Source organism: Syngnathoides biaculeatus, chromosome 16 (assembly GCF_019802595.1).
Source record: "Syngnathoides biaculeatus isolate LvHL_M chromosome 16, ASM1980259v1, whole genome shotgun sequence".
In the NCBI taxonomy this organism is placed as follows: Eukaryota; Metazoa; Chordata; class Actinopteri; order Syngnathiformes; family Syngnathidae; genus Syngnathoides; species Syngnathoides biaculeatus.
In genome coordinates this window covers 18,130,077-18,340,431 of record NC_084655.1, presented here as the reverse complement: position 1 = coordinate 18,340,431, position 210,355 = coordinate 18,130,077, and the positions used below count along the sequence as shown (strand labels likewise).

The window sequence follows — 210,355 nt, the reverse complement described above, 5'->3', positions numbered from 1 at the left end:
ATGTCTAACGGAACACGTACAAAAAGTGGACGTTCCCGCCAAAGTGCTGTGCACCCTGTGTGCCGATATGATCATTTATGGAAGCCGAGGAGCAAAAAAATATCCAGGAGCGTATCCGAACCGGGAAACACAAAGGTAAGTTGGACGTAAATTTCTCCAATATTATATAATTGACAACTGTGAATACGATTAGGCCTATCTGTAGCACAGGCCCTGTCGATCAGGCATTTTATTGCTCACTTTTATATTTCATGATCTCTATCTCATAATATATATATATACAAACAAATTACTTGTGTACTTATTTCTCAAGTATAACATATATATATATATATATATATATATATATATATATGTAAGTATAACGTGCAGTAACCTATTTGATATAAATTTCACTGTCTACATTTTCATGTGTGACGTTTGGCAAAGTTATTTTGATTGTTTGGACTCATATTTTAAGTTTTCAAAATGTTATGATTTCCCTGTATTTATATTGTTAGAAGTAACCAGAGGTCGCCATTTAATAGTGTGTTTTATAAAAAGTTTTTGTGGCAGACATTTTCAGTGTTTTTCCATGTTGGTCATTCTCATCCCTGCTCACTGTAGTTTATACCACAAGCTAATTTTTCAGCATTTACCCTTAAAATAGCTTGCAAATTAGCTTTTTAATTGGCAAATTGCAAATCAAAACCATGCACATACTGCAAAGCCTCTCTGTAACAACCCAGGCAAAATCTAGCCTCTCCCTGACGTATAAATGTCTTAAACGGTTGAGATGTACACCTCAAAACATACTTCCTGACACCAATTACTACTTTCCTATTGTTCAGGTCATTTCTGGCATTTTAGGGTATTGCAAAAAAAGTGTTCAATACAGTACACGCCAAAGCTGAAAATTGTTGAATATTTCAACAAATTTTTGTCAATTTTGTGTTTTGTTTTTTTTTTTTTTTTTTTTGTGAATAACAAACACAAATAGTCGCAGATTCACTGTACATCAACATTTTGAACTGCAAGATTGTTCTCCTTTAGGCTATCTCTGTAGTATTTTCCCCACATATAAAATCTGCAAGATAACTTTTCCACGTTAAAAAAAAAATATATATATATACAACAGTCACAGAAATCAAAATAAGAATTGTTCAACCCAATCAAAGTTGCTACCTGTGATATGGATTCCACTTGTTAACTTCTGACCGTACAGTATATGAAGACAGCAATTTTCATTTCTTTTTTTTTTTTGGACCACGAAAAAAATTGCTATCCACCCATTACACCTGTCCATTTTCTGAGCTGCCTATGCTCACGAAGGTCACAGGGAGACATAATCAAAGCAGAGCTCAAAACATTTGTCAATCGGAAGCTGGCCACCAGCTCCAACCCACCCAAACGCATTTTGACCGAGGAGTCCGCGGCGCGAGGTCGCGTCCGTGGCGATGTTTGGGGGGGGGAAACGGCGTGTCCGCTCGTGACACCGCGTGGGCCGTGACTGATGGACAGGCCGAAGAATGAATAGAGGCAGGCGGAGACCGAGTCAGAGTCCAGACGGGGAAAATAAGAGGCTGATGCGACATGGCAGAGAAGACACTGAAGCGACATGACTTGCAATGTACATATAAATATTGATACTTTGTTTGGGAGTCCTTTGATATACAAGCGAGCGCACTACGGTCCACTAAACTGGAAGGCCTACCAAATTACGCGAACCCACGTGACCTCGATGGACGGGCTTGTCTTGACACCTTTGCCGGACTCGAGAGGGTGTCGGAACGGCTCTGTCTGTCGCTCGATGCCGACTACGCACGCCCCGTCGCGACACCCTCAACTGTCCCGTAGGTGATGGAGATGGCGAGGGCAGAACAGAGAAGGACTCACATTGCTGGGGTCAGACTTGGACTGGAGAGGAAGAAACTGGATGGATTTCAGTCAGGCAGAGAATCAAATAATCCCCCCAAAAAATCGAGAGCCTCAAGCTAATTTTCCTAAACAAAATCTTGACCTTCAAAGGGCTGATGTCAAATCTCTTGAAACTTCATCTCAGGATTGTTGTTTTGTATTTTTATTTGTTAAAGTTTTTATTATGTCTTGTCACCTCATAAAGTAAGGGTGTCCAACTCATTTCAATCACAAGTCCCACAAGGACCGTCACGTCTGCGATACATAAATATATACCGTCATTTCCGGCCTATAAGCCACGACTTATTTCACACGCTTTCAGCCCTGCGGCATTTTTTTCCTAACAGCCGCAAGGGGTTAACTCGTGCGGAAACAGCGTAAGACTGGTGGAATATATGTGCAGAGGAAGCGGTTTTTACCGGTATGTTTGTTTGTTTTTAACCAGCCCTGTTAGTGCTGCGCCAATGTTAGCGCTGTGCTAGCGTGTTGCTGGTGTGTTACCGCCGTGTCTGATTTTTAGCAGTATTTTTTTAAACCAGCCCTGTTTGGGCTGCGCTAGGTAACCTGTAACTTTTTTTTTTCTTTTTTTTTTTTTTTTTTTTTTACCAGCCCTGTACCGTGTTGTTGCTATGTTAAGCTAGTTTATGTGAAAATAGATTTTTAAACTTTGAAAACTCTTTCTGTGTACCATGTTTCTTTGAAAATATCTCATGTTTCAATGTGGGCACTTGCGGCTTTTACACAGCTGCGGTTCATGTATGTACCAAATGGTATTTCCTCTACAAATGTACTGGGTGAGGCTTATATTCAGGTGCGCTCTATTGGCCAGAAATTACGGTAATCACCCTTAACATGTGTTCTTGAAGGTTTCTTCCTCTTTTTTTTTTTATTTGACCAAATAGGTATTTTTTTTAGGTTATTTTCTTGCCTGGTTAGGGGGTTGGGAACTATGACATGCTACCAGTTTTTGTCAACTGCAAGCCTGGGGATCACATGACGACGTTAATGTCAATATTTGAATTCAACAACCGTAAACTGGAGAGAAATGAGCAAAGGGCTTTACAATTACACTAAAGCTTTGACATATTCAGAATTGCCTGAAGATACGAGTGACAGCACTTACACATTTTCCAAGATATGAGTTGTCATTTGCGAGATCTTTTTTTTTTGCTTTTACTTTTGAGCAAAAATTTGCACTCTGGTTGGCCTTGCAGGTAGAACAAATTTTCCCAAAAATGAGGCTTGAAACTTGTCATCACTCCCAGTTGAAGTTACCGGTCAAGCAAAACACGAAACAAAGACACTTACATGTGTATTTTAAACCGCTACATAGGTTGACCTCTATATCCACGAGCTTGATGTTAATCATTAAATGCCATAGATGGGCTAACGAATAGAATCCATGTTGCAATTTTATAACCCCTTTAACCGACTAATAATGGAACACAAACAGTTTGAGGCTACCCTGTTGTCCACTGTACAGGCTCTGAGCCAGGGGGGACGGGACAGGTAAGTATGCAAATACTTTACGTCCAGATCTGCTTGGCGCCTCTAACCGTGGGCAACTCCAGAAGGGAAGCAAGACCAACCCCTATCAAGTGTCGTCAGGTTACGAGCGCGGTCACGGAATGAAATCAACGTGTCTCTCAAGGCACCGCAGAACGTCTTCAAAGGCTCTTCCCCCCCGACGGCAAAAAAAAAGGCTGACTTGGGCTGACGTGATGCCCCCCCCCCCCCCCCATCACTCATCCTCCTCTAGCGCTCTGGCATGAGTCGCGGACCGCTGGCGGCTGCGGGCCACGAGACGGATGGCGGCGGTTCTTGCCGGTCTGAGCACTGAAGGGCCCCCGAGCACTTGTTACAATCTGTGGTCCCATGCGGTGCTAAATATAGACCGCATCGGCGGAGGACACACACACACACAGAGTCTTATGGCGTGTTGGGGGGGTCAAGATGGACCCCTTTTCTGGGCTCCATCTGTTCTCGGCGGTGTCATCAGTCACCTTTTTCGGTTGACTTTCAGATTCTGGCCTGCAATTGGTCGGTTCACCGTCGACATTACCGAGGACATGAAGTGAAGTGTTTTTGGCGATTGGAAGTTGGCTTGTCTGCGTTTAGTGTAGCTGTGCCCGTGTGATTAATTGAGGGCCGCTAAGGTCAAAGCGCTTGCCCCCCCCCCCTTCTCCCCCTCCCCTGACAAAATGTCACCATGTGACAGTGTGACTCCTGGCCCCCGCAGCACCCCTCAAATCCAGAATCATTCGCCATTGATGGAATCGCAGACACTGTCACATCATCACCCGCTAAGCGAAACTGCTTGTTGCAATTCCTTCAAAAAATAAAAACAATAATAATCCCCCTTAAAATCTGCAAAACTCCCAAAACCCAGACAATATCTCCCCACCCCCCCACCCCCAAGATCCCTAAAACATCTAAAAAAATCACCTAAATTCCCCTAAATCCTCAAAATCTCCAAAAGCCTCCTCAAATGTTTAAATCCTTCTAAATTTTCCCCGAATTTTGCATCACCTAAAAAAAAAAAAATGGAAAAAAATCTCCCAGTCCCCTAAATTGTGGCAATCTCATTTCTTCTTTTAATAGCATTTTTATGGAAATATAAATGGAGCATTAAATGGAACCACAGATTAATTACACATTTTTATTGTATTCCTATCTATCTATGTATACCTCTCTCTCTTTCTCATCTCTCTCTCTCTCCCTCCCTCCGTCTCTATCTATCTATTTATCTCGCTCTCGCTCTCTCTCTCTCTCTCTCTCTATCTATCTCACACTTGCTTGAATAAAAATTCGAATAATTAATTCGAATAATTTTCTGGTCTCTGCTCCTTCACTAATTAAACAGATGCTGACCCATCGGGAGCGCGCACGGTCACAGATGCGCACGCGCTTCGCTCCCCCCCCCCCCCCCGACTACGATAGTAGCCCTCCACCCGAGCCCTCCCCGACGCTGTCACTCAGGAGCGGACCCCCGGTTCGGTTCGGCCGCCGTCGGACGTGCACGCTGAGGGGATCTCCAGAAAAATAGGACCGAGGACCACCGCCGCCCCCGCCTCCCAAGTCCAGCCACTCACCGGGATTTGAGCCCTGCTCCCCGGTGATCAACAGATCGGCGAGTCGGTGGTCCGAAGGAGATGCGGAGCGGGGCGGTGGAAGACAATACCGGCGGTAACCATGTGAGCGAGCCTGATCCGAGCACATGACCGACTCGTGAGTGCCAATTTCGGCTGTCATCTTCGCGAGAGGTCGGTCCTCCTCTGGAGCAAAAAAAAAAAAAAAAAAGGGGGGGGGTTCCGTTCTCAGCGTCAACATGACCCGAACATCATCATCATCATCCGGCACCGCCGTGACGGATCGGGCCCGCGGGGATCGTGCCGGCGCTTTTACGCAGCAGACCACATAGTGACCACATTGTTGTCAACGGAGGCTGGCATGGACAAAAGAAGCTCGCACGGGGGAGAAAATGAAACTGTGAGAAATAAAGACTAGGTGGGGAAAGTCCGGCGGACCTTCAAGTTTGGACCGAGCCAAGTCCATAAAAAAAAAAAAACCAACAACTCAAATAAGCTCCTGCTCCTCGTCCTCGTCCTCCTCCTGCCGGACTGCTTCTTGAATCCTAAAGCATCTTCACAGACTCGCACAGCGGTAGGAAACCACTTCACATTCATATTTTCTCTTCCCCCCCCCCCCCCAATTATTGTTATTGTCATTTCAAAAAGTCCATTTTTTTTTGGGTTCCGTCTCCCGGCGCCAGTTGTGTGTGTCCGTGAGGGGGCTCGTGCACGCGCCTTTTGACACCGTGGAGCGCGCACCAAATGCTCGCATGTGCTTGACAGATTTGATTTGAAATATTGAATCGTTTCACGTGACATTTTGCGCGCATTAATGAATGCCAATGGCTTCCTGCGCCGTGCACGCGCGATTTAATTGCCGCTCATGCACGCGCAGCAGCCGTTCAACCAAACGTCATATTTTTTTCACCTTTTACATGTAAAACGAGAATGAATGTTGTGCAAGGTGTTATAAATATGTATTGCCTTTGCTGTGCTCGGATTTGATTGCCACTGTCATAACAAATATCAAAACGCCATTTTTTGGAAGTATTTTGTTCAATCAATAGTAAACGTGATGTGATAAATATCCGGCAACTAGGGAAATATGAGAAACCAGTGTTTTGTTTTGTTTTTTGTTTGTTTGTTTGTTTAAAGTGTCAGGACCGCATGGAAGGCAGAGCGGGGGGGGGTCGTGGGGGGGTGTTTTTGTTGTTTGGATAAAAATGCAAAATTAACATTTGAGGATGCATTTTGTCGTGCGGAGTTGCATTTGTTATTTACAGCAGTGGTCTTAAAACGACGGGGTGGGGGGGTTTAGTTAGGGGGGGAGGCGCTGCAGCTTGAGGGGGGAAAATAATGCGCTTTAAAGAATATGTATTTTCAGCAAACTTCAGGGAAAAAAAATATTTTATTTGATCAATTTACCCATGGGGGGGGGGTCGACCTGCACCTGGCAGCGTTCGGAGTGATGACAAAGCGGCGTGGCCCGGGTCACTGCCGCTGGATGCTTCTGAATTACCACCCGTGGACTCGAACACGACCGCTTTGCTCCTCGGTGCCGCACAAAAACGAGCGTTAACTCTTCTTTTATGACGTTTTATGAAAGATGCGATGGCTTTGGATAAGGGACCAGGAAGCGAGACCTTGACGCCGCTCATCTACGCTTGGGGTGTGTTTATACCCAAGATGGAGGCACATAGTTCGGGCCTGCATGTCCATACCTGCGCTCACACTGTACGGCGCGCATCATAGAGCATAAATTCATACTTGCACATGCGTCAACTCAACGCAGATCAGAAAGCGGGACCTTCACCCTGCATTCAGCACATACTAACTGGACCTCTTCATGGCTCTTCCAGAACCTCTATTGCAGGGGTCTCAAACTCAATTTACCTTCGGGCCGCTGGAGGCGGAGTCTGACTGGGGCTGGGCCTTGGCGCGTGTGGAATTTAATTTATTATTAGAAATTCAAATAATCCAACATTTTTTTTTTTTTGAACACAAAATGAGATGCTGTTGTTGACAACTTGTGTGGGAAACTACTCAAAAAAAAAAAAAAAAAAAAAAAAAACCAACCTCTCCATGGCAACGCTGCTGTAAGTTTTTTTCTCGTTGAAAATTGTTTCTCTGCTTGAACCAAGCACGGTCGATGTCACGCCCCCGATGGACATCGAGCCGCCGCGATTGGTCGGCTCGTCAACTCTGCACACAACAATCCCTTCCGGAAGGCGGTTCCAGAAGCGATCTGTTCCAAAACCGAATCGATATTTCCCACGTCTGCGTCCAGAGGCTGCGTTATGCACGGTAACGACGCGTGTAGTGGGTCAGCTGGTTGGGCCACACGCGTTATGTTATTTCCGGGTTTTTTCTGCAATGTGTTCAAATTCACAATAACATAACGCTGGTCGGGTATCGCTCATTATGATTTTTCCTGTTTTTTCGCAGTGCGTTGGAATTCACAATAACAACGCTTGTCGTGGGGTCAACTGGTCAGGTCGCCCGCGTTATGTTATTTCCGGGTTTTTCGCCGGCATTGGTATTCACAACAAAGCGCGTCGTGGGTGAGCTGGTCGGGCCGCGCGTTATGTTATTTCCGGGTCTTGTCGCAGGTTTTCAGTGTTGATTTTCATTCGAAAACAGACACAAAAGACAAAAATCTCAAAATTTTAATTCGAAAAGCTATTTGTTCGAAAACCGAGACGTTCGAGAACCGAGTAGTCACTGTACTTTCATATTGCGGTGGGGGCCACAAAATATCATCCTGCGGGCTACAAAATGACCCGCGGGCCGCTGGTTTGAGACCCAGGATCTATCGTGTTAAGTCCGTCCTTCCATCCATTTTCTTCGCCGCTTATCCTCACGAGGGTCGCGGGGAGTGCCGGAGCCTATCCCAGCTTTCAGTGGGCAGGAGGCGGGGCACACCCTGAACTGGTCGCCGACCAATTGCAGGGCACATCGAGGCAAACAATTTAGGGTGTGCAATAAATTTCGCATGTTTTTGGGATGTGGGAGGAAACCGGAGCGCTCACGCAGGCACGGGGCGAACATGCAAACTCCGCACAGGCGGGACCGGGATCGAACCCGGGTCCTCAGAACTGTGAGGCCAACGCTTTACCGGCTGCTCCACCGTCAAGTACGTATTCCGGAAAAAAGTGTTCAATCTCTGTCGCCTGGTGACCCGCCCACCTTGCTAGGCTCGTGCACCGCCATGGGGGGGGGGGGGGGATTGGTCACCCGCACTGAAGATTAATGAGTGGAAGATTGTGTGTGGCGGCGCTGTTCAATCTTTCTCCACACTTGCTGCCTTTGGGTGTATAGTGATAGTGACACACACACATAAAAAAAACAAAACTTGTCATGGGAATAATGAGATTATGGTCTGTAGGCAATTTATTGTGGCAAGGCATCTGTAAGAAATCTTAACTTGTGATCATTTATGAGAATCAATCAGCTAAAATCTCATATGGAGCAAAAGGTAGAAATATCAATCATTAATGTTCCTTTCTGCTTCCTGATTTTTGTGCCTTTAAAATCATCCCTCGCATTATCGCCGGGATCAAATTTGCACTGTCATTGATTTTGTTTTTATTTTTTTTTAAATGTGAATCACGTGCTTTTAATCAGGCTTTTGCGGCGAAAGGCCTGAAAAGATGTCATCTGGGCCCTCGAATGCATTTCCTGTTTCCTTGCAGTCGGGAAAGGGTCACGTTACACGCCAGTCGCACCCATCACAGCGTGACGTCTGCGAGTGGATGATATTCATATCTTTGGGCTCCAAAATATTAAGAACACTAACTACAAATACACATCTCCGCATTTGGAGAAATGAATGATTGTTACATCCAAAACATAAGGAATATTTGTGATGTCCAGCATTTTTTTTTTTTTTCTGGGTGGCACGGTGCACATCTGGTTAGATTGTTGGCCTCAACGTTCTGAGGACCAGGGTTCAAATCCCGGTCTCCCACTGTGTGGAGTTTGCATGTTCTCGCCGTGCCTGCGTGGGTTTTCTCTGGGTACTCCGGTTTCCTCCCACATCCCAGAAACATGCAACATGAATTGGACCCTCTAAATTGCCCGTAGGTGTGATTGTGAGTGCGGCTGTTTGTCTCCATGTGCCTTGCGATTGGGTGGCGACCAGTTGAGGGTGTAACTCGCCTCCTCGCCGTTGGCAGATACGCTCCAGCACTCCATGTGAACCTTGTGAGAATGAGCGGCTAAGAAAATGGATGGAGGGATAGAAACTGTATGTATACATAATTTTATTCTAATCAATAAAAATGAATAAATACATCAATAAAACGGTGGAGCAGCCGGTAAAGCGTCGGCCTCACAGTTCTGAGGTCCTGGGTTCGATCCCAGACCCGCCTGTGTGGAGTTTGGACGTTCTCCCCCGTGCCTGCGTGGGTTTTCTCCGGGCACTCCGGTTTCCTCCCACATCCCAAAAACATGCGAAATTAATTGGACACCCTAAATTGCCCGTAGGTGTGATTGTGAGTGCGACTGTTGTCTGTCTCTATGTGCCCTGCGATTGGCTGGCGACCAGTTAAGGGTGTACCCCACCTCCTGCCCGTTGACAGCTGGGATAGGCTCCAGCACTCCCGCGACCCTCGTGAGGATAAGCGGCAAAAAAATGGATGGAGGATAGAAATTGTTTGTATGTATATATTTATTGTAATCAATAAAAATGAATAAATATATCAATAAACAAATAAATATACAGTACAAGATGTCCATAGAGTATAGAAGAGGTCGAGTTCATTTTAATTTTCATTTTTTTATTGTATTATACAGCGTACATGTCATGGTTATTACCATGTTGGGGGAAAAAAGACTATTATTTTTTTTTGAGCGGGACTGTCAAAATGAATCTCCCACCATATGGCGAATTATGCGCAATATGAATACGGAAGGGAGGGGCGGGGGGAATAAAAAAATCCACATTGCACTGAATCTTCAAAAGGTGAACGTGCGGCAAAGTGGGTGCGGAGTTCGGGGTACGCGCGGCACCTTGAGGAAAAAAAATGTATGGAAATGTATTTTTTTTTTTTTTTTTTCAAGCTGCTCAGATGATTTGGGCGACCGTGGGTTCCTCGCGAATCACAGGGGAAATTAAGGGTGAATTATGGTCCACGGCGTAAACTGTCAACACTTATTGATGCACGTATCTCTAAAGGAGCGGTTGGAGCGGCGCTTGCAGCCAACGCGCGTTTCCAGCATGTATCCAAACAGTGCGCCGAGCAATGTGCAATATCAAGGTATTATGTTTATATCTGCTTTGGCAGACGCGCGCGCACGCAGCCAGCGTTAATCCTCGGAGTGCGACTCGCTGAGGGGAAACGCCGTCTAGATTCCTGCCAAGGAGTCTGGATTCCCTCCGACTGACGGGTCGCTCTGCCTTTTCGGGTTTGCCAGTTGCCGTGCGCCACACTAGAGCGGCGGCGGAGAGGTTGGCGCGCGACGCTTCTGGCCGACTAACCGCCTCGACGGTTCTGAAGAGGTCCCGCTGTAAACAAGGCGCCTAGTTTCGGGGGAAGAAATGGATTGTGTTTAAAATGACACGTTGCTGTGATGGTTTTCGGTTTGTCTCATCGACGGGCCGTCACAGCGAGTCAATTGTCTTTTTTTTTTTTTTATGATCATACATATTGGTACAGTCATGCTTAAAAACATTGGCCACGTCCTGTCAGGGATTTGACCTTTCCCACCTAAAGCTACTGCTAAGAAAACCAACGAGCCACAAGTAACTGCAGACATGCTAACGTCTTCAGTGTGCCTTCAAACTGCCTTTTAAAGGCGAGCGTATGGTAGTAAATTAGCGCCACTAAGATTTGAATTTGAAAAATAAACTGATCACATTTTCAATAATTGTATTTCAGTGTAACTTTTCAAAGTTAACAATTCAACCGGCTACAATCAACTGTCTAAAAATTCACCGTCTGTGCCGCCAGGTAGGTTTCCTCCAGGTCAGAACCGAACAGCCAGCCAATCGCAGTTCCGCGTTCTTAGTCACGTGACGTCCCATACGAAGAAAGCGTAACTGGATTGGCTGGCTGTTCGGTGAATTTTAGACAGCGACTTGTAGCTAGTTGAATTTTTAACGTTGAAAAGTTACACTGAAATACATCTTTTGAAAATGTGATCATTTTATATTTCAAATTCAAATCCTGTTTTCTGTGGTAAATCAAATTCAAATCCAGGTGGGACTAATTTACTTCCATACGAGCGATCCTTGAAGTTTTAAAACGGGGGATCGTAGATAAGAAAGTGCGATATGAGCTGTCGCATCCCAGCTAAAAGACGAGGCTACACAGCGGCCATGTTGAGAAGGTCAACGTTCGCATTGACATTCACATTGAAATTAAGTCGTAGCGGGAGTGTCCAGTCCACTGTACACTGTATGATATCCATCCATCCATTTGGTTTGCCGCTTATCCTCACGAGGGTCCCGCAGCGTGTCCAGTACACTGTACACTGTGTAATATCTAGCCATCCATTTTCTTTGCCGCTTATCCTCACGAGGGTCGCAGAGAGTGTCCAGTAAACTGTACACTCTATGATATCCATCCATCCATTTTCTTTGCCGCTTATCCTCACGAGGGTCACAGAGAGTGTCCAGTAAACTGTGCACTGTATGATATCCATCCATCCATTTTCTTTGCCGCTTATCCTCACGAGGGTCGCCGGGAGTGTCCAGCCCACTGTACACTGTATGATATCCATCCATCCATTTGGTTTGCCGCTTATCCTCACGAGGGTCCCGGAGCGTGTCCAGTACACTGTACACTGTATGATATCCATCCATCCAGTTTCTTTGCCGCTTATCCTCACGAGGGTCGCGGGGAGGCCCGTCACCTAACCTCCGCCGATGGCCGTCGTAGCAAATGAAAGCAGTCGCGCGGCAGGCACCTCCCCGGCGGGGATGTCACAGTAACGTACCGGGACGGGCTCGCGAAGTCCCGTGTTTACGCCCCGGTCAGTGCCGAGCACGCACATTCAAAGCGATACGCCCGACTCGTGAGTCGGCGCCCGCTGACACATTTGCATACTGTCCGGGGCCATCGCCGTGATGCGGGGTGACAGGTCTTATGCCGCTTCCCCCCCTCGGGGGGTCCGAGCGGGGCGGGACCGCAACGTGACGGGCGAGAGCGTGAGTGAGGCCTTTCCATTCAGGGTCAAACGGAGACGGCGGTGAACTTTATTTGCTCCGCCGCCGCCGCCGCGGTCGGTAGTCGGCGGTTAATGCGCGAATATGAAATATGTCGTGACTCGGGTCGATTTTCGCCACTGAAGGTTGAGGTCGCTTAAATATTGTTGGTAAACGATCAACGCGACGACCGGTGAGGCCGCAAATCTGATCATAGATAATTAAGAGATCGTACAACACTCGTTAAAAACGCTCGTAACATTTTTTTGCACGCTTGTTTTAATGTCCTCGTGATGCAGTTTTGATGCCCCCCTGGGGGGGTCGACTTGTCAGCGCAAACGCGTTTACGGTGCAGGACGGCAACAGAACGCCGGCGCGAGCACGTGTTGGCCACGTTGTGAGCGGGGGGGCGGGGGGGGGCTTCCCGGGGACGCGCAAACTGTTTAATTATCTGGTTATTTTTATACAGTACTTTCCATTCATTTTCAACGGGGAAATATGATCTCAGATGCAAATATTTTGAGTTATGAGCGCGGTCACGATAAACTTGCATCTCGAGGCACCACTGTAAAGAGTTCAACCCATTCAGCCATCCAATTTCTTTTGCCGCTTATCCTCACGAGGGTCGTGTGGAGTGACCTGTACACTGTATAATATCCATCCATCCATTTTCTTTGCCGCTTATCCTCATCTGATTGGCCACTAACTAATCACAAATAGCGCTAAACACTTGCTTCGAAATTTTTGGCCTGAATTACTCATGTCTAGCCATCCATTTTCTTTGCCGCTTATCCTCACGAGGGTCGCGGAGAGTGTCCAGTACACTGTACGCTGTATAATATCCATCCATCCATTTTCTTTGCCGCTTATCCTCACGAGGGTCGCGGGGAGTGTCCAGTACACTGTACACTGTATAATATCCATCCATCCATCCATCCATCCATTTGGTTTGCCGCTTATCCTCACGAGGGTCCCGGAGCGTGTCCAGTACACTGTACACTGTATGATATCCATCCATCCAGTTTCTTTGCCGCTTATCCTCACGAGGATCGCGGGGAGTGTCCAGTACACTCTACACTGTATAATATCCATCCATCCATTTTCCTTTGCCCCTTATCCTCACAAGGGTCGCAGGGAGTGCCGGAGCCTATCCCGGCTGTCAACGGGCAGGAGGCGAGGTACACCCTGAACTGGTCGCCGGCCAATCGCAGGGCACATCGAGACAACCAGCCGCACTCACAATCACACCTACGGGCAATTTAGAGTGTCCGATTAATGTTGCATGTTTTTGGGATGTTGGAGGGGAAACCGGAGTGCCCACCCGGAGAACTTACTTTTTTTTTTGTTACTAATTTCGAACTATTATTTTGTAGCCGTTTGGCATATTTGAATTGCTTTGAGGGTGGGCCGCCCGTGACGCTAACGGCCACCGACCCGCAAGCGCTTTCCGCCCGATTGGTCCCCCACGTGGAGGGTTTTCCTGCCGTCCCCCTCGTTCATCGTCATCGTCAGCGTAAAGCCGGGGGCCGGGCGGTCCAGTTCAAAGGCCGCGGGGCCGACACCTTGTCGCTGCCGCGCTGCCACGCACGAGTGTTCGGTCGGGGGCGGAGATACGCACACAGTCAGACCAAAGTAGCCGCACAGCGAGCGCACAAACTCACGGAATGTGGACTTTCCATGCGGAGTGAGGACACTTTTGAGCTGTTTTTGCAGCACGTGCACTGGTGAGTCACCGCTAGCGAATGCACACATTACTCCCATTTCATCAGCTCTGTGTCAGACCTCCCCCACAACCCCTTCAACACCCTCTCTCCTTTCTCCTCACCCCCAAAGGTCACGACCTCTACTTCTGGGTCACACGCCATCTTTCAACCCGCCGTTAACGCTCGGCACATCCGCGCTTTCTCATTGGCCGGATGTACGATGGCACGTGCCGGCGTCACTGTAAACGCCGGCAGCGCTTTTACGTGTCTCGCTAATTCTACTCAATGGAGCGTCTACAAGGGGGTGGGGTGGGGTGGGGGGGGGGGTTGCACCCATAAAAATAGCACGCACACACACACACACACACAATAATTCACACGCATACTGGGGTTATTTTTGTTGCCTGTTCCAAATAAAACATGCTCAAACCCAGACGTCCGCCACGCTGCCGGTCACGGCCTCGCGAGTTCTACGTCTTCGCATGTCACAAGAAGCACAAGTGCGTGGGGGGGATCGAGCGAGTCTTTTTGAAAGATGTATTCCATTCATCCATCCATCTTCTTAGCCGCTTATCCTCACTAGGGTCGTGGAGAGTGCCGGAGCCTATCCCAGCTGCCAACGGGCAGGAGGCAGGGTTATACCCTGAACTGGTTGCCAACCAATCGCAGGGCACATCGAGACAAACAGCCGCACTCACATTCACACCTATGGGCAATTTGGAGTGTCCAATTAATGTTGCATGTTTTTGGGATGTGGGAGGAAACCGGAGTGCCCGTAGAAAATCCACGCAGGAACATGCAAACTCTGAACCCGGGACCTTAGAACTGTGAGGCCAATGCTTTACCAGCTTAGCCACCCCCAACACTCCCCCCCCCCGTATTAATTAACAAAAATAGAATTAATGAGTTTGTACATGATTGTCTTTTGCTTCAAATTCAATTACATGTGCTGCTCCTTCTGGTGTGCCACCAACAGTCAGTAAAATACAATTCGACTGAGTTACTCAGTAAGGTGCACCAACATTGGTGTTATGTTTATGCAGATGATAATTCAGATGCGTGTATCCCTACTGCAAGTGTTACTTATATGTCTACATGTGATGCTCCACTGTTTGTGTTCAAGGGTTTTAACACCGCAACTATCGACGCTAACGTTGAGCTCATCGAAGGCATTTTCCATCATGTATTTGTATCACGCTAGCGTTGCCGCAATTACATTGATACTTTGGTGATGACTTGCTTTTGAAAGTAACAAAGTTCGATTACAAGTTACTTTACGAGTTCCATTCAGCGGCTGCCAAGTGGTCGTACAGTAATGACACTTACACCGCTGCACAAAAATGGATTACTTGGCAACGCAATGACAACACGAACCAATAACTTGAAATTCTCGTGGATTGTTTGAAGCCACATTACAGTTATTTTATGAAAACAAAATATAAGTACAAATATCTTTGTCTTGACGTAGCAATTTTGCTTTCCTCATTGACATGACAATGAAAGGTAAAGCGTTGGCCTCACAGTTCTGAGGTCCCGGGTTCAATCCCGGACCCGCCTGTGTGGCGTTTGCATGTTCTCCACGTGCGCATCATTAATTGTACACTAAATTGCCCGTAGGTGTGATTGTGAGTGCGACTGTTTGTCCATGTGCCCTGCAATTGGCTGGCGACCAGTTCAGGGTGTACCCCGCCTCCTGCCCGTTGACAGCTGGGATAGGCTCCGACACTCCCCGCGACCCTCATGAGGATAAGCGGCAAAGAAAATGATGGATGGACACGAGTAATTCAGGCTGAAAATGCCGAAGCAAGTGTTTGGCGCTATTTGTGATTGGCGGGCAATCAGATCGGCAACGCCAAAGCGCGAACACCCGAAGCGCTGCTTTGACAAGCAGACGGTTGCTTTGTCTTTGGACTCTTACATCATCGGTTCCCCCCCCCCCCCCTCTGTTTTTGTCCCCCAGTCACGGCTAAACAAAGTAACGTTCATACATGAGCGCTTTTGCGTGGCCACGAGGCGTCAAGACGACGCGAGCCGCCGCCCGCCCTGGTGCGATGGCTCGGACAAAAGGGCCGCCCGGGGGGGGGGGGGGGGTTGTCTTGGCGGGGCGCGCAGATGCTCTCGTGCCAGCCGGCGGGCAAATAATAATAATAATATGAGACTTTATGCGCGAAACAAAACAAAGGAAGAAAAGAGAGCAGCAAAGGATGCAGTTGACATATGCGTGCTTAGGGCCTGACCCGAAATAGTTCCTTTATGCACATCGTCGTGTCGGGCCTGGTGGTGCGTGCGTCATGCAATCGTGCCCTTTCCTCTTTCCTCTTCCCGCTCTCAATCTGGGGGCCCCTTTTGGGCAAACCCTCCGTGACACCAACGTCCCGCATTTGTCCGCGCTGGTCCGTGTTTGACGACAAAACGCTCATCGGCGCCGCCAATGTCTCGGAGCAAACTTGCTACCGTACATCGGCTTGCGTTTCGATTGGTTGACCGTATAAGGCGCTTCCCATTTTTCATGATGAAAACAGATAAGAGATATGAGATGTGTGTATAATTTATAATTTTCACATTCCAACCCTATGTTTTCATTTTGTTTTGGGAGTGGAGTCAAAAATCGATTGTGGGCGTGGCCTACCAGTTGCCCATCTCTCCAGTGCATCCGTTTTTAGACTTTTTTAATATCTATCTATCCGTTTTCTTTGCCGCTTATCCTCATGAGGGTCGCGGGGTGTGCCGGAGCCCAGCTCAGCTGTCAACGGGCAGGAGGCGGGGTTACACCCTGAACTGGTTGCCAGCCAATCGTAGGGAACATAGAGACAAACTGCCGCACTCACAATCACACCTTGGGACAATTTAGAGTGTCCAATAAATGTTGCATGTTTTTGGGATGTGGGAGGAAATCAGAGTGCCCACCCGGAGAAAACCCACGCAGAGAACATGCAAACTCCACACAGGCGGGGCCGGGATCGAACCCGAGTCCTCAGAATTCTGAGGCTCCACCGTGCCGCCCCTTTTTTATAATATAGTATGTAAATATGGCACTATATCACACAATAAAGCTGTATTATTATTATTTATATTTTGCAACTAATTATCTGCAATACATTTTTTTATTTTATTTAATAGTTTAAATGAATTTTATATGTTCTTATTTATTTGATTTATATTTATTTTGATGACACATTTGTACCCGTCGGCAGGAAAGGGTACACATCTTTGGCTGCTTTTTGTATACATTTTTGTTTTTATATTTTAAAAAAAATGGCAGTCTTATTGCCATTTTTCAGTTATTTCACGAGCACTTCTTTTGTTCACTCTTGTTTCTTTTAAGTTTGGTTTCTTTTTGAATGATAATTAACGAACTAGTTTTCGAGATTTTCCGTGGCCTTCCAGAAAAAAACGAAGAAAAAGCTGCGGCGTCTTGAGAACGCGCCTTGGCACATTTCACGAGGCGCTTGCTGTAAACACGCTTTAAGCATTTTTATTATTTTTTGTAATGTTTTTTTTTTTTTTTTTTGCGCAAGCCCAAAAGGATTTATCCAGAATTTAAAGTGCCTTTTTCCTCCACGCGACCTTTATTCACATGCAAAAAAAATAAAATCAAAAGGTTGTCCTTAAAAGCTTCTGTGATGATCTTTCTCACTCTTGTTTACTATTTAAGCAAATTCAGGCAATTTCCCGGCCCCCGACATTTCCACAAGCCCCCAAATGTCTCATAAAAACTGATCGGTAAAGTTTTGCTTTTCTAAAATTTAAAACCGCTATTATCACTTTAGCCATTGTTGACGTGCTTAAAAACTCAAAAATGCTTACTGTACACTACCAGGCTACATCTCCAGACGTCGCTTATTTTGTATCACATGACAACCGATCCAGCGCAGTGAACCACAGCCTGACATTTTTTCTCTGCTCAGCCTACTTCCTAGTTGACCTGACACCGCCTCCCTCCGCTCTTAAAGGGGTACACTCATAATGACAAACGACACACAGCGGCAACTTTATATCCGCGGGCAGGACTGGTGGACCACACCCGTAACTTGATATCTGCGGGCGTGACTGACCACACCCGCACATTTTTCAAATGTGATTGACTGGAATACGCAACAAGTGTGCCTTGCTCAACTGCCAACTGTCACTCAAATAAATGCCGCTAATAAGCTCTTTAAAAACAGATGCTACTTTTCCTAGCATCTTCCTTATGCGTGCACATAACGACATCTTACACTTAAAGCTGGAATATACCCCGACGGGGCTTTCTGCGCCGCAACAACGAGGCGCTCTAAAAATGAAAGGAAACTCTTGAGTCCGCATGAAAAGAAAATAACCTTTGTCAGCACAGGACATGGATGTGGCATCCCCGGATACTTGGTTTGCGTAGGGACCTCAAATGACTACATACCCCCCTGCATTTGAATTTAATCCATTTATTAGCCGCTTATCCTCACGAGGGTCACAGGGCATTTGGATTTAAGTAAATATAAGCAACACTTTTTTTCTTCACACAAGCAAACGTGTCAGCCGAATGGGATGATTAAAGTTGCACGGGGGCCGAAGGCTGTGACATATTGTGAGCCTTGGCGGCCCCCCCACCCCGACTCCCACCCCTCACCCCCGGCACGCTTCTTCTTCGGTGCGCTCTCAAAAAACGACCGCTCGCTTCCATTTTCATTCGGCCGCCATCTGCAGAGTTTGGCGGCGACGCAGAATCAATTGTTAGTGTTGGCGCCGAGTTCGCTTCGCCGTTTTAATCTTTTCCTGCTCGCTGGCTGCCGCCTTTTGATCTCTTTTGACTCCAGAAAGAAAGCGCAAGAGCGGCGGAGGAGGATCGACTGAAATTATTTCCTCAGAAGACGCTGAGGCCTTCACCCTTTTACCGACTTTTACTTTTTGTGGTGGCTCCGTCCGCACTTGGAATAAAATTGACGGCTAAGGCTAATAATCGAGTACAAAAACTGATGACTAATGCTAATAATCGAGTACATATTTTTAGAAAGACCCTGAAATGGAATATAACCATCACTCGTGTGGCTTCTACTGCAACAAGGCTTAAAGTCTCAAACCTGCTGAAAGAAAAAAAAAATGCCGCAACAATTCATGTTCATTTGCGGAAGTAAAAAAAAAAAAAAAAAAAAAAAAAAACTCGAGTGCTTGTTCAAGAAAACGGAAAACGTGCCAGGGAAGGTTTTTTCTCCGGAGCCCCTCAGGGGACATTTAAAAAAAAAAAAACTAACTGGTTTCTCATTGTAATGAGAAACCTTCTCATTGTAATGAGTAAGTTTCTCATTGTAATGAGTAACTAATTCATTGCATGTGTGCATGTGTAAAAGACCCTTATTCCTTATTCAGGAAGCTACCGCTAGCAACTAAATAAGCTACGACTACCTGAACGCAGGAAGCTACCGCTAGCAAAGCTACGACACATATGTAGCCATTCTTCGACACTCTCATTGTAATGAGTAACATACTCATGAGTTACAAAGTAATGAGAAACCTTCTCATTGTAATGAGTAACTTACTCATTACAATGAGAAACCAGATAGTTTTTTTTTTTTTTTTTTTACAATGTCCCTTTAGGGACTCCGTACTCCTGTATTGTCATTGTTGCCTAGAAATGTAAACTGAAGTGAAAAAGGGTCTTTTATACATCCACACACGCAATGGACTAGTTACTCATTACAATAAGAAACAAGTTTTTGTTTTTTTCAATGTGCCTTTAGGGGCTCCGTAATTTTCGTATTCAAATGTTTCCTTTAGAATTTTGAAATTGTATTTTACTATTCTTTTATCCTTTATTACTCTACTTTTATTCATCCTAGTTATTCATCGCTCATTTTTACCCAGTGAGCATTTTTTGGTAATTAATTTCCATGCAATTCAGTTTGAGTATCTCTGATACAGCAAAATAATAACATCATCATCAACAACAATAATAAATCTAATCATTTATTAATTTAATTAATCAATTCACAAAGAAGTTAAAAAATGTGTCAAGCATGTGGAAAATATACACACCCTCCTATAAAAGCCAAAGAAAAAGCAAAAGGTATGGACGGAAGGATGACAAGAGGCGGCGAGGCGAGCACTGATGACTTGTGCCAAAGACGTTAGCCCCCCCGCCCCCTTCGTCCGCCGTGGTTTTTGCGAGCGGAGAAAGGGGGTCAGGACTCAGGGCCGCTCCGGAGCAGGGGAAGCGCGTACGTTTACACGATACGTGACCTCCTGCGGGGTGGCCGCGTGGCTCGGGGCGGGTGACGGCGTGTTCTCGGAGGACCGAAACGTCAGCTGTTTGCTTTGGCACACAAAAGAGACTTGACCTGCTTTTTATGCACCAGTTCCATCTGTGAACGGCCGCTTCTTAAGTGATGTATTGAAAAGCCGTCTTTGCTCTCAGCTTCCAACGTTAATACTGCTGAGCGCAGGGGTGTCTGGACTTTTTCCATTCGGGAAAAACTGAACGACGCCAAGGCAACGAGAAAATATTTTCATTTACACGTCCGAAGACTAAAACTAATCCATCAAGCAATTCATATGTCATTTTGATATAAAGTATATCATACTTATTTTGCTGGTAGGTTCATTTTTTTTCTGGATTTTTGGTTAGCCCCTTCACGGTGAACCCCTTGAATACCATCTCTGCACTCACAACTAAAACGAGAGCAACTTTGATTAAGATGACAAATTTTAAACCATTTACATAAGGATCATTCAAGGGATACGCCTACAAGTTGCGACTGAACACGGAGGAGAAAGTGAAGGAAACCATTTTTGCTTCCAAAATGGAATTAGCTTTATTCACCATTGGTGAAATATTATATATGATATTTTAGTCTATTCTAATCTAGAAAAGATCCGTCAGTGTGAGTGTCACATCCTTCGCATTATTTTTTACAACGTTGATGAGCGTGTCAAACATTTTTTTTAATTTGTGCCGGTGGCCGCCTGAAAACAGATAGTGAGCCGCAAACGGCCCCGGGTGGCAGTTTGGACGCCCCTGCCTGAAAAATGGGCAATTGCTATTAATACAAAAGTAACAAATTGGAAAAATATTTAATTGATCTACATTATATGGATAAATAGACTTGCTTTTTTTCTGACATCTAAAGTCAATATAAAATTATTAATTATTTAAAAAACAATTAATAATGATTTTGTCATATATTATATTTTTTTTGTCAGTTTTTTATCTTTTTGTTCAACTGATATTGTGTTTAGCCATTTTTCATGTGAAGAATGGATTTGGAAAAGCCCACTTGCCTCGGAATATTTCCTGACATCTTGACATATTTCATACATTTTTCAAAATGTACTATTTTCATGAAATAACAGATTAATTAAGGGTAATTTTTCCAGATGTGGCTGAAGGAAATTAGCTCAAAAGCCCCTCCTTAACTAATACAATTATTATTTTTCGAAGCTTGTAATTTTATCCACTTCTCGCCTGCCTGGACTTGTTTTTTTTTGCTTCAAATTATTATTTCTTTCTTGTGTTATTCAAATTAAAAACAGTCCTTTTTGTTCCTTCAAGGAAAACTAATATCTCCTGCTAACAACTCATAAAATTAACATTAAAAAAATCCCATTTCACATGGTAAGAGGGTTACAGCTTCAATTTGTTGCGCTTATTCGAGCTTATGTTATCTTTTTATTTCTATATTTGTCCCTGTCGTGTAAAAATGAATGAAAAAATGAGTCCCCAGATGGTTGTCATTATCTCATTTATTTGAGCGCTCTTGCTATTATAATCATGAGCCGAATTCAATATTTCTTTAAAGCTCATATTGTGTAAATCAGTGCATCTTTTTTTTTTAATTTTACATTCTATTTTTCATTTTTATATATATATTTTTCGCCTCTATTATTATCATCATAGACTGCCTACCACTGAGCGTTTCGCACACAGCTGAGCGTCCCATTGAGACCGCCGCTCGGTTGGTGTGGATTACTGACGGCGTCGCTTAGTGGGTTGGGGCTAGCGGGGGGGGGGTGGGGGGGGTGTCGGCAGCAGACACCCTGGTGGGCGTCGCTGTTTATGTTCGCTGAATTATTCACGTCCTCCGGGAGCCGCAGATTATCAAGAATTCATGTCGACAACAAAAAGAACCTTAATAGGACATGCAGCCGCTGCGCGCGTGCCAACATTCCGAAGCGTCTGGACAACTTTGTCTTCGCCTCGTCCGCTTGGCTGGGTTCTGTGCGAAAGGCAACGGCGGCCGCGGCGGCGGCTCCGCTTCCGGGGCGCGCGGGGGTGACTTTTGCGAAAGTGCCCGTAAAAAGCGGGTACGCCGGCGCCTCGACGTACTCGCGAGGTTTTGGAGTTGAGAGCCGTCGCGTGTCGCCCGTGTGAAAGTGTTGTTTCGCCGTCCTGCATCGCACCGGCTTCTGTGTGAAAGGCAAAATGGAGGTACTGTGAATGAAATAGATTTACAGCGGCACCTTGAAAACGGAGTGACCCGACTCGTTGGTCTTTAGAGGTACGAGTCATTAATCGGACTTTTTTTTATAGGTGTGCTGCATGGTGGCAAGTGACTCAACTCGCTTCACAACAATCGGCCGTTTGCGAGATAAAAATAAATTTTTAGCTGTTTATCTCAAATCAAGGTGAGGATGAAGGAGAATTACACTTTGTGTATTTAAAACGACGGCGTAGCTACTACTAGATTAACGGGAACATAGAACAGGAATCACCATAGGGACCGGGGCTAACAATTGACCCCTCCGTGGATATTGCGCAATCCGCGTCACTGACCAATCAGAGGCCAGAGATCTGCATAAACCAAAGCCGGTTTTTGCTCCCACCATTTTCTCAGACAACATTGCATGGTCCAGTGTAGGTTTAGTTAGCGTTTTATCGCGTATTTGGGTTATTTAACAAAAAATATGGTTAAGAGGTGTAGTCACGGACTTTGTAATAGTGACGACAGGTATCCTGAAAGGCGAGTTGGTGGAGTTCGATTCGTACCGTTTCCAAAACCGAAGACCCAGTACGAAAAATGCCTTGGATGGATCAAACTTTGTGGAAGACCGCATCATCAACTAAATCCATCTAATATCAACCGGAACACATATGTTTGCACCAAGGTATGCCCTATATTTGATTTTCAATACATGTCTCGTATAAATGAATTCGAAGTTCTTCGCTAGCATAACACTGCTGCGTGTGAACGATTGACACACTTATTCTTTGTTGAGCGATATTTAGCGATGATCGGACTCCACAAACGTGTCGGTTTCTTGCTGGCTCGCGGCCGAAGCTTAACCAGACTTGTGTTTGCACGAAGATATGCCCTAAATTTGATTTTTAATACACGTCTCGTATAAATGAATGAGACGTTCTCCGCTAGCATAACATTGCTACGTGTGAATGATTGAATGAAATCAGAAGCAAGCCGAGTCTGTCTCAGTTCAGAATGTATTGTATTGTATTTGCCATTTTTACTGTTTGTCTTACGTCAGCGCACGTGACGTGACGTGACGTCACTTCAGGAGGCGTGGTTAAGTGCCCTGTACGCAGGGGTCAATTAGCATCTGTGTAGAAGCTGTTGTTAACCTTTAGGCAATGGATAACTGAACATAAACGGTGGAGCAACACATGCAGACCGATGACATGACAATAATCACAGACCTAGATTCTTTATCTGCTGCGAAGAGCGACTAACACTATTTGCACACTGAGACGTTGGGCGCTTCCAGTAGATTTTATCCCTACACGTATCATATATTGCCCCCAGGTGGCCAGGACGCACACATAAAAATCCATCCATCCATTTTATTAGCTGCTTATCCTCAGAAGAGCCGCGGGTAGTGCCAGACCCTATCCCAGCTGTCTACGGGCAGGAGGCGGGGAACACCACCTCATATTTAGAGTGTCCAATTCATCCATTTACCCATTTTCTTCACCGCTTATCCTCACTAGGGTCACGGGGAGTGCTGGAGCCTATCCAGCTGTCAACAAGAAGGAGGGGGATTACACTCTGAACTGGTTGCCAGGCAATCGCAGGGCACATGGAGGCAAACAGCCACACTCACAATCACACCTTGGGGCAATTTAGAGTGTCCAATTCATCCATCCATCCATTTTCTTCACCGCTTATCCCCATGAGGGTCGTGGGGAAGGCTGGAGCCCATCCCAGCTGTCAACGGGCAGGAGGCGGAACTGGTTGCCAACTAATCGCAGAGACAAACGGCCGTACTCACAATCACACCTAGGGGCAATTTAGAGTGTCCAATGAATGTTGCGTGTTTTTGGAATGTGGGAACAGGCAAACTCCACCCAGGTGCATCCGGGATTGAACCCGGGCGCTCAGAGAACTGTGAGGCCAACGCTTTCCAGCTGATCCACCGTGCCGCCACAGACACCAAAATCATCACCAGCATAATTTTCCTTGGACCTTTTATGCTTTAGAAATTTTTTTTTTAAAAAGTGTGTTGAAATAAGTTTCAATGCGTTTAAAGCTCACGAGAGGCTTGAGGCTTAAAATTTTTTGGGTCTCGCACCGTCACGGGTGAACATAACTCCCGTGATGAACGAGATCACAGTCGTTGCCGAAGCGAGTTATGTCCATATTCGACGTTTTCCTTTTTAAATAAAATCAGCTCCAGTCGTACTCTCCTTCTCGCAATAAAGGACGCGATCCGACATCTGGAAATCAGCAGCCGTAAACGGAGCGACGGCGCCGCGGGGGCGGAAGCCAACGTTTCATCGCGCAGTCCTAATTGATCTCCGCAGGAAGCCGCGCGCGCGCGCTCGTAATTGATTGACTCGTCGCCGCGACCGCGACGCGCGTCCGGACATTAGCGGTGCGCTAAGTGCCAATTTCACGCTAGCTTTGAGCGGCCCCGGACGTCCCGCTGCTTTCTAAGTGAATTGTCAGGTGCTGAGACGGCGCCCTGTCTAACGAGGCGGCTGTTAATCAGCCGCTCATTAATGCTGTTGTGTTCAATCCTGAGGGGGGGTGCTTGGATTTCTGTTCTATTAAGGACTTTGATTAAATGCGCCGCAGGTCTACTTTTTGTAGCGTTGACTGCAGACAAATTGGCCTTTAGTCCCAAATGACTCTAATTTCTCAATCACGAGAGAATGCCGATAAAATGGCTGCTCTAGGAGAGACAATTTGGTAGTAGTCCAGTTTAGTCGTTTTCGCTACGGTACACATTTATTGTCAGAAATTGCAGTTCTGTGCCACAGCAATTTGTCCTTGATGCTTGTGTAGGTTTTCATTTCACCTCCTTGTTTTGTTTCTCCTTTCCATCTTGAGCAGGTAAATTACATGCTCGATGGGTTTTAGTCTGGAGATTGTCCAGGCCGGACTAAAACCTTCCATTTCTTGACCCCCATATACTCTTTTGTCTGGTAGGGACATTATCTTATCTTAAGACAGGTCAGTTTACCAAACAGGATAAGTAATCCTGTGTTTTGTTTTGTTTTGTTTTGTTTTTAAACGCAGTAGTCATCATCCTGAAAAGAAACCAAAAGTACATCTCGAAGTAAAGTAACTCACAATGGACCTTTCCGATGGCGATCTTAAGCCCCGCCCCCTCAGCCATGTCTCACAAGCTTCCAAAATGGCGATTGAACAGAACAGGTTTGAAGTGGATTCTCTATCGCGTATTCCAGATAATATTACAGTATGTTTTTTGCCAAATGCGTCAGACTTGTCCAAGAGAGACCTACAGAGAGGTCTCGACTATTTCACGCAAGGATATGTACATAGAATTAAAATTTTGGACAGAGTAGGACGCAACGTCAGAGTGACAGCGAAACGTTGGCGATCGATTCCAAAATGGCAATTGAACAGAACATGTTTAAAGTCGATTCTCTATCGTGTATTCCAGAGTTCCAGCCTTGTGTTTGTTGATATTGTCCACATTTAGTTGTACGTGCGATCTTCCGCGAGCCTTAATCCATCGTAGACACTTCGTCAACTAGGCCTCGGAAAATGAATCAAACCTAGCAGAATATCTTTCATCAGAATTGGACGTTCCCCAAGCGCATCTGAAGACCATTTTCCTCGTAACATTGACTTTTCCAAGCGCCCGCTACTGACAACCAGCATTGCTCGTGGGACAATACGGCGAGAGGGGCGTGTCAAGACAATGCGGCTCGCTGATTGGCCATTATTATACGAGTGATTGACAGCTTGGAAAGGTCCATTCGGGAGGGTTTCACTTTCAACTGTTTGTTTCAACGCCGCTCGCTGCTGAAATCTCAAAGTGTCCAGCAACGGCTGGAAGGGTGACAGATTTTCACCGTGGCTGCCATTATTAATATTCATCACATATTTCACGTTAAAATTCTACATAATTTCACCCTCTTTGTAATGAAAGCAGAGAAAAGGCCCAAAGCCAAACAAGACTAACGAGAAAAGTCCTTATGAAGTCCTAGCTGATAAGCGGTGAGGAAAATCCAAATCCAGACGTGTAAGCTCCTTAACACGGTGGCTTCATAGACGACGCGTATTTCGGTATCGACGATCGGGAGTTATTGTTCGAGGGCGGGAGCGTATGTGACCTCTAACGCCGGCTGACACCAAACATAATTCAGCCTCGGCGACGGGAAGTGCAGATGAGGTGTAAGAGCGTCCTTGATGGATGGCGAGGATGGGGGACGAAGCGCAGGGGGATGGTCAGGGGCGGGGATAGCGAGGACCCCCCCCAGTGGGTGAGGACGGGGATTCTAGCGAGCAGATGTTGTCATAGCGGCCTTGTGGTGAGCCTCATGAATGGGACGTGGCGTGAGAGTGCTCGTGTGAGCGCAGCAGAAGCCTCCAACCGGCCGTGGATGCACTCGCTCAGCTCATTAGACTTTTGCCGGGACGTGTGTGTGGTTTTTCTACGCCAGGCGAACTTTACGAGTCGCCCGCTCGCATCTGCACACAAAAGTGAAACGAACACGCACGTTCAAACACGCTGAAAACGTGTTACAATGTCTTTAAATCTACGTATGCTGTGACCATTGTTCGCTTTAGCCTTATTAGCTATATTTTTATGAGCTCCTGACCATGTTTGCTGTAATTAACTTGATTTATTATTTTTTTTTCTGTGCGGTGGGTGCGCCACCTTTTTCGGGATGCTGGAGTTTAGTAAAAACTATTGTGGAAAGAGGGCAGCACGGTGGAGCAGCTGGTAAAGCGTTGGCCGCCCAGTTCTGAGGACCCGAGTTTGAATCCGACCCCACCTGTGTGGACTTTGCATGTTCTCCCCGTGCCTGTGTGTGTTTTCTCCCACATCCCCAAAACATGCAACAATAATTGGACACTCTAAATTGCCCCTAGGTGTGATTGTGATCGGTCGTTTGTCTCTATTTGCCCTGCGATTGGCTGGCAACCAGTTGAGGGTGTACTCCGCCTCCTGCCCGTAGACAGCTGGGATAGGCTTCGGCACTCCCCGTGACCCTCGTGAGGATAAGCGGCAAAAGAAAATAGGTGGATATTGCAGAAAGAAAAGACTCATGTGGATTTTTCCCTTCTGATCCCGTACCGATATTGCAGCCTTGAGTTTTATCCCATACCGATATAAGTCTGATCTGATTTCAGAGGTAATAATACATAATTTAAGTATTTTGTAGTGCGTGATGTTAGAAAAGGTTTGGTCGAGGGATATCACTCAAACTGAAAATAACCAGGAATAAGTGAGCCACTTATTAGTAACCAACGGATTACATAAAATATTTGCTGTGCTCGTCTTGACCTCTGGGGGGCAGTGCGGTGCACTCAACGAGATGCATACAGAAACAAAAAAAAACCTAGAAGAAGTTACACTGACGTTGTCATTTCAACGTCTTTCATTCATCGTGTTAGCAATTTTGTTGAGCAAAACCAGAATAAGAACCAAAGTCCGTGATGTATTTGAACACTCAAAAGTCGAAAATCGTTTGCTATGTGTGTTCGGTTTTCCAGTGTCAATAGCAACATTCACTCTGGCTCGTCGCCATCATTGTAGCACCCGAGCAAGCCTGTGGTTGCGGTCACGTGGAATTGGCCGCCGGATAGAAGTGCCGGACCGGCCCGTGGAATGGACTGCGTGTGTAAGACCTGTAAAAGCTAAGATTTTCCTTGTTCTCAAATGTTTGCATTTGTACTTCCAGGCTCTCCCATAGTTAGTGTCTTTCTTTATGTATATGGATATATTTACTTATGCCATAGACAAACTGAGTGACAGTGTTTCCGGTATCACCATACATCCCATAATGACACAGAACAGAAAAGAAGCGCGCCCTTACACCTTATTGGTGGGAGTGAATCACGTGAACCCCCCCAATACCACATAACTAGTTTCTAAAATAAAACAAAATATGAGAACAGAATTCAACTATATATATATATATATATATATATATATATATATATATATATATTATATATATATATATATTTTTTTTTAAATTGTATTTTTTTCTGACAACGGCGATTTCCGACCTCAAATATCGGAGTCCACCCCTAAAGCGCCCTCTGGCCCGCCCGCGCGGAGCTTCGGCTGTTCGGAACCGGTTCGCTGGAAAGGGCAAGGGGGGCGTGGCTTTGCGTTTCACACCACACCGCCTTTGTGTGCATGTGCGGCGAGCGCGTGTCTGCGTCCCGTGTAACAATCCGCTAAGTCATCTGTCATCATCGCTCGTTTAGACAGCAGAATGGCCCCCACAGTGTGGATCGAGGCGGAGAACTGCAGCTGCTTCTGCTGCTGCAAAAACACACACGCACGTGCACCCCGAGAGTGAGCTGCCCCTCCCTGTTTGGCTGATGCCTTTTTTTTTTTTTTTTTTTTTTGCTTTGCTTTAATAGCAAGACCGATGCCATTTAAATCTTTCGCTTCAATTCCCGGGATGCAAATGCAGCTGCATAAGTGGGTTAGTGAAGTCTCTCGCCGGCACACGGTAGGGGGGGGGGGGGGGCGGTCAGTGAACGCGGCACGCCACGCGCCCCTTTTGCTTTTTGGAATGGGGAATTTTCCACCGGAATTTCCATCCGTCCCTTTTCTTAGCCGCTTATCCTCACGAGGGTCGCGGGGCGGGCTGGAGGCTATCCAGGCTGTCGACGGGCAGGAGGCGGGGTACACCCTGAACTGGTTGCCAGCCAATCACAGGGCACCAGTCGCACTCGCAATCACACCTAGGGGTAATTTAGAGTGTCCAATTAATGTCGCATGTTTTTTGGGATGTGGGAGGAAACCGGAGCGCCCACCCGGAGAAAACCCACACAGGCACGGGGAGAACGTGCAAACTCCACATAAGCGATGCCGGGATCGAACCCAGGACCACAGAACTGTGAGGCCATCACTTTACCAGCAGCTCGAGTCGACCGTGCCGCCTCCACTGGAATTTTTTTTTGTCCTGTGTGTACGTGTGTGTGTGTTCGGCAGGAAAAATGTAAAGCTCGCATTAGCATAACAACTGCACAAACATGCGCATATCCAAGGCCCGCTAACAATGCATGAGCATGCAAATTCCAACTTTTAATGCAGCTCCTTAAACGCAATGCACGGATGATATGTAAAATAGAAACGAGGCTGTGTGTAGTTCTTGCAAGGATTTATTAAAATATTGTAATTGTAAGCACTGTAGCAAGGGCCTTTTTTTAAAAACAAAACAAAACTGCGTGATAACAGTGTCAGTACACTTTCAAGTTTAAACATGACCTTGATGATATTTTCCCAAGGAATTTACAAGGACAAAAACCTTTTTTGTAAGAAACTACATTGAGTCACACGTCAAATTAAACTTTCTATAAAATGGCATCATTTGATGACATCATAACCGGAATACGCGTCCATTGCTAGCCTCCCAACGCTCGTCTACGCCCATTTTAGCTCCAAGCTCCCTTTGTATTTTATTTTTACCGAACGCGTACACTCCCAGTGCAAAAAAAAAAAAAAATAAATAATGCGAGTTATCTCCAAGAGCGCAGCACAAATGAACTCGCCTCAACATTTTTATCATCGGCAATCTCATTTCCATTGTTTGCAGTGCGCCGCAATTAGCGGCGCCATAAACACAACGCCGTAAACGAGGATGGCTAATAAACACGTGGCGCGTCGTGAAAAATGCAAAGCCAGCCCCCCACCCCCACCCCACCCCCAAAAAAAGCAATGCAAATTCAAACACGCGCGCGCTAATCCCACTTAAACCCCCCCATATGCCGGGGAAACGGCGGCAGCCGCTAATAATGCACATTCGGAACGATTATATCCGCCTCGAACGGAGTCGTCGCTAATCCTCGTCCGTGCCGAGTCATCAAGGTGAACGGGGCCTCCGTTTCAGTTGCCGGCTATTATTAGCACGCTAACGGGCCCGCGGAAAGACACGGGACGGGCGCCAGTTGCGCATCCGGGTGTGCCTCAACCCAGCGGAGGCAACCCAGGTGTCGGGCACCCCAACTGTTGGACGTGGGCGGAGCAAAACCGAACGGGAATAATATGAAGAAAACGCAAAAGCTGCGACCAAAGGCAAAGGTCGTACTCGCGTGTGGGCACGCACGTGAAACCATCAAACTCTTTAATCGCCTCGACCTTACAAAAATTCTGAAATAGTTTTGGAATCAGAACACGATGCCGATGTGTTTTTCAACCATTGTTCATGTTTGGTTACACAAAAATGCTAATTTAACGTCTAAATGTAATCATGTATGATATATGACTTGAGAAATTTAGAACAGATTGTCTCAAAAATCACCACCACGGGCCACATAAAATCATGATCTGGCCCCCGGGCCTCGAGTTTGACACCGGTGGATGCGATAGATAGATAGATAGATAGATAGATAGATAGATAGATAGATAGATAGATAGATGAAATTCATTGTTCCACACAATGAAAACAACCCAAGACAAGGCAGCAATTCACAATTTTTAATGTTGAATGTATCACAAATATGAAATATCGTATCTATACAAGTGGGTTTTTTAAAAATATGGAAATCAAAATACAAATTAAAGCGTGCCGTATGGCTACCGTGCGTTCGTCTGCGAGGAAAACTTTTGGTGAACTTTGAGTTGTGATGCGTCGGGAGCGAGAAATTGCATTTGCGCCGCAGCGGGCGGCAAGTCAAAATGCAAATAAAATATGTTTTTTCTCGACGTTTTTAAAACACGCAGTGTTGGCGGCGGTGAACTTGAAAGAAAGAGAAAAAAAATATTCAGAATCGGCTTTATTGGCCAAGTATTTAAACAACACACAAGGAAGTTGTCTCGGGTCGGTGGAGCAGAGACATGTGACATTTGAAACAGTGATTTTAATATTTATATTTTTTTATGAAGAGATAAAATTCGATTAGTACGTCTTTCATCATTTGCCGCAAATGAAAAGTGTTCGCCCCATCAGGCCGTTAAAGCAGATTGAGCCCGAGTCACATCAAAAGGACGCCGGGCCATCAGATTACGCGAGGTTATTACTCCGCAGACGTATATCACAAACGTGAAATCTGAGAACCGAATCATCTTCCCCGGCTTCACACGGACCCCAAAGTCCCCCCTCCGCCCCCCTTCCAAATTGCACCCGTGGACTCTGAGTGACACCGGATGAAGTTAAAGAGGATTGCCCCCCCCCCCGGCCGGGATGTGCGAAAGGCGCAAATAAAGGAGCCGGGCGAGAGATAGCGGGGCCGCCCTCATTTGAGCCACCGGTGGATTTAGAGCAAAATCAAACGAACATCTCGCATTGTTCGCGGCTCGGCGTGATTAGCGGTCGATGAGCGGCGGGGAAGGAGAAAGTGAGGAAGGGGGGGATTATGGGTTAGCGCTCGCTGGACTTGACGCTTGACATAAAGCGTTTAAGTCAAGAAGTGCCTTTCTGGGTACTTTTCCAACTGGTGTCCTGACGTGACACTTTGCGGAAAAGGAAAAGCAGCAGGCGCCGCATCCGTAGCACCGCGCGCTAATCTTCATGGAAACGTTCACGATCTCGCAGCCACCGATTCGACTTCCTCTGCTCGTTCGCGAGTTCCAGAGCTGTGCGAGGACATTTTTCAATGAATTAAAATTTTATTTGAATTAGGGATAAGAAAGAAAAAAAAAAGTTGTGCCCGGAACCAATGTTTCACACGGACATTTATTGCAGACGGACGCAGTGTTGGGTCAATGATAAACTTGCCAGAGGACCGTCGGTTAGCGATTTTTTTAGGACACCATGAGTGAACGTAACAGTACTTAGCATTTATCAACCTAAACTGGTATTGCAGCAGCACGGTGGGCTCAGCTGGTAAAGCGTTAGCCTCACAGTTCTGAGGTCCCGGGTTCGATCCCGGCCCCGCCTGTGTGGAGTTCGCATGTTCTTCCCGCGCCCGCGTGGGTTTTCTCCGAGCACTCCGGTTTCCTCGATTGCCTGGCAACCAGTTCAGGGTGTACCCCGCCTCCTGCCCATTGACAGCTGCAATGCGCTCCCCGTGACCCCCGTGAGGATAAGCGGCAAAGAAAATGTATGGATGGATGGATTCTCCATGTGAACCTAATGGTGTACAATAATTGGGCACTACAGTGTGCAATTTTTGGTACAATGGATGCTAGCGGTTAGCCTATTTAACTCGGGTTAACATCTTGACTCAGGGGTTGTCCTTGCGTGGCTGTTCTACGGGCATTCTGGCTTCATCCCATATTAAAAAGGAAAAAAAATGCACATTTGCTTCAGTAAAAACTAAATCAGGAGTCACCAACCTTTTTTGAAACTGCGAGGTACTACTTAGGTACAGATTGATGCGCACGGCTACAACCTAGCTACACCCTTCTGAAATAAAATTGCTCAATTTGTCCAATTATTTGTGGTTAGAAAGCTCATGGGGTTGAACAATCGACACGTTCACTGCCATTGACGGCTTTATACGTCAAAAATCCACGTTAACCGGGAAGACTGGCAGTCAATTAAATGCTCTTCCACTAAATGGCGGAAGGTGCAATTAACCTGTGGATCATAAGCGGCAAAGAAAATGGATGGATGGAAATGGTATTGCAACATGCTAACGCTAATAGCGAAGGACTGAAATCTATAGGATAATCATTTTGAACAAGATTTGATCGTGACACGCCTTTTTTGAACTGAATTATTTTTGTCTTAGTGGTATGAATAAATTGGGGAAAAAAGTGCACTTTGGGAGGCCTTGAGCACCCGTCCCCGAAAACGCGTGCACACGTGCCTGACCTCCACCACCGACCGTCCTCGCCCATCCCGCCTCCGCCGCCCGCAGCCCTGACCCACTTTGCACTGGGTGGGGGCGTGGGGGGTGATGGGGTAAGCGAGGGTCCATTGTCGAGCGCCACAAGACGCTCTGCCTCCTTTCGCACAACCGGAGGAGCTCGCGGTCGGGCGGGCGCACCGCTAACGGACGGATCGCCGCTTTGAGGTCAAGGGTGAAGGATGGCGGGGGTGCAAAGAAGAGGAGGAGGAGTAAGGAGTGAGTGAGTGAGTACGCCGCTTTGCTTTTTCTTCCTGCTCGTGGAGAACTTTTTCATGTCGTGTCTGGTGGAGTCCAAGACGCAGATGCTGCCCCCCCCCCCCTACTTCCCCCTACACACCCCCACCCAGCAACATACGGAGGCGCGTCGCCTTCGGACAGCGTTAATGAGGCAACTTTGACTTTCCTTACTTTCCTCCACACGTGCGGCGTCCTCATCTCTTTAGAAAAGTGGACGTTTTCTTTTGTCATGCGGGTTTTCCCACTCGTGGGCCAAATTCCGTTTGCTACGCTGATGAATTTCCATCCCATTATCGTCCTTTTTTTTTTTTTTCGTCCGCCGCGGCTGATGAGGGTTAATGGATGTGTAATCATGATCGCCGCTGATAACTCAAAGTATTTAGATATGTCTGTACGCGCTTAAAAGGGGGAGGAAAATAGAGATGGTTATCCTCTGTGGATGTTTTTCAATTTTTTTTTTCTATTTTCCCAGACCAACTTGAAGCAGTTCAACTTGATGTTTGGCAGGAAAAAGTGCATGGTTGTACTTTTAGGCATTTGATTTTCTTTTTCTTTCATTTCCCCGTTTTGGGAAACTTGTATCTTTTCTTTTTTTTTGGGGGGGGGGGCGCTCTGGAAAAGGTACAATGTGTCCAGTAACGACATTGGTGTTTAAGTGTATGAATACTTTAAGAGAGAAATCCTACCCACGACTTGGTCTTGGAGTGTAGTTCTGCGGATTTTAACAAAATAATGTAAACATGCTGTTAAATGAAAACCTCTTTGAATCACAGTTTTAATCATAAGCAAGCATTATTGTTTTTTGCCAAGGCAGGGGGTTTTTTTTACTTTAATTTTTTTATTTGTGTTCAGACTACATCAGTGGCAAAATGTGAATCTTTTAAAGGATTTGAATTTCTTTAATTTTACAGATTTTATTGAAATTCAATGTAATTTAATTTAGATAATCATCGATTTATATCAGGTGGCACGGTGAAAAGTTAGTTAGAGCGTTGGTATCACACTTCTGAGGACCCGGGTTCAAATCCCGGCCCCACCTGTGTGGAGTTTGCATCTCCTCCTCGTCGGTGCGTGCGTGGGTTTGCTCCAGGCACTCCGGTTTCCTCCCACATCCCCCCAAAAAACATGCAACATGAATTGGACGCTCAAAATTGCCCCTAGGTGTGATTGTGAGTGCAGCTGTTTGTCTCTATGTGCCCTGTGATTGGGTGGCAACCAGTTCAGGGTGTCCTCTGCCTCCTGTCCGATCACAGCTGGGATAGGCTCCAGCACTCCCTGTGACCCTGGTGAGGATAAGCGGCAAAAGAAAATGGATGGATGGATGATTTTATCTAAATGTAATGTAATTTATTCTGATTGATTTATATGAGGCGGCACAGTGAAAGATTGGTTAGAGCGTTGGTTTCATAGTTCAAATCCCGGCCCCACCTGTGTGGAGTTTGCATGTTCTCCCCGTGCCTACGTGGGTTTTCTCCGGGCACTCCAGTTTCCTCTCACATCCCAAAAACATGCAACATTAATTGGAAACTCTAAATTGTCCCCAGATTGGCTGGCGACCAGTTCAGGGTGTACCTGACCTCCTGCCCGTTGACAGCTGGGATAGGCTCTGCCACTCCCCACGACCCTTGTGAGGATAGGCGGCTAAGAACATGGATGGATGGATAGTTTATGCAAACATATGGAATGCATTTTGACTTTAGAGGTGTTTGTACTAAATCGTCGACCAGAACAGAAATCGTTTTAAAGCGTTGTCACGCCAACAGCGGAGCGCCGCAGTGAGATGATAATTATGTGATGAATAATGAGTCGGGGCCATCTTGAGATATGCTGTAATATCTAGTTTGTAAGAGTCAACTATTATCAGCAAAGTATGAAATAAATTAGAAATGACTCCCAGCGTGCCGCAATCGACGTAAACTATAACAATAAACATTGTGTCCATTATTATCTTTATGAAGACATACAATAAAATCCTTTACGACATTAGATTAGTGATGTGTCCGGCGAGAGTGCGCACGAAGCGGCCACGAAAGCATTTGAACGGGAACAAATTGTTGTTCCTAATAGCTTATTAAAGATGGTTTTGTCGCATACGCTTTGTATGACCGAGTCAAGTTCAAGCGGAGGCTAATGAAGCCGCTAAGCCTGACACGGTCTCATTAGAGCTTTAAAAAAAAAAAAAAATCAAATAAAAAATTTGCACCGTATTCATTATCCTCGCTGCCCCTCTGCCGCCCGTCTATTTGCGATAATAGCGTGCATTCATATATGTACACGCATCTGCATGTAATAGAACCTGGCAGGCAGATCAAATATTTAACAAATAATTTACAGGCAACAAGCTTTTGTTTTTGTTTTTGTTTTAAACGCACAAAGCAAATCATGATTTTTTTAAAAATCCCTGTGTTGTATTTTACAAATTTCCATATACAAAACATGAAATACTTTAATAGTAAAATAAAAATTCGGGCTAAATTATCCTAAAACACGTCCATCGGACTTGTTTGACCAAAAAGTAAATTGTACCGGACGAGACTCCAAACCTGTAGGTGGCAGTAATGAGCTTCACACGGCATTCTTTGATTTTCGTTTGTGTTTTCGCCACACCTGCGTATTGTGTATTTGGTTGCGAGCTGCCCCAATGCAAGAGGACCGTAACACCCCCAAAATAAAACATCACGCACCTTTGACAAAATCAGGGTTTGGCGTCACGCTGCGATCAGAACCAGTTCTTGCCTACCCGACGGCCCGTAAACGAGCTCATCTTCCCCCCTCTGCGTCGTCATGGTGACTCCGTACCTCCATTTTACGCCTCTTTTGTGGCTACGCCGGCCTGGCGACGACCGGCGTGCCCATCAAACCTTTGTGACACAAAGTCCACCAAATCGATGTTCACGTTGCTATAAGATTAACGCGCTCGTTGTTCTGTTGCGTTACTGTTGTGTTGCTGACTCACGCCGCCGCTAACCTGACACGCTGAGTCAGCTTCTTTGGCCCCCGACTGCTCCCACGAGCTCCCGTGGACACAAATCGGATGTGAAAGCAAAATGCCAGGTTGAATGAAGTGTTCGGAACGGCGGGCGAGCGTGACTGGACGGAGCACCCCCTTTGGTCAGGAGGTGCTATGACACCTCCTGGTGTGCTTTATGCACTCGGCGGCATTTTATGGAACGGAGCCGCATAATTTTACATGAGAAAAATGCCACAATACAACAACAAGATAAAAATGCCATAGAAAATAAGTAGAATGAAATGACAGTCTGCGTACTCAATAAGACATCTGGATCTGTTTTGTTAAATACAAAGTTATTATTTTGTTATATGAGTCTACAGGTTAATACACAGGTTAATTGCACCTTCCGCCATTTAGTGGAAGAGCATTTAATTGACTGCCAGTCTTCCCGGTTAACGTGGATTTTTGACGTATAAAGCCGTCAATGGCAGTGAACGTGTTAATTGTTCAGCCCGATGAGCTTCCGAACCACAAATAATTGGACAAATTGAGAAATGTTATTTCTGAAGTGTGTAGCGAGGTCGTAGCCCTTCGCATTAATCCGTACCCAAGTAGTACCTTGCAGTTTCATAAAAGTTGGTGACTCCCCATTTAGTTTTTACTGAAGCAAACGTGCATTTTTTTCCTTTTTAATATGGGATGAAGCCAGAATACCCGTAGAAAAGTCACGCAAGCACGACTCCCGAGTCGAGATGCTCACCCGAGTTAAATGGGCTAACCGCTAGCGTCCATTGCACCAAAAACCATACTTCAAATTGCACATTGTAGTGCTCAATTACTGTACACCATTATGTTCATATGGAGATTCATCCAGCCATTTTCTTAGCCGTTTATCCTCACGAGGGTCGCGGGGAATGCTTGAGCCTATCCCAGTTGTCAACGGGTAGGAGAACACCCTGAACTAGTCGCCAGCCAATCGCAGAGCACATAGAGACAAAAAGCCGTACTCAGAATCACACCTAGGGGCAATTTATCCAACCATCCATTTTCTTCACCACTTATCCTCACGAGGGTCACAGGGAGTGCTGGAGCCTATCCCAGTTGTCAACGGGTAGGAGGTGGGGTACACCCTGAACTGGTGGCCACCCAATCGCAGGGCACATCGAGACAAACGGCTGCACTCACAATCACACCGAGGGGCAATTTAGAGTGTCCAATTAATGTTGCCTGTTTTTGGGATGCGGGACGAAACTGGAGTGCCTGGAGAAAACCCACGCAGACACGGGGAGAACATGCAAACTTTAATTCTACCTTTTATAAGATAATTATAAAATAACTGTGCAATGTATCTACGTTACCATCACATTAGCGTCGCCACAACACGACGGGCTAATAACTAACTGATAAAGTCGCGTTCTCATCGTCAAGCATTACCGATGAACGCTGGAGAAATCCATTTTTTTTTATTCATGAGAAGAGAATTGTGACCTTTTGGAAAACGTGTTCAAACGACACAGATCACGGTCGGCAATAGATCGCCGACTGTGGCCGTCCGTCACTGTTTCAAATGTGACAGCGGATGGGGGGGGATTTGCATAATTTGAAAACGCGTCCATTTTAAAAGACATCAACGCGCCATTCCGTCGATCCAAATAGTCACTCTGTGCGCGAAGCATCCGGCCCATCAAAACAGTCGTTTAACCTTTTGCGGCCCGCAGTCAAAGGGACAACACAAAGAAGTTACGTAAAGACAATGACTGAGCATTATGGCCTCGCCGCGTGTGTGCGCATTTTTCTGCGCGCCTGACGACTCACGACTTGTAGCGGGTCATCGCAGCGCGAGCCGGGGGAGCGGCACACGTAAACGATTCCTGACATGTTCCTTCCAGCGGCGTCCCGGCCGTGTCCTTATACGGTCACGGTGATGGATGCGCACGCTACCGTCGCGAGCATTCTTGAAAAACATCCCCTCGCCGCCGCCGCCGCCTCCTCCATCCGGGCTGCGAGCGAGGACATAAGACAGAGCGCGTCGGCTGATGCCGGATCCCAGAAATGTGGGAAATTGCAGAGCTCTGGCGTGGAAACGGGTCAAATTGATTGAATGTGGAAACCGGGTATTTGCAGGGGGGGGGGGGCTCAGGCAGGACTACGAATAGCCAAAATCTGAATGTGATGATGCTGATCAGAAATATGTTTGCAAGAGAAAAAAAAATGAAATTATGTTAACAAAATGATGCAATACAGACATATCGTGACCGTGTTATTACAAAACTAACATCAGTTCCCCAAAGTTGATGCTTTAAGGTCGGACCTTCGCGCTTCGGCGACGGATGCGGATCCCGGAAACCCTTTTTGCCATTCAGGCGGGGATTTTCCTCGGGATTGGCGCCGACAACGAACCGCGCACCGTCGGGGAAAGAAAAGTCCTGCGGCAAAGCCAACCCCCAAGGGAGGGCCGCCGGTCTTTGCGTGTCAGGCCGCAGATTGGATTGTTTGCGTCGGCCACCTGCCGATCCGGCCGGTTCGGAAAATCGAGAGCCCCCCGCAGCCGGGAAGTAACCTACATAGTCGACGTGTGGCGTTCTTTCCAGGCAGGTGCTTAGAACAGCGCAATGACGGGTACCTCTCAAACTAATACAACCCTGAAAACTGCACCTCATACAGAAGAAGGCTCGCTAAGAGGATTTATTTCCTCCAAAGAAAGAGGAAGTGTGTGCGTGTGTGTCTGTGCGGTGATAGCAAAATTCCCTATTTGGATTATTTCGTCTCCTTCATGCCGCAGCTCAATGGTGTTTTTTTTTTTTTTTTAATACTCATATCCTCTTTCCGGCAGTGTTTAATTCCCTTAAGAGGCAACTTGACAGCAGCCTCAAAGTGACACTGAGCTCTCCATGCGGCCTGTTTATGCTGCGAGGAGCAACAGATCAAATTAAGGTTGCGGCGCAGTCGGTGGGGGGGGGGGGGACGACTTTGCTTTTAATGGCGGAATTACGATGTCACCACCCTGGACCTCTTAAATCAGGGGGAGTCAAACTCATTTTCATTGCGGGCCACATCTCAGTTCCTCGGAAAGGGGAAGAGGAACCGGAAAACTACACCGAGCGTGATGAGAAACAAGATGGCAATCATCCAGAATCTGTTCCACGCTTAAAATCCACGACAATGGCCGACGCGAGCTAGCTGAGCGCAGGAGGCTCCGAAGCAGCAACTTTAAAACAAAACAGACAAGGCACTGGAAATGAAATGATCTGGCGGGCCGGACCTGGCCCCCGGGCCTCGACTTGGACACCAGTGTCTTTTAACCCCAATGAAACGATTTGAATTTTCAATTTTTGATTGATCAAGAGCCGCCGGTGTGAAGCGCATCAGCGTCTTTTTGCTTGTCACGGTAACGTCGGCTTCAGTGATTTTGAGAGGCTTTGGCGTTAGGTCGGCCATCTTGTTATTGTTCGGAGGTGTGCGTTTGTTTTTTCTCGCGCAAATGTTGCCGCGCGCTAGAACGAGCAGACGCTGCGTCCTGTGGTTCTTTTGGCAAGTCCATAAACTGGATGTCTTTCTTCTGTGTTCCACGTTGCCGGGTTCCTGAAAATTTGTGTTACGTGCATTTCCATATTTCCCGATGGAAAACGGACGGACGGTTCGGATCTTGCGCGCTAATGCCGCTCTCCTTTTTTCTCTCCAATCCCCCCCACCCCAGAGTCTGTGAGCAGGTGAGAGAGGGACACTGTCTGCCCCACTGTCCAGCGACACCATGAGCTGGAGCTTCCTCACGCGGCTGCTGGAGGAGATCCACAACCACTCCACCTTCGTGGGGAAGCTGTGGCTCACCGTGCTCATCGTCTTCCGGATCGTCCTCACGGCCGTCGGCGGGGAGTCGATCTACTACGACGAGCAGAGCAAGTTCGTCTGCAACTCGGGGCAGCCGGGCTGCGAGAACGTCTGCTACGACGCCTTCGCCCCGCTCTCGCACGTCCGCTTTTGGGTCTTCCAGATCATTCTGGTGGCCATGCCGTCCCTCATGTACATGGGCTACGCGGTCAATAAGATCGCACGGCTGGACGAAGCCAAGGGGGGAGCCGGTGCCGCCGCGGTGAGGAACACCGGAGGCGGGGGCTACACGCACAGGAAGCCCAGGAAGATCTGCTTCGGGGCGCGGCAGCACCGGGGCATCGAGGAGACCGAGGAGGATCATCACGAGGACGATCCCATGATCTACGAGGTCCCGGAGATCGAGCCTCCCAAGAGGCCCCGCGATCCGCTGCAGCCCACGCCCAGACCCAAGATCCGGCACGACGGGCGCACGCGCATCCGAGACGAGGGGCTGATGCGGGTCTACGTCCTGCAGCTGGTGAGCCGCACGGTTCTGGAGGCGGGCTTCCTCACGGGTCAGTACTTGCTGTACGGCTTCCGCGTGATGCCGGTGTTTGTGTGTTCGGGGAAGCCTTGCCCCCACAGCGTGGACTGCTTCGTGTCGCGGCCCACGGAGAAAACCATCTTCCTGCGCATCATGTACGGCGTCACGGTCCTCTGCCTGACGCTCAACGTCTGGGAGATGCTCCACTTGGGCATCGGCTCCATCTGCGACATTCTCCGCCGTCGCCGCTGCCCGCCGCCGGACGACGAGTACCAGCTGGGCTTGCTGGGCGCCAGCGTCGGCGGCGAGGGCTCGGTCGGGGGCGCGGGACCGGAGGCGGGTTCCGAAGGCGGCGTGGGCGGCGACGGGCCCGCCGACTACGTCGGCTACCCGTTCTCCTGGAACACCCCGTCCGCGCCGCCCGGCTACAACATCGTGGTGAAACCGGAGCAGATGCCCTACACCGACCTGAGCAACGCCAAGATGGCGTGCAAGCAGAACCGGGCCAACATCGCCCAGGAGGAGCAGCAGCAGTTTGGCAGCAACGAAGACAACTTCCCCACCGGGGGCGAGGCCCGCGTGGCCCTCAACAAGGACATGATTCAGCAGGCCCACGAACAGCTGGAGGCCGCCATCCAGGCCTACAGCCAGCAGCACCGAGCCGAGGAGCAGCTCGGAGACGGCCGGGACGACAAGCCCCAGAGCAACATTATCCAGACTCAGCCTCACAAGGAGCGCAAGCACAGACTCAAGCACGGCAAGGGGGGCGGGAGCAGCGGCGGGGGCAGCAGCAGCAACAGCAGCAGCAGCAAATCGGGCGAGGGAAAACCCTCGGTATGGATTTAACCCGGATGAGTGCGCGGCGTGCAGAGCCAGACTGAACACCGCCTGTGCCTTTGAGCGGGGGATTCTTAAACCTTTTGGGTTCCCGGGGATCCCCTCCGGGAGAGACGTGACGGTTTCATTTTTTTTTTGGATGTGCGAAAGAACAAAGTTGTTTCCTCGAATGAAAGTTGAAATTTGACTTTTGACGCATGGTCGTTCTTCTTAATTGCTGATTGGATTTTGAGTGGCTCTTTGGAAAGACGTGTTCCCTGCAGGGGGTCCCCCGGCCCCAAAAGGTTTGAGAAGGCCTGCCTTCCAGAGTCCCGCAAGCTGGACGAGATGTTTATTCTTCGCGAGACGACCCAGGAGATGCTTTTTTTTTTTGTCGTCCGGGCTTGTCGCTGTCAAATGTTCGTGTGTCTCACCCCCCCCCCCAGTTCGTCCTCGTTTTCTACCTTTTGGAAGGTGAAATCGTCCAGTGAGAACGCACAAACCGGATCTCGATCCGCTTCGATTTAGGATCGAAGTGGTGTCGCCAAGTTAAAAAAAAAAAAAAAAGAAAAAGCAATAAAACCAAGGCCGGCGACTTTTTCCCTGTGACGTGAGAGGATCGGTGTCCCGTCTCCCCTCCCGTACGGAATCAAACTGTGTTCACGTCTCGTGTGTGTTCGTCTATTTCAAAATGAACGCTACCTTTTCTCCCCCCCCCCTCCCTCCCTTTCTCATATGTCCCCAAACATGGTGCATACTTTTCCGTTCTCTCACTCCTGGCAGCTGACTGCCCCCTGTCGAAGGTTGCGCTCATTGCAACGCCCCCCCCCCCCCCCCTGCATCCGCGGCGGATGTGAAGTCTTCCCGTCGGTCCGAGGTCATGTGAAACTCTGAGGGGTTAAAGCCATTTAAAACAAAAACAACAACAGCTTAAAAACAAAAAAACAACAACAACAAAAACAAGCCTACAATGAGACCAAACACTGTTTTGTGTGAACTGTCAGTGCCAAGATTTCAAGCGTCGGAGTACTCTTTTGTACAAGTCACCTGTCTTTCTTTTTCTACAATTTATGTCGATGTTTGGATTTGAATTAACGGCGGAAACAAAAAGCAGGGGTCTCTTTTTATACAGAAATATGACAAATATGACTCCCAACCCCCTTTTTGTATACTAACACACAAAAAAAAATGGAGCAGAAACGGTTTTCAATTGGAATTAACAATGTGGGTATTTATGGTCATTGTGTTTTTTTAGTTGCCTTTCAATTATTTTTTAAAAAAAATCTCTATTTTTATAAAATGTAAAGAGAGAAAATGGAATTTTGCAACTATGTGGGGCCACGCCGGTTTAGCTAGGTAGCAAGGTTGGGTACAATAGAGTAAGACAAACAAAACAAAACAAAAACTTCAGTGGGGGGAGACCCGTCAGAATGCCCCCAAACGGGCTGGCGTTTGCGCAGCCGAGACGGAGGCCGGGGGGAGTCGGCCGAGCGTGAAAGGCTCGCGCGTGCCGAGGCGGCGACGACGCGCGGCGCTTTCAATAGAGCAAAAACAACAGGCGGGAATGCCGGGATGCAGGTGAGGGTTTACACCCTTCGGCGAAGAAAGCGCGTTCAAGTCCGCCCGGAAATGTGCAGGGTGAGTTGCCCTTTTTTTGGGGAGAGGGGGGAGGGTGAAAACTGGCCAATGTCAAAATCAAAATCATCTGGTAGCACCCTGAATTAAAAAAAAAAAATAGACACAGATGTCAGTGTCGCCAATTGACATTTAATGTCGTGACAGGATGTGTGAAAAAGTCTGAAAGGCCCTGTGAAGTGAATCCACAGAGTTGCTTCCACACTTATAAGAGAGCGAGTGCACGTGACATCACCATTTTCCACACCGCCATATTGCCTGTCAAACAGAGCTGCTCGACATTGACCCGGAAGAGAATATTTAAAATAATCAAGACCTGTTGTGCTGTCGGTTGTCACAAGAGACGAGGCAGATATTCAAAGCGGTCATTCCATGGAATACCAGATGAAAAGACTAGAAAATATCGACATATTTCGGCAATTAAACGTGATGGATGGTGCCCAACCAAAATACACACATTCCCGTGTAGCGATGGCTTCATTTCAGGTCAGAATTATTCTTCTCAATCTCAAATTACCAAAAAGTATTTGTAATGTTAACCTGGCTCATTTGAGAACAGTGCGTTTGTCGCAGAGTTTTACGGAGGTTAAGTGTGGCCGCAATCGCGTCCGTGTACGTTCCGTGGGGACGACTCCGTCCTCTTTTTTTTTTTTATTTCAATCATAGTTAATGAATGCGAGTTTGTGTAAAACCAGGGGTCGTTTAGCTAAATATTTGTATTGAATACTAGCTGAAAAGATTGATTGATTCTGGCAAAGATTAACGTGTGGCCAAACATTTCCGCGTTCACGGGCCGTCAACCCGTCGTCTTTTTTTTTTTTTTCAACCATAGTTAATGAATGCTAGTTTGTGTAAAACCATTTGTCATTTATTTAAAAATTGGTACTATTTGTATTGAATACGAGCCGAAAAGATCGATGGATTCCGGCAAAGGTTAACGTGTGGCCGAAGACGCTTCCGCGTTCACGAGCCGTCAAAACCGTCGCTATGTGGGATTTATTCCTGATGAGAACAGATCCAGAAACAAAGTATTCGTACGCGTCCAGACGTTTATACGGATTCAATCTTTTCCGTGTAAATCTCGACGACTTACTCACCAGATCCATGCGTAGATCCAGTTGTCCAAGACAATCGGAAGTGAATTAACGGTCCATTTTCTTATCGCCGAAAACGTCAATTTCGGCATTAAATACGGGTCCTCTGTGCCACGTTTATCTAATTTTTCCACGTACCTTTGTTTTTTTTTCACCTTCTAAATGTCTGACGGTATCGGACAAGACTCTGGGCGTCCTGCTGCAAGGCATATTTCCGTGTCATCTCCAACCGACTCAGCATTGAGCAATGCTTAACTTGACCGGCAACATGGCGACGTAAACAAGAGTCACGTGATTTTATGACGTAGGTGCACAAGCTCTATACATCGTTAGTTAATTTTATGTAGTATGTAGTACTCAGTTAGTGTTGAAGTGTTCTTCACCATTTCAGTTTTCCTTTTTTTGGGGAGGGGGGTATGGCTAAAACGGCGCTGCACGACACATTGGGGAGCCTGGCATGATTTGCCCCTCCCCCCACACACTTGAGCGCCTTCATCTGTGTGCAGTTAGCTATAGCTAGCTAGCGATGCCTTAACCCCAAAAACTGTCAGTTAGTCAGCTGGCGTGGTCGCCTACGAGTGCAATTTAGAAAGCGACGGCATTTGGTTGACGGTTTCGGTTTACGTGGACACGCTCGCGGCTGTCATTTTCTACGATTTGGAAGCCTCCTTTTATATACATGATTTTTTTTTAAGGATACAAATTCGCCAGAGTCTTCTCTGTAGTTTGAAATTTAGAAAACAGTTATCAATAACAGTTAGTTATTAACAGACCTGTGAACAAAACTGAACTGGAAGCGATACATTTTAGTCTGAAGCGGCCGTTTAGGGCAAATCCCAGGGCTTGCACTTTGACCCCTATATATATGTAATGTGGGTGTGAAAGATGGGTCATTTTGAAGATTCGCCATGAAAAAAGTCCAGTTGGAATGGTTACAATTTGTTTTTCGCTGCTTTTGGGACAACCACTAAGTAAAAAATTTACCCATTCGATGTATTTTGGAACACACAGAGTAGCGCCCCCTGGAAAGTTTTTTGGGGGGGAGGAAATCAGCTCCCAACACCAGATTGAGCAATTTTGTGGGCATATTTACGGACCCATAGATGAAATTTTTACAGGAAGGGGACCATGTTTGGACGACACGATGGATCAGCTGGTAAAGTGTTGGCCCCCAAATTTTTGTTTGTTTTTTTTACTATGTACTTGTCCTGTTTTGGATTAAGCCAAGAGTTACAGGAGCTAGTTAGCAAGCAACTTTGCTGTCAGTTAACTAGTTCATTTGTCGAGTCGAGTTATTCAGAAACGGGACGGTGGATCAGATGGTAAAGCTTTGGCCTCACAGTTCTGAGGTCCCGGGTTGGATCCCGGCCCCGCCTGTGTGGAGTTTGCATGTCCTCCCCGTGCCTGGGTGGGTTTCCACCGGGTGGGCACTCCGGTTTCCTCCCACATCCCAAAAAGCATGCAACAATAATTGGACACTCTGAATTGTCCCTAGGTGTGATTGTGAGTGCGACTGTCGTCTGTCTCCATGTGCACTGCGATTGGCCGGCGACCAGTTCAGGGTGTGCCCCGCATCCTGCAAGTTCACAGCTCCCCGGGACCCTGGTGAGGATAAGCGGCAAAGAAAATGGATGGATGGGACCATGTTTGATTGAAGTAGCAAATTGTCGTTAGCACTTGTACTTTGATGAACTCGGACAAGGGCCCGAAAAAAACAGGTACAGTATATGAGCCATGTTAAATTCCAATTTTTTTTTTTTTTTGTCTATCCTGTTTTTTGATTTTTGATGAGCATTTTAAGGATCCGCGATGAAGAAAAAAAAAAAAAAGCCTTCTTGGAATCGCTGCTGATTCGTTTTCTTCCAATTCAAGGTGGCCGTGAACACGCCCGAATTCTCATTCCGTGAATTTGAGGGGTGGTCACAAACTTGAAAAAAGTCACTCAGTAGCGCCTCTTGGAAAGTTTGAAAAAAAAAGAAAAACAAAACTTTGCTGCCAGTTTCACTAAATTGACACAAAATTGCTGTGGAGGTGTCTTGGAAAAAGTCTCAAGACCCGTGCAGAAAATTAAACAGGAGCAGCTATGTTAATGCTAATGCTAATGGGAAAATGGCCAATGAGAAATTGCAGAGTGGTGTCAAAATTTTATGCAAATTTTAAGGGGGCGTGCAAGGTTCTACGATCGCCGTTGCCATTTTCCAGTTCCGTACTCGTGAAAACGAGCGCAATATTTCGCCGTCAGGATGCCCGCTTTGGCCCCGCCCGTGCTGAAATTTATGCTTCACTTCCGTTCGCCCAAGTACAGTATTTCAGGTCCCGCGCCTGTTGGGACGTCCCCCCGCCGCCACAAATGTATGAAAGGCAACAAAAATATGACGAGACGGGAGAGGCACCAAACGATAAGCTCGCATGCTTATCTTGTAATGATTTTGCGCCTTTGTGGGGGCCCGACTGCTTTATTTCCCTTTTTCGAAAAAATAAAATAAAATAAAATATGATGGGTTTGTCATTGCTGCAAAGTTTTTTTTTCCATTTTCTTTTTCCTCTGCCCTTTGTAAAATATGTCAATCAATTTACTTCCAAAGTTTTTTTTTAATCTACATTCTGTAATGGCTATGTTTAACATGCATGTTAAAAGACATAATTTCATAAGAAAAATAAACGGAAAGTGCCAAAGAAAACTTGTTGGTTGGACTTCTTGTTTTTGTTTGTTTGTTACATTTTACTGTCCTAATTGAGTTCTGTTCTTAAAATTGAAAATATGACAAAAAGTTGTGTTAAAATTTGCAACGTGGATTGAAAACAATTTCTGGAGCAGAAAAACAGGTTTTTTTTGTGTAGTTTGAGAATAATTTGACATTATTGCAATATCATTTGGACATATGATACAATGGTTGACTTCCTTCCTTCCATTTTCTTTGCTGCTTATCCTCACGAGGGTCCCGGCGAGTGCTGGAGGCTATCCCGGCTGTCAACGGGCAGGAGGCGGGGTACACCCTGAACTGGTCGCCAGCCAATCGCAGGGCACATAGAGACAAACGACCAATCGCACTCGCAATCACACCGAGGGGCAATATAGAGTGTCAAATTAATGTTGCATGTTTTTGAGATGTGTGAGGAAACCGGAGTGCCCACCCGGTGGAAACCCACGCAGGCAGGCAGGGGGAGAACATCCAAACTCCACACAGGCGGGGGTGGGATCGAACCCGGGTACTCAGAACTGTGAGGCCGACCCTTTACCAGCTGTGCCACCCCCAACAGTTAACTGATTTATAAAAAAAAAGTAAGGGAGTTCTGACTATTAAAACATAGACAGCAAATGTTTTATGATGACACTTTTCAACACATTTTGAGACAAATAGATATTTTTTTCCTCTGTCACTAATCAGGTACAAAAACGTTCATATTGTGTGCACAGGCGTTAATTTTTTTGCCTGCAAGAAAACAAAATGTCTTTTTCTTTCTTCAGTTAACGTGCACGTCAACACATGTCAGTATTCCGGTTGATTTTATTGCTTATTAAAGAGTCCTTACAAGTATCTCCAGTGTCTGTGCAAGTGGGTGCGTGTTTGCGTGAGTATTATCAGCTTATTAAAAAAAAAAAAAAAAAAACAATCTGTGACAGACACAAAGAACGACAGCAACCGTACAATGTTAAGAAAAATAAAACCCCAAAAATTCTCAACCATAGTCCTTGATTCACAGTTATGTCAACTGAGTACTGTATTCATCCATCCATCAATTTTCCTAGCCGCTTATCCTCACGAAGGTGGCCGGGAGTGCTGGATCCTATCCCAGCTGTCAGCGGGCAGGAGGCGGGGTTACACCCTGGACTGGTCCCCACCCAATCGCAGGGCACATCGAGACAAACAGCCGCACTCACAATCACACCTAGGGGCAATTTAGAGTTGTTTTTGGAGAAAAACGGAGTACCTGGAAACCAAAGCAGGGACGGAGAGAACACGCAAACTCCACAGAGGCAGGTCCGGGATCGAATCCGTGACCTCAGAACTGTGAGGCCAACGCTTTCCCACCGTGCCGCCAGTACTGTATTTGGATTTTTTAAAAAAGAAAATCAAGTATTGTACCACTTTTCAGGCTTTTCTTTGCAAATTAGTGGTAGAAAATATGTACATTGTAACGTCCTGATGAGGACAGGAAGGATGTTGTCGGAAAAAAACCCCCCAAAAACTCAAGAAAAATTCACGTAAAAATAAGGTAGCGTCAAAAAGTTGAAGTGGTCCTTCAAAGTTTGAATGTTAGGATTTAAAAAAAATCTAAATCTAAATGATTGATATAAAAAAAAAGTGGAGAAAGTCCAAAATTTTGAATAAAAAAATAAATGCGTAAAGAGTCGTACCCAAATTAAAAGTGGTAAAGTTTGGCGGAATATTCCATAAATTACAAATTGAACATTGCAATAAAAAAGTCGGCATGTTGACATGGAAAAGAGAAAGTTGCTAAATTATGAAAATAACATCATCGTGTCACGTGTCAATTACAAAAATAGCATTTGTGTCACTTGAGACAAAATTAACGTGGCCAGGATAAAGTTGTCATTTTTCATTTTCGTAGTAACAGGATGCGTTCAAGGGGTGTGGGAAAAGTTCCGGGACTGGTGACCCGAAAGATCCCAACTCCAAAGCGGGAGTTTTCTCCCCTTCTGTGTGGGCACATGTACAAAGTGATGCCGTCCCTTTGGTTTCAACAATTGGAGAGAAACGGCAGCTCCTTGCTGGAAGAACAGATCTACCCACCGGACCTGGCATTTTGCTTCTTCTCTGCCAAGCTCACAAGTGTTGATCGAGGGGACCCGTTTGGCAGATGGCATCAAGATGGCCGTGACGACAAAGATCCCAGAATTTAGGTTTTTCCGGGAGACCTGAAAGAGGTGCTGACAATCTGCGTTTCGGATTACTCGGAAGAGGAACACCAACGAGGATTTTGAATCATCTTTTGTGACCCCAGTCCTGGAACCTGACATTCCTTAGACGTACCTTTTCTCCTTCAGACCGCAAGACCGAGACCAGAACGGTTGTCGCTGGCCTTAAGGCTCAGTCGCAAAAACGAGCCGCGCAAAGATTGGAAATCGAATCCCGAATATCGACCGCCGGATTTCGCTGCTTTGGCATCCGCAGACTTGACTCGTTTGTAAATTTTCCGGAGTGTGGAATCAAGAAAAAAAAAAATGACAGCAGAGTGACAAAAGGCCCAGCGTGAACCGCCTCCAAGGCCTCGGAATGGCTTTAAAAAAAAAAAAATAAATAAACCATCAAAAACTATTCCAGACCCGAGCTGGATGACGCACAGCAATAAATAATTTTTAAAGGTTTAAAAAGTCTTCAGTGTCATGTCTTCCCTTCGCCGGCCGCCCAGTTCAAGTGCGTCCGATCTTCTAGTGGGCCGGACAATCCCCGAGGTGAAGCCTGAGCACGCCCTGGCTGTGCAGCTTGAGCAGCAGGTCAAATTCCACGGGCATGGCGTGGAACCTGGCGTTCACCGGCTTGTCGTCGTAGTAATGATTGGTGAGCGGGTAGAGTCCGTGCGGGTGGTTGCTGAAGGGCCAGAAACCGTACAGGTGCACGGTGGAGCACGCCTCCAGTGCCATGCTGGCCATCATGATGCCCGTGCTGAGCCGGCGGGACTTGAGGCCGTTGGCGTTCCAGAACCGGGACAGGTTGCGCAGGTAGTCTGGGTTGAAGAAGACGCCCTGAGCGGGGCTGGCAAAGTCGTCCATGGTATAGACCGCCCGCATGGACAGCCCCGTGTTGAAGAAGTAGGAGAACGCGGGGAGGAGGATCAGGGACTTCCCGTAGCTCTGGAGTCTCTCCGCAAAGCTCCGCCGTCGTCCCACCAGACTCTCGTATCTGCGGGGACGCCAAAGAAGACGGTAGGACTTTGGGTCCGGTGGCCGTGTTTTAAAAGACTGCTTCCTGTGCTCACTTATCCTTGAGGATGCTGGGGTTGGCCGTGACCAGATCGGTCCGGACGCCCACGTGCTTGCCGTACTCGTCGTTCAAAGGCGGCAGGTTGCACCTGATGACGAACTGCGCCGAGTCGATCGTCTTTCCGCAGCCGCTGTCCATCAGGATGCCGCCGTTGCCGACCACCGAGCACGTGTCGAACGTCCGGTTGGAGAACGGATGCTCCTGGAAGGAAGCCGACCCGCGAATGAAGCCATTCGCGGCATTCTCAGTGGTGCCCTTATGTCAACTCGAGCTAAATGTTGCTCTTTACTTTCTTTTGTTTCTACTTGCATTTGTGCATCTTCGTGATAGTTCAGCCAAGTTGCTACGTGGCCATTTTTCCTCTCGACAAACCGCGACTGTGTTTTTGTGTAACGAACAATGGCCTCCCGCTCAGTTTGGGCTTCCTGGCGACTAACCAGCTGCGCAGGATGTGCGCTTCATACTAATTGCGCAATAAACTTGATTCCATTTTATTCTATGAGCCAAAACCTGTTTTGACTCATCAGCGCCACAACGGCAAAATGCGTATGAAAATATTCTGTGAATATATCATCGTAATACCTTGATGAAGGTTTTGAAGATGGCCGGCGTCACCTGCAATATCCTCCCCTTTTCTCCATCGTACTGAATCTTGGTCCCCACCGGGGTGTTGGCCTGCGTGACGATGGCGCTGTCGTACCCTCGGCACGAGCGGCTCAGGTTGGACCTGCGGGACCGGCAAACATTTTTTTTTTAAATTTTGCTTGTTTACGTTTAGCCGGCACGGCGGGTCAGCTGGTGAAGCGTCGGCCGCACAGTTCTGAGGACCCGGGTTCGATCCCGGACCCGCCTGTGTGGAGTTTGCATGTCCTCCCCGTGCCTGTGTGGGTTTTCTCCGGCTACTCCGGTTTCCTACATTAATTGGACACTCTAAATTGCCCCGAGGTGTGATTGTGAGTGCGATTGGTCGTTTGTCTCTATGTGGCCTGCGATTGGCTGGCGACCAGTTCAGGGTGTACCCCGCCTCCTGCCCGTCGACAGGTGGGATAGGCTCCGGCACTTCCCGCGACCCTTGTGAGGATAAGCGGCAAAGAAAACGGATGGATGGATGGATGTTTACATTGGCCTGCTTTGCGCGTCAGCTTTGTTCGCACATTTAGCAACTCCACCTCCTCGCACTTTTCCTTACGTAAATGTTCGGTGGTTGTCGTCGTTCTTCTTCCACTTTTCTGAATGCCGCTTCAGCACGTCGTCAATCAGTTCCCTGCGACCCAACGACGCGGATAAAGTTTGTCAAAAAAAAAAAAAGGTGAACGGCAAGCGAAGAGAAAGCAGCCACTCGCTCACCTGCAACCTTTACAAAGCGCAGAGGGCTGAGAGGGACTTTTCTTCTGGGGGGGCGGCTTGTGAGCGGTCACCGAGCTGGGGAAAAACACACTTTTTTTACCTTATTCATTGAAATAACAATAATCTACTTCTAAAATACATGCACTGTATCGACCTTTGCTTTTTAATCATAAAGTATCGATGGAACAAGCCTAATCGCGTCGCCCCGGTTTCGCTCGTGTTTAACACGCATCGCTTCCCGCTTTGATTATCGTACAATACGCCGTTCAGGTCACCCGATAGCGCACTTATTGTGCTAAGTAAGCCAATATTAGATTAATGCACTGTGCAAAGACTTGTTTGTTTTCCTTCTGCTCGATTGGATTGAATTCAATCTATCTTCTTGTTTGTCGCAAGACAGGTTATGAGTTGCAAATCCTTGTATTTTTTTATTTATTTATTCATTTCAACAGAATGTTGCAACTTCATTGGAATCGCGGTTTGCACTTTAAGATTTATCGAAAGGCGATAATGAGTCCGGTAAAGTGCGAATGATGATGTGATGCAACTTTTAGCTTTTGTGTTCAGAAAAAGTCAGGAGAGAGAGAGAAAAAAAATGTCATTTGCAGTAATGCGTGGGGAAAAAAATGTAAGAAAAAATTAAATGCTGTGATGTTACAAAAAAAAGGTTAAGTTCCAAGAAAAAAAGGTGAAGCTGTGAGGGGGAAAAAAAAAAGCATAAAAATAGGAGAAAAAGTTCTAATAGTGAAAAAAAATGCAACAACCAATAGTCAGTCAGAATATTAAGAGAAAAGTTGTAAAATAATAAAATAAATAAATATGGGGTAGATAGATTAAATTAAATTAGTAAATAGATTAAGTTTGGCTAAAACAAAAAAGAGAAAAACACATATATAATCAAGAGAAAAGTCGTAAAATAAAATAAATAAAAATGGGGTAGTCTACTAAAATAATAATGAAAAAAATAGATTAAGTTTGGCTAAAACAAAAAAGAGAAAAAAACTACTATATATATATATATAATATATATATATATATATATATATATATATATATATATATATATATATAATGTGTGTAGCAGCACAGTGGATCAGCTGGAAAGCGTTGGCCTCACAGTTCTGATGAACTGGGTTCGATCCCGGCCCCGCCTGTGTAGAGTTTGCATGTTCTCCCCATGCCTGTGTAGGTTTTCTCCGGGCACTCCAGTTTCCTCTCACATCCCAAAAACACGCAACATTAATTGGACACTCTAAATTATGAATAATATAAAATAAACAAATAAATAAATTAAATATATATATTTCTTATACATGTCATGATGAGAAAAAAGTTGTGGGGTAGGGAGCAAAATTTGACTAGTCATAAAATTTAAGATAAAATCTTAAAATATTTTTTTTGGGGGGCGAGTCTTAAGGTCAGGCAAAAAAATGTGCTCATGAGAAAAAAAAAATCATAAAAGTTTAGAGACGAGGTCGTAAACCTGTGAGGGAAAAAAAACCAATGCATGAAGTTCTGAGGAAAAAAAAAAAAACTTGTGAAGGTATGAGGAAAAATAAATTCTAAAGCTATCCGAAAGATGTTTATCGTTCTGAATTTACGCAACATAAACATCCATTCTTTTCTTCTCTTCTCTTCTTTTGACAGTGGCAGCCGAAGCGTCTCCCGAGTAAAAACAATTTCAAAAGGGTTGAGCGCGCATGATGGATTCTGCAGATTCCTTCCACCGCAGTCATATCGTTCGAATCTGAGGAGATTTGCTTTTCCCACAGCCCTGTGGTGGCACGTTTGTTTTTAGACGGCTTGCGACATTGTTACATCTTGTGACTGCGAAAGATGAACGTCCCAGTGGACCATGGGGGGGGGGGGGGGGGGTGTCTTTCCACGATAAAAAGGACAAACCGAACTGGATGATTTTACTTTGTTGGTCTGAGCAGTTTTGTTTTCGGACTTTGATCGACGAAACAAACGACAGTTGCCTGGGAAAATCATTTTCAGATTTCACGTGTGCAATAACTTGAGGTGACAAGTTAACTTCTAACAGATCGTTCGATGGGGAGCGAGACAAATGACAAAGGAGGGGAGGGGAAAAAAAAAAAAAAAAAAAACTGACAAGATGGGTTAATTCTCTCTGCCAAACCAGTTTTTTCGGACTAATCAAACAACGCCATTGAAGTAAAAACATTTTTTTGTTGTCACACGTATACAAAGAGTAGGTGACAAGTTAACTCCCGTCATATATCATCCGTTGCCAAGCGAGAGAGAACAAAAAAAAAATGACAAGATGAGCTTCATTGATTGGTCCGACCTGTTTGCTCGGACAATGATAAACTGCTCAAAGGACCGTTGGACCAAGAATATTTGCGTTACTCATCTCGACAATGACTTTACAATTTTTTCTTTTTTTTTTTGAGGGCTCATCTGGTGATTAAGGATAACGAACCTCTAAAGATTGATTTAGATTTCTTATGCCTTTTCAGACCATGATGATCTCATCAAAGGAAAGTTATTCCAAAATATTTTTAGAACCTCGACTGCGTTTACTTTCTAGGTCTAACCAGACTGTGAGTGACAAGATTAAGACGGTTGGACTAGAAATCTGTTTAAAACCCATCCATCCATCCATTTTCTTTGCCGCTTATCCTCACAAGGGTCACGCTGGAGCCTACCCTGAACTGGTTGCCAGCCAATCGCAGGGCACATCGAGACAAACAGTCGCACTCACAATCACACCTAGGGGCAATTTTAGAGTGTCCAAATAATGTTGCATGTTGTTTTTGGGATGTGGGAGGAAAACCCACACAGGCGGGGCCGGGATTGAACGCGGGACCTCAGAAATGTGAGGCCAACGCTTTACCAGCTGACCCACCATGCAGCCCTGTTTAAAACCGATTTGGTTTTTGTTGCCGGAGCAGTCCGTTCAAGCCGTGATAAGATCATTGAGGCAGTTGGAGTAAAAATCTTTCTAGAACCGGGACAGTTGGATGAAAATCCGTACGGTATAAGCGGTCCAGCAATTTGGGACGGTTTTGTTTGCCGCTCTGGCGTAAGCTCGTGCCCCGCGACCTTGACAACAGATCAACAATCGTACAGGTATGAATCAGGAGTTCGCCGGGATTCTGAAGGACGGGTCGCCGAGCTTTATGAAACGTTCACGCGAAGGGCTACCAGTCATTTTTGGGGTGACTCACTTGCTCACTGTCATTTCGCTCATCTCCACCCACGCCGTGCACAAAAGTGACAAAAATCCCACAGCGACACCGAAGCAGGTCTGATTAAAAGCCCGCCATTTTTACAACGAGGCCTGCGGTCTCCTCGTGCGGCGCTGGGAGTGGGGCTACCCGGTGACCCCGCTTCGCCAATTCTAAAAACCGAATTAAAGCGGTGACAAACGCACCTCTCGTCGTCGATCATGTACCAGGTGATGGTGGACAGCAGGCTGCCCACGCAGAGCAGCGTGATCATAAAGGATCCGCCGGAGGCCATGCCGGTTCGCGGTCTCGCTCCCGTTTCAGCTGGCGGAAGCCTCGCCGAGCGCACCTTGTCTGGCCCGCTGTCCGTGGGCTGTCATATTTCCTTATCTTGAGGCTCAGCTGCACCTCCCGGCCCTCCCTCTCTCTCTCTCTCTCTCTCTCTCTCTCTCTAGTCTACCACACCTCCAAACCAAACTCCCCCACGTCTAACTTTCCATGCGCAGTCCATCTTCGTCATGCCTTCCTTGCTCAAAAAGAGAGAAAAAAAACATTATAATCCTGAGCGTCGTCCCCAAAGCTAAAAAGCTTCTGCTTCTAAAGGTCTCCACCTCCTAAATAGGAAAAAAAAAAAAAAAGACTCCACTCCCCCCTCCCTGGTCTGTCCTCCACCCACCCCACCCATCACCCACTCTCCTCTCTTCCCCCTTGGCACAAGGAGGCAGGCGGTAACACGAGTGCCCTGGCCCTAATTAGCCTCCAGGGACGCATGTTCGGAGAGGCCCACGGGCGCCTCTTTGGAGCCCGGTGACACCCCCACTACCAGCCAAGGAGGGTGGCTGGGGGGGGGGGGAGACTCCTCTCAGAAGAGAGCGGAAGTGAAACATAAGAGGAAGCGCAACCTTGACACGCACAGAAACTTGCAAGTTGTGTGTGTGTGTGTGGGGGGGGGTGCTGTATGGTAAACGCAGATGGGCGAACACCCCCCACCCCCGCAGACTTTCCCAATTTACATGACTTGCCATGAAACGATACCAGAAGCTCAAAGGCAGCTAATCGGAACCAGACTGCGGTGGATTGCACGCGCGTGCTGCTTAAAGGCGCTAAAAACGTCGAAAGTGTTTCATACACAGACGTGCGAGAGAGAAAAATGAAAAAAAAAAAAAAAAATGATGTCAATGATTGTCAGGGTGGCGAACGTACCGTACAAGCGACCTGACGAGTTTTTCCAAGATACAAGCTCTCATTTGACGTTTTTTTTTTTTTAGTGTACTTTGACGTTACGGTCAAAGTACACATCAAACAAAGAGAATTGCACATTGGGTATTTAAAACAGAGTCGCGTCGAGCCCTGCGCGCACGCTCCAACCGACCGACGGAAAGCCCGGACTGATCGGTCCATGGTCCGCCGGAATTCTCCGACTAAAAGTCTCCTCGGGTCATTGAGTCTTCAGAGTTGACCGTTGGTGTGAATGCAAAGTCAGCTGGGATTCGCTCCAGAGACTTTTAGCCAATAGGTGAGTGGATGGATGACGACATATGATAAGGGCTGCGGGCTCAAACCCCCCCCCCCCAATAACAATAACGTTCACAGAGGAACCGTTTACAAGACTGGAACAATACCGGTGTTGTTTTACGGTTTCAGATTTCAAAACGTCATCGTCGTGTTAATCAGGCGTGCCCAAACCGGAGGAACACTAATTACATATTGATATTAGCATGTTTCTCTATGACATGTAATTATTATTGTCTTTTAAATCTAGAAAGATCACATTGATGTGTGCTACTGCATGATTTGGCATCAATGTGACAACCCAACACGGAGCCCCAAACCCATCTGAATAATTCATGTGGAAACGGCGTCAGATTGCTAAATTTGGGAGCCGAAAACACGCCGCGGACATTTCAAATCCCAAAACTCCAGATGACTTTTCATCTTTTTTTTTTTTTTGGGGGGGGGGGGGGAGGTCACAGGCGGGGCGGGGATCGAACCAGAGACCTCAGGACTGTGAGGCCAACACTTCACCAGCTGCTCCCACCGTGCCACCCGAGGAAAAACATAATGATAAGAAATAAAGAAAAACAAGTTCAGTGTAGGCAAAAATCCTTAAAAGATAGATACAGGACGAAAAAAAAATGTTTAAAATGGAATGCGTAAAATGGGACTAGACAAGTATTGTCGAGTGTTTCTAGCCAAAGTGATGGCAAGCGTGGGAGGACCCTGAGGAACCCCATAAAAAAAATGGATTATTTGTTACAGCAAGAATGAAAATCCCAATTCCAAGAAGCACTCAGACTGTTTGGAGGGGTTGGGGTGGGGGGGCGGGGTGGGGGGTCAGCGCATCCAGCAAATTGGGGCTTTAAACAGGATGTAATGTTTGCTTTCCCAGAGAGGGATCGCACACGAGCCGTCCTCCGGCCCAACGGCGACCCGGTCGGGCACGCAGCTGCGGCACGATGTTCCGTCCCAGTGGCGGTCGCCGTCCTCGCTCGGGCAACGCTTAAGCAGCTCGGACCTTCAAAACGGCCTTCGGGCGGTTTCTCGCCAAGCGGAAGGCGGCACCGCGACGATGCCGTCCGGAACGGGCCGGTCGGACCCAAATCGGTTTTAAGGGAAGTTTGGCTAGCAAGCCAAAGTCTCATATGCGGTTTTAAAGAAACCGAAAAACTGAACATTACATAATACAGCACACGATAAGCTCTGATTTTTTTTTTCAAATTTGTGACTTTCTAACCACCACTATGGGGACTTGGCTCTATAGCAGGGGTCTCAAACTCAATTGTGCCTGGGATTTAAACTCGAAGGAAAATAAAATGAGTTTTATTAAATCAAATAATCAAGGACACTGGTGTAAACAAGCTGTTTGCAAAACTAATGAAACTCTCCATGGCAACGCTCTTGTAACTTTCACTCATTGGAAAAAGGTTTCCCCCTGCTAGCATCAAGATGGGACTGTCACGGCACGGAGGGTCGTACACCCCACCGTGATCGGCTTCGGCGATTCCATCATGGTATACGCTAATTAACGGGACTACTTCTTTTCCTTTCGGCTTGTCCCGTTAGGGGTCGCCACAGCGTGTCATCTTTTTCCATCTAAGCCTATCTCGTGCATCTTCCTCTTGAGCAACCCACAGTCCTCATGTCCTCCCTCACAAGATCCATCAACCTTTTCTTTGGTCTTCCTCTCGCTCTTTTGCCTGGCAGCTCCATCCTCACCACCCTTCTACCAAAATACTCACTTTCTCGCCTCTGGACATGTCCAAACCATCGAAGTCTGGTCTCTCTAACCTTGTCTCCGAAACCTCCAACGTTGGCTGTCCCTTCTAATGAGGTCGTTTCTAATCCTATCCAATCTGTTCACTCCGAGCGAGAACCTCAACATCTTCATTTTTGCCACCTCCCAGTTCTGCTTCCTGTCGTCTCTTCAGTGCCACCGTCTCTGATCCGTACATCATGGCCGCCCTCACCACCGTTTCATGAACTTTGCCAATCATCCTGGCAGAGACTCTTCTGTCACATAGAACACCAGACACCTGCCGCCAACTGTTCCACCCCACTTGGACCCGTTTTTTCACTTCTTTACCACACTCTCCATCGCTGACCCCAAGTACTTGAAGTCATCCATAATAATAATGAGTAACTTTGCAATTATATTTTTACTCTGTGCAAAGCAAGAAGTACAACAGTGACAGCACACCCAACGACCGATACATTTTGATTGTAGTTCATTCCCTTCAAGCCCAAACCAAAATAAACCTTCCTACTTGTTCGCTAAAAGTTGGAAGACAAACTGATTTCCAGTTGATAGTCGTTTCATCCAGTTTACCAAGATTCATTTTGATCTACAATGGCCAAATGCTGAATATTAATAGTCTCGAAAAGTACTACATAATCCAGCTCACAAAATGTCAGGATTATCTTTTCAGTTCTTCTTCATCGGAATAGCCTTTAAAGATCAAACAGTCATCATTGTTTGTTTTTGCTTTCTGTGCGCGCGAATGAGTTACTTCCCTGGTCCATTCCCGAAACTAATTTTTGCTGGTTTGACAGCGTCTGAGGTGAAGCTTGAGTACGCCACGACTGTGCAGCTTGAGCAGCAGGTCAAACTCCACGGGCATGGCGTGCAACCGCCGATTGGCCTTGTGGTCATCGTAGTAATGATTGGTCAGCGTGTAGAGTCCGTACGGGTGGTGGCCAAAGGGCCAGAAGCCAAACAGGTGCACGTCGGAACACGCCTCCAGAGCCAGGCTGGCCATCATCAAGCCCGTGCTGAGCCTCGGGGACTTCAGGCCGTTGGATGCCCAAAACCGGGACAGATTACGAAGGTAGTCCGGGTTGAAGAACACGGCGCGAGAGGGGCTGGCGAAGTCCTCCAGGGTGTAGGCCACCCGCAGGGACACCTGCGTGTTAACGCCGAAAGAGAAGGCGGGAATGAGGATCAGGGATTTGCCGTAGCTCTGGAGCCTCTCCACGACGTCCCGCCGTCGTTCCGAAAGAGATTTGTACCTGCACGGAAAACCGCAGGAGGGATTAACGGTTTCTACTCCAGTCCCGTAGGTGGCGATAATCCGCTTTGAATACAGTCCTTTTCTATTTTGGAGTCAAATCAACCTGCGACAGAACTCAGAACCTCCAGGATAGTTTTAACGGGGAACGTTATTGCGGCAAAAAAAAAAAAAAAAAAAAAGATCGGTTCCTGCGGTCACTTGTCCTTGAAGATGGTTGGGTTAGCCGTGACGAGGTCCGTCCTGACGCCCACGTGCTTGCCGTATTCGCCGCTCAAAGGTGGGAGATTGCACCTCATCACAAATTGAGCCGAGTCGATGGTTTTCCCGCAGCCGCTGTCCATCAGGATGCCTCCGTTGCCGACCACGGCGCACGTGGAGAAGGTCCTGCTGGAGAACGGATGCTCCTACAAAAATCGACGCACAATCAAGGTCGGCGTCGCCGCGGGAAGTTGTGAGAAAATGAAATGTTGGGAAGTACGGTACAGCCTCGGTTCTCGAACGAAAATTTTGATTTTTTTTTTTTTTTTTGCTTCTGTTTTCGAACGAAAATCGGTACGCAAACGCCCCCCAACAAAACCTGTAAAATAACAAAGCGTGCAGACAGACCAGCTGAACCCCGGAAATAACAACTTGATTTGGTTTTTGAAGAAGTCTGTTTTCGAACCGCCTTCTAGAACGGATCGTGGTCGAGAACCGAGGCTCCACAAAGTTGTCATGGGAAAATAATTATAAATTTAAAACCCGTTCACTGCCTGCCCTCGCTGTTAATATAATTGACTTTTAAACTCGTCAATGGCATTGAACGGGTTTTAAGGTTACAAAAAAAAAAAAAAAGTTTCTAAAAAGTTGAAAAAATGTGATATTGAGATGATAGGAATTTTTTTTTTTTTAAAAAAGGTACAAGTGGGGGGGTGGGGCTGTCATGCGAAATGAGGCGTGCCTTGATGAACGTATTGAAGATGGCCGGCGTCACCCGCAGCGTTTTGGTCCTTTGGGCATCGTACACGATTTTTGTTCCCACCGGCGTGTTTGACTGTGTGATGATGGCCTTCTCGAACCCTCGACACGAGCGTCTCAGCATGGACCTACGCGGGACCGACGGACAATTTGAGCTCGCGTCGCAGGAGCTCGGTTAGCGTCGGTCGCGCGATCTGAGCAGCGGCCTGCTTTGCATGCTCGCCTTTTTACATACATTTGCACAAAATCTTCCCGTTCAGCTTACGTAAAATTCCGGTAGTTCTCCTCGTTCTTCTCCCACTTTTTGGAGTGTCGCTTCAACACTTTGTCAATCAGCTCCCTGCGACACGGAATACACAAGCGTTACCGCGGGAGACGACTTGAACCATTAGGCCGCTCGCCTCACCTGCAACCTTTACAAAGCACAGAGGGAGACGTTTTCCTCTGTGCGGGGGGTTTGTGAGAGGCCAGCGCACTGTGGAAATGCAAAGTAGCCAGAGAGGAACAAGAACCATGGTGGGAGGGTGGGGGGGTGCAGGTGAAGAAACATTGATCTAAAGAATTGTACATTAAATGGACAAAAATTGTTCTACCCCCCACTCTGGAATGCAATCAAATACCAGTAACCATAATTTGACATCTCACTCAACATTTGTCATTTTGTGAAATATCCATCCATGTTCTTAGCCTATCCTCACGAGGGTCGCGGGGAGTGCCGGAGCCTATCCCAACTCTCAACGGGACTGGAGGCGGGGGACACCCTGAACTGGTTGCCAGCCAATCGCAGGGCACGTGGAGACAAACAGCCGCACTCGCAATCACACCTACGGGCAATTTAGAGGGTCCAATTAATGTTGTGCGTTTTGGGGATGTGGGAGGAAACCGGAGCGTCCACCCGGAGGAAACCCACGCAGGCACGGGGGGAACATGCAAACTCCACACAGGGAAGGCTGGGATTGAACCCAGGACTTCAGAATTGTGAGGCCAACGCTTTACCAGCTGCTCCACCGTAAATAAATACATCATAACATCAAGAAAAAAATTGACAACTTGGAGCAAAGGTGAAGGAGAAATAAAGTAACATTTATCTAAAGAATTGTACATTAAATACACAAAAATTGTTCTCTCCCCCCCCTACTCAGAAATGCAATCAAATAACCATAAATTGACATCTCAACCAACATTTATCTTTTTGTGAAACAGTATACCATATTTGACTTTTTAATGGTTAAAATGAACGTTTTGTAATCTTTCCAAGGTATTAAAAAGAACGTGAGGGGGGGGGGAACTTGTAGTAATGTAATAATCATCATGTCCTCCACCAACTAGCCGAACTTAAAAAATGTTTCACAAACACGTTGGAGTGCATAAAAGTGAAGCAACATCACTTCTGGTACGTCAGCGGGAAAGATTGCATTCAGCCAAGGCACAAATAACCGAAGATTCGCAGCTTTCGGAGGGACAAAAGATTCATTCATTCATTGGACACAATCGCTCCGTGGATGCATGCGTGCCTCCAGGGCATCTGCGGATGAGCGTGTCCCGATTTCACGGGTATATTCATAATTGCTCGCCCCACACAAACCTCTGATCGTCGATCATGTACCAGGTGACGCTGGACAACAGGCTACACAGACACAGCAGAGTTATGGCGGACGACGCGCCTCTGAAAGCCATGTTGCCCCCCCCCCCAAATTAAAAAAAATAATAATAATAAAATCACCCCCTCCCCGCCGCTCCCGTCTTTTACCTTGCCAACTGGGGGGCGTCATAGTGCAGCCGGCCGGCGTTTATTTGCAAACGCTGATTGGTAATTCGACACTAAGTGTGAAGTCACGTACCATTTCCGGTTTTTTTTTTACGTAAGCGAAACGTAATACAGGTACTCCTAAAAAAAAAATCGCTCCAAAAGTTACGCATATGATAATGTAGCCTGCTGGGAAAGTATTTGTCACTTTCAAAGTACCCCTTTTGGACTCCAAAAGGTAGCTTTCGTACTTAATTGGAGCATTGTTGAGATTTCATGCTACAGTAATTCGTTTTGTTGATACTCGCCATTGTTTATTTTTTGCCTAACTGTGAGAAAAATCATGCGATTCGTTACGTCACTTCCGTAAACATCTATTGGTGCTCTCAGATCAAAATTTACACATTTGGAATACTTGCGGCCATAAAGTAGCACTAATATTGACATATGCAGAGCCAAAACGACAGCAAAAACATCGGAAAGGTGTTTTCTCAAATTAGAAGTGGGCCGAAACGTCTGGAAGAAGAAAAAAAAACAAACTACGTTGCAGCTGTAGTTTTACGTAGTTTGGAACGTAAACACGAGTCCAACGCGGTTGTCACGACTCACTGCGATTGGCCCAATCGAAGACTTTGTTTGTGGACATGTGACTTTCTTGTGTCGTTTGATTGGTGACCTGGGGTCAAAAGTCATTGAACCATAGAGGATTGGCGCAAAAATTAAAAAGTAGATACAAATAGATCATCCTCGTAATTATTGATAAATTAAAGTAGCATGTATATTATGGAGAGGTTTCCGATTACGTCAACACAATCCCACGATTCCCCTTTTCTACGACGTCATAACTCTTAGACCAATCGGATAGATTAACGATAGAAAAAAACTTTTCACCTATCACCTGTGTTCTCTGATCTTTAAGACACGCAAAGATGGCGGCCGTCGCAAGGCGTGACGGGTAATTGCAAAGTACTGTTTCTTTGCATAGTCTAAAAGTACAAGGTATGCTTCATTAAAAATATTATTACAGATACGATTCATCCAAAATGTTACTTGAGAAAATGTATCACATTCAAAGCCCCCTCTGAAAAAAAGCACATTTAGAACTTCTTACCACATTGTCATAAACCTTTATTAGCTAGTTGATTGTGATCTTTTACCTGAGCCGTGTTATCTCTCTGCCACTGCAGCGTTCTTGTTCGATTCCCCTCGTCAGATTAGATTTTGTGAGTGTTTTTATTTTTTTAGTGGAGCTTGACTGAATTCTGCTGTTAAAATGGTCAACGATAAAATCAGTGGGTAAAATAGGAGGAAAAGAAGTAGTCGTAATGTTGGTAGAAAAAAAGTTAAAACTTTGCGTGGGAGAAAGTGCCGTAAGCATACGAGAAAGTGATAGTAACAAATAATTACTTGTATGGCTGTCAGAAAAAAAAAAAAATGGAATCTCTTGTCTGTGTGACACTGACCCTCCCCCCGTTTGCCCTTCTAGACAGGAACTGTGCTGCTCTTTGCTTGTGTGACATCATGGAGAAATACTTCCTGGAATGGATAGACAGACATAGACAAAGAAAGAGGGAGGCCATCGTCAAGGCAGCATCGCCCGCTCCCCGCCCCTCCTCGGCTCGGTTTCGTACTCTCATCATTATTGTGTGTGTGTGTGTGTGTGTGGGGGGGTGTTGGAAAAGAGGAAGTTGTGTTCTGCGGCCTTAAGAAACAGGAAGTCAGGCAAAACATGGCACACCCTTCATCTATTTCGTTTTTAAGTACATTTGCATTTAAACATTTGAAACCCCCCCCCTGAAGCTATGCTAATGCTACTTCTGAATGATGAACGCTAGTGATTTCCCTTTGATTAAAAATGAGACATCTCTATCTTGATATTAAATGTTAAGAAAGCTTGCAGAAAAGTTGACCTACCTTTCAGTGTATTATTATGGTTATATTTTCTCGAGGCCAGGGGTCATCATCACACGGTTCCCCACGAGGCATGTCGTAAAAATACCACACGTCACAAATTCTCAAAATCTTGACTGCCTTTATGAAATTTTCAAAATATATATTTCTATTTATGTACACTCTAAATTGCCCCTCGGTGTGATTGTGAGTCCGACTGTTTGTCTCGATGTGCCCTGCGATTGGCTGGCAACCAGTTCAGGGTGCGTACACCGCCTCCTGCCCATTAATCACTGGGATAGACCCCGACACTCTGCGACCCTCGTGAGGATAAGCGGCAAAGAAAAGGGCTGGATGGATGGATTAAGTCAAGCAGAAGAGGCAGGGCGTGTCTTTATGTCCATTTTATTGTCAACAATCCACAGACAGGTGGATGATTGGGAGGCCCGATCACTTTTTGCCCTCATCCTCCTTGGACAGGTTCTTGATGATTTCTTCCTTCTTGGCCTGGAGGCGCTCCTCTCGGCGTTTGCGGGCTTCCTTGGTCTTGGTACGGCGGGCCTCGGCTTGATCCCTGCGAGAACAAAACCACAAAATTTAATTTCAGCCCAGCCGCGGAGAACGAAGACAAAAGTGGGTGTGTGCACGTACGCCAGGAGCTTCTTGCGAGCTTTGTCGGCCTTCAGCTTGTGAATGTGCTCCATGAGGATGCGCTTGTTCTTGAACACGTTACCCTTGGCCTTCAAGTACAGACTGTGGTACCTGGGGAGGCCACATATTTTGACCATTATTTGTGCTTTAAATTCTGAATCTGACTTGCTTACGTGAATTACAAATTTAAAATGCCTGTCATGCCATTTACTACAATAAATTCAAACAAAAATATTATATGTCCGTGTAATGTACTGAGTCTGAAATTTGCCGCAAACAGGCCACGTAACCCTTCGAAGTAACCCTCAGCCTCAAAAAGGTTGCTGAGGCCTGCATTAAACACACATCCGTAGGATGACTTGATTGGAGTGTAATTTAACTTTATTTCTTTGCAGACTTAGGGCGGCAAGAGATATTTGAACTGTGAACGGCGTGGTTTAAAGATGGCCACATCTGAAGTTTCAGTGAACTCACTGTAATTTGCGGCCTATTTGCCGCAACTTTTTTTCCACACGTTTTTAACCTTGCGGCTTATGCGGCTAATTTGTGCATTTTTTTCTAACGGCTGCAAGGGGGCACTCGAGCAGAAAACCGGTGGAATATGTGTGCCGAGGAAGTGACTTTTACCAGTCCGACCCTGTTAGCGCTGCGCTAGCGTGTTTATTGCCGTCTCTCAATGATTTTTACCAGTGGGTTGTTTTTTTTTTTTAAACCGGCCCTGATAGCGCAACGCTAGCGTTAGCACAGCGGCGCTAGCATTTGCGCTAAACTCTCTCTCTCTCTCTCTCTCTTTGTAAATACAGTATCTCGTGTTTCAATTTGGGCACTTGCGGGTTTGACACGGCTGCGGCCCATGAATGTACCAAATGGTATTTCCTTTACAAATGTACTGAGTGAGGCTTATAACCAGGTGCGCTCTGTAGTCCGGGAATTACAGTAACTACCATTTTAAACCTCATAATACCGCATTCAACGATATTGGAAAATATTTAAGCAAACTGATATACCGATCAGGGTTTAAAATATGGTTAAAATCAACATGGCAGATGTTCCAATGCTGATCATATGATCGAATATCTATAGATCGTGGTTTTACATTCATACAAACACCATACAGTATTTTGAGCATTGATTACATAGTGGTTAAGAATTTAAATGTAAATAAAACGATCATCGGGTATTGGAAAGCTGTTACTGCCATCTCGAGTTATTCAGCGCACGCAGCACGAAATACTCACTTTTCTTCTTGTTCCAGCTTTTGGTTTGTGACATCAGGATCACAAAAACTAATTTCATGCTTCGAAATGTTTGTCTCTTTAAATATGTATATAATATGTTGAATAAATCTGTTTAAATGTTTAAACAATTTGTCTTACATGTGCCTGTCGATCTTTTTGGACTCCCTGTAGCGACGCAGCAGGCGACGCAGGATCCTCATACGGCGCATCCACGACAGCTTCTCGGGCATACGGGCGTTGGCGGTACCCTTTCTCTTACCTACAGATGAGACGGCGAACCGTTGGTGCAAAATCCGAGCCGCGTTCCCGGCCGCAGCGGGCATGTGCACGGCGCTTACCGATGCCCATGTGCCTGCCCTTGCGGCGTGCCAACGTGTTCTTGCGGCAGCGGGCCCTGGAGTGGACCGTGACGGGCTTGCGGATGATGAGGCCATCCTTCACAAGTTTGCGGACCTGCTGGCCTGGAACGAGACATCAAAAAAGGAAGTGAGGTGGAATTTTGGCATTCAAGCAGACTTCAGACTGCTTGGACGAGGGCGCCCTCTGTCGTCAAATAATACACAATGCAGCAGAGATACGATTTGGGATTTTTTTTTTTTAAGGAAAATTAGGCTGTGTCTACGTGGAAATGGTGGCAATCTATTTTAAAAAAAAATATGTATACTATGTCATTACCAGAAATGTGGCTATACAGACATTTTAAATATATATTATTTTTAGCTTATTGTAACGATGTAAAAAAAAAAAAAAAGTACCCCCCTCCCCAGCTTTAAGTAAATTTAGAATCTCAGTCATCCAGATCACATGGGCAAAAGGTAAAAGTAGGCAAATGGCCGATTCGGAGAGCCAAAAGTGACATTTTGGGTCTGCTTACGGGAGTTCGCATTGGCGATCTCGTTGGTCTCGTTGGGGTCCAGCCAGACCTTCTTCTTACCACAGCGCAGCACGCTCGCCGCGAGTCTTTTCTGGAGCCGCAGCATGCTGCACGACACCGACACAACACACAGTCAAGCAACTGAAACATACAGCTATTTAGTTTTAACTTTGAAAATGTCGCATTTCTAACGTGGACTATGCGTAGTTAGCCGGGGATGCTGCTAACTACTAGCCGGGTTGACAACATGGCCTCTCGCTCCGCTACATCGTGGGACGCGAAGCCACGACTAAGCAGGCCATGACGGTATTTGGAGGTCGATTTACTACCCGTATCACCAAAAACGTAACATTATCGCTTCATTTGGAGCCGCGATGTATCAAAACGTGTATTTAAAGAGTTTAAATAGAATATCCAACCTTCTATCGACTGCAAGCTTACCTCATGTCATCTACTTCGACAGAAAAAGGAAGAATTCGACGGCGGACGGGAATGCACCACTAAGGAGGTAGTTCCATCTCAGCTCATGAAAAGAACTTTCCATTAAACTGGGTAAAAATCTGAACCAATAGTGCTTAATTCACAATTAAATTATGTTTTATGAGGCTAAAATAATACTTTTTTTTGCTTTTATTGAAGACAACTCATCATTTGTAACAATATCTTCAATATACTCCCCTTCGCGCCGTAATGGTAACGACTGGTGTCGTTGCGTTGCATTGTGGGTCATAAAGTTGCTCGAGAACGAAGTCTCGGTGGGATTTCAATATTTCAAAATGTTTTTATTTTTTAGACCTTACGCGACATGAAGCTTTTTCTGGGCGCTTATATGGAGAGGATAATAATTAAATAAAAAAAATATTGGATTTCAGTATGTGTGGTTACATTTTTCAGTTGTGTTTGAATACGTTAGTGCAGGGGTGCCCTCCCCCAAAATAATTAAAATTATAATAAAAAACTATATTAGATGTTTTTTTTTTAATTGGCATTTTGGGATGCCGTAAATTCCCCCCCGTAGAACCGCTAGCAGGGATGGTTGGGGTGTGGTGGAACTTCTTGTGGCATAATAGGAATTTTTTTTCGTAAAAATTGAGAGGGTGAAATCAAAACTTATAAGTGCACATTTTTTAAAGAAAATGAAAGAATAATACGATAAATGAACAAAAGATTACACAGTACTGTATATGACATTTTTGTTATAAACAGTGATTCATTCACGTACCGCCAGGGGGTGCTCGCTCAATTCTTGAGAATTATTGCTCAGTTTTGCATGAACTACATGTTTATGCTACACAAAAAAATTTAAATGACAGGGCATCTTTTATGGTCAATAATTAGAACTGAGCTGCTATGTCAGGGAAATTCAGAAAAAAACATGTTAGTGATAATTTAATTAAAGATAAAATAATTGAAATATGTGGAACAGATATTCGTGGCGGAGAATTAAAAAAATAGAAGCTAAACTTTTGATTTATGATGATGATACATTAAGTTTAGAATAGTTCTACTTCGGCATGTATAGTCTATCCATCGCTTCCACGATGACTATTCTGAAGTAATGATTTACAGGGAAATTAATAATTACACTAAAGACAAAAATCAATCCCGATTTATGGTTTAATAAATAAAAACACAAACATGGCTTCGGTTGATGGCTTTATTCCCGTATTGCTATTGGTAACAAATTCCTCGAGTAGGCCTTGGCCTACACGGCAAAAGACACAAAAGACTTCAAACAGATACAGTTATGTTTAGAAAACAATATTTGGAAAGAAGCACCTCGTGTTGTGTGTAATGTTGTGACAACGTAGACAATCTTCAACACAGGATGAGTGCTTTAACTTAGATTATAATAGAACAGGAATGCAAATGTGCAGACAAGACAATCATTGCTAACAGATAACATATTTGTACATATATGGTTTGAAGGACATTATATTTATTATGGAATGCTCCCCGCTCCAAGGAGGCCAAACAAACAGGCACATGACTCGGTAAGCACACAAAAATGATTTTCATGAGGCGACGCGATGATATTATTGCCTTCGGTTTTGTTTCAGCCATTTTGGGTCGCAACCCAATGGTGGGCCGGGGACAAATAAATGATTCATGTACAAATATGACAAGTCTTCATTTTAAAACATATTTTAGCAAAGGTCTTTACTCCTCATTGTGTCAAATTCTACTTTGTAACTTTTAAATATTAAACGTCTTCATTATTTATGCGCTGTTTTATTTCACTTTGACATGCATTTGTGCTCATTAGAGACACACGAGCGTTTTTTATTTTAATTTTTAAGATTTCCAATAATGCACCGTAAAATACATTTTGGCACAAGTACTTTTTAATAAGGGTGGGCATTCAATTCTATCATTACGTGGTAAAAAATAATGTATAAATATTAATTGACATTTTGCTTTGATTTTTATTGTTAATTAATTTTTTCCCCCAATAATGTCTTCTGAAATGCATGCATGTATTATGATAAGGGCATTCAAGTACAACCTTATGTGGTGCAGTTGGTGAAAAAAAATTATAAATATGAAATGTGCATTTGGTTTTTAATACTAGTTTCTTCATTTTTTTTTTTTATTTTCTCCTCAGTTTTTCAATAATGCGCTGGAAAACCATTACATTTCCATTTATTAGGGATGGGCATTCTGGTAAATTTGCTCGATGGATTAATTCGGACGACGATCAAAGTTTTGTTAGGTTTTCTTCTTCTTTTACTTCGGGATGCAAACGAGTTGCAATTGAGTCAATAGCGCCCCTACTGATTGCACCCCTGTAGTGCACTCCAACAATCAATTCCAGATGGCTGAATTGTTAACGATGAATTAATCGATTCCGATGCCGGCACGACCCGACTCCGCCCCCCACCCCCACCTTACTCGGCCACCAGCTTCCTGAGACGTTGGACCACGTCCTCGGCGGATGTCCAGGGCACCGTGACCGCTTTGAACTCCCCCGGCATGGCCTCGTGGGTCTCGGTGATGAGGCGGTGCATGGGGAAGTCCCTCCGCGCGAAGGCCACGTCGCGGGGCCCCATGGCGAGCGCCGGGCAGAAGTCGTTGGCGCCGTCGCCCACGTAGAAGACCCTCTGGTAGGGGCGGCCCCTTTCCTGGGTCCGGCGCGTGACGTACTCCCGGACCACGGCCTGCTTGCACATGTTCTCGGGGCAGCGCGGGCACTCGTGGGCGTGGAAGGGCCTCAGGACCAGCCGGCCGTCCCTGTTGAAGGTGGCCGGGTTGGAGAAGATGCGGTGGAACAGGGACCGGGAGCCGGCTCGTCTCAGCCAGGACTCGATGAAGAAGGTGTTGGAGTCCGACACCAGGACCACTTCGAAGTCGCTTGGCGGGCGGTTGCGCAGGAACTGGAGCAGCCCCAGCATGCCCGGGGTGGCCGGCAGCTTCTCCATGACACCGCGGATGTCGCTTTCGGTGACCCCCTGCTCGGACAGGTAGGCCAGGACCCGTTGCATGTACTCGTTGTAGCGGCCCGGTTGGTACGTGTCCTTCAGCCAGGTGGGCAGATGCTGGCCGGGGGCCAACTGCACCACCATGTCGTCGCTGGTCTCGTCCACGATGGTCTCGTCAAAGTCAAAGAAGATGAGGAAGCGCCTGTCCGGGGAGACGCGAGAGGCCATGCTGCTATCGCGGCGGGTTCGGGAGCCGGGGGGCTCCTCCTCGCCTGGGGGTTGGGGTGGGAGATAACAGCAGTTGAAGAACGAGTCCCCCATGACTGTCGCGCCTCGTTTACTGCATCCCAGGCTGAGGCTACCGGGGGAGAACATTATTACTGGAGTTGAAGTTCAAGCTCTACCCGAAAATGTACGCAGGAAGTCGAGGGACTTGCCCCTTTATTAGGTACGCCGGCGCCATCTTATAAAACACGGTTTGCCGAGCTTTATTTGAAAGATGGCACACTGCCAAACAAAAATGTCAACAAAAAAAAAAGGGATACACAGTGATGTCTTCATTTATGAGTTTCATTTGTTCCATAACCACGCCCATTACTCAAAACGTTCATATCTCACATCATCTTCCCCCATTGAAATGAATGGAAAAGCTTTTCATCCATCCCAGAGCCTAACCAAAACCAAAAATAGTTTGACCTATTTTTTTAAGATTTTTTTTTAAATCAAATGATTAATTAGTAAGATATTTGTATGTGAATGTTAGCAATGTTCTCTTTATTCGTATGAAGTAATCAATTGTTCTGGGTTGGAATCTCTCAACTGTGAAGCAGAGATGTTATTATCCCAGTTTTATTACTTTTTTATTCCATTTTTTTTACGTTGCTGAGATGGTTGTACTACACTATGGTTAACAAAAAAATATTTATTCAAACTTGTACGAGAATTTAATTATTTAGAACACAGGTGTCAAATTCAAGGCCCGAGGGCCAGATCCGGCCCGCCACATGATTTTCAATTTCAATGATTCTTGTAAAAATCTGTGCAAAAATTTCAAATTGTCACACAAATGATAAATGATAACGTCGAGATATTACAAGCATTTTCGTGTGACCAAACATGAACAGTTGAAAAACACATTAACCTTGATTTCTGATTCCAAAAGTACACAATAAATTGATGATGTAAATACGATGAGACAATTAAATATTCATATTGTTTCACAGTCATAACGGCTCTCTGAGGGAAACTGGAACCACAATGTGGCCCACGAGAAAATTTGACTTTGACACCCATGATGTAGAATATTCAATTTTTTTTAATGTAATACTAGACATTATCATCATCCTGAAAATGGATTTATTGACAACTTTTGTACATGGTGCAGGTGTGCCTTATATATGGACCAATGCAAAAAAAAAAAAAGTTCCAGTTTTACTTTCTCTCTTATTTTTTATTTTTATTTCATTTTTTTAACTCACTTGATAGCTGAGTGTCTTGGGTGAAGATCACCAGATCGGGCGTCCCTTCAAGATGTGCGCCTGTAATTAACATGTTAAATACATAATATATTTCGACAGAGACCACATATGATGAAAATTAAAAAAAAAAAAAACGAGGATACGCGGGACAGAAAATGAAAGGATGGATGAAAAAGGAAGTATTCATTAAAGTGACAATTTTCCATGCATTGAAATGTAGCGAAACTGTCGATATGAAACCTTTGACCTACTTTCTCAAGGAAAATACTGCATCAACAGAAGCAAAAGCACCCGTCAGTCGTCGTAATATATCGAAAATATGCATCGAGAACGTACATACTTGTGTCACAGGGGTGGGTCGGCACTCTTCGGTCGTTTTGAGGTTCGGTCCCGTTCCAATGAGAGGAAAGCGCCGGGTTCCGACGCTTTTATGGGACACGCGAACGCGCCGCCGCATGCCCGCCCATTTAATGACAGCCCCGCGGTGCGCGTTCACGTGCAAGGCAAAAGCATAGAAAATCCGGCTTCCTCCAGTCGGCTACGCTCATAGACTTCACTAATATCCATCCGTACATTTTCTGAGCCGCGTATCCTCACAAGGGTCACGGGAACGTCACTACCAGATTGGTTCATTTTTTTTTTTCGCATTAAAAATGGTTTAGTTAACCAGAAAAAAAATATTTCGCCCAGACTGTTAGAATTCCCTGAAAAAATAAAAATATACTGGATAACGTTGAAGAATCGAAGCTGTAAGTTGTAATGTTTTAGGTTTCATCATATAGAAATTATTCAAGTGCATCCTGAAAGTTTTTATTTCACGTAAAACACGTTTGAATGTTGCTATAAACATTGCCAGTGTTAGCCAAAACGTTAGCTCTTGCTAACTTGGTCGAAAAACACAGAGGAACAATTTCAAACGGACATACTGAAAGTAAACTTCACTAAGGGCTTTTATTCGACGTTTTATGTCTTTGCTGGTTTACATGAAAGAAAAATACAGAATAAATTTACGCAGCAGCTTCTTCCCTCCCCCGGTTGGCAAGCATCTATACAGCTATAGACACTAATATCCGGACAATAATAGCGTATCAGATTCAACGCAGAATATTACTAACAGAATCATTAAAAAAAAAAAAAAAAATCACTCTAAAGTGACTGCAATATTACCACAATACAAAGTTTATACGATTTTCTTAAAAACGTCATCGCGCTCGCTGTCCCAAATCTGTAATCCATGCAGAAATCATCCATCCATCCATTTTCTTTGCCGCTGATCCTCACGAGGGTCGTGGGGAGTGCTGGAGCCTATCCCAGCTGTCAACAGGCAGAAGGGGGGGGGGGTAAACACTGAAGTGGTTGCCAGCCAATCGCAGGCTAAATGGAGACAAACATGCGCACTCATAATCACACCTAGGGGCAATTTAGAGTGTCCAATTAATATTGCATGTTTTTGGGATGTGGGCGGAAACCGGAGTGCCCGGAGGAAACCCACGCAAGCACGGGGAGAACGTGGAAACTCCACACAGGTGGGTCCGGGATTGAACCTGGGACCTCAGAACTGTAAGGCCACCGTGCCGCCTTAAATAAATATTTCAGTAATGTGGCCCACTATAGACGCTATACCCCCGAACATTTTAGTCTCATCTGCAAACGTGAAGTGCGTCATGAAAAAAAAATGCTGACAAAGCAATATCACGCTTCCCTATATGTTTTATCCTCCTGATTGCAAAACACGTTGACATGCATTTTGAAATATTTGTTTGTCTTCAAATAAAGTGATTTGGTGACCACAGCCAGCATTGGGGCAGCGCCCCGATGCCCTCTATTGACCGGCCGCCGCCGCTTGTCTGGCAAGGGTTAAAGTATGATGCCACGCTTGTGCGAGAAAGCATATTTTGCCTATTCCCTCGTGACTTCTGAATATTTATTTAAAAAAACAAAAAAAATCTAAACTCTCAACAGGAATGTAGGCCAGCTTCATGGCGGCCGTTGCAGCCGAACACCACGCAGCTGGCGCACCGAGCCAAAAGCGAAAAGGAAATGTTGTACAGGGTGTTATTATCTCCCAACCTCGCGAGCCCACCGCCTACTCGTCGGCGGTGAATCACGGCTCTCCGGATCCATCCGGCTCACTTGGACTCACCCGTCGCTGCAGCGCGTACTCCCACTGAGGACTTGGCAGTTTCACGCACAGTTGCACGCAATACTAAAAACAAAACGGTGCGCCGGGCAAACACACAATTCGCACACACTAACGTCAAAACACGAATAACCAACACAAACCGTCACGCGTACACTAGCAACACACTCATAGTACACAAACACTAGTACACGCATAACATGCAAACACATACATACCCACAAAAATTCACACACACACACACACACAACACACACACACACACACACACACAACACTTCACACACAAAAAAAAAAAAAAAAACACAACACATGCACACACTGACTGACATGAAATTGGGTGCCGTTTTGGTATGAACAAGGTATGTATCCAAGCATCCATCCATTTTCTTTTGCTGCTTATCCTCACGAGCGTCGAGGGGAGTGCCAGAGTCTATGCCAGCTGTTTTTATCATAGGAGTGCTGCATGGTGGCAGGTGACTCGACTCGCTTCACAAGTGACCGTTTTCGAGATATACATAAATTTTTAGCTGTTTATCTAAAATCAAGGTTAGGATGAAGGAAAATTGCACTTTTGTGTATCGAAAACAACTGCGTAGCCTCTACTAGATTAACGCTAACATAGAACAGGAATCACGTTAGGCACAGGGGCTAACAATTAGCATCTATGTAAACGGTTTTGTTACCCTTTAGGTGATCGATATCTGAACCTCAACGGTGGAGCAACACATGCAGACCAATAACATAACAATACTCACGGTGCGTATATTCTTTATCTGCTGCAAAGAGTGACCAATACTCCTGGCATACTGAAACGTGGGGCGCTTCCAGTAGATCTGATGCCTATCTGTAGCATATATTGCCACCAGGTGGCCAGGGTGCACACACCAAAATCCATCCATCCCTTTTCTTAGCTGCTTATCCTCACAAGGGTTGCAGGGAGCGCCGGAGCCTATCCCAGCTGTCGACGGGCAGGAGTCGGGGTACACCCTGAACCGGTCGGCAGGCAATCGCAGGGCACATCGATACAAATAGTCGCAATCACAATCACACCTAGGGGCAATTTACAGCGTCCGATTAATGTTGCATGTTTTTGGGATGTGGGGGGGGGGGGGGACCGGAGCACCCGGAGAAAACCAACGCAGACACAGGGAGGACATGCAAGCTCCACAAAGGCGAGGCCGGGACTTGAACCCTGGTCCTCGGAACTGTCATTAATAGCGACAACAGCCCAAGGTCAATGCACCTGAACATGATACAAGCTACTTGGTATTGGTTATCTACAAAAAAAAAAAAAAAAGAAAAATAAACAAATATCCCATAAAACCTTGAGGCCTCACGTGCAGCCGGCAAATGAACCTCCTGACCCCAAAAACTGTGACAGACTTTGAAATAAGATCGACATCTGGCTTACTTCCACACGGTCTAGTGCTCGCTTGTTTGCTTTGTTAGCAGATGGTTGCCAGGCAACTGGATAGAGCAGGCGTCACACTCGTGGCTACTTGTTTTTACTTAAAAGTTAGCAGTCAGGTAAATGTACATTATCAAAAAAAAATTAATAATAATAAAAAGAAAAAAAAGCACAACTTTTTCTTTCCAATCTCCTCAAATCTCGCGAGAACATACAAAAATAAAAACAAAACAGGACATTATAAAGCTGCACATTTTGTACCAGATACAATAATATTAATAGCAATAATAATAAAATACACAATAAATGCTACATTAAGTGGTTAGAAATAGAAAGAAGGGTAACGGGGAGAGGGGGGGAAAAGTACAATGATTTTCCTTTTTAAAACATCTTATAATCTTAGAATATACAATGTTATTTTTTTTTGTTTTGTTTTGCAACTAGCCAAGAGTTTTAGTAGTAGAAAGTGCATTCTATGCAGCAAAGAAAGGAGGAGCGTCATCATCATAATCATCATCATTCGGCCATCTTAGCAAAAACATGAAAATAAAAAGAGGACTGTGGACAGAGCTTGGATGGGGAAAGCAGGAAGAAGCTTTCCTTTTTTTTTTGTTTTGTTTAGGAAAACACGATTTTTGAGTTAAAAATGTTTTTTTTTTTGCTATGGTCCCTTCCACATCACCTGCCGTTCTCCTCCTTCCCTCACCTAAAAGGAAGTTACATAGATATATTCATATATGTTAAAAAAAAAACACTCGTCAACCATACCACGCGCAGCCTGGACTGCGGTCCGTTTCACAATACAATCGCCGCTTCCCTGCGCCTCGCCCACGCGGCGCTAAAGTGCAGAGAATACACGCAAAAACAAACAAAACAAAACAAAAAAAAGGCATCAGAGAAGACAAAGAACCGTATTGCAACTGGATGATGAGTTGATGAGGGAAGTGAAACCGAAGAGCCGCAATAAAAAAAAAAAAAAGCGCAAACTGCAGGTCCGATCGATCGGAGAAGGGATAACCTCAAACTTCTCGCTTTTAAACATTGTAAAAAGAGAGTCACACGCGATTAAATGCCACCGTCTGCCCAAATACAAGATTATTGGTGTTATATATATATAAAAACGACATCATAAACAGTACTCCGCAAAAGTCTTTTGTCCACCATTTTGAAATGGTAAACTGCACTTAAGTATATTAAGCACCAAAACCAATTTCCGCAAATATTGGTGGATTAGGATGCAGGATCACCCCCACCCTTGCGAGATGTCTATGCTCAACCAAACCAATTTTTTAGATGAGATCCTGCCGTCAGCCAAGTGGCGATGTGTGACATCACTGCCGGCAAGTCCTGCAGGGATTTCCAACCCCACGCAATACCAAATTTCCCAATTTAACTTCACTGACCAGGAAATTATTCTTTATTTGCTCCAAATAACACATCTTTATCCATCGATATATCAGCCAGGCCCAGATTTCGAAGGTTATTGTCAAACTAAACATCAAACAAATAGAATTAATTAAGTGACCTCACAGGTTCCGCTCCTTGAATGCTAACATAAAATGGGAAAGGCCATTAAAACATAGACTATCCATCCATACGTCCATTTATTTTCCAACCTGCTTATCCTCACGGGGGTCACAGAAGTGCTGGAGCCTATCCCAGTTGTCATCGGGCAGGAGGCGGGGTACACCCTGAACTAGTCGCCAGCCAATCGCACGGCACATGGAGACAGACAACAGTGGCACTCACAATCACACCTAGGGGCAATTTAGACTCTCCAATTAATGCACATGTTTGGGATAAGAGAGGAAACCGGAGTGCCCGGAGAAAACCCACGCAGGCACGGGGAGGACATGTGAACTCCACACAGGCGGGGGCCAGGATTTGAACCCTGGTCCTCAAAACTGTGAGGCCACTGCCACACCGTGCTGCCCCATAGACTAATTATTAGCATCTAAATGGCACTGCCCAGCAGGCACAAGACGTGGATTCAACGTTGAATCCACGTTGTTTTAGGTCGCGACGTCGAACAACCGAAATTCAACGTAAATTCCACAGTTGAATTTTTACGTTGTTTCAACGTTTATTCCTAGTGTCGCACCTAACGTGACGTGTCAGTTACTGTCTGAAAATATTTCCACGACGCACCGCACGCGATGCTGCCGTTCCTCGTTTTCTAATTGTCGGCAATCGTTCATTGCGATTTACAATTTTTATCGTAATTAATCCGTCTAAACTATCAGTCAGTTGGTCGTGTCGTGAGTGGTGAAACATCTTCTGCAGAGAGGCTAGCTAGCCGCCATTTCCACTCTCTCAATTACACTATATTTTATTTTGTTTGTAATGTACTTTAAGAAAAGAGTTATTTGTTCGAAATGTTAAACATACATGTATTACTGTGGGCTAATTGTTGGTAGTTTGACACTGCGTAATAAAGGTTTCAAGCTATAGTTTTAATGGCTCAATTTCCATGTAGCATGGCTACGTTGATTTTACGTTGGATTGTCACGTCGATGCAATTTACGAATACAACATTAAAACAACGAATTGTCGACGTTGGACCTGGACGTTGTTTTAACGTCGTAAGACAACATTGATTCTAGGTTAGCGTTTGACGGCGTCGCAATTTACAAATACAATGTTAAAACAACTAATTTTTGACGTTGGACTTGGACGTTGTCTTGTATTACAACGTTGATTGTAGGTTAGATTGTGACGTCGTCGCAATTTACAAATACAACGTTAAAACAATGAATTTTCGACGTTGGACCTGGACGTTGTTTCAACGTAAAATCCACGTTTTGTGCCTGCTGGGCGGTGTTGAGTTTTGAGCATGGTCAAGGAACAATTTAAACTCGTATCTCAAGCTATCACCATATAAACCCATCCCTTAACCTCGCTGCTTATCCTCAAGAGGGTCATGGGGCTTGCTGGAGCCTATCCCAGCTGTCAACTGGCGGGAGGCAGGGTACACCCTGAACTGGTCACGAGCCAATCACAGGGCACATTGAGACAGAGAACAGCCACCCTCACAATCACACCTAGGGACAATTTAGAGTCTCCAATTAATGTTGCACGTTTTTGGGATGTGGAAGGAAACCGGAGTTCCCGGAGGAAAACCCACGCGGGCACGGGGAGAACATCCAAACTCCACACAGGCGGGGCCGGGATTGAACCCGTGACCTCAGAACTGTGAGGCCGACCGTGCCGCCTCACCGTATACACTCATTGCGATATTTTTTGCCTGCTAGTTGTTTCTAAAGCAAAACATGCGGCTTGGCTCTCACATCTGCAACCTGGAAAAAAGGCAAAGAATTCCAGGCTGCGTAAAAAGGAGGTGGAGCCACATTAATATCGTATGGATCAAACGAGAAATCTTAATGCTCGCCTGGGACTTTTGCGCAGTACTGCACCTCCGCTGACAGTCGCCGCTCTCTATTTGAAAGGGAATGACATTCACACCATCGGCTGATACATTTTTGTTAGCGATGTGATCGTTGGCGCGCTTGCGACCGACTTGATTTGCGTCCAAGTAACGGGAAGCTGCAAAACGCGCCTGCCACGTCGTCCGCCCCCCCCCAAAAAAAATCATCGTCCGTCCTTCCGCGCGGGCAACATTCAACGGGCTAAAAATGAGCTCGGGCGGGACCGAGGTTGGAAAACGATCAAGTAAAGCGAGGGACTCGGGTGTGTGTTGAGTGAACATGTTAAATGAGGTTTAACATGGCAACCCGTATTATTGACAGCAGCGTGGCAGAAGTGGAGAATCGGGGAGGAAGGGGAACAGGGGTGGGGGCTGGGGTTGAGGGTTTGGTCCCTGATCGGGGGCGCCCCACGTGTGCGGGGCCCTCACAGTTGCGGTGCGGAACAAGCGAGGAGTTGGCGCTCATCTTTTCCCGTCCTGTAAAACCTGAGTTTCTTCCCAACGATCCTTTTCTTGACCGGCCCCACGTTTAGCCGCGCGGCTTGGCTGGAATTCGAACGGCGAAGCAAAAGTAAAGCGATCGCGTCTACCGGAATGGAAAGCGTCATTAAACCGCCACGGATCTCATTCCATAAGAGCTCGATTTTAAGTCGGAAAAAAAATTACAAATAAAATTCCACCCTTTTCTTTCAGGCTGTACTCCGTGGTACTGCGTTCTTCAACCAGCGACAACATTCACAGAATATTTTGGACATCCAGGAAAAAAAATACCCCAAAAAAAAAAAAAGTCCACCCACAATCCATTTGAGAATACTCACCACTTGTAAAGCTCGTCTAAAATTAGACGGGCTGTACCTGCCTTTTCAAACACATGAAATGTGTTCCAGAGGAGCACCCTTACATTAACGGCCTTTTGTGACCCCGCTCGGGAGGTCAAAGATTCGTGAAAAATTCATAGAGCGGAGTGGGATGGCGCCGTCGTTAAGCCACGTTTCCACCAAACAGCCCACAACAACACACAGGAACGTCGACGGGATCGAGTTCAGAACCTTTTTTTAGACCAGTTTTCACTTCAAAGTGAGACGTAAGGGCGGATGTATTGATTATTTTTCTGGGACGGATCTTTCGGTCTTAGTACAGAGGCCTACTAAGTCCCCCCGCGCAACATTCGGCAAAAGGGATGGGAAGTGAAACCGCTTTAAGCTTGAACTCTGCTCTGTAAACAAACACAGCGGTGCTCCACCTCTGGCCGTGGCAAACTACAACGAAGACCAGACTGTAGTGTTAGTGTTATACTTGTCTACATCTGTAACGTTCTAATAAAAAGAAAAAAAAACACCAACACCACAAATGTTGCATTTTCATAAAAAGAAACATTTGAAATACTGCATACTATAACTTTTTTTTTTTATAATTGATCAAGCTTTTAGTGCTGCAACATTATTTGGACCCTCTAAATTACCCCTAGGTGTGATTGTGATTGTGAGTGCGACTGTTGTCTGTGTCCATGTGCCCTGCGATTGGCTGCCGACCAGTTCAGGGTGTACCCCGCCTCCTGCCCGTTGACAGCTCGGATGGGCTCTCCGGCACTCCCCGCGACCCTCGTGAGGATAAGCGGCTAAGCATTTGCCAGTTCGTTGCATTTTGGGATACTCTGCTACAGTGCGTAAGTCGCAGGTTTTGTGGAGAGCATCCACTTGTCACGGCGTATCTGCACCCCCATAGTCTCGTTTTTGTTCACGTGTCATGTGTTGCCTCATAGTCATCGGAGCTTTACCTTATGTTTTTGGATGTTGCCTGTAGCCTAGCGGTTTTTTTTTTGCTTCTGCCTGATTTGGATTGCTTATTGGTACATGACCTCAGTTTGGAAAAAAAACCACGTTTAATATCATGTCCTCGTCTCGGAGTCCTGCATTTGGGTCCGGCCCTGTGGCTTGTGCCCTTAACAGTTTGCAGCATTCACCTAAAAATAAGGTCACCTTTTGCCCGCCCCCCAATTTTTTTTTTTTAATTAGATAATCTTTCATTTATTGGAGAATTTACTGCTAGCGGTTTGTTTCATTTTAAATGTCAATGTGTTCAGGTTTACATAACTGAAAAGCACTTCAATGTATTGCATTTTGTTCCTTTACTGTACCCAATGTGAACCAAACAAGTTAGCTTAAATCCAAGGTAAACTTGCAATTTTGGGCCCCTTACATTCTATATTACAAACTGCCCAATCAGTGAACAGCAGGTGGACTGTACCATACCACTACAAATGTTGCACAAAGCGGGAGTACAAGATATTTAGGAACCTTTTGTGATAAGGACCTGAAGTGAGCTGTACTGCTTGGTGAAAATGTAGCTTAACTTGGTGCCACGTGGTTGGTGTAAATGAAGGACTGGGATTAGCTTGAAGGGGAAAAAAAGTGGCCCAGTTGTTGACACATCCAAGGTGTTGATGGTACGTACATGTGACCAGGGGGAAGGGGGGTCCGCAGGTTTTTGGTTCGTAATTCAGTGATGTTGAGGGGCTCCGGGACCCTTCTCTGCGGGAGCCATGTGGTGCAGGTAGCTGCTCTCTTCGTGCCCACAGTGGTTTAGAGGCTCGCTTTTAAAAAGGGCAGGTGGGGGCGGCAGGTGGGCGACCGGGGGCACCGCAAGGTGGTGGTGGTGATGGTGGGCATGGAGCGGGTTGTGCGGCGGCGCGGCTTGGGCTGAATTTGCGAGGTGCTGTTGGGGGTGGTGGTGCGAGGAGGCCGTGTGCAGCTGCACGTGGGCGAAAGCGTGTCCCAAAGATCCCCGCGAGGGCAAGGCCGCCCCGGGCGCGGTGAGCCCCTGGGCGGTCGCGGCGGTGACGGCCGGCGGGGACGCCGCGGAAGGGCCGGGACCGGAGGATGACGAAGAGGAGGAGGAGGTGGAGAAAGTGCTGGCGAAAATGCCAACCGGCACCGGCGGCCCGCCGGTCTGCAGCACCATGGGGCTGGTGACCCGGAAGCACTTCTCCTTGTGCGCCTTGAGCATGTTGGAGAAGCGGAAGCGCTGGTTGCACACCTCGCAGGGGTATGGCTTCTCTCCCGTGTGCGTGCGGCGGTGGCGCTTCATGTTGGGCCGGCTGGTGAAGCTCTTGCCGCAAATCTCGCAAATGAACGGCTTCTCTCCTGTGCGTGAAAGAAAAGAATTATTCTGATGAGGGACTGTTAAAGGTCAAGTGGCATTCGAGCCATATTTAGATGATATGCGGATTACTTCTAACAGCGGACTCCCAGACAGCATGTATGAGCCGTGCTCGTCCGCGAGGCACGGATTGGCCGGCGGCTCGTCCGCTCATCTACCATGAGACACGGAAGCTCTTTTCAAAGAAGAGAACGTCTCACAATCGAGTGAAGTGTCCGGGGCAATATTACCCTACTGTTTCGAGCCATATTTAGATGATATGCGGATCACTTCCAACTAACAACAGACAGTACGTATGAGCCAGCCCGGCCGAAGCTGTGCTCGCAACACAGAAGCCTTCGCCGGCGAGCCTGACGCGGAAGCCGTCCGACACGCATATAGGCAAATTTGCGCACCCCTGTCATACATAAGCGGGTCTTTTGTTACGTTATGAGAGACGGATTACATCGTTCCCCCCAAACTATTATTTTTTTTAGTCGATGTATACACACACCTACCTGTTATTTGGAACCCACGAAGCTCTTGTCCTTTGCACCTGTGGAGTCCAATTTTCACGACGAACCGGGTCTTTTTCAAAAGTATGACGAGCGAATCCATCCTCCTGAGTTTTCGAGCGACATCCAGCAATGCAACGAGCCAGCATTTTAGCGAACATGAAGGAACAATGCGCTAGCTTCCCGCAGGTAAAACAAACGAGTGCGCTTGAGCGCGCCACTCCCTCCAAGGTCACTTCCTGCTTCTTGTCGAAAACAAATCCTTCGAGAGGATTTTCATGGCGGGATTTACAGAGAGGCGTGTACGTCAAAATCACGTTTAGTGGTGAAAAAAACGGATGAGTCCATACCGGCTGGCATTTTTTCATTAATAATATACTAAAAATCATCCATTTCACGACACTAGACCTTTAAAGAGGAACACAAGGGAATTCAAATGAGAATTACAGCAAAGAACTGGGATCAACTGGACATATATCGTAATATTGTGGACGCTTCTCTCATAATGACCAAATGTTTCATTGGTAGAAATGTCCACAAAATGACCGCACATCTCAATCCAATGTTCATTTCATTCTACTGGAAATTCCAAATTTACATCTTTGGATATATCTTTTTTTTTTTTTCAGTTCCAACTCAACTTCCTGTGGTTTCACCCTTGTGCAAACCTAAATGCGAGGCTCAACATACCCATAATCCCTAAATTCTATTTTTCTATCAACCGTCAAGTCTTGTTCTTGCATGCTAATAAGCCGCCGCCGCCATCGCCATCGGAGGGTTTGTGCCGCCGAGCCGCCCACTCGGCAGGAAGCTATTACAATTGTCACTTTAAGGAGACGTGAAAATGAACATTCGGAACAGCCACTCTCATTAACCTCCTCCACACGGGTATTCAATGCGCCCGCTGGCGCCCACGCGGCCGTCCCTCCGCCGGCTGCTGAAGGGCTCTCTGAAACGCCTCCGTCTGCCATGTCGCTGACAAACCAGCTTGCACGTCAAAGGGGTGACATCCATCTTGTGTAACCGCCACATTACAGCGGGGAGAATTCGCCAAGAATCCGCTTGTGGCGTACAAATCCGTGTTCTAATGCAGTGATTCTCAAAGTGTGATCCACGGCGTATGTGCTTCGTGAAGATGCAAACAAAAATGTTTGAACTGGCTTTTGTGGCTTGAACTATTTTGGAGTCTAACACACCACATTTGATAAGTATAGTTCGGTTGTATTTAACTTTTAAGTACAATACAGTTGCTTTTACGCTTTTAAAAATGTTTGTTTCAAACATTTATTCAGGCACAAATTTTGCTCAAAGCATTTTACTTGAATCGTTATCTTAGTCCTGTTTTTTTCCTTTATATTTTAGTTTTTTTTAATATATTTGCACAATTTTTTTTTACATACACCCATACATTTTATAAGTTCAAACTGCGTAGTGTTACAGTGTCTTAAATTGAAATACTCCACCTTGTTTTTCATGCAGGGTTAGGGCAAATTTTGTCCATGTTGGACATGATGGTGGTACTTGGAAAATTGCTTGGTGCAACACCCCCCCCCCCCAAAAAAAAAAAATAAATATATTGAGAATCACTGTATGGGTGCAGCCAGTATTGCAAGCTTTGACTGGGTGTGTCTTTCCCCGCAGCAGAGACAGGAAAGGACTCGTGTAATTACACATCCCAAATATAAGCCGTGTGGAGCCCTGGAAAAAAAAGGCTTGCACCACAAGAACTTGGTTTTGGAAAACGGAGAGGCAGCCAGGCAGAGAAAATCAGAGGGGTGGAATCGGCAGCATGTGTATGGCTTGTCATTACATATGTGCAGCGCTCCTCCATGTTACCCGGCCCCCTATCATTACAACGAATGGGCGACGTCTCACGATGCCTTGCGCTTCAACAATGTTACACCCGCGTCCTCTTTTAGAAACCAGGAGCCCCGTTTTCACCCAGTGGTCTGCCGCGGTACTGCTGAGAACGCTAAATCCTCGTCTCCTTTGGTGGAATTTATTCAACAAAAAAGGTGAACACTCAGCATACAAAAAATGCTAATGTGTTTACCGTAATTCCCGGCCTACAGAGCGCACCTGGTTATAAGCCTCACCCAGTACATTTGTAAAGGAAATACAATTTGGTACATACGTAGGCCGCAGCCGTGTAAGAGCCGCAAGTGCCCACATTGAAACCGACACTGAAACACGAGGTATTTACAAAGAAAGACGGTACACAGAGAGATTAACGCTAGCGCCGCAACGCTAACGGTAACAGAAATTACAGTAAGTTCAGTGAAACTTCTGATGACGTGCCATCTTTAAACCATCACCCCGTTCACAGTTCAAATATCTCTTGCCGCCCTAAGTCTGTAAAGAAATACAGAAATAAAATTACACTCCAATCGAGTCATCCTACGTGTTTGTTGGATGTGTGTTTAATGCAAGCCTCAGCAACCTTTTTGAGGCTGAGGGCTACTTTGTGAGCATCGATCGTATGAAGGGCTAAGTGACCTGTTTGCGGCACATTTCAGACTCAGTTCATTACACGTACATAAAATATTTTTGTTTTAATTTAATGTAGTAAATGATATCGCAGGTATTTTAAAATTGTAATTCACATAAGCAAATCAGATTCAGAATTTAAAGCACCAATAATAGTAATAATTTGTGGCCTACGGTATTTTTAGAACATACCTCGCGGGCGCCTTACATGGTCCTCGCAGCCTACCATTCACCCGCGGGCACCGCATTGGTGACCCTGGCACTAACGCTAGCTCCGCCGCACTAACGCTAGCGCCGCCATGCTAATGCTAACGCTAACGCTGCACTAACAGGGCCGGTTAAAAAAACATACTGGTAAATATCACCGAGACACGGCAGTAACACAGCAGCAACATGCTAGCATAGCGCTTAAGCTAGCGTAGCGCTAATAGGGCCGGACGTTTAAAAAAGTAATTCCCTCGCCGCATATATTTGGTCTCACTCTCACGATTGCCCCCTTGAGGCCATTAGGAAAAAAATGCACAAATTAGCCGCATCATCGCATAAACCGCAGGGTTGCAAGCGTGTGAAAAAAGTCAGTGAAATTATAGGTTAGAAATTACGGTAAATCTGGATTTACACTGCAGGTCCATGTACCCAACGGATGATGCGTGCAGCAAAGCCATAAGTAGACATGAATACATCAATACAAATTTAGTTCTGGGATCAGAGCTGACCAAGTAGCTGAGTCAAACGGGGAAGTGAGCCTTTTTTGTCGACCGATCAAAAGACCGCATGCTTCACACCAACTAGTAGGCATCATATCATAATGAAGTGAACTATACGTGTTGGTCAAAACTGAGCTGCAGAAATGAACTGTCTTAGTATTTGCAGCTGGAATTTCTGAAACATTTCATGCAAGGCTACAAACATTGGATGCCGACAAGATCTCTGGAGCAGAGAAAAGAAGAAGGCGGCAACTATGAAAACGGAGTGCAGTCGAAAGCCCAGACCAGAGCCCGGGAACTAAATTTAGGTGAAGAAATGCCGGACAGCGAGAGGATTTGAACTTCCGTATTATCCCGGCGTGTCTCAAAACTGACACCAACTGCATAATCAGTTCCTCACCTGTATGCGTTTTCATGTGCTCGTCAAAATACTGCTTCATGTTGAAGTCTTTGCCGCACCACTGGCACATGAACTGCTTGTGACCGATGTGGATGCTCATGTGTGAGCGCAGCTGGTACTTGTACTGGAAGCGCTCGTCGCAGTTCTGGAGGTTCAGACAACACCGACATACAAAGTTGTCAAAATCAACAAAATGCAGATTAAGTTTGCACATTGAGGCTGCTGAGCGAGGGCACCTGGCTAAAAATCAAGCTAGGGGAGGCAGGGTGGGCCGAGACCACCGCAGAGAGCGGCCTAGATGTTACAGGATGCTATAATTAGGCTGTAATAACATGCTACAGGGGCAGGGTGATGTCCCGCATTTAATTAGAGTGGCTCCACCCGTGCACACATGGCATCTTGGAGGCCTGGAGTGAAGGACAATACTCCCATCTGTCCACTGGAATTCAGAAAGGCGCTTCGTGTAAAGTGCTAAAAATAAATACAGATGTTAACTTTAGCAAAACATTGTTGCGTTGTTTTTTTTCCCCCAATGTACACATATTGACAAAAGTATTGCGACAGATGACAAATGAAAGATCCTGTAAAGTGAACTCACAGATTTGTTTCTATGCAAAATACATTTTATGTTTGCTGAGACTGACAAAGATGTACGGTAATTCCCGGCGTACAGAGCGCACCTGGTTATAAACCTCACCCAGGAAATACCATTTGGTAAATAGATGGGCCGGAGCCGTGTAAAAGCCGCCAGTGCTCACATTGAAACCGACATTGAAACACGAGATATTTACAAAGAAAGATTGTACAGAATTTAGTCCCGAATTGTTGTTGCATTCAAGTCTTTTTCACAATCTCTGTTGCCCAGATTTTTGGGGCAGTGCTAAAACATGGCCGCATAATTGCTACTTCCTCATTCATAATATCTTGACCCACTTCCACCACAAGAGAACTATGCAAACAACCCAAAAAAATAAAAATTCTTCCCAGAGGCGTAATATGTTTTGTGTTATTTGGGCTACAGTTGCTCCATCATGGTGTGGCCCCACACACGGAGCATCGGGACATAGCAGGCGCTTAGCCACCCCGCACCAGCAACTACAGTCGCCGCCCGCGACCCCGTGCAACGATGTCATGCCTGTCAGCATCACAGTTATTGATTGCAACTTCGCAGAGCGGAAAGGTAAAGGGTGAAAAAAAAAATAAAGGGACTGCAGTTCATCACACTGCTGTGGCCACACGTGTCATGAATCCTTTAGTGGCCACAGCGGCGTGATGCACGGCCCACTGAATTTCAACAGAGCAAAAGGGGGGAAAATTGTCCCAGGGTGGCTGCCGGTCATTACGGTGGTTCTCAGATCCTGCCAGGCTGCCACAGGGAGTCTCTCAGGGCCCTGTAATAGAGTCTGCAATGTGCATTGCTGGGAATTGTCTTTTTTATGAACTTGTTTTTAATTTATTCACACTTGTAATCAATCCTCTTCCCCGTGGTGTGTCACTTTCGTGCACCTTATGAACTTGTACCAACAAAGGCCTTTTATCCAACTCTTGGTTAGTTAATGCATCCATTGAGAGGCGTGTTCCAATAGTTTTAGCTACTTTGATGACATAACAGTTTGGCAACTGCGCCAAATACAAACGGCAACACTGTAAGTGCAAAAAAAAAAAAAAGCTATCGTGGTCAAGTTGTAGCGCAGTCACGGCAGTATGAGTAAGCAGCGACTTTGCTGGAGACTGCTCACATACATCTTGACTGCATTCTTTTTTTATGGTATACCGTAATTCCCGGCCTACAGAGCGCACCTGGTTACAAGCCTCACTTAGTACATTTGTAAAGGAAATACCATTTGGTACACACATACGCCGCAGCTGTGTAAAACCCCAAAGTGCCCACATTGAAACACAAGATATTTACAAAGAAAGACGGCACACAAAAATAATTTAACGATGGCGCTAATCCTAGCGCCGCGCTAAAGCTAACGCTAGAGCCGCGCTAAACCTAGCACTAACGCTAACAGAGCCGGTTAAAATAAAACTTACTGGTAAATATCACTGAGACATGCCAGTAACACACAAGCAACACGCTAGCACAGCGCTAACGCTAGCGCAACGCTAACAGGGCCGGTGAAAGTCACTTCCTCTGCATATATATTCCACCTTTCTCATTCTTACATTTTTCCGCTCGAGTGCCCCCCCCCCCCCCTCGGCCGTTAGAAAAAAATGCACAAATTATTCGCATCACTGCATAAACCGCGGAGTTGAAAGCGTGTGAAAAAAATCGCAGCTTGTAGGCCGGAAATTACGGTACTTTTGTGACATTATTTTAGAGACTGATGGCTGTGGAGAGCATCTGCTGGCAAGTATCACACATACAGTATTTTACAAGCATGATCCAACAATGAACCATGCTTCCATCAGACATCATTTAAAAAAAGTCTCAAACTGGTGGCCCGCGGGCCATTTGCGGCCCAGGAGACGATATTTTGTGGTCCCCACCTTAATATGAAAGTATAATGGTAGTGTGGCCCTCGAGTTTTATATGGATGGCACTTTTAGAGCTGACGAGCTGACCAATCACGGTGGGGTTGATGGCAATCAGGGGTGTGACATCGACCGGGCTTGATGCAAGCAGAGAAACAATTTTCAATGAGAGAAAGTTACAGCAGCGTTGCCATGGAAAGGTTTCTTCTTTTTAGTAGTTTTGCATATAAGTTCTAAACACAAACATCCTTCTTCATCTTATTTTGTATTTAAAAAAAGATGAATGAGAAGCTAGGATTGTTTTTAATTTCAAATTTAAATTCCGAGGCTGCGCCTCAGCCTCAGCCAGACTCCGCCTCCAGCAGCCCCAAAGTAAATTGAGTTAAAGACCCGTGATTTAAAACATTAAGTGCAATTGTAAAAATGTGCGCATACCTGAACTTTGAACTGGACTGAGAAGGTCTTACCTCGCAACGGAAGGGCTTCTCTCCAGAATGCTGCAGGGAGTGCACCTTGAGGGACATGCTGCGCTTGAATGACTTGCCACAGGTCTCGCAGGTGAACGGCATGTCCTTGGTATGAGCTGTGCATTTTGACATGGGAGACATACGGTTAAGAGCGGGAAAAGAGCAACGTGAGATGAACCTGAAACAAATTTTTCTTAGCATTTAAGGCCACAAAAAAATTGGTGTTGAGCACCGCAAAAGACACATTTCAGCGAACATAAAGGCTTTTTCTTTGGCTTTTTAGAAAACCTCATTAAGGGGTTACGCTGAGAAGAATGCAAGAAGTTTCTTTTTATTATTTTGAATCACTAAAAGGTTCATAAATCCTTCACCATACGAGGTTTTATTTAACATTATTCACTATCTTCACATTAATGAAAATAAAACAAATATTTGTAGTTTTAAAAAAAAAATTTTGGGGGGGCGCAATACTCATTTTGCTCATTTCTGCGTGAGGACAGACTTGTTGAGGGGAAACAAGCACAGGGCCCATCAGACATTACAACGACGATACATTCCACGTAATGTTCAGTTGTGTATTTATCCATCCATCCATTTTCATAGCCGCTTATCCTCACGAGGGTCGCGGGGAGCGCCGGAGCCTATCCCAGCTCTCAACGGGGAGGAGGCAGGGTACACCCTGAACTGGTCGGCAGCCAATCGCAGGGCAACGTAAAGACAAACAGCCGCACTCACAATCACACCTCGGGGCAATTTACATTGTCCATTTCATGTTGCATGTTTTTTTGGATGTGGGAGGAAACCGGAGTGCCCGGAGAAAACCCACGCAAGCATGGGGAGAACATGCAAACTCCACATAGGCGGGGCCGGGATCAAACCGGGTATTCTATTTGAGTGTCACCTGAGTGCCACGGTGAACGTAGCGTTGTTGAACACGTCACTCACCAACCATGTGCTTGCGGACGTGGGCCATGGTGTAGAACTTCTTTTCGCAGATGTCGCACGAGAATTTCTTTTCTGCGTAGCCGTGCACGATCTTGATGTGCTCGTGCAGTGACCACAGCTTCTTAAAGGATTTGTTGCAGGAGACACACTGGAAATAATTCATCAACAACAATTATGGAGATGGAAAGTTATGAGCAATATATGCATTGAGTCTTACGTGTCATGTATATTTATTGTGTACTGTACATTGTATGTGTTGTATTTTTCCTTATGCTCTACCTCCCTCTGCTGGGAGAAAAAATATGAATCCAACACGCATTCATTGAGGGAAAAAACGTAAAACTACATCGGCTTCAACATATATTTAACCTTGATTAAACAGAGCCAAAACAAAAGTAAGTAGTTATCAGAGGGGCGTTTTCTCAACAAAATTCTTCTTGTACCAATCCAAGTTAGACAGTAAATAGCCCAAGTATGAAACTTTTAAAATCTTTCCATAACACGCTGAATTTTATACATTTTTTGATTGGGTAACATTGGGTTACAGAACCCTTGACCAAACTGCAAAAATCTGGCAATAATTGACGTTGCGCTACAAAACTAATAATTGGCTCTAGATGCCACAAAATGGCAGTAAAGGACTATTTTTGTCTAAAAAAAAAAGAAAAAAAGCCCCTCAACTCATTTTCCAGTTTCTTGTCACGCAGATGTTTCCAAAGAAATAATTTTACTGCCCTAGGCTGAGCATAACAACAATAACGGGTTGAGTTTTTTTTTTTTTTCAGCAAATGATGGCGGATAGGTTCATATGGAAGTAAATTAGTGCCACCAGGATTTGAATTTGAAATGCCACAGAAAAGAGGATTTGAATTTCAAATGTAAAGTGATCACATTTTAAATAGTTGCTAAAATTCGATGTCTAAAATTCACCGTCTGAGCCACCAGGCAGGGTCACCAAACAGTCAGCCAATCCAGTTACGCTTTCTTAGTATGTGACATCACGTGACTAAGAAAGCTTGACTGCGATTGCCTGGGTCTTCGGTTCTGACCTGAAGTAACCCCGCCTGGTGGCACAGATGGGAATTTCAGACAGCGAATTTCAGACAGTGAATTGTACCCAACAATTGAAAATGTGATTACATTTCAAATTCAAATCCTGTTTTCTGTGGCATTTCAAATTCAAATCCTGGTGGCACTAATTTACTTCCGTAGGTTCAGTAGATATGCTAGCTCGCAAATGCTGAACTACAAATATGCGCTAACAGCGTTTGTGTTTAGCTGAGGACATGCTTGTGATGTAATGCAGCTGCAGCCCAAGATTCAAAGGCTGTGCTTCCATCCATCCATTTTTAAGAACGCTCATCCATATTTGGGTCACAGGTGATCCGGGACCTATGCCAGCTGACTTTGGGCAAGAGGTACCGTACTCCCTGGACTGGTTGTGACCCAAAACCCAGGGCACACAAACATCCATTCACACCTATGGAGAATCTCGTCTTGTATGAACCTATCATGGATGTTTTTGCTAAGTCGGGTGAACCTGCACAACCCAGAAAAGATCCACATGAAAACGGGAGCTGAGATTTGAACCCAAGACCTCTCAAATGTGAAGCAGAGGTGTTAAACACTGTGTTGACCTGGCCACTGAGAAACGAGTGAGAACAGTGTGTGTCTTCTCACCTGGATGTTTTTCTCGCAGTCGGTCTGCTGGTGCAAGGCCAGCTCGCTCTCCAGAACAAACTTCTTCCCGCACTTGTCGCAGATTTGCATCCTCCTGTGCGTCACGTTCATGTGCTTCTCCAGGTACCAGCGTGTGTTGAACACGCGGGGGCACTTTTCACACGCCAGCATCTCCTTTTCTCCTTCGGCCTTGCCGCCCGGCACCAAGGCGGCCGCGGACGGCAGCGGCGCTGAGCGGGCGGAGCGACGGTGGCCCTTTACCGTCTCGGCGTGCTTCCGTCGTCCCCTGGTGGTCATCCCGGAGGCCGGCGAGCTCAGAGCTGTCCGGAGACTCTTCCTCTGTGACTGGCCGGAAGCGCCACCAGCACTTCTGTGGGCCCTCTTTGACCTCGTCCTCCGGCTTTCCATCTCCTCGTCCTCTTCGTCGTCCTCATTATCGTCGGGGCTCTCATCTTCACGCTCTTCCCCATCCTCGTCATCCTCGCTGAAACCTCTTTCGGAATCGTCTCCGGTCGCGCCGCCTTTGTTGTCGCCCTTGGATACGTGGAGGGTCTGATTGTTGAGGTTGACCTCCACGATGATCTGCTCACGCTTGAAGCCCTCCTCCTCGCCGTCGTCCTCGCCTTCCTCTTCCTCGTCGTCATCTTCGGTGTCCTCTGAGGTGGCCTCGTCCACCTCCGTTCGTACATCTCTTCCCGGCGCGCCCTCGCGGAAATATGGCTGATCGTTGTCACCCACCGCCGTCTTCGTCGTCATTTTGTTGTCCACCAGTACCGAGTAGGGCTTGCCGCCCGCCTCCCTCTTATAAAGCTTGCCCGTCAGGTCCACCTCTGGGTTGGGGGGATGGTAGTAGGACTGCGACACTTGCGACCTGCGTCCCTCCTCCTGCGACATCCCGCCAAGGCACGGGATGGAGACCTCCTCCTTGAGACTTTGGCAGGATTTCATGAAAAGTTAGGATGCTGAAGTGATAAAAGGGAAGAGCTACCCCACCAAACCCCCAACTTCCCTCAACAGGAAGGAGGGGATGAGGTGTATGAGACAGTCAACCGGATTCAAACAAAGCCTCCATGTTGTTCGGGGCGGGAAATTATGTCAGAAAGACATACAACCGGTCCTGCGCGTGCCTCCATGAGCTTTAAAAATAACAGCCAGCGAAGCTAAAGTTCACTTCCTGTACAGGAAAGTGCAGGTAAAGTAGTAGAAAGACGCACTTCACGTGGTTCTGCCATGAGGGTCCATGAACTGAGCATCACCTACAAGAAGCAGAAAAACACAGATGAGGACATCTGTTAGGGCATAGCCCACAAAGATTATATCACCCAGATCACAGCTCAGTGTTCCCTTGTCCTTTGTACCGTTCACTCTCCTTGATCGATTTTAATTTTGCCGAATTTTGGACAGGACGCAGTCAGAGAAAGTGAACTTTTTAAAAAATAAAGTACAGTATATTTCTTAAATGATTTAATCATATAAAGTATTTAACCTATACATGTATTTCTACTCAGCAGTTTATTATTAGGAAAAGCTAAAAAAAAAAAAAAAAAGAACCCTTTAAAAAAACAATTTTTTAGGCTTGGAACGCATTATTTCATTTTCCATTCCTTGTAATGGGAAAACGCGCTTCAGTTTTTGAACGTTTCAGTTTTCAACCGGCCTTCTGGAACGGGTTGTGTTCGAGAACCGAGGCACCGCTGTACTTCAACTTTTTAATAAGGCCTACAGCATGGGACTCGAATTCCAAGAATGACTTCAAGTACAGACATCCAAGTGCATGCGTGCCCACGGCTGATTGCGAGTTGACCTCACGCAACCTCACCCTGGCTCGGCATTAGGAGTGTGCACTGGGAAGGTTGTGGGGGGGGGGGGGGATTGAGATGATCAAGAAGCGCCCGCAGGAATAAAGAATACCACGTGTCTATTCTCGCAGAAAACAACAATTTTTTACAGTCTTCTCATGGTTGTCGCAGATATCTTGAGTGCTGTCTCTAAAACATCCGTGATGACAACAACAATCGGTAAAAAAGATAAGACAAACAAATCTTAGGAAGCAATGGTTAGCGGTTCACCGTTTTGGGTCTGATTACCGATCCAGTCACAAGTTGGAGCAATATACAGCACAGTGGTCCTCCGCTAATCGTGAATAGCGATGGGTCCAAACTACAAATAGCGAAAATCCATGGATAACTGAAGGGAATTGTCTTTGCTTATCATTATCATTGCTTTTTTTTTAATACTTCAAAGATTCCCGAGTAAGCAGGGATAAATAAGCTTCACTGGTTGACAAGTCTAAGCTTGTTGATAAAACTGCTGCCGTCGCGAGTTTAAAAACAACGGACCGTTCCGACCTGCCAATCACTCGTACAATAATGGCCAATCAGATAGCCGCATTGACTTAACCCCTAGCTTGACACGCCCCTGCCGTCATGTTGTCCCACGAGCAATACTGGTTGTCAGTAGCGTGCGCTTGGAAAAGTTAAAGTTACGGAGAAAATGGTCCTCAGATGCACTTGGCGAACATGCAATTCTGATTAAAGATATCGTGCTAGCTTACAAGGGGGTCTGTTGATTCATTTTCCACAGCCTAAAACACAGTTGACGAAGTGTCTATGATGGATTAAGGCTTACGGAAGACCGCACGTACAACTAAATGTGGACAATATCAACAAACACAAGGCTGTATGTTCGAAGGCAAGTGAGGCAGAAGTATCTTCTTGGAGTTCGATTGAATTATTATCAGTGCTTTATACTTTGCAGGAGAACAACTTTTCCCTTTGTTAGCGTATCACTGACCATCTGAATGAAGTATGTCATGTTTCATGCCGAAGAGTCAGGTTAGGGATACGTAAATGCATGCAAGAGAAATGTCTATTTGCCCATTTGGATCACATCGGACTTTTAAGACAGAGCACTGGGTTCCATTACGAGCAGAGTCAAGACTACAATGATATAACTCGTAATCTTTCTAAGTTAAAAGTACTCACCCTGCTTTACATGCGCAGTACGATTCCACTATTTTATCCTGTTGGATTTCAATCTAAAGTTTTGGCGTCAAACTTTTTTTTGCATCGATCGCCAACATTTCGCTGTAACTCTGACATTGCGTCCTGCCCCATCCAAAATCTTAATTCCGTGTACATATCCTTGCGTGAAATAGTTGAGACCTCTTTGTAGAACTCACTTGGACAAGTTTGATGCATTTGGCAAAAAACATCCTGCAAGATTATCTGGAATACGCGATAGAGAATCGACTTCAGACCTATTCTGTTCAGTCGACGTTTTAGAAGCTTGTGGAACATGGCAACTGCAGCTAAGTGGGCGGTGCTTAAGATCACTAGTCGGAAACGTCCATTCAGTCTTTATAGGGTCTTACATCCACCGAACTTCGACTCCCGCCATCATGGAAGTGAACTTGTACACCGTATTGAACCTGCAGGGTGTGGGCTGAGCAGTGGCTCATTTGCATGAGACACAATCAAACCTGGGAACCGCTTTAAAAACGCACAATGTCTCCTTTAATTTTGACACTTACTAATACCTACAAAAGCTCATACAAGAATCTCCTTGTACATGCTGACGTCTTTAAAATGGGATCAAGACGAGCACGCGGGAAAAGTGAGCTCGGCTGTAACAGAGCGACTCGGGCCCGGCCGTACTCGACACATAGCCGACTAGATTATCCCGAGAAAGGATGACAGGGGAACACAAACTGCATGAAAAATGGCTTCACTGTCACACGAGTAACTTCCATCCATCCATTTTCTTCGCCGCGTATCCTCATGAGGGTGGCGGAAGTGCTGGAGCCTATCCCAGCTATCATCGGGCAGAAGGTGTGGTACACCCTGAACTGGTTGTCAGTCAATCGCACGGCACATGGAGACAAACAGCTGAACTCACAATCACACCTCGGGGCAATTTAGTGTGTTCAATTAATCTTGCAGGTTTTTGGGACGTGGGAAGAAACCGGAGTGCCCGGAGAAAACCCACCCAAGCATGGGGAGAACATGCAAATTCCACACAGGCGGGGCCGGGATCGAATCTATATCCTCATAACTGTGAGGCCAACTTATAATATTCCATTTTTCCCTTCGCAAATGAACCCGATTAAAAGCCCAAACAATGCACGGGGTGCGGTTATGCAACAATTGTAGTGAGTAAAAAAATGCCTCCACACTGCTTCGTATTATCGTTGATGAGTCATTTGAGAGTTTCGATCAGGATAAAAACAAAAAAAAAAAGCACTTTGATGTGTGAAATTTTGGACTTCTCAATATCATCATGTTGAAAAGAGAATTCCTCTTCGATGTCGACATTTTGTAGATCTGATTTTTTAAAAAAACAAGTCAGCTGATTTTATCTGATCTGGTAGTAAGGCAGATTGTAATTATAATTAATTAAAACCAACCACTAACCTAATTCAACTGGAACTCAACAGACACTTGCAAGAAACCCAAAACTAGTTTCGTATGGGGTAGGCCGCAAGGTGACTCACACAAACACCGGATGAGATGAGAGTGTAATAAAAAACAAACGAAAAAAAAATGACAGGATGGAAGCTTCACATTGCAAACTCACCGCACAGAACTAAGAGCGACCACATAAACGGGGGCAAGTGTTCACAAGCGCGGCGCTGACAGTGACCTGCAGGGACTCAGTCGAGCTCGCAGGCGCTCAGACTTTAATGAGCTTTTCGACACTCGCAGGGAAGGAACGGCTGCGAAGGTTCACATTCCTCACTCGCGGCAAACTCGTAAGACCTTAACCCGCTCACCGCGAGCGACGCTGCAGGGGGGTGGTCCCCCCCACCCCTCGCTAGGTATTCCACCCTGCAGGATTCCCAGTCACATCCTTAAAACCAATCTCCTTGTGCTTCACTTTCATTCTCCATAAATCAACCCGGGACCAAAAGGCTAACATGGCCTAGCTACAAAAAAATAAACACTACCTTCATAACAATACAATGGTTACGTCACCAAAAGAAAGTGTTAATTTTAAGAGAATGAAGTCTTAGTGTCAGGCGAGAAAAAAAAAAAAAACAACAACAAAGGCTCAAAATCCACCCTTGAATGTGGTTGAAATGCAGTGGCATGACCTTAAAAAGGCAATTTATGCTCAAATACCCTCCATTTTTCGCTGACTTCAAACAATACTGCATGGGTGAGTGGGCCAAAATATCTCGACAGAGATATGAAAGACTCATTGCTAGTTATAGAAAAGGCTCGAGTTGAGTTGTCGCTGCCGACGATGGGCCAAGCAGCCATTACTTTTTCACACCGGGGGCCGGGTCACTTTAAATAGCTTGTTTTGTTTATCAATAAACAAAATTATAAGCACACTTCACTTTTATTTGTCTGATATTTACATCAGTTTGATATCGAACATTAAAGTGGGGAAACTATATAAAAAATTTGAGAAGGGGGCAATATTGTATGTTTCAGCCTGCTACAGTAGAATTTTTTTTTAAGGAGGATCATGATCGACGATTGTATTGATGTTTTTTTTGTGCCACTGATTCAATATTATAGAGCATAATAATTCAAGTACATCCTAGATACTTTCACTTCTAAAAAAATGCTAAATGGTGGCATTCAATGGTCTTTCCGTGTGTATTACATCTTTTTCACTCATGTTGTGACATAACAGTACATAATTTTATTTCAGACATGTTGTCATTTTTGCTACATTATTAAGCATTTTTACTGTATTATCACGACTTTTCTTTCATACTATTGGGACTCTAATAATGGTATGATTTCTTACTGGTAAAATTACATCTTTTTCTCATGCTTTAATGACATTATTTCTTATGTTACATCTCAGTTCACACTCGTCTCATAACTTTTTTGTCATTTTTCATGTAGAATTAGATCTTTTTCCTGCATCACTATTACTTTTTACACCTAACTAGCCACGGGCCGGTGTCAGAATCGGACGGTATGACGAACGTGAGCAAAAAATTGTGGTTTCACAGAATTCTGACAGCAGCTCTAACGTGTATTGCTTTGAAAAGTCAAGGTAAACAATGACTACTTTTTTTTCAAACCACTAAACATGCTCTGTAGGTACATTAGTTAATAGAAGGGAAAAAAATCCCCATCATTGTGTTGCATTGTCTTCCTGAAGCGCCATTACAACTGTCATGTAACATTGTAACAACATTGTTACACATCTGTTACGACATGCATAAATAAGTTATAGCATAATGACCCCTGCTTATGCCACATTACAATTACCTCCCCTATGGTTAAGACTTTTCACTCAATAAGTCAATTATTCCATAAGACTAAAACTTGTAATAGCTGCCATTACTCGTATGATTACTGCTTTTTGAGGGAGGTGGTTGAACTAGTTTTCACTCTTGCATGGACTCAATAGACCTCCCATATTTATCCAATTACAGATTTCATCTACGACAAGCTGTAAAAGCAAAAACATATTTTTCAGATTTTCAACAGATTCTTGAAGTCTTCAATAAACCCTAGGCAGGAGCGACTGGGCCATGCTAGCTTTTGGCATTTTTTTTTGGTAGGGCAAAGTGCTGAAGCACCATTCCACACAATTTTTTTTTTTTTTTTTTTGGGATGCATGGCTGCAGCTAGTTTGCGCTTTTCGTCTTCCTCTGGTATGTTGACAATGCCAATCAATGGTTAACCACGTAGCAAGAGGGAAGCGAGCAAAGGGTTAAAGCAAACGCAGAAAAACCGCACCAACTGAAACCAGGCCCCGGTTAACTTGAGCTACATGCCCATGCTAAGCTACTCCTGTCCAAAGATAGGTATAAACCTGTACACACATAACAAGCTAACTTTGCTACGTTAGCTGAAATGAAGCAAGTAAAATATTCTTCTCCGGTTCCGCCAAAGGACAAAACACTATGTTAAAAAGAGCCGCGTTCATTGGCGTGTTCCCGAAAGAATTAAAACGAGACTTTCACTTTTTATGTACATATATATTTTTAATCCAGTCCAAATCCGCCCAGCACGATGCTAGTTAGCGTAGAGCTAAGAGAAACGTCAGACAGCAGCGGCGGCAACTCAACAACGTCGACACGGCATGTTAACGGGGGGGGGGGTGTAAAAAAGTGTGTCCGCTTTTGGAGATAAAATAAATGAACAAAAATGTCACTTTGACGTATGTTTCTAGTCGGGAGTGCACGATGGGAAGCAACGCTTGCCGGGTAATGTCAAATAATAACAACCCGGGGTGCTGTATTGACACCGCGGGTCGACGCTGTCACTTAGTCGGCCGCTCACCGGAGTCGGTCCCCGCAGCTTCGGTCACCGGCTGCTGATGAGCAGCGAGCGCATCCTCCGGCGTGTCGTACATATGAACGGGTCGGGATGAAGTGGCGGTCCGGTTGGCTGTCCGGCTGCTTGTTTGGCTGACTTGTTGGTTGCCAGGCTCACTTACCTCCTCCCGGAGCCCATGCAGGCAGGATCGCGCACAATCCGGGTTTCATGTGCTTCTTCTACCACGGGAGGGGAGTGGAGAAGAACCCGCTGTCCCGAGATGAACCGCGACGCGGGGCTGTTGCCGACGGGTGCCCGAGCGGCGACCTAAGCCGCCCCGCTACGTGGCCCGGCCGAGGGGAGTTCTTCGCTTGTTGCTTTGACGTCGGCGTCCTGCGTCTATTCCAGGCAGGCCAGGCCGCCTTCGCCTCCTCGCCGCCGCTGTCTAGAGGACAGGCGCGCGGCTGTCTGGACAGAGGACGCGCGCGCACCCACAGGAGATCGCTAATCAATGGATGATAAAATGACGACAGTTCATCATCATCATCTGTCCCTCTAATGCGCTGAAAAGTTTTTGAAGTGATCCTTTAAATGACTACAGTAGTCCAAATAGGAATGAATGAATTCCATCTAATTGAATAAAACTTGTGGAAATAAAATATATTGGATTGGAAAAAATTCAAATATACGTGCTTTTTAGATATATCATTTGGGCATGACTAGAGATTAAAAATTTATCTCATTGCTGTTACACATTCTTCAATTGTGGTTAGTTACAATTTAATTTTAAATATAATCTGCAGTGAACTGATTCTGTCATGTCAATGTTACATAAAGATGAAGATATTGCAGAAAAAAATACAATTAAAAGACCAAACGTTTGCGGTTTTTTTTCCCCACATCAAACCACCCAAATATAGATTATAAACTACAGTAATTGGAATTGACACTATTTTGTACTGCACACAACAGCCCCCTCTTGTTGCGAAAATAAGATAACATGCAATGGAAATTTTTGGACACGAGTCACATGACCACCGCGAGCTAGAAAGACATTTATTGTTTGAGGAATATCCTGTTATTTATGTTCTTCACATCCACACGCTAAACACACGAGCAGCTGCAATGGCAAGTTTTTATTCTCTCACACGATCGACTGAATATATTTTACATGGGTAAGGACATCAATCATCACTGGGGCAGCTGGAGCAACGTGCCCTGCCCCGATGGCAGGTACGTCACATTCCGCGCGCGGGACAGCTGGAGGGCGACGTCCTCGGCCGCCTCCAGCTTGCGGAGCTCCACCAGGCCGTCGCCGGCCTCCATGAGCGAGTTGGCGATGAGCAGAGCGGCCTGCGAGTCGCCCTCGGCCGAGATGATGGCAGCCTGCTTCAATTGTTCCGCCTGAAAAAAAAATGATTGAAAAACACATTTGTATGATGACTGACTGCTCATCTTCGTCACAGAGACCAACAAGTCAAAGGAAAGACCTTCTCCACGACGAATCTTGCCCTCTCGGCCTCCTGCTGGGCCACCTGCTTCATCTCCACAGCTTCTGTGAACTCCTTGCCGAACGTCAGATGTGTCTGAAAGAACACAAACTAGTTATGAGCTATGTCAAATAGAACATTGTACCGTAATTTCCGGCCTACAGAGCGCACCTGATTATAAGCCTCAACCAGTACATTTGTAAAGGAAATACCATTTGGTAGATATATAAGCCGCATCTGTGTAAAAGCCGCAAAAAAAAAAAAAAAAAAATCACTGAGACACGGCAGCAACAGGCCAGCACAGCGCTAACAGGGCCGTTTAAAAAAAAACGAACAAACCTGCATACCGGTAAAAGTCACTTCCTCGGCACATACATTCCACTGGCGTCACTCTTACCTTTTCCACTCGAGTGCCCCCTTGCGGTTGTTTGCAAAAATTGCACAAATTAGCCACATCACCGCATAAGCCGCAAGGTTGAAAGCGTGAAAAAAGCCGCAGCTTATAGGCCGGAAATTACAGAACAATGGATAGGTTTCCAATTACGTCACCACAGTCCTTAGACCAATAAATTAACGAAAAATTAACAATAACGATAGAAAAAAAAAAAATTCACACTTCACCTATCACCTGTGTTCTCTGACCACTACGGCACACAACATGGCGTACTCGGAAACCTATCCATATATGGACGAAAACAAGGAAGTCACCACTAACAATAAATAGCAAATATCATCAGCAAATAAGGTGAGATGATTATGCAAAGCCATAAGCAGGTCATTAATGTATGGTAAGAATAATAAAGGGCCCAAACTTAATCCCTGTGCCATCCCACAAGAAATTGTACAGGACAACACCATGGTAACCTCAATTCTGTTCCATTTCATTTATTTTACATTAGTGCCTTAAATCATATGAGCTACAGCTTGACCGATTTGTGCTTTGACTTGCAGCCAAAAATTACAGATTCAAGTTCTAGATGTTGGGAGAAAACAAATCCATTCATAACAAGCACCAGTCTGCCAAAAAGTGCCCAATTTTTGCAAAAAAGGGGGGCTTCAAACTGCTTTTTTTGTGAAAAAAACTAACCGCTGTTTGCTTCTTTGCAGCGGGTTCATATTATACCATGGATGAATTAATTAGTGCAAATTTTCTTCATACCAGTGAAACGTCATCCAAGATGAGGCCGAAGGTGGACGCTCTTTCCGTGAGGTCCTCGCTGACCTGGCGAGAGACGAGCTCTCTCTGCGTGATGAGCTCGCCGGCGTCAAACCGAGCCTTCAAAAGAACAGCCCGTCACACGTAAGCGTTACCGACAACCAAACTGATATTTGAAATGATCACTAATAATTGGTACGCACCACTACGGCCTTCAACACCTCTGTGGTGATGGACGGCAGCACTCTTTCGTCGTAGTCCTCGCCGATGCTGGTGTAGATGCGCGGGAGCTGCGTGCTCACTGGCCGGAAGAGGATACGCAACGTGATGTTGACGTTCTGCAGATCTGCGGGAGGGAAGAATCTCACGTCAACCTCACGGGAGAAAGTGAACGTGACACTGAATCTATATGGTTTTACGTTTTGCGCCGCGTTAACGTCTTACCTTTGCTTCCCGTGATGACGGGAACGTTTCGGGGACGGGAGCGACAGTCGAAAACGATGGGCTTCTGCACCCAAGGGATGAGGAAGTGAGTACCCTCGCCGACCACGGCCTCCTGCACACCCCGGAACCTGTCAAATATCACCGCCTGGTGGCCTGCGTCAACTGTCGCAGGAGCAAAAAAAAAAAAAAGGGGGGGGGGGTTATTGCCCAGGAATTGTTCTAAAAAATTTTAATACCTTTTTTGGTTCTTCAAATCACCATTCGGAGAGTTTGTAGCAAATATTATGAGACTATTTCAGCGAACATTGAAAGGATTCACTCTTAAGGCCGACTGTATGTTTTGGGAAAACGGGGCGATACCTACAGACATAGAAATTAAACCTTTTGCGACATTGGTTATATTTATATTACAGGTGTGAGTGCCCAATTCTGATAGAAGGCTATTTTATTTTATACCCCTTTTGTTTCATGTACATCAAGTGATAAATAACCAATATGGCTGCGTTTACATTGGCAGAAGACGTGAAACAACCCGCATGTGTATTACGCCACAAGCCTATTTATTATTTATTATTATTGTTGACTTTGACGACATAGCAGTCCTTCAATTTCTGCATCAGAACATGAAAGGTAACAATATTTGGGTTCTCCTGAGCATCTTTTTAATTTTTTTCTATTTTGGGAGCAAGGTACAAGTCAAGTTACTTGATTTTGAGTATCTGCCAATACAGAATCGGTTCCGATACTTTGGCAATATAAGCTTGAGCATACAATACTATGCAGGATTCTGATACATGAGTGTCATTGGTTTATTCCTTAGTAAAAAAAATACATGGCAGCACGGTGGATCATTTAAATAGCACCGAATGTTTACAAAGGGGTTCCTCTTACTTAGACCCTATAGAGCATGCATTTTACCAAGGGAGACTGATTGGCATATCCCACTAAGTTTATTTCACGTCAAATGATTACTTTCTGGGGTCAGCTGGTAAAGCGCTGGCCTCACAGTTCTGAGGTCCCTGGTTCAATCCCGGACCCGCCTGTGTGGAGTTTGCATGTTCTCCCCGTGCCTGCATGGGTTTTTGCCGGGCACTCCGGTTTCCTCCCACATCCCAAAAAACATGCAACATAAATTGGAGATTCTAAATTGCCCCTAGGTGTGATTGCGAGTGTGGCTGTTTGTCTCCATGTGCCAGGCTTCAGGGTGTACCCTGCCTCCTGCCTGTTGACAGCTGGGATAGGCTCAAGCACTCCCTGCGACCATTGTGAGGATAAGCGACAAAGAAAATGGATGGCTGGATGGATCAGTTGCTCATTCTGCAAATTTTTTTCTAGCGAGTAGATCCCAACATATCAAGTACCTGAAAGCATAATAACCAACAACAAGCCTAAAACTATTTTCTGTCATGGCCGCCAGTTGTCAAATGATGAGATTTACCTTTTTTTTTAAAAAAAAATATGAAATGTAGCTTCATATTCATCTTTCTTCAAACAGTACTTAGCATGTACAGTTCATCATGTTTTTTTGTGAGGGTGTTTTTCTGTTGCCCGAATTCATTACGATATATTAATGACCAAAGTTGCCAAGGTTACTCACCATTGAAAAGGGCAGAATTCACAACACTACCACCAATGGCGAGGGCCAATCCCAGCTTCCCAATTGACTCAAACAGTTTAGCCATTGTGGAATATCAAAATGTACTGCGAAAGAAAACACAATAAGTTTGGTTTAAGAGCATGTTTGCCAATTCGAGGCCATGGATTGTTGACTTTAGCCGGGACCGGATATTGGTGTCAACAACATGGCTAGCCCCTTTACTTATTAGCTAGCTAGTTAAACAACGAGGAATTGTGTGTGTGTGTGTGTGTGTGTGGGGGGGGGGAGACAAGAAGAGTGTAAAAATCACACAAATGATCATCACACTTTAAAGAGAAGAAAATAACCCCGAATGAAGCAATTTGAAAAAAATAATACGCAGGAGCCGGATGCTTAATGGTCCCCCCCCAAAAAAAAAGAGGCTCGCTTACTTAACACGCAACGTTAAAATAACTACTCCAAAAACATTGAAATAATCTTAGCAGCTCAGTGGATAAGAATCGCGGTGGCAATTTTAAACATTCTCCGTCTCTTTAAAGCAATACACATGTGAACTCACCTGGGTTTTGCTCAGGCGTGCGTGACCTCCACCGGACACGACGTGCAGCACATGAATTAGCTGCAGCAGTGCGCATGCGCGGTGGGTGAAGTAACGTCGCATCTGTTTGGCTAGATTTCTTCTTCTACGGTCATTGACGTACTACGCTACACCCGACTTCTTCCGGTATTACATTTAACCTCTGCCGAACTACAATAAACGTACTCATTTGCTTGCACTAATGAGTTCGGCGAAATGTAAGACAAATTTAAATAATTTTTTGAGTAAATTTCTCTGTGCGAAATCTATTTCATAATATTTTCGTCTCAAGACGTCCGAATACATTTTAGAATTTAGAGCTTTCAAACAACACTGCACCTACTCGATGTTCATTTTATCAAACTCTCCTAATTATTGCAGTCAGTTTTTCATCCGGTTGACAAAACAATGATGAGCTTTCTATTTTAAAAGAACCAAACTTGACATCTTAGCAACAAGCTCGACGTTTCTTCGCGGTAAAGCTGACTTTGCTAAGCCAATGGATGCACTCCATTGCCCCCTGTCGACCTGGACAAGCCAAATCACAGTTTCACTTTAGTCCTCCTTTGGCTCTTCAGTGTTTGTCGATCTATAAAAGGAACAGAAATAAGCAACCCGGGAGCATTGTAAGGTAACAGATAGACATTTTAAAGTTTAAATTATATTTTATATGTAAAGCAGACGGAAACAGACTTAAAAACGCCGTGTTTGAGGCGCCCTGCCGTTTTTTCCTCACTTCCTGCATTTGACACTCTGCAAACATGCACCTTTTTTTGTTTGTTTTTTGTTGTTGTTTACTTTTGCACGAACGGAACAAATGGTACGAGATTGTTGTACTACGCATTTTCTTGTTGTTATTTGACATTGGCGTGTGTGTGACTTGTGTATCACTAAAAACAGTCGAGGTGGCCACAACATTAGGTACACCTACACGAATACTGTATCTGAATTCTGAGCGTGGGCGGTTTAGGGTGGGCTTGGTGACAGGCGGTTGTGATGTTATCAAAAGCTCAAGTCTGGGAGTCTGCGTGAAAATAGCAGTTTGAAAAGATTCAATAAAAATTATGTCCACTTTTAAAGTAGTAATTTTACAAAATGCTTAATATTGTAGTTATGCAATAGCGCTTGATCATACTGATTATTTTGACTGGGAACAAAATAATTTAAAAATCCGTATATGTGACGCCAATATTGTAAGTGCTCGTGTCGTTTGTCAGCAGATGGCAGAGGCCAGCAGGACGGTGCGTGTGAGCGGCCTGCCCCCGGATGTTGAGGAAGAGCGACTGATCGATAAATTATCTGTTCACTTTCTGCGCTCCAGCAATGGCGGAGGGGAAATACTCTCTGTTAACATTGATGAGAGCAAGCCCAACAGTGCCCTGGTCCAGTTTGAAGACAGTAGAGGTCAGTGTTAAGTTGGGCAAAGCGCTCCATCCAAAGATCCACAATCCTTAAAATATCCATCTGCTAGATCTGTGTGGTCACCGACCCCGCTTGGCCCGAGTACAAGATGACCATAATAGCAAAAAGATGGATGTAATAAATTTGTGCTCGGTGGAGGAAATAAAGATGAGTGGGAATGGAAGTGTTACACTGAAAAAAATTGCACTCCTAAAAGTAAACAAAAAAATTGTGAATAAAGTTACAACATTACAACAACTATGTTAAAATTTTACAAGAGTAAAGTCATAATATTGCAATTTGAAAAATGAGAGTGAGGTCATAATTTGTGGTTCAAAAGAGCCTTGAATTTTAATAAAATGCAAGAAAATGTCCTTTTAAAAATAAAGTTGCTGTAAAGATTCAAATCAATACCAGGAGGATAAAGTCAATGTTATGAGGCAAAAGAATAAGGTTAATGGTGAAATGAAACTCTTAAAACAGAAAAAATACAATTGCTCTATGAGGGGAAAAAAAGTGTATTAAAACCAAGTCCTAAAGCTACAATGAGGTCAGTGGTGAAAGAACTTAATAGGGACCGATTATGGAAAATTGACGTTTTAATTGCTTGTATATGTATAGTTTCACAATAGCTAGAGTTCTGTGGAGCTAATATATATAAAAGATGTGCTATAATATAATAGAGCTATGGGAAGATTTTGAAATAATTGTGAAAGAAAGGATATCAAATGGCCGCATTAAGTCCAATTCACATTGATTGCATCCCAGTGGCCCATAGAGTCGTTCGCCACGGCCGACACAGTCTCAAAGTGGATGGGAAGGAGTACTTGCTCGACGTCAGCGAGCATCACAAGACTTTGGATCCGAACAAGGTACTGGCAAAACCCAACTGTTAATTTTGACGAGTGTACACTATGCTATTAGAAGAAGAATTAAACGCATTTATTTTCATCTGTCTGTCTAGTACAAAGTTCAGGAACCTTAAATACTTAAAGATCCGTTTGTACCATCCCACAGGAAAAACAAAAAAAGAAACATTGGGTGCCAAGAGACCATTTTTTATATCTAACGTGAGAATAACTAGAATATAAAGAATACATCATTTTTTTTCCTTTTAAGCTTGTGCTCGTTCTGCTGCATTTATTCTCTGCTACAGAGAACACAAAATGTTTCTGAATGAAAATGAAACATTTTGAAATCTGAAAAAAAAGGATATTTTGGCCGTTCAGTATGAAACTTGTTTTTTTTTTTGCATGTGACTTGAGATTTATTTGTGAGTAATGATAAACACGCAGACCATATTTAATAAAACTAGCTTCAGGGATTTAATTGTACTTAAAAATCTTAGACAATAACTAACAGGCGACAAAGAACTAATATTCAGAGAAGGACTAAAGGTATGTTTTTCTTGTGTCTTCGAGGTCATCACAAGTCTAACAGCGACTGTGGACTACAGTCAGATTCCGAAGGGTAGAAGCACATTGACTCGTCTCCTCCGGGATCACCCCGATGTCGAGACGAACTGTGACTCGACAAAGAATTTGTGCCGACTGCGCGGTGGCTACACCGAAGTGCAGTCAGTGTTGGCGCAGCTGCTTGCCTGCCGTCCAAAGTATTTGCAGTCGGAGGAGCTCTCAGCTTCGAGTCAACTGACCGTTGGTTGTTCCGAGTCTCTGACCAAGACCCGCAGTGATAGAGTGGACAAACGAAGTCTTACTGGTGGTTCTCCCACCACAGAGGAAGACCTCTCGCTGGTGGTTGATGCAGATGTGTTCAAGTATCTGCAGAAGCGCTACGGGCAGGACTACCAGCGCCTGCAGTGTCAGCATGGCGTCGAAGTGGTAGATGTGACAAATCAGGGGATCACCACTCTGTTTCTTCAGGGAGTAAATTGCAAGGACGGGAAGGAGCGAGAGCAAATAGAGCTCGCAAAGTCGGCAATAAGTGAGCTTTGTCAAAAGAGCGAGAGGAGGATCTGTCAGGCTGAGCTACGCAAGTGTGACCTAGACCCCAAGAGGGACCTACAGCAAGCATGGGAGGCTCTAAGTGTCAGATTTCCTGAGCTTCTTTTCAGAGAAGATAACAGCTGTGTCTTCCTCATCGGTGACCAGAACGATGTGTCCGAGGCCAAGCAGTTTCTTTTGCAGGAGCGTTGCACGTTGGAAACAGAAGAAATCGGCAGTCTTCTTGGAACTCCATCTTCTCCCCGAATGACCAAGGAAGAGCACGACACCCTTGCTGTGTCTCCGTCTATCTCCAGAACTCAGGATGATCGTAAGGATCTTGTTCAGCTATCAGAGAAGGCGAAAAAATCAGAAGGTGGCAAAATGTATCATCTGGCTGCTCGCTTTAAAGACACCGGCTCGGCACTACCGAGTCCTTCAGTAAGCTTGTCCTTACGCAGAACCTCAAATCCAAGTAGACATTCTACTCAAGAGTTGAGGTCAGAAGCAGCAGGAGACCCAAATAGAGTTTTGCGTCCATTAATGAGGAGTAGAACAACATCAGACACTTCAGCAAAGAGTAAAAGACCGTGCTTGACCACGACTCCGCTTCCTATGCCTGGAAAAGACCACATGGGATCCAATGCAAAGAGAACTAACAGTTTTTCTGGAGTAACACAGCAGGGACTTCAGAAGGTTGAAGGAGATTCCTTTACGTCTCCGGCCAGAGCCAGGACCTCTAGCCTGAGTGACCAACATGAAGTTTACCATGCGGTGGTTCTGGTATCCTCCATTATGTGGTTCCATATTAAAGAGGTTTACAGCACCCAAGTGGATGCCCTGACACGCGACCTGCAGCTAAACGAAGGAGGGTCACCAGGCAAAATACAGTCCACCATCTGGATCAGTGGCTCAGAGCAGTCTGGAGTCACCGCGTGCCAGCTTGCTTTACAAGAACTGGTTGATGCAGTAAGTTCCGATTTCTGTGTACATGAGCTTCACTTGTCCGAACTCGGCGTCGCCGACTTGGAAGATGAAACCCTACAGGCTTGCTGCGCAGAGGTCCGGCGGCGATTCACAAAGATTACCGTCCGAGTGATGAAGAGGAGTTTGTATCTTCTCGGTCCTAAACGCCTGTGCTATCAGGTGGGCGCTTCACTGCGGGAGGTTTTTTCTGGAGATGGCACCCAAACAGACACGCAGAAAGACTGCGCCACCCCTTCAGTCGCAGGGCAAGTCAAGGAAGGCGAGCCTCGAACATTATTGGAGACCAAACAAAATTCTGCAACTCAGGAAAGCGTCTTGAACCATATGGAGGACAATACTAAAACTGAACTTGTCACTGGCGCTAACGGTCAAGGGGCGACTCGGAGAGACCCTGTCATCAAGGAGAAATTGGAAAGGCCAAGCGTTGTGGATCAGGATAAATGTAAGGTCTTGGTCCACGGAAGTAAGGGAAGTCCCGAAAACATGAATGGCATCTGGTCAATGACGCCACAAAGCAACAAAGCCACACCGTCTCCCCAGAAGGAACCCCACCTAAGTGGCATCTGCGTGTGCGGGGAGACCGCCACCTCCATGAACAGGACTGAGTGTGGGGTGGTTATGTGCACCAAGTGCCTGGATGCAGTTCACATCCATTGCAGGGTGTGCCACACCGGACCACCGGGGCACTCGGTACCACCGGGCGTCCGGGGCACGATGACCCACTGTAAACTCAACTTCAGCTTACCTGGTCACAACAAGTACGCCACCATCAAGATCACCTACCTCGTTCCCGATGGTATACAAAAGGTGGGAAAGTGTTTTGAAAAATAAAGAAAACTCTTGTCTGCATGCTTCAATTCCCACTCGGCGATGACGTGAATGTGAGTGTGAATTGTTGCCAATACAGTGGCTTTAAGAAGTCTCCACACCCCTTTCAAATCCTAGATTTTTGTGATTTAAACAATTGGACTGGTTAGGGTCGGGTTAACCCTAATTCATTCACTCAGGGCCGTAGTGGGAGGAGTTAATCCTTCCCTTTTGTATTGCCAGGACCATCACCCTTCTCCTGGAAAGCCCTTCCAAGGTGGCGTCTTTGAGGCCTTCCTCCCAGACTGCGACAAGACCAGAAAGCTGTTGCCCAGGCTGGAGAACGCTTTCCGGCAGGGACTCACCTTCACTGTGACCAGCAAGAATGGCTCCAAGGTTACCTGGGACGCGGTCCCGCACAAAACCAGCCTGCAGGGGGGCCGGTCGGGGTGAGTGAGGCTGCGGATGCTGATGGGCGTGCGGTGCAAAATTGAAGCTAAAAAAGATAAACATATTTTTGGTCTCCCAGGAATGGTTACCCGGATTCTTCCTACTTGAAACGCCTGTCAGACATCTTGACATCACATGGGATTGAAGAGGAAGCTTCCACCCATTGAGACTTCACCTCAGCATTCGAGATTCACACATTGTTAAAGGTATTATTATTATTATTACGATTATTATTTTTAGTTATAAGTAAGTCACCATGGGGAGACCGTTATTTGTGACATAATATGCTTTAAAATACAAGTTTTCCGAAAACAAAAATTAAGAATTCCATGTGAAAGTTCAGCTCATTTCTACATAGAGCCATCATTTGTCCTCGTGCACGGATGTCAAACATAAGAAGGCTCGGTGGCCAAACCCAGTCTGACGCATCGTTTGCTGCGGCCGGCTAAAACAAGTCGTTAATCTCATTTTTCTTGCTAAGATACCAGAATTGCAAACTGCGTTAGCCGTTAATAACCTTGAGAATTGCGAGCCTTTTTTTGTTTCCAGTGAATAATCAGCGATAGCTAGTTTTTATTGACTTCTGATTTTAAAACTAGTTATCCATTAATATGTTGTGTATTTGTAATAATATGAAGCAATCATTTATTTACATGGTGTTAGAAAATTAATGGCCCTCCAGGGAAACCATAACTACGATGTGAACTGAAACACAGGTTAATGAAAATGAAATCACTAGTAAATGAAATCACAGTTAACTTGGGAAAATTAACTTGGGTAGCTTTATTATTGTTATTATTATTAACAGGTTGAACTATATCGCAAACCAATGTGGGGGGATATATACATAATTGGATTATCACCACTATTATTTGACAACACATTTTATACTATGATATACAAGTGTGTTGATATCTTTATCAGTATATTCCCACCAATTACAGGAGAATGTCTTTAGTTGTAACAATGCATTTTTTTTAAAAACATACTTGTAAAAATTTAAAATTCCATCTTAAGCTTTCACCTTTGCAGAGATCACCTCCGCTCTCTATTAGATGGCAGGCGTTTAATTTAGGAGGACGCTTTTGTTGTTGCAATGCATTTTTATTTTATCCATCAATCCATTTTCTGTTGCCGCTTATCCTCACAAGGGTCGCGCGGAGTGCTGGAGCCTATCCCAGCTGTCAACGGGCAGGAGGCGGGGTACACCCTGGACTGGTTGCCAGCCAATCGCAGGGCACATAGAGACAAACAGCCGCAGTCACAATCATACCTAGGGGCAATTTCGAGTGTCCAATTAATGTTGCATGTTTTTGGAATGTGGGAGGAAACCGGAGTGCCCACCCGGAGGAAACCCACGCAGGCACGGGGAGAACATGCGATCTCCACACAGGCAGGGGAGGGATCGAACCCGGGTCCTCAGAACTGTGAGGCCAACACTTTACCAGCAGCCCCACCGTGCCGCCATTTTTATTTCATATTCTTGAAAATATATTTTTCCACTATTATTGACATTTTCCATGATAATTAAAACTACAGCTTAAAGTTTCCTTTACAGATGCCAGCTGTGCTCTATATTAGGGATAGTAAGATAATTACACCAACCTGGCACCCAGTTATTTTTCTTAAAATAAGACTGATTTAAAAATAACAACAACATTACGTTCACATTTCTTGTTATGCTTGTTTTTATTAGTCCTGGAAAACATGTAAGGCATTTGGTAACATTACACACTGAAGCATTACGTTAAGCTGTGGCCCATGCGGAGCCCACCCGGAGTCGAGCACAGAAAGAAGCAGCATCAATTCAAAAAGGGTTCCAGAAAAAAACACACAAAAAAAAAAAATACAAGAAAGTGGTTTTGTTGAGCGACATCGTTTTTTTTTTTGGGGGGGGTGGGGCCGAACAAAGCTACACAACACGCACGAAAATCACGTTTCAGGGAAGCCTGTGGGGGACCGCGGGGGCGGGGTGTGTGTTTTGGGGTCAAGGGACGAGTGGCACCACATTCCCCGAGTTCGGTGGCTGCCCATGCTGGAGGCTTCATTTGGCAACTTGACACGTGACTGAGCGGGCATTCTTCTTCACACCACACGACCACATGAGCACTAAACTAAGCTGTACTAACAAAACATACACACATTGTTACTTTTTTTGTTGTTTTTTTTTTCCCAACTAAACATGCATCCTACTACTGTACATGATCAGCCAATGACTTGAATTGAGGCCGCCTGGCTCGGTTGGCCGGCAGGCTCGGACGTGGAATTTGGGAACGCTTCCGTCGGCGGGACGCGCACATGACAAATTGTGCTATAACTCGAGCAAAAAACTGTTGGAAGGACCTGAGAAACCACACTAAATGAAAGCCGGCATCTGCTCTAGATACCCCCAAAACAAAACAAAACAAAAAAAACGCAACAAGGAATGTGACTGGACGCTTGTCGTCTCAGTGCATTTTTATTTTTTCTTTTACCATCCCCTCTTTCCTTGCCACACACACTCAGAAAAGGAACACGTGACATCCAATCCAGAATCGCAATGTTTGCTCGGAAAGTTTCCTCCTGTTGCATAAGTGTCTGGAAACGCTGCGAAACCGTTTAAAGATGTCGCAGAAATGTCGAAGCGGTGAGCGGATCCACAGACGAGCAGATTACCTCAGAGATTACGTGACGTAGAATAATATTCAAATACTTTATGTCACCGCTTGCCGTGCTAGGTGGGCAAGCGTTAGCGTTCCCAAACGCCGCACATAAAGTTTTAAGGGTCTCGAGAATAATTCAAAGAACAAGGGTGTGGAAAAAATCTCGCTATCAATCTTCAAATGCAAACCCTTGATATTGTTTTTCTTGGACTTGCCTGGATCGAGTAATAAAACTATAATACTACGTCTGGTGGGCTTTTGTTAAAATACAGGAGCCCAGACACGTAGGCCAAAGTGTTTTTTGTCTACAAAAGTGTTTATACTTGTAGCTCCGACTTGGTTTCGAAAGTTTTAGAACCACTGCTCTACTCCAATACTGGTGAACAGAGGATATCGGGTAATAATAAATGGCGTAAAGGCGTCTTAAGACATTTTCGCACAGTCTTGTACTACATCGACAGATGAACGCGTCAAGTCCGCCTTTCCAGATGTGAGTTGAACCAGGATCAGACGTAAGGCTCGTCTGCTTCGGACCCACGTAACCGCGGCCCACTGGGTCTGAAGCGACATCTGCTCACTCACTCGCCGCACTAGCTCACGCAGTTAAGAAAGAACGCAAGAATGTAACGTCCACATCGGGGTCCGTTTGGCGTCGAAGTGTAAAATCGGACCCCGTCCAGCTGCCTCTCACTGTGACGCGGTTGTAAACACGTCGGACGGGTCACCTCGGGGACCACGTACGCGAGCTGGTAGAGCACAGTGAAAAGGATGTTGCGATATTTGTTAAGGGATGGACTGAGGTAAGCTGTGTGCAGCAGGAGGAGGACGAGGAGGATGAGGAGGAGGCACAGTGCGGGCCGACGGGCTTGAGCGACGAACCCACAATCAAAAATTGAGAAAATGGGGGAAAAAATATCTCTCGGTGCACATATTTGGGATATTTCTGAGACGAACTGTGAACTTCGTCTACTGAGGATGATGAAAATGCATCCAAAACCACATTTCATACTGTATACATAGATATATTTTTTTGTATGCACTGTAAATTGAAAGCATTGACAAGAGGAATACATTGTCATTTGGCACACGTGGTTCGGACACAAAAAAAAATACATTTTAGGAATAAAAAGGTCCCCGACACTCCAAAGCAACATTAATCAAAATACCATATGATTTTTTTTTTTGGGGGGGGGGTGTCATTTTTGTATTTTTTTCCCTTGTGGGAGCGTTTGTTTCATCACGCGTGGCACTCAGAACAGAAGCACCGTGCACAGGTTCACGAAGGGAGCCCAGCAGATTAGAACTGAACACGAATAATAACGGGAATCATTATCAGAACCAGAGCGGACTGGACATACGCGTCTGCGCTCTGCTCACGCTCCAGCTCGCTAGGGGGCGCCACAGACAATCTGGGGGGGGGGGACTACACTGGGGATGGCGCTGGGGGGTGCGATCGCCTTGCTTGTAAGTGCATTAGGATCAGCTAGCAGAGTGCAAAACATACAAAAACACCAGGTTGACCTCCTAACTCTGGCCTTGAAGGAGGGAAAGGGGGCGGTTGGGGGACAGGGGGCGCTCTGTTAGGTTGGGGTACAGAAGACCTGAGGACGGACGCACACACACACACACACACACACACGTGCACACACACACGTTCACACACAACATGGCACACAGCACATGAGGGAGGCCACTCATGCTTAACACAAACAAACAAAAAAATTCCAATACATTTTTTTTATACATTTATAAACAAATTCACCAGTCGCCATCTAGGGGGTGCCCACGCTTACAGACAGGCAGGCAGGCGGACGGACGACACGTGTTACATATTTGGGTATTTTAAAAAAAAATGCAGATTTTAGCCAGAAAAAGGCACAAGAACAACTGACGAAAAACAGGATATTAAAAGCAAGCAATTCTTTGGATCGGGTGGAATTCATAATTAATTTTGACTCGATCTTATGGGAAGTTGCGTTGCGTCCGCCCACTCAATAAGACACTGACACTGGTGTGGAATCAGAAGTTCAGAACATTCAAGGGGGGGAAAAAAAATCCTCCCAATCATCTCATAACAATCGATTCGTCGATCGTTACCTTTCCTCATAATGCATCAAGGGAATGTCGTCAAATGCCCGAATGTAAGGTTAACAAAAATTACGACCCAGCCCTCGCTCGCCCGCTTTCGTGGTGAATCCTTAAATGATCGTCAGACTTTGACGCAACCCTCCACCCACATGACACGGAGAAAAAGCTTCACAATTTAGCGTCGCCCATTCGTCTTGGAAACCTCCTTCCAATTGAGGTCCATTTGGACCAATTCCACAGTAGTTCGTCAAAGAACGAGCCTTTGGAATTAATTCACCCACAATGGATACTTTATACCAGGATTGCCAACTTCCTTTTTTAATTTTGGGTCTTGAGACACACATGCCCACCCAATTTTGTGTCAAGCAGTATAACTAACTAATTAATTTTTTTTGTAGCTTTCCAGGGAGCAGTACAAAGTGACTTTTGGTGCGGACGGTCGTGTTTTGGACCCCTAAAACACACATTTTTGCAGAATTTGTCAAGTTTCTCAGTTGGTTAAAAATCTCAAAAATACAATCTAGTAACTGGAAAAACTCGTTTCTATTGCGCAATGGCTCGCCTAAATTTGTGTCCGTCATTGAAACTGTTGTCGGTGTCTCATATTTATTATTATTTTTTTAATTTCCAGGGGCGCTACTGAGTGACTTCAAGATCCTCTAAAATATGTCAATTTTTACTCAGGATATTTTTGTTGTTGTTGCCCAATTACATGCTTTTGAGTGCGTTCAAAATTTAAAGGATCATAGTGATTTCTATAGCGCAAACATCCTAATGAAATCAGCTTTTGACATCGTGCAAAGCTTCCCTATGTTTATGCAAATGTCATTTTTAATAGGCGGGTAGTCGCACAGCAAAGTTTTAAAAATACCCATGTTCATATGACACTGAGGAAAATTTATACTTACGACCACTAGGCAGCGCCGTGCACTCTATTTAGCCACAACTTCCGCCCAGTTGCTTGTCAATAGTAGCGAGGCATTATTTATTGTAAGATTTTATTAAAAAAAATTATCCTGGAAGGCCCGGATCATCACCAAAAATACTAGGATAATAATACTAGGATAGAGGAATTTGTTAGTGGGGGTGGGGGGGTACATTGTTGGGACACAAGGAAGAGATACGTGTTGGGGAGGGGTGCCATCCTTTGACAAGCCTGACGCCTGTTGCTATGCCGACCGCGACGAGAAGGAAGGAGAGGGGGTTGGAGCCTCGCACTCGAACCCCCACCCCGTTTGATTAGAGTCGACTTGACGGACAGGCTTTGCTAAAAAAGAGCGAGAGGGCGGCCTCGGCGGGGGTGCTTCTTTCAGCTTGTGGCCGTCGACAGTTGAAAAAAGACGCCCCCCCCCCTTCATGCCCCCTCTTTTTCCCACTCCCCGATTCACCTTACTGACTCTTTTTTTTATTGGACTATTAGTAACTGTGAAGCTCTTTCTAATTAGCAGAGGAAACCTGTTGATGCCGTGTGTCGGCCAATCGCGGAGCTCGCTGACTCATCTGAGTGACATAACGGGAGGGAGGGAGGGCGCGGTTCGTCTCGATCGTCTTTTTGCCTGTCTGTGGGCAGGGCTGATGACAGTAAAAAGGGGGTGGGGGAGCAGGTAACAACAATTTAGCACAGTGGGAAGTGGTGGCTATGGTGAGGAGAGGGCAGGTGGAGATGGCCGACCCACCGGTGGAAGGGGGGGAGGAAAAAAAAAATCACGATGTGAAGAGGTGATTTTTTTTTTTTTTTTAATTTTTTAATTGGTCGGGAAGGAGGAATGGCTGGGGGAGGTGGTGTCGTCGCCATCCTCCCGGCCCACCCCCCACCACCGGCTCCATCCTATCAATCTCCATCCCCCCCCTTTCACTTGTCTTCTTTCTTGGCCTCCTCCTTCTTCTCCTCCTCCTCCTTCTTGGGCTCCTCCTTCTTCTTGTCGTCCTTCTTCTCCTCTTTCTTGGCGTCGTCCTTCTTCTTGTCGTCTTTCTTCTTGTCGTCCTTCTTCTTGTCGTCCTTCTTCTTGTCTGCCGGCGCCTCCTCCTTCTTCTCCTCCTCCGGCATGGGCTCCATGGTCAGGACCACCTTGCCGATGTTGTTCCTTTCCTGCATCTTGCGCATGGCGTCGCCCACCTGCAGCGGGATAGAGAGTGGGATTGATCGGTTGGTTGCAACGTCAATAATTTCTTTCTCTGGTTATTGATATCCAGTGTTGGGAAACAGCAATATTTTAGATTTGTTCTTCAGTCAATACCCGATGACTCCTGGAGGTAGAGTTCCTCCAATGACATGGGGTTAAAAAAAAAAGGGAAACCGACAAAAAAAAAAAATCCAAGTTACTTTTTTTTTGTATTTTGCGAATTTTACTGTACATAAATTTTGAAATTGCATTATATTTTGATTATAGTATCAAAATGTACATTTTACATAAAATTATATATATTTATTATCATTTTTTATAACATTTTCCTCCTATTTTTCTACTCGGGTGAAGATCAAATTTTCTGATGTGTATTATTCTGTGCTTATTTGATTGTAATATTTTAAATATTTTCAAAAATTGCATTTTATGTAAGGAATATATTTATAGTGATTAGTAAAAAAAATGGTCATTTTCAGTTTAAGTTCTTTATAGTGAATTTTTTTTTCACAATGCACTATTTTCTTTAAACATCCATCCATTCTCTGTACCGCTTATCCTCACTAGAGTCGCGGGTGTGCTGGAGCCTATCCCAGCTGACTTTGGGAAAGATGGGGGGGTACACCCTGAACTGGTTACCAGCCAATTGCAGAGCACATGTAGACAAACAGCCATTCATGCCTTTGAAGTGGTTTTGAATATCAATATCGCATGTTTCTGGACACACGTGGGAAACATCTAAACTCGACTGAGGAAGGCCGGAACCTGCATTTGCACCCACAAACAAGTCATCCGCCACACCGCCAACGTGTAATTTTCTTTGTTTGATGTTTAGTTTGGCAGCAACATTCAGCTTAGTGGTAAAATGTTTGAATCCTCTTATCGAATATCGTATGTTTTGTTAGCTTCATTAATGAAGCATTGTTATTACTGTATCACTGTAACATAATTACAGTAGAACCTCAGTTTCTAAATGACCCAGTTTAGTAACCATTTTTTTTCTTTTATAAGAAAAATTATTGTTTCATACTCTTTTGGGTTAACAAAAAGTGTTATTATTATCTTGTGTATGTATTTTTTTCTAATGAAATGTTTTCATTGTATCCTTTAAAAATGTGCAGTTTCCTTTTTTATGTGCTTTTACTGTAATATTGCAACGTATAAAATGATACTCACAAAAACATTGAATTTTTCTTTCTTCAGATGCCAGCGCGATATCATTATGAGTCACGCTTACAATTCATAACCCTAGAAGGAGGCGGGTCAAAGCGGCCTGCGCGTTCCGCGCGATTCCACGTGTTGCGCGCGCTGATGCTTGTACCCGCCGCCCCCGTTCCTCGGTGCCTCCTCTCGTCGTCACCGGCGAGAGGCGGGCGGACCACCTATCGACCGGCGCCACGGCAACGGGGGCCATCTCCTAGCAACCCGAAGCCCTGACGACTTCCACACACCATGGGAAATGAAGGAAGGGAGGAGGGGATGGAGAGAAACCGGCGGCCTTCTAATAAGGATCCTTTGGGACGTCGACGGAGCGCCGTTCAAGCGGACAAATGTTAGGTACATCATCAAAATGGAGCGGAGTCATATTTGTGAAGAGATACTTGATTTTATTTTTCTTTTATTGAGGAATGTGTGCACCTAATGAAGTGGCCATGAATAAACCCCGCCGTGCCAATTTCTCTATATTGCTATATTGATGATTGGAAAGCAATACCGGTAGATGGAGGCCTTGGTGGAAGGATTCAGGGTGTGTCATCTCGTGAAGAACTTCACACCCCCCCCCCCCAACCCCCATCCTCGTCTCTCTTCCATCAGGGACCCCGCCCTAAGCCAGACGCGCGCTCAGACAGACTTACAGGGTGTCACCATGACAACAAGAAGGGTGGGGGGGGGACTGAGAGGAGAGGAAAAAGGAGGGAGGGAGTCAGGAAAAAGCTGGAATCTGTAGCAGATGGAGAGGCAGAGAAATGGCCGAGGAGGAGAAGAAAAGGGTGAATGGCGAGACGGCGTCATTGCCGAGGGTCCAAATGCTGAGCGAGTGTCAGTTTTCTCACACTTCTCCATTCATAATCTGCTTTTTGGCAGCTTGCTCCCGTCTGACTCTGTCGGGCCGAGCTTGAGATTTTGGCCTTCTTGTGCCTCGAATGCCGCGGATGGCGTCCCAAGTCCGACATCAATTTTATCCGTCCATCCATTTTCTCAGCCGCTTATCCTCACACGGGTCGCGGGGAGCGCTGGAGCCTATCCCAGCTGTCAACGGGGAGGAGGCGGGGTACACCTTGAACTGGTTGCCAGCCAATCGCAGGGCACGTCGAGACAAACAGCCACACTCACAGTCACACCTAGGGGCAATTTAGAGTATCCAATCAATGTTGTGTGTTTTGGGGATGTGGGAGGAAACCGGAGTGCCCAGAGCAAACCCACGCAGGCACGTGGAGAACATGCAAACTCCACACAGGCGGGGCCGGGATCGAACCCGGGTCCTCAGAACTGTGAGGCCAATGGTTTACCAGCTGATCTCATTGCTTCTATTAACAATTTTAACATTAAATACAAAAAAACTCTACACAATCATTTGAAACTCATCTTCCAAACTTTATGCTTAAAGAGATAAAATGACTTCAAGATGATTTGATTTTGAAAACTACACCCACGTGTACTCGTGTACTTCATTTCCACGAACAATCCAGGCTAAACAATGCCTCTCCCCAGCCAACAAAGCATTAAGGCGGGTCCGGGATTGAACCCGGGACCTCAGAACTGTGAGCCCGACGCTTTACCAGCTGATCCACCGTGCCGCCATGATAATAATAATCACGATTATACAATATTATATAGTGCTATGTTTTTGTAAAAAAAATAAATTGTTTTTTGGGGGAGGCTGGAACAGATTAACTGGAATTTAATTCATTTCAGTGGGGAAAGATGATTTGTGGCCACAGAACGAATGGCACTCAAGACGCCATCGTGTAGAAAGAGGTATTGGGACGCATGGCGGTGACACCGATTGAAGTGGAAAAGAGGAGAAAATATGGAGTACCTTGTTATGATTAGTGCCATTTCTATCCCGCTTCTGACACCAGTTCTCATAGAACTGGTACAGTAGGACTAATGCAGAGCCAGATCCTTTTATGTCCCATGTCTTATGCGTACTGCCCTCCACCCATACCTAGTGTCTAGTCCTGCTGTTTGATGATCAATACCGATAGCATCCCACTTCTTACACTATTTCTCAAAGAAACATGAAGATCAGTACCATGAACTCGATCTCTTTGTGTGTAAAACCTACCACTGCGGTTGGCTCTCAAGTGTATTTCACAGCTAACCCTCCCACTTCTGACAACATTTTGTCCCATAATTTGAAACTGGATTTTTTTTTTTTTTTTTTTGTGTGTCCCATGTCTCACACCTGAGATCAGCTGTACTGGATAACTTTGTTGAGAAGTGAATTCCTCTGGGCAAACACTCACCTGCTCCAGGTGCCAGGTGGAGTCAATGCAGGGCTTGACCTTGCCTTCCTTGTAGAGGTCCAGGATGGCGTTCATGGCCTGGCTGATCAGCTCCGTCTCACCGTCCAGGTAGCCCAAGTGGAAACCGCACACCGACTTGTTGCTCTGGATCAGGCTGAGCGTGTGGATGGAGAACTGGTGGTACCAATTCTTGGCCACGGCCAGCAAATTCTTCTTCTGCCCCGCTAGCATGTTAGCGGCACCTGAAAATGAAAGAGAGGCTTTGTTTACACCGATTATTTGCAACTGTTGGGACCCAAACGTGCGTTGCGGACCCGGAGTGGGTTAAAAGTGAAAATGGACCTGGACGGCACTGACGTTGAATATTTTGAGGTTACCAGTGAAGAACAATGCCCTACTTTGAGCAATGGTCTCAGAAAAGGTGGTCACTTGGCATAAAGGATCCCCCTCAAGTCCCCTTACTCTCTGACTTAACTGATTTTCATTGGATTCTTTTCAAGTGTTTATCAAACAAAATTTGTATGTAATTATGACTACTCCTATCTTAGTGTAGATTTGTAATGAAGTACGGAGCATGTCCAACATACAAATTCTGTATGTATGAGGATCCCTCCTTCTTCTGACCACCGTGAGCAACATCAGACCTATGCACTGTGGTCAATCGGTGTCATCCATTGAAGTTACACGGCTCATTGAAAGGTTCAGGTTACATTCCCATCAGAACATTTTGAAGAACAATTTTGGGTTTTTGCAAACTTCCACTGAAAATGTCAACCCTAACCCAAACCAAGCCAACTATGAACTATAAATTTATTTATTTTTAACTCACAATGATATCCTCATCTGTTTTTCTTGGTGTAAAATTGAATTATTGCTTGCAGAATATCTTTAGCAATGCATGTTGAAAGCTGAATGATGCTCCCAAACAGTTTTAAGGTTATTTTGCCTCCTATATTTAAAATACAGAATTAGCTATTTATGCACTCTATTGTTTGTGCTTTCATCCTCAATCAGGCTATGCCAAGATGGAATTTTAACAATATACACCATCTCATCCTGCACTTTCTACTTTAACTTCAGACCAGACCTTTTTACTAAAAAAAGAGAAAATCTTGTCCAGTTTTGCCACTTTTTCTTCCATTATTCACATACTCTGACATTCATTAAAGCAACCGCATTTCTTTTTTTTTTTTTTTTTTTACTTTGACCATCATTATCGAGAGTAAACGTAAGCAACATGTCTAACTCGTTGCTCTACGTTGCCCAGAATGGTGGTGGGCCATTTGTAATTTTGAGTGTACCCCTTTAAGAACGGAGGTAGGTGGGGTCAGGTAAAGTAGGAAGTAGAGATTGTGGCCCGGTGTGGCTGATTAGCAGCTTGTTGTAAGAGGCAGTGTATTACAGTGTATAAAAAAAAAAAAAAAAGACATGCTGAAGTTCACTACGCTGGATCTGTTTTCATCTGCGCCGAGAGTGTGCGACAAGTGCGCAAACGCGCAGTTGCGCAGCTTTGATGGAACCAGTTGAGAACCCGCAGGTATTTCTTGGTATTTTCCCGCGTTGAAGAGCGTAGACTCCGGGAGCATCCACTCTGGGATTAAGACCAAGATTCAAATATTTCAAAGTTTTTGGAGTACGCAAGAATGTGCTCCATTGTTTTGGTTCCGCGTAGTTCTGATAAGATGGAAGGAGAGGGTCCAGGATGAATGGGCGAGGGTGGGAGGCCGCATGCAAGGAAAAGCCAGAGCCCTGTTCTAGGTTGCATGCCGTCCTCGCCCACTCTTGCAGAATTTCCCATCGAGGCCGTCCCATGGGCCACACGCACAATATAGAATCACTATTATATCACGTATAGCCATGCCTGAAGATACGATTTTAATTTGTTCTATGACCATGGTCAGAATACTTGTAAAGTCGACATCAAAAGCAAACGGCTCCATCTTTTGTAAATTTCTGGTAAAATCATTTTAACTTGGAGTATTCTAAGGGAACATGCAGTATATTAAGAAAAGTAGTGATTTGTTTTGTGCAGAAAGGCGATGCAATGATCGATCCGTCCTCCAGTAGGCGTGGCTCTATTTCTGTTTCAATGGCTTTTGCGTTTTAACTCCTCAAGTGTATTTGCTTAATAAGTGTAAACAACTATAAATATTGATTTTAAATGTAACGAGTTCATAAAGAGATACATGCAGTTTTTTGGGGGGATCGCATGTCATATTGACCCACTTAATTGTTTAATTGTCACAATGCTTTTGTCACTATGACGTATTTTGGTATTTTGCACAATTTTGTTGTACTGACCGTAGGTGATGAGTTTGCCCATCGGTTTAAGCAGGTTGTAGCCCTTGTGGGTGTCCGATCCTCCAAGAGGGTCCAGTACAATGTCCAGTCCTTTAGGGGGAGACAGAACAAAAAAATGCTCTTGTGAATATTTACGCACAAATAACACACAATGAAAGTGGTTACATATCAAGCGGTGACTGTCTTGCTTTCGATTTGATCGATATTAGACCTCGTGCGGACAACTACGTTCAAAAATGGTGACCAAACCCTTTTATTGTTTATGTTTAAGCGTGTATTTTTGTAGGCGTTACTCCTCAAACTTTGTTTCCTCCTCCTTTTACTCGGTCTGTTGTTTTTGCACGGCTCTATTGATTGAAATGAATGGACAGAGGGGGGTGGCGGCAGGTAGCGAATAGGGGTGGGGGTGCTCCGCATCGATCCAAGCGTCTAAATTAGAGACATTCTGTCCAAAGTGTCACTTCCACTTGTCTTGCAGCCCGTCTCCCCTCCCCCTCCTCCCCCGTATGCTCTTCCCGCTTGATGCCACACCGCATAAAAAGGCTGACTGCGAAAATGAAAGTCAATCTTACTGTAATGATATTCAACATTCTTCAAAGGACGCTGCAGCTGGACGGCGTCCCACAATATTCACTCTTGAGCCGTTATAGTGAGAGGTGTTTGGTTACCGTATTTGGACGATGGATCCCGACGACAAACATTGTTAAATTCATCTCTTTCTGGCAGTGTCAGAACTGAAAATGATTGATTTACAGCGGTCTGTCCATTCACTGATTACAAAGAACGCACTTAACGGATCGCGGTTTTTCAAATTTGACTATGTACACTGAGTTTATTTAATTGTATATTATTTTTAATTTTATTATGTACATTCACTTGAGCGTTTCTAATAATTTAAATTGAAATATTTGCAATCGTTTTTATTTTATGTATAAACATATGTAGTTTGACATTGACTGTGGTTAGTGAGTTGGTGGAATTACTAGAAAAAAACAAATTTAATTCATTAGATTATGTATGTTATTTTAATATGTATATTCATTTATGTTTGTGATGTATTTTGGTTGTTTTATTTAATTATGTATCCACCATACAGTATCAAAGGTTTCTACATTCTAAATTAATTTATTGAAATATTTGCAATCATTTTTATTTTATGTATAAATATATATAGTTTGATATTGACTGTGGTTAGTGAGGTGGTGGAATTACAAAAAATATATATAATTCATTAAATTATGTACTTTATTTTAATATGTATATTTATTTATGTTTGTGATGTATTTTGGTTTTATTTAATTATGTATCCGCCATACAGTATCAAAGGTTTCGACATTTTAAATTGATTTATTGAAATATTTGTAATCCTTTTTATTTTATCTATAAATATATATAATTTGATATTGACTGGTTAGTGAGTTGGCAGAATTACTAAAAAAAAAATCTAATTAATTAAATTATGTACATTATTTTAATATGTATATTCATTTATGTTCGTGATGTATTTTGGTTGTTTTATTTAATTATGTACCCAGCATACAGTATCAAAGGTTTCTTAGAATCCAAATTAATTTATTATGTTGGCAATATTTCCATTTCAAGAATTTAATTTATTATTATTATTATATCTATTTGTTCAATTTTAGCTAGCATTTGATGGTATTTGATATCCTAATCTTCTGACTCACTCACAAATTGATTATATCTGTCTATTCTGCATTCATGTCATACCAGGAGTTAACGATATCACATTGCTATCAAGTGTCTCATTCTTATCAGGGCACAAAATGTTGCCGCCTTATTCATTTGTCTCCCCCCCCCCCGTCTGACCTTTAGGAGTGATCTTGCGGACCTCCTCCACGTAGTCCTTGGTGCGGTAGTCGATAGGATGCGTGACGCCGGCCTGCCCGATGGCCTCGTGCTTGCTGGCCGACGCCGTGCCGAACACGGTGACATCCTTCACCGTCTTGCAGAGTTGCGTTGCCGCCGTCCCCACACCGCCTTGCAGGGGGGACACAAAGGTATCGGTGTCAAAGGTTGGGGTCGTGTTAAAATTAAACTGACTTTTAATTGCTTAATTCATTGCTGGCTCTGCGGTGACATCTCGTCATGCGTTGTTAAAAAAAAAAAAAAAAACAGTTGACTTTTTGTACTGTTGCTTTGTCACTTGACTGGTGCACTAAGAAGAAGTGCTTAGTACTCTTTTGGCCAATGTGGAACTAGTTTGTGCTTTTTATGAAAAAAAGCATGTCACAGAAATGTCATGAAGATTCGTGAGAAGTTAGTTGATTGTGGGAAAATGCCCAGAATGTCCCTTAACATCCTCATTAAATACGATAAAATGAACGGCATCCACATATTTTAGGACAAATAACGTCAAACGTGGTTAGTGTTATTTATTGTTTTGAGACAGACAAGACAGCGGAATTTTGTTTTGCGCTCAATAGGTATGCAAAGATCGCATTGTTACCCAATCGCATTAGCGAGGCTGACGCGCCAGATGCAGATGGCCAAATGATGCATCGCTCGCTTTGTTTTCTGCTCATTCAAACAATCCCACGTGTCTTGTTTTCCTGGCGTCCGTCGAAAAACAACATGTGGCGCGTTGCAGACATTTTAAGAGGGATATCTTTGTTTGCGCTCGCTCTGTTTGAAAGAGCCGAGCCGTGTTTGCCGAGAAGTAATAGGTTACCGATAAGCGCGGGGCGGGGTGCGGGCTCAGTTGAAAGGGAGCTTGACTGGAAAGGACTTGAAGCAAAAGGCATCCATAAAGGTCATTCATGCCCGACCCGGTCGAGCTCCGCTCATCTTATCTGATAGCACAAAGCCTTTGAAAGAGCAAGCGTTTTAATAGCGTGGCTGCAGCCCAGCGTAGAGGAAGCAAAACATATATAACTACTTTATTACGCGTATTTCCCACTTTGCAAATGGTACATGTTTTAAGAATGGATCTGCAAACCTTTGAGGCTCATATATGCTAGCGAAAATCTAGCATATATGGAGTAGCAGTGAAATGAGCATTTTTTTTTCAATCATACTACGTGCATTTTACGCATTAAGAGATTTTATAATCAACTTTTATCATGACGCCTATCAGTTGTGGGCGATTTGCTGCAAAAAAAAAAACTGCCGCATAAGAGCGACATAATGGTTCCACTCTTGTTCTGTGGTGAGCAACCCCCCCCCCCCCAAAAAAATGGCGTTGCCAGGGAAACGTGACAAATTGCCGTCAACGAGCGAGCAAGAGGAGACATTCTGTTTCATGCGAAGCCACGAAAAGAGTCAGCATATTGTGGGAATTGTGCAGGGATGTTGATACAAAACCGTGACGCTAAATTAATACATGAGCTATTTTCCTCCAAAGGCGAGAGGATAATTGTTATGAATTTATATCTGACACATCTTCATGTCAGCCAGAAACACGAATGTCGATTAAAAATGTGTTTTTTTTTCATAGGCGTTTTCAGTCAATGAAAACCCCTTTTTAAGACCCTTATGAAAAGCAGAGAATGTACTTGAACCATTTTTGTGGGTGGTAATATATTTAAAAATTAAAATACAAACATAGTGGTGTGCAGCGATGCCAGTGGGAAGAGGCGAGCTGTCGTTCATTTGATTGTTTTTGCTTCGTCTCTACGGATAAGATTAGCGGACAAATCTTCAAAAAACACACTTCAAGCTGTATGCCGCCACTCCCACGTAATATTTAATGTACTAACTAAAGAGAAAACAAAAGAGTTTTGTCACATGTTGCGGGTTTTAAAACAACCACGCCGGTGTTGCCTTTTTAGCTTAAGGCCAAAGGATTAAACACCCTTAACGCGCTAACAAATAGCATCACATTTATTTTCACAGCTATAATTAATTTATTCTGTTTTTAAAAATAGATATTTCCTTCTTCTGAGGTGGCTGACAGCTATTTTGAGCAGATTTACCGTCATTTCCGACCAATAAACAGCATCTTTTTTCACACGCTTTCAACCCTGCGGTTTATGCGGTGATGCGGCTAATTTGTGCATTTTTACTAACGGCCGCAAGGGGGCACTCGAGCTTAGAAGGTAAGAGTGAGACCGGTGGAATATATGTGCTGAGGAAGTGACTTTTGCCGGTATGTTTTTTATTTATTTATTTATCTATTTTTAACCAGCCCTGTTAGCGCTGTGCTAGCGTGCTGCTGCTGTGTTACTGCCATGTCTCTGTGGTTTTTACCGGTATGTTTTTTTTAACCGGCCCTGTAAGCGCCGTGCTAGTGTTAGCCCCGCGCTAGCGGTTTCTGCTGTGTACCGGCCCTATTAGTGCTGTGCTACCGGGATGCTGCTGTGTAGCTGCCGTGTCTGTTTTTTTTTACCGGTCCTGTTCGTGCTTCCGTATTGTTGCTATGTTTAGCTAAGCTAAGGTATTAAAACTTTGAAAACGCTTGCTCTTTACCGTATTTATTGTAAATATTTCGTGTTTCAATGTGGGCACTTGCGGCTTTTACACGGGTGCGGCTTATGTATGTACCAAATGGTATTTCCTTTCCAAATGTACTGGGTGAGGCTTATAATCAGGTGCGCTCTGTAGGCTGGAAATTACGGTATGTTACCAATAAAGAAAAAAATGGAGGAAAACCAAATGTAGCGGCTTTGTGGGGCGAGCTCAATTTTGTTTCACGCAAGCAAACAAAGTACGGCGACAGTTTCATTTCGTTCGACCAGTCCGCTGCTGCCGTCATAAATTGTGCACAAACACAATCGGCCCACACCGGCGCAAAACAAAACGCGAGTTTCCGTGCAGACGTTAAATCACCACTTGCCCGACAGCTAAACAAAACAAGCGCATGTCAAGCACGTCAGATAACTTTGTACAGTGTCGAGACGCGTAAACACGAGCTTCCAGTCAGCGGAACGCCAAAAGGTACGCATCCCCCCGTGCCCCACTTTCAACCTCAGCCCTCCTCCTGATGAGAACTCCTGACGGTGCGTCCCGAGACCTGGCCGGGCTCCTCGCCAGGAGCCTTCTCGTGCGCTTTTAACCGGCCTCGCTCGCGCACGTGCGCCGATCGGCGAGTTTAATCCGAGCAAGTATGCGGCGGCCGCTCCAAACACGAACGCTTCGTTTCATCCGTGGAGTCGTCGCTCGGTCTGACCCCCCCCCCCCCCAAAAAAAAAATCACCTGGTTTGCTAATCCCTAACGCTAACCCTCGTCCTCCATACACAAGTCCCTAACTCTAACCCTAAACATGCTCCTAAAATAGCGCAAATTCCGAACATTTACCACCATAGGACCACCCATAACTTCATCCCTTGATGAAAAATGCTCAATATTACTGTGATTATTGTATTATACAGTACTGTCTCCCCGGTAGCCAAGGCAAGCACACCAGAAGAAGCAGCACGTTCAATTGGTTTACTGCATTAAATCGTGACGCACAAACCACTTAATGCTTTACATTCCATTTAATTATGTTATTCTATGTTACAAATTAAAGGCTTGGCCTTCGTCCGATTTCAAACGTGTTCCTCCAGCTGCGTGCATTTTTAAACTGGCCGCACTTTGTTTAAATGATTTATTAGGACGGCTTTATTCGATATGTTTCACGAGCACTTATTGTTATTGGAACGTTTAATTCACGAGCCGCTCGCGCTCCCGTGTTATGCGCTGAGATCGCGGCTAGCCGATCATCGCACTCCGCAAAATATCCCCTTATTGACGCACTTACCCGACGGAACTTCAAGCCCAGTTGTTCCCTCCTTTTATCCGACCCCTTAAACTATTCCAAACCTTAAATCGAAAACTTAACCTAACACCGGTACCTCCAACACCCTAAAATCCGAACTCAAGCCCCAAGATCCGCAGCTGAGATGTCCTCCTAAGCAAATTCCAGCTCCTAATCGCATTGCCTCCCTTGAAATCAAATTGGAAAGTTTACATTTGTTGTCCCCACACTATTTAGTTTGTCTTCCCCCCCCTCACAGGATGGTTTTTTTGTCTCTCCCCCCCAATCCTGACATGCTTCCATCCGATGAGGAATTTCGCACAAAAACAATGAGGAATCCGGCACGACACTACGAGCACTGTTGTCGTTCTGGCAACCCGACAACGGCGCGCGTTGCGCTAAAAAATGCTTGTCGGATTTGGAGCGACGTGATAACGAGATAAGGTGACAGACATCTCGGCGTCATCCCGATTAAAACCAGCAACGTCTTCATTTATATTAAAAGCTTCCTGTCCGACTCATTACCTCCCCTTTTCTTTGCCATTTGAGGAATCGGAATCCTCAGCATGTCGCGCTCGGCTATTATCATCTTGATAGCGCCGGAAAGTAATGCATGATTTTTTTGAAATGTCAAATCTTTCGAAAAGCATGCCTCTAATTATGCAGATATTTGAACTAAATACTGTAGTCAGCAGTCCATTTATTTATCCATCCATCCATTTTCTTTGCCGCTTATCCTCACAAGGTTCGCAGGAATGCTGGAGCCTATCCCAGCTGTCAACGGACAGGAGGCAGCGGGGTACACCCTGAATTGGTCGCCAGCCAATCGCAAGGCACATTGAGACAAACAGGCGCACTCAAAATCACACCTAGGGGCAATTTAGAGTGTCCAATTAATGTTGCATGTATTTGGGAAGAGGGAGGAAATCTTACTGCCCAGAGGAAACCCACGTAGGCACGGGGAGAACATGCAAACTCCACACAGGCGGGTCCGGGATCGAACCCGGGTCCTCAGAACTGTGAGGCCATCGTTTTCCAGCTGACCCACCGTGGCGTCCATTTATATTTATTTATCGCAATTTTTTTACCTAATAAAGATAAATTATTCATTACAAACAATTATATTGGATGTATCTAATCATAATGTTATGATATGTACAAGTCCATTTTTTTCACAAAAAAAGAAATACATATAATTTTGGGGGACACACTTTTTTTGGAGGGCTGTAACCTAAATTGTATGTTTTTGCCCAATTGAAAGCCAAAAACTTTTTTTTTCAAATTTCAAGTTAAGCTTTTGTAAGACTAAATTTAAAATGTAAGTCATTTTTTTTTTTATTTCTAGTTAACTATTTGTTGCATTTATAATCCAAGGTTGTTTGACAATAAGGCTTTCACATTTTGTTGTCTAAAGTTTTTGTGAAATTTTATGTCTACAATCCTTTTAAAATATTTAATTACATTTTTTATACAAGTAACATTGTAATTTAAAATTTTTAAAAAAGTTGTATTTTTCATTTTGTAATCTAGTAACAGTTTGGGGGTAAATTTTCATTTTACATTTTTGTGAAATGTTCATAATTTTTTTGTTTACTGTTCTTGTTTTTGTTATAAACTTTAACATTGATTTAAAAAAAAACAGTGAATAACAACAAAATACGCAATTTAATGCGCCTTACATGATTGCGGTAAACAAATTCTGCCTAGGAACAGCTGATAAGCAATAGTTGTCTAGTTTTACCATCAATCATGTGATTCTTATGTGTGTGTTTTTTAAAGACTTGGAATTGAATAACAATTACACAGCTTTATCATCATATGTAGCCCACCCAAGTATATATTTTTTTTCATATAAAAGTGTATTTATGGTATAAAGGCCCCACTGTGCTGTATCTCCTTGTTGCTGTCAAAATGAAAATGTTTGCAAGTTGAGACATGACAGACACTTTTGACCGTGTCACTTCCTCTACATTTATTTTACTGGAGGAACTTTCACAACTTCTCATCTGCTCAGGGCACCGTGCAAAAGAATGAGGGGGGGGGGGAAGACAAAACAAAACATTTCTTGACGACCAACACGAGCCGCGTTGCCATTTCAACAATTCTTTTATTTCCCCTCTTTGTCATCTTCTTGCCGGGGCGGTGGGAGCTCGCTTGTCAACTTGCACTCTTTGCACTGCTATTACGCTGCATTATGTAATCTTGGTATTTTTTAATTTATTTATTTTTTGGGTGGGCTGCACAGGCCGGCCGTGGAGAGCGAATTAACATCCACCCGCCCTCTCTCTCTCTCTCTCTCTCTTTTTCGCTCTCTCTGAATTCCCAGCAAGGCGCGAGTGGAGGAAGCCAGCTTGAGTTGTGTGAAGGCAGGCAGCCCGCAGAGTTTCCGAGGAAGGAATGTCACACTGTTAATTCATACTATCGTGTTTGTAAAAACAGCGTGACTATTTATGGAGGGAACGTGCCTGCCGAAAGAAATACACATTGATGTTGGCCATTTTTTTTTCTAATGCAGTCGTCAGGCGGGTCGGCAAATTTAAATGTACGCTATCAGCCAAGGGTGGAGGGGGAAGAGATGGCGAGGGTGGATGACTTCAAATGCTCGGGGTCAACAATGCAGAGCAATGGAGAGTGTGGTAAGGAAGTGAAGAAACGGGTCCAAGCGGGGTGGAACAGTTGGCGGAAGGTGTCTGGTGTTCTATGTGACAGAAGAGTCTCCGCTAGGATGAAGGGCAAAGTCTATGAAACAGTGGCCAGCCATGATGTACGGATTAGAGACGGTGGACAGGAAGCAGAACTGGGAGGTGGCAGAAATGAAGATGTTGAGGTTCTGGCTCGGAGCGAACAGGTTGGATAGGATTAGAAATGAGCTCGTGAGAGGGACAGCCAAACTTGGATGTTTTGGAGACAAGGTTCAAGAGAGCAGACTTGGATGGTTTGGACATGTTCCGAGGCGAGAGAGTGAGAATAATGGTAGAAGGGTGCTGAGGATGGAGCTGCCAGGCAAAAGAGGGAAAGGAAGACCAAAGAAAAGGTTGTTGGATGTTGTGAGGCAAGACATGAGGACAGTGGGTGTTAGAGAGGAATATGCACACCCTGTGGCGAACTCTGACGGGACAAGCCGAAAGGAAAAGAAGAAGACACTACCGGCAAGGGATCCCCAAACTAATCCCAACGTGGACCATCCCGAATCCCAACCCCTTACCTCGTTTTCTACCGAATCGCGACCCTGTAACACTAACCACCGTAATCTCGCCATCACGGCCTGCGTGACGTCATTCACGATGACTAACGTTTAAACGTAAACATAGATAAATGTGATCTTCATAATAGCAGCTAATTTGTTTGTTTGCAAGTATGATCACTCTCACCGTTATGATCAATGAAAAGAGAGTGAAAACTCACAGACCCAAACATTTGCAAACAGGATAGTTGTTTTCGAACTCAGCGTTATCATTTGGGCGATGAAAGTAACATCACCACCTAGTGGCCTGGCATGCATATTATTATTGTGTTTTCAGCAATTTTTGCAGGCCTGCCCAAGAATGAAGCATAACAGTTAAAATTATGTGTATTATTGAAACACACACACACAGATGTCGTCTTAACACATATCAGAAACACCTGCCAGTGTGCGGAGTGATAAGAATGAGGCGAGACGGGTGTGTTCGGGTGGTTGGTTTTGGGGGTTTTAAAGGCTACGGGTGTGAGAGCGCCGGCATGACTGGAGCGTTGTGGTTCAGATGTCGCCCCGGTTTCCCTTCGCTTATCAGTTAAGCTGATGCGCCGGCGGCCACGCCGGGCCGGGCCCGACGAGCGCGCTGACGGTTCAGCGGCCCTCCCCCGACCGGCTCCCGGCTTCGCTCGGCGGTCGCAGCGAATTAGCCCGCCCTTGCAGATAGTCGCGCCCAGGCTTTTTTTTTTTTTTAAAACATCCCACCGAGGCTTATCCACGTGAATGACGTTAACTGGTACATGATGGATGACAAACACACCGTGTGCATCAAATGTTGCAAAATTTATTAAAAAGTCATAATTTTTCACACCCATCAGTCGTCATCCCAACCGAAGGCTAGGATGCCTGAGGTCATTAATGAATTTGATTTAAACATCCAAAAGAGAGTCCGACTCCATGTGTCCCCCAAGAATTATAAAAGGGATGGAAAATACAAACAGGAAGGGGCTCAGAGCGGAACCCTGATGCAGTCCCACCTCCACCTTAAATCCTTCTGACACACCTACGCCAATTCCTGCTTAAAAGGACATCAAAAATTAAATTTCAAAATGTATTACAGTATTGAGAAAAAAAGAAGAAGAAGAATTTAAGCAGGAATTATGTGGGTTCAAAAATAGTACAGTGGACCTGACTATTCGTGGCACCGGTTCCAATTCCCCGCCAAAATCCACAGATAATTGTCTCCCATCATAATTGCATTTGGAAAAAATAAATAAATTTTTGAGAAAAGCAAGAATATTGTTGAAAGGTGTTCAAAAAAGACTGCTCACTTCCTTTCTGAATGAAAATTTTTTTTTTGAACAAAAAATTGCTTGATATGTAAAAGAAATTATATATATTTTTTTTTACATAAAAAGCCTAAAACTGTGGCATAATGAAAACCCCGAGTCATCACCCCGTTTGTAATGCGCCGTTACGCATACCGAAAACAGGAAGTGATGATAAAGTAGCCCGAAGCGCGTCATTTAGCAATACACTTTATTGGTTTCTAGATGAGATGCAGGAAAAAAATGAAAATGACTGGCAGCTGGACGACTTCCAGGGCTGCGGAGTGCAATCTATTACTCAAATCTGGTTCTATCTAAAAATGTAAAAAAAAAAAAAAAAATACCTAAATACACAAGAGACAGAACAAGCGCAAAAATAATTTTGCCCATTTTTGGAGAGAGAAAACGATAATTTATATGCATTCATGAGTGCAACACGGGCCTGTTGTGTACGTAGTGTGGTGGTTGTGTGCGTGTGTGTGTGTGCGGTCTTAACGTGTCTTGATAACACATTTCCTGTAAAGTGGTTGATTTGATACCAAAGTCGGTGTGCTCTGTTCCCGCGTCTACATTAAACACCAAAAGGAGAAAATGTTTACAACTGACCTTAATCCTCCCTACCTGTCTTCCCCCCCTTCCCAAACTCTCAAATCTTGATCCCGAACCTTAACCTGTACTAAATGCCAGACCCTTCCCTAACCTCAAAATCCTACTCAAACTCGCACTTAACCCTTGTCCCTAACGTTCCCTAACCACTAATCGAATCAGACATCAAGTGTGCAGCCCAGTTTCCCCTCGACATTTTGTACATTTCAGTATGTCCGAAATGTGTATTTTATTCCAGATACTTTCTTGCTACCGTGACTCCAAATACTGGAGATAAATTCATTTTTCCTGTTTTGAGATAGTTGGGGTCCAGTTGGGGTCAACAGTCCAGAGCCATGGTGAGCGTGGTAAGGAAGTGAAGAAACTGGTCCAAGCGGGTTGGAAGAGCTGGCTTAAGGTGTCTGGTGCGTTATGTGACAGAAGAGTCTCCGCTAGAATGAAGGGCGAAGTTTATAGAACAGTGGTGAGGCCGGACATGATGAGACTGTGGTACTGAAGAGACGAGAGGAACCAGAACTGGAGGTGGCAGAATGAAGATGTTGAGGTTCTCGCTCGGATTGAGCAGGTTGGATAGGATTAGAAATGAGCTCATTAGAGGGACAGCCAAAGCTGGATGTTTTGGAGACAAGGTTCGAGAGAGCAGACTTTGATGGTTTGGACATGTCCAGAGGCGAGAGAGTGAGGAAATTGGTAGGAGAATGGTAAGGATGGAGCTACCAGGGAAGAGAGCGAGAGGAAGACCAAAGAGAAGGTTGATGGATGTTGTGAGGGAGGACATGAGGACACTGGGTGGTCGAGAGGAAGATTCACGAGATGGGCTTAGATGGAAAAAGATGACACGTTGCGGCGACCCCTAACGGGACAAGCCGAAAGGAAAAGAAGAAGAAGTCATAGTTGGACAGTAAAAGATGATTCCATCATCCTCGTCCACTGTTGCGTACACATTTTAATATCGTAGCGTGAAGAAGCAGCATGAAAGTCTTCCGACCGGGCCGCGCCGTGCCAGAACTCGACTGCTTTACGACTGGTGCAGATTGATAACACATGCTCGTGTTTGTCTGTCACGGGAGTCCTCACACAAAACCAAAGCGGTCTAACGTCATCATTGGACCGTAGGCAGGAATGTGTAGCGTGGGTGTGGTGCCGCGGCGGATGCCAGGCCAAAAGTTCACAAATACTGACCTCGGTTCAGGCAGAGGTCAAAGAGGAAAAGCGGAGTTGCCGAGATGTATCCAAATGTCGTCAGGCCCGTCCACACAGGATTTCCCTCGGGGGCGGGGGGCACAAGAGGGTTAGCAAACGGACGTTTCACCGACGACGGATACGGCGGCGGTCGTGTCGGGGGAGTGGAGGAGGATGCAGATGTGCGCTCCGGTGGGGACGAGAGGCACGGTGGGAGGAAATACAACAAACTATTGTTTGGCAAATAAAGAGGACAGCGTTAGCGGTGGGGCCATGAGAGAGGCAGCTGAGGACTGTTTACGCTTTCTCGAGCCGGACGAGGTGCTTTCGGGGGTCATGTGACGAGAAAAGTTCACGGCGCTTTTTGAGGAAATTGACATTTTGGAAGAATCACATATTCATTTGCGCTGTTTGTGTAAAGCTGTCTAAAAAAAAAAAAATAATAATTCAACAATGGGGCCATACATAAAACGTCAGAACCAGGAAGTAGCCTCTTTAGCTTCACTGGCTCGGATTGCTAAACCGCAGAGGTGGGCAAACTTTTTGATCAATGATAGGCAAAATATATTTATGGTGTACGTAAAAATCTGAGCCTTCTTTTCTGTGACTAGCTAGACTGGGTTTGCAAGTGCAAGTTAGCCCTTTTCGTTTTGTTTCATTTGCGAAACGTACATTAGCGTTAGCATCACCGGCAGAAAACGTTGCTTCACTGAGCAGCGCAACATGCAGCGACATGACTGCTGCCGCCGCTGGCAGGCATTCTAGCATCCCCCCGCCAAGTGCTTCGCGCACTGTAGTTTTGGCGCAACCTTTGGAATTACAACAGTAAACAAAAGAACATGCTCACATTGTCAATATTTAAAGAGGTAGCCCTTCCCAGACCTGTTTAAAAGTAAGCTAACATTAGCAGCTAACCTGGATGGTAGCAGATGGTGCCCATAATTGTCCACTTATATGTTACATTTTCTTTCAAACATGTTTAAATATTCATTGCCTGCATTGTTATTGTAGTTTAGATTACGCCGTGATGCCTGAAGTAATTAAATGGCACCATTTATGTTACATTTTGAAGTAAACACTTGCGCTAGTTATGCTGAAAGGATAAAATGTTCACGCTGAGTAGCTACAAATAATTTGACATTCTCTTGAATTAAACACTCTGTATAATATCTGGAATTAATCTTCTGCGGCCACTAATTACTGTTTTAGCTGAACTCAATTAATGCTAATCTAGAAATGTTAACATTCAGTGGCCAGAAACACAGAATATCTTCAACTAGACAGTCCAAGGCGACCACTAGCAATGCAAATGCTAAAATGCTGACATTCAGTTGTCCTAAACAGGATATCTTGAGCTAAAGCGTTGCGCTAGTAGCCTACTCCGCGGCCTCCGTGACTAGCACAATCTGGCCGCAAAAAATCTAAAAGCAAATTAATAAACCTGCTATTGAATTATTAGCCGCACATATTTAGCATTTTAAGATTCACGTTGAGAATGTGTAAATAGAGTATTTATAACAATTCACACGTGCAGTATATTTGTGCAGTCAGTCGAGATGTTTTGCGTGTTGAATGTTTATGTAACGTCGCTTAGAATAGCCGTTCCGATCATAAATCTCAACGTCGGAATGGGTGGTGGGGCTGACCTCAGTGTCTCATTGTGAGTCTACGTGTGTTACCGTGACTTCATTATTCTGCATCCTGGCACCACCTCAGCTGATAGGGGAGGAATGCGGAGTTCGGCGAGCACGCCGCCGCTTTTTATTTGTCTGCTTCCACTGTCACAGGACGGCTTGTGACGCAAATTGTCCGAATGGCATCGGCAATGCAAAATATATTCGGAGTTCTTGGAACGGGGACATGAAAATGTGAGTATTTATGATGAAAGTGGTAGTAACTGAGGTGTTCCGCGTTGTCATGAAACACACTTCATGGTTTTATATCAAATAAGAGCGCAACATAAGAGGGTTCGGGGTCATAATTTGTCATAATGCTTCCATATTACTGCATCATGGTGAGAGCTGTTAGAAATATTCAGTCCCCGTCACCAAACAGCTACAGTGAAGAAAACAAGTATTTGAACACCACTTTGTATTGCAACTTTTCCCACTTAGAAATCATGGAGGGGTCTGAAATTTTCATCGTAGGTGGGTGCCCACTGTGAGGGAGATAAAGAAATCACTAATTATTATTATTATTTTTTTAAATGATTTATTTGTGTCATGCAGCCGCAAATAAGTATTTGAACACCTGAGAAAACCAATGCTAATATTTGGTCCGGTGGCCTTTCTTTGCAATTACAGAGGTCAAACGTTTCACCAGGTTTGCACACACTGCAGGAGGGATTTTAGCCCACTCCTCCACACAGATCTTGTCTAGAGCAGACAGGTTTCTGGGCGGAGTTTCAGCTCCCTCCAAAGATTTTCTATTGGGTTTAGATCTGGAGACTGGCTAGGCCACGCCAGAACCTTGATATGCTTCTCACGGAGCCTTGGTTTTCCTGGCTGTGTGCTTCGGGTCATTGTAATGTTGTTAAGACCCAGCCGCGACCCATCTTCAATGCTCCCACACAAATAAATCATTAAAAAAAAATCATACATTGTGATTTCTGGATTTTTCTTTTTAGATGATCTCCCTCGCAGTGGGCATGCGCCTATGATGAAAATTTCCGACCCCTCCGTAGTTTCTACGCGGGAGAATTTACAATACAGCAGGGTGTTCAAATACTTGTTTTCTTCACTGTACCCCTCATTGCAATGATGATGATATTCATGGAAAAAAATCTGATTAACCCAATATTTTAGCCCTACAACGATACACATCAGTGCAACACATTATCACCACCATACCCAGGTGGTAGAATATATTCAATAAACAATATGAAACCTCGGGTGTAATTTCCTCGGTGATATTGCAAAAAATGAGGTAAGGAGGCCCGCACTGTTGGCGGCGCTTCCCGTCACCGCCGTTCCCTTTAATCTCTTTAATCACGCAACATCAGGAGCAATTTTTGACGGGCTCAGATGGCGAAAACACCCACCGACTCACAGCCTGAGGCGCCGTGTGAGCCCACTGAAAGTACTACGAGTAGTGTGCACTACCGCAACAAAATATTGCTTTTTTATCCTGTCGATTATGACATACTGTTAATTTGAGACATAAAACCATTAAGGTGAGTTTGCAGTTACAAACAAAAAAGGTCAAATTTGTTAAAACTGTCAGTATGACCTGACAGTTGTACATGGGTAAAATAATCTGGAAAAAAAATAATAAATCGACCCTCTCTCATCCTATCATGTGCCTCTAATTGGATTTGTCTGTTACTTTCGGGCTTCAGGAGCTTTGCCGAAAGTATTACCTGAATCAAATCAATCACAAAAACTGCCTTCTAAAAAAGACATCGAGAGTGAAGTCTCGTATGTGTCAAGCAGACCAGGAAAAGGTCATCCATGCTTTTATCTCAAGTAGACTTGCCTATTGTAATAGTCTTCTGACTGGACTCCCCGAAACGAGTATTAAACAGCTGCAGCTCGTGTTCTGACCAAAACAAAGCGGTCCGAGCATATAAATCCAATCCTCAAGTCCTTGCACTGGCTTCCAGCCCCAAGTGTGAATGTTTTTAAATCCAGGTTGAAAACTCTTCTTTTTTTTTTTTCTCATGCTATCCACTTTTGATCATATTACTTGCAATGTATGCGGTTTTAATTGTCTTTTTTTTAAATATTGTGTTTGTCATTTTTATTGTTATTTTTATCCCGTTTTAACCGTTTTATCTCTTTGTTTTCAAATGTCTTTAATCATGTAAAGCACATTGCGTTACCTCGTGTATGAAATGCGCTATACAAATAAATTTGCTTTGCTTTGAATATTCACCTTCAGAGAATAAAAATAATCTCCACCCTTGTTTGGCAACATTTGGGCAGAAGACTAAAAAAAAAAAAAATTGCATCTGAGGTGAGAAACGACAATGCTAAATAGAAAGAGACAAAACAAATCTGCAAAGAGGATTCAACTATGAGCCGTAATTAGCTACATTTCTTTCACCGCTATTTTTATCACCTTTTTAAATGAGTTTTAATTGATTATATATCTCCAAAAACCTTCAAAGCGCTACAAATATGTCATGCTACCAACATAGTAGCAGTTTCTTGTTTGCAGCGCTAATGCTAGCTTACAGTGCTAATGTTATCTTAGTATCGCCAGTGCTGCGATTTTGTTGAAACTTTATACGTTTTCTCTCTGACAATTCATCAAAACTACTCACTTTAATCATCCCATACCTTAAATCAGCAAACCGGTTAGCGGGGTTAATAAATATTTGGCTTTGGTGGAAATTTGAGAGGCCGAGGGATTAGAGAAGCGAATCTACGTTCAAGTCTTGCTATCGGTTACACGGAAAAACTTCCCCTTTACTCGCAGTTGACATGGGAGTGTAAATATAAATTCAGCGGTGTTAATTGGAGACTTGAGAAAACTAAGGCTGAACTTTATATACGAATCACGTAACAGGAAAGTTGAGTATCGATGACATGCGGTACGTAATGGCAGCTGGTGGGCAGTCCCGAAGAACTGCCTCTCAGGTTATCGTGGTTCCTAGTTTTCTCAGATGAGAAAATCACATTTCCGCGCTACGGTTCCGACAGTGTACGCATAACGCCTCATCGGGGTTCTGAGACTTGGACTCCGTGCAAACTTTTGGGGTGTTGCCCATCGCTCATCTCCCAAGAAACCAAACCTGCGCTGGTTTCTACTCCAAACCGTTTCGACCTGGGCAGAAAACGCAGCTCCGGTTTCAGTCCGGACCTCACTTCTCGTTCCACGCACACCCACACGCTGTCCCTAAAGCCTCTGGATCCTGCTCGGAATCCCCGGGCCCAGTAAAAGGATGAAAACTCAAAAGACGACTCAGTAATGTGTTTTCCTGCTCTCCAGCTGCCTCAAGCAGGAGCAAAAAATTGAATGCGCTCATCAGGCTCGCTGCAATACACCCCAAAACAGGTGTTAATATTTCCTCCAGACCAGCAGTTTTTCCCTACCCGTCCAAGCCAATGCACACTCAACTCCACGAGGGGGATCAGAATCAGAATCGAAATTTACGAAAACATATTAAAAATACTATGGAACGGAATACTTTTGGAGCGTGAAACAAGTGAGGTTTCCCATGGAGTATTTAATTCTAGGTTAATGTGAAATTGTTAGAAAACGATGCCCGACCACATATGGGCACAGTTCATAATCTTCAATAACATATTTTGTTACAGTTGAAAATTTTGAATGTGAAATAGTTTAGCTCGGCACCTCGGGCTTTGCTGTTATGCTTTTTTTTTCCCCCTTTCTTCCGTTTTATTGGAAAAGACGTTCATCCACAAAATTGCTATAAAATGTCAACGAGTAATAGAAAATGGTACGTTAATATTCCAAATCACGTACTCCACACACACACACACACACATGTTTATCTTTTCTGCCCATGACACGGCGGCAGCTAGGATGGGTGGGTGAAGATCGGCTACTTTCAAGCAACGGCTGGACTGCACGACCTGAAACACGATAACCGTAATTCCCGGCCTACAGAGTGCACCTGGTTATAAGCCTCACCCGGTACATTTGTAAAGGAAATACCATTTGGGGCGGCACGTTGGATCAAAGGGTAAAGCGTTGGACTCAAAGTTCTGAGGACCCGGTTTCAATCCCGGACCCGCCTGTGTGGAGTTTACATGTTCTCCCCGTGCCCGCGTGGGTTTCCTCCGGGCACTCCGGTTGCTTCCCGCATCCCAAAAAACATGCAACAATAATTGGACACTCGAAATTGCCCCTAGGTGTGATTGCGAGTGTGACCGTTTGTCTCTATGTGCTCTGCGATTGGCTGGCAAACAGTTCGGGGTGGACCCCGCCTCCTGCCCGTTGACAGCTAGGATAGTCTCCTGCACTCCCCGCGACCCTTGTGAGGATAAGCGGCAAAGAAAACGGATTGATGGATACCATTTGAAAACCACATTGAAACACGAGATATTTACGAAGAAAGACGGTAAATAGAGAGATTAATGCTAACACTGGAATCTCGCTAACACTAATGCTAGCGCTGCGCTAACGCCACGCGAACAGGGCCGTTTTAAAAAAAAAACACGTTAAAAATCACTGAGACACGGTAGTCACACGCTAGCGCAGCGCTAACAGGGCCAAACCGGTAAAAGTCACTTCCTCGGCACATATATTCCACCGGTCTCACTCTTACCTTCTCCGCTTGAGTGCCCCCCCGCCCTTGCGGCCGTTAAGACAAAATGCACAAATTAGCCGTATCAGTGCACGAACCGCAGGGTTGAAAGCGTGCGGAAAAAAGTCACGGTTTATAGGCCGGAAATTACGGTAGACTTGAAGTTAATATTTTGCGATGCACAGATTAACCTCAGTGTTGGTGTTTGTGATTAGTATTCGGGTTAGGGTGTGTCCACATACATGGATTTGCGCAGTAATTGAGTATCATAATGCGCATGAAATCATTTCAAAGAGGGCGAAGTACGTGAGACGTGGTTTACCTGCAGCCGAGTGGATGAGGACGCTCTGGTTGGGTCGCAGGTGACCGAAATCAAACAGCATCATGTACGCGGTGATGTAGTTGACCGGCAGGGCGGCGGCCTCCTCGAAGCTCATCCCGTCGGGCATCAGGAAGGTGTGGTTGGCCGGCACTGCCACCACCTCCTGCCACAGCCCGAAGCGACTCAGCACCATCACCTTGTCGCCCACCTGGGGAAACCACGACGCGTACGGGCCATCACTACGAATTCTCAATTCAAAACAAAGAAATCGAAGCGCCGTGACGGATCGGCGGGTATGCTGTGACAAATTATCCAATTTTGCCTAAATTAGTGCAGGGATGGTCTGAATATTTTTTTTTTCAGGGACTGAGCCCTGACGTGAGTAGTTGAAGGACCATCCCCCACCCCCCATAACCTTCCCATTTAAATTTATTAATTTACAAACAACGATGATCCCGAGACATACAAAAATATCAATTGAATACATCTTACAACATTATCTTTATGAAGCAGGGGTGTCAAACTCAATTTTCTCATGGACCGCGTTGTGGTTCCAGTTTCCCTCGGGGGGCCGTTATGACTAAAACAAAAATATTTCATCGTCTCATCGCATTTACATCATCAATTTATTATCTACTTTTGGAATCAGAAATCACGGGTAATGTGTTTTGCAACTATTCATGTTTGGTAACACAAAAATGCTTGTCATATCTCAACTTTATCATTTATCATGCATGACAATTTGACATTTTTGCACAGATTTTTACAAGAATAATTGAAATTGACACTCTAGATTTGACTTCCAAGGGCCACGTAAAATCATCTGGCGGACCGGATCTGGCCCCCGGCCTTGAGTTTGACACCTGTGTTATAAAGAAATGGAAAAATGCAAACTCCCATTTACAATCCAGGCTAAACTTAGCTCCTCCCTGACATACAAAGATATTAGTTTCTCACTCAAGATCCGTCACTTCCAATTATTCCTAACCAGAGTTTTGGGTTTCAAAGAGAAAAACATGAATAGGTGAATCTATGAGATTAGGCAGGGGTTCGCCGTCTCTGCAGTATTTTTTTGTGAAATGTTTGATTGGTGGCGGGACGCTGTGAGTATTTTCTAAAGCAATATATACAGTGAAGAAAATAAGTATTTGAACACCCTGTTTGACCTCTGTAATTGCAAACAAAGGCGACTGTACCAAATATGAACATTGGTTTCCTCAGGTGTTCAAATAGTTATTTGCAGCTGTATCACACAAATAAATTGTTAAAAAAAAAATCATACATTGTGATTTCTGGATTTTTCTTTTTATATTATCTCTCGCACAGTGGACATGGCCCTTCGATGAAAATTTCCGACCCCTCCATGATTTTGAAGTGGGAGAACCCGCAATGTAGCAGGGTGTTCAAATACTTCTTTTCTTCACTGTAGCTGCCTTAGCTCAGTAAAGTTTGGAAAACAGCGTTCTGTATAGTTGAGCTTTCGGGGGGGGACATGTTTCAGCCTTTCCTATTTATTTTCGGCAGGAAGGCGGAGAGAATTCTTGCCCGGGCTGAGATGCAATCAGCACTATCGGTAAGACTGTTGCCAAACTTTACCGCCGCTGACATCGCGACGTGTTTTGACTATTGAGAGCGCCGCAAAAAGTACTTCCATCAGCACGGCAACGCGTCACTCTCGAGTTGACGCACTCACGATTGATTAAGCAGAAAGCGCTGTCAGCCTGAAGATGGAAATGGAGCCAGGGATCGGTCTATTACCTGTGTGCAACGGGACCCCCCCCCCAAAAAAAAAAAAAAAAAAAAACATTTGATGAATTTCTTTGTTTATGCGGCCTTTTTGACAGCGTCTGGATCTTTTCCCTGCTGGCGTTTTTTTTTTTTTTTTTTTTGTGGTCACCACAAGGGCAGACGTGCAAAAATGCTCCCTGGCCTTGAAGGCTTTGCGCTGCGCAAAGAATGAAAAACAACAACAACACTTTCGCAACTCTTGGTGACTCTTTGAACGATCCGCGTTGCTCACGGATTATCCTGCGTGTTCCAGCTTCATTTATTCATCCATCCATTTTCTTCACCGCTTATCCTCATGAGGGTCGCGGGGCGCGCTGGAGCCTCTCCCAGCTGTCAATGAGGTGGGGTACACCCTGAACTGGTTGCCACCCAATCGCAGGGCACATCGAGACCGACAGCCACGCTCACAATCACACCTATGGGCAATTTAGACTGTCTAATTAATGTTGCATGTTTTTGGGATGTGGGAGGAAACCGGAGTGCCCGGAGGAAAACCCACGCAGGCACGGAGAGGACATGCAAACGCCACACAAGTCAGGGCCGGGATCGAATCTGCATCGTCAGAACTGCGAGGCCAACGCTTTAACAGCTGATCCACCGTGCCGCCAAAGTCCAAATCATCCGGTAATTTTTCAAATATTTATTTTCTTGCAACTGTCGAAAAAAATGAGCTTTTGGTTGAAGTTAGAAAAGAGTCATCTCCTACCCGTTTCCTGTATTTCCCTCCTTGCTTTGGTACCCTTGCATACTGCGTATTTGATTTTTGTCACTCATTTTTGGCCGGCAACCAGTTCAATTGGCTTTGTTTAGCCTGGATTGTTAGTGGAAATGAAGCCGTGCGAGTACACGTGAGTGTAGTTTTTTTTTTTTTAAATCCAATCATCTTTCAGCCATTTATCTCTTTAAGCCTAAAGTCGGAAGAAGAGTTTCAAATGATCGTGTGGAGTTTTTGTGGGTTTTGTCCGGGTACTCCGGTTTCCTCCCACATCCCAAAAACATGCGATATTAATTGGACACTCTAAATTGCCCCTAGGTGTGACTGTTTGTCTCCATGTGCCCTGCGATTGGCTGGCGACCAGTTCAGGCCGTACCCGGCCTCCTGCCTGGAGATAGCTGGGTAGGCTCCAGCACTCCCTTGACCCTCGTGAGGATAAGCGGGGGGTTTGTAATAGCTAGCGTAAGCGTCCGTTTCCTGCGCACTTCCTCCCTGCGAGCGGCCCGTCGTCTCGTCGTTTGGTCCTTATCAAAGCGGGGATCCTCCGCCAAGTGCCCAACGAGCCTTTTGGCCCTTTTGCCGTAAACTTCCCCGCCGCGAGGGGGGGGCACAGGAAACAGAGACAACTGCGGCCTTCTCGCCTTCTTCCTGTTTTTTTTCCTCCCTTTTCGAAAAGACTCTCCCTCCTCCTCCTCCTCCCCTGCAGTCCTCACTTTTTCTCTTCCCTTCTTTCTCTTTCACTTCCCGACAGCGGCGTAACTTTAGAACATTTTCCTTCCCCCTTTCTCGAGTGCGTCCCTCTTCCTGTCTTTCGATTTCTTCATCCCCCGACTGTCTCGTTCTGAAAGACCCCGTCGTCCTCGTCAAGCAGACAGGACAATGGGGGCCCATCTCCCCCCACCCCCCTCTGGCTCCCCTCCACTCATCATCAGGCCTGCCAGATTCTTCCCCATGGCTGAGCATAAGACAAGCGCACTCCTCCTGGGAACAAACCGGCTCCGCTCGCCCCCCCCCAACGGTCCGGAGGGACCCATGCGTCTTTCTGTCCATCGGCTCCAATTAGAGACAGCTCCCCTTTTTTCTTCCTTTGCTTCACAAATTACACTTTTCCCTTTTTTCATTCCTTTGTTAGTCATGCCGACTTCGTGAGGGGGGCGGGGGGGGTGAACGCATCAGGCGTGCTGGCTTCACTTGCCAGAACAATACAATGCAAGACAGAGGTGGCGGCGGCGACATTTACGGGAGAGCGACGTGACTCACGCAGACATTTCAGCACTTCTTCTTCTTCTTCTTCTGTGCCCACGTAAATCATGTGAGCGGCACTCAAATCCGAGCTAGACGACCTTGTGACACTCGCGTAACGCACGTACCTATAACAAGCACATTTCTGGGAAGTCGCCGCCGGGGTCAGCAAAGCCGCATGTGCGTTCGCCGACTGACTCATTGAATGGTGATTCGATTCGGGGCGCTGCGCGGGTCGGCGGCTTCGCAGGTTGATGAGCTCAGCGGAAAAAAAAAAAAAAACGAGGTTTTTCGCCTCGAGGCCACGTGGAGCCAGATTTGAAGTTTGGTTTGGATTTTTTTTTTTTTCTTTTCCCCGCTTCTGTTGACACGATGTTCACTTCTTGGGAGAATCAACTTTCGATTGATTGGTTCATAAACCACAGTAATGCGGTAGCGTTAACAGTAGCAATATCCATCCGTTTTCTTCACCGCTTATCCTCATGAGGGTCGCGGGAGAGTGCTGAACTGGTTGCCAACCAATCGCAGGGCACATAGAGACAAACAGTCGCACTCACAATCACACCTAGGGGCAATTTATCCATCCATCCATTTTTTTTTCACACCTATGGAAAATTTTGTGTCCAATTAATGTTGCATGTTTCTTGGGGATGCGGGAGGAAACCGGAGTGCCCACCCGGAGGAAACCCACGCATGCTCGGGGAGAGCATTCAAACTCCACACAAGTGGGGCCGGGATCGAACCCGAGACCTCAGGCCAACGCTTTACCAGCTGAGCCACCGTGCCACCGACAGTAGTAATAGTCATCATTTGAAAAAAAAAAAAAAAAAAAAAGAATAAAAGAAATGTCGCAATAGGGGCAGGAGATGGGAGGAAGTGCAGTAATGCACGAGGGGCAAAATATGTCTTATATGTTCTGCTGTTCACGGTTGGATGCCACAGGCAAGAAAAACGCTTGGAAATTTACCATCCGTGTCCATGTCTAAGACACTTGATTTGGACGAGGCCTCATTTGGGAAAATTCCCAAATAGCAGCCCAAAACGCCTCCTCCGTGCCAGGACGGACAGCTCCCCGTTTGTTCCACTTCGGGCGGGGGGGCTTTTGCCTTTTGCGTGCGTTTTTGCAGCCAATCTCACGCGCATCACTTGAATCTGGTGTGAGGGGCTGAGTTTTATTTTTACTTGCCAGGGCGGCCCCGCCTGTGTGGAGTTTGCATGTTCTCTCTCGTCACGGTGGCTCGGCTGGTAAAGGGTTGGCCTCGCAGTTCTGATGTCCCAGGTTCAATCCCGGACCCGCCTGCGTGGAGATTGCATGTTCTTGTGGGTTTTCTCCGGGCCCTCCCACATTCAGAAACATGCAACATTAATTGGACACTCTAAATCGCCCCGAGGTCTGATTGTGGGTGTGGCTGTTTGTCTCTATGTGCCCTGCGATTGGCTGGCAACCAGTTCAGGGTGTACCCCGCCTCCTGCCCGTTGACAGCTGGGATAGGCCCCAACACTCCGCGCAACCCTCGTGAGGATAAGCAGTGAAGAAAATGGATGGATGGAAAATACTTCGTAGGCGTGAATGGTTGCTTGTCTACATGTGCTCTGCGATTGGCTGGCAACCAGTTCAGGTTGTACCCCGCCTCCTGCCCGTTGACAGCTGGGAAAGCCTTCCCGCGACCCATGTGAGGATAAGCAGTGAAGAAAATGGATGGATAGATAAATTGCCCCAAGGTGTGATTGTGAGTCTGTCTCCATGTGCCCAGCAATTGCCTGGTAACCACTTCAGGGTCTACCCGGCCTCCTGCCTTCTGCCCGTTGACAGCTGGGACAGGCTCCAGCACTCCCCGTGACACTCATGAGGATAAGCGGGAAAAAAATGGATATGGATGATGGCAAGGACTCTCCGTGCGGTTCCCAAGGTGTTCTAGCGCCGCAACAACGAGGGGGCCACGCCCTGCCCACAGCAGCCGCGACAAGGAACCCTTAAGTGCCGTTCTTTTGCGCTTGACCGATTTGATTATGCAAATGAGGCACAATCACACTTCACTTACGTCCGAATTATGCAAAATAAAAATGATGAGGGCAGCACATGGAGAAAGCTGAGGAGGGACATAGTAAATGACAACTGAGTGGGGGGGGGGGGTCTATATGCAAAAAAAAAATGGGGATTTAGACAAAAGGGAGGGCTGGAGGAAATACCAGAACCACAAAGCCAGCCAAGGGTAATTGAGAACATATGGGTTCGATCCGACCAATACTTTGCAAAGAACCCGGCGGGTGGATGGAAAAAAAAAAAAAAGAATAAAAAGTGCTGATGCGCGCCGTCACAAGAGTTTCGATGTGATTTGTGATCCCCCCCCCTCACCCTCTCACACACTTCCTGCCTCCTCCCCCCTTTTTCCTCGCTTGTTCACTGTCACAGTGGTCCAAAAAAAGGCTCCTTCTTAAGGTCATTCCGGGTGACTCGTCTTCAAAGTCTTCGTCGGCAGGACGCTTTTTAGTGTTTGTTCCACTCAGAGAAATACAATGCAAGAGGAAGAAAAACAAATAAGTAGCCAAGAGAAGTGGCGCGTTCGTCACCATCCGCAACGTAAACGAGGATGTCAAAGACTTTTTTTTCTACCACTTTAGCGGGCGATCAGAGCCCGCGCCGGGCCGGGCTCGTCCGCGTGACCTCAGAACGGGACGCCAGTCGCTAATTATTCAGCCGCGGTACGAGAAGCTCGAGTCGGGTTCGGAGGCCGAAATCCCGAGAGGAGCTGGCGACGGCGCTGTCACGGCGGAGTCAAGGCGCCAAATCACTCGTTGAAAATAATAGTTATTACTTCCTGGTTTTTGGAGAATGACAAGATGATTGGAGAATACTTTTTAGCATTTGGCATAAAGGAAATTGTCAAACCGAGGAAACACACTCCTCTAACTCAGGAGTGACTCAGTTTTTATCGTTGGCCACATTGTGGTTAGCGTTTCCTTCTGAGGGCCGTTATGAACGTGAAAGCGTGAAAATCTTCACCCTAAACATATTTACACTTACTTAAAGGTCAAGTGTCATCCCGATAAACATTTGAAAATAGATCTTGTAATGAAAAATACGTATAACATTATTCACTTCAATGTCTGTACGAAAAAATAAATATGAGCGGGAAGTTGCGGAAGTCTCCTTTGACGTCCAAGTGGTCGCCATATTGGCTGCTTCTTCTGTCCGTGATGTCACACTGGGACATTGGTGATTGAAAACACGCTGTGCCACCTACTGTGGGAGACGGACACGCCCCTTCTGACACGGAAGGTCGTTTCGAAGAAGAGAACATCTCACAACAGAGTGAAGTGACCGGGGCGATATTACCCTATCGTTTTGAGCCGTATTTAGATGATATGCGGATCACGGCCAAATCGCATGCAGCCAAACCAGCTCCCCGCCCGATCCACCTCCGCTCGGCGGTGATGAAAACAATGCCGCCGGCGAGGGACGAGGACATGAGATGATCCACCGCGCCCGGCACCGCGACGAGCCACCCCGGCCGAAGCCGTGTCAACAAGGCCTGCGGAGGCCGTCCTTCACCGGCTGCTGCACGGAAGCCTTCCAATGTGCACGTCGACACATTTAGCACACCTGATTTACGGATTACATCCCCCCCACTCCCGTTTTTTTTTTTTTTTTTTTTTTTTTTTTTTGTAGCTGTATACACACCTACCTGTCATTTGGAACCCACAAATCTCTGGTCCTCTGCACCCGTGCAATCCGTTTTTCACGACGAACCGGGTTTCTTGCAAACTTATGAATGGTAAATCCATCCTCCCGAGTGTTCGAACAATATCCAGCAATACAACGATCCGGCATTTTGGCTAACACGAAGGAACAACGAGCTACCATCCAGCAGGTAAAACAGGTAAAAACAGACGAGACCGCTTGAGTGCGCTACTGCCCTGTACGTCACTTCCTGCTTTTTCTCCAAAACAAATCCCTCGAGAGGATTTTCATGGTGGGAGTTACATAAAGCCTTAGAAATCATATGGTGAAAAAATGGATGGGTCCATACCGGCTGCCATTTTTTCATTAATAACATACTAAAAATCATGCATTTCATGACAGTGGACCTTTGAAATTTTTGGAATGAGAAATCAACGGTAATGGATTTTTCATCTCCAGTACTGTTGATGTTTGGCCACTCAAAAATGCTTGCAATACTCCAATGTTATCATTTATAATGATAATTAGAAATGTTGGTACAGATTTGAACAAAAATCGTGGAAGTTGATACATGTGATTCGCCTTCGCGGGCCACATGAAATCATGCGGCGGGCCGGATCTGGCCCCCAGGCCTCGAGTTTGACACCTGCGCGTTAAGCGTATCATATTTCCGTTTATTTTCTGGTCGAGGAAGGATGAGCGTCCCGCTTTTGCTATCGGACAGAAGGGTGAGGCGGTTCTGTCAAAAGGTTAAAAAAAGAAAAAAAAGAAAGCGAGTTCCTCAAAGGAAAAAAAGGGAAATAAACTGCAGTGTCATATTCGCTTGGTTTTCGTGCCACTTTGCTGGGGCAAGTTTTCAGAACCATAACATTTCTGACATTATGCACTTCCAACACAAAATAATTTGCCCCTTTGTGTCTTCTGATGCTCAGAAAAAGATAGATAAGACCTCACCACTGAACTCCGAGGCAGGTCTCGGAACAAAAACGGTTTTTGTTTGCTCGTTAGCAAGCTACATCACGTTTCACCAACGATTACGTAAGCGATAGTTCCATCCCAACCACACACACAAAAAAAAAAAAAATGAAAAAAAATAAATAAATTAAAAATCAACAAAGCAGCAGATGGGTGCAAATTCAAATCTGATTTCCTGGTATTAGCTTCCAGCTCAGTGTAAATACATCAAGTGTCCCATGAAAGTATGTATTTAGTAGTTATGTATTTGAAAAATTACAAGTATCTGCATACCACTCCAACAAATACTGAATAAAACAGGCCAATAGGAAAGTACTAATTGGTATTTCTACAGGTTGCAACGAAGAGAAATGCACCCCAAGCGTCGTTGCACTTCATTTTTTCAAAATCATGCTAACAGTATGCTGTTTATTGTTTCAGAAAGATGTTATACGATGATTATTAATGGATGAAGTGATTTGGGATCATAGTTTGGGGTATATTTATTTGTTAAAATAATACTGTATAGGCAATTGCAAATATTTTTTGTGGGTATCCATCACTTGCAATTCATGTCTACTGTACAAATACTCATAACAAATATGAGTAAAACACACAGTTTAGAGAACCGTTTATTACACGCGTTTCCCCAAAACGGCCTGTTGCCTTCGGTTACGCTGTCACAAAAACACGTTTTCAATCGCATCCTGCCTCGAAGGCTCGCTGTCAGAAAGTCTTTCGAACACGTGGTTAAGTGTTGTGGAAAAAAACAAAACCATCACATCACGTCAAGAAATTGGGGGGGGGGGGGGGGGGCTCCGGTTTATATTTTCTCATCCGAGGTTCCAAAAGATCTCTTTCCATTAGCTAGATTGGCTCTTAATTCTATCAGCGAGGGCGGAGGCGACGACAAGCCGCGTTTGCATTTTGACCTTTCAATCCAATCGACTTGAGGGACAATGTTGGGAAAAAAAAAAAAAAAAGCCTCAAAAGATTGCCGGTCCCACCGCTGGGTCCGTCTGACCTGTCACAGATTGTAATCCAATCAATCGCCAGGGATGCAAAAAAAATTTTTTAAAAACAAATTCAGTCAGATTAGCAAAGCACACCCAATCAGACATTTTCACTTATAATATCAATGAGGGGATTGATGTTTGTACTATGACAAAAAAAAAATAAAATAAGGCCTGATGAAAAAAACTAATGAGTCATCAAGAGCTTAATTGTAGCCTGGTTGAATTGGCTAAAACTGATGAGGATGATGTCATCGAGTGTATGACTTATCATGTTTTGTAACCCTCCTGCTCCTGTTACATTTATATGCCATCTTCCTAACTAATGTATTTAAAATATAGCTAACAGCGAGATACGTTTGTGTTGAAGCTGTTCGGGTTGAACGCGCGCAACACCGAACAGCAACACGTGGCTAAGAGAAGCTATTGGAGCTAACGTGCTACGTTCACGGGCCAAGTTCAGTTCTGGGTAACATCGGTCGACAATGTGGTTAACAAAAACTCTTAAAAGCACCAACTTGCCTTGCTCTTTGGGTTCAATTAGAGCTGACAACATGTTTAAGGTCCAAGTAGACCCAAAGTGGACCTCCAAAACAATAGCTGAAATCTGTGAAGTGGCAGTCACGTCTTTTTATTACAATACATATTTTAAAGCAGTATGAATCTCTCTAGTTCCCCGTTTTGTGATCTTTCCCACAGTTATGATTCATTACCTCTACCATGATCATAAATATTTTTAGTGATGACATCACCATTGTCCTCACAGTTCTGAGGTCCTTGGTTCAATCGCGGACCTGCCTGGGTGGAGTTTGCATGTTCTCCCCGTGCCCGCACGGGTTTTCTCTGGGCACTCCGGTTTCGTCCCACATCCCAAAAATATACAAGATTAATAGGACATTAAATTGCCCCTAGGTGTGATTGCGAGTGCGGCTGTTTGTCTCCACGTGCCCTGCGATTGGCTGGCAACAGGTTCAGGGTGTACCCCGCCTCCTGCCCGTTGACAGCCGGATAGGCTCCTGTGTTAAGCGGGGCCGGAGCACATGCCAGGAGGGGCGTGGCCTGCTCACCGCTCTGGGCGGTGCCACCTCTGGCACTCGTCACAGCTGTTGCGCATTCGGCATGTTAATTGACCACGTCAGAGTTTACGTCACGGGCGTTTGCCAGTTCACTGAGTTTGCACCGGGTCACCGGGTGCGGACACTACTTCTGCAATAAAACCCGCTAGACATTATGCCTCTGTCTCGGGGACCTGCATTTGTGTCCTCCCCCGCACCGATGGTCCGTGACAGGTCTCCAGCGCTCCTGCGACCCTCATGAGGATAAATGGTTAGGAAAATGGATGGATGGATGGATGTGCATCCCCATTCCACAATTCTTACACCTCCGATTATCGGAGCACACCACACACAGTATGACCAAAACTGTTAATTGCCAGATTTTCTACCTTTGTGCGTCGAATCCAAAACATGATTCCAATCTTTTAAGACAAGAAAAATATTTATGTACCAGGCCTTTAGCGCAGAGACAGCATATGCTCCAATTAAAGGCACACATACCGCTAACAGAGCCTAATAAGTATTGAAAAATAGACAACATGTTCTGGTCTGATTGTGTTCTAGTCGATCTTTTCTTGAAAGCGAGCTGGACCAATAACGTTTTGGGTTTTGAATACAAAATGACAGCAGCTCCGCGACATGTACAGTTACAGTAACGTCATTATGTCCACTACAGTAAAGTGTCTTATGAGCATTGTGCGACTGCATGGGTTAGCCACGCCCCAGTTGTTCTTCATCAGCCAGCTCTCAGCCTCTCAAAATAATTAGGCCAATGTTCCGTGACGGCTCAACACTACAAATGAGGCGTTTTCCTCCCTCATTTGACATAAAGACGGCCTTTGCCCAACGTGGACGCCGGGGGTCGAACAGGGCCCCGTTTGTCAAATGCCGACTTCCTCAATGGGGGTCATTGAAGTAAGATCGTGTATTGCCGCGGCGGTGCGATTGTGGCGTGTTGGGGAATAAAACAAGGGCGAGGTGGGGCTCTTTTCTGCTACACCTTGCCAAGCTCGGTGCGCCACCGCCGCGTCGACCCCGCCGGTATCAAGACAGTCGGTGGAACCGCCGCACCCGCGTCTCGTGTCTCTGCAAAATAAAACCCCACCTGCAAATTTTCGATCCCTTTCCGATATCAAATCCATACAAAGGGGGCATTCATAGCTTTCACGTGCTGAATCATGCAAACAAAGCTCCTCGCCCCCATCCCCCACCCCCTCCGCCACATTTGGCCACAAATTAATAGCCTGTCTCTCGATTCGCTTGACACTTGGCTATTATTTTGAAGGGAGGATAGCCAAACTTCCGGTGGTGTCCCAAAAATCTCGTTAATTTCACGTGGCTCTTGTCCACGCCTTGGTGCACGTCGCCCGAACACCCCCACCACCCCCCCCCCCCACCACCACCCCAAAAAAAATGCAGCGTATAAATTTCATTTTTGCTTACAATAAACGCGTTTATTTGCATATGGAACCGGGCGAACACGATAACTTTATAAGCAAAAGTTCCGCGAAGGCGAAGTGACAGCACGCAAAGCCGGAGCGCGGACGTCGCGGCGTGGGTGGGACGCCCGTTTTGCAATCTCCATCGGAGGCAAATTGCAGAATTTTGTTGTTAGGAATTCGCCAGAATTCAGTTGTCGATTCCAGCGGCATCAGCATCAGCAGCAGCCCCACTGACGCTTCCATCTTATTGCGCCGTGTGGAACAACAAGTGTCTCGATCGATCGACCCCCTTGCGCACGTCAAGAACGGATTTCAACACACGACCAATTGTAGTTTCATGCCATTGGCGTCCCTTTACGATTGTATTTATGAACACAAAGTTACACACAGTCAATTCATTATTCATGAAAATCGCCCAAACGTGCCGCACCGAGCAGCCGCCGGACACGCCCATATCAAAATCTCCAAGCCGCGTCGCTTTTCGCCGAACCTCGGCGTTCGATTCCCCTATTTGCAAAGGTGGCATTGATGCGTTTGTGCTTACTTTTCTGTCCGTCACCTCCTCGCCGACAGCCTCCACCAGGCCGGAGCACTCCATGCCGGGGCTGACCGGCGGGGACGGCAGCCGGTCGTAAAGCCCCTGGCGGGCCATCAGGTCGGCGAAGTTGAGCCCGCACGCCTTGACTCGCACCTGGACCTCGCCCGCCTTGAGGGTCGGCTTGCCCTTCTTCACTTGCAGCTTGACTTTGTCGTAGCCGCCGTAGCCGGTGAGGACCAGGGAGCGGTACGTGAACGCCTCTTCCTCGGGGACCTTCTCGGTGGTCGCCGCCGCCGGGGGAGCTGCGTCCGCCGCAGCCGCCGGGGCGTCGGTAGCCCCGGCGGGCGCGGTTTCCGACTCGGTCTTGGGCTCCTCGGTGGGCTTCTGGTCCACGGCGTTCTGCTGCTGAACAGGTGCGTCTTCTCCCGACATGTTTGCAAAGAAGCTTCGCAAGGTAAGGCTGCGATCGTTTTCAAAGATGTGCGTGGGACGTGGACGTGGGTTTGCAAAATCAAACGGGGTTGCGCGGACTCTTTTTTTTTTTTTCTTCTTGCAGAAACCACTCCACCAAAAAAAAAAAAAAAAACTGACAAAGTGTGCTGAGTGGTGGAGAGGAGTGGTGGCCGTCGACGCCGGGCTGGGGGCAGCGAGAGTGTGAGTGGGATGAGACGAGGGCAGACTGGAAAACACGGAGAGTTGACGAAATCCGGTGATTGGGCGGATTTGGGCCGACGATTGGGGAGGGGCTCGAACGCTGATCTGAAAACCATTGTACTAGGCGCATCGCTTGCAGGAAAGACAAAAAAAAAAAAAAATCAATTTTTGGGCATATTCTGTTGAGATGTCGCATTTTTTTTTTTTGTCAATTCTCGGTTTCGATGGACAGCATTGACAACTCTGCAGAAATCATGGATGGAAGTCTTGACATGGTGGACAAATGGATGCTTCTGACTTTTTAGCATAGTTTTGGGAAGGCCCCTTTAAGGCCAACTAGTTGAATTTCTCTAAATGTGCTGACTTGGGATTGTATCTATTTAATGATTTTTGTGTGGAAGATTTTCCTCAGTAAATGTTCCATTTGCAAGGTACATAGAGCAAAGACGCATTCGCACCTTGAACAGTTTTTCATCTGAAATGAACAAAATTGACACATGGGCCTTCTCTTTGTATGCACGTGAAGAAACGCGCTTACGTTCATTTTGCTCTGAAATTCTGAGGTTCGATTCGACTCCACTTTTCTTCCCGGTGGGGAGGAGGAGACACCTTGTGGCCGCAAAGTGCCACTCGGCAATTCTTGCAGAGGAGAAAAAATAAAAAATCAGCAGTCTCGATCGATATCCCGCAAAGGCTTTGAGCTGTGTCGCAATCAGGATGATTGATTGATTGATTGATTTTTGGTCACTGTCAAGCGTGTTACTGCTCATGTCAGTCTCTTTTTTTTGGTTAAAGATTTATGTATCGTGGGTGACCACAGCAAGTAGCATTCCTGGAATCCTGGCAGAGTGGCTTGGAAGAGGAAGAAACGCGCAATGAGTCGGAAAAGGCCATAAAATGCTCTGAAAAGTCTCGAGAACCGGCCTGTGGCTGAAGAAAGACACAAGCACGATTTGTGGAAACCCAGACACTCGATGCCATCTTCCAGCTAAGATACTGTCGGTTACTCTTTACTCTGTGCTGTAATTAGGACTACAACAAAAAAGAAAAGTACCAGGAGTGAAAGCGGGTGGGCCTGCAGGGAGTCTCGGCGCGTTCTCTGAGGATTTCTGTGGACTACAAAACGTGGAATTTAGAGCAGCTCTTGTCGAGGAAAAGAAGGATAGAGCAGTAACAAATATTGGAAGATCTGTAGTATTCTAGTATTTGCTGAGTAAAATCAATGGACATTGTTTTCCCTGGCTCGGCCATGGGCCACCTTGCCACTCCTATGGAGCCAGGAATTGAGGTGGGGCTCAGTAAGGAGTACCCAGTCCCCGGATCTCCAATTATGGGGAGACCTTCAGGTCCCCGAGCTGGTGTGCGACAAGTTTCGACTAGTCATCGTCGGGCTTCACTTGACAGATATCGTCCATAATCACCACCGTGTTCAGACACAAGGGTGTGCAGCGAACAGACGAGTCTGCGGGTCGATGGTCAACTTTGTGGTCTTGTCGTCAGAATTACGGCCACATGTTTGGGACACCTGGGAGAGCTTTGACTTCTTCTTCTTGTACTTCTCCTCCTTCCCTTGTTGTTGTTTCTCTACACTGATCTAAAAAAAAACAAAAAACAAAAAAAGACTGGGTGGCTCATTGGCCACCAAAACTGAAGTCTCTATCCGCCATCTTGACACTCCCAAAACAACCTTGCCGACCTGTGCGGCGATTAACTGTGTTAATCGTCAGTTTCGTGGCTGTGAGAAAACATTCCACATGTAAGTTAGAAAGATTTACTATGACATTGTTAAAGTTTGTTTGTAAAGGTTTTTTTTTTTTTTCTGATGATCTTAATTCACTTGAACAAAGTTTTGTTTACGGTTGTTGTTTTTCACTGGTCACTCTCTGCTTCACCTTTACAGGCCGACGGTTTTTCACGAAAAAGCGGTCAGTGTTTTCCCAAACCTCACCAGTGGATAAGCAAGAAAACATGTTTTCAAATGAAATTTTTGATGAATTTCATAATACAGAACTCTGCAGACTGAATTTTATTTTCAAATGCGAGGAAACAAGTTGAAATTTTCTGTGTGAAATAGAACGTTGCAGAGACAAATAAAGAATGCATTTAGCATGTATTTTCCCATTGCGAGTCCTTATTTCCAAAAATATATCTAATTGATTGACTTGAAATTTTATGTTTTATGACAAAAAATGCGAAGTTTTTTGCTATGTTATGATGATAGCGCTTCACATCATATTTTTGGAAAAATTAGCATGTCACAGAAATCGGGCCCTAGGTAATATGCAAGGTTTCTTGCGAGTCACGGTGTTCTATGTCTTTCCTTTGCACTTAGCTTTTTTTTTTTTTGGCCTTACCCAGTCGAATTAAAAATTCTTCATGTTTCAAGAACTGAAAAAACATCAAGCTCACACGACCAGTTTTAATTCTACATGCCAAACTTTGAGAAAAACCCCGCCATAATCCAACCTGTGAACCATGTCCTCCACACGTTTGGGAGTACCAAGATGGTGGCCAACTGGCTTCAACCAATCGATGTTTATGCGCTATCCAGTCGTTTTTTGTTGTTGTTTTTGTTTTTAATAGATCAGTTGGTTGTTCCTCTGCTACTTCTTCTCCCTCTTTGTATTATCCAGCAGTCCTGCTGTCTTATGGAGCAGTGCTGCCATTTGCAGCTCAGTATTGGAACTATGACAGACATCATTAACCGTTGTGTACTGTGTTTATCATCTGGAGTACGATAAAACGTGATGATTATTTTCAGTTATCCGTTTGGTCTCTCGTATTTAATAGGAAAATAAATGGTTTTCATGCCACTTCTTCACTTGTTTAAAAAAAAAACAACAAACTGATGTGTGTACCCTGGTTAAGAAAATTAGCCCTACATGCTTAAAGGTGTTTTGGCTACTGTACAAATAGCCAGCTCACCTTAAATGATGGTTGTCAGCTCAGTTGCGTTAAAATGTACTTTTCACTTCAAATGAAGTACAGTAAAGCCTCGGTTTTCAAACGTCCCCGTTTTCGAACAAATCGGTTTTCGCATGAAAATTTCAAGATTTTTTGTCTGTTTCTGTTTTCGAACGAAAATCCGTACTCGAATGCCACTGGGAAAAAAAAAAACATAAATAACATAATGCGCCTGGCCAGGCCAGATGACCCACGACGCGCTTTGATGTGAATTCCCACGTCGCCGAAAAAAAAACAGGAAATAACATGACGCGTGCGGCGCAATCAGCGAAATTTGAGTTTTCTGTATAACGCAGCCTCGGTACGCAGACGTGTCCCGGTAGTGTCTGTTGTTTGTCCCAAGTGTTGACATCAAACCCATCTGTGCCAAGTGTGATGAAATCCATAATTTCATTCGAACTTCATCACCCTAATAAATCTGAATGTAGCAGAGCACTCCAAAATTTGAATGATGTCGTGCGGAACCACTTCAGAAATGTTCTTAAGAGACGGCAGAAACAAATGACAGATTCATTTTTTGTTAAAAGTGGGCGAGTCACCACCCTCGAAGACGTTTGATATCAGTACAGTTGTTGAAGCATTTCCGCATTTTTGTTTTGTTTATTAACTCGACTTATGAATGTTTTTTTGCGTTACTTTTTGTAAAAAAAAAAAGAAAAAGATTTTTCCCCCTCATTATTGTTTTGTTAAGTTATTATGCACTTTTGTTAATTAAAATAGTTCATCATTTTTGTTTTGTTTGATAGCTCGAGTTATGAATCTTTTTGTTACTTTTTGTGAAAATAAAAAAATGCCCCCCCACCCCCTTCATTTTTGGTTTTTTTTAAAAGTTGTTCTGCACTTTTGTTAATAAAAAAAAATGTTTACAAGGCTGAGGGCCGAGTCACTACAGATACGGCAATGCACTCCCAGCCTAGCGTACTCTACTACAAAAGCATACATTTTAAGCAAAAATAAATGTATTCCTTAAATTATTTTATTATATAAAGTATTTAAACTATACATGTATTTCTACTGTGCAGTTTATATTCAGGAAAAGCTTTAAAAATGTTTTTTAAAAACTTTTTTTTTTTTTTTAGGCTTGGAACGCATTATTTCTTTTCCCATTCATTGTAATGTGAAACTTCGATTCGGTTTTCGAACAATTCACTTTTTGAACCGTTTTCTGGAACGAATGGTGGTCGAGAACCGAGGCGTCCATCCAATGCAGTTGAGGTTCGCCCACCAGAGTGCAGTGTGACTCTTCCGAGGGGCTGCAAAGGGGCGCATGCCCACCTCTGCAGTGCTCGCGGTACTTGCAGTTTAATGAGCTCATTCATTCAGCGCTCCAAACCATTCATTCACTTCCCAAGTCAAAGCAAGACGAGCTATAAACACAAAGCAGTCGGCCCGAACCGCCACGTTTTACGGTCGACTTCATAAACATACGCCAGGTTTATTGTGCCTCCATTACTGGCGCTCATTTCCGTGTGAGCTGTTACATTTGTTTGATTTTCTCAATGTTGGCCCGCTTTTATTCCATATGACTGGCAGGAATTATGTCAATATTCTTGTTAGTATCAAATCTGGATCTAGTCAAACAGGTTGGTCGTCTGATATACGAATGGTATACGAACAATACATTTATGGACATATAATCATGCGTCAATGGCACGGTGGATCAGCTGCTAAAGCGTTGGCCTCACAGTTCTGAGGTCCTGGGGTCCGATCCCGGCCCCGCCTGTGTGGATTTTGCATGTTCTCCCCATGCCTGTGTGGGTTTTCTCCTGCACTGCGGTTTCCTCCCGCCTCCCAAAAACATGCAACATTAATAGGAGACTCTAAATTGCCCCAAGGTGTGATTGTGAGTACGCCTGTTTGTCTCTATGTGCCCTGCGATTGGCTCATGACCAGTTTAGGGTGTACCCTCCCTCCTGCCCCATGACAGCTGGGATAGGCTCATGCACCCCCCGCGACCCTCTTGAGGATAAGCGGCAAAAGAAAATGGATGGATAAATTGGCCCTAGGTGTGATTGTGAGTGTGACTGTTTGTCTCTATGTGTCCTGTGATTGGCTGGAAACCAGTTCAGGGTGTGCCCCGCCTCCTGCCTGTGGACAGCTGGGATAGGCTCCAGCACTCACCGCGACCCTCGTGAGGATAAGCAGCGAAGGAAATGGATAGATGGATATACTGTATCAACAACCTACGATATATATTTTACGGTACCTTTTTTTTTCTAAATCTAAACTCAAATTTTGTATTATATTTTTAATACATGTTTTTAAATAACAGGAAATATGGTCATGATAGTACGGAAGCATATTTTTACGTACTTTTGATATATATAATCCTGTACGTCTCTCGCTCCACGCATGCATTATTTGATTATTTTACATTTTTTTCTTTTTTTTAAATTGCACAATATCAATCATCGCAGCGACAATGATAATTCCACGTTTGACTAAGTAGTTCTTCAACGTTGGGTGAGGAGGTGAAAATTAACCTTTGAACCCTGCTTGCGCGCGCACACGTCACTTCAAGACTTGCGTCCGCGCGCGCCCGCCCGCATACCCTCCTCCCCTGCCCGCCTGGTGGCTCAGCTCAGTCCGGTCAGCGGGCACCGCGAACGGCACTCTGCCAGTCTGTCAGCCGGCACACCGGCCGAGGCTGCGCTGTGGAGCTGCGCGGAAGTGCCGTTGGCTGCTTTTGTTTGTTTCTCCCGTTCACGGATGTTGACGAACACCGACCGAACCGCTGACCGGCATGGAGAGTCAGGGCAGCCGCTGTAAGGTCGTGGTGGTGGGCGACGCGCAGTGTGGCAAGACGGCGCTGCTGCACGTTTTCGCCAAGGACGCCTACCCGGAGGTGAGGACCCGGGCAACTTTCTGCTTACCTTGTCCTGTTTTCATCTCGTCTGGAACTTAAAATAATAAACAAAGTCCAGCTGCTTTTAATTTGGAGGCACGTGTGTAAACTTCCAAAGATTAATGGAGTTACACGACATTAGCATTATCGGCCTTGAATTTTAAAGAGGATTACAGTTTTATTTTCCTGAAAATTTACCCTGCTCAAATTTTTCTACAGAACATTTCTCAAGACCTGTAGGACCCAAGTGCTATAGAATTTCTATACAAACGTTTTTGTTCTGTAGAAATTCTGTCGAAAATCACAGCAAAAGTTGTTCTGTACAAATTCTATACTATTCTATAGAATTTTTTTGCAGGGTATTTTTAACTCCATGGAAAATCAATCAATTCCTAGCCAACGTCATACTAAGTCGGGAGTGTCAAGACTTTAGGTAGCTATGACTTTTTTTTTTTTAATTAAATCCAAGTTTTAGACTTTTCATAAGTTTTAGCTTTAGGAATCCACTCATTGGAGATTTTATTAGGTACTTTGCAAACGTTTAATATTTTTTTTTTTGCCAGTGATTGAGGAAAATAAATGTATTTCACACTTTAATTTAGTATTTTTTTTGGATGAAGCTTGCTAATGAAGTGTCTGAAGCAAAATTTTTGGGGTTTTTAGACGTACGTGCCCACCGTGTTCGAGAACTACACGGCCAGCTTCGAGATCGACAAGCACCGCATCGAGCTCAACATGTGGGACACGTCCGGTGAGTCCTTTTGCTTGCCCCCCCCGATCCCCCATTCCGAGCTGTCTCGTGTACGAAGTCTGGTTCTGACCCAGACAGACAGTTTGTTGCCACCATGTCGGTCTCGTAACTCCGATTCTTGGTCACGCGGTCAAATCTACAAAACAGCCAAGCAAAACACATAAATTGGGGGACTCTTAAATGAACATACTGCTGTAATTTGAATATGAAAATAAGATTCATAAGAGTCAATTCAGAGACTCTCGCTAGCCTTTTCTCATTGGCCAAGCCTCGAAAGCACAGGTGTCAAACTCGAGCCCGGGGGCCCAAATCTGGCCGCCGCATTGATTTTATGTGCCCCGCAAAGGAAAATTCCGAGAATCAACTTCCATGATGTTTTTAAACAAAACCTATATTAAAGTTTCAAATCGACACATCATAAATGATAGCATTGAGATATTGCAAGCAATATTCTGTGGTAGTTCAAAAACCAATTGCCCTTGATTTATGATTTATAAAACCAGCTTTGTAAATATGACAAGGTGAAAAATTTTCCCGGTTTCACGTTCATAACAGCCCTCTGAGGGGAAACGGTAACTACAATGTGGCCCGCGACAAAAACGAGTTCGATACCCCCGCTCTAAAGGTTTCTCAAACTTTGCCGTCGCGCTCCGCACTCGCTCGTCGGGAGTTCTTTGATTTTAAAGGTCTTGGCTTTTGGTAGAAATGGCTGCTTTGAACCAAAATAGCCAAAGCTCCTCTTCAGTTTTACGCATGGAACGCTGAGGCTAATTTCACGCATCATATTATGATGGATGTCCGCGGAGTCCGGGGCGATCATTTTTAATAATTTCCCAGCGTGCGCGACTAAGACTGGACGGAGAAGGCGGGCACGATTCCGCAAGCGCCCCAAGTGTTTCGTTTAGGGGAAGCCGTTTGCCACGCCGTGACATTTAAAAACATCAAAATCCGGGACCCCCCCCCACCACCACCACCACCCACGAGGCGGACCTTCTACCGTAAACATTCCCAACTCAAAGCTATCTTTAGATTTATAGACGTCGCCTCATGGGCGGCCAGAGAAAGAATGTTGTTGTTTTTGCGTCGGCCCCCCGAGAGCCTTAAGGCCGCCCTTGCCCCCCCCCCCCCCCTCGTGTCCCCCAGTGGCCGTAACGCAACTTAGGAGGGGCTCCTCATTACCGTGGCTAATGACGCTGTGGGAATGTTTTGCCTCTGTGGATCTTTACAACCCTGAACCACCTTTTCCACTGTTGGTCTTCACTCTTCTTCGTCACCACAAATATGTCGCCCCTCCACAGGGCACATGAGCCGGCCCCCCCTCCACAACTCACCCCCTCCCCATATGTGTGTTCCATTATCCACGCAGATGTTCATGTGTTCTCTCAACAAGAATAATTGGCTCCGATGGAAAACGGCTTTCATTGAAGAATTCGGGCAAGCTAACACAACACCCCCCCCCCCCCCCCCCCGGCCCCCACCTTTTTGCTTCTGCCAGTTTGATTTTAGGGCATCCGTTTTTTTTTTTTAACCATTTTTTTGTGTTTTCCAAAGTACGCTTCTTCATACTGTGCATCCAGGAACAATTGAAACAGTTAACGAAAAAGGCGACAAGTGTTGCCACGGTTACCTTGGGAAAAAAAAAGATTTACTGATTGCCCCTTTTCAAATTAACTCAATTTAATGATTACTGGGTTTTAGAACTTAGTCATGAAATTTATTTTATCCGTTGATACTTACGAATGTTAAGACGCAGGTGTCAAACTCGAGGCCCCGGGGCCAGATCTGGCCCGCCAGATGATTTTATGCAGCCCGCGGAGGAAAATCATGTGTATCAATTTCCATTCTTTAATTTTTTTGTTTTGTTCAAATCTTTACCAAAATTTCAAATTGTCATATCTTAAATCGGCAACCTTTTTGAGGCTGAGGGCTACTTCGTGATCACCGATCGTATGAAGGGCTACGTGACCTGTTTGCGGCAAATTTCAGACTCCGTTCATTTCACGTACATAAAATATTTTTGTTTTAATTTATTGTAGTAAATGACATTTACTATTTGAATTCACGTAAGCAAGTCAGATTCAGAATTGAAAGCACAAATAATAGTAAGAATTTGTAGCCGATGGTATTTTTAGAACGTACCTCGCGGGCACTTTATATGGTCCTCGCGGGCTACCATTTGCTCGTGGGCACCGCATTGGTGACCCCTGTCTTAAATTGATAACATGGAGCTATTACAAGCATTTTTGTGTTACCAAACAACAACCTCAGCCTCGGGTTGTCGAACGTCCCCGTTCTCGAACAAATTGTTTTTCGAACGAAAATTGAGATTTTTTTTTTTTTTTTTTGCTTCTGTTTCCGAACGAAAAAAATCAATGCTCAAACGCCCCCAACAAAACCCGGAAACAGCAGAATGCACGCGGCGGTTGATTCGGTTCTCGAACAAATCGGTTTTTGAACCGCATTCTTGAACGAATTGCGGTCGAGGGCCGAGGTTGTGCTGCAGTTGGAAAAAGCCATTACCCTTGATTTCTGATTCCAAAACTAGTTCATCAATTTCACGTGTAAATACGATGAGGCGGTTAAAGATTTTTATCGTTTCACCGCCATGACGGCCCTTTGAGGGGAAACTACGAGTACAACGTGGGCCGTGACAAAAATGAGTTTGACACCCCTGCGTTAAGCTAACGTAGCGCCGCGCTTAGCACAGGCTGATAACATAGCACATAACGTAGGTACGACTTCTCTGACTTCTACTCGCAAGAAATGGCGGCATGAGCTGCTCATGGACACGCGCACACACGTACTGGTAGAAAAGAATATTATAAATATAAATATATATGTAGAATTTGTGAAATGCCATTGGGTCCATAATTTAGATAACAGTCTCAATTTTCTAATTTCTCTCTCTCTCTCTCTCTCTCTCTCTCTCTCTCTCTCTCTCTCTCTCTCCCCGTTTCTCGGGTGACTCATCCGCGCCGCGATAGTAACGGACAAGTCAAGTATCTTTTGATTCTGTTATCGGTTTGGAAATAGCGCGGCGTTAAACTACACGTAACGGAATGAAGTGGTTAGATTGGAGCAGATCAGGTGTGAGGGTGGCGTGACCGACGGTGGCGGGGTCTCTTTTTCGAGACCGTGCGTTCCTTTAAGAACTGTAGGATCATTGCAACATTTTTTTAAAAGCTATATTTTAAAAAAATCCATAGGATTCTTGAAGAATATGGAGTCAGTCCTACTTTAAGTAATTGACACCTGCTAAAATGTTTAGTATTGCTTCAATCCATCTATCCATTTTCTTTGCCACTTATCCTCACGAGGGTCGCGAGGAGTGCTGAAGCCTATCCTAGCTGTCAAAGGGCTGGAGGCGGGGTACACCCTTAACTGGTCGCCAGGCAATCGCAGGGCACATCGAGACAAATAGCCGCACTCATAATCACACCTACGGGCAATTTAGAGTGTCCAATTAATGTTGCGTGTTTTTGAGATGTGGGAAGAAACCGGAGCGCCCGGAGAAAACCCATGCAGGCACTGGGAGAACATGGAAACGCCACACAGGCCGGGCCGGGGTCGAACCCGGGACCTCAGAACTGTGAGGCCAACGCTTTACCAGCTGATCTCATTGCTTCTATTAACAATTTTAACATTAAATACACAAAAACTCCACACAATCATTTGAAACGCATCTTCCAAACTTTATGCTTAAAGAGATAAAATGGCTTCAAGATGATTTGATTTTGAAAACTACTCGTGTACGTCATTTCCACTAACAATCCAGGCTAAACAAAGCCCCTCCCCAACAAACCTATCAAGAATGATCAACATTCAACATTGAACTAGTCGATGTTGGCAAAGTAGCGTATTAGTTGGCTTTTAAAAAAAAAAAAAATCAATGTTATTTTTTTTCTGTAATGGGTCTCGGTTACCCTGATAAGTTCATCAGGTGTCAAAATGTGTAACTTGGAAGAAAGGTTTTCCCGAACCTTTTTGTACTTTACAACTTACTGTCTTTTCAAAATCAATAGACTTCTTGCCTTGATATGGATCCACAAACTTTGAGCAAGACCGGATCCTTAAAAGCAGGTTCACTTCCCCGCTGCCGACATCCGGCTGCGTTGACAGAGCCTCACCGATTGTCTTGCCGTCCTCTCGGTCGGGGTCACGCGTCGTTAAAGTGCTCCGTCGTCGGCCATCGACGGGCCGGGTCCCGTTAATTCCTCTCCTGAAATTGAGCGAGGCGGTCTGAGGTATCGATGAAATTGATTTGTCAGCTTTATTATGGCGTCCTGGCGCTTTTGTGCGCAACTTCCTGTCAACAATTTGGAATTGATTCAAAGCCGAGCTGCTCTTCTTTCCTTTTCATTTATGTTTAAATGTTGGTGAGCTGTCCCTAAAGATCCATCCATTCATCCATTTTCTTTGCCACTTATCCTCACAACGGTCGCGGGGAGTGCTGGAGCCTATCCCAGCAGTCAACGGGCAGGAGGCAGGGTATATCCTGAATTGGTTGGCAGCCAATTGCAAGGGACATAAAGACAAACAGTCCCACTCGCAATCACACCTATGGGCAATTTAGAGTGTCAAATTAATGTTGCATGTTTTTGGGATGTGGGAGTGCCCACCCGGAGGAAACCCACGCAGGCACGGGTAGAACGTACAAACTCCACACAGGCGGGGCCGGGATCGAACCCGTGTCCTCAGAACTGCGAGGCCAACGCTGTACCAGCTGAGTCACCGTGACGCGTCCCTAAAAATATAAAAGCAAAAAATATATGTGATTAAAAGGAAAAACAGGACAGCATAGTGGTTCATTTTCATGCCAGATGTAAGATATTTTAGTCTGTAGTTTGAAATACTCATAAAAATCGTTTTGGTTTTTTTTGTCCTGTTCGGCTGGTGAGGTCAAGCAGAAAGGATGATTTGTATCCTTTTTTATGCTGGAGCAGACTTACTGTGCCACAGTGGAGCTGCAACTCTGATTCTTTTTCTTCTCATGGATGCTTATCGAAAGTTTCGAACGGACAGAAAAAAACAAAAGGGAAAGAGCGTTAAAAGATAACCGAATAACATAGGAAAAGAAGACAACATAAGACAGGAGATGAGTTGTTGTAAAGATGAGGAAAGTAAATCGTTGCACTGTAAACCGAGTTGAGTGACACATGTTGAATGTGGCAGTGGTGCTACACACTCTGAAGGAAGGACAGGACAGGACAGGACAGGACAGGACAGGAAGGGTACAGGACAGAGGTCGTGGATCTGGCTGTGCAACTGAAGTGTGACGGGAGTGTCTTTGTATATTCTAAACATCAATAGAAATATATGAGGCCAGCTGAACAGCGTCAGAAGAATTTATGGTGGAGGTGGGACTGCATCTGGGATCCCCGCTGAGCCCCTTCCTGTTTGCGGTAGTAACGGATAGGATGACAGATGAGGTTAGACTGGAATCCCCTTGGGGTATGATGTTCGCAGATATTGTGAAATCAGGGAGCAGGTGGAGGAACAACTGGAAAGATGGAGGCACGCACTGGAAAGGAGAGGAATGAAGATTAGCCGAAGTAAAACAGAATATATGTGAGGGGCGGAGGAGGAGGAGTGAAGATCCAGATAACGAGGGTGGATGACTTCAACGATCCAGAGCAATGGAGAGTGTGGTAAAGAAGTGAAGAAACGGGTCCAAGCGGGGTGGAACACTTGGCGGACGGTGTCCGGTGTTCTATGCGACAGAAGAGTCTCCGCTAGGATGAAGGGCAAAGTTTAGAAAACAGCGGTGAGGCCGGCCAAGATGTACGGATTGTACCCTGTGGCGATCCCTAACGGGACAAGCCGAAAGGAAAAGAAGAAGAAGAATAGAAACAAAGTAATGGCAAGTACACATAGTTGGGAGTTATTTATAGCGAGGCGCGAGTAGCCCCGCACCCGGCGAATAAGTTCCACGGGTGACGATCTGCTGAATAACCTTCACAAGTCTCCTCCAATTTCTACATTCAGAAGTCCGTACGTACAGTAGGTTTCATTTTCCTACTACACACTTTAGGATCAAAATAATTGTGTACATTTCTGCCGCTTTCCTATATTGAACAAAAACAGAAGGTCTGTTCTCGCTTCCGGGCGAAGCCAGACGGCAACTTTGTCTCTCTTCTGTGTGTTGAGACCATCTGGAGGTTGAAGTCAGTTAGAAGAGTGATTGGAGGGAATTCAAATGTTTGTCTGCGCGCCGCACAACTCGGCTGCCATTTACTCCGACGAGCTCTTCCGGCGTGTATCCGCTCCCTAATTGACTTTTCAAGTAACCTTAGCGGTCAAGCGGTCCAAATGTCAACGCGTCTCCGCAAGAACTTCCCCGAGCGTCATTAGCGCTTCTTATTCTCAGCGCTGGAGAGGATGCGCCGGTAGACAGTCGGTCTGGGAGGTTGTAATGAGCCCCAGGCATTAATGCACTCTTGTCTCTCTTCTCGATACGGCAGCCGTGCCGGGGAAAGCTTGCGGCTAATCGCTAATGCTCGCCGCATCTTGAGAAGTCCGCGTGATGACGACTCTGGAACTTACTTTATCGTCAACTGGTTTTCATATCTGTCAGTCCCTCTAGGCATGAAAACAAGCTATAATGGGATATATATATATATAATATTTTAGTTAGAGCTGCCTTTTGTTTGTTATTTAGGAAGACTGATTTGTTGAAAGCTGGTGCACAAATCAAGAACTTTGGCGGGGTCCTCGAGGGTGCATGGGAGTTCGCCTGACCAGTCTACATGTGTTTTGTTTTCTTGGAAGGAGGCGTTCGACCGTGTCCCCCTGGGAATCCTGTGAGGGGGTCCTTCAGGAGTATGGGGTACCAAACCCCCTGATACCAGCTGTTTGGTCAATGTAAGACCGGTGTCAGAATTTGGTCCACATTGCCGGCAGTAGATCGGACTCGTTTCCGGTGAGAGATGGACTCCCTTTGTCACCGATTCCATTCATAACTTTTAGGGACAGAATCTCTAGGCGCAGCTGAGGCGTCGAGAGGGTCCCAAGTATTTCCCCTCTGCTTTTTGCAGATGATGGGGTTCTTTTGGCTTCAAGCCGTGATCTCCAACTCTTACTGGACTGGTTTGCAGCCGAGTGTGAAGCAGGTGGGATGAGAATCCCTACCTCTAAATCTGAAACTATGGTCCTCAGTTACAAAAGGGTGACGTGCCGTCTCCAGGTCGGGGATGAGATCCTGCCCCAATCGGAGGAGTTCAGGTATCTCGGGGTCTTGGTGAAGAATTCAGAAGGAGATCGATAGGGAGTGTCTCCAATGAAGCGGACTTTGTATCATTCCATTGTGGTAAATGAAGGAGCCAAGTTGAAAGGCAAAGCTCTCAATTTACCAGTCGATCTACGTTCCTACCCTCACCTGTGCTCATGAGCTGTGTGGGTCATGACCGAAAGAACAAGATCCTGGATACAAGCAGCCGAAATGAGTTTCCTCTGCAGGGTGTCCAGGGTGAGAAGCTCAGTCATCCGCGAGGGGCTCAGAGTTGATCCGCTGCCACCAGATGAGGTGGCTGGGACATCTGATCCTGATACCTCCCGGACGCCTCCCTGGAGTGGTGTTCCGGGCACATCCCACCGGAAGGAGATCCCGGGGAGGACCTAAGACACGCTGGAGAGACTACGTCTCTCGGCTGGCTTAGGAACGTCGCGGGATCTCCCCGGAAGAGCCAGATGAAGTGATTGGGGAAAGGGAAGTCTGGGCATCCCCGCTGCTGAACTTATTGTCCCCGAGACCTGATCGATACATTTGTTCTCTGATTGTTTGTACTCAGCCGTGAAGGTTTCTTGTATATCGAATTAGAGGAACAAGACAGTGCCAGAGATAACTGATTTTTGTCCACAGATAAGACTGTTTACGTTCGTGTATTATTGTCAGGTCATAATGACTGTTTTGACAAATTTTTCCCACTACAGTGTGGCAGTATTGGAGCCAGCTGGACTAGTTCTAGAAGTTGTGATAAAAAAAACATGGGGTGTGGTAGTTGCACCCACTTTATAATGCTCATCAATGCCACCTTTAGGATTTGACCGGATCAGTATCAACATATTGAGTCATTATTCTATGCCCTAAGCAAATGTATCCCTATCAGAAGTGGGCTTGTTTTCGCTGCTAAAGAGGACCCGTCCGATAACCAGTTGTGTGCATCAGAAGCTGGTCTGGTCCCTGCAACATTTCCGGTGTCTTCACAGTCACATTCCGGATCCACTGGAGCGTTTTAGGCTTTCAGGAGCTTGTGCAAACAGCCAACAGAGCAGACATTCAAACAAGCTTGATCTCGGCGGGGCACCCCAGGGACCCACCACGTGACCTGACGCGATTTGAGCAGGCACACCGTCACCGTCACCGTGACCTCCTCTTGCACGGTTTCTTTTTGTACTTTTTGGAAAGATGAAATTATGATGTTTGGGTTCAGGTGGAGGATAAGAAATCCCAAATTTTTAAAATGGGACTTTCAAAGCTTCTGAGCTTGGAGGACGCCCGAGGCAACGAACGCCTAATGACACGTGTTTGATTACACGCGAAGGGAGTGTTCGCCAAAAGAAGGTTAGCTTTAGCTTTAGTTTGTCTACGAGTTCCGAACCATTTCCACACTTGGCCCAAATTTATGTTATCGAAGCTAAAAACTAAAGAGAGACAATAGTTATTTTTTTGGGGTGGGGTATTATTTTTAAGAATATTTTCACTTATAATCTAATATAATATTATATATTGTACATATTCATTTATATCTATTATTTTTGCAGGTTATTCGTTTTTATTTATTTATTTCAGATTTTAGGTCATTTTTAGATTTTTTTTATTTTCACATTTAAAGTGTGTTTTTATTTGCTTTAATTTTTTTTTATTTTTTATTCATATTATGATTGTTATTGTTCATATTTATTATTTTCACTTGTGGGAGTCTTTGCCGATCAAACCTAGCAATGTAACCATTTCCACGCTTGGCCTAAATTTAAGTTATCGAACCTAAAAACCAAAGAGAGACAATAGTTATTTTTTTGGGGTGGGGTATTATTTTTAAGAATATTTTCACTTATAATATATATACTGTACATATTCATTTATATATATATTATTTTTGCAGGTTATTCATTTTTATTTAGTATTTATTTCAGATTTTAGGTAATTTTAAGATTTTTTTTTTTTTTTTTTTTCACATTTACAGTGTATTTTTATTTGTTTGATTTTATTTTTTTATTCATATTATGATTGTTATTGTTCATATTTATTATTTTCACTTGTGGGAGTCCTCGCCGATCAAACATAGCAATGTAAGAAATTAAGAGAGAGTTTTGGGGTAGGAAATCTGTTTGATTTTATTGTTTCATTTGTATTTGTTTATCCCTCTTTTTATTTATGTAAATGTAATCTTTTATTTATTTTTCATTTTATTTTATTGTTTTTGTCCGTGCAGCGCAGGAGTTGGCACCGCCGTGGTGACCAATACAAGTTTCGAGACCCTTTTTCAAGCTTTGCTCACAAAGCAATTCAGCGTTCAATTCTCCGATCGACACGCTTGGCTGGAATTATTTATTCAACGAAACAAAAGAATTGAAGTTGTACCATTCACCTCGGCCCAAAAAAATAAAAGAATAACCTAATCGGTAAATCTTCGGATTAGACCTCCACGGTGGCGCTGAGCGCATGGTTGCCTTTGTTATTATTGTTTTATCAACCCGTTAAATGAGAAACTACGCGAGGTGCATTTGCCATTAATTTCTTTTAATTTTAAGTGTTTCGACTGCAGTTTTCTTTTCAGCAACTTTTTTTTTTTTTTATGCAGCACAATAATTTGGTGGTGGTTAATTTACGTTAGGCGGCACGGTGGATCGGCAGGTAAAGCGTCGGCCTCACAGTTCCGAGGTCCCGGGTTCAATCCCGGACCCGCCGGTGCGGAGTGTGCATGTTCTCCCCGTTGCCTGCGTGGGTTTTTCCGGGCACTCCGGTTTCCTCCCGCATCCCAAAAATTGGACACTCTAAATTGCCCCTAGGTGTGAAGAAAATGGATGGATGGTCTATTTACAGTATAGTGCACATGATAAGAAGGAACTCCAAAATTTGGGGGTGTCAAGTAGAACTTTTTAGCATATTTTTTGAAATCGGTAAATCGTCAAAAGATAGCTATGAAATGTCATCTGATTTGCAAAAAATTACGGATGCCCTCACAAGCACATTTGAATTGAGATTGGAGAATTCCATTTAATATGCGTTGGTAACATTTTTGCTACTTTTTCCCCATTGACATCCCGGGGTGGTTTCAACCATTTTCGTCATGAGTTGGAGGAGGGGGGGGGGCTTTTTTTTTTTTTTTAAAAGAGTCTTCTGAAGCATCCTCGGGTATGTGATGGACACCCCTCCCCCCCCAACACCTGCTAATCCGCGGGTTTACAGTGTGGCTGACGCGAACTCTCGGCAAAGTCCCACACAAGCAAAATGGTGCGGTACGCGTTGAGGCTTTTTCCATCTTAATTAAGCGCGTCGTTGGACAGCGGCGGCGGTGAAATGCGCGAGAATTTGACATCTCTTCAGAGAATGTGCTGGTCGGGTCTTTATATTGAACCGGACTCGTCCACGAGTTGACTTTTTACTACTCCGCACTGACGTTTGACGCTTGACGTTGACTAATTGCCCGTCATGTTTTTTTATCTTTAATTTTTTTTGCGGTATATTGTCTTCCAACTGGAGCAGAAAAAGACTGCTTTTATAATTCCCGTCCTCCTATTTTTAACCCATCCAAAATAACACCTAGTTTAAAAAAAAAAAAAAAAAAATTAAAATTCACCCCTGAGAAAAAACGCTCGCCAAGATACAGGCAGCATAATAGAAATGTTTTGTGAATATCATCAGTCAATAAAAGCTGTTTATGGTATACAAACAATAACAAATGTCATTTATGTTTGTTTGACTCTCGGATATATATATATATATATATATATATGTATATATGTATATGTATTTAAAGAGAATTGGGACACGGGACATATAAAGCTCAAATGCAGTCTATCCATCCATCCATTTTCTTCACTGCTTATCTTATCATCTATCCATTTTCTTCACTGCTTATCCTCACAAGGGTCACGGGGAGTGCCGGAGCCTATGCCAGCTGTCAATGGGCAGGAGGTGGGTTACAACATGAACTGGTCGCCAGCCAATCGCAGGGCACATGGAGACAAACAGCCGCACTCACAATCACACCGAGGCGCAATTTATCCATCCATCCATTTTTTTTTTTGCCGCTTTTCCTCATAAGAGTTGCGGAGAGTGCTTGAGCCTATCCCAGCGGTCAACGGGCAAGAGGCGGCAGTAGGAGTACACCCTGAACTGGTCACCAGCCAATCGTAGGGCACATAGAGACAAATTTTTGGCTTTTGGGATGTGGGAGGAAACCGGAGTGCCCACCCAGAGGAAACCCACGCATGCACGGGGAGAACATTCAAACTCCAAACAAGTGGGGCCGGGATCGAACCCGGGACCTCAGAACGGTGAGGCCAACGCTTTACCAGCTGAGCCACCGTGCCACCACCAATCAAGCATTTCACAAAAAATACTGCATACACGGTTGAACCCCTGCCGAGTCTCAGTTCGCTATTTGTGGATCCGCCTATTCATGTTTTTTCTCTTTGGATTCCAAAGCTCTGGTTAGGAATAATTGGTGTCATGGAAGTGACGCAGCTTGACTGAGATACTAACATCTTTGTATGTCAGGGAGAAGCTAAATTTAGCCTGGATTGTAAAAGGAAGTTACAGCGCGTGGTGCATTTTTCCATTTCTTTATAACACAGGTGTCAAACTCACGGCCCGGGGCCCAGATCCGGCCTGCCACATGATTTTATGTGGCCCCCGCAAAGCCAAATCTAGTGTCAATTTCAATTATTCTTGTAAATATCTGTGCAAAGATTTCAAATAATCATGCATCATAAATGATAAAGTAGAGATATAATCTATAATAGCAATGGCAACAAAAAAAAAATACAAGCTTTTTTTTGGACCGTTTCAGCCTTAAAGTCATATTTTCTTTGCATGGATGGATTTTCTTGGGTTGTTCCCAATATCTGGTGAAATTTTCATTTAGTGACAAAAATGGTGACGTGTTAAGTGCTTATTCCAGCTGCTGTAGGTTAGTGTTAAAATTTTTTGCCATAATTCAGGCCAATTTTTTTTTTCTCTTTTTCGCTGTGTTGGGTCGTCACGGTGGTTCGGCTGGTAAAGGGTTGGCCTCACCGTTCTGGGGTCCCTGGTTCGATCCCGGCCCCGCCTGTGTGGAATTTGCATGTTCTCCCCGTGCCTGCGTGGGTTTCCTCCGGGTGGGCACTCCGGTTTCCTCCCACGTTCCAAAAACATGCAACACTAATTGGACACTCTAAATTGCCCGTAGGTGTGACTGTGAGTGCGACTGTTTCGATGTGCCCTGCGATTGGCTGGCGACCAGCTCAGGGTGTACCCCGCCTCCCGCCTGTTGACAGCTGGGATAGGCTCCAGCACTACCCCGCGACCCTCATGAGGATAAGCGGCTAAGAAAATGGATGGATGGAGACTGTCGGATCCCATTAGATTCATCGAGTGCGCCGAGTGATAGCACACCTAATAAGCCCACGTAACGTTGCGTATGCACTATAAATATAACAATTAAATAGTCACACCAGCCGTCGCCATGGATACGCTGGTGTTGCTCAAACGCATCTAGGCGTGAATGCACCTGCAGGTCAATCGTGACGCGGCGCGTTTGATGTGTTTGAATAGCGGAGCACCACGGCTGGTCATGGAGTAATCGTTCGAGGGCTTTATCGCGTGTGAGTATATGTTGCTAATTAAGCTAAGCGGGGTAGTCAGCCGCGCGCCACGGACGTGCAAAACCACTCGAGCGCCCCGGTGAGCTCGCCTTCACTCTTATCACGTCCGAGCGCGCCGACAGGAGATGGTCTGGTCGCCTTGGAGACCGCATGCATCTGAGGATATGTTGGTATAGTAGCGTATATTACATTCACTATATATACATTTTCTATAGCGCTTATCCTTGTCAGGGTCACGGGAGTGCTGGAGCCGGTCCCAGGTGACTCTCGGGAGAAGCAGGGTACACCCTGAACAGGTCGCCGGCCAATCGCAGGGCAGATATATATATATCCATCCAGCCATTTTCTTTGCCGCTTATCCTCATAAGAGTCGCGGGGAGTGCTGGAGCCTATCCCAGCTGTCATCGGGCAGGTGGCGGGGTACACCCTAAACTGGTTGCCAGCCAATCGCAGAGCAGATAGGGACAAGCAACCGCACGCAAAATCACACCTAGGGGCAATTTAGAGTGTCCAATTAATGGCAGATATATATATATATCTAGATAGATAGATAGATAGATAGATAGATAGATATATGTATATATATATATGTGTGTGTGTGTGTATGTATGTAGTAAACAAAAAAAAAATCACATTTCTGGTTAATTTGCTATATTTACAACAGACTAAGGAAGGAAACCAAATGTATACATTGTTGTTTTTAATGAAGTTTTTTAAAATTCTGATTTTTAAAAATATGAAATATTATCAATCTTATGAATATTGTACAAAATGTGTGCGTATGTAGTTGGAAAAAAAAATCTAATTTCCGGTTAATTTACTTTGTTTACAACAGATTAAGGAAGGAAATCATATGTATACATTTTTGTTTTTTAATTCAGATTTCTAAAAACATTAAATATTAGAAATGTTGTGAATATTGTACAAAATGTGTATATAGTTTAAAAAAATCACATTTTCGGTTAATTTGCTATATTTACAAAAGATTAAGGAAAGAAATCATATGTACAGTATACATTTTTGTTTTTGATGAATTTTTTTTTAAATTCTGATTTATAAAAATCTGAAGTATTATAAATGTTATGAATATTGTACAAAATGAGTATGTAGTTTTAAAAAAAATCACATTTCTGGTTAATTTTCTATATTTACAACAGATGTATAAATTTTTTAATGAAGTTTTTTTAAAATTCAGATTTCTGAAAATAATAAATATTATAAATGTTATGAATATTGTACACAGTGTGTATGCAGTTTTAAAAAAATCACATTTCCGATTAATTTTGACAACAGATTAAGGAAGGAAATCATATGTATGCATTTTGTTTCTAATGTTAAAAATGTTCAATATTATAAATGTTATGAATATTTAATATGAATCTATCTAATGTATTCTAAATTAAATTCATTTGGGAAAATCCAATTATTTTTAACGTTACTTTATGATTTTACTCCCTTTTGTAAAGAGTATAGTGGAGATTGCGCTTTTGCGGTCACCCTCGGGCTCTGACCCCTCTCAAATCCCGTAGGAAATAAGAGCGCCGCTCTAACACGCGCACAGGCTGACGCTTGCCCACCCACCCGCTTTAGAGCCTTCCTCAGCGACCCGGAATAACGCGACCCGATGGCGCCGCGGCAAAGGAATCCATCAGCGATCCTAAACGGAGTCTCCTTCGGGTCGCGCCCGAGGAGGCTAACGATGGTCCGCGCGCGCGGCGTCCGTTTCCAAACTTGTCCTCGCCTCGGGCCCTTTTTTTCTTATCAGCCTCCTCTCGCCGCCGTAATGAGAATCCCGAGCTATCTCCTCCCGCCGTCACTCAGGTTTTACTGCCCACTCGCTCCCTTTTCCGCCCGCTCAAGTGCTTTTGAAGCGGCTCATTTGAGGTAAAAACTTTTACATTTAGCCCGTTCGAATGCATCAAAGCGTCTTGTCAGTCAGCGCCGGGGATCCTGAATGCGTCATCTCACTCCAAGACGTTCAAACGCCGGCCCAATTTATCCGCCGACCTTTTAGCTTCCTTGTATATGTGCCGTGCTTTTAAGTGCTTTAAATGCGTGCGATGACGCGACCCGCGGAACCGTCTGGAAGCTTGCAAAAGAGTTTTGATCACCGAAACACTCGCGATGCAGAAATGGAAAATGAAATTATTAGCTCGCTAAGGATGAAAACGGACTTGTATGAAACGGTCTATCCTTGCGACATAGCCGAAATCCATTCCTATTAACGATGTTGACATTAAATTCACTTTTATTTATTTATCGCCTCTACACTTCCTGTCCTGCAAAATAAAATCGATTAGCTTGTGATGGTTATTGACGTTATTATTTTGTGAGGTCGCAATCGTGTTGGCACAATCAAATATGACTTTGAAGTCAGTTTTTCGAGGGGGTGCCCCACTGTTGGGGGGTGGGGGGGGTGTGCATGGCTCATAAAGTTTGGGTAAGGATTAGAGGAGGAAGACTTTTGGTGAGAAGGGGTGCGCCGCCTCTGTGATTCTGTAATTTCTCGAGTATAATGCGCCCCGAAGTATAACGCGCACCCCCAAAGTTGACCCAAAAAAATGAAGAAAACCGTTCTACCAATGTACAATGCGCACCACACATTTCCCGCGACCCATATGCTCAGAATATTAGGAATGATCTGTATTTATATTTCGCCAGGTTTGTACTTTTATTGTTTGTACTTGTATTGTTTAAAAAAAAAAAAAAAAACGTCTGTTCAACAATCATTAATAGCATAATTTCCGGCCGATAAGTCGCGACTTTTTTCCGCACGCTTTCGACCCTGCGGCTAATGCGGTGATGCGGCTAATTTGTGTATTTTTATAACGGCCGCAAAGGTGCACTCGAGCGGAAAGGGTAAGTGAGAATGGTGGAATACGTGTCGAGAAAGTGATTTTTGTCGGTGTGTTTTATTATAATTAATATTATTTTTTAACGGTAGTGGTTAGTGCCACGCTAGCGGAAAGTGCATTTAGCGCTGCGCTAGCGGTTAGCAGGGTTAGCGCCGCTGCAATTGTCAGAACCGAAACCCCCAACCAACTCAAATAAATGCTCAACAATGGCAAAATATTTGACAAATACCATCGATAACACATATTACAGTCTTAAATAAACTATTTAACACTGTTTCATTTGAATATTTTTTTGCATTAAATATTTGTGCATACAACGTTTATCCACTATATTCCACATCCTTGGCCAAGACTTCAAAAGAAGCATCTGACTCATCTCCAATCTGAATTTGACAGGAAGGTCCACCGTGCTAGCGGCTAACCGTTTGGCTACAACCTTCATAGCGTCAGGTCGCTATCAAAACGCGAGCTCAAACTACGCTGAAATGAGCGTAACGGGCACTTTTAAAAACGCGAGCATTTCAATTGTGTACGCTATTTTTTTAAATGATTGTACGATCGTACTACATAGTTTCAGCTCACGTTGTTTTGCTTCCTTTGTGGTCGTGTCATCGGCCGAAGTACTCGACATTTTTTTGTCTTCGTTTATGTTAAAACAAACTCAGGCGCAGTCGTTTTTGATGTTTGGTGCAGTAGCAACAGATATGCTACGCTAACGATTGTAATATGTAAAGCCCCATCCCGGGAGGTCAGAGTTCAAGTTGGTGGCGTACATTACCGTCATCTATATAAATGCGTAACATAAGACATCAAATATCATATGGAAATGTATATGTATACCTTTTTTTTAACCTGTATACAAGTATATAATGTGATTGTATTTTTTTATTTTTCATCTATACCTAAATATAATGCGCTCTATGACCTTTTTAAAAATATTTTGGGAAAATTTGCGCATTATTTTCGAGAAATTACGGTAACTTGTTTTTCACAGGATTTTAAGAATATATGATAGGGAGTATTTTTTTTTAATACAGATTTTGTGTCCTAATAAAAATTATTTCGGGAGATATTAGTGCTGCATTTTCGTGATCTCGTTGGTGATGGTTTTCATTCGTCGGGTGTGTTGCTACGCTTGCACCGCAGCAACCCGGACCCGTTTCCGATCTCAAAGATCAATTAATCGATCGACTAATTGGTAGGAAACTGACTTTTAAAAATATTTGATAGCTTCAACCCTACTGGAGTTATGACTGCTACACAGTTTAGAATTATTTTAGTGTACTATGACGTTGACTTCTTGAAAATATTTTTCGAGGTAATGTGTGCATTATTTTCGAGAAATGACGATAAATGGCTTTTTGGGCCGAGCAGACGCATAGCTCGGAAACCGGCGATGTAATTTGATGCCTTCGCCGTCGGTTCTGGTGAACCCGCGGCGGCGGGGAACGCAGACGGGAAGAAAATCCCACCCGCCGCCTCGGCGTTGGTATCGCGCCATCCAAGACCGCCCTTCACCTTCATCCTCCACCTTTCATCCTTCGGCCTCACCCCACTCGCCCCGCGCCGCAGCGCTCATCCTTTATGGATGACGTTATTTATAAACAAGATCCGATAGATGCCAGACCCCCCCCCCCCCCCCCCCGCCGCTTTCAGCTTTTGTGAAATTGCACTGGGAAAGTCGCTCCGAGTTCCCCCGAGGGGGGCTTCAGAGCGCACGAGGGTATAGACAGATTGATGGCGTGGTGACGGGAACGCGTTCGGACCGGCGTTTCCCAGAGGTTGGCGGCGCTGGCGCACCTCCTCGCCCCTGGCGCGCAACCCAACTGTATAAAAGGAAAAAAAAAAATATATATATATATATATATATATATATAAATGTTTTATAGCCAATAAGGGCTTTGTGTTTAGTCATGCAAACCTGCAAATGTGCACGACGGGTGGGCAAAGTTGTGCCCACGGGGCACACGCAGCCCGCTCCGTTCTTTAATCCAGGCCAGCAAGCATTTTTTTTTTTTTTTTTTTTGAACAACCGCAATATTTTTTACAATAATTTGGCCTTTATTTTTTTGTTCCATAAAATAGCATAATTACAGTGGAATTCATTCATTTGCATCATTAAATTATTTACATAATGTACATTAGGGGACACGGTGGATCAGCTGGTAAAGCGTTGGCCTCACAGTTCCGAGGTCCCGGGTTCGAACCCGGCCCCGCCTCTGTGGAGTTTGGATGTTCTCCCCGTGCCTGGGTGGGTTTTCTCCAGGCACTCTGGTTTCCTCCCACATCCCTAAAGTATGCAACATTAATTGGACACTCTAAATTGCCCCTTGGTGTGATTGTGAGTGCGGCTGTTTGTCTCCATGTGCCCTGCGATTGACTGACGACCAGTTCAGGGTGTACCCCGGCTCCTGCCCGCTGACAGCTGGGACAGGCTCCAGCATTCCCCGCGACCCTGGCGAGGATAAGCGGTAAAAGAAAATGGATTGAGGGATGGATGGGTCAAAGATAGTCTGGGTTGGGGTTTAAAAAGAGGGTTTCAAGTCAAGTTTAGGGTTTCATAGTAGAGTTTTAAATAAGTTGGGGTTCCAAAATTGAGTTGAAGCCTGGGTTAGGATTCTAAACAAGAGTTAGGATTTCAAACAAAGGTTAGGGAGCGACCCTCGTGAGGATAAGCGGTGAAGAAAATGGATGGATGGAAAAGTCGCGTTTTCCATTCCCAGTACACAAAGTGTAGAACCCGTCCCAGTACTTTGGCCCACGTGAAGCCTTTCCATCGGGATCCAGTGAACGAATCGTCTTCATATTTGTGGCTTTATCATTCCGGATCACGACTTCAGCCCCAGTAAGACGGATCAGAGGAGAAAGGAGGTACCGATAACTTTCACGTCGGCAAAAGAAAAAACGTTTGATATATTTAAGTGCGTTTCTGTTGTTGTTTTTTTTTTATTATTTTCGCCTTCCACCGCCGAGCTTTGATTTGAAGAGTCGGCTGTCTCTCTCGGAGCTCGAGGAAACGCACAAGTGGGCGAAAACATGCTCCCCGCACGCCTCAATAAGCGCGAAGTAAGTGCGGCGCGAGTGTTTTGTTTTTCCTCTGATGTCTCGCGGCGTCTCCGAGCAGTTGACCGCTCCAGATGCGAGGCTTGTTGAATAATGATAAAAAAGACCGGCCGGAAAAAGGCCACAACCCTACAAATCCGCGAATCAGTTGTTTTGGTAGGAAAATAATTGCCGCAACGTTTCAAAATGTTGTCCAAATACGACACGCGGTGACATTTTTAATATTTTAAAACAGTTGTTACAGTGTATTGCAGTTTCCAGGTGTGTTGCTAACATGAGACATCCTAGAGACAAAATGCTTATGAATTACATAAATCTCATCAACTCCATGGAACCTTATTTTTGCTGTCCCACAAAGTGTCATTTGAAAATGAACAGTACAAAATCCATAACAATATTTTCTGTTGGAAATAATATATAATAGTAGTCAATACTGTCAAAACAAATCAAAATTGTTGATTGAAAAAATACGTATTTATATTGAGAATAACTATAGTTTTACATATGGAAATGGTGTGCAATAATAAAACATCCATCCATCCATTTTCTTAGCCGCTTATCCTCACAAGGGTCGCGGGAGTGCTGGAGCCTAACTCAACTATCACCAGGCAGAAGGCGGGGCGAGCAGGGCACAGCAAGACAAACGGCCGCACTCACAATCGCACCTACGGGCAATTTAGAGTGTCCAATACATTTCGCATGTTTTTGGGATGCGGGAGGAAATTGCAGCGCCCACCCGGAGGAAACCCACGCAGGCAAACACCACTGGCGGCTCCGGGATTGAACCAGGGACCTCAGAACTGTGAGGTCAACGCTTTCAAGCTGATCCACCGCGCCACGCCACGATAATAATTAATAATTTTAAATCTTATTGTATCTTTATTGAGAATTCTTGGCATATACAGTCAGGAGAGGAGCCACTTTTGTGTTTTGCTAGCAGTGATTTTGAGTTCTTAACAGCTTGCATGGTGACACATGAATTGTGGGAAATAAATGGCCGATGTTGGGGGGGCGGGGGGGTATGAAAATGGGAACAAATTTAGATGATATGAAAGCCCACGCAGAATTTTTAGTCTTGCCCGTTTTGGGTAGGCGGGCGGTGCCGTCGAGACCGTCCCCAGCGTTTGATCCGTCTCGCTACTCTGCCAGGAAACAGACGGAACGAAGGGCGAGCGCAGACAGAAGGCCGAGGATGAGATTGCGAGGCTTGAGTACGATCACAAGCGGCGCTCGGCGGGCTCGAGAGGCTTCCGGCGGACGCGCCGAACTCTTATCTCTGCGTGCCGGAGGAAGGTTGACGCTCGTGCTCGTGTGTGATGTCCCCCCCCCGCATCACAACCCCCCCCCCCCCCACCCGCTTCTCCCTCCATCAACACCCCCGCGGGTGGCTCGTGTCTCTGGCACGGATGACGCACGGCGGCAGGATTAAATCCTGGCCACGGCCGATCTGAGGCTGGAGAACCTGGACGTCCCCCCCCCCCCCCCCACTTCGAGGGCTGGGGTCCACCCCGAGGGTCACGCCGTCAGCGGCGACTTTAATCGGAGACGTGGCAGGTCGATGGCAAGTTAATCCTGCATCGCCAACAGCGGGTGAAGACCCGCCAAACAGTCAGTTGCGGTTTGTAAACGTGAGCGTTCGCCATCTTGAATTTTTACCGTTACAACCACGCTTGCGGCCTTCGTGAGGATAAGCGCTTCGGAAAATGGATGGACGGGTTGATGTTTCTGTCAGACCTCTTTAGGCAGCAAACTAGTCTGGCCAAAATTACTGAGGATGAACTTCACTATCTATGTTTTACACAAATCTGGATTGTACTATATCTATCTCTCTCTCTCTCTCTCTCTCTCTATCTATCCAAACCACCTACCCACCAATCTAATCTATTTTCTTTGTCGCTTATCCTAACGAGGGTCGCAGGGGGTGCTGGAGCCTATCCCAGCTGTCAACGGGCATGAGGCGAGTTTCACCCTGAACTGGTCGCCGGCCAATCGCGGTGCCCATGGAGACAAACAGCCGCACTCACAATCACACCTTGGGGCGATTTAGAGTGTCCAATTAATGTTGCATGTTTTTGGGATGTGGGAAGAAACCGGAGTGGCCACCCGGAGGAAACCCACGCAGGCACGGAGAGAACATGCAAACTCCACACAGGCGGGGCCAGGATCAAACCCGGGACTTCAGAACTGTGAGGCCAAAGCTTTCCAGCTGCTCCACCGTGCCGCCCTTGCACACGATTGTATTCATTAACATCAAAATGGTTGGTGGTCAAGTTCAGAAAGAACTTCATCTACTCTTTAGGCAGTTGGACCAAAATTAAATTGACGGCAGGCGGAATTCTGGATTCCTATGATTGCCCGCGCCTACGGGAGCTGTTTTTGCCCCGACGAGCGCAGAAACATCGAGCGTGTCTCTCGGCGAGGGGCGCGCGATGCTCTGCAATCATTTCCGACCGTGCCGAGCCTTCCTCGCCGGGCGATTGTTCTCTCGAAAACAAGTCCAATAAAAATCCCGTCAGATGCTGGCGGAAGTTGTTCCCCTGGAGTTTACGCTTCCTCCATGTCTGTATTTACACTGAACATGAAAGTGAACACGAAACAAACAACAACAACAAAGCTTTTACCAGCCCCCAGAGGGCAAATTACATATTTATATACACAATTTGAATTGTCACGTGGTCAAACGACCACGAACAACCAAATCATGTTGAGATTTCATGCCTTTTGAAGATTAGATTAGATTAGATCTACAGTTTAGCACCGTTCGCAGCGGCACGGTGGATCCGCTGGTAAAGCGTTGGCCTCACAGTTTTGAGGACTCGGGTTCGATCCCGAACCCGCCTGCGTGGACTTTGCATGTTCTCACCCCCCGTGCCTGCGAGGGTTTCCTCCCACTTCCCAAAAACATGCGACATTAATTGGACACTCTAAATTGCCCCTAGGTGTGATTGTGAGTGCCCGTCGACGGCTGGGATGGGCTCCGGCACTCCCCGCGACCCTTGTGAGGATAAGCGGCTAAGAAAATGGGTGATGGATGGTTTGCTGCCTAAAGAGGTCTGATAGAAACATCCACCCGTCCAGACGACCAGTTTAGGCTACGAGCCCCGCCTCCTGCCTGGTGATAGTTGGGTTTGGCTCCAGCACTCCCGCGACCCGAGTGAGGATAAGCGGCAAAAAAAATCGATAGATGGAATTTACTCATTATGTAGTCTGGAATGAAAGAAAAAGCTCGATCATGACGCAAACAGAGAGTAACCCATTAGTTGACTGACCCATTTCTTATGAACCGACGGGTTCCGTAAAGTAGCTGCTGTGCACGTCTTGACCTCCGAGGGGCAGTGTGGTGCAGACCGCGAGCTAACCGCCGTAACAAATAAAGTTGGAGTCACGATCAAATATTGTTAATGTACCGTAATTTCTCGAGGATAACGCGTCCTGAAGTATAACGCGCACCCCCAATGTTGAAAACAAAAAAAAAACGGGAAAACACTTCTACCAATGTACAATGCGCACCACCAATTTGCCGCTGCCCATATGCTCAAAATATTGGGAATTGTCTGTATTTATATTTTGTTAGCTTCAACCCTACTGGAAATATGACTGCTACACAGTTTATAACCTCGAGCAATAAAGTCTCCCCCTTCTTCTTCTTCTTCTCTTTTATTTAACGGCTGCTAATCATTCACGCGGCCGAGTTATTGGCCTCCGACAGTCTTGGCTTCCCCCTCCGGGGAGGAGAACCAGCTGCGGGAGCGAAAGCGGCGGCGTTTTCCTCGGGTTTCGCTTTAACTGGCCCGCGCTGGCCGCTTTGCATTTATTTGCAGACATTTGCGAGCGTATTAAAGCCGCTTTTGTTTGTGCGCGCGGCAGGCGTCTCGGCGGCCTAATGAGGTTGTTTGCCGGCCGTTGATTCCCGGCCATATGCGCGCCGACGCGTCGGAGCGCTTCCAGGCAAAGGGCTTCTTTTTTGTTTTTTCCTAACATTTTTTCTTTCATCAATGAGCAAAAGGTGAATTATTCCGGCGATGACGAACCCATTCAAAGTTTAAAAGCTCCTAAAAGTTGCTCAGCCTCTGCCAAAGCGGCTTTATTGTTTTGGAGCGGAAATACTTTCAACACAGGTCAGAGTTTTATTTAGTTCGCTTTCAAATTTTAACACTTGGGTTGAGTTCAAGGGTTTAAATTCAAGACGTTTATTGGGGCAACATTGTTTTGATGAAGAACTTAACATGGCGTAAACAGTTGAAAGCTGCCCAGTGGGATACTTTGTGGTTGACTAAACCTCGCATTTCTTATTCATTAATTTGTGGCGGGGGGGCTTGTACAACTATTTATCAATAGTTATTGGGCTTGGAATCATTTTCTTCACACGCTCCCATTCATACTTTATAGCGGGAAACCAGATCTGTGGATGTACCGTAATTTCCGGCCTACAGAGCGCACCCGATTGTAAGCCTCACCCAGTACATTTGTAAAGGAAACACCATTTGGTACGTACATAAGCCGCACCTGTGTAAAAGCCGCAAGCGCCCACATTGAAACACGAGATATTTACAAAGAAGGTACACAGAAAGAGTTTCCAAAGTTTTAATACCTTAGCTTAGCTTAACATAGCAACAACACGGTAGCACAAACAGGGCTGGTTTAAAAAAAAAAAAAAAAACACCAAAAAAAACCATACCGCTAAAAAAAAAAAAAAAAAAACACAGCCACGGCAAGTACACAGTAGCTACACGGTAGCATAGCACTTAACAGGGCCAGTTTAAAAAAAAACATACCTAAATCACTGACAAACAGCAGTAACTTAGCAGCAACACGTTAGCGCTAGCGTGGCGCTAACTGCGTCAGTTAAAAAAAAAAACATTGGTAAAAATCACTGAGACCCGGCAGTAACATTGCAGCAACACACTAGCGCTAGCGCGGTGCTAACAGGGTCGGTTAAAGAAAAACATACTTGTAAAAATCACTGAGACGCAGGAGTAACATAGCAGCAACACGTTAGCGCTAGCATGGCACTAACAGCGCCGTTTGAAAAATAAAACATTGGTAAAAATCACTGAGACGCGACGGTAACATAGCAGCAACACGCTAGCGGTAGTGCGGTGCTAAAAAAAATAAACATACCGGTAATATTCAGACATGGCAGCAACATGCTAGAACAGCGCTAACAGGGCCAATTTAAAAAAAAAACATACTGGTAAAAGTCACTTCCTCGGCACATAATATTCCACCAGTCTCACCATTTCCGCTTGAGTGCCCCCTTGCGGCCGTTAGAAAGAAATGCACAAATTAGCCGCATCACCGCATAAACTGCAGGGTTGAAAGCGTGTGGAAAAAAGTCGCCGTTAATTACGGTTAGCAATTTTTGAAAGATAGCATGTCAATTGTGTACATGACTTTGAGCAGGTGTCACCAACGTTGTACTGTCCTCGTGTAGTTCTGTGACAGAGATTCTCCACGCTTCGCTTTTCCACCCCAGAGTACATATGAAATTATAAATATCATTCTATATTGTGTTTACTGTTTTCGGCTTGCTAAATTTCACTTAATATCTGTAAAAAAATGATTATAAGCACCTCCCCAAGCTACTACGAACCCCTCATGTGTTTTATGCCTGTCCTTGTCTTGTCCCGTTTGACCCGACATTTTATGTTTTTTTCCCGAGGTTCCTACCAGGCCGCTCCCCACCTCGGTCCTCGACATTCACTTAACCTTTTGTCCGTCAACGGGGGCAAAGCGACGGCGTCCTTTTTTATTTGATCCGTCCGTCCGAATCACGCGGGCCTCACCTCGACCTCGACACTCGTCGTTTTTTTTCGTTTATCTGTTGAAAAAACGGGCTGCGGTGAGGCGATAAGGTGATTTATTTTTTAAAAGCTTGCCGCATGTTCTCGATGACCCCCCCCCCTTTTAAAAACGACTTCATTGATGCATTGCGCACTCGAAACGCACTCGAAAATGTCAACGGTGTTGGTAGATGCAAGATTAGAATTCATCTTTTTCAGCACTTTTTCTTTTTTCTTCTTCTAAGGAAATAAAAAAAATAGATCGGGAAAAATCTATTTCTTGTGAGTGTACAGCTTCATGTGTATGTTTTAAATTTAATTTAATTTGAATTTGGGCCGTACTGAATATTTAAAAAAAATATTCTGACAACAATAGAGAGAATGTTTAAAAAATGTATTTGGGAGATCATTTCTATGAGATCATATTTCATAAAAAAAAAAAAAATGACAGTTAATCTGGCTTCTTTTTGGTAAAGCTCGCTTTGCCCCCCCCCCCTCCACTTTTCTCTGAGGACTTTCTGTCCGACTTTGCTAGAAGTGCTGAGGCGGCTTCCCGTCCGCCAGTCAGGGAAACGGCGCGCGTGGTCTCCGTGACCTGCCAATCACGTTGACGTCTGGGTCCGACGCGTCCGTCCCGACGGCCTCGTTAACAGCCTCTAAAGTTAAACATTTAAACAGATTTTTCAAGCGGCGCCCGCATCATTTGCATGATTATTTTTTTTTGCCTAATTCCTCGCTTGCTTCTGTCATTGCTCGCCGCCTCGCTCGCCTCTTTCACATGCAGACCGTCGTCCGTGGGTGTCCTTGACCGGTCCGACTGAATGGCAACGAGCGCTGGAAACGGGCCACGCACTCGCTGAATCCAAAACAATCCTCGGCCGCGCTGCCGGGGTGGGACCGACAATAACGTTTCGTATTGTATTGTCGTCGCTTGCTGTACAATATCAACATCCAAACATCAAATATTTGCCACGAATGCCACATGAGGGTGGGAAAGCGCATATTCAGTGCCGTGGCCCGACGAAATGACGCCCTAGCTCTCATTTTTATATTAGACACGGATTTGGCTTGAGTGTGATAGAAACAGTAAAAATGAGATTTTCAGAGGAAAAAACAGGATAGGTTAAAAAAAAAAAAAACAACTTCAAATAGTTACTGGAAAGCATTGACCTCACAGTTCTGAGGTCCCGGGTTCAATCCTGGACCCGCCTGTGTGGAGTTTGCATGTTCTCCTCGTGCCTGCGTGGGTTTCCTCCAGGTGGGCACTCCGGTTTCCTCTCACATCCCAAAAACGTGCAACAATAATTGGGCACTCTAAATTGCCCATAGGTGTGACTCTGAGTGCGACTGTTTCTCTCCATGTGCCCTGCGATTGGCTGGCGACCAGTTCAGGGTGTACCCCGCCTCCTGCCAGCTGAGATAGGTTCTAGCACTCACCGCGACCCTCGTGAGGATAAGCGGAGAAGAAAATAGATGGATGGATGATAGAATCAGTAAAAATTAGATTTTCAGCCAAAAAACAGGATAAGTTGAAAAAAAACCAACTTCAAATAGATGAAGTCGGGCGGCACACAATTCTGAAGTCCCGGGTTCGATCCCCGCCCCGCCTGTGTGGAGTTTGCATGTTCTCCTGCGTGGATTTTCTCCGGGCACTTCGTTTTCTTCCCACATCCCAAAAACGTGCAACATTGATTGGACACTCTAAATTGCCCCTAGGTGTGATAGTCTCTATGTGCCCTGCGATTGGCTGGCAACCAGTTCAGGATGTAACCCCGCCTACTCCCTGTTGACATCTGGGATAGGCTCCAGCACGCCCTGCGACACTTGTGAGGATGAGCGGCAAAGAAAATGGATGGATGGATGGATGGATGGATTTGGCCTTCAAAAAAGATGATGAGAAAACACGGGAAAGTATTGTATGCATCTAAGGAAAAATAAGACTCAGAGGAATAAATGAAGCTGTGAGGATAAGCGGCTAAAAAGATGGCTGGATGGATGAAGTCATGATTAGCGAATCGCAAATATGCAAGGGAGCATTTTACATCAAATACATTTGAATTAGTTCCGTGACGCCGTTTGGGACTCAAAATGTTCACGAAGTGATTTAACGTTTCCCATTGAAATGAACCAAAATGTGATCAATCTGTCCCAGCCCCAAAACAAAGTCATGCTTACCTTATTTTTACAGGCGTGTGGTGAAAAATAATTACTGTACAACGCAGAAATAGGTGAAACCGTACATTATTCGAACGGAATAGATTTCAATGCTAGTAGATGACTGTTTGCCTTTTCACATATACTATCTTAGGTTCGTCATGGTTACGGTTATCAATAAAATCTGTATGGTGCATTTCTTCCAAGGGCGTTTAACAGGCAAACACAAACAAGTTAAAAAAAAAAAAAACAAAAACAAATTTGAGGCATGCAGATTGTCTGCAAAAGTTTGACACAGCTAGCTAGCTAGCTAGTTAGCCAGCTGTCTGAAGTCATCGAGGGTCTGGCCGGGGGCCCCTCGACCGCGGCACAAGAGTGTTAGCCAAGCTTGGTGGACTAACTAAATTCCCTTCCACTTCTCGCCGCATGATTACACATCGTTTACATTCTCCATGGTTACCGCTAGCCGGATAACGCCCGCCCGTTCCAACAATGCGCCCGCGGCTTTCACGCTGAATTGTAAGATGTGTGTTCACGGTAAATATAAACAATGCCGTCTGCAGACATGATGTGTTGAAAAGATTGATGGATATTCAATTCTTGGCACTTATGGTACTGCATAAATACATGATTAATTACCAGTATCATATCGTTATCAGTTTTGGATGCAGAATCTCTCATTTGTGTTGTTTCGTTTTTTTAGTTGCTCCTGAGAAAGAACCTTTTCGCCCGTTACTTGCGCTACAAAACTCGCCGTCTCCAGTCGCCCTGAGGCAGAAAGGCATCCATGTTTAACGCGAAGCCCCCGAGCGCGTTCGGGGGTGTTTGCCGCATTGTTCTCAGCGGGGACCGATAGCAGGTCGCCCTCGGGGGGTGGAAACGGCGCTCTGAACGATGTTGCCGCACGCTCGCCATTGTTGTCGTCTCGTTCCGTCGTGAAGAAAAGAGAACACGGTGATGCTAAAAACAGGCTGCGCTAGCGCCTTTGTGCACCCGCGACTGAAGTATGCCTTAACAGGCCCGCCGAGGCGACCGGTGAAGGGCGGGAGTGACGTCGGCGGAATACTTTTGCAAATATTGATGCCGTTGCCGCCCGAAAAGTATCTGGATGAGAGCGAGGCAGCTGACTGGCAAAAGTATTTCGCTTTCTTCACATCCGTCACGTCATTGCTAATCACGACGGTATCGGCCTCGTTATTTTCCATAATTCTCGAGAGAACAGAGTTTTTCTTTCCACTTGTCACGAGCAAAATCCCACCAACATTTGTCCACGGAATGTCTTTTTTTCTTGGAACGGTTCATCGCTGCCAACTCCGGTAAATCAAGGAGTCGGGTTTTTGTGTTATCCCCATCAAAAAAAACAAAAAAAAAAAGTGAGCCAATATAACCTCTTAAGTCTCTTTTTGGTGCTACGGTCATATAAGAATAAGTTTAACCACATTATAAATACCAGCATAGTTATATAGTCTTCTAACCATAAAATTTTCATTTTAAAAATTTAGAAAAATTAATCTATATACAGTGTGTATATATATATATCACCACAGTTAACAATTCTATTTTTCCCCTTTTTTTGCTATTAAACAGACCGCAATGTCCAGGACTTGAAGTAATTAAAAAAATATAATATTATTATTATTTAAATGATTATTATTATTATTTTAAATTATTACTAGGAGCAAATATTTACATTAAATGAAAACAAATTAATTTTAATGAAATAAAATGATGGGGGGAAAAAATTGAATTGAATAATATTTTTTATGGCAATGGAAATGAGTGACTTTATGACAAGAATGTCAGTAAGAAATGATGGTACATGTGAAAGTCTTTACCTTAGCGGTCTGCGAATCCGGGAACGTCGATTTCACTAAGTCAGAGAAGTGGTCGGCAGCCATAAATGGGGATATTGTCCTCCGCGAGAAAATGGCAGACGAGAATTTCTGCATTTGTAACTTTGCAGGGTGGCGCCGGATCAGCAGTCGAGACGAAGTGCTTGCTCAATAAGACGAGTGATTTGCTTTTCGGTACGTTTTCCTCGTGTCCTGCACTTTTAGAAAAGGTTCCACTAGCAGCAGCAACTTCCACATCCTTTTTACACACAACGCAGAACAAGAACTGAGGATCTTTTGTTGACAATTGAATCCATCCTTGAGTTCTTCTTTTCCTGTACTTGGGGGTCCTTCCATGCTTGCTTTCTCGATTATAACCGGTTGATTATTCGATTAAAACGCAAATACCTGACTTCGAAATATACCGAAACGGAAACATACCCGTCAACTCGTTCGGTTTAGCCGTAGTTCGTACGGATTTTACGTATACGGCCGTATATCACAAAATTGTACGGATTCCGAAACTGCACACCAAATTTCGTTCTCTCTAAAAAGTTCTTGCGGTTTCGCAACACTTTTTCGCCGCGGTCGGTCGCGCTCGCTAGCGGAGCGTTTGCGGTCGACTCGCTGGTGTTCTGGCTCGCACATCGGCCGGGTTCACCCTTCCTCCTCCTCCAAAGCGCTTCCTCAAAATAGCCGACGACAAATTTTTCCTTCCCCGCGGTGTCACCGGGAGTCCGCCGTGAGTTTGGGAACGTTAGAGCGACGCTTTGAGTTGTGTTACCTCTCTTACGGGAACAATTAAATACATTTATTCGCACTTGTTAAGTCATAAAATAGTGTGATTGAACCAGCAATCATTTGCTGATTTTGAATCCTCAAAGAAATTCGGGTGTGGTTTGGACTCAAATTCCCAATGTTCACTGCGCGCTTTGACGTCATCGCGAGGCGACCGAACTGGCTTCTATAGTTAGCATTAGCTTAGTTTACTGTCCACGCCGCTACACCGTATAGCGAGCAGAGAAACGGAAAACTGTCCTCACCTCTCACAAAATTACTTATTACTTATAAATTAATCATTAAAATTAACACAATTCTGAACACAGTAATGCCACTAAATAGACTTTGATGATTAGACATTAACTTCAGATGTTATCATTATCTTGGAGATCTACAATAAAAATCATTGAAAAACTTTGTGGGGTTTTTTTCCCCTCTGTTATTTTGACATATAATTTGTTATAAGGATTTTTTTGCTCTCCATAAGGATTTTTTTGGGCTGTTTATACAGGTATGCAGAAATAACATGCTTTATCGACAAAGCCGTAATAAGCGCGAAAAATAAATGCATGATCGAGGATAACTTTTGCTAGCGCACCGCGACAAAATTAGCAAATTGACGATGACGTTGTCGTCTGCTACCGGTAACCGAGACGAGCGCCGGTTTTACAAAAAAAACGTACTGTGCCCTCCCCCGTACAAAAGTTGTTATACGGCATACAAAATTTGAGATGATCAAAAAATGTTAACTTGACAGGTACGCATTTGGGGTCGTTAGTTCACGTTTGGTTTGGTTTCCAAATTATGAGACCTGAAGATCTCAAAAAGATCTCGCACATCTTTGACTTCCCATCCCTGCGAGAGAGTCAGGTTGGGATTCATCTAGTCTGAAGAACCACGAGAGCTTCAGACTTGATCAAAGTGCGTGAACGAGCACGCGGCGGAGGAGGCGAGCGTCGAAATTTCAGAGTGGCGGGCACGGTGTCGAGACAGTTTGAGCAATGCGTCTGAAGGCTTCAACCTTTCAGTCGGGCCTTTGTGCCGCCGCTCTCCAGACGGCGAGGAACAAAAGCCGCCGGGCGGCCCTCGGGGTCCTCCGGCTTCACTTTTGAGAAACCACTCCGCATTCTCGCTCTGACAATAGGAGGACCACCCCGGCGCCTGTCCGAACCCGGACGACGAGATGAGGCTGTTCGACTCGGACCGACGTTAAGCTAAATGTTCTGGAAAAATCTGCTTCAAAATACGTCACGCGTGGTGTAAGCGGTAAACCTCGCGAGTCCTACGTTGTAAATGTTCAAAGGTAATTGCTGAAAAACGTGCAAAGACTGAGGTCGATGTATGCGCTAATTGTGGGCATATAGCGTTAAATTGTTTTTTCACGATTTCACTTGGCTAAAACGATGCCTAGTGACACACTTGGGGCTCAGGTTCTACACTATATTACACGCTTGAGCGCTTTTCATCTCCATTAATGGCTATCCGGCGCAATTACGAGTTACTTGGTTTGAATAACTTGAGGAATTTCGACCACTGCAGCACGCAGTTACCTAGCGATGCTATGCTAACACCTTGGAAAATGGATGCCGCAATTTAGAGCAGGGGTGTCAAACTCGTTTCTATCGTGGACCACATTGTAGTTACGGTTTCTGTCAGAGGGCCATTAGGACTGAAAAATCTTTAATTGACCCATCATATTTAAGCGTTAAAAATTATCAACTAGTTTTGGAATCACAAATCAAGGGTAAAGGGTTTTTCAACTATTATTGATGTTTGGTAGCACAAAAATGCTTGCAATATCTCAACGTCATCATTTATGATACGACAATTCGAAATTTTGTCAAGATTTTAACAAAAATATAGAAGTTGATCACATGATTTACCTTAGCGGGCCACATAAAATCATGTGGCGGGCCGCATCTGGCCCCCGGGCCTCGAGTTTGACACCTGTGATTTAGCGGAATGCTTTGTTCCCAAGATTGTGTTTCTGGGGCTGGGGGTGAGCCAAAACTCTTGAGCGTGTGTGGCAAAAAGTGTTGTTTTGTATAACAATTGGAAAAATGTGACCTTAAACATGACCTGAAATCGAATTTTCATGACAGGTCGGCTTATGGATTTATTTGGTTTTTGATTGACAAACGCAAACAACTCTGAGAAGATTGTGTTGACTTTTGGCAAAACCACTTAATGGACATAATGATCCATTGGGTCTGCCGGGGCTCCAGAATGAGTTTGTTTATTTCTCCTTTTTGCGGTCCTGACCTTTTTCTTGCCATATGTGACTTTTTATATTTTTTGGGGGGGGGTCCATTTCCGCAGGTTCTTCCTATTACGACAACGTGAGGCCGCTGGCGTACCCCGACTCCGACGCCGTCCTCATCTGTTTTGACATCAGCCGCCCCGAGACCCTGGACAGCGTTATTAAAAAGGTCAATGGCTTGTTTTTTATCAAAATCCTTTACACGCGTTGCTCGGCAACATAGTAACGAACGGCGGCCCCGTCGTTCGTTTTTTATCTCATCAAAATATCCACTTGACCTTTAATCCTCAGCAGAATGGAAGGTCAGATGGGGGGTCGTGCGCACGAGATACGCAAATGAAACGTATGAAAGAGGAAGAGCCTGCGCACAAGCGTCACGCTTAATGAGGCCGGAAAAAAATTTGAATTGACTTTTATTCCTATGGGCAAAAATACTTTGCCTTTTCTAAGTTTCACTTTATTGTACCATAATTTTCGGCCTACAAGTCGGGACTTTTTTCACACGCTTTCAACCCTGCGGTTTATGCAGTGATGCGGCGCAGTGCTAGCGTTAGCGTACCTTGTTATAAGCCTCGGTACACAGAAAGGGTTTAATGTGAGCGCGGTGTTAGCGTACCTGGTTATAAGCCTCGGTACACAGAAAGCGTAACGCTAGCGCGGTGCTAGCATTGGCGTACATGTTTATAAGCCTCGGTACACATAGTTTAATGTTAACGCATTTCTAGCGTTAGCACGGCGCGAGCGTTAGCGTACCCGGTTATAAGCCTCGGTACACAAAAAGCGTTTAATGTTAGCGCGGTGCTAGCGTTAGTGCGGCGCTAGCGTTAGCGTGCCTGGTTATAAGCCTCAGTACGCCGAAAGAGTTTAATGTTAGCGCGGTGCTAGCGTTAGTGCGGCGCTAGCGTTAGCGTGTCTGGTTACAAGCCTCGGTACACAAAAAGACTTTAATGTTAGCGTGGTGCTAGCGTTAGCGCGTTAAACTTAAACTCTGTGTACCGAGGCTTACAACCAGGTGCGCTCTGAAACTGGGAATTACGGTAGTAATTTGTATATTCAGTTTTCTGTTAACAAATTCACATATTCTCATTTTTTTCCCCTTGTTCACTTAAAAACTCAACTATTAGCAGTTTTGTTTAGTTTTTTTCCTGATCCTCCACCCCCTCCAGATTTTGAAAGTGTATCCCAGGGCAGCCCAAAATATCCAGACAAGCCTCAGCGGAGCCTTTCATCAGATCTTGCCGTCAAGCGTTTTGGTTTTCCCATGAATCCCTTCGAGGAGGGAGAGGGGTGGGAGAGATGGCGTGACCTCTCACCCCTACCCGTCCCCCCCGCTAATCTCATCTCAGGGCCGCGGTCGAAACCTGTTTGCGACGACGGCCGTCCCGAATTAGACTCTTGACCCGCAGCGGAGCGAGGCTTAAACAATCACATCCTTTGATTGGTGCTTGTTTTCAGGGCGGTCCTCGAGAGGTCAAAGGTTGTTTTCGACACAAAGGCTGAGCGGAGCGCCTGACATTGGGCGCTTGGCATGCAGAATATTCCAGGCTGTGGTGTCTTTGTGTCACACACTTTGAGAAAACTTTTGTTTTTTCAGTTGCGCTTCAGCATCGATGTTTATCCATCTGTCCATTTTGATACCACTTATCCTCACGAGGGTCGCAGGTGATCTGGAGTCTGACTTCGGGACTGGTTGCCGGCCAGTCACAGAGCTCGTGTAGACAAACAAGCATTCTCACTCACATTCACATCAAAAGATTATTTCGAGTACTGACGTGGCTTGAGATACGAGCCATTGTTCAGAATATATTTGGCTTTGACACACAAGTACAGACTTGAGATATGAGGGCTTTATCGTGACGGTAAATTCAACTCAACTTCCCTGTGAGCACCACTTTTGGCAACTAGTGAACAGGTCTTCAAAACAGAGGCGTCAAAATGTCTCCTGCCACTCCCAGTTGAAGTACTGTATACTGCATAATTAAACATAAAGGGACTCACACTTTGTGTATTTAAAACAAACACATGACTAAGCCTTTCAATCTGCTATCTTAAATGCTAACGATAAATAGCATCCATGTTGTGGAGCTCTAACCTTTTAAGCAACAGATTAAACACAAAAAAATTGCAGCATAACATGTAGACAGACAATATAACAGTACCGGGCTACAGATCACACCTAGTTATAAGCCTAACTCGCGCCAGGCTAGCGTTAAACTCTCTCTGTGTACCGAGGCTTATAACCAGGTGCACGAATGCTAACGCTAGCGCCGCATCACCGCATACTCCGCAGGGTTGAAAGCGTGTGAAAAAAGTCACGTTTTGTAGGCCGGAAATTACGTTATTTACTAGTTAAAATTAAATATGTATCCTCCGCAGTCATATTAGTGCCGTACCAATGAGCTGTGAGAAGGTGACGTCTGAAAAATGACAACAATTTCATTTTATTATTTTGCGATCTGGGAACAACACGGAAACTCCACACGGGAAGACCGGGGGTCCGGATTTGAACCCGCAACATGTGAACTCTGTTTCGGGAGGAGAATATTGATCGATTGACTGTAGTTGTGAGAGAATTGGCAATTAATTAACCGACATATGGCATTGGGGTTCAAGCTAATTAGATTTTTCCCGGCGCACGGAACTCTGCCAAAGACAGATGTGCTACCAAATGGAGCAGCCGCCATTTTTTTTTTTTTTTTGGGGGGGGGGCTGGCTCGCTTCATGCACAATACACAGTCGTCGTGTCCAAACCCAAAAAATGGGTCACAACCAAAATTTAAAGGTTTTTGTCATGGTTTGTGTGCACAGTGGCAGGGAGAAACGCAGGAGTTCTGCCCCAACGCCAAAGTGGTTCTGGTGGGCTGCAAGGTGGACATGAGGACGGACGTCAACACGCTGAGGGAACTTTCCAAGCAGCGCCTGATCCCCGTCACCCACGAGCAGGTAACGAGGCCGCGTCCGGGCGTAAGTCCTCAACAGGAGCCCTCAAAAGTCTTCCGGGGGCTCATACTAGCGATTTAATCCAAATGAGTACATATCTTAAATCCTCCTTCCCCATTGAAATAAATGGAAATAGCATCAATCTGTTCCTGTCTTCCAGAAAACAGCAATGAATATTTTTGTAACGTGTTTTTAGCAAGGAAAAAAAGCATGCTATAGTATTATACTATATAAAAAGATTAAATAATTCAATAGAATGTATTAGTTTCATATTTCCTCCATCAGGATAGTTACAAAAATGATAGAGCTGCTGATTTTGAATAAAATCAGTGGCTGCAGAGAACTCCAAGTTTTGCCGATACCAACTCTGATGTGGTTTTGCCTGTTCTGTAGTAGATTCCTCGTTGTTGTCAGACTTTTCTCGCGGGGATTTCGTTACACGCTCCCAATAAAGCGTTTTTCCAATCTGTTAGCATTAAGCTAGTGAACATTCATAAGACAAAGTGTGATTTGGTTAGCTACACAACTTGTAATTGTCTTTACTGTCAAACTAAACTAAAATTCATCTTGTTTTTGAAGGATTGTTCACCATCTGCCAAACTGCTTCACTGCCATCATCGCTAGCGCTCACAACTCAAATTTCTGTTCATGACTGAAGACAAAAAAAAAAAAAAAAATGGAAATACCATTTGGTACATATTGTGTAAAAGCCTCAAGTACCCACATTGAAAAACGAGATATTTTCAAAGAAAGACGGTACACAGAGAGTTTAACGCTAGCGCCGCCATGCTAATGCTAGCCCCATGCTAATGCTAACACCAATGCTAGCACCACGCTAACACTAACGCTAGCACTGCGCTAACAGCTAAATAAATACCGGTAAAAACACCGAGACATACAGTAACACGCTAGCGCAGCGCTAACAGGGCCGGACCGGTAAAAGTCACTTCCTCGGCACATATTTTCCACCGGTTTCACTCTTACCTTTTCCGCTCGAGTGCCCCCTTGCGGCACAAATCAGCCGCATCACCGCATAAACCGCAGGGTTGAAACCGTGTGGAAAAAAAAAGTCGCAGATCGTGGGCCGGAAATAACGGTACTTCAAAATACTCACAAGTGAGATCACTTGTACGCCGAGGTCGCGGTGTACTTGAGTTATCGGGGATGAAATATGAAGTCAGATGTTTTATATTTCTTTTTAACAGTAAGTGAAATGTTTGACATATCGCTGGGTTTTGCGCTTTTGTCTGAATTTTACGCCGAGGTTGTGACTGCGGACTCGCGTGTTCCAACGGCGGAATACAGACGTTGACGAACCTCCGACCTCCGAGTCGGACCCGATAAGCCGCTCGGCCGATACGTGAATTTTAATCAGCGTGTTGTGTTTGTCGAGCGGCACGCAGAAAAGCTCACGCGCACACAAAAAAAAAAAAAGCTGTCGAAATTGACACGGCCTCAAACAAACAAACAAATGGGGAAAAAAAAGAAACGTCAGCGGCTTGGAAATGAAGCGCTTGCGTAAATAAGATGTGTAAACAAAAGATGACAAGCTACGGCGTATCTATGGGTGGGAGTGGGGGCGGGGGGGGGGGGGGCCGCGGGAAGCGGTTGTTTGAGTCTGCTGGAGCACTCGGCGGACACAGCATTAGGTACACCTGCGACCGCCTTCACCAAAAAGCTCCTCGCAATATTCTCGAAAAATGTTTTGAACCTGAAGTTTACTCACGACCTTGGCAAACAAAATAAGGAGCCGGTTTTTGAAACTTTTCCCCCTCTCGTATTAATACAACTTATTTGTCATAACATTATGACTTTGCTGAAAGATTTTTCTTTTTTTTATCATGATATTGCTGATTTTTACTCTCTCTACTATGACTACTTTTTTACTTTCTGACATTGCATTTATTCATTTTGTAAAATTTATTTTATCATCACCTTATTGGTCTGAAACAAATGTAAAAAAATCTTTCCCCTCCAGTAATACTATTTTAATATTATTTTTTATTTTTAACTCAAATTGATACTTTTTAAAAAATATATTCCAATGTAACTTTGTAATTATTTTGGTGGCACATCTCGTTACCTTTTTTTGAAATTACAACCTTTTTTTTTAGCTAAAATTGATACTTTTTAAAAAAAAATTCCAATGTAATTTTGTAATTATTTTGGTGGCACATCTCATTGTTACCTTTTTTGAAATTACAACTTTTTTTAAGCCAAAATTGATACTTTAAAAAAATATTCCAATATAATTTTGTCATTATTTTGGTGGCACATCTCATTGTTACTTTTCTTGAAATTACAACCTTTTTTTTTTTTTTTAAGTAAAATTGATACTTTTTAAAAAAATATTCCAATGTAATTTTGTCATTATTTTGGTGGGATATCTCATTGTTTCTTTTTCTGACAGAATTACAAATTTGGTAAAAAAAAAAAAAAAAAAAAAACATTACAACTTCTTATCAAATGGTGACGTTTGTTTAATATAATATACATACCGTAATTCCTGGCCTACGAGCCTCACTGAGTACATTTGTAAAGGAAATACCATTTGGTACATACATACGCCACAGCTATGTAAAAGCCAACATTGAAACCCACATTGAAACACAAGATATTTAAAAAGACGGTGCACAGAAAGAGGTTAAAGCTAGTGCTAGCGCCGCGCTAAAGCTAGTGCTAACGCTGCGCTAACACTAACAGGGCCAGTTAAAATAAAACTTACCGGTAAATATCACTGAGAGACGCTAGTAATACAACAGCAACACGCTAGCACAGCGCTAACGGGGCCGGTAAAAGTCAGACACTCGGAACAAATATTCCTTATGATACTGAAGATCTTCAAATGATATTGATCATAACTAACACTGCAATATTACTGGCACGGTGTTACCCCAATTTTTTTTCTTTTGTAATGTTACAACTTTTGTTCCCAAAAAAATATCCCGTTATAATACAATTTATTTGTCTGACAATATTGCCCCTCCCCCTCTCCCCAAATGATTTTACTTTATTCCGCTTTTGTCGGAGTAGAAATTACAGATATCCGTTTTGAAAAGTAGAGCGTAAGATGTCGCTAAAACAATAAATAAGAACTACAGTACTCTGTAGTTGCGCTAAGGTGCGCGTCGCCCTGCAGAGGGCGTGCGGCGTAATCCAATCGTCTTCGCTCTTAAACGCTTCGTTGATGTCGCGTCGAGTTCCAAGCACAGCGGAGGAGTCGCCAGCGCTTTTACTGACCACCGCTTCAACCCCTCACGTTCCTCCGTAATCTGCCTCAGATTGCACTATCACGACCCCCACCCCCCCCCACCCCCCATCGAGGACGCGCACGCGTCTCACCTGCGGATCGTTGCGGCGGCCCCCTAACGGGAAAATCAAAGCCGTGCAGATTGAAAGCCCGAGCGTGCGATTGGAGGAATCACGGGAAACGCACGAACAGGAAGTGGGCGTCACGCTCTTCAGCAGTTTTGAGTTGGATTTACCGAATCAGTGAGGCAATTTTACTGGGTTCTATGAATAGCTTGAACACGACGACACCAGCACTTCGGACGTGTTTTGCGCTTTCCCGTCGACGTGTCATCGTCGTCTTCGGGAACATCAAGTCCGCCGGTTTTGATGCGGATGACAGCTGCTAAAAGCATATTGCAGGGTTACTCTCAAACATTCGGCACAGAAGTAAAAAAAAATGACATTGAAGAAGTCAGACACGAAGGCGTTAATGGTCGCTAGCATCTGGGGATGCGTTGTGGAAAGTTTTGGAGTAGTTTGACTCACAAGCAAAAACATTTGAGATATGAGTCCAATATGGGATGTGCACTCAAGTCGGCATAAGTTTGGTTCCAGTTAAACTGAAAAAAAAATGAGAATTACACGTTGTGTTGTGTACATTTTAAACTTTGGAAAAAAAGGGGAAAAAAATCACATAGAATTGTGTTACGACAGTCCGCTTAGCTTCATGCTAACAAATAATGCAAAATGCCATACATGGGCTAGCGAATAGCGTCAAACGGTGCATCACACAGACAATTCGACAAGATATTTACAAAGAAAGAGTTTTCAAAGTTTTAATACCTTAACATAGCAACAACACGGTAACGTGAACAGGGTCGGTAAAACAAAAACAAAAAAACATGCTGGTAAAAAATCACTGAGACACGGCAGTAACACAGCAGCAATACGCTAGCACAGCGCTAACGCAACTCTAACAGGGCCGGTTAAAAAAAAAAACATGCTGGTAAAAGCCACTTCCTCGGCACATATACTCCACCAGTCTCACTCTTAACTTTTCTCCCCCTTTAGAAAAAAAATGCACAAATTAGCTGCATCACCGCATAAGCCGCCGGGTTGAAAGCGTGTGGAAAAAAAGTTGCGGCTCATAGGCCGGAAATTATGGTTAACGAAAAACAATCCTTTCAATAAATACATTCATACATTGAAACAAAGAAGTTATAAAAAGTAAATTCACAGCACTCTACACTAACTTTAGCGTGGCGCTAACAGGGCCAGTTAAAAAAAACATACCAGTAAAAATCATTGAGACACAGCAGTAACACAGCGGCGACACGCTAGCACGGCGCTAACGCTAGCACAGCGCTAACAGGGTCGGTAAAAAAAAAATAAAAATAAAAAATAACACTGGTAAAAGTCACTTCCTCGACACATATATTCCAATGGTCTCACTCTTACCTTTTCCGCTCGAGTGCACCCTGTGGCCGTGAGAAAAAAAATGCACAAATTAGCCGCATCACCGCATAAACCGCAGTGTTGAAAGCATGTGAAAAATGTCGCGGCTTATTGGCCGGAAATTACATTAGTTGTGAAACTCTTCATTGAACTTCTAAACGATCGTGTTATACTGCCCCCTGGTGTGTTGCATATGTTCTTCCGCGTACTGTACGTACACATTATTCCCTGTACTCTATAATTTGTCTATAATGCGTTCTGTTTTCTTATATATTTTTTTTAATGTGTACGAGGGGACTACAGATAAAAATGACCTCATAGAACTAATAATTATATTCCAATATTTTTAAAAAAAAGCACACTGTATGGAATACTTTTGTACTTTAGCCCTAGATTCTTCAAAAGAATATAACTTGTCTCTAAATAATATCAATTAAAAAATATTTTGGGATAATTTGCAATAGTCTTAAAAAAATATACAAATATTTCAACTTTATTTATTTACTGTATTTATTTTTGCCCGTGTAGCATTGTTTTTTTTTTTTTTTGTGCTTCGCAGGGCAGCAGCGTGGCCCGCCAGATGGGGGCGGCGGCCTACGCCGAGTGCACGTCCAAGATGTCGGAGAACAGCGTGCGGGACGTGTTCCACGTCGCCACGCTGGCGTCGGTGCGCCGGCCGCACCAGCCGCCGCTCAAGCGCAGCGCCTCCCGCCGGGGGCTCAAGTGCGCGTCGCAGCTGCCCGCTCGGACTGAGCCCGCGGACCAGGCGCCCGTCCTGAGGAAGGACCGCGCCAAGAGCTGCGTGCTCATGTAGAAACGACGCGTGTACAGAAATATATGCCAGAGGACGCCTATTTATTGTTTTTTTTTTGTGAAAAATGAAGTTGCGCTGTGGGAATTTTGCTTTGTGCGCGCGCGTACGTGTGTGTTTGTCATTTTGTGTTGTGTCAAAATGATGGAGGATCGGGCCCGAAGGAGCGCAGCACACACGTGGACGCTGCCGTACAGGAAGTGCGGCGAAGAGGACGAGCATATTCGAGCATCTCAGGAGGATGATGACGATGATGATGATGGCGGTCGTGGCGTAAACAAAAACGCTGTGAGGATCGGGAGCCGAGTGGTTTGTCGCCGCCGCAAGTGCTTTCGAATTGAGAACGCGGACGCGTTTGCAACACTGTGCTTCACGTTACTTTGTGCTCTTCGCTCACGATTGCAAAATAAAAGCGCCGGCCTGACTGCAGATGGCAACGTTAATCGCGCGGGCGACGTCGCTAGCGGCTGACGCGTAAAAGCTCCAGCGCAGGAAATGAAATCGGCGCGTGTTGCCGTACGGCTCAGACAACTCGTGAACTGTAATGTCTCGTACATTTTACAGCAAGTTCCAGTACAACGTTAAAATGAGGACACACGTAACCCATCCATCAATTTTTTTGCCGCTTATCCTCACAAGGGTACACACAATCACACACCTAGGGGCAATTTAGAGTGTCTATTAATGTTGCATGTTTTTGCGATGTGGGAGGAAACCGGAGTGCCTGGACGAAACCCACACAGGCACGGGGAGAACATGCAAACGCTGCACAGGCGGGTCCGGGATTGAACCCGGGCCCTCAGAACTGTGAGGCCAACGCTTTACACACTTTCTCCACTGTGCCGGACCAAGCCGATACCAATTACTGTTATTTTTTTTTTTTTTACGGTTTACACCAGCGGTCCTTCACAAGTTCAGGGCCGAGGCCCCCTCAGATAGGAGGTTGGAGCGGGGACCCCCCGGTTATGTATATTCAAACTATACACGCGTTCAAATATTTGAATATGATGTACGTGTATAAGAAGGTTGATGTTAAAGATTAACGACATTTTAATGGTTTATCTGATTTAAGATGGTGTTAGGTCACAAGGCCACAGAGACGAGCTTTGCATTACAGCGCAATGTTAGCATTTTGATCTGACAGCATGGCATCATCCATCCATCCGTGTTCTTTCCCGCTTATCCTCACAAGGGTCGCACTCACAATCACACCCAGGGGCAATTTAGAGTGTCCAATTAATGGTGCATGTATTTGGGATGTGGGAGGAAACCAGAGCGCTCGGAGGAAACCCACGCAGACACGGCGGAGATCATGCAAACTCCGCCCAGGCGGGTCCGGGATCGAACCCGGGTCCTCAGAACTGTGAGGCCAACCAGCTGCTCCACAGTGGCTCCCATGGCATTATTTTACAGATAATAAGTACATTGTACATGACTTGGTGTCGTGGTACCCACGCCTGACTTTGGTGCGGGATGCCGGGGATCGAATCCCACTCAGTGACGGTGTCGATATCTGCGACTGACTGACTGGCGACCAGTTCAGGGTGTACTCTGCTCTTCCCCTGAAGCTAGCTGGGATGGTCTCCAGCTCTCCTATGTCCCTTGTGAGGATAAGCGGCCTGGATAATGGATGATTTACCAACATTGTGGATGGCCACATTGCTTTATTTAGATATTTTTATGGTGTTTAACCATAATTATCTTTTAAAAGAGTCCAGAGTAACTAACTAACTGTACATGACATGATCTGTTGTAGCCCATAACAACAAATCAGAATTGCTTTAATTGGAGCTTTTTGTACACAACTAAGCTAATTCTGTTCCTTTGCCGCTCATCGTCACGGCGAGAGCCGCTTTAGTATGGCGTACGCGCCGCTTCACGATTACGGCCTTGTTCTCCGGTCGGATGCCGAGTCTCGGCGGGCGGGGAGACCATAAAAGCGGAATAAAAGTCCCTCGCGTGCTTTGTCAGCGCGCCTAATAGGACGCAGGATTTCCTACTCAATCTTCCAGCGCTCCGAGCCGGTCTTTGCTCGGCGAACGGAGGAACGACACCCCCCCCCACCACCAACTACCCTCTCGAATCCGGAATTCGTCACTGACGTCACGGCAACCGCAGTGACGGCCGCGCTTCGGAATTCTGATGAGCTCCCGGCGGTCGCCGAGACTTGCTGTCGCTTACCTGCCAGCGGAATGAAAGAGGAGAGAGCCAGAAAGTGGAAATCACTTCCGTGTGGTTTCTGCGTTCACCTCACAGTTCTGAAGTTCAGGACTCGGATGTCGGCTCTCGGCGTTCCTGTGTGGATCGCGTCTTTGACATTCTTACTTTTGCTCTTATACGGCAAAACACGCACGCTAAACTGGCAGTTCAGTTTTAAACGTGCATACGAACGGTTCTTTGTCCATGGCCGCCCTGCGATTGGCGAGATACCAGTCCAGGGTGTACCCCGCCTCTCGCTCTGAGCCACCTGGCATCGGGTTCTCAGCTCACCCGATCCCCTAATAAGGAAAAGCGATGTAGAAATTGGACGGATGGATAATCCAATTCTCTGCAACGCGAGCCTTCTTAGCTTCACATTAGGAGCAGTAATGTAACAGTTGTGATTGATGAGCTCGAAACAACGTACGATATTTATGGATCACACGAGCGCGTCGCTGAACTTGGAGCAGACAAAAAGTGTGCCGGTTGATTTATGACCATCCGAATGACCGCCTAGCTTTATCCAGATTCATCCAAGTCAACAACAAAACATTTTTCTTCAACCTGTCGGACGTTTGTAGCTAGCCTTATCAACTTGCTAGCACCACAGAAAATGAGCCTCACACTAATTTGAGCTAACAAAAGCGTAGAATTATTAGATGACAATATATGATTCATTTGATTTATGACTATCCGAATGACCGCCTAGCTTTATCCAGATTTATCCAAAACATTTCTCTTCAATCTGTCAGACGTACGTAGCTAACCTTATGAACTTGCTAGCGCCACAGAAAATGAGCCTCACACTCATTTGAGCTAACAAAAGCGTAGCATTATTAGATGATAATTAATGATTTACGACTATGTGAATGACCGCCTAGCTTTATCCAAGTCAACAACAAAACATTTCTCTTCAACCTTTCGGAAGTATGTAGCTAGCCTTATCAACTTGCTAGCGCCACAGAAAATGAGCCTCACACTCAATTGAGGTAACAAAAGCGTAGCATTATTCAATGACAATATATGATTCATTTGTGTTTACATGTCATCCTTTCATGCATTTTTCGTGCCTGTTCTCCTTAATAGCATAAATTAAATAAATGAAAAATATTATTTAGCTTTTGTTCGAAGACACTAGCCACACAAATCAATATTTTAGCAAACAATTACATAATCAAGCTATAGTCATGCTTGCTAGCTTAGCATACGCAATAAGTCAGCTACACCATGATGGAAATGTGCACAATTCCGATAAAAGGGTAGCAAAGAGAATTCAATGCATCACTTTGTGCCTTTTGGGTGTCAACAACTCAAATATTCACACAAACTAGCTCGATATCACACGCGTATGCGGGATAGAAACAAAGCAAGGCAGATCGCGGGAAGGTACCGCGCGCAGCTGGCGTCTTCTCTGCATCCGGCCCCGTGGTGCCATCCAGATAAATCCATCCTGGCCTCCGGGCAGGCCTGCGGCGACGCGAGGGAGCCTCGGCTCGGTTCAGAGTTGGCCCGTCGCACAAGTCAGCGGCGCGGCCAAGAGGAAACACGTAAAGACGCGCTCGCTTCAAACTGGCTTCCGTGAGGACGAAACGGGCCCCAGAATCGTACGGCAGATGGCCACACGTGGCCCGACGACTCGCAGAGTCGAGCAAGAATAAATAGATAAAAACGGGAAAAAAAGCAGAAGCACACATGCAACACCTCTTTTCTGTATTAATTTTATGTTTTAGATGAAAAAATAATAAAGCCAGAAGCTTGTAGTATTAGGGAATATTGTTAATGCTGTTTGGTTCACATTCCCACATGACGACTGCTGTCTGCATTTTTTTTTTTTTTAATGCTGCCTTGTTAGAACCGAAAAATTAATTCGCTCAAGATCTCAACACAGTTGATTTGATTTCCGTTTGTCTTTTTCCACATCATTTCACAAAGACTTGAAAAAAAAGTCACAAGCATATTTTGATGCAGTAAGAAGTATAAAATTTAGATATTTCAGTACCCCCCCCAATCAAAAGTACTCACGTGAAGTGCAGATGCAATACCTGAGCAATGTACTTTCATCCACAAATTTGTACTTCACTGCAGGTGACCAAAAAAAATAAAATATGGATTTTATTTTTCTTTCTCTGAGCTGTAAAAATGAAGCGATTTTCCAAAAATGGATCTTTTGGCAGATCTTGTGTGCTTCTGTGACTGCACATAATCACAGTGTTTCTTCTCTGATGGCTGCAGACAAGGAAGCAAGTAAAGGGGGGAGCCGGGGGGGCGCAATCATCGGCGGCCCCGGCCTTTCATTCTCGCCTCTCTGTAATTTGACCCCGTAGAGCTGGGACAAAAATGTGTAACGTATCGTCACGAGGACTCTACAAACAAACTTTCGGCTTTAAGGACAGAACACGTGCATTCAATATTCCGGTTATGGATCCATTTCGCAGATATTTGACTTTTCCACTGGAAGTCCAAAGGCTATCCTAAAAATGCCATCCATAATTCGACCTCAACAAAGACAGTCATGCTAATCTTTATCATGGCACATTTGGAGATATATTAAAAATATTGTGCAAAAAAAATACATTTTATGTATCACTACAATTGCTGAAAACGTATTAATAACCGAGAAGTCAAGCAACTCCACTCATATCAGTGAGTATCCGGCGCAATTACAAGTTACTTAGTACTCTTAGGTCCTTCTGTTAGCTTACGAGCTAGCTTGAAGCGGATACGCAGTATTTTTGCGGAGTGGTGAAAAATCTTGCTCGGCAAAATAGCAGCAAGGATTCGAAAATGAGCATGTTGGACAAATGCGTTGTCAATTCTCTCAGTCCAAATATGGAATGATTCCAAAATATTAGAACGCTACAAAATGGAGCTTCGAGCCAATCAACCGACATAGCTTAGCCTCATCGCATCCAATCAGCACACGCGTTAGCAAACATTGTCTTCGCGTCCACTCAGGATATCACGAAATTATTGTCAAAACAAAAGCATGTATTAAATCAATTGACCTTGTTTTGCTACTCACAAGCTTCGGCGGAATTGCCGCAGCGAGTTGAAGCGCCGCCAAGCGCAGAAAAGCCAACATGGCGCCATTAAGTCTCTCTCGTGTGCCAAAAGACTTCAAGGAGCTCGCAGCATCCGTCTGTCTGGCCATATGTCCGTCTGCGGCGTCATGTGACCCGCTGCCAGGTGCGCCCTTGGAAGATCTAGCAAGAGGTCACGTCGGTCCTCAGCCAATCAGGGTGCTTTGTTGCCACAATAGCCCCACCCCCTTGAAATCTTTCAAAGGGGTGGGAGTGGTTTATTTTACTTTCACGGGTTTCCTATTGATTTTGTATTTTCAAAATATGTTCCCCTCTCAAAATTCTGCCAATAGTTACATTTGAAATTGGCGATCAGCAAATATGCAAGACGTGATTGTATATTTTCGGCGTTCAGCACAGAAGCCCTCACATCTCCACAAGCAATGTTTGTTGAGCCATTAATATTGCATCGTCAAAGACCGCGCGCCATTTTGAACACTTTTAACTGGTCAATAATTTATGAAAATTAACACGAGCCATCGTGTGGCCCACATTTTGCTTCGGCTTGTCGCCGCTAACTTGAGCTATCTGAGCTGCGTGACGGGGGCAAATTCAAATCAGCTCATTTGACAGTGAGCAAAAGTTGGGAAAATATTGAACGCTTGAAGATATTTAACGCCACATCCAGTTGAAGTTTACCGTCAAACTCAACAAAACACAAACGGAATTACATGTGCAGGACTTAGAACAACATGGCTTTGCCTTTGGTAAGTCCGCTTAGCTTAATGCTAACAAATGAAACGGCGTTGACATGCTAACGGTTAGCATCGATAGTGCCAGCTTTGAAAGCAACACATATCTGAACACAAACGGTGGCGCAAAACATGTAGACAGCTAAAATAACAATACTTGCGGGCATATTCTGTACAAAAAAAAATGACATTTTATAGCATCTTACTAAATGAATTAAATTAGTAGAAGAAGAGGAAATGTATTCTACTTTGTTGGCGTATGCATCACTGTTTGATACTATCACGCCCCAATGGGCCAAGGGAAATACACCAGAAGGAGCAGAACAATGAAATGGGTTTTAGGGTTGATGCACCAGACTGTTTGATTAAGTGAATTCTATTTTAAATTATAATTCTATTCTTTTTAAAAAAGTAAAGCATGTAATTTTCCCATCCATCCATTTTCTTTGCCCCTTATCCTCACGAGGGTCGCGGGGAGTGCTGGAGCCTATCCAAGCTGTTACAGGCAGGAGGCGGGGCACACACTGAACTGGTTGCCAGCCAATCGCAGGGCACATACAGACAAACAGGCACACGCACAATCACACCTAGGGGCAATTTAGAGTGTCCAATTAATCGTGCATGTTTTTTGGGACATGGGAGGAAACCGGAGTGCCCACCCGGAGAAAACCCACGCAGGCATGGGGAGAACATGCAAACTCCACACAGGCGGGACCTCAGAACTGTGAGGCCAACGCTTTACCAGCTGACCCACGGTGCCGCCCTGGGGGAAATATGATTTCAGAAATGTTATTTCACTACAGTGTGTTGCTAGGATTCTTTAAAAATAAATAATAAACCTAATAGTATTTACAAATTGATTTTTTTTTTAAAAGAATGAAAATCAATATATACATTATAATATAACAATGGAAGACAGTAAAAACGTGTAACGCAACAAAATATTTCAGGGCACTGGAAAATGTAAACTCCCAGTTGGCCGGATTCACAAACAGAGCGGGCCACACGTGGCCCCTGGGCCATGTATTTCCTAACGCCTGGTCCAACATGCCCGCCGGCACCCCGCTGCACTTCAACTCACGCACACGGGCTTAATCTCCACACACCAGGTGGGTCCAAACACACGCGCCAGCGTTGCCCGGGCGAGTCGCTCGGGCGATGAAAGCGAGGCGGCGGACAAAAGCTAGACGAGACCAAAGCGTGGAGGCAGCTGGCGAGCGGGCGACGTCGCCGCGGTGGATTTATTGGACGGCGGCCCACCCGCCGCTTCGCAGGAAGCCCTCACTACTCTCGTACAGTCTTCAGCGCCATTTTTATTCGCGGTTTCCATTGTAACTCACAGACGACAAATTCTTCTTCCTGGTCGCTCGCTACCAGGCAGGCACACGATTGGATGACGATAACGAGCGGCGGACCGAGATACGAGTCGGCCGCTTTCACTCCCGAGTCCGCATTTGAGATACGAGGGATGGACGACGGCAGTGAACGCAACTCGCTTCATGGCAACAGTTTGGCTCATAGTGAAAAAAAGACAAGCGCGGTATAAGCCACCGACCGCCATCTTGGTACTCCCAAAACGTGTGACGGACATGGTTTACAGGTTGGATTATGGCGGGGTCTTCCCTCAAAGTTTGGCATGTAGAACTAAAACTGGTCGCGTGAGCTTGACATTTTTTCAGTTCTGGTGACATGAAGGATTTTTAATTCGACTTGGTAAGCCAAAAAAAAAAAAGGCTAAGTGCAAAGAAAATACATAGAACACCGTGACAAGCAAGACACCTTGCATATTACCTAGACCCCGATTTCCGTGACATTTTAACTTTTCCCAAAATATGCTCTGAAGCACTATCATCGTAAAAAAGCAAAAAACTAAGCATTTTTGTGTCATAAAAACATGAAATTTTAAGTCAATCATTTCGATATATTTGGGGAAATACCTGCTAAACGCATTGTTCATTTGTTGTCTCTGCGACGTCCTATTTCAAACAGAAAAATGAAACTCGTTTCCTCGCATGTGAAAACCAAATTCATTTTGCAGAGTTTTGTATTATGAAGTTCATCAAAAATTTCACATAAAATGTTTTTCTTGCTTAGCCATTGATGAAGTTTGGGAAAATATTGACATCGCTTTTTCACGAAAAACCGTCGGCCTATAAAGGTGAAGCAGAGACTGAACAGTGAGCAACGACAACCGTAAACAAAATTTTGTTCAAGTGAATTGTGCTCATCGGAAAATAAAAAAAGAAACATTCACAAACAAACTTTAACAGTGTCAAAGTAAATCTTTCTGACTTACCCGTGGAATGTTTTCTCACAGCCACGAAACCGGCGATTAACGCACAGGTCGGCAGGGTTGTTTTGGGAGTATCAAGATGGCGGATGGCGACTTCCGTTTTGGTGGCCAATGAGCCATCCAGTCTTTATTTTTTAGATCAGTGACACACACTCCCAGGCTGCTGTTAATTAGAAGTAAAAACAGTGGTACACATTTGCTAATTGTGTTTTTTTTTTCCAAATACAAATCAATTAGCAGTCTATTAAAGTAGCAGAGATGATTGTTTTTTGGCCCCCCAAGGCTCATCCCCGGAGGCCGATCCCCGTCAACATGAGCAGCGACGAAAGGGTAACGAGCTCGATCGCGAGGCCGACGATGCGTTGGCCGATTCGTCGCGGCGAGGACTCGGGAGAAATTTGTCGGCCGTAACGGTAAACGCTTCCCACGGCTCATTTTGATGCCTTCGTGGCGGGCCCAAATGGAGTCTTGCTGGCCGACTGGGAGCAAGACATGTTGTTTGCGCTTTGTGTGTGTTTTCTTTCTTTCTTTCTTACAAACACACACAAGCTCCTTGCTTTGTAGAAATTCTGACATTGCCAATTTCCACCGGCTGGCTCCGTCCGTCCGTCCTTCCACTCTCCCTGGAGACCACAGAAAGGGGGGAGACAGGTGACATATTAGATGGGAGGAGTATAATAGAAGAGATTTTTCATTTCTTTTCCGTCTAAACAGAACACGTTCCGATGCTAGTTGATAAAACTACACACCTTTTCTGACACACGGGCTTTCACGGTCATCACATGTGAAGCGGTTGAACCAAATTGTTGACATGTAAGAAAAAAAAAATGGGGTGGGGACGAAAAAATGTATTCATATTTTGAGAGAGAGAGAGAGAGAGAGAGAGAGAGAGAGAGAGAGCAGTTACTTGATGGTGTAGTGGTACACACGCCTGCCTTCGGTGAGGGCAGCGCGGGATCGATACCCGCTCAGTGATGGTGGCGACCAGTTCAGGGTGTAGTCCGCAGTTCGCCCGAAGCTACCTGGGAGAGGCTCCAGCTTTCCCGCAACCCTTGTGAGGATAAGCAGCTTGGATAACGACAAGACATACATATATCCATCAATTTTCTTTGCCACTTATCCTCACGAGGGTCGCGGGGAGCGCTGGAGCCCATCCCAACTGTCGACGGGCAGCAGGCGGAGTACACCCTAAACTGGTTGTCAGCCAATCACAAGGCACATGGAGACAGATGACAGAGTCGCACTCACAATCACACCTACGGACAATTTAGGGTGTCCAATTAATCTTGCATGTTTTTTGGGATATGGGAGGAAACCAGAGTACCCGGAGAAAACCCACGCAGGAACGGGGGGAACATGTAAACTCCACACAGGCGGGTCTGGGATCGAACCCGGGACCTCAGAACTGTGAGGCCAACGCTTTACCAGCTGAACCACCGTGCCCGCGTGGGTTTTCTCCGGCCACTCCGGTTTCCTCCCACATCCCAAAAACATGCGACATTAATTGGACACTCTGAATTGCCCCAAGGTGTGATTGTCTCAATGTGTCCTGCGATTAGCTGGCGACCAATTCGGGGTGTCCCCCACCTCCTGCCCGTTGACAGCTGAGATAGTAGGCTCCAACACTTCCCGCGACCCTCGTGAGGATAAGCAACAAAGAAAATGGATGGAGTTATATATATATATATATAAATAGTCATCAAAAAATATTTTCACATTTGTATTCATCACTTATGTTGAATGTTTGAAATGTATTAAAGCATGGAATGATACAAGTGAAAGTTGAAATGACATTACTGCACTATTTTGACAGGCCAAATATGAAAGATTGTAAATGGGACCGTGTCACATAGGGGTTGAGCAATATCGCCATGGAAACGTACCGTGCGGACATTAAAATGCGGCCTCGACGCTCTTGACAAATGACATCGGCGAAACAGCGGGGGGGGGGGGGGGCCCAAAGGAAACGTTCGCTCCACTTTTGAAGGATTTCGTCTCACATTTATTCCCCTTCGCTTAGTTCTGGATCGGCCCGCGCCCGGTCTGCGTCGCAGACGCAAAAACAAAAGCGCACGTTCCTTTGCAGAAAAGCGCCGACGTCTGACCGACCTCGCCGTCACGAAATTGCTGCCCGTGATTCGATTCCTTT

At 45.1% G+C, this 210,355-nt stretch overlaps 10 protein-coding genes and 2 long non-coding RNA genes across 32 annotated transcripts; 4 read left to right on the top strand and 8 right to left on the bottom strand.

The window, feature by feature from the left end:
* Positions 1 to 27,581: 27,581 nt before the first annotated feature.
* On the top strand, positions 27,582 to 47,672 carry gjc1 (gap junction protein gamma 1). Of its 4 annotated transcripts, none has more exons than XM_061846148.1 (2): positions 27,582 to 27,834; positions 39,856 to 47,672. In XM_061846148.1, exon 2 carries the CDS (start codon positions 39,910 to 39,912, stop codon positions 41,356 to 41,358), a length of 1,449 nt encoding a protein of 482 aa, XP_061702132.1. In that variant the 5' UTR covers positions 27,582 to 27,834; positions 39,856 to 39,909; the 3' UTR covers positions 41,359 to 47,672. The 4 variants fall into 4 exon arrangements, with proteins under 4 accessions (XP_061702132.1, XP_061702134.1, XP_061702135.1 ...); XM_061846150.1 differs by having other exon boundaries at positions 27,825 to 27,843; XM_061846151.1 differs by lacking the exon at positions 27,582 to 27,834 and adding an exon at positions 33,151 to 33,192.
* On the bottom strand, positions 47,549 to 55,140 carry LOC133514445 (alpha-2,8-sialyltransferase 8E-like). 3 transcript variants are annotated; one of them, XM_061846153.1, is made up of 6 exons: positions 54,750 to 55,140; positions 51,353 to 51,427; positions 51,195 to 51,269; positions 50,588 to 50,732; positions 50,001 to 50,206; positions 47,549 to 49,924 (listed from the first exon to the last, which is right to left on the bottom strand). In XM_061846153.1, exons 1-6 carry the CDS (start codon positions 54,836 to 54,838, stop codon positions 49,453 to 49,455), a joined length of 1,062 nt encoding a protein of 353 aa, XP_061702137.1. In that variant the 5' UTR covers positions 54,839 to 55,140; the 3' UTR covers positions 47,549 to 49,452. The 3 variants fall into 3 exon arrangements, with proteins under 3 accessions (XP_061702137.1, XP_061702138.1, XP_061702139.1); XM_061846154.1 differs by having other exon boundaries at positions 50,094 to 50,206; XM_061846155.1 differs by lacking the exons at positions 51,195 to 51,269; positions 51,353 to 51,427.
* A 3,051-nt stretch (positions 55,141 to 58,191) lies between these two features.
* Positions 58,192 to 63,225, bottom strand: LOC133514623 (alpha-2,8-sialyltransferase 8E-like). 2 transcript variants are annotated; one of them, XM_061846452.1, is made up of 6 exons: positions 62,913 to 63,225; positions 60,415 to 60,483; positions 60,274 to 60,348; positions 59,992 to 60,136; positions 59,250 to 59,455; positions 58,192 to 59,049 (listed from the first exon to the last, which is right to left on the bottom strand). In XM_061846452.1, the coding sequence occupies exons 1-6, from the start codon at positions 63,131 to 63,133 to the stop codon at positions 58,572 to 58,574; spliced, it is 1,194 nt and encodes a 397-aa protein (XP_061702436.1). In that variant the 5' UTR covers positions 63,134 to 63,225; the 3' UTR covers positions 58,192 to 58,571. The 2 variants fall into 2 exon arrangements, with proteins under 2 accessions (XP_061702436.1, XP_061702437.1); XM_061846453.1 differs by lacking the exon at positions 62,913 to 63,225 and adding an exon at positions 61,594 to 61,749.
* On the top strand, positions 61,763 to 64,182 carry LOC133514626 (uncharacterized). The gene is made up of 2 exons (XR_009798826.1): positions 61,763 to 62,754; positions 63,242 to 64,182. It is a non-coding gene; the product is annotated as an uncharacterized LOC133514626 (long non-coding RNA).
* On the bottom strand, positions 64,035 to 66,897 carry rpl19 (ribosomal protein L19). The gene is made up of 6 exons (XM_061846454.1): positions 66,850 to 66,897; positions 66,409 to 66,515; positions 65,873 to 65,995; positions 65,673 to 65,793; positions 64,297 to 64,407; positions 64,035 to 64,219 (listed from the first exon to the last, which is right to left on the bottom strand). Exons 1-6 carry the CDS (start codon positions 66,852 to 66,854, stop codon positions 64,096 to 64,098), a joined length of 591 nt encoding a protein of 196 aa, XP_061702438.1. The 5' UTR covers positions 66,855 to 66,897; the 3' UTR covers positions 64,035 to 64,095.
* Positions 66,898 to 68,057: 1,160 nt separating this feature from the next.
* On the bottom strand, positions 68,058 to 74,876 carry phospho1 (phosphoethanolamine/phosphocholine phosphatase 1). 5 transcript variants are annotated; one of them, XM_061845561.1, is made up of 3 exons: positions 74,204 to 74,876; positions 71,306 to 71,365; positions 68,058 to 70,185 (listed from the first exon to the last, which is right to left on the bottom strand). In XM_061845561.1, the coding sequence occupies exon 3, from the start codon at positions 70,146 to 70,148 to the stop codon at positions 69,297 to 69,299; it is 852 nt and encodes a 283-aa protein (XP_061701545.1). In that variant the 5' UTR covers positions 70,149 to 70,185; positions 71,306 to 71,365; positions 74,204 to 74,876; the 3' UTR covers positions 68,058 to 69,296. The 5 variants fall into 5 exon arrangements, with proteins under 5 accessions (XP_061701545.1, XP_061701542.1, XP_061701543.1 ...); XM_061845558.1 differs by lacking the exon at positions 74,204 to 74,876 and adding an exon at positions 71,642 to 71,964 and having other exon boundaries at positions 68,058 to 70,099; XM_061845559.1 differs by lacking the exon at positions 74,204 to 74,876 and adding an exon at positions 71,646 to 71,745.
* Positions 74,877 to 74,981: 105 nt separating this feature from the next.
* Positions 74,982 to 98,931, bottom strand: znf652 (zinc finger protein 652). 2 transcript variants are annotated; one of them, XM_061845555.1, is made up of 6 exons: positions 98,351 to 98,931; positions 91,098 to 92,353; positions 89,418 to 89,565; positions 88,473 to 88,588; positions 85,528 to 85,672; positions 74,982 to 81,423 (listed from the first exon to the last, which is right to left on the bottom strand). In XM_061845555.1, the coding sequence occupies exons 2-6, from the start codon at positions 92,043 to 92,045 to the stop codon at positions 80,780 to 80,782; spliced, it is 2,001 nt and encodes a 666-aa protein (XP_061701539.1). In that variant the 5' UTR covers positions 92,046 to 92,353; positions 98,351 to 98,931; the 3' UTR covers positions 74,982 to 80,779. The 2 variants fall into 2 exon arrangements, with proteins under 2 accessions (XP_061701539.1, XP_061701540.1); XM_061845556.1 differs by having other exon boundaries at positions 98,508 to 98,931.
* Positions 98,932 to 99,447: 516 nt separating this feature from the next.
* On the bottom strand, positions 99,448 to 103,694 carry phb (prohibitin). Its single transcript, XM_061845563.1, has 7 exons — positions 103,573 to 103,694; positions 103,014 to 103,117; positions 101,417 to 101,578; positions 101,176 to 101,318; positions 100,976 to 101,092; positions 99,817 to 99,912; positions 99,448 to 99,730 (listed from the first exon to the last, which is right to left on the bottom strand). The coding sequence occupies exons 2-7, from the start codon at positions 103,096 to 103,098 to the stop codon at positions 99,518 to 99,520; spliced, it is 816 nt and encodes a 271-aa protein (XP_061701547.1). The 5' UTR covers positions 103,099 to 103,117; positions 103,573 to 103,694; the 3' UTR covers positions 99,448 to 99,517.
* A 1-nt stretch (position 103,695) lies between these two features.
* Positions 103,696 to 144,607, top strand: si:busm1-163l24.3 (uncharacterized). 10 transcript variants are annotated; one of them, XM_061845551.1, is made up of 7 exons: positions 103,696 to 103,808; positions 104,811 to 104,994; positions 105,760 to 105,863; positions 106,413 to 108,728; positions 108,972 to 109,177; positions 109,258 to 109,384; positions 123,639 to 123,775. In XM_061845551.1, the coding sequence occupies exons 2-6, from the start codon at positions 104,811 to 104,813 to the stop codon at positions 109,343 to 109,345; spliced, it is 2,898 nt and encodes a 965-aa protein (XP_061701535.1). In that variant the 5' UTR covers positions 103,696 to 103,808; the 3' UTR covers positions 109,346 to 109,384; positions 123,639 to 123,775. The 10 variants fall into 10 exon arrangements, with proteins under 10 accessions (XP_061701535.1, XP_061701536.1, XP_061701532.1 ...); XM_061845552.1 differs by having other exon boundaries at positions 103,706 to 103,808; positions 104,808 to 104,994; XM_061845548.1 differs by lacking the exons at positions 103,696 to 103,808; positions 123,639 to 123,775 and adding exons at positions 103,838 to 104,216; positions 142,587 to 144,607 and having other exon boundaries at positions 104,808 to 104,994.
* LOC133514150 (synaptic vesicle membrane protein VAT-1 homolog) lies at positions 110,846 to 157,134 on the bottom strand. The gene is made up of 6 exons (XM_061845557.1): positions 152,764 to 157,134; positions 140,329 to 140,536; positions 123,633 to 123,803; positions 121,803 to 121,892; positions 119,502 to 119,743; positions 110,846 to 116,024 (listed from the first exon to the last, which is right to left on the bottom strand). The coding sequence occupies exons 1-6, from the start codon at positions 153,187 to 153,189 to the stop codon at positions 115,761 to 115,763; spliced, it is 1,401 nt and encodes a 466-aa protein (XP_061701541.1). The 5' UTR covers positions 153,190 to 157,134; the 3' UTR covers positions 110,846 to 115,760.
* Positions 157,135 to 158,812: 1,678 nt separating this feature from the next.
* Positions 158,813 to 200,371, top strand: LOC133514153 (rho-related GTP-binding protein RhoN-like). Its single transcript, XM_061845564.1, has 5 exons — positions 158,813 to 159,220; positions 159,884 to 159,971; positions 191,565 to 191,674; positions 194,314 to 194,448; positions 199,691 to 200,371. The coding sequence occupies exons 1-5, from the start codon at positions 159,119 to 159,121 to the stop codon at positions 199,943 to 199,945; spliced, it is 690 nt and encodes a 229-aa protein (XP_061701548.1). The 5' UTR covers positions 158,813 to 159,118; the 3' UTR covers positions 199,946 to 200,371.
* Positions 200,372 to 203,361: 2,990 nt separating this feature from the next.
* Positions 203,362 to 208,272, bottom strand: LOC133514852 (uncharacterized). The gene is made up of 3 exons (XR_009798871.1): positions 208,210 to 208,272; positions 205,164 to 205,344; positions 203,362 to 204,467 (listed from the first exon to the last, which is right to left on the bottom strand). It is a non-coding gene; the product is annotated as an uncharacterized LOC133514852 (long non-coding RNA).
* Between the last annotated feature and the right edge of the window lie 2,083 nt (positions 208,273 to 210,355).

What these genes read in the sequence shown, in the direction of transcription:
- gjc1 (XM_061846148.1), top strand. Translation starts at nt 39,910, where the DNA reads ATGAGCTGGAGCTTCCTCACGCGGCTGCTGGAGGAGATCCACAACCAC.
- LOC133514445 (XM_061846153.1), bottom strand. Translation starts at nt 54,838, where the DNA reads ATGGCCTCCGGCGGATCCTTTATGATCACGCTGCTCTGCGTGGGCAGC. An exon ending in TACATGATCGACGACGAGAG is followed by an intron (nt 51,428 to 54,749) that starts GTGCGTTTGTCA and finishes GTTTTTCCCCAG; the next exon opens with CTCGGTGACCGCTCACAAGC. An exon ending in TCTTCAAAACCTTCATCAAG is followed by an intron (nt 50,207 to 50,587) that starts GTATTACGATGA and finishes GCTTCCTTCCAG; the next exon opens with GAGCATCCGTTCTCCAACCG.
- LOC133514623 (XM_061846452.1), bottom strand. Translation starts at nt 63,133, where the DNA reads ATGCTTACGGCACTTTCTCCCACGCAAAGTTTTAACTTTTTTTCTACC. An exon ending in AGAGAGATAACACGGCTCAG is followed by an intron (nt 60,484 to 62,912) that starts GTAAAAGATCAC and finishes GCATTTCCACAG; the next exon opens with TGCGCTGGCCTCTCACAAAC. An exon ending in GAGAACTACCGGAATTTTAC is followed by an intron (nt 60,137 to 60,273) that starts GTAAGCTGAACG and finishes GGTCCCGCGTAG; the next exon opens with GTCCATGCTGAGACGCTCGT.
- rpl19 (XM_061846454.1), bottom strand. An exon ending in GGGCAGGCACATGGGCATCG is followed by an intron (nt 65,794 to 65,872) that starts GTAAGCGCCGTG and finishes TCTCATCTGTAG; the next exon opens with GTAAGAGAAAGGGTACCGCC. An exon ending in GCTCGCAAGAAGCTCCTGGC is followed by an intron (nt 64,220 to 64,296) that starts GTACGTGCACAC and finishes TTGTTCTCGCAG; the next exon opens with GGATCAAGCCGAGGCCCGCC.
- phospho1 (XM_061845558.1), bottom strand. Translation starts at nt 71,762, where the DNA reads ATGCGGCGGCGCGTTCGCGTGTCCCATAAAAGCGTCGGAACCCGGCGC. An exon ending in CACCCCTGTGACACAAGTAT is followed by an intron (nt 71,366 to 71,641) that starts GTACGTTCTCGA and finishes TGTTAATTACAG; the next exon opens with GCGCACATCTTGAAGGGACG. An exon ending in CCAAGACACTCAGCTATCAA is followed by an intron (nt 70,100 to 71,305) that starts GTGAGTTAAAAA and finishes CCCAACCCCCAG; the next exon opens with GCGAGGAGGAGCCCCCCGGC.
- znf652 (XM_061845555.1), bottom strand. Translation starts at nt 92,045, where the DNA reads ATGAAATCCTGCCAAAGTCTCAAGGAGGAGGTCTCCATCCCGTGCCTT. An exon ending in ACTGCGAGAAAAACATCCAG is followed by an intron (nt 89,566 to 91,097) that starts GTGAGAAGACAC and finishes AATTATTTCCAG; the next exon opens with TGTGTCTCCTGCAACAAATC. An exon ending in AGAAGCCCTTCCGTTGCGAG is followed by an intron (nt 85,673 to 88,472) that starts GTAAGACCTTCT and finishes CTGAACCTCCAG; the next exon opens with AACTGCGACGAGCGCTTCCA.
- phb (XM_061845563.1), bottom strand. Translation starts at nt 103,098, where the DNA reads ATGGCTAAACTGTTTGAGTCAATTGGGAAGCTGGGATTGGCCCTCGCC. An exon ending in CGTCATCACGGGAAGCAAAG is followed by an intron (nt 101,319 to 101,416) that starts GTAAGACGTTAA and finishes TCCCTCCCGCAG; the next exon opens with ATCTGCAGAACGTCAACATC. An exon ending in AGGTGTTGAAGGCCGTAGTG is followed by an intron (nt 101,093 to 101,175) that starts GTGCGTACCAAT and finishes GTTCTTTTGAAG; the next exon opens with GCTCGGTTTGACGCCGGCGA.
- si:busm1-163l24.3 (XM_061845548.1), top strand. Translation starts at nt 104,094, where the DNA reads ATGCACTCCATTGCCCCCTGTCGACCTGGACAAGCCAAATCACAGTTT. An exon ending in ATAAGCAACCCGGGAGCATT is followed by an intron (nt 104,217 to 104,807) that starts GTAAGGTAACAG and finishes GTCGTTTGTCAG; the next exon opens with CAGATGGCAGAGGCCAGCAG. An exon ending in CTGCAGGGGGGCCGGTCGGG is followed by an intron (nt 109,178 to 109,257) that starts GTGAGTGAGGCT and finishes TTGGTCTCCCAG; the next exon opens with GAATGGTTACCCGGATTCTT.
- LOC133514150 (XM_061845557.1), bottom strand. Translation starts at nt 153,189, where the DNA reads ATGTCGGGAGAAGACGCACCTGTTCAGCAGCAGAACGCCGTGGACCAG. An exon ending in AGGAGGTGACGGACAGAAAA is followed by an intron (nt 140,537 to 152,763) that starts GTAAGCACAAAC and finishes TGGTTTCCCCAG; the next exon opens with GTGGGCGACAAGGTGATGGT. An exon ending in CCGCAAGATCACTCCTAAAG is followed by an intron (nt 121,893 to 123,632) that starts GTCAGACGGGGG and finishes CTCCCCCTAAAG; the next exon opens with GACTGGACATTGTACTGGAC.
- LOC133514153 (XM_061845564.1), top strand. Translation starts at nt 159,119, where the DNA reads ATGGAGAGTCAGGGCAGCCGCTGTAAGGTCGTGGTGGTGGGCGACGCG. An exon ending in CAACATGTGGGACACGTCCG is followed by an intron (nt 159,972 to 191,564) that starts GTGAGTCCTTTT and finishes CCATTTCCGCAG; the next exon opens with GTTCTTCCTATTACGACAAC. An exon ending in TGGACAGCGTTATTAAAAAG is followed by an intron (nt 191,675 to 194,313) that starts GTCAATGGCTTG and finishes TTGTGTGCACAG; the next exon opens with TGGCAGGGAGAAACGCAGGA.